The 214,417-nt window shown below is 47.6% G+C and overlaps 2 protein-coding genes across 8 annotated transcripts in view; both read right to left on the bottom strand.

Annotated features, from left to right (window-relative positions):
* The window catches only part of FBXO21 (F-box protein 21), a 38,241-nt gene extending 13,298 nt beyond the window's left edge, over positions 1–24,943 (bottom strand). Inside the window, exons 1-12 of one of the 2 annotated variants that reach the window (XM_083717278.1) lie at positions 24,644–24,943; positions 15,580–15,715; positions 14,843–14,937; positions 10,213–10,334; positions 8,987–9,133; positions 7,864–8,000; positions 6,986–7,122; positions 6,061–6,237; positions 5,495–5,627; positions 4,062–4,252; positions 1,983–2,140; positions 41–197 (exon numbers count right to left, since the gene is read on the bottom strand). In XM_083717278.1, coding sequence (XP_083573404.1) covers positions 41–197; positions 1,983–2,140; positions 4,062–4,252; positions 5,495–5,627; positions 6,061–6,237; positions 6,986–7,122; positions 7,864–8,000; positions 8,987–9,133; positions 10,213–10,334; positions 14,843–14,937; positions 15,580–15,715; positions 24,644–24,921 — 1,868 coding nt within the window. In that variant the 5' untranslated portion in view covers positions 24,922–24,943. Of the gene's footprint in view, positions 198–1,982; positions 2,141–4,061; positions 4,253–5,494; positions 5,628–6,060; positions 6,238–6,985; positions 7,123–7,863; positions 8,001–8,986; positions 9,134–10,212; positions 10,335–14,842; positions 14,938–15,579; positions 15,716–24,643 lie in introns of both variants that reach the window. The other variant, XM_083717277.1, reaches the window with a different exon arrangement.
* A 3,295-nt stretch (positions 24,944–28,238) lies between these two features.
* Positions 28,239–209,498, bottom strand: NOS1 (nitric oxide synthase 1; the record flags this gene model as incomplete). 6 transcript variants are annotated; one of them, XM_083716851.1, is made up of 29 exons in its annotated part: positions 209,189–209,498; positions 105,620–106,706; positions 83,432–83,564; positions 76,857–76,994; positions 70,147–70,292; positions 68,686–68,848; positions 67,666–67,757; positions 65,557–65,698; positions 64,749–64,888; positions 64,064–64,238; positions 63,037–63,138; positions 62,678–62,872; positions 60,872–60,957; positions 56,575–56,719; positions 55,793–55,897; positions 54,544–54,602; positions 53,383–53,499; positions 52,212–52,386; positions 51,156–51,294; positions 49,898–49,976; positions 49,042–49,235; positions 47,526–47,695; positions 44,938–45,148; positions 43,023–43,110; positions 42,726–42,847; positions 40,479–40,627; positions 38,952–39,146; positions 36,860–36,978; positions 28,239–33,025 (listed from the first exon to the last, which is right to left on the bottom strand). In XM_083716851.1, the coding sequence occupies exons 2-29, from the start codon at positions 106,357–106,359 to the stop codon at positions 32,965–32,967; spliced, it is 4,380 nt and encodes a 1,459-aa protein (XP_083572977.1). In that variant the 5' UTR covers positions 106,360–106,706; positions 209,189–209,498. The 6 variants fall into 6 exon arrangements, with proteins under 6 accessions (XP_083572977.1, XP_083572978.1, XP_083572976.1 ...); XM_083716852.1 differs by having other exon boundaries at positions 28,239–33,181; positions 209,189–209,496; XM_083716850.1 differs by lacking the exon at positions 209,189–209,498 and adding an exon at positions 146,236–146,574.
* Positions 209,499–214,417: the final 4,919 nt, after the last annotated feature.

Here is a 214,417-nt window from a genome sequence, read left to right as displayed (position 1 = left end):
CCAGCAAAGACAGACAGAAGTTCATTCCTTGTTCCCGTACGTTTTCTGGACATCCGCAAGCGTCAGCCTCAGGTCCTCGGGGTACCGGAACTCCAGCTCAGCGTTTGCTAGGTAGTGTGTGCCGGCAAACTCTGCGAAGTAGCGGCCAATGTCTGGGTGAGGGATTTCTCGGGGCTCCATGTTGTACTCCAGATTCTCTGCAAGAGGAAGAAACGAAGGGAAGGTAACAGTTTCCGCAAGCTTGACAAAAAGAACCGTGGGGGTGCCTGGTGCCCGTTTGGGACTGGCAGGGCAAAAAGCGGGGAGGCTGTGGGGCTCTGCAGTGCGGGAAGGCAAGGCCACACCGGTGGGTCAAGGTTCAGGCAGTAAACAAGGCAAGGCTCTGGGGAACACAGAGCTCCGAAGTTACTCTAGCAAGGAACAGGCTAAAACAGCTATTTATGTGGCAGCAGCACCAGGTGCAGCTCGATTATTAGCATCTGCAAGGAGCTGCTGCTCTCCTTGAAAGGCCCAGCCTGCCCCTGGAACCTCCTATTGCGATGGAGCGCGGGGGTGGGTTTCCTCCAGTCCTCCTGCAGTGGAGTCCTCTGAGTCAGAGGATGGCAGTGCCACCTTCTCAGGCCAGGGAGGTACTAGCCGCCCCAGGTCTCTCTGAACTCATTTCTGAAGCTGGGCCTGCACACCCATTGCCTTTTGCTTCAGAGTCTCTGCTGCATCCCCAGAAGATGACTGCGGCGTCATGACACTGGGCAACAAGAGACAGAGTCGGGGGCAAAGGCAGGCTGGGCCAACTAATTCCACTTCCGTCCCTGTCCTCCTCTCTGCCAAGTTCTAGAAGGGCAACCCTGGCGCTAAAGAGGAGGAAGCTGGCAGCCAGGATTTCTCCCTGGACTTCCTATAAGCAAGAAGGCAGGCAGGTGGGGTCTGGCTGTGGGCAGGCCGAGATCAGAAGGGCGGAATCCTGCATGCCCTAACAGACCAGCCTCCCCTGAAGAAGTGGCTCATATCTGCTGTTATTCAGGGACTCTGTTGCCATTCAGAGCGGAGAATACTCTGGGGGGGGGGGGGAACAGTGTCAGCGCCGGGAATATGCCCCTCTTGGTAATTTGGCTGTATGAGTCTGCAAAAAGCCAATCCCTATAGCAGCCATAGGCAAACTCCGGCCCTCCAGATGTTTGGGACTACAATTCCCATCATCCCTAGCGAACAGGACCAGTGGCCAGGGATGATGTAGTTGGGAATTGTAGTCCCAAACATCTGGAGGGCTGGAGATTGCCTATGCCTGCCCTATAGGGATTGGACCTGCAGTTGCCACCAGAGGCCCTTCCTTCAGGTGTCTTCTCTGGGGGAGGTGTGGAGGGTGGCAATGAGGCAACGACTCCCTGTTTGTGTTGAACGCTCTCCCCAAGGAAACACTTTCTTTTTAAATACCAGTTCATCTACAATTATACATCTTGAACAAATGGAGGTACATACCCATCACCCAGGCAATACTAGTGTTTAAAGAACCAGCTAGGTGCCTATCATCTGTGCACTTCTGAGTGTGAAGCTCGAGAGTCAGAATAAGAACAAATATGGCAGGTTGCATATTTAAGAAAAACCCTTCCAAACACCCATTTGTATTGTGGTACAGAGCACCCTCTAGTGGAAGATCCCATCTTTTCAATTACTACTTGCATAGCATTTTTGATCTGCAGACTACACTACGTCCTTTTACAATTCTTATCTTATTTATACTCATGAGACAGACAATGAGCATTATCCCATATTACTTTTCACCTGCATGCTTATTTTTATTCTTTAATATTTCTATTCTGCCTTTCACAGGCTCAAGGTGCCATTTAGCTCCTAGCTTTCATATCTCAAGTTTCTAACACCAGTCTGCACCCCTGATTTGCACAGCTTCATTGGCATATGTTAAAGACCTGGAGTTTCTTTCCACATCAGAAGCGGCTGAAGGAGAATATCCTAGTGCTGCTTACCTTGGGCTGCGTATCGGCATGATCCGTCCTCCACCAATACGTTGTAGAAGGGCTGCTGGGAACCATGCGGCAAACTATGAACGTTCATGTTCCGGATCCATTCGTTCCCCATCATGCATGCCGGGTCCCAGCCGTAGATGACACAGTTATAGCCATATCTAAATTGAAAAATGGTGGGGAAAGGCGCACAACTCAATTGACAGTCAAATCGGAGGCAATATGGCACATATGCATTGGGGTGCCTGGGTGGAATCAAGAGGTTCTGCGCAGCCAGAACCCTTTGGGTCCATATCCTCCTATACATTTCTCTGATTCTATGGCTGTAACTGTTGACAATTGCAAAACACCCCTAGGAAAATAAGAGACTGGTATCCTATTGGAAAAAAGGGTTCTTGTCCCCCCCCCCTTCATTACAGCCATAATTTCACATGACAACATCACAAAGGAGAGTATCCAGCCCTTGTATATGGAAAGAGTAGAAGGTCTACTCTAAGTAGAATGATCTACTTAACCCCCCCCCCCCAAAAAAGGAGCAAAACATCAATAATTTCAACTGGAACACAACTTTTCCACAAAGGATTTTGCATAGTGTTATGGTAATCAATAACCATCATCATGTTATTTGAACCTGATAGAATGAAAAAAACCTTGGTTATCTCAAGAGTACTGAAAAATCTGCCTCTTGGCTGAGGAAGCTGGGATTGCCTTTTACAGTGTTCAATAGCAGCATCCCAAATTGTCATACAATCTTCCTGCTGCTGTTTTGTTCCTGTTCTTAAATGGTAGCTGGAGTTACAAAAAAACACTAAGCCATGGTTTGCTTAGTTTGATTTTGATTTGTTTGACTGTGTGAACCCAGCCCTGTAACTTAAACCATGGTTTGCTTATTTTCCCAAACAATAACTGTATACCATGGTTTGCTGCAGGCTTATAAAGCATGGTTTGTTTTTAATTTTGGCTTGGCATTATGTGTGAACCAAGCCCAATTCCTTAACCGTGTGTTTGTTGGGCCACCTAAGATGCTCTCCAAGCCACAAGAACAGCTGGAAAACAAACCAAACTTTGGAGAAAAAAACCTATGCTTTGTTTGATCATCTGAGAGTTAAATCGTGGTCAGCTCATGATTCGATAAACAAACTATGGCTTAGTGTTATGTGTGAAACAGACCCATTAAGAGATAACTCTTTGTACATGAAAAAAAATCCATGCCAGGAGAAGCTTCAATGGCTCAGGAACTACAATTTCTCTCTCTGTTGTAATAACATGTTTTCCCAGGGGGCCGCAAAAAAATTATGCCCCCTTTATATATATCCCTGCTATCTGCAGGTCTTTGTACAACATGTCCAAAGCCAACTAAAAATAACATCGAATACAGAAATAGAACAGTGTTCCCAGGGAGCTAATTTTAACCCCATTCTTACGGTATACAGATGGATAAATGCTGTAGATAAAATTTGCTATTTTTTCTGGTTGGCAGCTTTGTATGTTAGTTCCCTCATGATAAAAGGAACTGTGCATTTGGGGACAAATTTTGCTTGTTTCATCCGGATCACGTTTCTTTCTTTTTTTGACTGGGCTGAACTTTTGAACTTTCAGCCCAGATTTTAGGGCAAAACAGCCAACCCATTCCTGCATTTCATCGTTGGGTAGGTGCTCAGTAAAGCTCCTTCACAGATTCAATTGGCAGATGGTCCCCAGCCAATTTTCCCCAAAGAGCATTATGGAGAAAAAAACGGTAACCCTTTCCCACCTGCAAATGGCTGAAATTGGGCTTAGGGTACCAAGCTATTTTGAATCAGTTCCCACAGGCATTACTGCCACTGTTGCTGAGGTTCAGCTTGGAAGCCGATTGGGATTGGGGGATGAGCAGCTCTGATCTGCCTGTACTTGCTGGTTCTGCCATTTTAACTATGCAATAGGGAACTTCCATGGATATGCAGATACTAATCCTGCTAGGTTATCGGTGGTGCTTGAATCTGTGATGATCCTCAAACTGAAAGCAAACATCTAATGCTGCAAGACACCAAACAAGCACAGAATACTGAGCGGAGGAGGAGGAATGGAACGGGATGGACTCGCCTCTTATGTTTCATAATCAAGCCGACAGAATAGCAGACGTCTTTGTGTTTCTCGTCCGAGTGGAGCTTCACGTCAGGCCCCGCTTCCTCTTTCCGCCGTTCGATGTGCTCTAGAGTATGCTGAACTAAATAGCCCACTGCTCCGTGCTGGGAGGGGTCCAGCGCTTGGATGTGTTGCAAGATGTCCAGCACCTTTGAAGAAGAAAGGCAAAATAATGCACCTTTGCAAACAGCTGCCATTTCCGTGAGCTGGTGCCACAGACAATGGGGTAGAGAGACTGGGAGCAGACCCTCCTGCTCTGACAGAACACATGTTCCCTTTCCCGCCCTGACCTGGCCACAGTGATCCATGTGACGGTCATCTCCAGGCTTGACTACTGTAATTCGCTCTACGCGGGGCTGCCCTTGAAGCTGACCCAGAAACTCCAGAGGGTGCAGAATGCTGCAGCGAGGCTCCTCACGGGGTCTCTGCCACAAGAACATATTAACCCAGTGCTTTTCAAACTGCACTGGCTCCCAGTAAAGTACAGGGTCAGATTTAAGGTGCTGCTTTTGACCTTTAAAGCCCTTCACGGCCTAGGACCCTCGTACCTATGGGACCGCCTCTCCCGGTATGCCCCACGGAGAGCCTCAAGGTCCATAAATAGCAACACCCTAGTGGTCCTGGGCCCTAAGGAAGTTAGTTTGGCTTCAACCAGAGCCAGGGCCTTTTCAACTCTGGCTCCGGCCTGGTGGAACGCTCTGCCTCATGACACCAGGGCCCTGCAGGATCTGATTTCTTTCCGCAGGGCCTGTAAGACAGAGTTGTTCCACCTGGCCTTTGGCTTGGAGCCAATTTGATTCCCTCCCTCCCTTTCTTTCTTTTTTCCTTTCCTTCTCCTCCTGCGATGAGGCTACATTTTAATATTTTAATGTTTCCATATTTTAATGTTGTATTTTAATTTTGTTTTTAAGTTGTAATCATTCAATCTGTTTTTATTATTGCTTGTAAGCCGCTCTGAGCCTGGCCTTGGCTGGGGAGGGCGGGGTATAAATAAATAAATAATAATAATAATAATAATAATAATAATAATAATAATAATAATTATTATTATTATTATTATTATTATTATTATTATTACTATGTTTGCAACCCTGACATTTCCACAAGGCAGTAGAGTCTCACGAGAGAGCATGCCACGCCTCATCTTTAAAGGCTTGGCAGGCATGGCTGGGAAACATTTTGGGAGACCTTTGCCGCTTCTATCCGGTTCAGAACTTCTTGCCCTGCTCCTGAACTCCTGCACTGTGACCCCTGAGCACTGTGTCTGTTGCCAAGGCCATACTGCGGCTTGCCTGATTTAAGATCTCTTTCTTACCGGCAAGCAAGGGCCTTTGCTTGCGTGTTTTGGGGCAGGAACCTGGGCAAGTGATGGCACACAAGGCTTTAAGTACCTTCTCTGGCCAGATTCCCAGGTGGAAGTATAATCGAGCCTGGAGCATGAGATGCTGCACGTTGTCTGGGTACATGGCCAGGTACAGATCCAAGGAGTCTCGCAGGAGCTGGTAGGACTGATCAGTGCTTTCCCTGGCAAATAGAAACAGGCAAAGGCAAAGGTTATGCTTTCATTCATGTTCATGAAACTGGTTGATCAGGGCCAATGGGGGCACTACCCCACCACCTTGCTCTGCCCCAACCAGCCTGCCTTTCTATTTGCAGTCAGGCCAAGAGATGGCCCTGCCTATCAGCCTCGTCCTCCTCCTTAGTCTCAACTCCTAGCTGGGAGGACATGGACAGGACTGGAATTAGCTGGCTCTGCCAGCTATTAGCTCCACCAGCTGCTGAGGTTCCTGCCTTCTGCCCTATCAGATCAGCAGCAGAAGACTTCTAGGAGACTTGGACCCTGGACTTCCCACTTTGTAGCTGCCGCTTAGCAGCTGCGGCATTTTGCCACCTGAACATATGATTTTTGGGTCTCCCCAGAAAGGGCTTTTGACGAAACGCTCTGCTGGGCTCTTACCGCTTCCCGATGTTCAACAAGTTGCCCACCATTCGCTGCAAAACCTCCTTTGCTGTCGCCACGCCGTAAAATTCCTCGGTCACGTGGTGCCCGATCAGGTACTCGCACTCTTTCACAGTGAGCTGCTTCCCCTTCCCAAAAGCGTCGATATAGGCATAGTCAAAGATGTTTGTGCTTCTGCAGAAAGAAAGCAAAAACGAAGGGCAAGCCTTTAGCAAGCATAGCATGCTTCTCTTTCTAGAAGAAACAAAGTGCTCTTCCACGCAATAATGGGGCTGTCACCCTCATGGCAGGAGTGGTGGGTATACCTTGACATGGTACAGGTGTGCGCACAGACATACAATGAGGTGGCCAGAAACAGCTTTATTTTTTAATACAGCACCCCTTAGGCACAGATAAAAGGGGTACACATTTTGCATGACGGTGTTGTTCTGGCTGCACGAAGAAGCAACCCATGGGGAGCTGAGACTGCTCTCAGGGGTGACGTAGGGTGTCTGTGTGTGTGTCTATGGGCAAATGCCATTTTCGCTCCCTGGAAATCCACTACCATTTATTCTAGGCAGCTGCATTCCCGCCATCTTGCGACACTGTCAGAGCCATTACAGAGTGAAATTTATAACTTTTGGTTCCACGGCTGGCCAGATCCCTGGCAGATAATGAGATCGCACCGACGTTATTGATGACTATGGCAAGTAGTGGGGGTTTTTCTAATCGAACGCGACCCATTTCTCTTCTGCAGTAGAAGGACACAGACGCACACAAACCCTTCCCATTACTTTGCCGTTTGGCAGCAGTTAACTTGAAAATGGCAATGCCGAAGCCATCTTGTTGCCTGAGATAGCTGCCTCTCTTGCTGCCTTGCCAGCTCGGAAAACAAGGTTCCTGGTGGGAGGGCGGGAGGCCAAGCAAAACTTTAAAAGCTTACCCTTCTGTCCCTTGGCACCATCTGAGCAAAAAGTGGCTGGGAAAGTTGACAGGCTCCAGCCGCACACCCAACTGCCTGGCAATTGTCAAGTAAAGCACCGACAAGCTGATTGGGATTCCAGTCCTGTGGATCAAAACCTGAAACCAGAAAAAGAAACCAACAGTGAGGGTGAGGGGTAGTCCCTCTGATCTGGGATTATGTTTAAGCCCACCCCCAAAAGCAGGGACTGGTTGGTTTACAGCCTTGCAGTACAATGGATCCTCTGTTCTTTTAAGGCGAAGAAGACAAAATAGGCCCAGAAGCTCCCATGTAACCACTGAGAACAATCTGTCTCTCTGTTTCGTTTATTTGTAAGATGTGTAAGCCGCTTTCCCCCACATTGTGCTCCCCAAGTGGTTTCCCATGGAAGAATAAAAGCATAACGTTAAGAACAGATACAATAGATAAAAACAGCACGAGAACAGCAGTAGTGCCGTGAGATTGCACTATCTGAAACCCCGGAGTTGATATTCCCAAATCCTGGGAGAATAAAGGGTGCAATGATGAGGTGATGGAAGGGCGAGACAGAGAGGAGACTTGGGAGTAACTAGGTCTCTGGTGGCTAGCGGATGGTCCCAAAGAGGCAACAGACAGTAACTGTCTGCCGCCTCTTTTCTTTGTGCTGCCAGGACATCCTCCCCTCTCCATGCTGCACCACTCCCTGCCCATTGGCTCAGATGATCAGAGAACCCTAACTTCCGCCTGCCCCCAGGCACATCTCTAACCTGTTCATTCTAAATCACTGCCTTTAGGGCGGCATGCAAACGTATTCCCATGCCAAAAAAGGCAAGTTAACGGGCAAGTCAGTTCTCCTGTTCCGACTTGTTTGTTCTCTTTACCTGGCGGATGTACGAATTCAGGGAATTGTAGTAATCCACCTCGTTTCCTTTGTATTTCAATTGCTCGTAGAGGACGTAGTTCATGGCATCGAGGACCTGCCTCTGAAGCTCCGCCTGAGAGACGATCAAGACCTCCCCTGAAACACAAGAATAAATTAATTCGCTGAAACGGGAGAGTTCTCACAGTGGCCAAAAAGAAGCCTGTGGGAAAACCACAAGAAGGACCTGCGCACAAGAGCACTCTCCCTTCCTGGGGCACAAGAGCACTCTCCCTTCCTGGGGCTTCCAGAAACTGAGTTCCTGCAGTCGCCTGCACAAATTCATCACCTCACACTCTGGGTAGCTCCCAACAGAATATTAAAAACACAATAAAACTTCAAACATTAAAAACTTCGCTAAACAGGGCTGCCTTCAGATGTCTTCTAAAAGTCAAGATAGTTGTTTATTTCCTTGACATCTGATGGGAGGGCGTTCCACAGGGAGGGTGCCACTACCGAGAAGGCCCTCTTTTGCCTGGTTCCCTGTAAATTTGCAGTAAGGGAACTGCTAGAAGGCGGTCGGAGCTGGATCTCAGTGTCCGGGCTGAATGGTGGGGGTGGAGACGCTCCTTCAGGTATACTAGGCTGAGGTCATTTTGAATTGGAACATTTTGAATTGGAAATGTACTGGGAGCCAATGTAGGTGTTTCAGGTCTGGTGTTATATGGTCTCTGCAGCCACTCCCATTGTAATGTCATTTGCCTCTGCTGGGTGAGAAGAGTGAGAGAAGGGGGGGGGTCATCTCTGTCCACTGGTGGCTTTGGCCCTGTTCACTGCCAGCATGTGGCCCCTGACAGATTTCTCCAGAGGAAATGTGGCCCTTGTCAGGAAAATGTTCTCACCTCTCGCCCAGGTGTGATAGCTCAGTCAGCATGTCAGCATCAGTCTTAATCTGAGGGTTGTGGGTTTGAGCCCCACGTTGGGCGAAAAAGTCTTCCACTGCAAAGGGCTTGAACTACATGACCCTTGTGGTTCCTTTCAACACTACAAGTCACCCTAGCGCAGAGTAGCTGCACTGCCATAGAAAAGGATGTCCAAAAAAACCCCACAAACAAAAAATTAACTCAAGTAGCTTTGTACAATACCTGCTTTTTGGGTCACACTTGGGTGCCTAGGGTTTTTCGATTTCAGGAATTTCCGAACTTTGGCCACAATATCGTCAACCTGGGCTTGGACACTTTCTAGGCAGATGTCCGACAGTGGGTTGCAATACTGGTCAATCAATACAGCCCCTGGAAAAACCCGGAAGAGAGGCAGGGCAGAAATATATTCCATTAAAATTACTCAAGGGTCGTGAGCAGATTTAATTTCAAATGGTAAGAGCTGCCGGGTAATGGGAAGTAGCGGCTGGACAGACACCTGCCATGGGGCGCTGTAGCCGCTGGGTCCCTGAATTGAGTGGTGAGTTGATTAGATTGGGGCGGGGAACCACTTAAAACCTGAGGGCCACATTCGCTTGTTAGCAGCCTTCCAAGGGCTATGTAACAGTGGTGGGTGGAGTAACAGATGGGACCCACCCACCCACCTCTCCTCTCTCCTGCAAGTTAAGCAAAAGGCATTATCATGGTTCATGAGCACATAACATCTAAGCAAACACAGAGGGCGTGGCCTCTGTGAGGGGGCGTGGTCTAGGAGAGCCCCAAGGGCCAAATAGGGATGGAGGGCTGCATCTGTTTCCCAGGACTGGGGTTCCTCACCTTTGGAATAGATTTTCCCCCCAAAGAGCCCCTCCTCATGAAATTATAAAAACATTTTTAACCTTACACACACACACACACACACAGAGAGAGAGAGAGAGAGAGAGAGAGAGAGAGAGAGAGAGAGAGAGAATTGGCAAGTGAAGGAGAAGGAAATTCTCATTTTAGTAAGGTAAGTGAAGAATTTAAACTGGCCCGTCTGTATTGCATTAAGAGGAAATTAAAAGTTAAACAAGGCAAAGCAAATGGGGGTGTTGGGATAAAGCTCTTCAAATCCAGATAAAGATGGAGCGTGTGCATTTCAGAAATAATATTTGAGAACAGACCAGGAACAGAAAAAGATTGGACTGCTGATTTCGGGACAAACCACTGAATTAAATTACAAAATGGTTAAGATTCTGCCTGTTGTGTAATGAGTACAATGTGGTTTTTTGTTTTTTTGTAACTGCATTGGAAAATATTGGATGTGCCAGTAGATCACACTATTTTACTTTAACTACATTTTGAGTGATGCTCCATTTGGATTCTTTTGTGTGACGCAGAGCCTTTGGCTAAACAATAAAGATTCGGCTGGCAGGACAGATGCTTGCTATCGCGTTGAGGCCTCCACTCACCTTCCAAAAAGGACTGCTCCTCCGCTGGGCGCTGAAGATACACCTTCAGTTTCTTCAATATGTTTTGCTGCCGCATGAAGTAAAGGATTTTCTTTGCATAGTACTTCCACGTCAGGCCTTTCCTGCACAGCGAAGGAGAACCATTGTGGTGAGCAACCGCTTGAGTCGGAAGAATGGGAGGAGGAAAGCCAGGCACACAAAGAGAAATGCTTGAATGGCGCGATTATAAGGGGCTAGCCAAGCAGAGCATGGAAACAACTACCAAGCCCTGAAAGCAGGATCTTATTAATACGGCTCGGGTATCTCCTGTGACTTTAAAAGACAACTTCTGACCCCTATAGCACAATCTTATCTGTGGAATGCAAAAGCAGGCAGAGAACTACAATGCCGCTCAAATACTCTCACGCCAGCTGGGATTTTTGCCAACATCAATAGTTTTATTAAACTTCAGCAACAAACAAGAGAGGGGTAGAAAGAGATAAGGATCAGCAAACAATGCAGAAAAATTGCACCAGGGAGCCTGGCCATAAAGAATAAAGGAAGGCTTTAAAGTTGCAGTTCTTAGAGTGGCTTAATGGTCTATCCTTTTCCCCAGGAAACTCTGGAAATGGTAGCTCAGTGAGGGGAATATCAGCAGGGGGCAGGGTCTCCTAACAGCACCCGTAACAAACCACAGGTCCCAGGACTCTTTGTGGGGTTAAGAATGGAAAACTATTCCTCCAAGTCCACCTTATGACTTGGAGGGATGCAAGGTCCTCAGACCACTGTGTAAATATGGTGGGTATTGATCCTTCCAGGCTTGAAACGTCACATGCCACTTACTTAAGAGAATAGCCGAGGAAGACTTGATGCTGCTACATTTGTGTCAGTGCCTTGGACAGAAGACCAGTTTAATAATTATTCTGTAGTAAGAAAATGTTGTGTGCAAAGATATTTAAGATGTTTCTTGAGAGACAGTGCAATGTAGTGGTCAAGAAAGACCAACTAAGACTGGGAAGACCCAAGATCTGAATGGCTACATTCAGACCAAGGCCTTCAGCTCAGTATACCTGAAGGAGGTTTCCACCACATTGTTCAGCCCAGACACTAAGGTCCAGCTCTGAGGGCCTTCTGGTGGTTCCCTCACTGTGAGATTACAGGGAACCAGGCAGAGGGCCTTCTCGGTACTGGCACCCTCCCTGTGGAAAGCCCTCCCATCAGATGTCAAGGAAATAAACAACTATCTGACTTTTAGAAGACACCTGAAGGCAGCCTGTTCAGGGACGTTTTAAATGTCTGATGGTATTATTATTATTATTATTATTATTATTATTATTATTATTATTATTAATGTTGGGAGCTGCCCAGAGTGGCTGGGGAAACCCAGCCAAATGGGTGGGGTATAAATAATAAATATTATTATTATATTATTATTTATCATGATGGGAATTAGCCTGGCTTGGTTCCTGTAGCCACGAGAAGGGGTGCAGAAACATTCACTCCTGTTTCCAAAAGCGCTTACCGTATTTTTCGCTCTATAACACGCACCTGACCATAACACGCACATCGTTTTTAGAGGAGGAAAACAAGGGAAAAAACATTCTGAATGAAACAGTGGATGTATCATTTTTGTGCTTCATGCTGTGGCCACAGACATGTGATCTGATGGTGAATTTGGGCTGACCCAATGCAAAAATCCTGAGAATCCCTGTGCATCCATGGTTTGTAACCACGTTTTTGCACCATTGCAGCCCCAGGCAACAGTGGGTGCGTGATTTTTGGGGGGCAGGCTGTAGCCATGGACATGCTATGTGCTCTGATGGTGAATTTGGGCTGACCCAATGCAAAGATCCTGAGGATCCATGTGGATCCATGGTTTGTAACCACGTTTTTGCACCATTGCAGCCCCAGGCAACAGTGGGTATGTGATTTGGGGGGGGGGCAGGCTGTAGCCATGGACATGCTATGTGATCTGATGGTGAATTTGGGGTGACCCAATGCCAAAATCCTGAGAATTCCTGTGGATCCATGCTTTTTAACCACATTTTTGCACCATTGCAGCCCCAGACAACAGTGGGTGCGTGATTTTGGGGGGGCAGGCTGTAGCCATGGACATGCTATGTGATCTGATGGTGAATTTGGGGTGACCCAATGCAAGGATCCTGAGAATCCCTGTGGATCCATGCTTTTTAAGCACATTTTTGCACCATTGCAGCCCCAGGCAACAGTGGGTGCGTGATTTTTTTGGTGCAGGCTGTAGCCATGGACATGCTATGTGATCTGATGGTGAATTTGGGGTGACCCAATGCAAAGATCCCGAGGATCCATGCTTTGTAACCACATTTTAAGTGGGGAGCGAAGGAAAAACAAAGAAGGGACATTAGAGGGGTGTGCAGAGAAGCAGCTGGCTAAGAATGCAGGAGAGGGATTTAACGGGAGGGAGGAAAGAAAGGCAAAAGTTTCCCCCCACCCAAGCCAGCCATCTCTCTCTCTCTCTCCCTCCCCCCTCTCTCTCTCCCTCCCCCTCCCCCCTCTCTCTCTCCCTTCCCCCCTCTCTCTCCCTCTCCCCCAGCAGCAACGGAGCTTGCCTGGAGGGGAGGGGCTTTCCCTGCTCTTTGTTCCGTTTCAGCAAACACAGCAACGAAACAGAGGAGGGTGGGCAGTAAGACCCTGAGGCAGAATGCAGGAAAGCAGCCGCTTCCTCTTTTCAGGTTTCGCTTCTCCGTGCAGCGTGCAGCGCCGCGATTTGATTTTTGCATGATTTTTCGGCTCCAGGGACCACACATTCACTCTATAACACGCACAGACATTTCCCCTTCCTTTTTAGAAGAAAAAATCTGCGTGTTATAGAAGGAAAAATACGGTAATTTTAACCACTGTTTGTGTTCTTTGTGTTCCAAGAACCCAATTCTACAGAATGCTTCTTACTCACATCCTATTGTTTCACTATACCAGGTGTGTGGACAACTTTGTCCCTCTAGATGTTGCTGAACTACAACTCCCATCAACCCCAGCAAACACAGGCAATAGCCAGGGATTACGGGAGTTGCAGTTCAGCAACAGATGGACTACGTGCCCCACACCTGCTCTATACCCTCCTGGGCTCTGAATGCATGCACAGGTGATGCTCCTGTTTCTCCCAATTCAGATCCGTCCACTCCAGCAAACAGATCAAACCTCACAACGCATTATCCTCTAGTCAATCAGGGCGCTCAGTAGGAACAGACACACTGTCAGGACGGCTTCCAGGGAAACAATTTAGCTTAATGATAGCAAGTGGCAAAGACTGCAGCATCGTTAGCATAAATTTGCTCTTAATAAGAATGTGTGCGGCCAACGCAGCAGCTCAAATGATGTTAAGCAGAAACCTCACCAATGCAAAATATTAAGCTGCAGCCTTGTTAGAAGGTGAAACAAAGCTGAGCACCCAATCAACTATAAAACTTCATTGTAGTCTTTAAAACAGGGATAGGGAACCTGTGGCCTTTCGGATATATTGTTGGAACATATCCGTCAGCTCCAGTCAGCATGACTAATGGCCAGGGATGATGAGAGCTGAAGTCCGGCAATCTCTGGAGGTCCACAGGTTGTCTGCCTCTGCTTTTAAGACTTCCTACACAGTCCTTGCAGTTTTAATCAATTAGATCTGCATACATTTGCATACAAATTTGCATACAAAAGCAGACTTCTTTTTTTTTTTAGATTATGCACTGTAACATCTCAGGAGAGGCATTTCCGATTGTCTCTTGCACAGAGAATGCAACATTTCTCATAAGACTGGCACTTATTTTATTTATTTATTTTTATCAAAGGTATATACCGCCCTTCATCTGAAGATCTTGGGGTGGTTTGCAAGATAAAAATGCAGAATAAAAGCACAAAATAAACAGTTAAAACAAAAACAGACAATAAACCCCACATCCCACAAGCACATTTAAAAGGCCGTAGAATATTAATCAGCCAAAGGCCTGGTTGAAGAGGAATGTTTTCACCTGGTGCCTAAAGATGTATAATGAAGGTGCTAGATGAGCCTTCCTGGGAAGAGCATTCCGCAAATGGGAAGCCACTGCAGAAAAGGCCAGTTCTCATGTTTCCACCCTCTGGACCTCTTGTGGAGTAGGCACACAAAGAAGGGCCTCAGAGGATGATCACAGAGTCTGGGTCGGTATATCTGGGGAGAGGCAGTCCTTGAGGTATTGCTGTACTGAGCTGCTTAAGGCCTTATAGGTCAAAACCAGCACTTATTAATAGCTGGAATGGTATAAGACCAGGTTCGAATCTCTGCTCGGCTATGGAGCTTGTTGGTTTGCCTTGGACAAGTCTCTCGCTCTAAGCCTCACCAACCTTGAAGGAACGTTGTGAAGATTAAAAAAACCCCGGAGAGGAAATCATGTCTGCTCTCTTGTAACTTCTTCAAAGAAGAGGGATTATGAATGCAACATTTAAGAATTAAATTGCACATGAGTTTGCAGTGTCTGTTAAGTTTCTGTAAAAAATATTTAAAATCTGCTGGCTGGGTAAATCAGGCACACTGCTTCAGTCAGTCAAAAATGTTTTAACTGGCCGATCAATTAATCTAAACTTTGCAGCCCTATGGAAATGCAATTTTGTTTTTGCAGCCCCTCCTAGCTCTTTTAAAATTCAGGCTCACCTTCCTTCCATATTAAGGATGGACATCAGCTCATCCTCAAAGAAGTGGCTTGGGCACTCGAGGGTTTCAATATCAGTGAAGCCGTCACAGGGCACCTAGCAAAAGAACATAGTGTTACCCCATCACTAAGGACTTTAGGGAAGGTCCAGGGCTCATCTGAAAGGGCACATGCTCTACATGCAAAAGGTCCAAGGTTTAACCCCCAGCATCTCCATGTAGGTGTCTGAAACCCTGGAGAGTTGCTGCCAGTCAGTGTGTACACAATATTGAGCTAGATAGACCAATGGTCCATCTTAAGGCTTCTATGCCTTAAGTGAAGGGCCATAGCTCAGTGGTCTTGGACGCTGAAGGTACCATGTTCAATCCCAGGGCAGGGAAATGACTCCCGTCTGAAACTCTGGAGAGTTGCTACCAGTCAGTGTAGACAATGTTGAGCTAGATGGACCAACGGTCTGACCCAGTCCAAGGCAGCTTATTTTGTGGGGAGGGTCATAGCTCAGTGGCAGAGCATCTCCATCTCCATGTAGGGTTGGAATTGATCTCTGTCTGAAACCCTGGAGAATTGCTGCCGGTAGACAATATTGAGTAAATGGACCGGTACAAAGTAGCTTCCTCCGTTCTTAGGACTTTTCCTGTAACCCACTAGGAAACTATCAAGCACACTTTTGTATCCTGGGTCACAAAAGGATCATGGGATGCACAGGACGAGTGTTTCTCAAATAAACAAGAAATCTTACATGATCCGAAAAGAACCTTTTGGAAAATGATGCTACAATTCTCCGAGCTTCCAAACCAGCTTTATGCCGTTGTTTGTATTCCTCCAGCCAATTCACGCTGTCCACCTGGTTATAATATTTCATAAGCGATGGCCACCTGTGGAAGAAGCAGACAAATCAAAACACAGTGGTCAACATTTCACATCTTCACAGAGTTGTTCAGGATGCCAAGAGGCAGGGGGAATAGAACAGGAAAATGGAGTAAGGAGAAGTGGTCTCCTTGAACCACTAAAAGGGGTGGGAAGCATGTGGCCCTCTAGCCGTGGCTGGACTGCACTTCCCATGATCTCTGACCATTGGGCTATGCTGGCTAGGGATGATGGGAGCTAGAGTCCAGGAGCTGCTGGAGGGCCACGGGTCCCCCCCCCTGGAATGAGGTATCCTGGAGAAGGAATGAGGTCGAAGGAGGTACACCACAAGTGTAATACACATGCACACACCCCATTTCACCTGTTACAGTGAGAGGTTTCAGAGGACTGACACCCTGCTAAACACTAAGGTTGATGAAACATTCATGTCACAGTGGGGAAAGATTTCAGGAGGGCAGCAATGGGGGGAAAAACCACAAGAAGGGTCTCCTTCCCCAGCTGGCTCACCCTGATGAGTCCTTTTGTTCCAGGCTGATTAGAACCCTAAACAGAGGCACTCCTCCGTATGGGCTGAAGATCTCATGCCCAGCTGTGAAATGTGGCCCTATATAAATTATATAATTCTGAATATTTGGGGGACTTTCTGAAGGTAAGTGGATAAATATTCTTGCTTTTTTATTTTTAAAAAAGAGATCCTCCCCCTCTCACCCTGCGCCCCACTCCAACAAGGCCTGAGCACGCTTTTTACCATGGTCCAAAAATGATGGGCATTGGGGGGGGTAGCTGGGGGGGGGGGAACTGAACTGCTCAAGCCCCTTACTGAAGAGAGGTATAACCGTCATTGGACTACAAATCCCATAATCGCTGACCGTGCTAGTTGGGGCTGATGAGGAGTTGGGAGTCAAACAACACCAAGAGTGCTAAGCTGCGCCTGGAGTGAAGGAGACAGGGGCATCCCTAAGCTCTCCCAGTCACACAAATTATTCTAAATAGCCCAAGGCTTGGTGCTCATTTGTTCCTGAGCCCCAGGGGTTAGACCTGTAAGGAAAATGTACTATATCACTAGACTGCTATACTGCTAGTTCAGGCCTAGCTGGAGAGGAAGCTACTAAAGACTCTTCAGAACCCCCCAGCTTGTTACTTATATTTTCAAAGTATGGTATCTTCGTGTAGGCATCCCGTAGCCACACAGGAAGATGCCTTATATCAGTGTGCAGGCAGGTAGGGTCTCAGCCAGCCTACCAGATGGAGCTGATAGGCAGCTGCCTTCAACACAGAATTAACCTGCGCTTCCATGGACAGCTGTGAGTCCAAAATGACTCCCAGACTAGAGATGCACCTGGTCCTTTAGTGGCAGTTACCCTGCTCAGGATCAAGGAGTCCTCCCCACCTACCTACCTGCCCGTCCCATGTCCCCCTTCTGTCTCTTCGAGATTCAACCTCAATCCATCTACTGAGGATGCTACTGAGGACTCACCAGAGCTCCCCAGCTTGTTATCTATATTTTCAAAGTAGAGTATCTTACTGTAGACATCCCCTAGCCACAAAGGAAAACACCTTATATCAAGTCAGACCATCACTTCACCTAGCTCAGAACCACCTACATTGACTGGCAGGAGCTCTCCAGGATTTCAGACTGGAGTCTTTCCCAGCACTACCCGGAGATGAACCTGGGACCTCCTGCATGCAAACCACATGCTATGCATCCAGAATAAATGCAAGGGACGTGCCCACTGGGCTTGTCTCTAACCTCCAAATATAAGGAAGCTGCCTTATACTGAGTCAGACCATTTGTCATCTAGCTCAGTATCACTGACACAGACCGGCAGAAACCCTCCAGCCCTCCAGGCAGGAGTCTTTCCCAACGCTACCTAGCAGTGTTTGAAACTCCCATTGTTCTAGGCACATACTGCGACAGGGAATTTCATCAGCACATGCAGTTTCTGAGCTCTGGGCACAGTACTGTGCCTACAATTTCAGATTAAAACTGCAGAGTGGAAGGAAAGGAGGACCTTTTTCTGCCTCCCCACTTCCAGCTACTCTCTGACAACTGGAGAAGAGACCCTCTTAAGAATATTAGGGGGGTAGGCAGGTCTAGGACTAGACCATGTGAAAAAGGAAGATAATATTTTAGCTGAAGTTCATTCATTTTCAGCTTTGTATTTTTGTTATTAAAAAAGTGTGCCAAGACATTCTGTTGCTCCGCCCACAACCGAGGTTTAAGGTGCCATTTAGCTCCAACATTCGCATCTCGGTTTCTAACACTGCTACCTAGAGATGCCGGGGATTAAAGGAGGGCCCTTCTGCTTGCAACACATGAGCTCCCGTTTCCTGACAGCTAAATAGCAGGTGGCAGAACTCCCTACCCCACCCTGCAACACTTCTTCCAGCAAACTATCACAGCGAATGCTGCTTTGAGGATTCATTGTGTTCAAAAAAGGATTATAACTTCTTGAATCTGCCTATCCCCCTTGAACCAGGAGGAGGTCGACGGCAGTGTGTGTACACTGCCAGAGCACATCCTCAGCTGGCCGGCATTGGGAGCTGGAGAGGCCAAAGGGAGGGTGGAGGGGATTAGCCTCAGAGGACACAGGCCCTGTGACTTGCAGCCGTGTTTCTGAGCAGCTCAGCCAAGTGCCCAGCATTTGCTTCTTGCCAGGAAATATAGGAAGAAGTCGCTTGCTCCCTGTTTCCCAAGTGTATCGGGCACAGGAGAGCTGTGCCAACAGCCGCTTTGGGTGGCATGGAACCCAGAGCTCTCTTTGATATCCAGGACAGGGGGGAAAATAAAGCCCAAACATGAGCTGTAATTCTGGGCTACCTGCTGCAAACCCTGGTGCCCTGGAAGCTCCTGTGACATTGAGGATTAATGATGCACCTGCCTATCTATTCAACACCATGAAGGTTTTCTGGAAGAGAAATCTTGGCATAACATGGCTGTGAGATAAAGCCTATCAGAGGCTGCCCAGTCAAGCTATGTGCTTCCTCCTCACAAAATGTCAACACTAGGATTAACCAAAAGATGTGGATATAGACCTTATCTGTCAGCTTTCGAACAATTCCCAAGTTAACATATTTTTTTCAGAACACAAAGGAAAAGCAGGAGTCACAGTAGAAACTGCCAGTCAAGAGAGATTTGAAGGATGCAAAATCCATGTGGGAGTTTGGACAGGACCATAGGCTATTCGCGAAAACAAAGAGTTGTGGTTGAGTTATCTAGTTCGTACATTAACCAATATCCCGATACACACACATTACACAATGAAGCTGTTCTAGATTCATATTGTTCCATCTAGTTCAGTACAGTGGTACCTTGGTTTATGAACTTAATCCGTTCTGGAAGTCCATTCTTAAACCAAGGCGCACTTTCCCTAATGAGGTGTCCCACCGCCGGTGCCCTTCCACCATTTGGTTTCAGTTCTTAGACCGAGGTAAAGTTCGCAAACTGGGATACTACTTCCCGTTTTGTGGAGTTCGTAAACCGAATCGTTCGTAAACAGGGCTGTTATTAAACCAAGGTACCACTGTATAGTCTATTCCACTGGTCTTCAACTGGTGGGTCAGGACCACCAGTGGACTGCTGTCTGATCTAAGATGGGTCACACTCTTACCAGGGAAGAGTGTTCCCACCATGGAAATATGTGGTAAAAGATTAAGAAACAGGTCCCAAAATGCATGTTTGGGTTAAAAGTGAATACTGGGGCTGCAATGGTTGAAGATACCTGCTCTACTCTACCCTGAGCAGAAGTTTCAGGTAGGTTCCCCACCTCTTGCCCTACTTGAAGGTGCTACAGATTGATCCTGAAAAGGTTCGCAACCGAACTGTGTGCTCTACCACTGAGCAACGGCCCTTTGTCCTTCGTGCTAAGCTGTTAGGAGATTCCTATTCCCCTTCCAAAGCTACAGTTCCCAGAGTGCCTAAACAATCAAGCCCTCTTCACAGGGAACTATGGGAACTTGAGTTTTCCAAAAAAACTCTGAGCACCCTTAACAAACTACAGCTCCCAGAACTCGGGGGGGGGGGGTAGCCACAACTATGTTTATCATAGCACTTTAAATGTATGGTGTGAATGTGGCCTCAGTCCTGCTTAAGAGTAAACCCCTCAGAATGAATGGACCTCAGGCTCATTAATTTCAACCAAGCTGGGATAAAATAATAACAACAATTCCTGAATTTGTTTAATAAATAGCTGATCTGGACCATGATTGGGGCAAAGGGTTGACTGCTCCTGCCACAGCCAGTCCCAAGCTGACTATTTGCTGACTAATTATTATTTAAACAATAATCAGCATCAGGAGACAAAGCAGCCTTCTCCAATATGGAGCCCTTGCTGAGGCTGATGGAAGTTGTAGTCCAAAACAGCTGGTCAACAGGTTTGCAAAAGTTTGGCTAGAAAGAGGGCTAATTTTATGTCTCGTTTGCTCCAGATGAGGAACATCACTTTGCAAACACCTTCACAATATATGGCAATGTTGCTGCACAGTAGTATTGTGAACAAACACACAACAATGGCTTCAACTTTTTAAATCAGGATGTCAATCTGTTAACTTTTGAGGCGATGGTGTGGCAGAATACATCACTGTAGGAGACTAAATCATAACTTGCAGGCAAGCTCTCTCACACAGTCAGTGACAATAGAACTGGACCAATATATGTAAATTTCTTATCTTGGCCCATTTTTGAGAACAGGAGAAGTTCATATGCAGCCTGGCTCTGACCATGTCTTGGCAGAAGACGACATGGTTTTATTGCTTTTTCTAACTGCCAGTTGGCTTGCAAAACTCAGGCTGAACAATTAAAAGGAAGAGAATATTCTCTCCCCACCTGTGAAAGAGGCTGCTGAACAACGGACAGCTCCCCAGTTCAGCAAGCGATTTTCCTGGGTCGCTTTCCAGGCTCTCTGTCTGCGATTCAGAGTTCGGCTTTATCATCTCAGCCGCCAAGTTGGACCTTTGAAAGATTCAGAGCCAGCCACGTGAGCCATCGCGAGTCTGTATTCCAAAAGCGGCTGTTTCTCTGATCGCTGGACTCCTGGCAAAAGTTGAGATATTGACCCTGTTACTCTGGGCCAGGCTCCATCTTGAGTAATTACATCTGAGTGCTTTGAAACCCCCACTGCAATTTCAGTTGGAGGAGTTATTCTTTACTCATTGCCCTAAAATAAACAGTTGCTGAAATAATGTAACGCAGTGTGGCCATATTCCTCATGGAAGGTTCACTGGGCCCCTGACAGCACTTCGGATGCTAAAATCGAGAACTACAATAAGGGAACAGCATGAAGCAGTGATGAAAGTATACAGATACAGAATATCACTTATTTTAGTAATGACAGAGAACACTATTATGAGCTTTTAAAAACAAACAAAAATCTGTTTGCCATTATGATAATTTCCAAACTGGGTGAACATGCAGGAAAATGGCAAATGAAGTTCAAGGTCAGAGCAAATTGATGCGTAATGCAACAATTTTTCATTGATCATTTTAATATTCCTTGTAAGCAGCTTGCAGGTATTACTACAATCCAAGGGGCAAACATATTTCGCTAAATAAAAAAATAAACCCTAACTTTAATATGTGCCAATGGTGTTTGAATTGTGACTAACCAAAGAAGAGATCTTGGGGTTATGGTGGTTGACACAATGACAATGTCAAACCAGACGATCAGCTTATTAAGCATTCATCTCCCTGATTTGTTTGCGGGGATATTAGACAACACTGGCTTTTTATTGAGCATTCATTCTGATGCGTTTGTGGGCAGGTTAGATGCCACTGTATTGAAACAAGCATTATCCCACACTTTCTGGAGCACTCCCCCATCACTTTTCTTTTTTTGCAAAAATTCTGCTCTTTGAGGAAATAGGTTTGTTACACAAGACCTACTAATCAATTGCACTGCCTGAATTTGCCTGCATATGATTCAAGCCCACCCAGTGTTCAAAATTAGTCAAGCACCTTACTTAGCACATTTTGCACCTGACTATTACATGGCGCTGTGGGTAAAAGCCTCAGCACCTAGGGCTTGCCGATCGAAAGGTCAGCGGTTCGAATCCCTGCGGCGGGGTGCACTCCCGTTGCTCGGTCCCAGCGCCTGCCAACCTAGCAGTTTGAAAGCACCCCCGGGTACAAGTAGATAAATAGGGACCGCTTACTGGCGGGAAGGTAAACGGCGTTCCGTGTGCTGTGCTGGCTCGCCAGATGCAGCTTTGTCACGCTGGCCACGTGACCCAGAAGTGTCTCCAGACAGCGGTCTCTTAAGTGAGATGGGCGCACAACCCTAGAGTCTGTCAAGACTGGCCCGTACGGGCAGGGGTACCTTTACCTTATTACAACCAAGTGAAGATGCCTGGGCACCAGGATGGCGCCTGACATCTTCACCATCTGGAGGTGCATGTCTGGGGATCACTGGAACTTGACTGTTTTCACATACTAATACCACATCCTGTAGAATTCTATCAATTATGTACATTTTAACTGCACAATCAGAATGAATTTCAGGAACCATTTCATTTACCCCACCCCACTACCCTGCTCACAGATGTGAAGAACATTCTTAAGTTATGAATGGTCCATATCACCATTAAGAGAGGTCGGAATAGGTGCAGGGTTCGAAATTAGCAGGGAGCAAGGCGCATTTTGCACCTAAAGATTCTCCATTTGTGAGCACCTCAAAAAGTCTGGGTGCCATTTTTTTGTGCCTGGCTGATACTCAAAAATTACTGAAATGTAGTGCTTTGAAGCCTCCAAGTATATGTTAAGGATAGGCAATATGTTAAGGAGTTTAACAATAAAGAGTAGAATGTTTTGAAAACTCAAGTATGGTACCAATATTTTTACTGTCAACACCAAATCAAACATATATTAGCAATTTCTGCTAAAAATTTGATATTAACAATGTGTCACTTACGTGAATTGTGTATTAATTCATGCTTATTAAAATAATAAATAAAAAGTGTTGCCGACCCTCACACCCCAGGCGACTAGACATTCTGTTTTGGTGCCAACAACCCAGGTCCAAGAAGACATTTGGCTCCTAGCTTTTCTAACACTGCCAATATATATATATATACGGACTGTGCCTGGATAAAGTGATTTTTCTTCTTTCAGTTCTCAAAGCCACTATTTTGCCACTGGCTCTGGATGGCAGATGTTGGATTTCGCACCCCCCAGCTGAGCATCCCTGATCCTTCTCCTGCTCGCATGCAAGTAGCGGCAGGATTGGGGCTCCCACAGCTGGGGAGTGGGGGGCTTCACACACCCCAGCTGAACAGCCCCAACTGCTAGGCTGAGGCATGCAGCTCCTCAGCCAAACACGTTAAAGAAGCAAAGGGAGGAACAAGCTGTATCGGCTTCTCGGTGATACAGCTTGTTTCTCTCTCTTTGCCAGTACAAGGGGCAGAGTAGGACGGTAGCGTCATTCAGCAGTATATTGCAGGTGACACTGCCACCACTCCCAGCTGCAGCTTGTTTCTCCCTCAGCTCAGGAGCGGTGGCGGTTTCACCTGCAATATTCCTCTGAGTGAAGCTGCCATCCCACTCTGCCCCCATCCCAATCTTGTATCGATACATCGCCCAGGCCTACTCCACATGCGACTTCCAGATCTTTTGAATTACAACTCCCATCAGCTGCCTTACACACACAGTTCAGGGGCATTATCTTCCCAGTATTCCTGTTATTGCTGTTGTGTCTAGAAACCTTGGCAGTGGAAACTTCCCTTGGGCCAGGGATACCAGGCCTTTCTCCTTTTCCTCCCCCTGCACTCCGCCTATGCTCAGGAATTATCATACCAATGTCCAGGGCCAGAAAATTCTCCCTGCACCTGGGAAATTAGACCTTCCACTTTTCCCTGCCTCTGTACTCTCTCCATGCTCAGTGGCATCATCATCATCCCACTATCACTGCTATGGCTACGTGTAAGGACTGAAGCCTCTGTGCATAGGATGCCACCTCCAGTCCTTCCTCATTTGCACTTTGCCCATGCTCAGGGACACCATTTTCTTGATTGTCTCTGTTTCTGCTGTAGATGCAAAGGCTCCAAACTCTCCTTTTTCTGTGCTCTAACCATGCTCAGAGGCTCCTCCTGCTGCACTCTGCCCATGCCAGGAAGGCACCATCTTCTCAAAGTCACTGTGTTGCACTTAGAACAACACCAGGCCTTCCTCCTCTTTCCTCCTGCAGCACTCTGCCCATGTTCAGAGGCACCACCTTCCCAATGTAACCACTGCTGCTGTGTGTGCTCCAGGCAACAGAAAACTCTCTTGCCCTTACACTGTGCTTAGGTCAACATCACATGCACACACCCTACGCATGCTCAGAGGCACCGCCTTCCCACTGACAATGCTGTGTGAGCTTCATCAGCCTGAAAACTCCCAGTGAGCTTAGGACGATGCCACCAGGCCTTCCTCCTGCTGCACTCTGCCCAGGTTCAGGAACACCACCTACCCAATGCAACTATTGCTACTGTGTTTACTCCAGGGAACTGAAAACTCCCTCACCAAGCCTTCCTCCCCTCTGCATCCTGCCCATGCCCAGAGGAACCACCTTCTCGACGTCACTGCTCCATGACCTAAAACATGCACATCTCTGCACTTAGAACGCCAGGTCTTCTTGCTGCTGCACTCTGCCCATGCTCAGAAGCACACCTACCCAGTGCAACTACTGCTGCTGTGTATGCTCCAGGGAACTCCCTCGCCAGGCCTTCCTCCTGCTGCACTCTGCCCATGCCCAGAGGCACCACCTTCTCGACGTCACCGTTACGCGGCCTGAAACACGCACATCTTTGCGCTTAGAACGCCAGGCCTTTCTTCTTCTCTGCACTCTGTCCATGCTCAGAGGCACCACGACCTATGGACGTCGCTGCTCCTGCCACCTTTCCGAGCCCCCCCCCCCATTCCTCCACTCTTTCCACACACACCCCCACCCGTCCCTGGGGCTCACCTGAGCCGGAGCTGCTCCCTCCAGACCTTCCCTCGGGGCTGGCAGGCCTCCCTGAGGCGGCGGCAGGTGCAGGCCAGGCGGGCCACGTCGGAGGCGTTTAGCGGGCCGCAGCACGCGATTAGCTCCAGAAGCTCCCCCGGCAGCTCCGCCAGGCTCGGAGGGGCCGGCCCGGGCCCTGGAGGAGGAGGAGGCGGCGGCGGCGGCAGAGCCAACTCCTCCGGCCCGTCCGCCTCCGCGGGGCCCGTCTCCGCCTCGCTTGCCCTCTCCGGCGCCGCCATCTTGCCTGTTTACCTGAGCGGCCCTCCAAGGGGGCGTCTCCAAAGAGACACACGCCGGCGGCGCAGAAAAGGTGGTCCGAAAAAAGAGGCGGGCGGGCGCGGCAGGAAGAGGCGGGAGGAGAATGACGCCGACGTTGAGAAAGGGGGCGGGGGGAACCACGAATGAGGCGGGCGAGAGAGAGAGAGAGAGAGAGAGAGAGAGAGAGAGAGAGAGAGAGAAAAGGAAAGGGACGCCCAGGGAGCGTCTGCGAATTGCTTTCCTTGCATAGAGGCGCACCGGCCACTGCTCGCTCTTTTTTTTCTTTTTCTTTTGGTTACAGTATTCCTCTCATCTCCCAGTGGGCAGGAAAAAGAAACTAATCAGGGAACAGCGGGAGGTGGGGGTTAGGGGGAATACCAGTTCCCCCAGCAAGCGCTACCCTAAATTCCCAGTTTGCATTTTTGTCCACCTGTCTGCCTGTTAAAGGAAGGGTGAGCGCTTCGAGCACTTGCAGAACTTTCAGAAAGAGGAGGAATTTGGAGTCGTTATTGTTCATGGGGTGGGGGGTGGGAGAAGGGAAGGGAATAGTCCCCCCCTCCCACTCCATGAACTATAACAAACAGATTTCCTACTTTGAGTAGGTTTCTTGTATTTGTAGAACCTGAGAAGGGAGGCAAAAATTGGGTTATGAACCATAACCCCCAGATTTCTATTATTATTATTGCCGCTGCTATTTTCTTTTTTAAAAGAGTAATTTTCTAGCATTTGTAGAACCTGAGATATGAAACAAGACGTGCAGGCACTATGCCTCCTTTTTGGGGTGGGGGTGGGGGAGAGGAGAAATTAGCCTGTTTCCCGCTTTCATTGTTTGACTTTACCACACCCACCCAGCCCTTCCTGGGGAAAAACCCATGCAGATCCCATGTTAAGGACTCCAGGGGTGCACCCCTCAGTCCACCAACAAATAAGAAAATATATTTGTGTGACACTGAAGACACTCCAACCCACAAATATTTATGTTTACCCAGAAATTCCCTTGATCTCTTTGTCCTGAATCTCTTGTCTGAATCACAGTGTTGCTTTATTTAGTGGGGTTGTTATATGATGTGTTTCAATTATGGATGCTTATACTTTAATGTGTTTGGCTGCAGGCCCACCCACTTTTATATCACTGCCAGGACTCAGCAAAGACACTTATTGTAGGAACTGTTCTCTGGACATGTGCAGAACCTACTACAGGAAGCACTGATAACAGGGTGACTTTTATTGTTTTCCTCTTGCTTGCAACTCACAGAGAGAAAGAGAGAGGCTTGAACTAACGTGTGCCTTTACCACGGCTGCGGTAAATGCTTAAATAATTGCTCCTAATTATGCTTTTATTACCTGTCAAATAAACGAGAACTTGGCTAAAGCTTTATGGCGTCCATTGCCTTCTGTGTGAAGCTCAACCATCATTAAAAGCTTCTAGGAGCTGTGCTGAGACGTAACTCTGCTTGATCACACACGCAGTAAAAGTGTGCCGGACTGCATCTTTTATCACTACCAACTGAACTGTCCTACCATCCTGGGTATGATGTGCACAACCTGATTGTGCTTTTTGCTGCATACATCTTGAAATCATGATTTCCCGTGGGAATTAAAAGCTCAGTTCCTTATATTTAAGAAATAAGCAAATCTGGATTGGAAGGGCCAGTCCAGTCTTAATTTTGGCCAACCTCTCTTATCTTGGTGTTTGCCCTCTGTATGGATGTTTGCGTGAGAGAGAGCATGTGCATGATATCATTTGAACCAAGGGTGCTTCCAGACCACCTGTCAATTGAGCATTCATCCTTATTTGTTGGTGGGGAGGTCAGATGATGTCGCGTCAAGCAAGTGTTGCCCACGCTCTCCCCTCGCCTCCCTTATTCCTAAAAGTCTGGTCCTGTTGGAGGAAGCAGGTTTGTGGTGCAAGACACCCCAGTCAACCTTAATTGCAGAGCTTGAATTTGCTTGAATGTGGTTTGAAGCAGCAGCTCAGAACCATTCCTCCATGCTGTTGCAGGCTCCCAGCTAAGGTCTGGCACAAAGTGGAGCCTCGTGAGAGTCTCTGGTGTGGTGGGCATTGTGGTCCATAGGAGACCATGCAGCGCATGGCAAAGGACACTGATGCAGATGAGAAGCTGTTGTCTCGTATGAGGTGGGGCATCAGTATCTTATTCAGGGACCACCTCGCTGGAAGACACAGCCCTGTTACCACCAGAGGGTGAGTCTCCTGCAGTAACTCCATCTCCCCAGCCTCACAGACCCTGCCTGTCACACTCTGCATCTTGTCAGCCTTGAAAGCTGCAGTAGGCTGCAGCTCAATATCTCCATGTTGCTGCAACAGGAGAGGGGACCTTCTATTAATTTACAAAGCCCTAAACAATGTTGGTTCAGGGCACCTCCACCCTTTTATCCCAGCTTGATCATTCAGATCATCTGCAGGCATGTCACTGGTCATTCCCCGAGATGGTGAGGCTCATTTGACAAGAGAAAGAAACTTAAGTCTTTAGTGTCATGGGCCTAGTCCTTGCCACTAGAGATTCAGCAGGTGCCTAACGTGCCAACTTTCAAAACTTTTTCAATTCTGCCAGGCTTATATTCAGGCAATAAAGAATATAATAGTTAACTGATGTCTGTTTTTAACTTTTAAAATGTGGTTTTCACTGCATGGTTTTATGTATTTCTGTAGCAAACTGTGTTGCTTTTTCTTAATAAACAGCAGTCTATAATTTTTTTTTAATATTTATATCCCACCCTTCATCATAAGATCCCAGGGCAGTTCACAGAATAAATGAATGAATTCATTTTTATGAATGAATGTTGCAGTTGGCTTCCATTTGAGCTCTTCCATTGTTCAGTTCTATGCCTACCTTCACTGAACACTGGAAGTTCCCATAGGATTTCCCTTAGAGCAGCCGTGGGGAACTTGTTTTCCTCCAAGCCCGTCAGCTGCATCCAGGAATGGCCATGATGGAGGGTGATGGGATGCTCCCCATCTCTGCCTTAGCAGACAGTGAACAGCTTGCAGGCTCTGAAGCAGCAAAGTCTGTCTGGCAAGTGCCGACTTTGGGACCAGCCATTTTAATTGCCCCACAATGCCTCTGAGCCCCTGACATAGCGTTGCTCCAGAGTCACGCCACATTGGGGGCCTAGAGGCACTGTGTGGAAAGTAAGGTGGGCTTCGCCCCCTAAAGCGATGGATAAGTAATTAATAAATGACTGGAATAATGAATGCCTAGCCCGATTGTAGTATGAACCATGATCCTCAGGTTGGGCAGGCCCTAAAAGACAAAGTAGAAGATGACAACGGAGTCAATTCACTTCTTCTTTTTTTTAATTGATTGCAATGCAAACAGGCATAAGTATTTTTCTTTTTAATTCCATAAAACCAGAAGATCCGAACTATACAGAAAGAAGGTGCATGCTTTAGAACAGTGTGGATACCTCGCAAACAAGAACAGCAGTCAGTCCATGAAGAAAGGTGCTGAGCATATTGTACAAACGGCAGAGACTTGGCAGCATCAAGAGCTCGGAGGTAAAGGAACGTAAAATGTTTCCGGCCGCTTAAAGCACTGATATGATTAAATATGACCTGCCCGCCCCCACCCTCCAAATTATCATACCTTTGTGTGGTGTTCAAAATGAACCAGGCTGCCCATCCAGACCAAGGAATGCAACTGTAATTTGTTCATCAGTTGTTTATTAATGGCAGTGATGATGATGATGATGATGATAATAATAATATTAATAATAATAAAAGGCACGGTGACACAAGGGAGCTGAGCTGAAGAATAGGGAGAGGAAACTGGTCACATTAGCAGCTGCTTAGGAGACCTGTACACATTCAGGATTGTACTCACCCATATTATATTATTGCCCTACACAGGCAAATGCATTTTTGTTCTTGCTTGATCCAGAGGACACTTAGGTCTAAGTTAACCTGCTGAAGTCAATGGGAGGGAGCAGAGGAGAGTTTTCCCAATCAATATACAGGGTTCATTCAATAGCCTGGGTTAGGGTACAGATTTCCGTTTCAGTCTGCACCATCTCTGCACGGGAACATTTCTGTTTCAATCTGCAACCCCTCTGCACTGGAACATGTGGATTGAAAAAAATGAAATGTGCACGCTGCCATTGTAATGCTTGATTTCTGCCACTAGGTGTTGACATAGCGTGCTGCGCACAGCTCAGGAACGGCTCCTCGTGACAAAACACAAGCATCAACTCATAGAACAAAGATCCCCCTTGAATACGGCTGTTCTCTCGCTCCTTTTGTGTAGTAGGAGCCTGGAAAACCTCTCCTGTGAGATGAAACTGCACTTCCTTTTCTACAAACAAGCAGCAGAGCAAGGCAAGAGGGCTTTCACTGAAAAGGACTAGAGCAAAGTGTGGTTGGTTCCTTTTATGTTTTCCTTTTCCGAGGGGAGCAGAATGGAGCAGGCAAAATCCAAGAGGTTCAATGGTAATGTTATCTTCTTCCGGAGAACTTGTACAGCTTTCACAAATTAGCATCGCCTTCTAGTGTTTGATTGGTGATGGTGCTATTGTTGAGCATGGGTGTTGAACAAACTGAGCTATTTGTGGGCTTATTGCTGCCTCTCCTTATGATCTGGCCTGTTACAATTCCTCCCACTTTTGGCAGGTTGCTTTTTCAACCTCTCGAGAGACCGACGATCCACACGGGATACAAACAAACGTTCACGTGCCTTTGCATGTTGACTCACAAACAATAAGCTGGCTGGCGCTCCGGACTTCCAGTTACACTCACCCATCTTAAAAGTGGGGTGGGGTAGGGATCCTCTTAGCAGCTGAGTGTGTGTCTGGGTCACCTGATGTGGGGAAACAATGCGACGCTATCACAGTGTGGTGGTTCCGTTCTATTCTTTTGCGAGGCAAGAGGCTGCGCTTGTTATCTGATCGCAAAGGCATGGCATGACCAAGACTTTGTGTCTGTGGGGATGCATGGGATTTTGGATTGAGCCAGAATGTGGGGGATTCTCGCCATGGACTACAACTCCCACCATCCTTGACCATTGGCCATGGTAGCTGGGATTGATGGGAGTTGGAGTCAGAGGCATCCGCAAGGCCCCCAGTCCCCCCCCCCCCCGTGCTAAGGATTCCAGCCAACAGCCACCTGGTTGTACCAGTTTTGCACCTGCGCTTACAAATCAATGCAATCCTTGTCTACTCAGAAGGAAGCTCCCATGGTTCATCTTACTTCCAGGTGTGCATAGCAGGGGTGGGGAACCTCTGGCCTAGGGTCCACATGCAGCCCTCCAAGTCTCTCTTTGGCCTTTGAGACCCTCCCCAGGAATTGCCCCTCACTCCATGGGTCTTTCCTCCTGCTTTGAATGTGTCCTTGAAGTCTCTGTGGCTGCCCCTTGCTTCTCCGCAAGGAGGTCACAGAAGGGTGTGTGAGCGTGAGCAGAAAGTAGCTTACTATGCCAAGGGAAAATTTGCATATGCTGCTCCACCCAACTTCGCCCCTGGCTCCACCCACCATGTGGCCCCCAGAAAGTTGCTAAACAAGGAATGCGGCCCTCGGTCTAGAAAATATTTCCACATCTCTGGTGCGTAAGACGGTAGCGTGAATCAAACCAGGGGACCTAAACCCAACCAAGGTTTTGTCATGGCTCAGATGTTGTTACCAACGAGAGCAATGTGTCCCATGCAAAAAGCACATGCTTGGGCCTCCAAGGAAACTGCTGTCTTGCTCTGCCAAGCTCATGGTCAAATGTCTATAAGCTTCAAGGAGTCTTAAGGTGGGCAAAGGGAATTCACCGTCAACCTTTGGGGAAGGGCTGTAGCTCAGTGGCAGAGGTCCAAGGTTTAATCACCCAAAGGCCTCTCCAGGGAGGGCTAGCAGAAAACCCTGCTTGAAACTCTGGAGAGCCTCTGCCGGCCAGTGTAGACCATACTGAGCTAGATGGACCATTGCTCCGAATCAGAAGAAGGCAGCTTCTAGCATCTCACAAATGCTGAGAGCTTGTGACAGACACCAGGCCCCTGCCTTGGCAGCTCCCCATGTTGTCCTTTTTACACAAAGCAAAAGGAAACACCAAGCGAGAAAGCACAGAGTTTTTGGCACTGACAGCAAAACCCTTCAATGAGAAGGCAACAGTTTAGGATCCAGCTGTTTCCTACTGGAAGTAATTCAGCTTTTTACTGCTGAGAGATCCATCTCTCTCCCTAGGAAGGAAGGGGATGCCCTGGGTTTATTCTGAGACTAGAAAAGCAGTGTTGATGGAGCAAAAGATGTATCAGAATAGTCAATCATTTTCTGTAACTGGAGAACTCTGGAAGCCATCAGAAAGAGTTCATGAATGTAGCCTGCCTGTTCCTTCCTGTGTCCTCTTTGGCCTTGGTCTGTTGCAAAGATGGGCAACTTGTGGCCCACCAGATGGTCTTGGACAGGGGTCAGCACACTTTTTCAACATGGGGCCGGTCCACTGTCCCTCAGACCTTCTGGGGGGCCAGACTATATTTTGAAGAAAAAAATGAACGAATTTCTAAGCCCCACAAATAACCCAGAGATGCATTTTAAATAAAAGCACACATTCTACTCATGTAAAAACACCAAGCAGGCCCTACAAATAACCCAGAGATGCATTTTAAATAAAAGGACACATTCTACTCATGTAAAAACATGCTGATTCCATAGGCCGTATTTAGAAGGTGATTGGGCTGGATCCGGCCCCTGGGCCTTAGTTTGCCTACCCATGGTCTTGGACATGATGTTGGGTGAATATGTCATTTTTTGTTTTTCTCCGTTTCTCATTCTTAAATTAGATCCCTCCACGTTACCATCTCAGCTTGTGATTTTGTTGTTGTTCTTGTGAAAATTCACCAGAATTTTAATGCGAATTTCTCCTAACAAGTCTGCATTTTCTCCCAACATACAGTGATGTTTCAGTCTGCATACTGTTTGGCAAAGTGTGAAGTAGGTAAGCTCAGCATCGAATGTGAACTGGATCATATTTCTCCCCCATCCCAACTGCCATCAGCCTCAGCCTGAATGGAAAATCAGCAGAAGATGATGGGAGTCATAGCCCATCAACACCTGGAGGACCACAGATTCCCCATCTCAGTTCTATGGTTCTACAGAAGTGATCCATTGGTATCATCCTCATTCTTTCTTTCTCTCTCTCTCTGTCTGAGGAGTAAAGGGAAAAGCACATCGCATGAATTTAACAAGGGAAACCTTCTTGGATTCCTAATAGTGTATTCATACTCTTAGCAGTGTTTTAGCCACAGTGCCTGATGACCCACAGTTGCTTCCTGGCAGTCTGTTGGTTACAGCCCACCCAGCTTGCCATATCCAGCTGTGTTGCTGACTTTGCGACCATTGGATCAGTGCTCAAACACGTTGCGGAAGGTGCAGGGAAGGGAGCAGGGAGGCCGGGCAGTGCATCACGTTAAGAGACTGAGCAGGTATGCCGTACGAAGGTGCGACCATTATCTGTGCAACGAAGGCCAGTCCCACCTTGAATGCAAGGACCGAGAGGCTGCACAAGAACAAAGCCACAGGAGGAGCTGCCCGCCATACTTCCCCTCTTCCCCCCTGCCAGATTGCAGGAATGAAAGGGGCAGTGGCAGGAGGGGACAGGGGAGAGAGTGACCCACTGCTTGAAGCAAATCATGCTAGGCAGAGATTTTGGCAAACAGACAAGAGCGGCGATTCTGCGTTCCTCTGCTGCGTAACTCAACAGCAACTGACCGTGACCCTCCAAACCCACCCCAGAACACGCACACACACACGCACACACAAAATGCAGATGACGACCACTAGGGTGGTGGTTTCATGCAGCCATGAAGACGGCCTTGTCATGAACGAGCGGACGTTGTGTGTCTTTGCCGGAGCTGCTTGCAGGTTGTGTTCAAAGCCATCGTGCCACGGTGGGAGATTCCAGAGGTCACACAGAAGGAAAATAAACTGCCACAGGACGCGAGAAGAGGGTGGCGGTGTGGAGGGGAGAGAAATATCACCAACATTGTCCTCCGTCTCTTCCTCCCTCGCTATCCAAGCGTCAACAACACATCCTTCAGGACACAACAATAGGACGAGACACAGACGAGCGTTTGTTGTGGGCCTGGCGGAAGTCCCTGGAGGAAAGGAGCGGATGCGGACGTGTCAGTACAAGGTCCAGACCCCTCTCCTTTTCAAGGGCTGGAGCAGAGCAGCTGGAGCTGCCGCGGTTTGCCTGGCTCGGCCTCCTGCCTCGGGCAACGCAACGCGGTCACGTTTAGGAACAAAACACCCTGCAAAAAAGCCGTCGGTTAGAGCTGAGATCACACACGCATGGTAAGGCATGTAAAAAAAGCATCGCAGCCTCCACTCGAGTTCACGTGCATTTTGTTCGCCCTTCGCAAGTTATGCACTCCCTGGCTTAAATGCCTTCCTTTTATTAGTTGGACGGAAAACATCGTACACACTTGCTCACCCCAGATGCTGGGCTAGTGGGCAGCGCTTCCCTTTGGCTACTAAACAGGGATGCAGTCACATAATATATACAGTGGTACCTCAGGTTAAGTACTTGATTCGTTCTGGAGGTCCGTACTTAACCTGAAACTGTTCTTAACCTGAAGCACTACTTTAGCTAATGGGGCCTCCTGCTGCTGCCGCGCCGCCGGAGCACAATTTCTGTTCTCATCCTGAAGCAAAGTTCTTAACCTGAAGCACTATTTCTGGGTTAGCGGAGTCTGTAACCTGAAGTGTATGTAACCTGAGGTACCACTGTAATCATAGAATTCTAGAGCTGGAAGGGACCTAGATCACTTAGTCCAACTCCCCTGCAATGCAGAAATCACAGCTAGACCCTGCTGCATAACCCCACGTTTTGGCATTGTGTGACTACCTGCCCCAAGCAGTGCCACAAAGCAGCTGCCTTATGTGGGATGTGAAAAACAGAGCAGTCAAGTACAACATTCCTAGAATGGACATGCTATGCTTTGTACCAGCCAGGAGTCTAACTTCCTGTTTCCTCCTGAGCATCCTCTGCACAGGCCTGTGTGTCTGTGTGAGGCTTAACCTGGGCAAGGGAGCACATCTCCTTCCTTTGTCTCTTCTCCATTTTGATTTTCCATGTGTTAGCAGAAGTGACTGCCTGTTCGCAGTCACTTAGGAACTAACTCCCTTATGGGATAGTTCCACATGTGTATATAGTTTTGTAACCTAAGTCTGCCTTCAGGGATCCAACTGTGAACTGAATGATTGTGAGTAAACTACTTTTATATTGACTTTAATAAGACTGTCGTGTCTATTCTTTTTAAGAGGGACAAGAAGGGAACTTATCAGGAATCTTATACTGAGTGGCTCAGACAAGCCTGCAATAAGCAAACTGCTGTGCATTTAAAGAGGAATGTTACTCTGCTAAGATATAGAACTTGCTAATGCAAGATGTCATTAAACAATATATCCTCTCCTGCATCCCTGAACATTCCCACACCTTAAACACGAGAGAAATGTCCTCGCCAATTCCCCCATGGGGTGTCTTTTCTGTTCCTTTTAGAACTGAATGGCTATTACATATTCTAGTTCTGGAATTTTTTTCAAACAAGGCAAATAAAATTAATACATCGTTATTAACTGCTGTTATTTATTAGTTGCCTAACACAAACCATCTCTAGGCTGCTTACATACCTGGGTTAAAAAACAACCATCACATTTAAGAATAAAGCAATACACGCCCCCCCCCCCCCACACCAGTAGCAGTATAATTATCGTGAACTGTATCTGAGCCTGACCTGTCCAAACCAGGGGCCATATCCAGAGTCCACTTGTCTACTAGAGCAAGGGGCTTTTGCTGTAGTGGATGGCTGAGTTTTACCATTGCACAAGAAAAGAATGCAGCGCAACACTTGCCCTAGCAAAAATATACTGTGCAAACTGTGGTTTATTAAGGAACTGGAAACTGCAGCACTGTGAGGGGTAAGTTCTCAGGAGTATTTGGGAGACGTGATGTGCTTTAAATGCACTTTAAATGTATGGTGTGGGATGTGACCTAAGCCATAGTTTGGCTTACTACGATGCGTGAACCAAACCATTGGCTTAGCTCCTAAGTTTAATTCATGGAATAAGCCTTTCTTGCCTGCCTCTTTCTTCTGCAGTCAAAGGCCCACAATCCCCAGCACCCTTAACAAACTACATCTCCCAGGATTCCTCAGGGGAAGCCGCAGCAGCTAAAGCGGTATAAATCTGCTTTAAATGTATGTTGCGAAAGCTACTATGTGGCAAAAAAAAGCCTCTTTGAATGGCTGATACCATTTCTGGACAGTAGGTGGCAGGGTTGGGTTGGGATTAGGTCAGCTGGTGCCACCAGCTCAGCAGAAGGCACAAAATATTACAACAGTGGATCTCATTCCCTTCTCACTTACTTGGAACACTAGAAAATAGTTGAGGGTGTCTTGGAGGATCAATTAATGTGGAGAGAGAGAGCATAGCTCAAGGGCTGAGTGTCTGCCTTGAATGCTGAAGGTCCCAGGTTCAATCCCCAGCATTGCCAGATAAGGCTAGGAATGTCCCCTGCCTTAAACCCCGGAGAACGTCTGCCAGTCAGTGTAGACAATATTGAAGCAGATGGACTCAGCCCAAGGCAGTTTTTTTTGTTCCTATCTCCAGTTGAACGGGATGGGTAGCAGGCAATGGGAGGGGCAGAGTGGAGGCTGACCTACTAGGGCAGGCACCCCCAACCTTCGGCCCTCCAGATGTTTTGGACTACAATTCCCATCATCCCTGACTACTGGTCCTGTTAGCTAGGGATCGTGGGAGTTGTAGGCCAAAACATCTGGAGGGCCGCAGGTTGGGGATGCCGTACTAGGGCAAATGGGAGTCTCAGTACCACCCTTACAGAACTTAGCAGGTAGGAAATGGTGACTAGAACTCTGCGTATCGTTAGCTCTGGCGCCACCTGCTGTTAGCTCCCCTAAGTTCTGCCCCACCATTCCCAATAGACACCAGCCACCACTGTCAGGGCTATTTACTCCAACTTGGCAGTAGCTTCCCAGGTTTTTTCTCTGGATCAGGGGTAGGAACGCACGAGGGCTGCATTCCTTTCTGGGCATGAGAACCTAAAAGAGCCTGTGCTGGATCAGGCCAATGGCCCACCCAGCACAGCCTGCCGTTCTCCCTGCGGAAGAGAGGGAAACCAGAAAAGCAGGAACCCAAGTGCAAGAGCACGGGCTCCCGGTTTTCAGAAGCGCTGCTGCCTCCAGCTGAAACCCTCCTGGTGGGTGTGGCCAGAGGGGACAGTGGGCGGAGCAACAAATGCAAATTTCACCTTGCATGCAGTAGAAGAAGAAGAAGAGTTTGGATTTGATACCCCGCTTTATCACTACCCGAAGGAGTCTCAAAGCGGCTAACATTCTCCTTTCCCTTCCTCCCCCACAACAAACACTCTGTGAGGTGAGTGGGGCTGAGAGACTTCAAAGAAGTGTGACTGGCCCAAGGTCACCCAGCAGCTGCATGTGGAGAAGCGGGGAAGCGAACCTGGTTCCCCAGATTACGAGACTACCGCACTGGCTTGAGTAGGCTTGTTTCTACTCACACCCCTCTCTCCAGGCAAGCGAGAAGCATTTATCAGAGTCCGAGAGGTGTGTTCAGGCCAGGCAAAAAAAGGCCAGGACTCCTGAGGGGTGTGGCCTATTTGGGGGAAGCTCTGAGGGCTGGTCAGAGCAGCCGGGAGGGCTGCATTTAGCCCCTGGGTTTGAGGCTCCCCACCCCCCGGTTTTAATCGGCAATCCCAGGGATGGAACTTCTCCATGCAGAGCTTATAGGCTCAACATGCCTGCTCCCCAGTGATCCCCACCCACTCTTGGCTCGTAGCTTGAGCGATGGCGTCAGCCGAAGGACAAAAGGGATTCTCTCGCCCAGCCCACACGTTTCTGGGGAAACAAAAGCACCGGTTTGAAAAGGAAAGGAAGCCAGCGGGCCCGACTCACTCGTCCGTGTCTTTCTTACTCTCCTCGATGTGCGCAATCGACTCGGACCGGAGGCGGTTTGTCACTTCGTACGTGCGCAAGGTGACCCCAAATATATCCTCGTGGTAGCGGTTGTCATCCTGCAGGGGGCAGGGCAGGGCAGGCCAGGTGGGAAGGAGGAGGAGAAAAACCAACGCACAGTTAATTTCAGGAGTGGAGAGTCGGAAGGGACCCCATGGGTCATCTAGTCCAACCCCACTGCAATGAAGGAATCCCTGAAAGATGGCCCTTCACCCTCTGTTTAGAAACCTCCAAGGGAGGGGAGCCCACCACCCTTCAAGGCTGTCCACTGCACTGTCAAATGGTTCCCCCGACCACCAGGAAGTTCTTCCTAATGTTTAACCCGAATCTCTTTTCTTGTACAGTAGTACCTTGGTTCTCAAACACAATGCGTTCCGAGAGTCCATTCGAGTCCCAGAACTGTTCGAAAACCAAAGCGTGTCTTCCAATTGGCTGCAGGAGCTTCCTGCACTCAGTCGGAAGCTGCGGAAGCCGCGCTGGACATTCAGCTTCCGAAAATCGTTCGAAAACCGGAACACTTGCTTCTGGTTTTCAGTCGTTCAGGAGCCGAAACACACGAGTTCCAAGGTGTTCGGCAACCAAGGTACGACTGTAAAGTCAGAATCTCCTTTCTTGGAAGAGAAGACAGCCAAGGGCTACTATAATGGGTGTGGGAACTTAAAATATCCCAAGGGCCTCATTCTCTTCTGTTCAAGCTTCCGGGGACCCTACATGTCAGTGGGAAAATTGATCCCCCCCCCCTTTGGTCGGTGCGGCAGGCTACTGTCCAAGCACCCCTCTCTCAAACATCTCTCTTTATATCTCCACCCGGGGAACAATGAAGCATTATCAGAGCTTGACGACAAATCCTGGCCAGGCAAACAGAACCCGCAGAGAGCCTGAGGCAAGGCCAGTGAAGGGGATGTTCTGGGGAAAGAGGGTGCGTGTGAAGGAATGACTACCAGGTGTGGAGCACACTTCCACCCGCAGACAAAGCCACAGCTGTCTGAACATCATGCCCTCTATCTAACCTTTGCTCTCTTAGTGGTCTGCCGTGCCCTGTCTGTGACCTTTGTCTCTTTAGTCATACATTATGCAAGGAATGTATGGTGGTGGAAACAGGTGCCAAAATAACTTTGTACCACCCCTGAATCTCAGGATTGGAAGGTGTGTAAAGGTCACAGTCCGAAATGTACCCGAGTGGTTTTGCATATTGTGCTAATAAAAAGAGCCTCCGCAGAGCTAGCTGGCAGCTTGCTTGTGCACAGCTCACCTGCATTACCAACTCCTGCCTCATGTCCTTCACTTCATGCATGGCCTTGACAGTCTGGATGCAAAGAAGGGGAAGGAAACAGCAGCTGGGGAACACCCCCCCCCCCAGGGGAGAAAGCTCAGAGCCAAGTCTTGGTGGTGGCACGGCAATGAGGGGGAAGAGGAAGGTTCCCAAAGTAGGTGCTGTTGGAACTCCGTTCAACCGAGCCTTTGAAATCGCCTCCGACAGTTAATGGCCTGAGCCTTTGATAAGATTCCAAGCACATTCTTCAATCAGCAGAATTCCCAGCACAGGGAAGGATGAGACCATATGAGCTACATTTTAAAGAGATTTATTTTCTAGCTACGCAGAACAGAAAAGACATCCTCTCTCTATGGAAGCAGAGAGCAACTGAACAAAGGAACAAAGGAAACAGGAAACCACTAAGGTTTCTCTAGTCTCCTGTGAGACTTCCAATAGCCTGGACTGTCTCTGAAATGTAAACACAGTCCTGTGACTTGCAGCAGCTGCACAGTGAGAAACAGAAACTAAGAGGTGCTACTCCCTCCTGGGGGGGACAGTGGGATTACCTGGGGGTGGGCGCGCTAAAATTCAAGGGGACCCGTGCTGGTTTTTTGATTGTAAGCTCCTTGCGCGGGGACCTTGCAAAATCACCAGGGGCAGTGATGGAGGCGGGGCCTGTGTTTGGGAGCCACCTGATTTCAGCTCTGGATGTTGGCAGGGGGCCTGACGCCATGTGCTGCCCCCATGGCATGCTGGGCGGTGGGGATGGCTGCTCACCCGTAGCTTGCTAATGAAAGCGCTGGCTTCCTCTGCCGTCAGCTTGCCCTGATGCCTCCCGATGCTCTGGACAGTCTTGAGGACATCTCCAGCCATAGTGACATCACCGCACACGTAGAGGTGTCCCCCCTGTTCCTTCAACGCCTTGTAGACAGTTCCCGCCAGCTGCTCCTGAAGGATGTCCTGCACGTATTTCTATGGGAAGGGAAAGCGGACAGCAGTGTGTGTGTGTGTGTGTGTGTGTGTGTGTGTGTGTATGTGTGTGTTTGCTTTCATGTTGCGGAAGAAGGCTCCCATCCTTGAAGCACAGCGCCCCCTGCAGGCAGGCCAGTGAACTGCAGAGCTGACCCCAAAGAGGAAGGGAGGAGGGTAGGGGCAACCTGCAGATTTTGCATATTATGCAAATTATGCCACATATTCGGTAGGTTCAATATCCTCCTATACAGTCCTCACAAGATTCGGACTTAGTTAGGGATGGAAAAGAGTCATCTAGGTTGCATTTTAAAGCAAGCCAACCTAATTCACACTTCCCATACTGCCACACGGCTCAGAATGCAATTTCCCTCAAGATTTTACGCTTCTCTGAATTTTGAAATGCAGCTTTTGGCTCAAAAAAAATGTGCTCCAAATGCATTTTAAACACCTCTGTGTTGTTATGGGTTTGGTGTTTTTTTAAAGGAATGCATGCATTCAGATAAAGTACCTATTTAAAGAGGAATCTTTGCACACATATTTTTAGACAACGGTGTAAATAATAACACCTCATTAATCTCTTTAACAAATTTGTGGACTGCTTCGCAGCACAAAGCCACCACAGTGATACATATGGTAAAAACAGAATAAAACCTAAAAATGCAAGTTCTAAAAACCATTATATCGGTTTAGAATACTCTAAAACCATTAACACAACTCTAAAAACTACAAAAACCCTCTCATCCTCTACAAAATTGATCTTCCATAAATGATTGGGTTATATCTCATGGTAAAGTTGCCTAAACAAAAATGTCTTCAGAAGGAGCTTAAGGTAGCAGACATTGTTCCCCTTGCTACACAACAGCCCTTTGAGGTAGATTAGGCTGGGAAAAAGTGACCAACTCCAGGTAGCCCATGATTCAGAGGAGGGCAATGGAGATATTCAGTGGTTTGGGAAACAAACCCTTATTTTTTATGACTTTACATATCCCATCTTTACTCTACAGATGGTGTACGTGGTTCTCCTCCCCCACCTATTTTATCCTGACAACAACCTTGTGAAGTACCAATAGGTTAGCCTGAGAGTCAGTGACTCTGCCCCAATGTGACCCAGTGTGGATTTGAACCCTGGTCTCCCAGGTCCTAGTCTGACACTCTAACCACTACACCACACTGTCTCTCATGGCTTAAAGCATAAACAGGGTGGGACAGACTAATGAATGAACACATGCGCGAAACAATCTGATCCATCCGCAGGTGGGTTAGAACCATACAATTGCAGAAGGGGACCCAAGGGATCATCTAGCTCAGGAATCACTGCTGATCACAGGTTACCTTTGGTTTGTCTGGCTCACGGGAGTAGGCCGTAAACAGCTCCTTGAAGACACCACTGCTTTTCGCCAGCAAGGTCTCCTCTTTGTAAATGTGGTCAATCTTGGACTGTCGACAACCAAAGACCAGCATCATGGGGCATGGCTTCAGCCCTGGGGAAGGAAGGAGGGGAGAATGCAAAACATATAATAAAGCTGGAAGGGACCACGAGGGTCATCTTTTGCCCAAGGTGAGACTTGAACCCACAACCCTGAGCTTAAGAATCTCATGCTGAGCTCCTAGGCGTGCCAGCAGGAGGCAACTAATCCATATATAAAACAAAAAAACAACCCGCTATTTCAAAACATGGACTAAAGAACCACACAAGTGATCAGACACAAGCAGGGGGTTTCACACCGTGCCCAAAGGGAACTTGACGTTCTAGGGGGCAGTGGTAGCTGGTGTCCATTGGGGCAGGATGGGCAGAAGGCTGGGAGGCCACCAGTAGGTGGCGCTGCAGCCAACGACAGCCAGAGCTAACTAACTCTAATTTTGCCCTCTTCCCTGCTGAGCGCGGAGGAGACTGAGCAGCAGCAAGGTGACAGGCAGTGCCATCCCTCCCTGGACCTCCTCTTTCGTAACGCTAGAAATCGTGGACATCCAATGCATATTGGAAGGTTAAGGATCGGGGACACAGTACTTTCTCAGGCAGCTCATAGCTAAACGATAGAAGTCCCTCCAGCAGGAGGCAGTGATGGCCACCAACTTAGGTGGCAGTAAAAGAGGATTGGGGAAATTCATGGAGGACAAGGCTACTTTATGCTCTGCCCCAATGTTTGGAGGCAGCAATGCTTCTGAATACCAGTTGCTAGAAGTTGTGGGAGGGGAGGGGGCTTTTATGCTCAGGTCCTGCTTGCAGATTTCTGACAGGCTGGCCACTGTGAGAACAGGATGCTGGTGCCAGGCTTCAGGGAATCCGATTCCTCCCATGGAGGGGAGCCAAGAATTAGATAAACAAGAAGAGTTCTTACCAAGTCTTTTATTCAGTATTCACAGAGAGGGGCTTTGAAAAGTGCCTTTCTTGCAGTAATGGCGTTGCTCTGAGTAAAGCCCCACTCCCTCCGTCTCTCCTATTATACGTCATCCCTACGTTGGCAGATCTGTGCTTTCTGCCTCTGAGATTTCTGTTCTCTTACTTTCCATGCCCACCGGTTTCTGGGAGAAGGGGACTCTGGAATGCTTTCTAAGGACACCAAGTCTGTCAGCTGTCTCTCCCCTTCTTCTTCTTCTTCTTCTTCTTCTTCTTCTTCTTCTTCTTCCTGTTCCCCTCCCAATATTTCCCAGCTTTCCCCCTCTGCAGCCTCTGAACTATGACCTTCTGCAAACCACTGTTGTAAACCTATACAGTGGCACCTCAGTTTAAGAACAGTCCTGTTTACGAACGATTCGGTTTACGAAGTCCGCAAAACCGGAAGTAGTGTCCTGGTTTGCGAACCTTACGCCGGTCTAAGAACAGAATCCGAAAAGTGGAAGGGCCCTGGTGGCAGGAGGCCTCATTAGGGAAAGCGTGCCTCGGTATACGAACGGTTTCGGTTTAAGAACAGACTTCCGGAACAGATCAAGTTCGTCAACCGAGGTACCACTGTATTGTCTCCCTCTTCTCTGGGAAGTGTAGGAGAAGGGGAGGAGTCGGTCTCCACCATTCCTCCTCTGTCCAGTCCCTGACATCTGGACTAGATGGGCCACTGTCCTAATCCAGCAGGCAATGTTATTGGGGCTGGTTGCAAGTAGGAACATCTCCACCCCCATTGTTCTACCTGGACACTGAGGTCCAGTGCCAAGGGCCTTCTGGTGGTTCCCTCATTGCGAGAAGCCAAGTTACAGGGAACCAGGCAGAGGGCCTTCTCGGTGGTGGCGCCCTCCCTGTGGAATGCCCTCCCACCAGATGTCAAAGAGAACAATTACTACCAGACTTTTAGAAGACACCTGAAGGCAGCCCTGTTTAGGGAAGCTTTTAATGTTTGATGCATTACTGTATTTTAATATTTTGTTAGAAGCCACCCAGAGTGGCTGGGGAAGCCAAGCCAGATGGGTGGGGTATAAATAATAAATTTATTATTATTATTATTATTATTATTATTATTATTATTATTATTAAGGCAGACAGGTGAGGGCAGGCGTAGTTTGGCAGGTGTAGGGTAGTGCCCCATTTGCCCTAATGTGCCAGCCTCCACCCAGCCCTGCTCCACTCATGTAGATGACTGGACCTACCTTTGTGTTTGACGTCAAAGAGCCGTTGCTGCCAGAAGCTCCGGAAAGGAGCAATCCCCGTCCCAGGGCCCACCAGGATGCAAGGAACCTGCGGGTCTTGTGGCATGTGGAACCCGGGAGCTCTGCATAAGGGGGGAGGGGGAAAGGAAGAAGAGTTCTCTTGTGATCACACATTAGCAGGCTGACCCCTGTGTTATTATCATAGAAGTGTAGAGTTGGAAGGGACCACCGAGCGTCATCTGGTCCAATCTTTCCACAGCTGTCCACACTTTTTCAATTCCCCCCCCCCCATCTTACCCTCTGACAAAACATGGCACCACTTCGTCTGCCTGTATCCGGTTGAACCAGGAGGAACAGACCCCGTGGTGGATTGGCCCTTCCCCATCTAGGCAAAAGCAGAAGGAAGAAGATGGGTCAGGTCTACAGCGGAAACACAAGGCTTGTATCCAACACGCTCTTTGCTATGCGTGAATTTTAATGTTGCATGACAGAGGAATTTCTGCGCTAATGGAAACTTATAGCACAACAGATTATGCTTTTTGTGTGTGCGCGACAACATTTCTGCTGGCACAAACATTTCTCTTTCTTTTTTAAAATAATATTTTTTTTAATTTTCCAAAAATAACAAAAATGAAACAACAGCAATACAAATTCAAAACCAAACAGAAGAAATAGACTCCCCCCTAGTCCCTTCCTTTGTTCCATTATTTAACAGCATACCACATGTCCATTGTAAATTTAAAAACCATTCAAATTACTTATTGTCCATTCATAATAAAGTTACAAGTAGTCCTAGAACCCTGCTAATGTATTAACCTGTGTACATTGCTTCTGTATATATGCAATAAAGTCCTTCCAATCTTCCTTAAATTTATTGTCGTCTCTTCCTCTTAGTTTCATTGTCAATTTTGCTAGCAAACCTTTCTCAACAGTGGACGAAGTATATAAGTGACTTTAACTTAACACTATGGAAATAATAGAATTCTAGAGTAGGAAATGAGAATCAGGGATCATCTAGTCCAACCCCCTGCAATGCAGGAATCTCAGCTAAAGCAGCCATGACAGACAGCCATCCAGCCTCTGCTTAAAAACCTCCAGGGAAAGATAGCCCACCACCTCCCGAGGGAGACCGTTCCACTGTCAGAACAGCTCCTACTGTCAGAAAGTTCTTCCTGATGTTTAGTCAGAATCCATTTCTTGCAACTTGAAGCCATTGGTTCAGGTCCTATCCTCCAGAGCAGGAGAAAACAAGCTTGTTCCCTCTTGCATGTGGCAGCCCGTGAGATATTTGAAGATGGCTACCATATCTCCATGGTGCTGGAGGAGACTCTTGAGACTGCAAGAAGATCAAACCTGTCTATTCTGAAGGAAATCAGCCCTGAGTGCTCACTGGAAGGACAGATCCTGAAGCTGAGGCCCCAACTGATAAAAAAAAACAACACAAATCTGGACTGGGGGATCAGGATTAGGAAGCTTCTTATGTTGCTCAACAAGGGCAGACCACCCCCCCCGACTGAACTGCACCACAACTTGTGATGTATGGAAGTGAGAGCTGGACCATCAAGAAGGCTGATCACCAAAGAATGGATGCTTTTGAATTCTGGTGCTGGAGGAGACTCTTGAGAGTCCCATGGACTGCAAGAAGATCAAACCTCTCCATTCTGAAGGAAATCAGCCCTGAGTGCTCACTGGAAGGACAGATCCTGAAGCTGAGGCTCCAAGACATTGGCCACCTCATGAGAAGAGAAGACTCCCTGGAAAAGACCCTGATGTTGGGAAAGATGGAGGGCACAAGGAGAAGGGGACGACAGAGGACGAGATGCTTGGACAGTGTTCTCAAATCTACCAACTTGTGGGAGGCAGTGGAAGACAGGAGTGCCTGGCGTGCTCTTGTCCATGGGGTCACGAAGAGTCGGACACGACTAAACAACAACAACCATATCTCCTCTCAGTCTCCTCTTTTCCAGGCTGCACATACCCAGCTCTTTCAACCGTTCCTCATAAAGCTGGGTTAAATGCGAATTTTGTAATTAAAAAAAAATTCCAGCTCAAGGTCAAACACAGGAAGCTGCCTTAGACTGATCTATCTTTCCAGTTCAGTATTGTCTATGCTGACTAGTGGTGGCCACCCACCAGGCCTTAAAACTAGAGGACCTGGCAACTTCCACACACAAAAGTGATGCTCTACCACTGAGCTGTGGTCCCAATTTACCTCTGGTGCGATAGGAGACCACGGCTACCGTGAGGTGGACCTCGTCGGGATACATGTCAGGGGAGGAGCTAATGGAATAGTAGCGAGGCTGGAGCAGTGGGAGCTGGGTCAGCAAGAAGGTGGACGGCATCTGCACGGACGGGAACTCTTCCAGAACTTCAACCATGGTGGGGTTCTTGGACCATTTCCACTCCTCGTATTCCTGCAGGCCCTGCACATATGGGACACAGGAAGCTGTCAGGTTGCATTTCTTACTACAGAGAGTTTTGATCTGATGTGTAAAGCTCTTTCTTTTTCTACTCCATTCAAGAGGGTTCTGGAAGCTACTCTGTGTGAAAGGAACAAGCAGATAGTTCATGATGTTTGGGTTGTTCCTTCAGAGAAGCTGAGTGCAGCTGGCTTCAACTGGTTCTGTTATCTCAGGCATCCCCAACCTTTGGCCCTCCAGAAGTTTTGGCCTACAACTCCCATGATCCCTAGCTAACAGGACCAGTGGTCAGGGATGATGGGAATTGTAGTCCAAAACATCTGGAGAGCCGAAGGTTGGGGATGCCTGTGTTATCTCTTTCTGTCAAGGTCATGCTGACTATAATAAGAGGCCAGAAGGAACCTGGGTTTCACTTTCTCTTTCTGTCTCTCTTTCCTTCTCGTGTGGTGTTCTGTACATAGTATGCTTAGAGTTAAAATTTTAGACTTATAAGTTATTGTAAGTTTAAATTAAGTCTGCTGCAACTGGATTTCTTAAGGACTGTGACAGTGCCGGATTTACGTATAAGCTAAACAAGCTATAGCTTAGCCCCCCCCAAAAAATTTTTTTCCACTATTAATATACTTCTTAATTGTATTTCAGTTCAACAGTTACGTTGATAAAATACTTGTAATGTGCAAGTGGCTTTAGATACCTATTAGGTCCATAAATTACCATATAGCACATATTCAACACACAAAAACAGCGACAATTTGTTGTTGACAAAGGACAGCTGGACATATAAAGGGCCCCATTACCTTCAGTAGCTTAGGGCCTCATCAAACCTAAATCCGGCCCTGGACTGTGCCAATCCTGAATGTATTGGATTTGTAGCCGTTATGCTCATTTGCCTTCAGTAGCAGTAAAGCTCTGTTGGATGAAATATTAATTGCCTCTGGTCTATTTTTTTGGGAATTCTGCAACATGTTTAAGTTTTTACTCTGCTAACTATATGTTGGAATCTGCTCTGGATCAATATTGAGTAGAATTCAATGACAGAGGCTGCCTTAGATGGAGTCAGCCATCATGTCTGGTAGGCTATGATATCCGCCTCCACGAATTTGTGTAGCCCTCTGTTAAAGATGTTCAAACTGGCAGCCATCACTGCTTCCTGTGGCAGTGAGTTCCACAGGTTAACCACATGCTGCATGAAGAAACAGGAGGGTGAATTGTCTTGCCTTTCATGGACGTGTCTAACTTTGGTTCATTCATTTCAGCAACTCTGCTCTGAGTTAGACCTAGTTGTTGTTGTTTTTTTAAAAAATACACCTACTTTTTATTGACACTTATCAAATGATATACAAAAGTTCATGCCTTATACAAACTATATTTTTTTATAATACACCAGAATAAAAGAAATACTTTTAAAACCTAATCTAGAAAAGGAACAGGAGCAAGAGAGAGAGAGAGAGAGAGAGAGAGAGAGAGAGAGAGAGAGAGAGAGAAAGAAAGAAAGAAAGAAAGAAAGAAAGAAAGAAAGAAAAGAAAATGGAAAAAGATAGAAAGACTTCTGGTTCTTTGTCAGCTACATATAGTATTCACTCATTAACATTCAATTATTCTGTTTTCTATAAGCCAATATTTTTTCAATCTTTAAATCCAGATATTCCAAATTAATTTTCTTGCTCACACAAAAGAAGTCCGTAAGAAGTTTCCAATCCTTAAGAAATGTCAATAGTGGTTTTTCTCTAATTAAACATGCTAAGTTTGCCATCTCAGCCAAGTCCAACAATTAAGACCTAGTTGTGATGCATGACTGGACGGATTGATTGACATCCCTTATTGCAGAATCCGAATCAGTCTGCATGTGAGGGGCAAAGAGCTGTATCACAGAACAGTGGGATAATCAGCCTCGTGTAACCAACACTCTTAAGTCTAATTAGTACCGGAAGGGGTTAATACCATAGAGTAAGATGTCCTGCCAGGCTTAGCTTTGTCACTTCCTCCCTTACCTTGGGAGGAAATAGGCAACCCCCCCTCCCCACGAGAACATACAACAGTTCAAACAGTTCATTTGCAGCTTTTCCTGCAAACATGATACAGTGGTACCTGGGGTTAAGAACTTAATTCGTTCTGGAGGTCCGTTCTTAACCCAAAGCCATTCTTAACCTGAGGTGCACTTTCGCTAATGGGGTGTCCCGCTGCTGCCGTGCCGCCGGTGCGCGGTTTCCGTTTTCATCCTGGGGCAAAGTTCGTAACCCAAAGCAACTATGTCCGGGTTAGAGGAGTTTGTAACCCGAAGCATTTGTAACCCGAAGCATTTGTAACCCGAGGTACTGCTGTACAAGTACATAATATACAGGGCAAGGTTCTCGCAGCCCTTTCCAGACTGCGGACTTACCTTGCTGAGAACCTGAAGGCGCTTCTTGTCTTTCTCATTGGTCGCCAGCAAAGCAAATTGCTGCAACAGGATTGGCGTGGGAGGGGTGGTGATGTCCAGGTAATATTTGAAGGCCTGGAAGATGGTACAGGGAGGGACGCGGTTCTCGTCTGTCCAGTTGCTGATGACACCTGTCAAGACAGAAGCCAGTTGACCTGCATTGAGGCTGGTCTATCGGGGCAAGTGGCCTTTTATCCATTTCGGATGGGTCAAATATGGATTTAAGATGGAAACCACTTACTACTTTTCTGTTAGGAACGGTCATGGTATTGACGGAGAATGAAGGGGAGGAGGAGAGACAGGCAGAGGAAGGGGCGCAGGAAGTGGCGGTGGAGGAAAGAAGGGAAAGCCAGGAGGAGGGACAGCTCAAGATACTCTTAATTTAGGAGTGAACAGAGCCTCAACACCGCACAAGACGTTCTGGCACAGACAGTGAAGCAATGCCTGTTCCGTCTGCCCAGGAAAGGAGAGTGTTAAAGAGGAGGGGACAGAGACATCACATGAAAATTCCACGTCTTTTCTGTTGGAGAAGGGGTGGGCATAAGGCACTCCAAGAATCTGAGCCGGAGGATTCGGATGTATGATTGTAACGTGCTGCTTGTACAAATGTAAAATAAAGACTGTATTATTCTCACTTCACTCCTAAATTAAGAGTATCTTGGGCTGCAGCTAAAACGGTGCCTTTTATCAATTTCGGAGGGGCTGAATATGCAAACCACGTACCATTTTTCTATCAGTAGCTGCTCCCTTCCCCATTTCACAAGGCGGAAAGGAGTCCTGAGCTTTGCTGTAAATACTTGGTTCGATAAAGTAATGTTTATTCTCATTTCTGGGAAATGGACTCATAAATTAAGAGCATCTCAGGGCTCAGCGAAACCTATGGATTTTGCCTCCATTTGGTGGCCATTTGTTACATGTTTGACAGGCCAATTGTGGGGATGGCAACCTCCGATGAAATATAGCTTTATTTGGTATTCATAACATTTGTTTTGTATTCTCTCTGTATCAGGTCAGTTTTTGTTGTAACATCTAACGCATTGTGTAGTCTCTTGAGAATGTAATTTATTACCTTGGCTTTTTTTTTGGTACCGTTTCCCCCAACTCTTTTATTTCATTTCCCATTTCTTACTGGATTGTTGTTTTAACTTCATTATGAAGTCTTGAATTTTTTATTTTTTTCTAAAAAAAACAACTTTAGGAAGAAAAATGAAGGGAGAAAAAGGGTTGCCTTCAACTAGGTGAAACGTTGAGTAGACCCAATGGGATTAATGAACCTCCATTAGTCATCTCCATTAATTTCTGTAGGGCCTGCTCCAAATTTGATAAATGTTGGATGCAACCCTAAGTCTTCTACTGCAGGCACCCAAGCAAGCAAAATACAAATGTTGAAGCAACAAGGAATGGCTCCTACATAAGGAAGTCAACTCTGACCAACCAGGAGAACTGAAAAAACAACAACAGCGCCTTTGCTCCTTACCTAAAGCCGTGTTCCTCTCTTCCAAGAGCTCCACCTTCACCAGCTGGTTGGTAGGGGGCGCATCTTCCAGCCGTTCGATCAAGGCGTTGACCAGGTCTTCGTGGTTACCTGGGAAGACGCCCAGGTGGTCTCCGGGTTCATAATGCAGCTCCTGGTGTCCGTTGGTGTGAAGTCGGAGGAAGATTGTGGAGCGGCTAAAGTGAGTAAGGAAGGCTTTGGGTGTGCCGCTCTTTGCAGATAAAACCCCCCACTTCTACAGATATTAGGTAGACCTTGCACATAGCACATTTAGGTAGTGGCTCTCAGTTCGTTTCTGGGCTCACGTTGGTGTCTAAAGCCCTAAAGGACCCAGGCCTTAAATATCAGAAATGCCTCCTCCTTCTCCAAAGACCCTCTCAAGCATCAAGACGGGCAGAGGGGGCCCTCCTGGTGGTTCCACCACCCTCAAAAGCCTGGGGGCTGGTGGATGAGAATATGTGTATTTTCAGGACCCACCTTATTTTTTGTGACTCTATTTTATGCCTTTATAGTTTGGTGAGTGTCTGGGGGCCCAAACAAAATGGAAGAATATTGGGTTCACATGCTAACACCAAGCCATCATTAAAGCAAATCAAGGTTTGGAAGCAGACAGCAAACCATGGTTTCAGATCATGGTTTGCTGTCAGAGAACAAACTGTGGTTAAGCCACTGGTCAGGATTCACACATAACATTAAGCGATGGTTTAATGAACCATGGTTTGGTGCTCTGTGCGGACTAGTTCATAATTGAGTGCAAACATGATAGATCCTGGGCCTAATCAAGCTGTGTTCTTCTCAAACTTGCCATTTTTGGCAGGGGTGAGCCTGCAGCTCCTACCTGGATTTGGGGCTTTGTAGATTCTGACGTGCCAGGAGCCGGGCTGCGAAGACTCGCTTTTTGTGGATGCTGTACAAGCCTGCGAATGAAAGAAAGTCGGTTAGTCCTGTTTGCGGGGACTAGTTGCAAGTGTCACGACTGTGGTTCAAGGACATATTCTGGCGGGTGGGCAGGTGGCACAGTACAGTATCAAAGAAGGTGCATACGGCCTAGAATGCGAAACCTGTCAGGCCATAGTGAGTCCCTGGGGCTAGAGCAGGCATAGGCAAACTTGGCCCTCCAGATGTTTTAGGACTACAACTCCCATCACCCCTAGCTAACAGGTCAGGGATGATGGGAACTGTAGTCTCAAAACATCTGGAGGCCCGAGTTTGCCTATGCCTGGGCCCACCCCGTTGTAAATACATCCAACATTATAAAAAGTACAAAAACACCACAAAACATTATTACAGCACCACTGTAGCAGTCGGCAGGGAAGTGTCGGCAGTGCAGTGGTGCTCAGCGCACTTCCCAGTGCTGAGCATCACTGCCAGTTGGAGAGAGGGGAAGAGGTATACGATATCTTTATTGTCATTGTCCCATACAGAACAATGAAATTGAAAATCTACATAAAACATTCAAAACCCCCTAAAAACTCTGAAACCCCATTTTAAAATACAATATACTATAGAGACTCCTTATGCTGCATTTAGAACCAGAATTGCATTTGCGTAGAAACTGTTTTTCAGGCGGCTAGTCCTGGTCTTTATAACCCTATACCTTCTTCCAGAAGGCAGAAGCTGAAAGAGATCATTTCTGGGGTGCGTACTATCCTGTGCTATCTGTGCAGCTTTCTTATGGCACCTGACAGCATAGATTTGATCTAAGGTGGGAAGAGTGCACCCAGTTATTCTCTCTGCTGTCTTTACAACCCTGAACAGCATTGTTTTTTCCCTGGCCATGCAGCTCCCAAACCACACACACAGACCATAAGTTAGTACACTCTCCACAGTACAATGGTAAAATGCCATCAACAGGTGAGGCAGCAAAGAGCTCAGGGTGGTGTGGCAGCAGCAGCGGAGCTAATGCGACACCATGCTTGCACCGCATCAAACTCCCCGCCACCTCTCCTTCCCGCTAACCTGCAGCGATGCTCAGATTTGGGAAGCCAGGTGAGCAACCGCCTCTCCGCTCATGCAACCGCTACCGGGTAGCCAAGCCTGGTCGAGTCCTGCCTCTGAAAACGTCCCACCAGGAAGTTAGCGGCAAGCCACAGTACCTTGTGTCAGTTCGGGTGCTTCAGCAACATAGGTCAGGCGGAACTTGCTCCTCTTCCAGCTCCGGTCGTTGCTGATGAGGGAGTTGTTGGCTTTCTCGATGTTGACGTCGTCGCCCACGCAGAACACATCACAAGCTGCCTGCAGGACAAACCAGGTTCTCAAGGCAAAGCAAGGCAGGCTGGGTGGGTGGAAGAAAGGTGTCCAGCTAGGCTTCCTCCCCTCGTCTCAGGACTCTGCTTTGGGGAAAGGGCTAAGCAGAGCTGTGAAGATGTCCTGACGGTTGGCGGGGCAGGGCAAGCTCACTCACGGGACTCTCCTGCCCTAGTTGTGATTCCCGGAGGGGGTTGGCAGGGCCAGACCATGGAGTCTCAAATTTCAGCCACACCCCGTGTGATGCCAAAATTCAGCGCCCCCTGCCTCTCACGCTCTATTCTAAATAATAGTTGCGGTGCCTCCTGCAGCTCTGTGTCCAGGTCGCACTCCCCTAAATCTGCCTCTGGGGCAGGAGAGAGAGCAGACAGAGCTGCTTCCTCTGAGAGGGTCTCTGCCATCCATTCCCAAACGCCTGCCTGTCAGAGCCCACCAGCTCCTTCTCCCTCCTACCTCTCGTGCCTGTGGCTGCCAAATAATTCCAGTTCCTGATGGAGCCAAGGGGCTTCTGACACCCTTCAGACAACCCATTTATTGATCATCCACAGGTCACGCCTGGTCTTTTACTGAGCCCTTGTTCCAATTTTCCCCGACACTTTCCTAACTGCAAATTAGTTTCTCTTCTCCTTTTTTTGAGGTGGATTTGTTGCACTAGGGTGGTGCAGCTTTCTAAACCACTTTTTACTTGCGCAGATCGAAATCTCCAGGCTATGAGTTCAAAACCCTCCCACAAATTTCTGATGGCTTGGAGGTGATGGCCCAACATCTTCCCTTTAAGGAACCCATTGCCTGTGAGCAGTTGATTACAACTGGCCTGGCCTCGTGGCTCTGAGATACCCTCTCCCCAACATTTCCTCATCTTCTAATCCCATCTCCTGGCAGGAGGCTGAAGAGAAGGTGGCTACCTTGAAGACCTTTTTGGCCCACGTCCTGAAGGACTCCTCTTGCCCACACAGCTCATCCCCCTCGCCCATCCTCAGGATGCGTTCTCCACCCAGCTCCTCCAGGAGCGTGTCCACTGCGCGAGCAAAGGCGCAGAAATGGGGATAGGCCCGTGACCCCAGTCCAAAGACGGAGAATCTGTAGGACAGCAGGAGAGGTGAATCAGTCAACTTTCCTCATTTTTTCAATTTTATTTTATTTTTTAAAAGACCCCATGAAAACAAACTGGCATTTCAGTGTTGATTTCTCCTAATGTACCCATACTCATACCGGACGTGGGTGGCACTGTGAATTAAACCACAGAGCCTAGGACTTGCTGATCAGAAGGTCTGGGGTTCGAATCCCCGTGACGGGGTGAGCTCCCATTGCTCGGTCCCTGCTCCTGCCAACCTAGCAGTTCGAAAGCACGTCAAAGTGCAAGTAGATAAATAGGTACTGCTCTGGCGGGAAGGTAAACGGCGTTTCCGTGCGCTGCACTGGTTCACCAGAAGCGTAGTCATGCTGGCCACATGACCTGGAAGCTGTACGCCGGCTCCCTCGGCTAGTAAAGCGAGACGAGCGCCGCAACCCCAGAGTCGGCCATGATTGGACCTAATGGTCAGGGGTCCCTTTACCTTTACTTACCCATACTCATATGCCATTCTCCTTTATATTTGCCCCTTTATTTCAAAGTGATTGTCTCATAATAACAGAATGCACTTTGTATGCTATTTCCTACTAACATATGCAGTTTTCTGCATGCTTTGCCGTACTGTATGCATTTTTGCACACGGAGCTAGACTCGATAGCCGCATTGCGAAATCCAGAGATCTGCAAATTTCTGAGGACGGCTGAGTTTTCAGTTTGCACATTCTTTTGGAAAGTGCAGATTGGGTTGGTTCGCCTCCCACTGAGAACTTAATCAAAAATTCCCCATCCCTATCTGTACGCAAGGAAGCAGACATCGAGGTGGTGGCTGCACAGCCAAGCAGAGCCAGCAGGGGTCACTGTCAGCCCGACAGAAGGCCATAGACAGAGAGTGAGATTTGTCTCTTGGGGCAAGATTATACTATGTCTTCCAGCTCCTGGACACTGCTGGATTGCAGCATTGCAATGTGAGCTCTGAACTCCCCGCTGTTCACCCGCCCTGCTCACCTGACATTGGCCAGCGGACCGGTGCTCTCAAAGTTGTCCCTGGCTTCAGGCCCGTCAGCCGAAGATTTCCGAGCATCTGAATACGAGGAGACGCTGTTGAAGCGCACTTTGTAGCTCCTGCAAAACAGGATGGTAATTCAGTGCCAGAGATTCTGTTTTGCATGTAGGTCAATCCCCAGGGCTGGGAATACCCCCTGCCTAAAACCCTGAAGAACTTCTGCTTGTAGGCAATACTGAGCTAGATGCATTAACGGCCTGGACCTGGTATAAGACAACTCCCTATGCTTGTTTTATATTAGGGAAGAGCCATAGCTCAGTGGCAGAGTGTCTGCTTTGCATGCAGCAGGTTCCAGGTTCAAATCCTTACAACATACCTGTAAGGTAGGCTCCACTGATAGTGCCAGTAGACCTACTAAAAAAGTAGTCAGGAGATCTGATCATTTGCATCAGGACAGATCTATTTTGGTTCTCAAGATGCAAAGAACTAGCCCACTATGCTGGTCAAAGGGAGAGGCTCACTCTTGTGGACGCCTGACACCTAGTGGCTGCTCAGGGTAACTGCTTCCTAATTGCTGGTTGAGAAATCATTGGTGGAAAAGCATCTTAGGAATTTTGTATTCCAAGCTTCTTGGCGATTTGCAGCAAGGAGTTTAGACTCCTAGTTCTTCAGCAGCAGCAGCAACCAAATGACCTCCCCGCACACACCTGAATAAGGCTGCTGCAATCAAAGAAAGTCAAGGAGAAAACTTGACAGGACAGGCTGGTTCATTAGGGGACACTGCCTTGTCAGCCTCAGCCTGTCACCAGCCAGCTAGCTGGAGCCCACCTGCCTGCCACCTTCCCTTTTAGTCTTATTGTTGCCCTTGTAGAACTCAACAGGGAGGAGGCTCTGGCTCCATCAGCTATTGGCTCTGGCGCCACCTGCTGATGGGCTCCCAGCCTCCCACCCTACCAGTCCACTGGGACTTGTGTGTGTACAAAAGGACTGTGAGCTCAAATCAATTCTGGCACTGAAAGCGAATCCCTAGGCTCAGAAGTACCCTGGCTTTCAGTTCCTGGCTTTCTTTTGCACCTGGCTCTGGTTGATGGATCTTGGGGTTCCCATAAAAAACAAACAACCCACGCAATTCATAATTCCTGGATCAGGGTTAGCACACCCACCTTCTCTCTTCGAGGTTGGAGTTGGGATTCCTCATTTCCATCAGAGCACAGCCAAATTTCTGGGAAATGAGGGGAAATGTAAACATGTGGGAGAACAGGCACACTGAACAGAATTAAGTTAAAAATTTTGTTGTTTAGTCATTTAGTCGTGTTGGACTCTTCGTGACCCCATGGACCAGAGCACGCCAGGCACTCCTGTGTTCCACTGCCTCCTGCAGTTTGGTCAAACTCATACTGGTAGCTTCAAGAACACTGTCCAACCATCTCGTCCTCTGTCGTTCCTTCTCCTTGTGCCCTCCATCTTTCCCAACATCAGGGTCTTTTCCAGGGAGTCTTCTCTTCTCATGAGGTAGCCAAAGTATTGGAGCCTCAGCTTCAGGATCTGTCCTTCCAGTGAGCACTCAGGGCTCATTTCCTTCAGAATGGATAGGTTTGATCTTCTTGCAGTCCATGGGACTCGCAAGAAGATCAAACCTATCCATTCTTAAGGAAATCAGCTCTGAGTGCTCACTGGAAGGACAGATCCTGAAGCTGAGGCTCCAACTGATAAAAAAAACAAACACAAATCTGGACCGGGGGATCAGGATTAGGAAGCTTCTTATGTTGCTCAACAAGGGCAGACCCCCCCCCCCCGACTGAACTGCACCACAACTTGCACGTCAACTCCACAAAAGCCCTCAATGCAACAGGGCAAAATGGTCAAGTAGGATTCTCTGGAGGAGAAGGTCTTTCACACTGTGGGTGGTGCTTAGGACTGACCAAGCTAGGGATCATCTCTCAGCATTGCCTTCAAACCTTCCACCAACATTTCCATTCCAGCAGAAAACATTAATATAGTTAAAGCTAAAAAAAGTGGGCTGGGTTGGACCTCTCTTTTTTTAAGTGGGTGCAGGGAGAAGGATTTCATGGCGTCTAAGTGCAAAAGCTGACCAATACTGGAACGGTTACTTTCCCTACAGGCTAGCGGAGCCACCCAGCCACAGGCAAGACTGTTTTGCAAGACTGTGGCTCCACCACATCAAGTCTTCCAGAAGTACCACAACAAGTTTCTAAGAACAAAGCCAACATTTTAGGATGTGATCTGAAGGCACATGAGACCACTATCTTCCTGAAGCCAACAAGATCTGGAGGGGACCTGCATTTCATTCTTATCGTCAGTCACGAATTCAGGCCTTTCTGCTGTGGGGAAAGATCTACAGACTTAGTCAACCTAACCCAATGAAATGAACAAGGAAAATCTCCCTCCTACCTCCCCGTTCTCTGGTGGGTCTCCGTTGCCAAAGGTGCTTGTGACCACCAGCACGAGAGTTTCATGTTCCAAGTGGACAGTGTCGTACTCATCCATCGACATCACCTGAAGAAAAAGGGCACAGAGAGGCTTGTGAGAAGGATCCCGACAGCCGTCCAGGATGGAGTGACTTGTGGTGGCCTTCCAGATGTTGCCAACCCCCGCCAGGCCCAGCCAGCATGGCCAACAGTAAGGGATGGTGGGAACTGGAATCGAACAATGTCTAGGAGTCCCAAAGGCTTGATTACTGTAACGCGCTGTATGTGGCCCACCCTTGAACCTAGTGCAGAATTTTTTTGGTTTTGTTCTTTACCACCCAGCATTAATTTTATCAAACAAACACACAAATAAACATAGAAATGCAGTGCATGCTTGTATTTCGACTTTTCCGGGCTTCACAACAGGTTAGCTTTTAAATGCGTGCTTATCCATTTGTTTCTTTGCCTTACGGACAAAACAAAACACGAACAGTTTTATGTACAGGTGAGGGAAGTAAAGGTGACTAGCCAGTTAGTACCTTCCACAAATCTGCAGAACCATTCAGCACGCCGCCCCCCAACCACCTGCCAAAGCTTGATCTTAAAGAGGAAAAGCTTTCTTAAACACAGGCTGGGCCCTTTCAGACCAGCCCAACCGTTTGTCAAAAGTTACATGTCTTTGCCCTCGAAGAAAAGCAGTTCAGCTCCTTGCTGGAGAGTTGGAGAAGTTGAGCTAAACTCTTGGAACGACAGCCAGGATCCTACCTTGGCATCAAAGGCATGCTTGAAGATCTCACACAGGGTTTTTGCATAGACCTGGGATTTTCCTGTTTCCGTGGCATACAGGATAGTGGCCTTGACTCTCTTTGCCATTGCCTGCCCCATCAGTTTGGCAGAAAACTTCACAGCCCTAGGAGGGCGGGGGAAAAGAAGATTTATTGACCTGGGAAGCTGATCTGATCTTTCCTCCTGGTTACTCTCAACATTTTTATCTATTTTTTTGCATATGCAGGGTGGAGTTTGCATTCAATACATTAAAAGGTAGGTGTGTACCCATGTGCTTGATGATAACAAGAAAACAACAAGCACTGAACAAAACCTTCCAAGTAAAGGTGAATTGACTTCAGATGCTCCTTCGGTCTACACCTATGATTTATTTAAGAAGTGCACACTTAAGAATGTAACATTTGAATGAGACATGGGTAAAACATACAGGTATGATTGGATCAACTGATTGCAGTTATCTCCCATATTCCCACCCCAATGAGCTCCAAGGGGCATTCATGGTTCTCCCCCTCCTCACCGAATCCTCACAACAACCCTGTGAGGTAGGTTAGGGCTGAGCGGCAGTGACTAGCCCAAGGTCCATGGCCAAGTGGGGATTTGAACCCTGGTCTCCCAGCTCCTAGTTGGACACTCTAACCACTACACCACACTGGCTCTCTGAGTGAGCTGGGGTGGTTACAGCATCTGGCCAAGTCTTTTTTAAAAATCATTTTTATTGATTTTCCAATAAAAAACATCCATTTAATATATCCAATCATAATACTTCAATTAAAAATAAAAAAACAAATAAAAAAGATCAAATTATAGTCCAAATTGTATTTATTAATTTCTCGGGGCTCCCTATGGTCTGGATCTCTGAAGCATATCTCTGAAGCATATCTCCAATGTCTGGCCAAGTCTTCATCATTGTCACTGGACTCAAATTCCCACCAGCCCCAGCTCATATGGCCTATGCCAAGGGATGATGGGAACTGTAGTCCAATGCCCTCTGGAGGCCCACAGGTTCCTGATACAGACAGAAGGTCCCCAACCAGTTGGATAGCTCTGTTGGTTAGAGTCTGGTGCTGACAATGCCAAGGTTGTGGGTTTGAACCTCGTATGGGACAGCTGCGTATTCCTGCATTGCATGGGGTCGGTTTAAGATGATCATCAGGAACTTTTCCAACTATGATTCTATGAAAACACAAACTTTGCACAGGTGAAAAATGACATTTTTAAGTAGGGACGGCACAAGTCATTGAAAAGATGCTCTCTTAACAGGAAGTGCCTCTGATCAGTTACTTGTGAGGAGGTGTATGCCTGAATCTTACTAGGCTAGTTTATTGGGGTGTCTGTGTTAGCCCTGGCTAATGACCCATCGAGTCCAGCATCCTGTTCTCACAGTGGCCAACCAGATACCAGATACCTGTGGGAAGGCCACAAACAGGTCCTGAGTGCAACAGCTCTCTTCCCTTCCTAGGTTTCCGGTAGATGGTATTCAGAAGGTCGCCGGTTTGAATCCCCACAACAGAGTGAGCTCCTGTTGCTCTGTCCCAGCTCCTGCCAACCTAGCAGTTTGAAAGCACACTAGTGCAAGTAGATAAATAGGTACCACTGCGGCGGGAAGGTAAACAGTATTTCCGTGAGCTCTGGTTTCCGTCACGGTGTCCCGTTGTGCCAGAAGCAGTTTAGTCATGCTGGCTACATGATCTGGAAAGCTGTCTGTGGACAAATGCTGGCTCCCTCGGCCTGAAAGCAAGATGAGCGCAGCAACCCCATAGTCGCCTTTGACTGGACTTGACTGTCCAGGGGTCCTTGACCTTGACCTATTCTGAAGCATATTGCCTCCGATGGTGGAGGCAGAACATAGCCATTGTCCAATCCTCTTTCCAAGCAATCCAAGGATTGCTTTCAGAAACGTCGTTTTGCCCCTACTGCAAACCTCAGAATTTTCCTCAAGTGCGCTAATACTTTTTTCCTTCTCTCCCTTGAAAATGGGAGCATGTCTGTGTGTGTGCCGCTTATATCAACACCAGTTCTCACCCTCTTTCTTTGGGGGGGGGGGTGCTTACAAAAACGATTTGCATAAATTGAAGGCAGGGAAGAATCACAAAAGGTCACTGAGAATAAAAGAAAATTCTGGCAGCCTTCTAAAGGGAAGCAGACTCAGCTTACCCTGCGCACAGCTTAAAATCAAAAGAATATAGAAGGATAGAAAGGTATTTCCACCAAAACGATAATCGCCATGGCGCCCTGTAAAGCTCTCAGAATGATTGAGAAATGCCTCACAAGCCCCAGAGAGACATCGGTAAATGCAACTTAACTGGGTCAACGAATGGCTCCGATAATCTTCAATAAACGAGAAAGGTTTGATTTTGTTTTATTTTTCAGGTCGGACTTGCATTTTTCTCCGACTTTTGGGGTGGATTGAATACAAATGGTCTGATTACCACGCAAGGCTGGCTCAAGAGATTTTGCCATCCCAGGCGAATTAATTTTGTAGTGACCTCGCATCTATATATATATCATTTGCAAACATCTTGCATTGTGCTCCCTCAGGGATTTTTCCAGCCACAGTCCTTATTGTGTGTGTGTTTCCTACAACAAAGGGAAAGCACATTTCGAAGAGATGGAAGTGAATTTTGCACATTTGCTTGAACAGACAGAGAGGAAAAGGGGATCGCGATTAGGAATGTGCATGTGGGAGCTGCAACCGAACGCTGCAGCGTATTCTCTCCTTGTAACAGAAGTGCACCTGCTCAGGGTTCTAGCCAGTCACCCCTGCTCTTCTCCAGGATACTCCGTTCCACCTTTGGTTTCCCATTTTTCTTTCCCAGACAGAGCTCGACTTTTGGGGGCCAGATTCAATTAACCTGGTGTGCTGGGGGAAAGGACACAAGGACTCCTGCTAGCCCTGTGGGGTTGCCACCTCTCCACCCCTCCCCCAAATCTGCTCTATAGGATTGGAAGAAACTCCCCCCCCCCGAACAGAGTGCAGGGGTAGTGTTTGATTTACATCCTAAGCCCTTTTAAAATGTGTTTTTTGGGTGGCAGGGGTTATTGGGTCGTCGTTTTTATTTTTATTATGTAATTCGAGGTTTTATATCTTGATTTTATTCTGTGAACTGCCCTGAGACCCCCCCCCCCAGGATATAGGGTGGTATATAGGGACGCGGGTGGCGCTGTGGGTTAAACCACAGAGCCTAGGACTTGCTGATCAGAAGGTCGGCGGTTCGAATCCCCGCGACAGGGTGAGCTCCCGTTGTTCAGTCCCTGCTCAAAAGCACGTCAAAGTGCAAGTAGATAAATAGGTACCACTCCGGCGGGAAGGTAAAAGGCGTTTCCGTGCGCTGCTCTGGTTCGCCAGAAGCAGCTTAGTCATGCTGGCCACATGACCCGGAAGCTGTACGCTGGCTCCCTCGCCCAGTAAAGCGAGATAAGCGCCACAACCCCAGAGTTGGCTACGACTGGACCTAATGGTCAGGGGTCCCTTTACCTTTACCTTTACCTTTATAGATTCAATAAATAAAATAATAATAAGATGGTGGGCTGAACCTTTCCAGACTCATAGAATCGTTGGAGTTGGAAGGGACCACAAGGGTCATCAAGTCCAACCCCATGCAATGCAAGAATCTTTTGCCCGACATAGGACTCGAACCCAGGACCCTGAGATTAAGAGTCGCATGCTCTACCAAACAGAGCTATCCTGGGATAACTATCTGTCAGGGAACTGACATCAGAGCGAGAGGTGGAGGCAAGGCTCCAAAGTGATGCAGGAGAGGGGACCAGCAGGGGGGAAGGAATTCAGCGTAACACCAGTAGAGAAGGGAGGGAGATGGAGCATTCGGAGAGGGGTCTCCAAGACTCTTCACCCGAGACTAGTGGAGAGAGCACGGGCACGCCTCTGCCTACTCCTTCCTTGCGCAGAAGAGTTCCGCGCAGGGAGAGTAGGCGGAGACTTGGCGTCAAACAGCTCTTATGCTGGAAGAAGTTCAAGAAACGCCCACTGACGGATTCTGCAAGCGACTGAACGGCCACGGAGTGAGGGCTGTCAGCCAAGGCATGGTTAGCCAGGCACTCTAGCCAAAAGTAACGGCAACTTACGCACAAGTAACCCCTTATAACCATTACACTATCCTACAGCTCCCAGGATTCTTTGGGAACAGCCACAATGGTTTAAAGTGGTATAATAGTGCTTTAAGCGTATGGTGTGGATGTAGCCATACTGCAGCACCCCACAGAGTGTTTCCCTCTTCCCTTACTAGTTCTGGCAGACCCAGCAACGTAGTTCACTTACTTGGCTAACTTTTTAAACCCAATGGCTCTCTTCTTGGTGGGAGTGCCGTTGACGCCTTTCCACATATGGGTGTTCCATGGATCGGGCTGGGAAGAAAAGAAAAGAACCCTGGATGAAAGGGAAGAAATTAAACACTCAAACTGAATGGGGGGCGGATCTGTCACACCCACAGCCAGAGCTGGCTTGAGTATATTTGTGTGGTCAGCACCAGAGACTTCACTGTCCCAAGGTGAGCAATGGTGTTGTAAGGACACAATTTGGATCAGGATCTCACTGCTGCTCTCCCTGTTAATATACTGAGCCAGACCAACCAGTCCATTGGGATCAACATATTGTCTACACTGACTGGCAGCAGCTCTCCAGGGTTTCAGCTAGAAGATATTTGTCCCCAGACATACCTGGAGGTGCTGGGATTTGAACCCTGGGACCATCTGTACGCAAAGCAGGTGCTCTGACACTAAGCTATGACCTGTCCCTTTAAAATAATGCTAAGATTCCAGTCCTCAAGGTTTTGAAGCAAGGGGCAGTGGAAGCTGCTTTATATGGAGTCCGACCATTATTCCTTCTAGTTCAACACTGCCTACACTGACCGGCAGTGGCTGTTTAGGGTTTCAGGGAGGAGATTTTTTCCCCCTTGCCAGGCCTAACTGGAGATGCCAGGGATCGAACCTGGGACAGGCAGGGTCAAACAAGTCCTGGTTCTCCCCCCTTCCACCTCCGCCTGCTCTCCTTGCAGCTCAAATTCCCCCTGACATGAAAAAAGAAACTTTGTACTGGCGAGTGTGACAACTGGAATGTGGTAGCATTGCTCAGATCATGGCAAGCGTTTATTAGGAGAGTCCTGCTGGATCAGATCAAAGGTTTGCATTCTCAGAGACCAGGAGGGAAGGGGATCTGGTTGCAGCAGCAGCAGCAGCAGCAGCAGGAGGAGGAGGAGGAGGAGGAGGAGGAGGAGGAGGAGACTCCCTGGATTCTTCAGCCACCTCTTGATCCCCCTCCTTCCCAACCTTTGCTTCATTCTCAGACTCTGAACTGCTCTCTGGCACAGACTCTTCCTGCTCACCAATCCCTGTTGCGCCTCCAGCTTCTGACACCTCCTCCCCCCCCTGGCTGTCAGGGACTGTGCTGAGGAGGGCTGCACTGAGGAGGAATGGTGGGAGCCACCCCCTCCTCCTGATCCTGAATCTTCCCAGGAGCAGGAGGACAGTATAGATTTGGAACAGTGGCTTGCTGAGGGGCATAGTTCAGAAGACAAAAGCTGGGAAATACTGGATGGGGAACAGCTAGCAGAAGAAACACTAGAAGAAAGAGCGTTAACAGATTCACAGTCTCTGAACAGCATTCACCCCCCCATCCCACAGAGAGCTCAGAAAGTGTCAGAACAAATAGCGCAGAGGGTACAAGATCAGATTACAGGATGTAGGAGTGATGTGGGTGACTAGGGATGGAGAGGGGAGGGAACTTAATTGGGAACACCATCATTTCTAGGAGGTGTGTTCTTTGTTCTTTTGCTGTGATTATTAAATTTTCTAACTGGTAAGAAGACTCCTTTTCCTTTGTTCTGCTTATCTACTGCCATGGGGGGAGGAAGTTGATTCCCTGAAGCCTGACACATCGCCATCCCACCACCAATCCCCTGGCTCTGAGCTGTCTTCCCTTGGGGATTCCCTTGAGGCGTCCCCAGCTGGTGCCTCCCACCACATCCTCTGCATGCAACAAGTTAATGACAACACCTCCTAGTGGGCGAGAGATACTGAACCACATGGCAGGGCATGGTGGGCGCAAGACAGGAAGTGGATTGTGTACCTGGTACTCAAAGGAGGGCGTCAGCCTGTAGTTGAGCATCTCTTGGTGGAAGACAGGGGTGATGCTCCCAGACATGGGCGGGACAATCCACACCCAGTCAGCTGGGCAACCTCCCCGACAGCGGTATTCATTTTCCATGTGCTTGATGAAGGACTCCGTGGCCGAGTGGTGGTCCACAATGGTCACCTTGTCGCTCTGTAGGAGTGGGAGCACCAGGTCAACAGGTTCTTAAGCAAAACAGGTTCTTACATCACAGAGGACAAGGCTATCAGGGGGTTGGGCACATGGAGAAAGGGCTCAAGGGAAGACCGCGGGGTTGGCTAATTGGCCATCATTTGGGGAGTTATGTTTCCCAGTACCTGGAAGCTATACAAAACAGCAATGTTTATCTCCACCAGTGCTTGGTCCTTCCAGAGCGATGAGGTCTTCCGCATGTCCAGGTTCATCTTTTTGGCAACTTCCTGCAGTGGAATAACAGCAAAAAGCATTTCATCCCCCAAAATATCCAAAGTTGTGGATTCCTGCATGGCGTGGGGAAACTTTCTTGGCTCAAGGGCCACATTCCCTTCTGCCCAACTTTCTGGGGGCCACTGGCCACTGGTGGGAGGGGTTAGAGACTCAAGTGAGCAGAACACACACATACCGTCTCCACTGGCTGTTTCACAGATGATGCTAAACCATGGTTTTATTAAATGATGGTTTATTAAAGCATGGCTTAGTGTTATTTGTGAATTCAGGCCAATAGCTTAACTACAGTTTATCAAAGGTCACTCATGATTCAAAGACTGCAGTTGGTTTATCAGCTTTAGTTAACATTGACCATAGTTTACTATCACGTGCAGTCTTGGAACTCCCCCAGTTAAGGAGCTGCCACCTTCCAAAAGTTGCAGAGCCACTAGTGAAGATCGGAAATAAAATTCAAACCGCTCCCAAGGTTTGGCTGGTCTTGTTAGTGCTGTTAACTAGTTTGCAATGTAATAAACCAAAGTTTAAGTCTGCCATAAGCCTGAGCTTTAACAGTGGTTTGTTAACTTTGGTTAACATTAAGCATGGTTAACTTTGACCATGGTTCAATGTTACGTTGCGAATCGGGTCGCAGTTCAAAAAACACCTCCTGGTCATTTCAAAGGGACTTGAAGAGATTGTGGAGAAGAGCAGGGAATGGTCTGTGAAGAAGAGATCTTTAAAAGCAATAGATCTTTACAAACTGAGGTCTAAACTGTAGCACAGAGAGCTCTTTACCAGCAAATCCTGACTGGGATTTCATTGCAAGTAGGCCATTCTTATTCAACCTTAGTTTCCCCTTCTGGCCTGCCTTACAGAGATATTGTCACAATTGCAAAAACTGTCAAATGCTCCAAACCCTCATGAGAGGCTCTCTCCTACCTCCAGGATGTTGTAGCGGGAGTTGTCGCAGTAATCGCGGACTCCGATCTCGGTGCCCATGTACCAGCCGCTGAAGGGGCAGGCTGAGAACTCCAAACCACCGATTTCAAGTAGCATGTTGGAAACTGCGGGCAGCCCATACCACTGCAGTCCCAGGTCTTTGAACCAGGCAAACCTGCAAACAGGGCAGGGAAGGGCAAGACAGGACACTTTGAATCGGGAACACAAACTTACAGCCTGAGGGAGCCAGCGTTTGTCCACAGACAGCTTTCCGGGTCATGTGGCCAGCATGACTAAACCGCTTCTGGTGCAACAGGAACACCATGACAGAAACCAGAGCACACAGAAAGGCTGTTTACCTTCCCGCCACAGTGGTACCTATTTATCTACTTGCACTTTCTGGCGTGCTTTCGAACTGCTAGGTTGGCAGGAGCTGGGACAGAACAACGGGAGCTCACCCCATCGTGGGGATTCGAACCGTTAACCTTCTGAACGGCAAGCCCAAGAAGCTCAGTGGTTTAGACCACAGCGCCACCCGTGTCCCTTTCCATGTGCACACAGCAAGATCAACAAGGATGCAACCAGATCCCCTATCTGAGGTGGCGCCCACAGCCATAGCCAACTCCGAAAAGGCTCCCCAAACATCCTTGGGGGTGAAACAACAAAGACAGGCGTTTCAACTTACTTGGGGTGCCTGATGGGCACTTCCAGAACCAGCTCAGGTGGGATCTCAAAGAGCTCAGGGTCATTGCCATTGGCCTGGAGCAGGAGCGGCAGAACATCAAAGCGGCCCTTGGGTGGCTTCCACCCTTGCTGTATGCAGATCTGCGTCCAAAGAAAAGAGGACTGATTGGTTGTGATCCATGCTGCAGGACACCAGCAGCCAGGCACAGCTCTCGCATGAGGCAGAGAGCTGCAATTCCTAGAGCTCCCTGTGAACAATGATGGCTTCCCTCAAAGGATTCTGGGAGCTGAAGTTTTCGAAGGAGGCTGAGAGTTTTTAGGAGGCCCCTTCCCCTCATAGAGCTATAATTCCCAGTGTTCCCTGTGAACAGTCATGGCTTCCCTCAAAGAATTCTGGGAGATGCTGAGAGTTCTTAGGAGGACCCTCTTCCCCTCAAAGAGCTACGATTCCCAGAGTTCCCTGGGAAGAGGGATTGCTTGTTAAGCAGCTCTGGGAACCATAGCTTTGTGAGTGGAATAGGGGCCTCCTAAGAACTCTCAACATGTTTCAGGTGGTGTTTAACAGTTGATAAATAAGCTCTTAACTTATTTTAAATTGCATTGTTCTAATATGCTGATGTTTGCTGTCTTAGGCTCCTTCAAGAGGAAGGGCAGGATTGAAATGTAATTTAGGAACAATACTGGGTTGTATCAACTAAGGCCACATTCATACCAGACCCGTTATGATAATGTTTGTTTGTTTTTTGGCTATAACCCATATTTGGCTAGGAAACTGGAAGAGTATAGATCCCTCTTCCTTGTCCACCAACCTCAGTCAGCTCCACGTTGGCCGGGTCTCCCAGGAAGGTGCCATCCAGCTGTTTGTAGCCAGCGTAGCGGATTAGCTGGGAGTTCCAGACTCGGAAGTCGTGTCTCCCATCCGTCCTCTGGGGGAATATGGTGATGGCCGACCTACAAAAGTCAAAAGGGAAAACGGGGCTGGGGGTTAGCAGTCCCCAAGAGTAGAGTCCAAGGTGTTGGGGAGACAGGTCAAAAGTCAACAGCTGTGTTGCCAGGCTCAGACTGGCGAAGGAGCAGTGGTGGCTGGTGCCCATTGGAACTGGTAGGGAAGAAGGCTGGGAGGCACTGTGATACCGCTTCAAACAGTCATGGAGTCCCACAGAGACTTCTGGGAAAGGTAGTTTTTTGTTTTTTTAAGGGGACAGTGGTACCTTGGTTCTCAAACTTAATCCGTTCCGGAAGTCTGTTCCAAAACCAAAACATTCCAAAACCAAGGCGCGCTTTCCCATAGAAAGTAACACAAAATGGATTAATCCGTTCCAGACTTTTTAAAACAACCCCTAAGACAGCAAAATTCATCTAATATGAATTTTGTTATCTAACGAGACTATTGATCCATAAAATGAAAGCAATAAACAATGTACTGCAGTCACACAATCAGTAGCTGAACTGGGTTCTACACAGACACAAAAACAACAAAAAAAGCTGCAAAAACGCAAAATATATAGCAAAAACAGACAGACCTCAGCGTAACACTCAAATCGGACATGTGGCACTCAAATTGGAAGCGTGGTACTCAAAACGGAGCATGTTCGGCTTCTGAAAAAAGTTCGGAAACCGGAACACTTCCGGGTTTACGGTGTCTGGGTTCCAAGTTGTTTGAGTACCAAGGCATTTGAGAACCAAGGTACCACTGTACTGAGAGTTGTTAAGAGACCCCCTATTTCTTCCACAGAGTTACAGTTCCCAACGTTTCCTGTGAGGAGATATTCCTTGTTACACCGCTCTCTGAGGGGAGGGAAGAGAGGTCTTCTAACAACTCCCAGCTTGCTTAACAAACTACAGTTCCCAGTGGTGCCTGCGGGAAGCCATGTCTGCCTAAAGTGGCATCGCAGCGCTTTGGATGCCTGGTGCAACTCAGGGCCTGGGTGGCTGTTTGCAGCCTTTTGCCTAATTTCATGCGGTGGTCTTGGGGAGCCTGGAAGGAAAGGAGGAAAGCATGAGGAGAACAGAACAGCGAGGGGTTGAGGTTGAGCGGGGACTGAAAGGAAGGGGTGGGACACTTGATGGAGGAGGTGGGGCAAAAGCCCCTCTGCAAACAATCAATGTCCTGTGGGGAGGGGGAGAGGACAATTGAGTACACTGAAAAGGGGCCTGCCTGCCTGGACCCCTGAACATTCCACACTGATATTTATCCAGACAGACCACAAGGGCCAAATCTTCACACTGCTGGCTCTCGGCCCCCATCAAATTATCCCAGAGGGAATGTGGCCCTCAACAGACAATAAAGCTTTCCTATCCCTTGCTTAAAAGGGACGCAGGTGGTGTTGTGGGTTAAACCACAGAGCCTAGGACTTGCCGATCAGAAGGTCGGTGGTTCAAATCCCCATGACCGGGTGAGGTCCCGTTGCTTGGTCCCTGCTCCTGCCAACCTGGCAGTTTGAAAGCACGTCAAAGTGCAAGTAGATAAATAGGTACCACTCCAGTGGGAAGGTAAACGGCGTTTCCGTGTGCTGCTCTGGTTCTCCAGAAGCGGCTTAGTCATGCTGGCCACATGACCCGGAAACTGTACACCAAGCTGTACACTTGGCCAATAAAGCGAGATGAGCGCCGCAACCCCAGAGTCGGTCACGACTGGACCTAATGGTCAGGGGTCCCTTTACTTTTACCTTTATTCCTTGTTTACTTGGATGGTTTTGGTTTTATTTATCTGAGAGACAGAGATAAAGAGAGGGGGTGCAGAAAAAGAGACAAGGGGAGGGGAGGGGGTGCACCCATTCCCTTTTGCCTCCAGCCCAGCCCACCACTGGCTCTGAGGTCCCCCCCCCCCCAGCCTCCTATCCCTGAGGGAATGCCACAACCCTTGGCAGAGATGAAGGGAAGGTTTTCCTACTGAGAGGCTTACAAACACCACACACCTGAGGTTTCCTTTGTTAGTGGCATACTTTATGTGGTTGCAAATGTAGTTGAACATCCCGTGGGCCGTGGTGCAGTCCCGGGCGTCAAAGACCTGAAAGGATTCAAAGGGAACAGAGTTCAGCGGACAGGAACAAAGAAGAGTGGGGTACAGAAATCCTGATTTTTTTTGGGGGGGGGGTATCACTGCTACATTTCTATCCCATCCTTCCCTCTGAGGACCTGCTGCTGCTGGCGGTGGTATATGACTCTTCTCCTTCACATTTCATCCTCACAACAACCCTGTGAGGTAGGTCGATAGGCTGAGAGATAGTGGCTAGCTCAGAGTTGCCCAGGACTGAGTGGGGATTTGAACCCTGGTCTCCCATACCCTAGTCCATACCTCCTTCGACCGTGGAGGCAGGATGGCTAGCAGCCATTATTTAATTCATCACTAAATGAATGAACGATGATGACCATGTCATTTAAAGTCTACTCAGTATTGATCCAGAGTAGATTCCAATGTAAAGTTAGGAGAGAGAAACTTAAACACATTGCAGGATCCCCCCAAAATAGACCAGAGGCATTTAATATTTCATCCAGCAGAGCTTTACTGCTACTGAAGGCAAATGAGCATAATGGTCACCAATCCAATACATTCAGGGTTGGCACTGTCCATAAGAAATCTAGTTGCAGCAGACTTAACTTAAACTTATAATACTTATAATAAGTCTAAAACTTAACACTAAGCATACAGAACACCACACCAGACGGAAAAGAGATAGAAAGAGAAAATGAGTGAAACCTAAGTTCCTTCTGGCCTATTAGTCGGCATGACCTTGACAGAAAGATATAAGAGAACCAGTTTAAGCCAGCTGTACTCAGCTTCTCTGAAGGCATAACCCAAAAATCATGAACCTTCTTTCACACGGAGAAGCTTCCAGAACTCTCTTGAATTAAGTAGACTAGGAAATATCTCTACACATCAGACCAATACTTTCTGCACTAAAGAATGCAAACTGACACACCATATGCGACCTCACCTGCAGCTTCGACCACTGGATCCGGCCCACACAGCGGGAGGCATTGCGCCAGGCATGCTTGGCCCCGTAGATCAGCTCTGTGTCTCGCAGCTGGTAGGTGTCTGAAGCTTCTATCTCCTTGGTGACTTCCTCCAGCCTCTCCAGGTGGGCCTTGGAGCCGAACCTGCCAGAGTAGGATTGTACAGAAGCAGTCATTGGTCAACAACAACACCACTGTGATGGGCAAATCTGGGTTATGTTTTGCAAGTGTGCAATCTCATTTTCAATGTGTGGTGGGGGGCGGGAGGCAGCAGCTCCTTGGTCGAGCATCCACATTGCACGTAGAAGACCACAGGTTCAATCCCTGACAACTCCAAGTAGGGCTGGTGTCAGGGGCTGGACTGAGGAGGAACGGTGAGAACTGCCCCCCCCCCTTTCTCCTGAACCTACCCAAGAACAGGAGGACAGTATAGAATTACAACAGTGGTTTGCAGAAGGTCATAGTTCAGAGACTGCAGAGGGGAGAAGCTGGGAAATATTGGGAGAGAAACAGCAGGAATAAGAAGCACGAGGGGAGAGACAACTGATAGACTCAGAGTCTTTGAAAAGCATTCCTGACCCCCCTCCCAGGACCAGGCGTGCATTGAGAGTAGTAGAACAGAAAACTCAGATTAGCTGACACAGGGGTGATGTAGAATAGGAGAGACAGAGGGAGTGGGACTTTACTGGGAGCAATGTCATTATCTTTGGGAGACTACATTCCTTTGTGTCTCTCTGTGAATAATGAATAAAATTACTTGGTAAGAACTCTTCTTGTTTATCTGCTTCTTGGCTGCCACTGTGGGAGGGATAGGATTCCCTAGGAATGCCTCCACCTGAAATCCTGTAGAGTGGCTGGCAGCCAGCGTAGACCCAGGGGAGACAAGGTGGTGGTCTCCAGAGGTTAGAATCCAACATCTGTGGATTCCAGCACCAGCCAGCATGGCCAAAGGGCAGGGATGGTGGCAGTTGGAGTTTAATAACATCTGGCGAACACAGTGTTGCCTCCAAGACTGAGGATGGAAGGATTTACCTTCCCGCTAGAGTGGTACCTATTTATCTACTTGCACTTTGACGTGCTTTCGAACTGCTAGGTTGACAGGAGCAGGGATCGAGCAACGGGAGCTCACCCCGTCACGGGGATTCGAACCGCCAACCTTTTGATCAGCAAGTCCTGGGCTCTGTGGTTTAAACCACAGCGCCACCCGCATCCCTGACTTGGTATAAGGCAGCCTGTAATGTATAATATGCCTTGATTTGTCATGAAAGAGGACAGCCATGCAAAGCTTCCCAGTCACAAGAATGAGCATCTGCACCTCACACTTTCCCAGTATAGGAATAAAGAAATGGGTCTATTTTCAGAAATCTGAACGGTTTCTGGAAGAGAACCCTCTTCACCCTGCCAAGCAGGAGGGTCCCAGACCTTTTCTGTGCAAGACTTGCCTCTTGATGGAGGAATAATACTGATCAATGAACTCTTTTGCCAGTGGGAGCAGCTCTTCCTTTGTCCGGACTTCTTCAGGTCTTCGGACGTGCTGGGAAGGCATCATAATGGATCCCATGCAGACCTGCTCACTGCAGGGGGTCACCTGGAAAAGGGGTGAAGCGGAAGAACGCATGGTCACAACAGCTCTTTGACAGTCCACCACCTTCCAAGGGAATCCATTCCACTGTTGAATAGTTTTTACCCTCAGAAAGTCCTTCTTAATGTTTAGTCAGAATATCCTTTCTTGTAGGGCTGCCATAAGTCCTGGTTTTCCTGGACACGTCCAAGAATTGGTCAGCGAAACAACAACAACAACAACAACAACAACAACAACGATTTATTTATACCCTGCCCATCTGGCTGGGTTTCCCCAGCCACTCTGAGCGGCTTCCAACAGAATATTAAAATACAATAGGCCTTCAGATATTAAAAGCTTCCCTAAACAGGGCTGCCTTCAGATGTCTCCTAAAAGTCTGGTAGTTGTTTTTTCCTTTGACATCTGGTGGGAGGGCGTTCCACAGGTCGGGTGCCACTACCGAGAAGGCCCTCTGCCTGGTTCCCTCTAGCTTCACTTCTCGCAGTGAGGGAACCACCAGAAGGCCCTTGGAGCTGGACTGTTGGTTTCTGCTTCCTTCACTGAGCAGCGAAGTGCTTGTCACAAGACAATGTTTACATTCCACAGTCAAGTGCTGTTGGGTTTTCTCACGGGAAAGGAGACTGGATGTGACGTACACTGGTTTCCTGTTTTTCACTGTTCTTTGCAGTTCAGTCTGATTCTCTCCGTGCTTTAGAGGAGAGAGGATGCCTTTCTCTGCTCCGGCAGAGGGAAGATGTTTTTCTGTAAATTACCAGCTTTGAAGTGTAAATAAAGTAATATAGAGCATGTTGGCACGTACTTTTCATCATTCCGCTGTGCACTGGACACTGCTTATCTCCAACATTTGGTTCCGGGCCCAGAAAAACGCAGTGTTTTGAGAATGGACTCCAGAAGTCGGGCTCCTGGCAAAGGAACAAAGGAGCAAAGAATTGGAGTGCCGGCAAAGGATCGGAATGCAGAGGGCCGGATCGGACGATATCTCTGCGCGTCAAGATGATTTGATGAGGTATGTGCTACTGCTCCGGGCAGCCTGCCAGCTTCTAATTAATGGCTTTATGGCTGGACTTTGAACTTTTATAGCCGGTTTTGCCGTGGCACAGGCAAAAGGCTAGAAGGATAAATTTTTCCTATGCTGGGGGAAATCGAAAGTAAAGCAGCTGCAGCAGTGTCGCAGCATGAATTTAAGACAGCAGAGAGAACTTTCACTTTTGAACTTGCCTTTGGAATGCGGTTTGAAGCAGCTGCAGATAAGCAAAGCAGTTAAGCAGAAAGGCACAGGTTCACAGGCAGAGGCTGTTTTGAATTTACTTTTGGATTGAAGCAGCTGTACACAGACGCAGCATGTATAAAGCAGCCTGATTTAAAGCAGCAGAGATGACGCAGAAGGCTAATGCCAAAGTCATGATGGCTAGCTGCAGAAGGCTGGATGAGGCAAGTGGGGAATTTGATGCCAATCAGCCAAATGCTCAACTCACAGTAGCCAGTGATACTGCCATGATTCAGAATGAAGCAGACCGCCAGGGTGATAGCTGCATGGGCAAGGGGGAGTCTTCACAGACGTCATCCCAGAGTGCAGTGGAACCACCAGATGGAGCCAAAGCTTTGAAGGCAGTGAAATGCTACTCGTGTGGACGTCTAGGCCATATGAAGAGGGAATGCAGATATCCCAGGGCCAAGACAGAGCAGCGCAGCGAAAGCTCATCGCGTGGAAAAGGCCGAGGCAAAGGCAAAGGTCCGGTGTCCAGGACAACGCAGCACAAGGCAATGGTCTCACGCTTCACTCCAAAGGTTGCAGAGGTCCAGAAGACGTCTAGATCTTTCTTCGTTGTTGATTCAGCGGCGACCCACCACATGTGCAACGATAAGCGACTGTTCGTGTCTTTTACACCGCAGGAAGGTGCGATTCACCAGGCGGATGACCACACAATTCCCAGTAAAGGCTACGGAACTGTTGTTCTTCACAGTTTGGACTTATCGATACAGGATGTGCTTTATGTGCCAGATGCCAAGCATAATCTGCTCAGCGTTGGACAGCTGAATGAGCGGAAAATTGACGTTTCCTTTAAGAACAAAAGGTGCATCATCACAAAGAAAAATGATTATGTATTGCATGCTGAATATGTTGATCGTTTGTATGTTTTGTATTTTGATGATGTTGTGCAGGATGACACTTGTTGCATTGCAGGTTCTAACAAAAGTTTGCATGCAGAATGTATTCACGATTTTCATCGAAAATTTGGTCATTTGCATTTTGAGGCAGTATCTAAAATGCCTGCCTTGGTTGAAGGTATGACTATTAAACCCTGCAGGTACCACATGAAGTGCAAGGCATGCGCAGCAAACAAGGTAAAAATGGCTGCGAAAGGTAAGGTGTCTAGTAGGCAAGCTACAGAACCATACCAGGTTGTTCATGCTGATTTGGTTGGACCACTAGCGCCCTCTTTGGGTGGAAACAGGTACTTCATGGTTCTCATTGATGCATTTTCCAGGTATATTTATGTATACAATCTCAAGCAGAAATCAGAGGCTTTTCCAAGGTTCAAGGAATTCTGTGCTTGGTTGAAAATGTGCATGGTAAGAAGGTAAAGACTCTTTTCGCGGGGGAGAATTCACTTCTCAGCAGTTTGAAGCTTTTCTGACTGAGAAAGGAATTCAACATGATTTGTCTAGTCCTCGCTCGCCATGGCAGAATGGACTTGCGGAACGAGCAAATCAGACATTGCTTCAAGGGTTAAAAACCTTGCTGCATGATGCCAATCTTCCAGAGAGTTATTGGGCCGAAGCTCTCTCATGTTTCACTTACAGTTATAATCGCAGGTTATCTTCAGCGATTGGTTGTACCCCCTATGAGAAGATGTTTGGCAAGAAGCCATACATCAAACACATGAAAATTTTTGGTTCTGACATGTGGGTTCACTCACCACAAAACTCCAAGTTAGACAAGCGTGGATTGCATGGTATCTTTCTAGGTTATCAGAAAGGGTCTTACAGAATAATGATGACTGACTCTAAGGAAATTAAGCTCACAAGAAGTGTTGAGTACAATGCCAAGTGGGGGGAGAATGTGGGAATTTTCCAATGTTATCCTGATGACAGTGATGAAACTGAGGATAGTCAAAAGCAACTGCAACAACCCACACCCACTGATGAAGGTTCTGATTCTGAGTCTGAAACTGAATCGGGTGATTCAGAGGATTTCAAGAGTGCGAAAGCCTCTATGCGACCCTCTGAAAGCTCTGATCAAGAATTGGAGGAACCATTGTTCACAATAGGTCACTTTTCTCCTAAGAAGGAAGAGGAGAGTGTTGAAGACTTAAGGCTAATTCGCAGGTCACAGAGAGCAACAAAAGGCAGACCTCCAAAGAGATTTGCTGATGAGTTTGCTAAGATAGCAGTAACAGCTGTTAAAAGCTCCAAGAAGGTGTTTGAACCTTCAAGTTTCCAAGAAATCCAGGATTTGGATTCAAAGAAAGCTGAGCCATGGTTAAATGCCATGAAGGCTGAGCTTGATTCCTTGGAAAGGAACAAGACATGGGACCTTGTTCCAGTAGTTCCAGGAATGAAACTGCTTGGAAGCAAATGGGTCTTCAAAGCGAAGACAGATCAAAATGGCAAGATAGTCAGACACAAAGCCAGATTGGTAGCCAGAGGTTTTGCACAGGTACCAGGTGAAGACTATCACGAGACCTACTCACCCACCGTGAGGTATGAGAGCATTAGGCTTATGCTCAAGCTAGCTGCAGAGGAGAATCTACACATTAGTCACCATGATGTGAATACAGCTTTTCTGTACGGATCTCTAGATGAATCACTTTATATGCTTCCACCTGATGGCGTACAGGTAAAACAGGGATTTGTTTGTGCTCTGAAGAAGTCCCTTTATGGTCTCAAACAAAGTGCACGGTGTTGGCACACAAAACTCACTGAAGTATTGTTTTCTCTAGGTTTTAAGCAAGGGAAAGCTGATCCAAAGAGGAGGGGCAAAAGAAACTGTATTGTTTGTTTTATGTTGATGATCTTTTATTCTTTTGGGAAGATGTCACAATGTACAATAACGCCCTAGCTCAACTGAAAGAGCACTTTGACATAAAAGATCTTGGTGAGGTAAACAACTACCTATCTCTGGAAATAGAGAGAGATCAAGATGGTAACATTCTAATACACCAGTCATGTAAAATTGCTGATGTGTTAAGCAAACTAAACCTGATGGATGCTAACCCTGTAGACACACCGATGACAACAGGTTATCAGGTAGATGACACTGAAGAAGCATTTTCTGATACTACACTGTACAGAAGTGTGCTAGGCAAGCTAAACTTCATTGCCAGATGTTCAAGACCTGACATTGCTGTTAGCTGTAATTTGCTAAGCAGACAAGTCAACAATCCTACTGTTAAGGATTGGAAAGCTCTGAAACGCATAGCGCGGTATTTGAAAGGCACTATGCATTACAGACTGAGATTTAACAATCAGAAGTCTGGTGGTCTTGAGATATTTGCAGATGCAAGTTTTGGAAGTGACACTACAGACAGGAAAAGTACGTCTGGAGTTTGCTATAAGTACAATCAGGGTCTATTTGATTGGTCATGCAAGAAGCAAACAACAGTTAGCTTAAGTACTTGTGAAGCTGAACTGAATGCACTGTCTTATTCACTTAAGGATTGTGAATGGTTGTTACAATTGTGCAAAGACATAAAAATTCCTGTCAAATGTCCAATCCAGGTTTACCAGGACAACAAAGCATGTTTGGCTTTGCTGAATTCTGAAGGTTGTAAGCAAAGCACGAAGCACTTGCAATTGAAGTTGCAACATGCTAGGGAACGTATTCAAAAGGGACTCGTAACGGTGTCCTATATGCCAGGTAATGAAATTCCTGCTGATGTATTGTCCAAGATTGTATCAAGGGATCAACACTGTACCTATGTGCAGAAGTTGGGTTTGTACTGATATTGTACGAACACGCTGCCCAGTGATGTTCACAGAAAGGGGGAGGATGTTGGTTTCTGCTTCCTTCACTGAGCAGCGAAGTGCTTGTCACAAGACAATGTTTACATTCCACAGTCAAGTGCTGTTGGGTTTTCTCACGGGAAAGGAGACTGGATGTGACGTACACTGGTTTCCTGTTTTTCACTGTTCTTTGCAGTTCAGTCTGATTCTCTCCGTGCTTTAGAGGAGAGAGGATGCCTTTCTCTGCTCCGGCAGAGGGAAGATGTTTTTCTGTAAATTACCAGCTTTGAAGTGTAAATAAAGTAATATAGAGCATGTTGGCACGTACTTTTCATCATTCCGCTGTGCACTGGACACTGCTTATCTCCAACATGGACCTCAGTGTCCGGGCTGAACGATGGGGGTGGAGACGTTCCTTCAGGTATACTGGACCGAGGCCGTTTAGGGCTTTAAAGATCAGCACCAACACTTTGAATTGTGCTCGGAAATGTCCTGGGAGCCAATGTAGGTCTTTCAAGACCGGTGTTATGTGGTCTCGGTCCATGGCGTCTGGGTGGATTTTCACTGAACCACCAAAATGTCTGGGGAAACCCGGAGGTATGGCAAGTAGGGTGATTTTTTTTTAAGAAGCTTTAGAAATCCCTTAAAATTCCCAAAACGTTTCTTTTTTGGGGGAGATGTTTCCCCTATAAAACTGAACAACTTTGACCCATAAAAAAATCTCGACACCTTTGTCCGGATTTTTACTTTTTGGAATATGGCAACCCTACTTTCTTGCCAAATACGAATCTGTTGGTTCAGGTCCTCCCCTTTGGAGCAGCAGAAAACAAGCCTGCAGCATCTTTCATGTGACAGCCCTTCATATCTTTGAAGATCTTTGGCTATCTCAGCCACCCACACCTCACACTCAGACTGGTTTTTTCTGAAATACTGATTTGCTGTAGTTATTTGTTTATGCAACACTGTAATAGGTGTGTTTTTTTTTGTCACCTGTTTTTTCAGTGTGTACACATTTTCGTATGTCACAAAAATTCAACAAAAAGTTGGGGGTGGAGCAGAAAAAGAAGTGTTTTTCCTGCTACCTAAATCAAATATTTTTTTCTTTTTTAAAAAAGTTAACTTTTTTAAAAAATCATAATATAAACAGAAACAGCCGTTTTAAATATATATACAGTGGTACCTCGGGTTACAAACACCTCGGGTTACAAACACTTCGGGTTACAGACTCTGCTAACCCAGAAATAGTACCTCAGGTTAAGAACTTTACCTCAGGATGAGAAAAGAAATTACGCACCGGCGATGCAGCGGCAGGGGGAGGCCCCATTAGCTAAAGTGGTACCTCAGGTTAAGAACGGTTTCAGGTTAAGAACGGACATCCGGAATGAATTAAGTTCGTAACCAGAGGTACCAGTGTACATAAGAAAATAAAATTACGCAGTAAAACACCGACTTGCCTAAACCTCCCCCCCCCCCTTAAAGCAGGTGCTGAAAACAGCAAAGGTGCCTGGCCTGATTTCAATGGGCAGGGAGTTCCAAAGTGCAGGCACTTATTTGAACAACATAGGAGGAATCATTAGCAGAAACCCCTCCCCAAACATATTGGGAAATGCCAGCCTCACTTACCATGGTACTCTTCAGGTGCAAAGTGTCGTTGAGCACCGATCCGGTCTCCCAGTTCCGCACTTTAGCAAAGCGTGGGCACTTGGAGGGGCTTCCATTCACCACATTCTTTGTTGGTGACTGCCGGCCCGAGGGCGGGATCTGGGTGGGCATGGGGCAGAGAGCGAAAGAACAAGAACACAGTATTAGGCCACAAACATCCATCCCATTGGAAAGAGGCTCATGTGCAGGATTTTGTCTGTCCTCCAACTCTGTTTCTCAAGCTTAGAACTCAAGTGCCAGAGTTTGGCTTCCTGAGAATACTGCTTTCGTCACTTCAGGTTTCTAGTCCTTAAGATTGCAGCTTCCTCTATGGAATCCCAATTCCCAATATGCCAGTTTCTTCTTTCCTGGCCCAGCTCATAGTTGGTGGTTGGCTCTGAAGGTCTATAACAGGAGTAGGGAAGCTCTCTTTCTCTCTCTGGAAAGTATTTTTATTGAATATTATCCCTATAACCCCAATAACAAAATAGAACTTCATGAGACAAACACATGAAAACCGAACCAGACCAAGGCTGGCAATGGAATATTACATTCACAAGGAGAATTAATATAGCTGGTTATATGGATATTTGCAATGAGATACAAACAGGCAATACGAGAGAGTACAGTCATGAGAAACAAGAGAACAAGAGATGCTGACTTGCAAAATATAAACAAAAAACTGTGACTGAAACCATCAGAGGCACAAGGGAAAACTAGCAGTTTAAACATGTACAAACCTTTTCCGTGTTTCATCTTCACAACAGTCCTGCAAGGTAGGCTACTACCTTAAAAACATTTTTGTAATTGATTTTCCAAAATTTTAACAAATCCATAACAAATTGAGCAAATTAAATACAACTTTTTAAAAACTTTTTTTAAAAAAAGACTTCAGGGGTAAGGGAAGCTTTCTCAACCAAAGGGCTGTGGCCCCTTCTGGGCAGACTTCTGGGGCCACATGCAAATAGTGGGCGGGGCCAGAGGCAAAAGTGGGCAGAGCAACAAATGTAAATTTTACCTTACATACAGCAGCAAGAGGCATTTTCAGAGTTCAAGGATGCTTCCCAGCCTGACTAAAGCACTCAGGGAGATTTAGGGGTCTGTTTGTCCTGGGAAGGGATGCAGGTGGCGCTGTGGGTAAAAGCCTCAGCGCCTAGGGCTTGCCGATCGAAAGGTCGGTGGTTCGAATCCCCATGGCGGGGTGCGCTCCCGCTGCTCTGTCCCAGCACCTGCCAACCTAGCAGTTCGAAAGCACCTCCGGGTGCAAGTAGATAAATAGGGACCGCTTACTGGCGGGAAGGTAAACGGCATTTCCGTGTGCTGCGCTGGCTCGCCAGATGCAGCTTTGTCACGCTGGCCACGTGACCCGGAAGTGTCTGCGGACAGCGCTGGCCCCCGGCCTCTTGAGTGAGATGGGCGCACCAACCCCAGAGTCTGTCAAGACTGGCCCGTACGGGCAGGGGTACCTTTATCTTTACCTTTACCTTGTCCTGGGAAGGGCTAGACAGAGAGATTTGGAGGGCCACATTTGGCCCTCAGGGTTTCCCTTCCCCTGGTCTACAAACATACACAGGCCTAGGACCACTCTCAAATTCTGAAATTTGGGATTAGAAGCCATGCAGGTTGTTCATTTCATTTTGTTACAGCAGCAAGCCTTCTAGTCCTCAGTGAGGCAACCTGGAAGGAACTATCCTCAGGGTAAGGAAGCCGAAAGCTTTTGTAATCTCTGCTTCATTTAAAGAAAGAATGATGAGAGTTTGAAAAAAATCCTGGAGGGAGGCTTATTTTCTTCTCCACAAAGCTGAACATTTGTGGTCGGCCAACCCTAGGAGTGGAGAATGGAGACCTTGGATCTGGGAGCCAGAGGAGTTCTGTGGAACGACATGGTTAAAGGAGGATGGAAAAGAAACAGCCTGCGTATCCAGGCAGAGGAGGAGCTTAATAGCGGCTTAAGGGGAGGGAAGGATTTTAGCAGCCCTCAACGTGGAGAGAAACTAAGCCTGCAACAGAGAGTTTTATAGAGCTTAGCAGCGAGAAATCCCAGCCACTGAAAGACAAGGCATGAGAAATTCAGTCTTGCTCAGCTGACATTGCCTAGAACACTAAGGGGCTTTCCATACGGTTCTATACTTTCCCATACAGCACAACCTCTCTCTCTCTCTGGACCCAACTTTATTATGCATTTACGATGATTTGCACTCACTATTGTATTGAGGGAGTTATACCTGATATTGTAACATTTCTGCCTGCAAAGGTTTGGGGGCAGACGTACCGCTTCACTTCCAACCTGTGCAAGTCCTGAAAACTTCCTGTGAAAATCCCATAGCTTTTCATACTACAAATGCTGGGTTTTGGAGTCGTGCTTTCGTTTGACCATACAGGCCTCTCTAAAATGCCCTTGGAACTCTTCGCAGGCCACTCCCCTTCTCTCTAAACCACACCCTCACCAGCCTAGCTTCACACCTTCCTCGGGTGTTTCTGGCCAGGCTGCCTTGTGTCCTTCAACTCTGATAACGCCTTTAGTTTTCCTGGATGGAGGAGAGATATGGGTGTTTGAGAGCGTGTGTAGAAATTAGCCTACTCTACAAGGGTGCAGGGACGTGGGTGGCGCTGTGGGTTAAACCACAGAGCCTAGGACTTGCTGATCAGAAGGTCAGCGGTTCGAATCCCCGTGACGGGGTGAGCTCCCGTTGCTCGGTCCCTGCTCCTGCCAACCTAGCAGTTTGAAAGCACGTCAAAGTGCAAGTAGATAAATAGATACCGCTCCGGCGGGAAGTTAAATGGCGTTTCCATGCGCTGCTCTGGTTCGCCAGAAGCAGCTTAGTCATGCTGGCCACATGACCCCAGAGTTGTCCGTGACTGGTCCTAATGGTTAGGGGTCCCTTTACCTTTACCTTACAAGGGTGCACCCATTACATCCTTTGCCCTGCTCACTTTTGCCCATGGCCCTGCCTGCCACTGGGACGTGGCAAGTAAAAAGACGACGTTAAAAGGAAGAATTCAAAAGAAGAAGGTGTAGATGACAGAGCTAAACATTCCCCAAGTCAAAATATTTTTTTAACCACCTAGGTCTGCTGCACCAAAGAGCCTTGCCACACTGCAAATAATTCGCAGATTTATTATGGCATACAAATCAACATATTTCTTCAAATGCTGAGATGCCATGAAGCAGGACAGCCCAGGGTGCATCTCCCAACTTTTTTTTTTAAAAAAATAAACTTTAAAAATAGTTACAGAGTGCCCTGAAAATATCTGCAGTTAGGAAACAGGATCAGGAAAGCGGAATGCAGTTAAGGTTTTGAAGCTTCCCCCTGCCACTGTCCTGGGAAAATTGACGCTGTTGGGAGAAGCGGTTCTGTCCTGAGGATTTTGAAGTCGGGAAGCTTAACTTGAATTCTAAACCTGCTGCCAGAATGCTGTTCCAGCTCTGGCCGCAGGGGATACTACTGCTGCTGCTGCTGCGCTTTGTGCTTACGTGGTAACAATAGAAGCTAATCCATCATGATCCTGCATACAATAAGGACACTAAGTTGGCAGGGAAAGCCCAGAAACAGCCCACAAAAGGAAACAAGGGCAGAGCTGAGGCAGGGGGGTGGGAGGAGACCACACAAAGCTTTTCCACGCCATCCATCAAACACTGTTTGCGCAACACGCAATTGTCAGGAAGGAGGAAACACCAGCCAGCCTTGGCTTGGGAAGCAGCTGAGGTTCTTTTGCAAAAGGAACCTAGGAAGCTGCCTTAGACCATCTAGCCCAATGGTGTCTACACTGACTGGCAGCATCTCTCTAGGATTTTAGACAGGGTGTCTCTCCTGGCCCTACCTGGGAATGCCAAGGAATTCACTCTCTCTGTGGTAGCTTATTTTAAAGTTTTAAGTGTCTATACGCTTATCACATTTATAAATTTTAAATTTATTGTTGTACAATGTTTTAAATGTTTGTTTTCCTTCTGGGATTGTACCCCCAAGTGTGTTTTATAAGCTGGTCTCCAGCCGTAATAAATTATCTATCTATCTATCTATCTATCTATCTATCTAATCTATCATCTATCACTAGGGAGGGGAGAATCTATAAAATGTGACTTCTCTCAGCTTCTTGTTGCCCCAGTCCTTAGTTCTCCACATTTCTAAAACTATTATTATTATTATTATTCCATCGTTCAGCCCGGATACTGAGGGCCCTCTGGCGGTTCCCTCACTGCAAAAGGGGGAACAAGGCAGAGGGCTTTCTCAGTAGTGGTGCCCTCCCCGCGGAACACCCTCCCATCAGGTGTCAAGGAAATAAACTATCTGAATTTTAGAAGACATCTGAAGGCAGCTCCATATAGGGAAGTTTTAAATGTTTGATGTTTTATTATGCTTTTATATCTGCTGGAAGGGACGCGGGTGGCGCTGTGGGTTAAACCAGAGAGCCTAGGACTTGCCGATCAAAAGATCGGCGGTTCAAATCCCCGCGATGGGGGGGGGGGGAGCTCCCGTTGCTTGGTCCCTGCTCCTGCCAACCTAGCAGTTCGAAAGCACGTCAAAGTGCAAGTAAATAAATAGGTACCGCTCCGGCGGGAAGGTAAACGGCATTTCTGTGCGCTGCTCTGGTTCGCCAGAAGCGGCTTAGTCATGCTGGCCACATGACCCGGAAGCTGTACGCCGGCTCCCTTGGCCAATAAAGCAAGTTGAGCGCCGCAACCCCAGAGTCGTCCATGACTGGACCTAATGGTCAGGGGTCCCTTTACCTTTACCTTTACCTTTACCTATCTGCTGGAAGCCGCCCAAAGTGGCTGAGTCAACCCAGTCAGATGGGCGGGTTACATCTCCCCAACCTCTCCTCTCTTTGCATCTTATCCACTCCCTCGCCTACCCATTTCACAGCAGGCCTAAATCTCCCCTCACCTCATAGCCCATCAAACCAGCAAGCAGGGTTGGGAAGTGCTTCAGAGAGCACTTTGCAAACTGAAGCACCTCCTAGCACCTAACTACCCACCTGGACCACTGGCCACCTGCCGGCTTGCTCACCGGCCTGCTTATCTGTCACCACATCTGGAGTTGCCCCCTACTGGCAGCCACACAAACTTCGGCATGACGACAGCCTTACAGTTACAGTGTATCGCCCACCCAAGAGATGTCTGCAAGAAGCCTCCCTTGGAAACGGCGTCCTGCTTCTTTAAGAGCTCTGTTCCTAAGCAGGAACTCACGACAGGGAAGGGCCTGGGAAACTCATTCTCAAGCCTATAGGAAGAACAGGAGGCCACCTTGAGGGGACAGGCAGGGTCAAACAAAGTCCTGCTTCTCCCCCCTTCCACCTCCGCCTGCTCTCCTTGCAGCTCAAATTCCTCCTGACACGAAATAAGAAGCTTTGTACTGGCGGGTGTGACAACTGGAATGTGGTAGCATTGCTCAGATCACGGCAAGCGTTTATTAGGAGAGTCCTGCTGGATCAGATCAAAGGTTTGCCTGCTTCAGGGACTGGGAACCTCTGAGTCTCCAGATGCTGTCGTAAGCGACGACAAGGGAAAATTTGATTTGGTTTGTATTTTAATGGGAAATTAACTAATTTGCAATCTGCAAACTGAAACACTGTTGTCCTTCGAAAGCTGCACTTTGCCGAATTTTGCAATGCAGTTCTCCAACCAAACATGGTGTACAAAAATGCATTTGTTAGGGAGAAATCTGCATAAACCTGCACACATTAATGAGAACATCACACATACGCACACATTATGTTGGAGAAAACTGCTTGCAAATTAGTCAAAGCTGCCCACAAAATGTGTTTACTAGCAGAAAAATGCACTGCAATGCAGATTGATTGGGATGAGGTGTTTTGTTTTTTAAATGCAAATTGCTGAAGAAATGTGGAGGACTGAATTTAAGATTGGAAAAACTGAGAAACTTAACTCCCGTCTGCACTATACATTTAATGCAGTATCGTACCACTTTAAACAGTCAAGGCTTTTAAGGAGCTTTTAAGCATGATGGGCGCTTCTTGGAATTTCTGAGAAATGTTTTAGAGGTCAAGTTCCTAGCCCTGTTGGAGCCTACTTTGGCCATGTCATGGCAAAAAGTGGCCAAAAATCTGAAGGCAAGGAAAAAGAACCCTTGGTGGGTTGTCATGGAATCCTTAAGATATTTCATTCTTTGACTTAATAAACAACAAAATAAAACCATTATTTTTGGTCCTATCAATGGCCCAATATATTTTGCTGCCTGAGGCAAAATGGCGCGCACACCCCTATTCAGCAAGTAGCAAATCCTGCCAATGAAGTGCTGCACTGCCACTGAGGGAGATCAGCAGGGTGGTTATAAAGGTGGAGGGCAAGCTCTCTTTCCCAACAGAAGAGTATGGTCAGGACACTCAGGAGGAAGAGCTGAAGGACACCAGCACCTTCCAGGATATGTCACCCGAGGCAATCACCTCACTTTGCCTAATGGTAGGGCTAGGGAACCCGACAAGGGTGTTAGCTGCCAATGAACCTCATGTCTCAAAGGCTATGCTTCTACTTTGGCCCTGTGTGAGAAGAGACGAGGCCCACGTCCGCCCTCGTTGCCCTCCTTTTCAGCACCTACCGGGTCCTTGTCCGAAGAGGGCTTGCTTGCGACAGAGGCTGAGTCAGTCTTCTCCCACAAGTCGTTGAAGACTCGGTCATTCTCCATTCCTGATGGCAAAGCCTTTGGCGACTTCCGGTCTGCTTCCCGGAAACTGGAAGAGGGGAGGCCAAAGAGACAACCCCCTCGACAGGTCAGCAGTGGAGGGAACAAATACCTGGCCTGCATTCTTTTACTTTTTACAGGTGTATCCTGCAATATGTGACTGATGCAACATTGGGGGGTTTCTACCAGGCTATCCACACATCATTCCAATTTATTAGTGTCCCAGTTTTCCAGGGACAGTCCCGGAATTACAGAAGCTACCCCGTTTTCTGATTTGATCCGGGAATGTCCTGGTCTTCCTTTTTTCCTTCCCTTCTCATCTCAGAGAACAATCAAAAGTGGTGGAGAGATCAGAACACCTCCCCCCTCCTTCTTGGAAACAGGAGCCTTTGCATTCTCTCTCTCTATCTTTCTCTCTCTCTGTGTGTGTGTGCATAGATGCAAAAATTGAGTCCTGTTTATACTGAAAATAAAATACCTGCACAGAATGAAGGAAATGTGTCTGTGATCTTCAGATGTAGAGTGCTACACACATTTAATGACGAGGAAGAGGAAGAGGAGGAGGAGAAGGAGAAGAAGAAGACCTTTCCTGGATCAACCGCTGATGGCAAATGGGGAGGCATAGCTACCCTGCTTGGATCTACTTACAGCCACATTAAAATCTGCCCAGCTGTGCATCTGCATCTCACACTTGCAAAACAACAGAGAGCTGCTGTCTTTGCAAGTCCATACATGCACACCACTATAGATCTTGCTTTCCCCTGTCTTCCCCAGAATTTCGACTTGCGCCACATTGTTCCCTTTGCCAGCTCTGCCATGCCATGTTCCCAGCATTTTTTCATTGATCTGCCCATGCAAATGCGGGCAGATACTTGACTCTGTGAGATACAGGCCAGAGCGAGCGAGAGGGAGGGTACAAAGGGGTCTCCATCCCCTGCCTCATTTTTCTTCTGCAAGCTAAAACTATCTCTTTCTTCCCAATCCCAATAGGGCATATCACAGTGGCTGGCTGAGACGTTATTATTATTATTAGCTTTGATATAGTAATCACCTTTCTTCCCCCTCCCCAATATTTTGTATTGAATTTTAACAACAACAAACAAGTTGGGGGGGGGAGAGAAATGAAATAACACTTTTTTTTTTTTTAAAGGGTAAGTTGTCACAATTGCCAGTAAAGAATATAGGATATTTACTAAGTCAGAAATAAAACACACAGAGAGGGAAAACCACGGTCTATAATTACAAAGTTGTCCCATGGTCTGAATTAAAACAGTTACAATTTTGTATTTCAAAGAAGAAGATGAAAAATAGCCTTGGGTTGTATTAAGTCTAGACACTTGCATTGGCCTGTGGGACCAGATGCTCCTAAACCTATTTTTGTTGTTGCTGGCGTACGCCTTTCTCAAGAGACAATGGAGTGCTCCCCTGGGGATGAAGTCAAACGGCTAAGTTAGCAGCTTCAAAGTGACCTCTCCGGGGAGGAAGCCACGGCAGTGTGTATGGAGGTCCTGGGCTGCGCAGATGACAGGACCCCAGTTCTTGGTCTTGCAAAGGAGAGCAGAGCAAGATGTTTGGCACCAGCTTGGCCGCAGGAGTTGCTGGAAGGAGGCGTACAAGGCACCATCCAACCACCTTAGAGATTCCACTCCAGATTTGTGTAGGGTTCACACCTTAGCCTTTTCTTCTCCTGAAGATACCCCGCAAGGCAGTGAAGGTTTAGGATCAGAGTTTTCCTTCTCCTAGATCAGCTACTTTCCCAGGTTGATGAGCCCCATCTGCCCCTCAGTTCCCTCTACACTAGACACCAGCTGCAACATAAAGAAGAGGCTCACTGACGGCAGCGACAACACCACCAAGCAACCATGCAGGGCTGCAAAGTATGCAAGTTGCAATGCATACACAAAGCTCTCTGCATGCATGTGTGCATACGCTGCTGGGCAAACGTTGGCTGCCCCTTCTGCCCTCAGTCAATCTCATGCCGTCCAACTTTTCCAGACCCAAAATGGGAATGTGTGACTTCCAGAATGCACTCCCAGGCGAGTTATATGACCCGTGTGGCCCTTTTTCAACCCGAAAAGACACTTTCCCCAGGAAAATCTTGTACGGTGACCCCAAAAAGAGCACATTTTTGGGTGCTGTGAAAGATCACGACCCCCCCAAAAGCTTTTTTTTGGAGGCAAGAGCACGGCATGTGAGAGAGCAAGGCCGTGACGCCCCAAACGGTTGCCGCGATCTGGCTTGGAAAAAATGGGCTGTCCCTTTTTTCAGGGGTACTTGGGAGCTGTGCAGCCCCCACTGGCAAGCCTTTGGGCTGCCCCATTTTGCCAGGGATGCAATACCAGCAGGATGTAGAAGAAGAAGAAGAGTTTGGATTTGATATCCCGCTTTATCACTACCCAAAGGAGTCTCAAAGCGGCTAACATTCTCCTTTCCCCTCCTCCCCCACAACAAACACTCTGTGAGGTGAGTGAGGCTGAGAGACTTCCGAGAAGTGTGACTAACCCAAGGTCACCCAGCAGCTGCAGGTGGAGGAGCAGGGAAGCGAACCCGGTTCACCAGATTACGAGTCCACTGCTCTTAACCACTACACCACGCTGGCTCTCTATTAGCCAATAGAGGCTGATCCACTAGACCAATGGGGAGAACTGCCCCACCAACCTCAGCCAGTTCCCGCCTGCCTGCCTCCATACTCACAACCTCTCATGGGATGGTTTGGCAGCCAGCTCCTTCCTCCTTAGACTCAGTGCTGCCTTGTAGAATTCAGCAGGGAGGATGGAGACACAACTAGAATCCGTTGGCTCCGCCAGCGGCGTAGCTAGCCACTTGGGTGCCTGGTGTGGGGGGGTGTCCTGCAGCCGGGGGTGGGGCGAGCTGCCCATGAGGGCGGGGCAAGCCTCTGATGCTTGAAGCCCCGCCTCCACCTCCCCCTTAGCTGTAGGGTGGCTGAGGGAGTGGCAGTAAGCAGACACAAGACCCACACTGCCATTTTAGGAAGCACTGAACCTGCAGGCACCGAAGCCACCATGTCACTCCTAAAAAGTTTTTTGAGCTCAAGTTTTTTAAAAAAGCAACCTCAATTTTGTCACCCCCCTCAGTGATAACACCCAGGGCAGACTGCACCCCCCGCACCCCCTTCCTCCGCCACTGGGCTCCACCCATCTGTGGCTCTGACTCCACCTACTCTTGGCCTTCCTGCCTTCCACCCTACCCGTTCCAACAGGTGCTGGCCACAGCTGGCAAGTCTTCCTGGTTTCCGTGACCGAAGCCCACCTGGTTTTAGACGTGCAGAATGTCAGGTCGCGCAAGGCGGTCCACCGAGGTCTTTGCTTCCCACCTAGCTTTCCCCAAGGCTCCGAAACGTTAAAACCAAGAAACAAATCTGGGAGGGTTTGGGGGCACCAGGTGACGGATCAGGAAAAGGACTTGGCCCAATGGCAAGCAACTCTGACGAATCCCTGTGTGCTGGCTGGAAGTAAAAAACAATGGATATTTCGAAATGAAAACAAACACTGATTCTATTTAAAAAAACACACCAGGAAATGGAAGTTCTTAAAATAATCATTATTCAGGGATGGGGTGGAGCAGACAATCCATGCACAGAGTAGCAGATCTGGACAGCTCTGCTAAGAAGGCACCGAAGAGTGTTCACTCCCCTGGAGAGTTGGCTGCAAAGTCCTTCCATTGCAGAGAAAGAATCTTCGTTGCACATTGCAAGGGGAGAACTTCTACTTGGTGACAGAGCATCAGCCTTACATGTAGATGTCCCTGGTTTAATCGCTGGTGACTCCTTGCCTGAAACCCTGGAGAGCTGTTGCCGGTCAGTGCAGGCAGTGCTGGCCCAGCTGGAGCAATGGTTGCATAGTTCAAGGCAGATGCCTAGGTTGCTCCGAATATGAGATTCTGTCCGTTGCCAGCACAAAGGCTGGGATGGAGAATTCAGCACGAAGGATAAAGAGCCAGAAAAAATGGAGGAGGAATTTTGAAGTTGCCCATCAGGCAGCCAGCCCTATACCTCCGGTAACAGTCGTACCCTCTATGATGAAAAGACCCAGTCGGTAGAGGATGAGACTTAATATCAGGGCCACGGGTTAAAGCCCCACCTTGGGCAAAAGATTCCTGCATTGCAGGGGGATTGGGCTAGATTGCCCTCGTGAGAAAGTGTGAGGAGGAGAAGGAGGAACTTGCAAACAGGATAGAATCAAATAATTGTAGAATTGGAAAGGACTCTGGTCTTAGTCTAAATTTCAAAGGATAGAAAGAAGTCAGCACAGAGGTTGAAAGACCAAGGATAGTCTGGGAATCTGCAGGCCCCTTAAGCCCCATGCAAACCCCTTTCTGCAAGCTGAGTTACACCCAAACTTCCAGCAGTTACCGTATTTTCTGCTCTATAAGATGCACCAGACCACAAGATGCACCTAGTTTTTGGAGGAGGAAAACAAGAAAAAAAATATTCTGAATCTCAGAAGCCAGAACAGCAAGAGGGATCGCTGCGCAGTGAAAGCAGCAATCCCTCTTGCTGTTCTGGCTTCTGGGATAGCTGCGCAGCCTGCATTCGCTCCATAAGATGCACACACATTTCCCCTTACTTTTTAGGAGGGAAAAAGTGAGTCTTATAGAGCAAAAAATACGGTATTGTCTGTGCTAAACAGGAAATCTAGGGAAGCTGGCTTAACGTGGTAACCTTCAAAATGGACGGTTTTTTTAAAAAAAATTCCACTGCCGTACTTGCAACTGTTCGTTTCTTCTCCCAGGATCAAAACAACTTCCGTCTTCAAAGAATTTACTTCTGACCCACGTCAAATGACTTTCACAGCAGGGGGCTGTTGCTAGTTCATTATATCCGTATATTCGGGGGGTGGGGGTGGCGGGAACAACAAAAGCAAAAAAAACCAACAAACCCACATATAGGAAATTGCCAACAGCCTTATTGGCACAAAGCCCTGGTGTGTTTCGACCGGGTCTTTTCATTGTCTATTTTTGAGGCTATATGCCATTGGCCTGAACAGGCTGTTTGAATGCATAAAGATTTCTCACAGCCAAGCTGTTGTACGTTTGTACAATAGCCACTTTTGCAAGAAAAAGAAAAGGGGGCAAAGGTTTATTTGTTTGGATTTTAATCCAAGGAGGCTTGGAGACCAAACAGAAAGTTGCCCCACTATTCTTTCTCAGTTTCAGTTGCACGACCAGAATAATAATATGGAGCAATCTTAAGAGGGTTGAGGTAAGGTAAGACTGTTTAGTCCTCCCTTTCACAACTGCCTTGCAGGGTAGGCCAGTCACACCTCAAGACTATCTGGATGGGAGATTCCTTGGAATCTCAGTTATAGGATGGAAATGTATATTTGGGTGCAATTAGACTGAAGACCTGACACATTGTTTGCTGCTCTGTCCTTTATATTGGGAGCCCAGACGGGGGGGAAATTGTCACCCATTCTTCAACTGCATCCGGATCAATTGCCTCAGGAAGGGACAATTGAACTTCAAGCTGATAAATAGCTGTACTTCATGCAATTGCTACCTAAATTTGCAGTGGCAGCCAATAAACTTGGTTCTAATCATAAAAGAAATTGTAATGGATTATAAATACATTACCCCGGACAATGATATACATGGTTGCTAACGGTTGCTTTGTGATTTCAATTCAAGTTTATTTTTATTTTTATTAATTCATGTAGAGTGGTACCTCAGGTTACAGACGCTTCAGGTTACAGACGCTTCAGGTTACAGACTCCGCTATCCCAGAAATAGTACCTTGGGTTAAGAACTTTGCTTCAGGATGAGAACAGAAATTGTGTGGCGTCAGCACAGCGGGAGGCCCCATTAGCTAAAGCGGTACCTCAGGTTAAGAACAGTTTCAGGTTAAGAACGGACCTCCAGAATGAATTAAGTTCTTAACCCGAGGTACCACTGTATTGCGTTGGAAATTCTATATATTGTCAAAGGCTGTGGCTAAGTGCAATAACGGAGACCGTGCAACATTCAGAGAAGTACATCAACAGAAGTCTAGTGCCCAGATGAAGGGAAGTAACAGTACTGCTCTGTTCTGCCCTCCTGAGACCCCACCTGGAGTTCTGTGTCCAGTTCTGGGCATCTTACTTTAAAAAGGGTATCGACAAGCTGAAAGGTGTTCAGAGGAAGGCGACCAAGATGACCAAAGATCTGGAAACCAAACCTGCCGAGCAACGGTTAAGGGAGTTGGATATGTTTTGCCTGGAGAAGACTGAGAGGTGATAGGATAGCCATCTTCAAATATTTGAAGGAAGGGCTGTTACATGGAAGGCAGAGAGCATGCTTGCTTTCTGCTGCTCCAGACGGGAGGACTCAAACCAGTGGATTCAGACAGGAGGACTCAAACCAGTGGATTCAAAGGACAAGAAAGGGCTAAACATTAGGAAGGACTTTCTGAGGGTAAGAGGCATTCAACAGGGAAACAGCTGCGGGACTCTCCTTTGTTGGAGTGTTTTAAACAATGGGGTGATGTCCATTTCAGGGTTAAATTTATCTGTGATTTCTGCATTGCAAGGGGTTGGCCTAGGTGAACCTGGGGAGTCCCTTCCAACGCTACAATTCCATCAGTTACAAAGCATGCCTGCGCTTTGGTTCTCCTGTTGTTTTGCAAAGTGTGGATGATGAAGAAGAAGAGTTTGGATTTGATATCCCGCTTTATCACTACCCTAAAGAGTCTCAAAGCGGCTAACATTCTCCTTCCTCCTCCACAACAAACACTCTGTGAGGTGAGTGGGGCTGAGAGACTTCAAAGAAATGTAACTGGCCCAAGGTCACCCAGCAGCTGCATGTGGAGGAGCGGGGAAGAGAACCCGGTTCCCCAGATTATGAGACTACCACTCTTAACTACTACACCACACTGGCTTGCTTTCAAAAACCCAGATTGAATAGAGTTGCTCCCGGTCCCAACCTCTCGTTTCAGCTACTGTTGACTCCCTATGCTCCTGTGTTCTCTTGCTGTTACCACCACAGGGTGAAAAGGCCTGGGCCCAGTATACCTGAAGGAGCGTTTCCACTCTCACCATTCAGGCCAGACACTGAGGTCCAGCTCTGAGGACCTTCTGGCAGTTCCCTCACTGAGAGAAGTGAGGTTACAGGGAACCAGGAGGGCCTTCTCGGTAGTGGCGCCCGCCCTGTGGAATGCCCTCCCATCAGATGTCAAGGAAATAAACAACTGTCTGACTTTTAGAAGACATCTGAAGGCAGCCCTCTATTGGGGAATTTTTAATCTCTAATGTTATACAATTTTTTAATGAGCTGTAAGCCTCCAAAAGTGGCTGGGGAAACCCAGCCAGGTGGACGGAGTATAAAAGAATTCTTCTTCTTCTTCTTCTTCTTCTTCTTCTTCTTCTTCTTCTTCTTCAGTCAACTTAACTTTGGCAAATGTACTTTAATGATGGGTGGGGTTCTGCTCGCTCGCTCGCTCGCTCTCTCCCTCCCTCGCTCCCTCCCTTTATCTGATCAAAGCCATTCCATCGAAATATAAACACCAAGCTGGGAAAGGAGACACATTTCCTTCCTTACCAAGGTAGAAGACAATCCACTCAGCTAGAAGTATAATCTCTGACTGGACTGAAACCCTTGTTCTGAAACACACCTGGGGTGTGCTTCCTGCCACCCACTGCCCTGCTTGGGGCCTAGAAAATATCTGCAAGGAACACAAAAGCATTCTGACAGTGCTCCATAAACAGGAATATTGCTGCAATGGGAACTTTAGAGCAGGTTTGCATAACATTTCCAAGTAAGCAACTGCAATTGTCCTCAGCCCTGTAAACCAGGCATGGGAAATCATATGTGGCAGCTAGACTGGTGACTGGGAGTGGCCACTGAGACCATATAACACTGGTCTTGAAAGATCTACATTGGCTCCCAGTACGTTTCCGAGCACAATTCAAAGTGTTGGTGCTGACCTTTAAAGCCCTAAATGGCCTCAGCTCTGTATACCTGAAGGAGCGTCTCCACCCCCATCGTTCTGCCCGGACACTGAGGTCCAGCGCCGAGGGCCTTCTGGCGGTTCCCTCACTGCAAGAATTGAAATTACAGGGAAGCAGGCAGAGGGCCTTCTGGGTGGTAGCACCCACCCTGTAGAACGCCCTCCCATCAGATGTCAAGGAAAGAAACAACTATCTGACTTTTAGAAGACATCTGAAGGCAGCCCTGCTTAGGGAAGTTTTTAATGTTTGATGTTTTATCACTGCTTTATTATTATTATTATTATTCTGTTGGGAGCTGCCCAGAGTGGCTGGGGAAGCCCAGCTAGATGGGTGGGTATGTATGTATGTATGCATGTATGTATGTATGTATGTATAAATAAATAAATAAATTGTTGTTGTTGTTATTATTATTAGGAGTGCTAGAGAAAGAGAGAGAGAGAGAGAGAGAGAGAGAGAGAGAGAGAGAGAGAGAGAGAGAGACTTGGCCTTGCAGCAGAATCTCAAGTCTCCATTCTGGACTGTTCTGAAGTGAGTCAATCCCGAAAATGATGTCTAGATACCTCAGACTCTAAGACCGTCCCATGAAGGCTTGTTGGTGGCCCCACCTGCAGCGACTACCTGGGTGGCCCCTGACCTGTGACAGGGCCTTTTCCATGGTGGCTCCCCAGTTGTGGAATGCCCTCCCGGGTGAGGTGCAGCATTACAACATTCGGGCACATCTATGTATATAGGAAGAGTGCCCCATTTTCTGCGGATCGTTTTTTTATGTACCCCGATTCGAGATGCAAATAATTAAGTGATATGTAAATGGTCTTATATAAATAAAAATAATTGCCCACCCCACACCTTTCAAGGCTTTCCATCTATCGCTCTCCTAATTGCAAAAAAGAAAAATTGCTGCAACGTGGGTTTGCTGCATTCATCCAGGTGTTGCTGAAATCCAGCTCCCATCAGCCTCTGCTGGCAGGACCCAGAGTCAGGGGGATGATGGGAGTTGTATGCTAACAACACTTGGCATGACAAAGATCCCCCACCCTGACACTAGGGCAAGAAAGTGCTTTCATGCAGTTCTGTTGTAAAACCCCAAAATTCTGGTATGTGGTTGGGGTCCTCCCACAAAATACTGACAGCCTAGAAGCGACACCAAGGAGACAACAACCTGGGAACGTACCCTGTGAGACAGGATTTCTAATTCATTTCTTATTTATTGCATTCATATCCCACCTTTCCCCCCCCAAGGAGCTCAAGGTGGCATAGATGGCTCTCCCCTCCTCATTAAACCCCACAATAACCCTGCGAAGTAGGTTAGGCTGAGAGGCAGTGACTGGCCCAAGGTCACATTCAAGTGAGGTTCATGGACAAGCGGGGATTTGATCCCAGGTCCTAGGGCAACGGGTGGGACACGGGTGGTGCTGTGGGTTAAAGCACTGAGCCTAGGACTTGCCAATCAGAAGGTCGGTGGTTCGAATCCCCGCGACGGGGTGAGCTCCTGTTGCTTTGTCCCTCCTCCTGCCAACCTAGCAGTTCAAAAGCACGTCAAAGTGCAAGTAGATAAATAGGTACCACTCTGGTGGGAAGTTAAATGGTGTTTCCATGTACTGCTCTGGTTCGCCAGAAGTGGCTTAGTCATGCTGGCCACATGACCTGGAAGCTGTATGCCTGCTCCCTCAGCGAGATGAACGCCGCAACCCCAGAGTCAGCCACGACTGGACCTAATGATCAGGGGTCCCTTTACCTTTACCTTTTACCTAGGGCAACACTCCAACCACTACACCACACTGGCTCATCGGCAGGATCACGAAGATCCCATGGCTGGGAGATCAGGGAGCACTGAAGCTTACTAACAAAATGGAATTAGCAAGGTTTCTGGATGCCAGGATGCAATCGTGGTAATTCTCTGCCTCCCCTTGAAAGGGGGAGGAGAGAAATGAAGGAAGAGGGAGGGAGAGAGACTTTGATAATGAAAGAGAAACTGGGGGGGGGGGGAGCTAGAAAGGAGCAACAGGAAACTTTGATCTGCAGCAAATTCTTATTCATGATTAGGCTTGTTGATCTAATTGCAAATAGAAACCCAGGAGGTGAAACACAAAAGGATAATCAAATATGTGATGTGGCGTAGGCCAGGGGTGGGGAACCTTTTTCGGCTCCGTGGGACAGATCCTTATCAGGATCTGCCTCACGAGCTGGGTTTGAAAGGTGAGTGGGTTTGCCACCTGTCAAAAATCCCTTCTGCTGGGATCTTAAAAGGGAAGATGGAGGAGGCTCGCAAATGCCCCTTTGTGACTGCTTTATGATACCAGGGACTTGAAAGTGAAGGAAGAGGGAGGTTCACAAATGCATTTGCAAGCCTCTCCCCCTTTAAGTCCCTGAGACCAAGAAGGGAAGAGGGAGAAGACTTGAAAAAGCATGGCCAGGAATTATGTTGTAGAGGCAGGCAGAACCTCCGTTAGTTTTCTTTTATTGATTTACTTGATTTCAGAGGGGCAGCTGCTCCCCCTTGGCTACGCCCATGTTTGTGGGGCACTCTCTCCTCCCCTTTTAAGTCCATGATCTTACACCCTTCTTCTGACTCTCTACTCATAGACAGCTAGGTAAATGTAAAGGGACCCCTGACCATTAGGTCCAGTCGTGGCTGACTCTGAGGTTGCGGCGCTCATCTCGCTTTATTGGCCGAGGGAGCCAGCGTACAGCTTCTGGGTCATGTGGCCAGCATGATTAAGCCACTTCTGGCGAACCAGAGCAGCGCACGGAAACGCTGTTTACCTTCCCACCGGAGCAGTACCTATTTATCTACTTGCACTTTGACGTGCTTTCAAACTGCTAGGTTGGCAGGAGCAGAGACCGAGCAACAGGAGCTCATCCCATTGTGGGGTTTCGAACCGCCAACCTTCTGATTAGCAAGTCCTAGGCTCTGTAGTTTAACCCACAGCGCCACCCGCATCCAATTGCAAAGGTACTGCATGGTAAATCCCTGTCCTCCTGCTCATCAGCAGATGTCACCAGTGGTTTGGGGAAATTGGCCTGGTGGGCCAAATTTGGCTCACGCGCTGGATTCTTCCCATGGGTGGGCGTAGCTGTGCCCTCTTTTTTGTACACAGGACAGCAGCAGCTTAGTAAAAGTGGGGGGAAGACCTGTTCAAGTCACACCCACCTCATTTCATTCCTGTTTGTGCCTTGGACTCTCTGTCCAGTTAAATATTTCACGCGCTGCTCCCTGCAGACTTGCAGTCCACCCTGCAGAGTACTGTAGGGAAATGGGCGGGGAGGGGAGGGTTAAGTATCTCCTCCCCACTTACTTCTGTGCTCCCGCTCAGAACCTCCAGTGCTAAAGGTAAAGGTAAAGGTACCCCTGCCCGTACGGGCCAGTCTTGACAGACTCTGGGGTTGTGCGCCCATCTCACTTAAGAGGCCAGGGGCCAGCGCTGTCCGGAGACACTTCTGGGTCACGTGGCCAGCATGACAAAGCTGCATCTGGCGAGCCAGAGCTGCACACGGAAACGCCGTTTACCTTCCCGCTGGTAAGCGGTCCCTATTTATCTACTTGCACCCGGAGGTGCTTTCGAACTGCTAGGTTGGCAGGCGCTGGGACCGAGCAGCGGGAGCGCACCCCGCCGCAGGGATTCGAACCGCCGACCTTTCAATCGGCAAGTCCTAGGCGCTGAGGCTTTAACCCACAGCGCCACCTGCGTCCCACACCTCCAGTGCTACTTTTCAGTTAAAACACATCCTCCCTCCCTCCCTCCCTCCCTCCCTCCCTCTCTCTCTCTCTCTCTCTCTCTCTCACACACACACACACACACAGAGAGAGAGAGAGAGAGAGAGAGAGAGAGAGAGAGAGAGAGTCTAGTTTAGCCCCAGCATCAGACCCAGTCTGCCCTGAGGCAGGCTCCTCTGTCTGGTCAGCATTCTTACAACTCCTCACTTGCCCAGCTGTGTCTGAAAGTCCCAAGAAGGAAGAGAACTTCAGTTCCTGGTTAGATCTCTCCACAGGCAATTGACGGCTTTCCCTGTCCGGTCACTAATATTTCTATTTCAAGATTGGCAGACCAGGCAAAGGTAAGAGCTTGAGTTCCCCCCCGCAAAGTCCTCTGAGGACATGCACATCTCAATTCAACTGAGCAAGAAAAGAGGCTGATCTAATCTGAACATGCTGAAAAGGGGATCTGGGGTCTTGGAGAGGTGGGGCTTGGCCCACATCCTAGGGGATCAAACGGAAAGCAGAAAGCCCCCCCTCTTCCTCCTCCTGCCAGCCTGCAATTAACAGAGGCAAGTCTGAAATGTACCCAGAAGAAAGGGACAAACACTTCCTACCCGAGAACATGAGACCATCATGTGCAAAGATAAAGAGCTCAAGTGCCCAGTGGGAGGCAAAGGTAGGACCGAAGGGAATCTAAAGGCTTTGCCTTGCTATCCACCAGCTAACCCACAAGGATGTACTTGAGGGCAGATTTAGAATTAGAAAAAGAAAGGAAAGGGAGAAAGAAAGAAACAATAAATAAAAAGATTTAGCAGCAAGGACAACGTAGAGCTCAGGAAGTGCCTGAGGGTGGTACCCAAAGTCCTCTGTGAGAAGCTTAGTCCCTTCCACTAATCCTACTCCAGAGCAATGATTTTCACAACACAATGTTTTCCACTTACAACTTGTTCAATGTAAGAAGAGCCTGCCAGATCAGGCCAGTGGCTCGTCTAGTCCAGCATCCTGTTCTCCCAGATGGCCAAATGGGAAATCCCACAAGCAGGATTTGAGCACAAGAACACTATCCCTGCCTGCAATTTACAGCAGCTTGTATTCTGAAGCCATTGTGAATAGTAGCCATTGTGGATAGTAGCCATTGCTAGCCCTCTCCTCCTCCACAAATTTGTCCATTCCTCTTTTAAAGCCATAGAAGCTGGGGGCCACCACTGCCTCCTGTGGGCAGGGTTCGTAATTAGCCAAGGGCCTGGCTATCGACCACTTGCGGCCAAGCGAAGGTGCCTGGGCGCCAGGATGGCTTCTGACGTCTCCACCATCTGGAATTGCATGCCTTGGGATCATTGGATCTTGACTGCTGACATACACTGATATCTCATCCTGTAGAATTCTATGAGTTACCGTATTTTTTGCTCTATAAGACTCACTTTTTCCCTCCTAAAAAGTAAGGGGAAATGTGTGTGCGTCTTATGGAGCGAATACAGGCTGCAGAGCTATCCCAGAAGCCAGAACAGCAAGAGGGATTTTATTTATTTATTCAGAATGGTTTTTTTCCCTTGTTTTCCTCCTCCAAAAACTAGGTGCGTCTTATGGTCTGGTGCGTCTCATAGAGCGAAAAATACGGTATATTTTATCTGTACAACCAGAATGAATTTCAGGAACCAAAATGCTTTTTCTGCGCAGCCTGAGCAGGAGCAGTAAACAACATTATAGTTAATTGTTGCAGGTTGCCTTCAGTTACCCCACCCCACTGCCCTGTTCACAGTTGTGAAGAATATCCCTACTTTATGAATGGTCCGTGTCACCATTAAAAGGAGAGAGGTTGGAATAGGCTGATAGATAGGTGGACTGTCCCTGGATCAAGTGACTTTCCTTCTTTCAGTTCGCAAAGTTCTTAACCTAGCTCAGTGTTGTCATCTGAACTAGCCAGATGTTTAACTGAGAATCAATCACAGCCAGCCCATCGTTTGAAAAAAAAAGACTTTAGAGCCATCTTGCCCCCAAATGGCAACTAGACATTATGATTTGGAATGTAACCTTGGTTTAAGGAGACATTTGTCGCCTAGCTTATATACCTGAGTTTCTAACAGTGCCCGTTAATAAGTACGGAGTGAATAAGTAATTTATTTTATCTCTCCTGAGTCTTTCAGCACTCAGCTTCATTGAATGCCCGTGGATTCTGTTACAGTGGTACCTTCAGGTTACATATGCTTCAGGTTACAGACTCCGCTAACCCAGAAATAGTGCTTCAGGTTAAGAACTTTGCTTCAGGATGAGAATAGAAACCGTGCTCCAGGGGCACGGCGGCAGCAGGAGGCCCCATTAGCTAAAGTGGTGCTTCAGGTTAAGAACAGTTTTAGGTTAAGTACGGACCTCCGAAATGAATTAAGTACTTAACCCGAGGTACCACTGTATTATGAGAGAGGGACAAAATCTTTTCTCTCTCCACTGTCTCCATGCCATTTATCTAACCAACATGTGTACCTATGAGTGAAATCCTCCTAATATAATGCATCTCATTTTCACTGATCTATACATTTACACTTTACCCTAGCACATTTATTTACTTATTGCATTTATTCCCCACCTTTTCTTCTAGGGCACTCAAGGTGGCACACAGTTCTCCCGCCCTCCTCCTTTAATCCCCCACAACAACCCTGCGAGGTAGATTAGGTCGAGAGTTGGCGACTGGCTCCCAGTGAGAGCTTCATGGCCAAATGGGGATTTGAACCCTGGTCTCTTCTGGGTCCTAGTCCGGTACTCTGACCACTGTGCAAACACCTGTCTGCAGCAGTGCATTGCAAAATTCAGAGAAGTGCCTATTCCAAAGGATTTCAAATGAGGCAGGCTGGCTTTTAAACGTGAACCAAACTGTCTTTCTCCCCTATCCTCTGTGGGAAGATGGCCTGCCTGCAAAGTCTGTTGCCAGCAGATCAGATGCCATAAACGACAGCTACCTGTTTCATTTCGGATATCTCATCTCTCCAGGCACTAGATTTTCTCCATCTCCAGCCTTCCAGCTTTCTGTGCCCTGCTCTGCCCTGCTATTTATTCCTCTCCCTCTTTCTCTGTGCATATTTGTGTATTGCCCCTAAGGGACCTGAGTCCTCCCCACAGCTGATGCTGCTGACTTTTGTTTCCAAGCGAGTGAGTCATCCTGGACTCCTCGCAGCCCCCGTGGCTGATGTTCGCCCCTCCTTGGGTGAGTGACAGGACGACTTGGAGCTGAAGCCATCTGCGTTCCGGGTGGAGATATCAACTAATTCCGCTGGTGCAGCCCATGCGCCAATCACAGAGCAGATGATTTGACTGTGTCTCTGCACATAACAACCGCAACTAGCACTTCAGGAAGAAAGCTAAGCAAGCAATGACATATCCACCAGCGCCGGGGGACAAATCTCATGGTCACCTATTTCAGGAAGCTGCCTAGCAGTGTGCTGTCCACACTGACTGGTGACAGCAATCTGGCCTCCTTGGAAGACCAACTCGAACTTTGAACTTGATGCCTGCAGTGCAAGCGTTCTATTGCTGAGTCAACCCCATGAGCTTTGGTTACACCGAGTGCTGGCTGGCGCCCATTGGGGCTGGCAGGGCAGAAAGCAGGAAACTCATCAGTAAAGGTAGAGGGACCCCTGACCATTAGGTCCAGTCGTGGCCGACTCTGGGGTTGCGGCGCTCATCTCGCTTTACTGGCCGAGGGAGCCAGTGTACAGCTTCCGGGTCATGTGGCCAGCATGACTAAGCCGCTTCTGGCGAACCAGAGCAGCGCACGGAAATGCCGTTTACCTTCCCGCCGGAGCGGTACCTATTTATCTACTTGCACTTTGATGTGCTTTCGAATTGCTAGGTTGGCAGGAGCAGGAACCGAGCAACAGGAGCTCACCCCGTCACGGGGATTTGAACCGCCTACCTTCTGATCAACAAGTCCTAGGCTCTGTGGTTTAACCCACAGCGCCACCCGCGTCAACAGTAGGTGGTGCCAGCTTCAATGACAGGCAGAAAGGCTAACAGTAGGTGGCGCCAGTGACAATGAGAGGCAGGAGCAACAAATTCTAGTTTTGTCCCCAACCTCCCTCCTGATGTGTTCCACAAAACCACAACGGAGACTAAGGAAGAGGAAGCTGGCAGGCAGTGCCATCCCTTGGACTAGTTGTAAGGAAGTTGGCAGGCAGGGTGGGATTTGGCTGAGGGCAGGTTGAGGTCAGTGGGGCAATGCTCCAGTTTGCCCAAATGGCCTAGCCTCCACTGGCCACCCCATAGCCTCTGGGGAAATCATACTGCTCTTAAAGGAAGTTTGCAGCTTGATTGCTTTTCCTACCCAGAGAGATGCCAGAGGTTGAACCCAGGATCTCCTCTGTGCAATGTGTGGGCTCTGATACCAAGCAATGTCCCTTCCTATATGTAAATAAATGCTTCCGAATGGTTGTAAGGAGTCCGCCACAGAAGTCTATCTAGATGGCATCGTTGGGAGCTGGATATATGACGTGACAGCCATCTTTAGGCAAGGGTGGAAAATAGAACAAGGTTACTGGGCACTGAATGAGCCATGCTCTATTTTTACCCAGGAGCTGGGAGGAGGTAGAATGCCTCCCCAATGCATCTCATAGAATCACAGAATCGTAGAGCTGGAAGGGACCCCAAGGAACATCTAGTCCAACCCCCTTGCATTGCAGGAATCTCAGCTAAAGCATCCATGACAGATGGCCACCCAACCTCTCATGGGAGGGGAAGAAGTCTTAGCATCTCCCGTGCTGTCTAGGGAGCATCAGAATTTGCACCCTGGTTAGATGCTAACAGATGGGTCTTTTTTTGCATCAGGATCCCGCCTATCCACAGAGAGAGTAGGGGGTAGGCAACCTACTTGATGAAGAGTCTTCGCTCACAAGGCTTGATCCTTGGGGGATGTGGTCATAATTCTGCCCCACAGGAGAGAGCCAATGTGGCAGAGTGGTTAGATGAGTGGTTCCCAACCTCTCATTGGCCATGCCCCAACTAAGCATCTCTAAAATCCTGATGTACACCCCTCCCCATGGCATATAATTATTATTATTCAAAAGGTGAACTCCTGTTCACATGGAGGAAGCCTAAAAGGCCATTAACTTGGTCTCAACAAGCTTCCAAATTGCCCCCCTTAAAAATCAAATTGCTCCCCTCTGGGGCATGTGCCCCACATTGGGAATCATGGGGTTAGACGGTCAGACTAGGAACTGGGAGATCAAGGTTCAAATCCCCACAGGGAATGAGTGACCTTGGAGGCCAGTCATTGTCTCTCAGCCGAGCCTACTTCACAGGGTTGGTGTGAGGATGAAATGGGGAGGGGAAAACCAGGCACGCCACCTTGAGCTCCTTAGTGTAAAAAGGCTGGTCCATCTAACTCAGCACTGTCTACACTGGCTGGCAGCAACTTTCCAGGGTTTCCTACAGGAGTCCTTCCCAGCCCAAGCTGGAAATGCCAGCTGAGATCAAACTTGGGAATTGCTGCATGCAAGGCAGATGGTTTAACCGCTGAACCCCTATTCACAGTCCCCCCCCCCTTTTCTTTTTCAGGACCTTGTAAAAGTTTCTGTTCCGACAAGAAGTGATGCAAACTGCTGGATGCAATGCCACAAACCCTGCAGGATACCCTATGCAAAAAGCAAGCAACAATTTGCATATTTGCAGAATTTATACGTATCATAGATAGTGGCTTCCCTCTGTCACCAAATCTGGGTTTACTGTGGTGCAGAATTGTAACACTTCTGTATTTTTAAAGCATATAGAATCATAGAACTGTACAGCTGGAAGGGTCATCTAGCAGTCCAAACCCCTAGAATGCAGGAACGTAGGATTCGAACCCAGGAGCCTGAGATTAGGAGTCTCAAGATCTACCGGCTGAGCTACCCCAGTTATGCCCAGCCCTGTCCATAAAGGTAAAGGGACCCCTGACAGTTAAGTCCAGTCACAAACGACTCTGGGGTTGCGGCGCTCATCTCACTTTACTGGCCGAGGGAGCCGGCGTTTGTCCGCAGACAGCTTCCGGGTCATGTGGCCAGCATGACTAAGCCACTTCTGGCGAACCAGAGCAGTGCATGGAAACACCATTTGCAGTCCCGCTGGAGTGGTACCTATTTATCTACTTGCACTGCTGTGCTTTCGAACTGCTAGGTTGGCAGGAGCTGGGACCGAACAACGGGAGCTCACCCCGTTGTGGGGATTTGAACTACCGACCTTCTGATCAACAAGCCTTAGGCTCTGTGGTTTAGACCACAGCGCCACCTGTGTCCCAATAGCCCTGCCCATACCTAGCCAAATATTTGGCTTCTGATGGCCTGTTGGGTAGGACCACCCCTCAAAGTCGCCCTCTTCTTCCCAATCCTGTCTGAAGGTGGGATGCAGAATGAGAGCATTACACACAGTCATTACCAGGACTTTCCATCCAGTCTCAGTGGCTTTGCTTATCCAGAACGAAGTGTGGAGGGGATTACGATCCTAGCAGCTTTGATCACTTCCTTCTTGCCGTTCAGTTATGGAGAAAAGACGACAATGAAAGGTGGGGGCGGGGGGAGAGGGGAAGGAAGATGACAAGAAGCCAAACCTGTCAGCTTTTTTTAGTGGGGTGTTTTTTTCCGGAGACAGGCACCTGAGACAATCTTAACAAGTTGGGGCAAAAAAACTATGAATGAATGAATTCAGTGAACGCTCAGGTATGTCAAAGTGATGACTTAGTTTTAATTCCATGAAACTAGGGCTACAAGCATTAATTAATTGGCACCAATTGCTGATGGTTGCTTTAATGACAGTTTTTGTGTGTGTGTGTGGTTGTTGTTTTTTAAGAGAGAGCTAGCAAACAGAGGGAAGTCACTAGCCCCAACTACAGACCCCTTTTGTGCTTCAGCAAAGGAAATATAGAGCGCTGCAAAGAAAAGGAAGATGCAAAGCAGAAGGTGTAGCTATTCAGGAGCATGATCCTGCAACTATTATGCAGAAGCCAGAGGGGCATCTTGAAAGTTTCATAGAATTGTAGAGTTGGAAGGGACTGGAAGGGTCATCTAGTCGAACCCCTTGCAATGCAGGAATCTTTTGCCCAATGTGGGGCTCAAACCCACAACCCTGAGATTAAGAGTCTCGTGCTTTACCATCTGAGTTATCCCAGGTCGGTTTACCACCCTGTGGGATTCAAGCTATAGAGTAGATCCTGCTTGCAGGTTTCCCCGTTTGGGCATCTGGTTGGGCACTGTGAGAACAGGATGCTGGACTCGATGGGTCTTTGGCCGGATCCTGCAGGGCTCCTTACCCACCTTATATATTTATATAATAAATCCATGACATCACAACATCATACAATACATAAGTATAATGGGTGTAGCCAGGGGAGCAGGGGGGCAGCTGACCCCCGCCAAAATCAAATCAATTAAAAAAAATTTAACTAAAAGTAGAAATAATCAAAATATTTGAAATCGAAATGCTCGCTGATGATGTCACGAAAGGTTTTCAGCTCCCTCATTTTCTTTGTTTATTATTTAACTTCTTAGTTTTCAAATGTCTAAAGATTTTGACAGATTTTTCTGAACGTTTGGGGGTCAAAAGAAAGCCATTTAAAACAACCGTAGTTGAGGAATGCCATTCTGAATCTGCTAGACAGAGCCAGACAGAGGATGGTGACAGGTGCTTGTCCTGTCCCTTGGCCCCCCCCCCCCCAAATCCTGACTATGCCCATGATAAGTATGCAAAAGAGCTTTTACATAACTGTAATACAGTACCCAACCAATTGCTGCATGTTAGCAGGGAAAACTCACAAACATACTAAATGCATCAATTTAGCAATGGCTGCTTAGCTGGGCAGGTGTCTCAGAAACAAATCTAACCAAAAGCATTTATGGAAAAGCACACAGCGCAAGAAGGGGTCTCACAGACTACAAACTTGTCCCTCCTGCTTTCGCTCCTCACTTTCAGCTACCTCAAGAGACCAGACTTGGCACCATCATCCCATGAGAACTATGTGGAGTCCTTCTAGCGATGGTAGCTGCTGCCTTGTTAGAGGTAGCCAGCCCAAGTCCAGGTCTTTGTACATTTGAGTTTTCTGCAAATATTGAGAGAAGCAGGGTCAGGACAGGCAATCTTTTTCACCATGTTGGTGGTGGCACGCTTCCTGTGGAACGCCCTCCTGTCAGATGTCAAGGAGACAAAGAACTACACAACCTTGAGAAGACACCTGAAGGCAGCCGTGTATCGGGAAGTTTGCAATGTTTGACGTTTTATTATGTTTTCATTATGTGCTGGAAGCTGCCCAGAGTGGCTGGGGCAACCCAGCCAGATGGGCGGGGCATTATCATTATCATTATCATTACTACTGTTACTATTATTAGTGTAGTCTCCTGAAAACCCAGACCCACCATTCCCGAACCATGCAGCAAGTCGGATTTGGGAATCCGGTCGCCCTCCCTCACGACTGGATGCCGGAAACAGAAAAACAAGGCATTCTCACCTATGTACAATCATACTTCATGTTACGTTCATTAAGGTTACATCTTTTCAGGTTGTGTCCCGCAGTGACCCAGAAGTACCAGAAAGGGTTACTTCCAGGTTTTGCCGCTCATGCATGCGCAGACACTCAAAATGATGTCACGCGCATGCGCAGAAGTAGCAAATCGCAACCCGCGGACGTGCAGACGCGGGTTGTGTTCTGCTCATGTTGCGAACGGGGCTCCGGAATGGATTCTGTTCGCAACCAGATGTACCACTGTATTTATTCAAGATTCACTGAGAGATATGGAGGGTGCAGCCACCTGAATAATGGGGTTGCTCCAACTGGGCTGCCCTCCCTAGCAATGCCAATTCCCTTTACGGTGGCCGTCAGGGGTTAATCGTCTATGAGTCTTTTGCTCTTGCACTTTCAATGCAGGCTGGGTTCTGGGAGAAGGGGGGTGGGGAATGCTTTCCAGTGATCACGTGTCAACTGGCTGATCTGTCTCTGTCTCCCCCTTCTCTTCTCCCATCACCTCCCAACCCTTCTGTTCACCTGTGACCTTCCTCAACCCCCCGCTTCAAATCAAGACTGCCTTCCTCTTCTCAGGAAGGTTCAGGAAGAGGGAGGCAGTGCTCCCCACCATTCCTCCTCAGTCCAGTCCCTGACACAGCAGAACCACCAGGTGTTGAATGTTGTACCAGTCTGGTTGCATTCTCTCCAGTATACTCTGCCTTGCATTCATGAGACATAACCTGAATAACGTACCAATGAGGCAGAATGATGTGTGGACAGTCCGGTATAAATCCAGTGCACTACTATTGGGTCATATTGCACATTACACCAGCAAAACGCCCCCTGGTCCGGAGGGGCCCTGCTCCTGAAGCGCCTCTGCTTTGGCAGCAGGAAGTTGATTTATTGGCCATATTAGCACCCCACATTTCAGATTTAAAAACTTCGAAGCCGTTTGGTAAAAATACATCTATATCGGCAGTAACATTTTCTCTTTAAAATGCGCTGTTTTGTACTGTCATTTATCTATTTGGATGTAGGGTGGGATATAAGAATCTCGAATAAGAAGGGAAATGATTAATTCTGATAAAACTAAGCTTAAATCCATAAATTACAAAACAGCTTTTCTAATGATATATATATATCAACTCAGGGAGACCAGCGATCAAATCACAACTCTGCCATGAAGCAAATTTGGCAACTTACTGTCACTTAGCCTAAAAGTGGCCTACCTCACAGGGTTGTTGTGAAGATAAAATGGAGAGAGGGAAAAATAAACTTGACCTCCTTGGAAGAAAGGCCAGATATAGATATAACTATAGCTATATAGCTATACAGTGGTACCTCGGGTTACATATGCTTCAGGTTACATGCGCTTCAGGTTACAGACTCCGCTAACCCAGAAATAGTACCTCAGGTTAAGAACTTTGCTTCAGGATGAGAACAGAAATTGTGCTCTGGCGGCCCGGCAGCAGCGGGAGGCCCCATTAGCTAAAGTGGTGCTTCAGGTTAAGAACAGTTTCAGGTTAAGAACAGACCTCCGGAATGAATTAAGTACTTAGCCCAAGGTACCACTGTATAGATATAGATATAGATATAGATATAGATATAGATATAGATATAGATATAGATATAGATATAGATATAGATATATACACATTAATAAATAATTATAAATATGAATTTAAAAAATGAATAAAACGGTTGATAGCCCTTATCATTTCTGCTCTCATTTTTTCTTTCTGAGGAACCAAATATATTATATTTATATACCACCTTTTCTTCCAAGGAGCTCAAGGTGTGGTGTACATGGTTCTCCACCTCCCAGTTTCATCACCACAACAACCCTGTGAGGTAGGTTGTTAGGCTGAGAGATCTCCAAGGTCACCCAGTGAGCGTCATGGCTGAGTGGGGATTCGAACCCTGGTCTCCCAGGCCCTAGCCCACCACTCTAACCATTACACAACAATGGCTCTCTGCATATCACATCACCAGACGTGCACAGCTAAGGGACCTACCCATCCACCTGGACCTCCGCGTCTCTTGTGACCATCCTGGGCTGCGCATCTCCATTGAGCTCCTTGTTGTTGCTCTTCAGGAGGTCCAAGACCGGCTCGATCTCTTTCAACAGTTCGCTGTTCTCGACGCTGCCGTTGAGGCAACGGTCAGAAACATCCCCGCTCCCTTTCAGAGAGTCCCTGGGGACGGACCCAGCAATCACCCCGTTGACATGCACCAGGGACTCATCCCCTTGCCCGTTCTCCCGGGTGCACCGAGAGCTGACAGAGCCCCCCATTGTATGGTCACCTCCTTGCCGCTGATCTTTGGTGTGGATCCCGAGGCCGGCTGGGAGGTCAACCATGGACGGGGAGGTGGCGCACAGGGGCCTGGTGACTCGGACAGTCTTGGGCGTCCCGTCCCCGGTGAAGGTCGTCTCCAGGTGAGTGGTGAAGCCCTCTGGGCCTCTCAAGATGAGGACGACGTGGGTTTCGGAGGCGATGCTCCTCAGGACCTCCAGAGCGGTGTCATAGTTCATGTCCACCAGGGGGCGTCCATTCACGGCGAGGATGATGTCCCCGGTCTGGATAAGGCCACTTTGCTCAGCCGCCCCTCCTCGGATCAGGTCAGAGATGATCACCGGTGGCTTGTTGACACGCTCCTTCACCAGGAACCCGAGACCCCCAACCTTGCGCTTGAAGAGTTTCACGGAAATGACATTGGGTTGAATCTGCTGTACACTGAACACATTCTCTTCCATTGTAGTCCTCGGGTCTTCTCTGAATGGGGAGCTGGCGGTGCACGCAGGCCCTGTCCTGGCTGGCTTGCAGTCTCTGGAGGGAGAAGGGAAAGGAAGGTGGTTCCTCTATTCACCTGAAGGTTCCCGATTCTCCAGACCTTGAATGATCAGAATGCCTCTGCAAGACATCAGTTGCTGGATGTCAGTTCTGATGTAGCACCGGGTCCCCCAGCCTTGGAATACAACGAAGCGAGCAGACCTCTGTGGAACGTGTGAATAGAGCCAGGCATTGCCCAGCTGAAAATATGGGGCTTGCTGAACACACTTGTGGGGACTTGGGTTGGAGGTCCGCTTTACATCTTCCTTACCTACAAAGCAGGAAAGGGAGGAGGGAAAGGAAAGAACAATAAGGGAAGATTGGCTGGTGTCCCATACCTAGATGGGCTGTGCCCACGTTCTCAGGATGTTGAATGTACGAAACACATTTTATTACACTGCAGTCTGTATAAACAGGTCAGACGGCATCAAATCAACCAAATATTAACAGAACAACCTGAAATTGATGAATCTTTCCATATCAAGGTTCTCCTTGAGCAGTGATGGCCAAACGTGGCCCTCCAGCTGTTTTGGGACTACAGTTCCCATCACCCCTGACCACTGGTCCTGCTAGCTAGGGATGATGGGAGTTGTAGTCCCAAAACCAGCCAGAGGGCCAAGTTGGGGCACCACTGTCCTTTAGGATACGGTTGATGCTATTATACTGGCTGTAGCAAAATTCCTCTCGGAGGCTGTAAAAATCAGAAATGTATGTACAGGCTAAAGACAGGCTAGCAAGGTCAATCTTACACCATAATAACTGTTGGTATATATTATGTGTACATGAGGTTTGACTGTACTGTGTATTTTGGGGTCTATGGACTGCAATAAAGCTTTGTGTGTGTGTTTAAAAAAATAAAGGTATCACGCACTGGCTCTGTTAAATATCTGCAAGCTTCAGATGTGGTTATCTCCTGCTTAGACTACTGCAAGACTCTCTGTGTGGGGCTTCCTTTGAAGGTCACTCAAAAACTACAACCAATGCAGAATGTAGCAGCTCAGCTGGGGACTTGGCCGCCAGGACCATAGAACACCGGTCCTAAAGGATCTACATTGTCTCCCTGTATGTTTCTGAGCACAATTCAAAGTGTTGGTGCTGACCTTTAAAGCCCTAAAGGCCTTGGCCCAGTATACCTGAAGGAGCGTCTCCTCCCCCATCGTTCAGCCCGGACACTAAGGTCCAGCTCCGAGGCCCTTCTGGTGGTTCCCTGCGAAAAGTGAAGCTACAGGGAAACAGGCTGAAATTTAAGACCCCAAGGTTCTCCCCTGCTGGGGCTGGTAGAAGACGTAGTTCCAAACTTCAGGGTGGGGTGGGGGCTCTGAGCTGTGTGTGGTGAGCTTAGCAGCAGGTGGATTTACAATTCTCCCCCACCCCCGCCTTTTGACGCTTCCTGGGAGTCAATCCTCTCCTCTGATCCTTCTCTTCTAAAGATCCCGCCAAAGTGAATGACAACAGAAACAATGAAGTGTAACATCTTTGCAGCTGTCACCGATTTCATTGATTCTGCCAGCTCATTATAAATAATAAAAAAGGGATTTTTTTGGGGGGGTGGAGGGAGAAGCCTCGAAAGTGGGCGGACGGGCAAAGCCATTGAAGTTGTCAAATGGTGCAGATTTGCAGAATTGGATTTGTCATGACATTTAGGAGAGAGAAGAGGCTCAAAAGCTCTTTTCACAGCTCTGGGTGAAAGAGAGAAAGGATGGGGAAAACACAAATCTGCATCTCTGTGTGGAAGGAGTTCAGTTCCCGCATCCATCCCTGCACTCTCAGGTGACTGAAGGGGAAGAGAACTCTCAGCCTCAGTCTTTCTGTCTGTGAAATGGGTTCAATCTTCACTCATGTTTTGAACTGAGGGGTGGGGAATGAATGGCCTTGGTGTAAGCAGGCCCTGCTGTTAGGCAGAGTTAGGCAGCTGACTCAGGTATTAGATGCTGGGGGAGAAGAAGCAGTCAGTGATAGCCCCTGCTCAGCTGTTTCCCTGTGTACAGCATGTGTACTATCCATCAGCCATCCTCTTGGAACAGGCTTGGCAATGTGGGTTAAAAAGCAAGGAGAAAGCCCGGTAATAAAGTTGCTTTCCTTTAAATGGAAACAGGATTGGAGCCACAGTAGAAATGCAGACTAAACCCGAACTACTTGGAATCACAAAGAATATTTCTGTCAGGCTCTGTCTGCACTGCACATTTAAATACCTTCCAACTCTTTCTGATGCAAAAAGCAAGACGTACGTCTTCCGGAATGCTCTCCGGGTGAGTCACGTGACCTGCACTGTGCTTGTGCCCCCCTCAAAGCACTTTTGGGAGGGCAAGATCGCAGCTCCCAAAAAGTGCTATCTCCAGGGTGAGAGCACAGCGTGAGAGCAGCACCCAAAATGGCCGCTGAGATCTCACGAGAAAAAACGGGATGTCCCGCTTTTCTGGGGCACTTGGCAGGTATACATTTAAAACAGTATCATATCACTCTAAACAGTCATGGCTTCTTCTTTTTCCCCTCTGTCTCTCTTTTCCAAAAAGAAAAGAAAAGAAAAGAAAAAAAGATGGCAGATCTCTTTTCTGGAAAAGAGAGGAAGAAGAGAAAGAAGCCATATCTGTTTAAAGAGGCATGCTACTGCTTTAAACGCTCCCCCCCCCCCGAAAAATAATGGAAGCTCAGATGCCGAGGGTTGTTAGGAGAGCCTTCAAAGTGGCTTCAAAGTGGTTTAACAATCAATCCTTCTTTCCAGGGAACTCTGGAAATAGCAAGACCAGTGGTCAGGGATGATGGGAATTGTAGTCCAAAACATCTGGAGGGCCAAGGTTGAGGAAGCCTGGGGTATATTTCCCTTGAAAATTCTAGGAAGCGCTTTGTATGCCAGTTTTACTGTTTCCTTCATTTGGTGCAGGTATTTTATTTTCCATATAAACAAGACTCGGTTTTTGCACCTACACACAGAGAGAGGGCAAAGGTTCCTGTTTCTGAAAAAGGACAGGAGTGCAGGCGCTCTTATCTCTCCACAACTTTTAAGTGTTCTTCGAGAAGAGGAGGGGAGGGAAAATGATAATAATAATAATAATAATAATAATAATAATAATAATAATAATGATATTTTTATTGTCATTGCCCCCTCTCGGGGACAACGAAATTACTTGGCTGCTCCATCCACCCAGGTAGGGCATTCCGGGTTCAAAACAGAACTGGGACGGCTTCTGCAATTCCAGGACTGTCCCTGGAAAATCGGGACACTTGGAGGGCATGGATAAGCAAAGGAGGCACCTCTGGAATGTCTCCCCACTTAGGGAAATGGGGAGCAACTTAGAAGAGCTGTGTCTCTCTAAAAGAGTGCAGGAACTCCGAGGACTCTCAGTTGACCGGCTGAGGTGGGAAACCCTGCTATCAGCACTAGTTAGACAGCAAGGATATTTAGCACTTAACACAGCAGTTCCCAGACATTAACTAACTAATCAGACAAGAGGGAGGGAGGCAGCCCAAGCGAAGGCGACCGGGAAAGGATAGCGGGGGACCAGACTGACTCAAGGTAAGCCAGCTCCCAAAGTTCTCCTTGTTTTCTTGCTTAGGCCTACTTTTCTCCTCTGGGCTAAATTTCCCTTGCAAACTCACTTCTGCATCTCCCTCCGCCGTTACCTATCCCGAGGGAGGTATACCAATTTGTCACAAGATGCCCTCTTCAGAAACAGCTCCCCTGCCTCCCTTGGTCTCCCCTTCCTGCCTTCCAGCCTTGACAGGGGCTGCCGTTAATGGGCTGGCAGGTATCAGCCACCAGCGGCTCCATCTTAAAAAGAAAGCCCGCAAGGGGGCGGGAGACCAGGAGGGGAGGCAGCCGCAAATCAAGAAGCCTGCTTGTCAACACCGCGGTCATTAGGTTGTTTTGCCAGACACGCAACCCCATTAGAAACCATCACATGTCAGCTTGCCAATAAATTCCCCCTTGCTCCCTCCTTCTGCGGAGATGTCAGGAGGGAGATCAGAGCCTCGCAAGCTTTTCCAGCCAAGCAAAATAAAAAAATAAAAATAAAATCTCCCAGGGCAGAGCCCCAAGGAAGAGCTCTCGCTGCCATCCAGGGCACAGAATGATCCAGCTTCCCAGCTTTGTACATCTTCTGCCAATCATTGGAACAGTACTAATGTCCCACTTCCGGAGATGAGTTTTCTCCCTGCTCCCAAATCCATCACACACCAAGCAGCAAGAACCTCCAGGGGTTCCAGGTTCATTTTCCTTGGAATAAAGGTCAGCAGGGACTATGTTGCCTTTAGGACATATGGTTTCATTTACGCATAAGTACAACCTGAGCATAAGACGGAGAGGCTCACGGCATTAATAACCCCAGCAGATCTTGCTTTTTCGTTCAGCACAGTTTTGGATCCAGCACAGAGTAAGCAGGTCTCTGTGACTCCAGCTTCCAGCTTGTTTGCAGCTCAGCTCAGCTGCACCCCAATGGTGTTTGTTCTGCTACCTAGCAGGCCGGGTGAGGGAGGGTGGAGGAAAGGCCCCACCACTAACCTGGAGGGACCCATCACTTAGTGGCAGCTCTTGCAACCTGACTCATTCTTTTGGGATGCTGATGAGGACACTTAAGTGGTCAGTTAAGGCCATTTTTGTCTTACAAAGCCACTTGCACGACTAGTTCAGCAACAAGAATCCTCTACAGTCATACGTTGGTTTTTGAACAGCTTAGTTCTTGAACGTTTTGGCTCCCGAACGCCGCAAACCCGGAAGTGAGTGTTCCGGTTTATGAACTATTTTTGGAAGCCAAACGTCCAGCAGGGCTTCTGTGGCTTCCGATTGGCTGCAGGAGCTTCCTGCAGCCAATCAGAAGCCGTGCTTTGGTTTTGGAAGTCAAAAAGGCTTCTGGAACAATTCTGTTTGACCTCAGAGGTACAACTGTATTAGGTTCTATCCTCAGGACCTCAAGAATGAGAAGGGACATCATTGAGACTCTCTCCCACAGTGCTGGAACTAGCGGATATACACTGAAGCTGAATATTGGAAGATTCAGGGCAGATAAAAGAGAGAACTTTCTTAATGCAATGCATAGTTAAACTCACACGAAGCCAACTAGATGACTTTAAAAGAGGACTGAACAAATTCACAGAGGGCAAGGCTATCAATGGCTATTATCCATGATGATTTGGCTCTGCCTTCACTGCCAGAAATGCTTTTGAATACCAGTTGCTGAAAACCACAGGAGGGGAGAGGGCTCTTGTGCTCGGGTCCTGTTTGAGGGTGAATGAATGAATCTTTATTTGCGTCAGCCATCGACCATAGCAATAAAACAGCAATACGATATACAAAGAATAGAAATAAAAAGTCAATTAAATAAAATATATAAAATAAAATATAGGGTTTTGAATCAATAGTCAAATAGTGGATCTTATTCTGATTCCCCCAGCTAAAAACCTTGCAGCCTTTGCTGTCACCTGCTCATTTTGATCTGCCAAGAGAAAGGATACTGTGGCAGTGGTTGGGTGACCCAGAATGGACAATAAAAGAGGGGTGATAATCTCAATCCTCAAGTCTTTATAAGGAGTGCAAGCCATAAAAGCATGCGCCACCGATTCAGTACTGCCATCTCCACAGGGACAGAAGCGTTTTTCGTGTGGAATCTGTTGGAATCGTCTCTCAAGTACAGCCGAGGGCAATACATTCAATCTTGCAAGAGTAAAAGTGCGTCTATATTTTAGAATTGCTAGGATATGCAGATAGGGTGCCAGAGAGTCAAAATGGGAAGATGGAAAACAGTCATACCATGGGCAATATTTCCTTATTGCAGCCAAGTTGTTCTGACACTCGATATCGTTTAAAAGGTAAAGGGACCCCTGACCATTAGGTCCAGTCATGTCCAACTCTGGGGTTGTGGCACTCATCTCGCTTTACTGGCTGAGGGAGCCGGCGTACAGCTTCCAGGTCATGTGGCCAGCATGACTAAGCCACTTCTGGCGAACCAGAGCAGCGCACGGAAACACTGTTTACCTTCCCGCTGGAGTGGTACCTATTTATCTACTTGCACTTTGATGTGCTTTTGAACTGCTAGGTTGGCAGGAGCAAGGACCAAGGACCGAGCAACGGGAGCTCACCCCGTCGTGGGGATTCGAACCGCCAACCTTCTGATCGGCAAGCCCTAGGCTCTGTGGTTTAGACCACAGCGCCACCCGCGTCCCTCGATATCATTTAGGCTCTGACAAATTAGGCGCTGACTGTTTGCCTTATTAAAACCCAAAGTGAGTAGCTGTTGTGGTGATAAACCACGAGAGTGAAGTTTTTGATAGACAATTCACGTTGGTGGCCATCACTGCCTCCAATGGAAACAAGTTCCATAGTTAACTATGTGCCACACAAAGAAGAACTTTCAGAAGTACTGGAAGGTACTTAAGTGCACTCAGGCGGGTGTTGTCTACCTTCACTCTCTTGAAGAGGCAGAAAACACCATCTTTCCAGATGTGAGTTCCTCCTCTTTCTGTAGGGAACAGTTTGTTTCCTGCTTTGCTTGAAGTTAAGTCATATTTATTCTAGTATGTGGGGGCCTGCATACAAAAAAAGACATTGCCTGCAAGCCTAATTCTCTCAGTGTGTGGTAAGCTGGGTCAAGACCATGTGACTTCCAGCTGCGACACCCCCCCCCAAAAAAAGTGAATGCATCAAAGGGACAACAATGGGATTAAGAATGTACATAAGGCACAAAAACTAGAGGTCAATTTTTGATACTGTATAAGGGCACAATGTCCGCAGTCATAAAATTATGCGCAAGTTGGAGAAAGCAGATGGGGATTTTCTTTCTCCTCTCCTTCTGCCATAATACAAGAATCTCATTATTGAAAAACAACAGCAACACGCAAACACCTGAGTTCCAATAAAGAGTTTTCATAACTGTGGTTGAATTGTGCCATTCAGAAACAGGGAGCTAACCCTGACTTTGTCAGGTCAAGTTACAGGAACGTAGCCTTAAGTGCATTAAAAAACCCCCAAACCAGTCTGATTTGGCAGCTGCTGGATGCTGATGCCAAGAGTTAAATTAATGACTAGTTTGGCTAAGTATGAATTTATTGCATTATTTTAGAAAGAAGAAAGAAAAGCACATCATCAAGGTAAAAGAGCTGGCACAAAATAGATGCTTTGCAAAAGCAGAACAAAATCCCACATTACTTTGAAAGATTCTATCTCCCATTAACATTGTTTCAGGAAAGCGTTGCCCAGTTTCTAAAGGTGATTCTTGGATTGCTCACCCTTCCCCTAGGCAGGATGGAGAAAGTGAACAGAGGGAAGTTCTACAGCCCCCTCACAGAACCCAGGACCATGCAGCAAAAAGGAGTGTTGGAAGATTCAGGAGAGACAAAAGAAAGTTATTCCTGCATTGCATAGTTAAACTATGGAACTCACTCCCTCAGGAGGCAGTAACTTCCTTGTGTGGCTATAGAAGAGGGATTAGACAAAACCATGGGGAATAAGGCTATCAATGGCTACTAGTCACCTCTACAGTCAGCAGCTCTCCAGGGTTTCAAACAAGGGTCTCTCCCACCCTCACCTGGAGGTGCCAGGGATGGAAACAGGGACCATTCCAGCATGTAAACAAAAGGTGCTCTGCCAACTGAGCTGCTATTCTTCTTGTGTCCAGTGGTTTGGGGCAGGCAGGACCATAAAGAAGGCTGATTGCCGAAGAATTGATGCTTTTGAATTATGGTGCTGGAGGAGACTCTTGAGAGTCCCATGGACTGCAAGAAGATCAAACCTATCCATTCTGAAGGAAATCAGCCCTGAGTGCTCACTGGAAGGACAGATCATGAAGCTGAGGCTCCAATACTTGGTCACCTCATGAGAAGAGAAGACTCCCTGGAAAAGACCCTGATTTTGGGAAAGATGGAGGGCACAAGGAGAAGGGGATGACAGAGGACGAGATGGTTGGATAGTGTTCTCGAAGCTACCAGCATGAGTTTGATCAAACTGCGGGAGGCAGTAGAAGACAGAAGTGCCTGGCGTGCTCTGGTCCATGGGGTCACAAAGAGTCGGACACGACTAAACGACTAAAAAACAACAACAACAAAGGACTTTTAAGGCCCAGGGGCCGGATTCAGCCCAATCGCCTTCTTAATCTGGCCTGCAGACAGTCTGGGAATCAGCATGTTTTTACATGAGTAGAATGTGTCCTTTTATTTAAAATGCATCTCTGGGTTATTTGTGGGGCCTGCCTGGTGTTTTGACATGGGTAGAATGTGTGTTTTTATTTCAAATGCACCTCTGGGTTCTTTGTGGGGCATAGGAATTCGTTCTTTTTCTTCTTCTTCAAAATATAGTCCAGCCCCCCACATAGTCTGAGGGACGGTGAACCGGTCCACGGCTGAAAAAGGTTGCTGGCCCCTGGGCTGCCCTGTCCACCTGGGGCAGGTCTGGTCATTGGCTAGATGGCATATGGAAGACGTAACTGAATAACCCGTTAGAACAAGTTACAGATAGGTAGCCGTGTTGGTCTGCCATAGTCAAAACAAAAAAATTCTTTCCAGTAGCACCTTAAAGACCAACTAAGTCAGTTCTTGGTATGAGCTTTCGTGTGCATGCACACTTCTTCAGATACACTGAAACAGAAGTTTCCAGACCCTTCTATATAGTGAGAAGGTGGGGAGGGGTATTACTCAGAAGGGTGGTGGGAATGGGTGATTGGCAGATAGCTGTGATGAGCCTGTTGACGACTCTTAATGACTGCAATAGGTCTTACAGGAAAAAGCAAAGGGTGAAAACACATACCATCTCGGGACTATTTAATTGCTCATCGTCTAACATTGTGTATGCCATCAAATGCCAACAGTGTCCTTCAGCTCTCTATATTGGACAAACAGGCCAGACCTTACGCCAAAGAATAAACGGACATAAATCGGACATCTGGAATCACAAGACAGAGAAACCAGTAGGAGAACACTTCAATCTCCCAGGACATTCTATACAAGATCTCAAAGTAGCTGTTTTACTACAAAGGAATTTCAGAAATAGACTGGAAAGAGAAGCTGCTGAATTGCAACTTATCACCAAACTTAAAACCATGGAGAGACCTGGTCTGAACAAAGACCTTGGATTCTTATCTTATTATACATGACAAAGCCATTTTTCACCTTTTCACCCCTTGCTTTTTCCTGTAAGACCTATTGCAGTCGTTAAGAGTCGTCAACAGGCTCATCACAGCTCTCTGCCAATCACCCATTCCCACCACCCTTCTGAGTAATACCCCTCCCCACCTTCTCACTATATAGAAGGGTCTGGAAACTTCTGTTTCAGTGTATCTGAAGAAGTGTGCATGCACACGAAAGCTCATACCAAGAACTGACTTAGTTGGTCTTTAAGGTGCTACTGGAAGGAATTTTTTTGTTTTGACCATTAGAACAATATCATGAACACCTTTCCTGGCGTTGGTTGCCAGTATGCAAAAACGAAGCCTGAAAGGGAGAAAGACAGCCATCTGACTGCTTTGATGGTGATGCCTCTATTTACATATGAAAGAGGAAGCAGCCAGGAGATCACCCACACCCATAAGAACCTGCTGACAGCTTTCAGAAAGAACTGCAACACTGTAAAAGGGGCTGGAGCAGGAGGCAAAACAAGGACCCAGCAGTGAAAAACTTGGTGTGTCAGTTTGGAACACAGGAAGCTTCCTAGTCTAGTCTAGTACCTATACTGGCAGTGACTCTCTGGGATTTTAGGTGGGGAAACTCTCCCAGCCCTAACTGGAGAGGCCATTGGGGATGGAACCTTGAACCTTCAGTATGCAAAGCAAATGCTCTAACCACTGGGCTACAGCTCCTTCCCGTAGGTGGCTGTGAGAATTCTGCCCACCCCAGGCTTTAAAGAAGGCTGGATAAATTCATGGAGGACAAGGCTATCCATGGCTACTCTAGGCTCTGCCTCCAAGGTTGGAGGCAGCAATGTTTCCAGTTGATGGAAACCGCAGGAGTGGAGGATGTTCTTGTGTTCAGGTCCTGCTTGCAAGTTTCCCAGAGGTTGGCCACTGTGAGAAGAGGATGCTGTACCAGATGGGCCACTGGCCTGATCCAGCCAGCTCCTCTGATGTTCTTATGGTGGTGCTAATCCTGCTGCCGCTGAGTTAGCCTGTGGAATCTGATGGTACGTTCCTGCAATGGACCTGGCAATTCCACCCACTTTGGCTTCCTGTGGATAATGTCATTATTTAATTTCGCCACTAGGCGGCACAGGATTTTGTTTGTGTCTGGGTGGAATCTGGAAGGTGTATGGATGCTGATATTATTGTTTTGTGGTTTTTCTGCTCAGGAATCGGGAATGCGTACGAATGACGATCGCTATTGCCTTTTCTTTTGTCTGGTGGAATCAGAAATGCGTACGAGTGACAATTGTTATTGCTTTTCTTTTTTATCCTGGCTGTCTTGAAGTCTCGCTGAATATCTGTCTCGCACGCAGTGAGATTAATCCAATTAGGTCTGCATTGCAGGTTGCCTCCTGCATTCGGTCTTAAGAACTGCAGGCTTGGAATTAAGTCATCATTTCTTACTCTACCCCCACTTTCCCCTCCCTGTTCAACATCTTGCCTGATGAGTTTTGAAAAGCTTGCTCATGACATTTTGGTTGTCCCTAGAAAAGGTTTTACAGCACTGTGGCTTATTTAGACAGATTCACAGGTATGGAAAGAGACCTTCTAAGGTCAACTATCTCAGCCTCCAGCTGAATGCATGCACCTTGGGTGCTGATCAGAGCCAATCAGTGTGAAAGGAGATGAGTCAGCTACTGAGGATTGGCTCCTGGGGTCATGCTTAAGAAGGTACACAGGAAGAATACAGAGGAGTTGTTCTGTACACTCTACAGCTAAGCATTTAGGAACACTGAAAACAAGGTGCTTCAGTGTCGAGAGAACGGTCTGAAAGCTGTTACGCACAATGAAACTTCAAGAAAAACATAACTTCAGTCACTTTGAAATAACGTATTACAACACTCCAAATCATTTGCCCGTGAACATACCCAGAATAGAGTAGATCTCGACAGTGAACTTAGTCCAAGTAATACAGTCAAGATTTGTTGTGTTTGTTAGTATCTATTCCTTAATTGTCTGAGAAAATCTCAATAAAAAAATCAGTTTATGTTAAAAAGGGAAAATAGATCTCGCTGAAAGGCAACATGCGGAGATCTGCATTGATTGTTGCAATACCTCCATAATTATTGTTGTTTATCAGATTATGCAACCTTCTAAGATTATACAATTATTTTAGAAGGGGTGTGGCTGCAAGAGGGTGTGGCTGTGACTATCACAAAGGGACTCTGCACTTCTGAATTTGCATTTGTGAATTATCTACACTACTGTAGATTATTGGTACCCACAACCTGAACATTGGAAAGAGGGAGAAGAGTTGCATACACAGCCTTAAATCCTTCTGCAACGGAAACACAGAATCACAGAATTGTAGAGAAATCTGTGCCACCCCTTCCCTGCTTGGTGTTAGAGGATGGAAGATGGGAACCATTCAAAACCTACTGCGAGGACAACTGCTCAGCAAAAAAAGGTGATCCCAGCACACTACAGAACAAAACAAGGTGCAAGCATCAGAACGTAAACATTATCCCTATGACAAGACAGGATAAGTCGATTTGCTCCAGGCAGTGATCTCCGTCCTTTGCTGTGTACATTGCAAACAGCACCGCTTCTCTTCCACTACATTTCAGCTTCTTCTGAAACCTGCTTCCACTGAAGCTAGCACCATCAGTTGTGTAATTAACATCAATGCATTTCAATGGAAGTGAAACGCCGAAAGCAATGCAGAAAACAATGTGAATATTTATGTAACCATTGCAAACTGCGGGGGGGGGGGGGAGCAATTAAAAGCAAATAGCGCTCGCATTTGCTTGCGTCATTTCTGTTCCTGACCTCATCTGAACGTGCACACTGCAACAATTTCCATTTCGGATAGAATTCTCCAACATCCCTACTCCAGAGTGATATGGTCGCATTTCTGGACCTTGCAAAGCGAAATCTACGGAAAGTCAACAAGGATGATGGAATCAAGGAGTTCTGGGCAGTGGTGGGTGGTGCCCATTGGGACTGGTCAATGACAGGCAGATTCAACTAGTTCTAGTTTTGTCCTCTATCTGCCTCCCTGTTAAATCATACACTGAGACTACAGAGGAGGAAGCCAAGAACCAGGGCCGCCCCCTCAACTGACTGAATGCAAGCAAGAAGGCAGGCAGGTGAGGGCTGTATAATGGCAGACCGAGTTTGGTGGTGCAGAACGCCCTTTAACATTATGGACCCATTTTAGAGAAGAGAAAACTAAGGCGCTCAAGGACAGAAGGCGAGAGTCTCTGAAGTTCACAGCAAGGGAGCTTTCAAAACCAGGCCACTCATTGCCTTGGCATAATCAACCAACTGGATTCCACATACCGCAGCTGAACAGGTTGTTCCCAGGCCTGAGAGACTGATCTGCTGGACAAATGTCACATAAACTACTAGCAGGGGGTGGGGAAGTAATGCAATATAGTGTCTGGCAACCTCTCCTTTATTTGAGAGATTGCTCATTAAATGGCCCAGAGTTTCCTTAATGGTGGGGAGATTCATGCTCTGGGAATGGAAACTTGTCAGAGGTTGGGAGAAGACGCCATGCCCAGGCTGCACATATTTCTGCCTTCCCCAAAGAATATTACAAATGGTCGCTTGTAAGGGTACTGGGAATTGTAGTTCTGTGGGGGTAAACTACCATTCCCAGGATTCTTTGAGCAAGAAACTGTGCATTAAATGCATGGTGTGCAAGCGGTCCTAGTGATATGTAGGGCTGCCTCTGAAGTCAGTTCGGAAACTTCAGCTGGTGCAGAATTTGACAACCAGATTGCTCATCAGGGCAAGACAGTTTGAACATATTAGACCAATCCTGGTCCGACTGGCTTGGCTACCAATTACCATATTTTTCACTCTATAAGACGCACCAGACCACAAGACGCACCTAGTTTTTGGAGGAGGAGAACAAGAAGAAAAAAATTCTGAATCTCAGAAGCCAGAACAGCAAGAGGGATCGCTGCGCAGTGAAAGCAGCAATCCCTTTTGCTGTTCTGGCTTCTGGGATAGCTGCACAGCCTGCATTCGCTCCATAAGATGCACACACATTTCCCCTTACTTTTTAGGAGGGAAAAAGTGAGTCTTATAGGGCAAAAAATACGGTAGTTTCTGGGCCCGATTCAACGTGTTGATTTTGACTTATAAATTCTTAAACAGCTCAAGGCCGCAATACCTCAGGGACTGCCTCTCCCCATATAAACTGACCCAGAATCTACAATAATCCTGTGAGGCCCTTATTCATGTGCCTTCTCCACTAGAGATCTTGAGGGTGGCAACACGAGAAGGGGCCATAGCTGTCAACTTTCCCCTTTTCTTGCAAGGAATCCTATTCGGAATAAGGGAATTTCCCTTTAAAAAATGGAAACATTGACAGCTATGGAAGGGTCCTTTTCTGCAGTGGCTTCATTACATATTTTTAGGCGCCAGCTGGAAAACACTCCTCTTCAACCAGACCTCTGGCTGATTGACATCTCATGGGCCCATTAAGTATGAACACCCAAATCTGGGATCCTCTCCAAACCTGTGCCAAAGTTTTGCAGGGGTTTATTCCGCACCTCACCTCACCTTGGCAGCATTTTGTGTTTCATGTTATCAATGACTCACTTTGTGGGGCACTGCAAAATGTGAGGCTTTCCCTACAAAGTGATATCCACAGTTCCGTGGCCCTGTTGCTCCAGACATTGCATCTTCTTGTGCAACCATCTGGGACCCACATGGCAGCAGTAGGTGGGGCCAGAGAAGAGGCAAGAGGGGGCAGAGGAGCACATTGAATTGTTACCTTTGTAAAGGTAAAGGTAAAGGGACCCCTGATCATTAGGTCCAGTCATGACCAACTCTGGGGTTGCGGCGCTCATCTCGCTTTATTGGCCAAGGGAGCTGGCGTACAGCTTCCGGGTCATGTGGCCAGCATGACTAAGCTGCTTCTGGCGAACCAGAACAGCACACGGAAACGCCGTTTACCTTCCCGCCGGAGCGGTACCTATTTATCTACTTGCACTTTGATGTGCTTTCGAACTGCTAGGTTGGCAGAAGCAACGGGAGCTCACCCCGTTGCGGGGATTTGAACCACTCACCTTCTGATCAGCAAGTCCTAGGCTCTGTGGTTTAACCCACAGCACCACCTGCACAGCAGGCCAATTTCTAAACAAACCCCTCTCTTTCCCCCATCCAGGCAAGCAAAATGTAACATCAGAGTTCATCCCAACCATGGAATCAATACTCAAGGAGGGGATGTGTTTGGGAAGAGTCCAAAGGGCCTGACAGAGAGCCCAAGAGGGCCACATTCCTGATGTTCCATATTCCCTGGCAAGAGGCAAAACTAGGCTTTATTTCACCCAGGTCAAAGACCCGGTTTGGCACCCTGCCACAAGCATTTGTGTACACATACATAGGCTGGAAGCATCAATGGTACCTCTCTGGAGGCTTCACCCAGGGCAAAAACCTGGATAGTGTCCCCCCCAGCTATGGCTCTGCCTGGCCTAGGGGAAAGTACATATCTTGGAAAGGGAAAGTCAGAGCAAGACCACCAGGACACACCATTAGGAGTCAGCTCTGGGAAAGGGAAAGGACCCCTGGAAGGTTAAGTCCAGTCAAATTCAGCTACAGTGGTACCTCAGGTTAAGAAATTAATTTGCTCTGGAGGTCCGCTCTTAACCTGAAACCATTCTTAACCTGAGGTACCACTTTAGCTAATGGGGCCTCCCGCTGCCGTTGTGCCACCGCTGCACAATTTCTGTTCTCATCCTGAAGCAAAGTTCTTAACCCGAGGTACTATTTCTGGGTTAACGGAGTCTGTAACCTAAAGCATATGTAACCTGAAGTGTATGTAACCCAAGGTACCACTGTATGGGGTGCAGCGCTCATCTCCGCTTTCAGTCCGAAGGAGCCTGTGTTTGTCCACAGATGGCTTTTCGGATCGTGTGGCCAGCATGTGCAGATACACGAATCTGTAAAAGAGGGGCTTATGTATTCTGAACAGCCCCCATAAGAACCATACGGAACAAAACACTGGGATCTGCATACCTAGGTCCCCTCAACAGCAGCCTGCTGCCACCTCCCTCCGCTCAAAGTCAATCGCCTCTCCTTCGCCATCCGTCTTTCCTAGTTTAATGGCATTCATTTTTACGAGCCAGATTTAAGACGCTCTCAATTGTCTCGCTCAATCAGTTTCCGCGGGATTTATGCCGCTAGTCAAAGAGGCCCGGAGGCTGATGGATTTATGCCGGTTTAATTTCGATATCTTCATACACACACACACACACACACACACACACACACACACACACACACATACACACACCAAGTGGATCTGGCAAAAGGGAACGGGATGAAGCATCTGCGCGGCTGGGCTGTGCACAGGATCTGAAAATGGAGCACTGAGATGAGTCACTGGCAGCCATCTGTCTCGCTGCCAGCTTTGGTTTAAAAACCAGAAGAGAGTTTTACATATATATAGTAGCAGAGTGGTCTGGCCAATGTTCCTGGTCATTTCTCCCCCCCTCCCCTTTTCTGCTTTGCTTATCCATCACTGGGGGGGGGGACGGCAGGTAACTGGGCCACGGCTGGGCTGGTTCAGTTGCTTGACTGTCCCACCTTTTAAGGGGTCTGATTCCATCACTCCAGCTTTCCCCCTTCTGTCACTCCAAGTGACTACAGAAGATTCACCTGCATTCATCTTCATCATCATCGTACCCAAATGGACTCACCTGCTTCCAAAGCGCAACATTTTTGTGACTTGCAAAATATTTCCTGGTTTCAGAACATTTAAATAAACCTGCCAAGAAAACATACCCTCTGAAGCAGGCTCATTTTTTTTTCTTTTTCGGCTAATATTGTTGTTAACTGATTTGCAGAGATTAATCTGTGTATATGCACACACGCAAAAGATTAATATATGCATGTTTCTAGCTCCTGATGTATTTGCAGAGGAAGCTCCTGATTAATTTGTGTATACGCGCATACGTGACTGATTAATAAATGCAAGTTTTTCGCGCTAAACGTATTAGCGGAGAAAGGCTCCTGATTAATTTGCCCAATATATATTTTGGTTAATGAATGGAACAGGGCGGGGGAATCTTTTGGGTTCGCCGGATGGGCTTTGCAATAGAACTTGCTGCCTCCTTTCGCTAGCCAGTGTAGGGTTGGGAGAAGAATGTTGCACACCCCGTGGGCTGTTCCCAACTGGGCAGCCTCTCAGGGGCTTGCCTAAAGAAAAATGTTTTTAGCAGGTGCCAAAAAAAGTACAGTGGTACCTCGGGTTAAGAACTTAATTCGTTCTGGAGGTCCGTTCTTAACCTGAAAGTGTTCTTAACCTGAGGTACCACTTTAGCTAATGGGGCCTCCCGCTGCCGCGCACCACCACCACACGGTTTCTGTTCTCATCCTGAAGCAAAGTTCTTAACCTGAGGTACTATTTCTGGGTTAGCGGAGTCTGTAACCTGAGGCATCTGTAACCTGAAGCTTCTCTAACCCGAGGTACCACTGTACAGGGAAGGAGTCTGCCTGATGTCAATAGGCAGGGAGTTCCAAAGTGTAACAACAACAACAACAACAACAACAACAACAACAACAACAACATATTTATACCCCACAGCAACAACAACAACAACAACTTATTTATACCCCACCCATCTAGCTGCGTTTCCCCAGCCACTCTTGGTGGCTCCCAACAGAACAACAACAACAACAACAACAAGCTAAACATTAAAAACTTCCCTAAACAGGGCTGCCTTCAGATGTAGGTGTAGGTGCTACCATACTAAAATATTGATTTGTTATGAATGTGGAACAGGTGTCATGTGGCATCTGTAAGGATACCAGTTCCATTTCAAAAGTATATATATCAAGGCAGCTTATACTATAGATATAAAATAAAACAAAGTAAGAGTTGTAGTCTAACAACATATGGAGGGCACTGCCTTAACTATTCCTGATTTATGTAATAAAAAAGACACTCATACAAATTCTCTACCATCTTGAAAGTAATGGCAGGGGAGGGAGGGAGCCCATGTCTTGGGAACGTCACCAAAATTCTCTTCCACTCTTAGAAAAGTGTGACTGTAATGGTGGTGCAATGGGTCAGAAGGCTCATGGTTTGAGCCCACCCAGGTCCGACTGGGGGCAGGATTTCCTGAATTTCGGAGGACTTGGGAACCCTTCCAGCTCTTAGATTTTATGATCCATGTCTTTTCTTACCAATTGATGGGGTGTGTTTTTTTTAAAAAAAATGCAGGAGAATTTCTCAGCGCAGCATTAATGAAACAAGCTTTTAAGAATCCAAGGGCTTCAATGTACTTTAATGACGCAGTTGCCAGTTCCATTCTACTCACTCTCAGGGAAGGTTGGCGGCTTGTGAAAGCCCAATAGCAAAAAAAAAACAAAAAACAAAAACCCACAACCCTTTTAATTTACTAGTCAATTCCAGCCCTTCCGAAGTGAAATTAATGCTCTTCTTAGAGCCGGGCCCGGCCATATACGTTTCATCAAGATCAATTTGCAGAGCTGAAGAGGAGCTCTATCGGAGGCCTCCCATTTTTTCAAAACAGAATGAAGGTGACTCGCCACGAATTTTGACCAAAATCTCTCTCTGGCAAGCACAACAAGAGGCCGCTGGGGGAGGGGGAAATAAATGAGAAAAATGTCACCTGAGAGATGGCTTTGAAATCCAATCATGGCAGGAGACAAGAAACATGCCCTCGTTTAATAAAGCACTCAACAGTCGCAGCAAAGTTGGGTCGCGGCAAAGCGGCGAGGCTGTCAGAAGAAACTTCCACTTCAAAAAAAATTATGTTCTTTCTGGGGGAATTGGGTGTGTGTGCGTGTTAATTCCAAAGAAACCTGCATTCATCCGCTTTGCCAGTTTCCCAGGAAATTCACTGTTAAATGTTCCTAATATAATGATCTCAAGACAAAAGGAACCCAATTAAGATGTAAATTGGTAATAAACGACATTGTTCCGAAAGGATGACTCATGGCTATTCAGAATTCTCAGTGAAACAGCAATTGGATCTCAGGCATGGAAGATGACCGATTCCTGAGACATGCATATTTATGGGATGATATTAGCAATATCCAGCATTGGCTTGGCCGGTGACTTTGAGCTGAGATATGGCTTTTCATGGCCTGGTATCTGACACACCTACAAAGACATTCAACATTGCTGTCTACTGCTGGGTTGAGTGGGTTGAAGGAGCCTCTAATTCCAGACCCTCCAAGTGTGCCTATTTTCCAGGGAAAGCCTCGGATTTACAGAAGCCGTGATGGTTTCTGATTTGATCCCAGAATGTCCTGCCTTTCCTTAGGATGTCCATATTTTCATCAGACAATTATTGGAGGCTATGCAACCCCTGAGCCAGGGAGATACACGGGTTAGAAGACATCTGAAGGCAGCCCTGTATAGGGAGGTTTTTTTAATGTTTAATGTTTTATTATGCTTTGATAAATGTTGAACCTGCCCTGAGTGGCTAGAGCAACCCAGTCAGATGGGTGGAGTAAGTTGTTGTTGTTGTTGTTGCTGTTAAAGAAGAAGAAATCCCTATTTTTAGTGGCGAAATGTTGAAGGGTATGCCAGGGTATGGAAAGGGACATTTCTGTTCGCTTGGGATAATCTTTTGGGGAAGAAGAAGAAGCGTTTGGATTTGATATCCCACTTTATCACTACCCGAAGGAGTCTCAAAGCGGCTAACATTCTCCTTTCCCTTCCTCCCCCACAACAAACACTCTGTGAGGTGAGTGGGGCTGAGAGACTTCAAAGAAGTGTGACTGGCCCAAGGTCACCCAGCAGCTGCATGTGGAGGAGCGGAGACGCGAACCCGGTTTCCCAGATTACGAGACTACCGCTCTTAACCACTACACCCAGTGGCGTAGCGTGGGTTTTCAGCACCCGGGGCAAGGCAAGTAATTTGCGCTGCCTAACCCGTGGATTTTTGCACTCGAGTCTCTTCCACTAGATTAGCGCCCCCCCCCCAGATGTTGTGCCCGGTGCGGCCGGCCCCCCCTGCACCCCCACGCTACGCCACTGACTACACGGTTCCCTCACTGCGAGAGGCCAAGTTACAGGGAACCAGGCAGAGGGCCTTCTCGGTAGTGGCGCCTGCCCTGTGGAACGCCCTCCCATCAGATGTCAAAGCGATAAACATCTACCTGACATTCAGAAGACATCTGAAGGCAGCCCTGTTCAGGGAAGTTTTTAATATGTGACATTTTAGTGTATCTTTCATCTTTGTTGAAAGCCGCCCAGAGTGGCTGGGGAAACCCAGCCAGATGGGCGGGGTACAAATAATAAATTATTATTATTATTATTATTATTATTATTATTATTATTATTATTATTATATTACACCACACTGGCTGTCTGGGAATATGTGCTGGCCATGGATGGGTCCAGATTCAGCAATGGGGAGGACCCCACTCATTGGTGGAGAAAGGGGGGGTGCAGTGGGGGCTGTCCGCCCCGGGTGTCATCCCTGAGGGGGGTGACATCGCAGCGGACGGCGCTCCCCCAGGGACGTTCCAGGTACCGGAGCAGCTAGCTCCACCTCTGCTCCCACTCCCAGCTGATGAGTGAGGGTTTGGCTGTTACCTGTTGGGAACAGGTGTGCCCAGCCAACCGGGATTTATGCCCACCCTCCTGCCCATCATATGGTAGCATCAGTGGGTGGGCATGGTTTGAGGGAAAGGGTCTCATGGCCCAACTGGGAACCCCACCCCCCGGCAGGCTGAGATTTAGCTAGCAGGCTGGACATTTCCCCACCCCAGATACAGAGGGTGTCTCTGGACCAGGGGTCAGCAAACATTTTCAGCAGGAGGCCGGTCCACCATCCCTCAGACCTTGTGAGGGGGGCGGACTATATTTTATTTGGGGGGAGGGAATGAACGATTTCCTCCGCCCCACAAATAACCCGGAGATGCATTTGAAATAAAAGCACACATTCTACTCATGTAAAAACACGCTGATTCCCAGACTGCCTGCGGGTCGGATTGAGAAGGTGATTGGGCTGGATCCGGCCCCCAGGCCTTAGTTTGCCTACCCATGCTCTGGACTGTCCCTATTTAGTGGGACAGACTCAGGCGCATAGCAGAACTGCGGGTTGGTGCAATTAGAGTGAATGAAAGCACTCCGTCACCTTAGAACAGCAAATACACTTTTAATGGACTTAGGAAGGTGACAGGGAAATGTACTGAGACATTCAATGAACAGATGATTAATGGGAAGGTGCATGGGCAAATCAGAATGAACGCTCATTATTGGATAACTGCCCCACCAACCAATCGGAATAAATGCTCAATCGAGAATGGACACAGTCTAAGTGTCATATAAGTTCCGTGCCAGCAAATCAGGATGATTGCTGGTTGTGGGAGCGGCAGCGGCGGCGGTGGGTGGGTGGGGGTTTGTCTAGAGAAACCCAGAGTTACTCTCAAATCAGCATACAGAAGATTTTTTTAAAAAGCTCAGTAGATCAATGCAATTACTGTTCTGGAGAGTAAGTAAAGCCATTTCTTTCTGACATGTGTGTGTGTGTGTGTGTGTATATACAAGCACACCACGCTATATAGCCGAAACCTCTCAGACTCAAATGGGAAAGGCTTCTTTACCCACAAGCTGTACAACCAGTAAAAAAGTAAAAACCACGATAACCTTTCCAGTTATCAGATAACAAGATAAAATACTGCACCTTCCACCTTGTCCCAAAAATGTATTAGCGGTGGGGGGACTTTAAAGAGTTAGGAAAAATAAGGAGGAAGGGATCAGGAAGAAAGGAAGGAACTCTGATGGGATGTGGGGTGGGACGTGAGGCAGCTTCAGGTGTGGAATTAAATAAGAGGCTTCTGGATCAGGCCAGTGACCCACCTAGTCTACCATCCTGTGCTCACAGTGGCCAGCCAGATGCTCCAGTTGGAGGTCCACAATCAGGACCTGAGCACAAGAGCGACTCTTCCCTCTTGCAATTTCCAGGAACTGGATTTCAGAGGCATACTGTCTCCAACAGTGGAGGGGGAACATAGCCGCTGTACCTAGTAGCTGTGGATAGCCTTATCCTCCAGGAATGTGTCAGATCCTCTTCTCAGTCTGTTAGAGCGTGGTGCTAATAACACCAAGGTTGCAGGTTCAATCCTTGTATGGGGTGGCTGCATATTCTTGCATTACAGGGAGTTGGACTAGATCAGGGTTTCCCAAACATGGGACTCCAGTTGTTTTCGGACTACAGTTCCCATCCTCCATGACCTAGCTAGCTAGGGATGATGGGAGTTGTAGTCCAACAGCAGATGGAGGCCTAAGTTTTGGAAACCCTGATGATCCTCAGAGTTCCTTCCAACTCTAGGATTCTCTGATGCTAAGTTGGCGAACCATCACAGCCTCTTTTTGGAGCAGATCCCATACTTTTAACTATATGCTGTGTGGAGAAATACCTCTCTTGAATCCTTCAACATTCAGCTTCATTGAATGGTCTGGGGTTCTTCTCCCAAAAGCCAAGGCCTTAGAACCTGTCACAGGAATATAAGAAGAGCCCTGATGGTTTGGACCCATCTAGTCCAGCATCCTGTTCTGGCTCTTCGTGTGCCCAACCTGGTGGATGTTACTGCTTCCTGTGGGAGTGAGTTCCATAGTTTAACTATGTGCTACCCAAAGAACTTTCTTTCATCTGACCTGAATCTTCCAACACTCCATTTCGCTGGGTGGTCCTGGGTTCCACTATTATGACAGGGGTGGAAAACTTCCCTCCATCCACTTTCTCCATGCTTTGCATAATTCTATGTGCTTCTCTCATGAGGCTGCCACATTTGCAACCTTAAGACTGATCAATCAGTCAGAGCAGCTGGATATTATAAGAACATCATTCTTGCTCCACAGTTACTGCCTAAAACAAACACATTAATAATCATAATCTTTATTACTTTCATCATCATTTATTATCCCCATCATCATAATCATTATTATACTCCTCCAAGATAACCCCCAAGATAAAATTCCAAGGCAGTTCGCAAACAAATAAAAAGTCAAGCACTGAAAAACAAAAAAGCAGTTACAGGTAGGTAGCCGTGTTGGTCTGCCGTAGTTGAAACAAAACAAAATAAATCCTTCCAGTAACACCTTAGAGACCAACTAAGTTTGTTATTGGTACAGTGGTACCTCGGGTTAAGAACTTAATTCGTTCCGGAGGTCGATTCTTAACCTGAAATTGTTCTTAACCTGAGACACCACTTTAGCTAATGGGGTCTCCTGCCGCCGCCGCGCCACCGGAGCACAATTTCTGTTCTCATCCTGAAGCAAAGTTCTTAACCCGAGGTACTATTTCTGGGTTAGTGGAGTCTGTAACCTGAAGTGTCTGTAACCTGAAGTGTCTGTAACCTGAAGCGTCTGTAACCCAAGGTACCACTGTATGAGCTTTCGTGTGTATCTGAAGAAGCGTGCATGCACACGAAAGCTCATACCAATAACAAAAGAAGAAAACCAATTAGAGAAATGAAACTACCCATAATTAAACTGCAACAAAAAATAACTACTTCAAAGCATCACTAATTAAAATACATAATGAACAAGCCTGTTAAAACACTATGGAACAGTTAAAACAACAATCAAAGCAGGAGATGCAAGGCAGGAGATTGAGGAAGCGCTTGTTCCAAAAGGTGTGTCTTCAAGAGCCGGCGGAATGCCAATACTGATGGGACCTCCCGTATTTGGACAAGGAGTGCATTCTGCAGTGTTGGCACCCGTGAAAAAGCCCACCTCTGTGTTACCTCAAGCCAATAATCATAAGGCCATGTCAAAATTCACTGGATTCTCATTTGCTGGTTTTATTGACCTTACCGAGCAGCCTCAACCACACTCATCTGGGTCCGGTTTGGACCCCAAGAGCTTCTAACATCAGATATGTAAGGGGGGAGGTATTGCTTTGATTGAATGAAGATGTCAGCTTGTGGTTATGCTTTAATGTCAGTGGCCTGCATGTGTTTATTTACCACTCTACGAGGGCCTTCGTAATCCACATTGGCTTCAGGTAAGGCTCGGCGCTGTGGGTAAAACCTCAGCGCCTAGAACTTGCAGATTGCATGGTCGGTGATTCAAATCCCCGCGGCGGGGTGAGCTCCCATCGTTCGGTCCCAGCTCTTACCCACCTAGCAGTTCGAAAGCACAATTAAGTGCAAGTAGATAAATAGGTACTGCTTTCTAGCGGGAAGGTAAACGGCGTTCCGTGTGCTGCTCTGGTGCCGGTTCGCCGGAGCAGCTTCGTCACGCTGGCCCAGTGGCGTAGCGTGGGGGGTGCAGGGGGGGCCAGCCGCACCGGGCGCAACATCTGGGGGTTAGGGTTAGGGGGCGCAAATCCACGGGTTAGGGGGCGCAAATTCATGGGTTAGGGGGCGCAAATTACTTGCCTTGCCCCGGGTGCTGACAACCCACGCTACGCCACTGGCTGGCCACGTGACCCGGAAGTGTCTGTGCACAGCGCTGGCTCCTGGCCTATAGAGTGAGATGAGCGCACAACCCGAGAGTCTGTCAAGACTGGCCCGTACGGGCAGGGGTACCTTTACCTTTACCTTTAAGGTTCGGAGGCGGAGAACATAGCACATGCGATTACTGCCTCTTGCTCAGAATGGTCCGTCTCTCGCCCCCCCCCAAAAAAAAACTCATCACAGCACATGTATTGAGCAAGATGTGCCTATATCAGAAGGGGGGAGGGGCTGCCAAACAGGCAAGCAGTGCTAAATATAGTTGTTTTCAATGTGACTTTTCTGTTTGTTTGCCAGATTTCCTGAATTTGTATAGATTTTTCAGCATTTGGTCTGCAAGGCAGAATGCAGACTAACAAGATGCTTCAGAAAGCAGAAGAGTAGTTGGGCGGGTGGGTGGGGATCTTGAGCTGATCTCCACTTGAGAAGACCTCAAACCATGTTGCTTCCCATAGGATCGCCTTCCTAGGCATTCCAGATCACAAAATTAGCAGTTTCCAGCCGTGAAAAGTTATTTCCGGCTTCCCCCAGGCAGTCTCGTATTTCTTGCACCTGTTTTTTACTGCTTGGGACTCTCAGCCTACCTCACAGGGTTGTTGTGGGGCGTCTTGGCTTCCACCCCAAAACACACCGATATAGGCTCTTACTTGCAGGTAAGAAGACAACTGTGATCCCAGCAACTGATAGACAGAGGAATACAGCCACTGACCATCAAGGCAGAGAATACCCATCGTGGCCCTTAGCCACGGAGAGCCTTATCCTGTTGCATGGATTTCTCCAATCCTATTTTAAATCCATCGAGGTTGGTGGCTATTGCTACCTCCAGTGGGAGGGAGTTCCATAGTCTTCATCTGTCCCAAACCTTCCAACATTCAGCTTCATTGGTTTCCTGTTTGTTCTAGTGTTAGGAGAGGGGGAGAGCAAACTTCTCTTTATCTACTTTCTCCACGAGGAGGGAAGTGAAGCACGTACGCTACCTTGAAAGAAAAGCGGGATACAAATGTAAGGAGAAATAAGAAGCAATATCCACTGGAAAGTATTATGCAAGGGGAAGGAAATGTTTCCCTGCAGTGTTTCAGTTTAAAGCACCTCAGCTGCAACTATATACCGTATTTTTCGCTCTATAAGACGCACCTAGTTTTTGGAGGAGGAAAACAAGAAAAAAAATATTCTGAATCTCAGAAGCCAGAACAGCAAGAGGGATCGCTGCACGGTGAAAGCAGCAATCCCTCTTGCTGTTCTGGCTTCTGGGATAACTGCACAGCCTGCATTCGCTCCATAAGACACACACACATTTCCCCTTACTTTTTAGGAAGGAAGGAAAAAGTGAGTCTTATAGAGCAAAAAATACGGTATATGTTATACCAACCAAGAGCCATTTCCCAAACACAGGTTTTGGTTAAATATGGATGCAGCTCAGCAGGTTCAAAGGGGATGGTGGCTTTCCTTCTTATTCCTTAAAAGCTGCCCTATACAGCCAGACCCATCAGTCCATCTACTTCAGTATTGTCTACACTGACAGGCAGCAGCACTCCAGGCTTTCAGGTAAGGGCGTCTCTCCTACCTTTAGTTGGAGATTAAAAAGTTATTCTTGATGTTTAACTTGGATGGATTTAAAAGAGGGTCAGAAAAATTGGTGGCTGACAAAGTTATCAGTGGTGACTAGCCATGATGGATGTGTTCTGCTTCCACGGTCAGAGGCCTTATACCTCTAAATATTGGTTGCTGGGAGTGTTGCTGTCCTCCTTGCAGGCTTCTGGGCAGAGGCATTTGGTCGGCCACTGTGAGAACAGGATGCTGGACCGGATAAGGCCAATGGCCTGATGCAGCAGACCCACATCCTTATGGGCTTCTGCATGCAAGGCAGGTCCTCTGCTCATGAGCTACGGCTTGTCTCCAAACATACGCTCAAGGAAGAAAGAAAAAATTATGTGGGAGAACCAACCTAGAGAAATTGGCACCGCAATCAAGGAGACTCAGCTGCCAACATTTCTGAAGTCAGACAGATCTTTGGCACCTTTCTCCATACAGGAGCGTAATAACAAACTCAGAATGCACATTCTCCTAGGAGTTTAAGGACAGCTGCACCCAGGCTGGCACAATGGGCAAATAAAAACTGTTTATGTTCCAGCCTTACCCGGTGATTCTGGATGCAAGCAGTAGGGAGGGGCGGGAGGGGGGGGGAGAAAGAGATTAGACAGAACAGAAGCTTTCTCTTAACTTTCACAGTCTTTCGAAGGCCCCGGGGCACAGTCCGAAGGAGTAGAAAGGCAGTCACCCTGTTGAAAGCTGAGCAGCTATGGTTCTCAATAACGCTTTGAATCTAACGTGGGGGGGAAATGCTTTATACCGAATCAAACCATTGGCCCATCTAGATCAGTTTTGTCTACACCAGGATTTTCCAAACTTAGGTCTTCAGCTGTTTTTGGACTCCAACTCCCATCATCCCTGACCACTGGTTCTGATCGTTAGGGATGATGGGAGTTGTAGTCCCAAAACAGCTGGAGACCTAAGTAAGGTCTGCAGTGTGCTCCCATTCAAGGGAAGCCAAGCCTTGTAGTGCTACCCCTGGACTTCTTACTGCTTGGGGAGGAGATACACTTAACGCCAAGAACACAGATCTCATATATTTGATAGCTCGTATGATCACAGGAACATGGGAAGCTGACCAGCTCAGCATTGTCTACACTGGCTGGCAGCACCTTGCCAGGATTACAGACTGAACCAGGAACCTTCTGCATGGAAAGCAGATGCTCTGCTGCCAAACCATGGTCCCAGGACCACTGCAGAGCAGTCAAAACTTTTGCCACCATCTTCCTCTTCTACTTTGGCTCCTGCTCCCTTATGAAGGGAGAGGAGAGGTGCTGGACCATCTCTGGAAAACCCTGGACCCACCCACCACCGATTTGCAGCAGTTAGTCTTGACATGGGAGGTTAAGGGGAAGAATTGTTGGGTTGATGTGAATGGTTTGGGGACTGCGGCGGGGACTGAGTTTAGTTTATCTGCTAGAATGGGTATAAACATTGTTTATCATTTCCGTATTGCAGACAATAATAATATTATAATAATTTATTATTTATACCCCACCCATCTGGCTTGGTTTCCCCAGCCACTCTGGGCGGCTTCCAGCAAAATATTAAAATACAATAATTCATCAAATATTAAAAGCTTCCCTAAACAGGGCTCCCTTCAGATGTCTTCCAAAAGTCAGATAATTGTTTATTTCCTTGACATCTGACGGGAGGGCGTTCCACAGGGTAGGCGCTACTACTGAGAAGGTCCTCTGCTTGGTTCCCCGTAACCTCACTTCTCACAGAGAGGGAACCGCCAGAAGGCCCTTGGAACTGGACCTCAGTGTCCGGGCTGAACGATGGGGGTGGAGATGCCCCTTCAAGTATACTGGGCCGAGATGCTTTTAATTACTGTTAAGGGGGCTTGTGTTTCATCTTGTGTTTCCACAGTATGTTGCATGTGCTATTAATGCATTATATAATGCACGCACACAATGTGTTCCGATAGTGGGACCTGCATGTACTCGGTCTCCATTGATTCTAGAACAACATGTTGAATGTACGCAGGCTTATTGAGGTTGCAGTCACCATTTTGGAACCAACTCTAAAAAATGACCTTCTGACTACAACATCCTGCCAATTTTTTGATTTTTAAAAAGTTTTTATTTATGCTCATCCCCACTTGCTGCTTTTTGTAACTTCTTACCTCACTAAGAGTGATGGATAACACTAAAAGTCTTTATTTTGTGGCATTTAGCTTGGCCTAATGAAAGGAAAGGCTTGACTGTAGATTTTTGAGGGTGTGTGTGTGTTTTTCCCCTCATGGAACTGCATTGAAACTTTTGCTTTTCATGAATTTATTGCACAGCTTGTCTACATTCATTTATGCAATTAAATGAATAGTCTCATGAAAATTCATACATACATATACACACACAAAATACACACACACACACACACACACCAAACTGGTTCCTATCAGCCTAATCTAAACTCTTACAATTTTTTGCAACCCCCATCTGGCTTCAGTTTCTTACGGCTACACCTATATGATTCCAGAGATCCATGATCAGATCTCCAAACTTTCTCAAGGAGCAGCAGGAGAAAACTCCAGATTTGCTCAGAGGAATGATACAAGGGGCGAAAGGTGAAAAAGCAGTAGCTGACGCCCACAGGGGCCGGTATGGTGTAATACAGGAGGCCAACAGTAGGTGGAGCCAGAGCCAATGACAGGCTGAGCCAACTAATTCTAGCTTTGTCCCCATCCTCCTCCCTGCTGAATTCTACACTGAAAACAAAAGAGGAGGAAGACGACACAGCAGCGCCACCTCTGGGACTGGTTGTAAGTCACAAGGCAGGCAGGTGAGGGCTGGTTGAGAGCAGGTGGAGGTTGGTGCAGCAGTACCATTTCCCCCAATGGACCAGCCTTCAATGAGAGACATATTGCAAACAATCAAGTCAACATTTTTTATCTCATGCAAACTCATAAATATAATGTATCTGGGCCACACACACACATCCTTTGTTGCAAACCCTGCTTGTAGATTTTAGAACCCCTTGCAAGCCTGTTTACTCTTCCCCCGGCAAAGAGCACTTTGGTTCCGCCAAAGCTCTCTCACTTGGTCTCTCTCCCTCTCTGACTCGGTGTCTCATTTCTCGAGGACCAACCTGGCAACAACTCCATCAAACAGTTTCCAGTCACAGTGGGGAATGGGAAGCCTGCTGGCATCCATCTGTGAAAATGTGGCCAGGCAAGGTGACAAATCTAACTTCTTCCCTCCCAAAAAGTGCTTAGAAAAAAATTAAATGCAGACAATGCATGCTATGCGCAGAAACTGTGTGTATATGAGCAGAGAAGAGAGATTGCGGTGCATTGCGGGTGAGGGAGAGCGAAACGTTTTCAGATAAATCCTCTGCACTCTCTCCGGTAGCAAAACTCAAGGCAGGGGGGAAAGTACCTAAATCAAAGGCACTCAAGAATACCAACAAAACCTTCATTGGGATGAAGGCATTGCAATAGCTCTGGGTACCAAATGCGGCTCTCTAGGATTCTCAGTACCTTCCCAGGTTACACCCATCTAACTTCACCGGCAGGGAAAGCAGAACCATCTAAGCTGAATCTGGTGGCTCTGTCCATTTTCTACAATTGCAAGCTGCTCTACACGGAGTTAGACCACTAGTCCATCTAGCTCAGCATTGTCTACACTGACTGGCAGCTGCTCTCCAGAATTTAAGACAGGGAGTCTCTAAACCTAGAGATGCCAGGGATTCGAACTGGGAGGCATCTCTACCGCTGAGATATAGTCCTTCCCCTAAAAGGAAAGTTAAGTTTGTAGACCTCAAGGCTCTAAATCAAAAAATGTTTCCCAAACTTTGGTCTCCAGCTGTTTTTGGACTACAGTTCCCATCATTCCTGGTCTTGCTAGCTAGGGATGATGGGAGTTGTAGTCCAAAAATAGCTGGAGACCCAGGTTTGGGAAGCAGTGCTCTAAATGAAGGGCTGAATGGAAATAGGAACACAAATTGCTGGCATTGGTCCATCTACCAACAGCAGCTCTCCAGGACAGTTCCAGCTGTACCTGGAGATATGGAGGACTGAACCTGGGATCTACTGTCTGTAAAACAGATGTTGTAGCACTGAGCTGCAGCCCTTCCCATGTTCAATTCAAGAGTGCTCTATTGACCCGATGGACAGTTTGGAAGCTGAGCAGGGATCTGAACTCGGCACCTGGTGGCTTTAGTCCAACACTCTAACTACACTGCGCTTTCTCTAACTCTTTCACATACAGTAGTTTCTCTGCCCTTCCCACTAGCAAGGGAACATCCCCTTCTGAAAGAGAGAAGCAGAGAAATACTTCCAGCCACCAGGGAACACAAAACGTTCTGTTATTGAATCCCCAACCGCTTTAAAGCTCCCGTAATTAATTTATGGACTTCACTGCCCCAACGTGCGCTGATGGCTTAGATGGTTTTAAAAGATAGCAGACAAAAATCATAGACTCGGTGGGATGCAGGAAGCCTCACTATGGTCTAGGAAGGCAAGGCAAATGTGTGGGCCCCAGGGAGTAGCTTGCCACCATTTTCCTCCTCCTCCTCCTCCAGTTTTGTTTTGTTTTGTTTTGTTTTTACTTCCGTGAGAGTAATTAAGCAAAGCCCCCCACTGGATCAGGCCAATGGCCCATCTAGACCAAAATCCTGTTCTCACAGTGGCCAGCAAGAAGTCTATGGAAATTCCATGAAAAAGATCCTATTTGCAACAGCAATTTCCCCCTCCTGCAGTTGCCAGCAAATGGTATTCAGAAGCTCCAGCCAAGGAGGCAGAGCTTAGCCATCATATTTAGTAGCCATTGATAGCCTCCTCCTCCATGAATTTGCCCAATTCTCTTCTAAAGTCATCCAAGTTGATGGTCATCACTGCCTCCTGTGGCAGGGAGTTCCACAGTTTAACTCTGTGTTGCATGAAGAAATGCTTTGTTTTACCTGTCCTGAGGCTTCCAACATTCAGCTTCATTAGATGTCCATGAGTTAGGACAGGCTTCCTCAACCTTGGCCCTCCAGATGTTTTTGGCCTACAACTCCCATGATCCCTAGCTAGCAGGACCAGTGGTTAGGGATGATGGGAATTATAGTCTCAAAACATTTGGAGGGTTGAAGTTGAGGAAGCCTGAGTTATGAGACTGGGGGGGGGGCAATTTCTGTATCTGCCTTCTCCATTTCACGCTTAATTTTTATAAACTTCTACCTCTTCTCTAAACTAAAAAGTTTAGAGTTATACACAAGCTCACCTTAATACAATTAGTGCACTTGCAGAGGTTTAGGGGCAGGGATCCTGCTTCATTCCCAGTCACTGCCCAGACCATATAGCTTCCTTCTAAAATCCTGTAACTTTCTATACTGCAGATTTTCTGGTTTATTCTATTTTGTTCTGCTTTTGTTGTGCTATAGCAGAAGTCAGCCCGCCCCCTCCCAAAGATGGCAATAATATGGTGGTACTGGGGGAGCCTTAAGGAACAATTAATAAAGTGGAATGATGCATCTGGTACAAATCAACCTATTATTATTATTATTATTATTATTATTATTATTATTATTAAATGTGTATGCTGTCCTATACCCACAGGTTTCAGGGCAGTTCACAAGACAATAATCACAAAATAAAAACACAAAATACCGTATTTTTCACTCTATAAGACGCACCAGACCACAAGACGCACCTAGTTTTTGGAGGAGGAAAACAAGAAAAAAAATATTCTGAATCTCAGAAGCCAGAACAGCAAGAGGGATCACTATGCAACGAAAGCAGCGATCCCTCTTGCTGTTCTGGCTTCTGGGAAAGCTGTGCAGCCTGCATTCATTCCATAAGACGCACACACATTCCCCCTTACATTTTGGGAGGGAAAAAGTGAGTCTTATAGAGCAAAAAATACGGTACATCATCAAAATAAAAACAAAAGCAACCCAGTAACCCCCACCCCAGTATTATTGTGTCCATGACATGCTGCAGAATAGGCATGTGGAGAAGAAGAAGACAAAGATGAAGGAGGAGGAGGAGGAGAGGAAAAACATGGATTTGAAGGGGTTCGTAGTTAGACTTTCTGGGCTGCGGGAACTTGCTCTGTGAAAGTGTACTGTCATGATGTCTGGAAGTCACCTCCAGGCTCAGAACCAGTAGGGTCACTGCTTTTTTACATTTGAGTGTGCCCCCAAGCATTTCTTAAGCTCTTAAATTTCTCAGGCAAAACCCAGCAGGAGTGGCACAGGCAGAGTTAGGGGAGTGCAGCCGGTTCGATCGCACTGGGCACAAAGCCTCAGAGGCGCTGCAACTATTATTTAGAACAGAGCGCAGGAGGCAGAGGGCGTTGAATTTTGGCCGTCACACAGGGTGTTGCTGAAATTTAAGACGCCAGTGTCTGCCACTGGTCCAGGATAGAATCATGGACTTGTACAGTAGAGTTTGAAGGGACCACAGCGGTCATCTAGTCCAACCCCCTGCCAAAGCGGGGCTTGAATCCATAACCCTGGGATTAAGAGTAGCATGTTCTACCAACTGAGTATAGATATACCTTGTATGAAACAGGGCAACCAAACTGCTAACACCTGCTGCGTGTGAAAGTGAGAGGGGACCCCAAGAGCCATCTAGTCCTAACCCCTGCAATGCATTTTCCCACTCCTCAAATAGTAATAGGCAGCATTCTCTGCTAAAGTAGGGCTATTCTCCCATAATAGCTGTGAACAGGTCCTTGTGAGGCACAACTCCTCCTCTTGCCACTATAGTTCAGGTGCAGTGGTACCTTGGTTCTCAAACTTAATCTGTTCCGGAAGTACCATTCCAAAACCAAAGCGTTCCAAAGCCAAGGCGCGCTTTCCCATAGAAAGTAATGCAAAATGGATTAATCTGTTCCAGACTTTTAAAAACAACCCCTGAAACAGAAACATGAATTTTACTATCTAACGAGACATTGATCCATAAAATGAAAGCAATAATCAATGTGATGTGCTGTACTATAAAATAAATTAGACAATATTGTAGATGATAAAAATTAAAATTATATTTTTTTCTTACTTGCACTGATGATAGTCATGGTTTGGATGGGGGGCTTTTATCCATTTCCGCAGTCACACAATCAATCGATCAATCAGTAGCTGAACTGGGTTCCACACAGTTACAAAAACAAATTAACCGAAAAAGCCTCAAAAACAAAAACACAAAATAAATAGCAAAAACAAAAGCGCCACACTTAATCTATTCCAGAAGTCCGTTTGACTTCCGAAATGTTCAAAAACAAAAGCACAGCTTCTGATTGGTGCAGGTGCCCTGGAAACAATAGCCGACAGCTGCATCGGACGTTCGGCTTCCGAAAAGCATTAGAAAACCAGAACACTTACTTCCAGGTTTTCAGCATTTGAGAACCAAGGCATTTGAGTACCAAGGCATTTGAGTACCAAGGTGTTTGGAAACCAAGGTACCACTGTATAGAATTGAACTGCAGATTGTGGCTTGATCAAGTTAAGTTTACAAATGACCTTGGTTTTGAAGCCAGGTCTCTCCCCTAAGGGTCTTCCAGATGGTGTTTTTTGGGGGTAGGATTCAATTGCAATTTGGGAAATTTGGGTCGTACAATTCTAGTTCATTTGGTCCTCTTGTGCAGCAAACCCACTTCCCCCCGTGAGAAGACTTTGGAGTAAGGAAAATGCACTGGAAAGTGTGGGGTAACTTTCATCTAACATCCCCACAACTAATCAGAGTGGCCGCTCATTAAAGAGTCAGCGTCCTCTAATCTTGCGGTGAAATGAACGTTCAGTAAACAGGTTGCCAGGAAGCAATAGTAGATCCTAGCTCAGCATTCTACCCTGAGGGCCAGAACAGGTCTGACACCAGAAATCTCCTGACATTTGTCTCTTCCCTCCCACACTGAAAAGCAGCTGTGTGGAGGTGGGTTTTTTAAATCAAAAAATCAGAGCACTAGTACCTGGAGAGGAGCTAAGCCCTTTACCCAGGTGCTTGTTTACTGGCTATCAGTCCTTTCCTGTAGCTTTGCATGAACCTCCTGGTGGAAAGCAAACACAGACATAAAACAGATCTCTTCTTCCAGATAATTCATAGGAGCTTTGAGCGGCAACTTAAATCCATAAAACTATATGGAACAATAAAGATTAGACCCTTTCCCGTCCCGGCTCCCAACACAGCATCACTGCTCCGAGAGAAAAAACCACGCATGAGGAAGAAATTGCTATCAAGGCTCAGTTGCAAGACTCCCGCATCCCATCTGTTTTGATGCTCAGGGGCTCTTGAATCTAGAAATGTTCTGGCTGGATAGCTAATATTTCAGCTAGCTTGCAAAATTGTTCTCTACTCCTATATCCCTACACTTTCCCTACATGGAATATTTAGGGAATTTCCCTTCTACTTCACAAAGCTCTGAAACAAAAAACACATACCATTGGACTAGTCAATCTGGGACCCTCTATGATGCTGGGGGTTGTTTTTTTTGGGGGGGGGCTGTATTCTGTGTCATGTCATTCAGGAAATAATAGTGCTTTATTGTTGATTTATACTGGACCGCCCAAATATCATTCTGTTTTATTAGCCATGCTCCCCCAATGTTACTGCATTATTGCCATCTGGAGGGGCACTCTTGCAATATAGCGCAAAATAAATAAATAAAAATTAAAAATGGGACCAATAATAATAACAATCCCATTTGTGGTATAAAACGTTGTGGGATTTCAGGAGATAGTTCTGGGATGTGCACAGATCGCAAACAAAGCTGCAGTTCCCCCCCCCCCAAAAAAAAACTTTTGCAAGCTCAAAGAGTGTTGAAAGCAAGATTACATACACCCAGGTTGATACCATCATGAGAACAGATCACTGTGAATGCACAATAGAAAGGATGCCTTGAGATGCATGGGTAGGCAAACTAAGGCCCAGGGGCCGGATCCAGCCCAATCACCTTCTAAATCCGGCCCTTGGATGGTCCTGGAATCAGTGTGTTTTTACATGAGTAGAATGTGCCCTTTTATTTAAAATGCATCTCTGGGTTCTTTGTGGGACCTGCCTGATGTTTTTACGCGAGTAGAATGTGTGTTTTTATTTAAAATGCATCTCTGGGTTATTTGTGGGGCATAGGAATTCATTCACCCTCCCAAAAAATATAGTCTGTCCCCCACATGGTCTGAGGGACAGTGGACTGGCCCCCTGCTTAAAAAGTTTGCTGACCCCTGCTTGAGAGGATCTCTCTCTCTTAGCTTGACCTACCTAACAGGTTTCTTGTGAGGATAAGGTATTTCAGGGGAGAGGTGGTTAGAGTGTTGTGTTAGGACCCCAGGAGTTCAAATTTCCACTCAGCCATGAAGCTCCCTGGGTGACCTTGGGCCACTCACTGTCTATCTTGCCTCACAGGGTTGCTGTCAGAGTAAAATGGAGAGGAAGAACTGTGTACAGTGGTACCTCGGGTTAAGTACTTAGTTCGTTCCGGAGGTCCGTTCTTAACCTGAAACTGTTCTTAACCTGAAGCACCACTTTAGCTAATGGGGCCTCCTGCTGCTGCCGCGCCACTGGAGCACGATTTCTGTTCTCATCCTGAAGCAAAGTTCTTAACCTAAGGTACTATTTCTGGGTCAGCGGAGTCTGTAACCTGAAGCGTATGTAACCCGAGGTACAACTGTATGCCACTTTGAGCTTTTTGGAGGGAAAGGCGGGATATAAACACAACAAAACAAACAAATGTGTGTGCTGCATTTGAGGAAAGGCAAACGATGCATCAGGACATAACAAATAAATATTTATTAAGAATTCACAATTTATTTATTTTTTACTATTCATTTAAACTATGCATTAACTGATGGCATTTGTCCCCTATCTTTCCTCCAAGACAGGTGCCATGCAGGGGGGGTGCAGACTAGCAAGGTGGTGTGGTGAAGGGGAAGCCACAGCAGTTGCCCTGTCTATGTATCTGATGCAGGCTCTGCAGTTGTGCCACCTGCCGTAGGAGCTGCTTTGTTCCCGCTATGAACTGCATGCACATTTGTAAAATAGCAATAGATATTAAGGTTTCCAGTGCACTCTCATTCAAGAGAAGCCAAGCCTTTTGTAGCACAGCCTCTGGACTTCTTGCTGCTTAGCCAGGGTGGGGGGGAGAGAGACGGAGAGCTTAACACAGTGAATGCAAGCATCACATTTTCACTCGCTCATAAGATCATGGGAAGCTGCTTTGTAGCAAGCCAGACCATTGGTACTTCCAGATCAGTATTGTCTACACCAACCGGCAGTGACTCTCCAGGACTGGAGATGTCAAAGATTGGACCCAGGACTTTCCGCATGCAAAAAAGAGATGCTCTAACCACTCAGCTATGCCCCCTTGAGACTGAGCATTTCACTCATTGTTACATTTATATCCCACATTCCCTGCAAAGAGCTCAAGGGGGCATACATGGTTTTCTTCACCCCCATTTTATCCTCACAACAACCCTGTGAAGGAGGTTAGTTTGAAAGACTGTGGCTGGACCAAAAACACACAGTGAGCTTCACGGAGATTTGGACCTTGGTCTCCCAAGTCCTAGTCCAGCACGCTAACTTATCTCCAGCCAAAATGGCTGTAACTTGTGCAGAGCCGTAGCTACAGGGAGCTAGACGGGTTTTTTGCCCAGGGTGAAGCCTCCAGAGGGGCACCATTGAGGATCCCAGTCTCTCTCTCGGTGCATGGCAGAATTCAAAACTGGGTCTTTGACCTGGGTGAAATAAAGCCTAGTTATACTTAACCCCAATCATAGCAACAAATAAGGAACCAAGTGCTGTGTATGCAACAGTAAGATTTGGGTCAGCACAAACCACATACCCACATCTTTAGGAGAGTGTTTTCTAACTCTCTCTCTCTCTCTCTCTCTCTCTCTCTCTCTCTCTGTGTGTGTGTGTGTGTGTGTGTGTGAGTGAGAAGAGAAGAAGGGGGAAAGAAGTAATTAGGTGGATTTAAGGGCTCAGATTGTAAATGCACCTACATTCCAGTTCCCAGTAGGATGCTTTCCATATCTCCTTCATCCACCACCTGAGAGACTATTCTTCACATTTTACAGACAGAAGGCAAATCTGAAATGTATCAGCGACATTTTACAATCCCCACTTAATTAGGATTCGAACCCAGGACCGAAAACGGCACTGTTCTCCACAACATGATAACTGGGATTTGGTGGAACAGCAAGCAATCCACGCGGGAGGAATACAAGTACATACAACACACAGGTAGTTGAGCGTCTTCGGGCAGAAACAGCTCCCGGGACGGCTGAAAGGATTTGGAAATATTAATCGCCGGAAGTAGCTTGTGAACAGTACAGAACGTCCCAGGAATTCGAATTTCTTTTGATGGAATGCACGATTAAAGGAAACCTGTAAATATGCCTCAATAACTCTTGGCATAAGTATCTTACTCATAAGTAAGCCCATTGATTAGAGGGAAACATGAAGAAACAAACTAGATGCACACACACAACTTCCTTGCTAGCTAGCTACGGCAAGAAGCAACAGAAAAGTAGGATCTCTTGGAAAGGGGCGCCGTAAATCCCCGAGCGCAGCTGCGTCTCTGAACCACATTAGCGCGGGGAGCTGTCCGAGGTGCTGATCTCGTCCCGAGGTGCTGAATACGCCTCGGCCGGACCCCCTTTTTAACCGAAGAGGAACAATGAGACTTTATTACAGGACGCCTTCCTAGAACTAAGAGACGCGTAGTTCTTTCAAGGCTCCTTGCCGCCCAGATTTAATCGCTTCCCTCTTCCCACTTTCTGAGTTTAGGCTCCCTCAAGCAAGGGCTGACTGCCTCGCCCTGGGCAACCCCGAGAGCGCGCTGGCTCAAGCGGCAGAAAGGCGCCCTGGCGGAGGGCGGTCCGCGCCGTCGGAGCCAGGAGCGAGAGCCCGCGAGGACTCTGGCCGAACGGGGTCAGCGCGGGAGGGGAGCGGAGGAAAAGGACCCGTGACAATATCAGAAAAGAGAACAAGGGGCTGGATTTCTCCGAACGCCGTCTCTTAAAACTCACGCTCCCCCACCCTTATTTTAAACAAAGTTTAGGTTTAGGATTAAGTCCTAAAAATAACATCCTCTGTCAGCATTCGCCAAACACTACCCTCCCCTTCACACGTTACGATTGGGAGCGATTGCCTGCCATTCACACACCACCTTACTAGGTATGGCGAATAAAACTGATAGCAAACGATTCTTGCCGGACATGGAAAGCCGACCCCCCCCCAAAAAAAACCCCTCTCAGCTACAGTGTGACAGCAGAATGATGCTGCTCCCCGGTCCAAATCGCGCCGCGGAACGATTATTTTATTGGTGCGCTTGCAGCCTCAGTTAACCGTCTGAGAAATGGGAAGACGGGAAACTCACGTGGTGAAATGTCGCTGGAAGCAATCTGGAGCTGCTAGAGTCCCCGGAATAAACCAAACAAAACAAACAAAACTCCGAACCTGCCTTATTTATTCACGTTTTCCCTTCGTTTGTCTCCCATCTCTCCTGTACCAGATGGAAAGGTTAATTTATGGAGTCTAATTCGGGCTGGTTGATGAAACAGCTTTTATTCCCCCCCCCCCACGTGAAAGGGGGAAGCATCTGCCCAGAAACTGCGAAGATGGAGCCCCGATTTTGGGAAGTGGGGAGCGAGCAGGAGACTGGATCGAACGGAGCCCAGCCCCCCCCCCCCGCAAATTGCGAATTTTCCCAGTTACCCTACTCAGGAAAGCAGACCATAGAGTCTAGAGAAGAAAAAGGCGCGCGGGGGGGGGGGGGGCGGGGCGGGAGATATTCTTCTGAGCTCCGAAACCTATTTCAACCCGTTTCACTTCAAAACACATTACTTTCTCGGTTCGACAGTGCCTTTGGGCGTGTGCCTTTCCCTCAGCAAAGTAGAGTTGATTAAATGGGTTAAGAGTCGTAGCTCAGGGGCACAGCGCCTGCTTTTCACGCAAAAGGTCCCTGGTTCGATCCGCGGAGCCTGCCTGCAACCCTGGAGGGCAGCTGCCGGTCAGGGTAGGCAACCCTGAGCGAGATGGACCACTGGTTCAGTATTAAGTATTCTATGCTATCCTATGTAAATACGGATTTAGCCTCGGTTTGCTCTGGCTTTGAAGCTAAAGGTTAGGGGGGGGCAGAGAGACGTGTAGACGCGTTGCTTAGAAGTAGGTCCCCAGTGTTTCCCCGTGGGGTCCCAAGAAAGAGCGGCGCCACCCGATTGGATTTCCTAAACTCCCGCCCTGAGCGTTGGAGTTCCGCGTAACCCAAATTAAACCCGGTTGCTTACACTCTGTCCAGGAGCAGGCACAATCCCCGCTTGGCGGGTGGGTCTGTTCCAAGGCTGGCTCCGCTGGCAAAGCCGGCTTGCTCGACGCCTCTTGGCAGGGAGAGAAGCGGACGGACGAGTTTTAAGAGGCTCTCCGTCGCTCCAGGAGAAGGCAGGGCGAAGATTTCAAGGGGTGGGGTTTTCCAGAGAAGCAGATTCCGGCGACGCTTCTAAGGGAAACTTCCCAAGGTCTGTTTGACTGTGGAACAGACTGACACAGGACAGAAGGGAGGAGGGAGTGGGAGAGCCTCTTTCCCTGCTGTTTTGCAGATCCCGCATTGGAGAGGAGGCTCTTAGGTGATTTCAGAAGTCCAACTCTATGCTCAGTCAGTAGAGCATGAGACTCCATCTCAGGATCGTGAGATGGACAAAATATTGAAGGCGGTTGGACTAGATGATCCTCACGGTCCCTTCCAACTTTGCTTCTATGAGTCTAGGGCAGGCTCCCCCCCCCCCCCCGTTCTCCCCGGCCCGGTATATTGAGACAAGGGGTTTAGATCAGAGATCGCTCGGGAAGAGGGATGGGGGAAGTCTGGGAGAAATCATGGCAGGTTCTAAGCATCTGGAATCTCAGTTTTGCGGGTGTATGGGGGAATGTGGGGGGGTGCTCTAAGGCAAGAATCTCTGGCCCCCACGTCTGTTAAGAACAGCAGAACTAAACCACTGGTGAGTGACCCAGCCCCAGTCATGGGGCGAGGGGAACCCCGCCTAACAGCTCTAAGGCTTGCCCCGAGTTGGCGGACACCCCGAAGACACTTACATCCACACACACACAAACACACGCCCCAAACCGACGCTTGAGGTCAGATTCCCCCGCACCCTTGAAGGCTTCGAGCCCTTCTCTCCGGCTTCAGGAGTTATCAACTCAACCCCCCCCCCCCCCATTCCAGCTTTTCCCTGCAGCGGGGAGGGGATCATTTTGCTGGGTTTCGTCTTAGTTTCTTTTCACGTCGGGTCTCCCCCGCTTACGAACTGCTCAGAGGGCAAGGAAGAGGTTCGCCCTCCTCAAGAAGACGATAGAACCCCACCAAGTTAATCAGAACCAAAGGCTAATCCCCCGAAACTATAAAAACAAAACAAAGTGGGGAGGGCTCATCCTCACAGCATGGCAAGTCGGGACTCAGGAGTGCCTCTGAGCATGTGCGGAGAGCCCTCGGCAACATCGAACCAGACCTGGGGGACTAGGAGAAATATTGCCGAGTTTGCGCTTGGAGGAAAGGAGGAGAGGCAGCATGGCAAGTCAGGAATGCCTCTGAGCATGTGCAGAGAGCCACCTCGAACAGAATATTGGGGACTAGGACAGTATTGCCGTGTTTGCACCTTCGGAGATAGAGATAGATAGATAGATAGAGAGAGAGAGAGAGAGAGAGAGAGAGAGAGAAGACTAAAGAGACTAAAGATAGCTTGAGCCTCGGTTCCTATTTTCTTTGACATGTGATGCATTCAGCGGAAGGAGGGAGCGCTCACCTGGTGGCCGGAGGTGGGTGGCCGGGACCGTCGAGTCCTCGCGGAGCTGTCGGCTCGGCCGGCGCCTCCTTCGCCTGCCTCGCCCGTCGATCCGGCCGCCTTTTCCTCCTTCTCCGCCCCTTCCCGGTTGCTGATGTTCCCGCGCCGCCGCCTCCTCGGCTTCCCTCCCGGGGAAAGGAGGAAGGGGCGAGGGGGCAGCCCGACCGGCCGGTGGGCTCGCCCTGCCACGCTGCGCCTTCGCTCGGCTTGCTGGGTCCCCTTTATGCGCTCTGCACGGCCCCCGAGTCGAGCGGGACGGCCAACCACGGGGGCGCAGCCAGCGACGAGGCGGCCTCGCCAGCCACCTCGTCAGAAAAGCTTTTATATAAGCGCGTCAGCTCCACGCCCCGCCGGGGGAGCCCGAATCAAACTCCTTCTCCCGGGAAGAGGGAGCGCATCGCCCGCCCGCCCCCTTCCCCGCCCCGCAAAAAATAAAACCCCGGGACCTGTTTCATGGCTTCTGCAACTCCGCAGGGCGAGGCTGCAAAACCTAGGCGCGCTCTGCTCCGAGCAAGCCCCGGATTCAATGCTAGCTCTACTCGGTGTAGACCCATTGAAACGGGCACACCCGACTGCCCGAGGCCCATTGATTTCAATGGCTAGACTCGGAGCAGGTCTGTACCTCGGATACCTCCGCAATTGCGCGCTTACTAGAGAGTAAGCTCCATTGAACATAGGGGAACTTGCCCCGAGGATTTTATTATGCGAGGCTGAAATCTTGTGCACACTTACACCGAATGCATTGGGACTCACTCCGGAGTGAAACTAGATAAGCCTGTGGTGAGCACAGGGCCTGTGTATGGGTTGGGACGGCTTATTATGCCTGTTTACTGGGAAATAAATCCCACCGCATTCAACAGGACTTATTCCCACGGAAGTCTGCCCTGAATAGGGACAGTTTAGGCACCATTTAGACGGGATTAAAGCTGAAGTCCAAAGGGATTTGTGTGCGTGGGGAGGGAGGTTAACCCTCCACTGAATGCGGTGGCGTTGACGTCTGAGTAAATATGCACAGTATCCAACTGCAAAACCAAGGGATGAATTTCTCTTTACCATCAGCCGTGCAAATGAGAAGCCCCCAAAATGGGGGGAAAGGGAGTCCTACTGGATCAGGCCAGTGGCCCATTTATTCCAGCATCCTTTTCTCCCAGTAGCCAAACAAGATGCCTATGAAAAGCCTGCAAGCTGGACCTGAGCCCAACAGAAATTCTCTCCTGTGGTTTCCAGTAACTGGTGTCAAAGCATTACAACCTCTGATAGTGGAGGTAGAACACAGCCACCAGGGATAAAGGTAAAGGTACCCCTGCCCGTACGGGCCAGTCTTGACAGACTCTGGGGTTGTGCGCCCATCTCACTCAAGAGGCCAGGGGCCAGCGCTGTCCGGAGACACTTCCGGGTCACGTGGCCAGCGTGACAAAGCTGCATCTGGCGAGCCAGAGCTGCACACGGAAACGCCGTTTACCTTCCCGCTGGTAAGCGGTCCCTATTTATCTACTTGCACCCGGAGGTGCTTTCGAACTGCTAGGTTGGCAGGCGCTGGGACCGAGCAGCGGGAGCGCACCCCGCCGCAGGGATTCAAAGCGCCGACCTTTCGATCGACAAGTCCTAGGCGCTGAGGCTTTAACCCACCAGGGATAGGAGCCATTAAAAGTCTGTTTGCTTGTGTGTGTGTGTGTGTGTGTGTGTGTGTGTGTGTGTGATCACACTGTACTAAAAAGGAGATGTCAAGGATTCTGTGGCGGTGATACTGAAAGTTGAATCCCTGGGCTCAACTCTACCAAGGTGATGTCCCATTGAGTTCCCTTGCAACTCTACAGTTCTTATGACTTAACAAGATGCTTGTGTGTAGCTATATATGTGTGTTGTATGTTTCTCTGTGTGCCTTTATCTGTTTATTGCATTTATATCCCACCTTTTCCTCAAAGGAGCTCAAGGTGGAATACATTAAAAAAGGTAAAGCACCCCTGGACGGTTAAGTCCAGTCAAAGGCAACTATGGGGTTGCGGCGCTCATCTCGCCTTCAGACTGAGGGAGCCGGCGTTTGTCCACAGACAGATTTCTGGGTCATGTGGCCAGCAGGACTAAACCATTTCTGGCGCAATGGGACACCGTGACGGAAACCAGAGCGCATGGAAACGCCATTTACCTTCCCACTGCAACAGTTCGTATTTATCTACTTGCTTTCAAACTGCTAGGTTGGCAGGAGCTGGGACAGAGCAACAGGAGCTCACTCTGTTGCGGGGATTCGAACCGCTGACCTTCTAATTGGCAAGCCCAAGAGGCTCAGTGGTTTAGACTACAGCGCCACCCGTACCCCTGGTGGAATACATATGGTTCTCCCTTCCCTCAGTTTATCTCCAGAACAACCCTGCAAGGTAGGTTAGGCTGAGAGAGTGACTGACCCAAGGACATCAGATCTGAATGCCAGCCTACACACACACACAAAAAAAAACCCCTGTCTATATTTGTGGACATGATTTGGGCATGCAGCTGGGGAAAAGACAACTCTGCTCAAACATGTCATTAAAAAAAACCCATTTAAAAATAACAGTCCAGAGCTACTGAAAGATTTCTTCAAAAGGAAAAGAAACCTTAACAAAGAAAAATAAAAACAGCATCAAAAGGAAATTGTCAATAAAAGGATGATAAAATGGCACCAGCTGGAACTACCAGAAAGACTTCCCTCAATAAAACAATTATTCAGTTTTTAAAAACTGGGCCTTCATTTCACCATTCTGGGGCCTGGTTTGCAGGACACAGTGAGCCCACACTGCATATTTACTGGGAGCGTGTAAAGGTTTGTTCTTGTGTACAGCTCACGGTTAGCAAGGGAAGAGCTATCCCGGGTTCAGACCACATACCAACATGCCTAGGCTTAGCACAGAAAGGACAACAGAGGAAGAAAGTAGTTGCAAGGTCCACACTGGGAGCCCACACATTTGTGCAGCCCCAGAAAGCCATTATTTGGCCCACAGTGCCCCCATCTGCACTATACTTTTAAAGCAGTATTATGCCACTTTAACCAGGCGTGGCTTCCCCACAGAATCCTTAGGAACTGTAGTTGGTGCTGAGAGTTGCTTTGTTGTTGTTGTCTAGTTGTTTAGTCGTGTCCGACTCTTCGTGACCCCATGGACCAGAGTACGCCAGGCACACCTGTCTTCCACTGCCTCCTGCAGTTTGGTCAAACTCATGCTGGTAGCTTCGAGAACACTGTCCAACCATCTCGTCCTCTGTCGTCCCCTTCTCCTTGTGCCCTCCATCTTTCCCAACACCAGGGTCTTTTCCAGGGAGTCTTCTCTTCTCATGAGGTGGCCAAATTATTGGAGCCTCAGCTTCAGGATCTGTCCTTCCAGTGAGCACTCAGGGCTGATTTCCTTCAGAATGGAGAGGATTGATCTTCTTGCAGGCCATGGGACTCTCAAGAGTCTCCTCCAGCACCATAATTCAAAAGCATCAATTCTTCGGCGACCAGCCTTCTTTATGGTCCAGCTCTCACTTCCATACATCACTACTGGGAGAGTTGCTTGGAAGACCCCTATTCCCCTCATAGAGCTAAAACATCAGCATTCCCTTGGAAGACGATGATCAGATCACTCTGGTAACTGTAGCTCTGGGAAGGGGAAAGGGCTCTCCTAATAACGCTCATCAGCATCCTTAACAAACCACGGTTCCCAGGAAGAGCTTCCTCAGAGGAATACTGGGAAGTGAAGTTTGCTAAGGGTTTTGGGAACTACAGCTATTTGAAAGGAAAAAACAACAGCTCCCACGGTTCTTTGGGAGAAGCCATGTGCTTTAAAAGTATGGTCAGATGTGAAGTACTAAGAAGTACTGTAGAGCAGGGTAGGGGGGCAGACACCAGACTTTTTTAAAAATCACTTTTGGCTTCCCCCTTTTTTTTACTAGAACCCCAAGATCTACTAATGAGAGCCAGGTACAAAAGACATAACAGTCAAAATTAAAGGAGAGGGCACCAACTGAGCTCAGAAATGTTTTACATACAAGCCTGGTTACAGGTAGGTAGCCATGTTGGTCTGCCATAGTCGAAAGAAAATTAAAAAAAAATTGCTTCCAGTAGCACCTTAGAGGCAACTAAGTTTGTTATTGGTATGAGCTTTTGTGTGCATGCACACTTCTGAAGAATCTGAAGAATTTCGTGTGCATGCACACGAAAGCTCATACCAATAACAAACTTAGTTGGTCTCTAAGGTGCTACTGGAAGGAAATTTTTTTCTTCTGTTTCGACACAAGCCTGGTTAGCTTTCTTCATTTGGGTGTTGCTGCTGTTACACAATTAGGTGCCAGAAATGCTCCTCTGCCTGCTCTTCAATATTGGAACTGTCTCCCTTGGAAGGCAGCGTACTCTCCTTCCCTGGGGATTTTAAAGCAGAGGTTAGATGGCTATCTGTCAGGGATTCTGGGATTCTTCAGCTGTGATTCCTGCATACCACAGAGGCTTTGAACAAGATAACCCTCAGGGCATAGGAGTAAAGTCCTAGGAACCAAGGTCCCTTTGCCCCCCAATAAAATATTTAAGGAGGCCAGGCCCATCCAAAGTTGATGGGAATTGCCATTCAAATGGTGTGTGTGCGCACTGCGTCTTGTGATCAATTATGCAGGGCAGGGCTTTCCTGGGCCCCCCAATATTTTATTCGTTGGCACCACTGCTGCAAATTGCCCAGAGATTTATTAGGGGGTAGGAATCATAGAACTGTAGAGCTGCAAGGACCCCCGAGGAACATCTAGTCCAACCGCCTGCAATGCAGGAATATGCAGCTGTCCCATATGAGAATTGAAGGGACGCGGGTGGCGCTGTGGGTAAAAGCCTCAGCGCCTAGGGCTTGCCGATCGAAAGGTCGGCAGTTCGAATCCCCGCGGCGGGGTGCGCTCCCGTTGCTCGGTCCCAGAGCCTGCCAACCTAGCAGTTCGAAAGCACCCTCGGGTGCAAGTAGATAAATAGGGACCGCTTACTGGCGGGAAGGTAAACAGCGTTTCTAGGTGCAGCTCTGGCTCGCCACAGCAGCTATGTCACACTGGCCACGTGACCCGGAAGTGTCTTCGGACAGCGCTGGCCCCTGGCCTCTTGAGTGAGATGGGCGCACAACCCCAGAGTCTGGCAAGACTGACCCGTACGGGCAGGGGTACCTTTACCTTTACCTTTACCTTCATATGAGAATTGATCCTGCAACCTTGGTGTTATCAATACCATGCTCTAACCAACTGAGCTATGCATAAGCAAGCTGCCTTAAAAGGTAAAGGGATCCCTGACCATTAGGTCCAGTCGTGGCCAACTCTGGGGTTGCAGCGCTCATCTCGCTTTATTGGCCGAGGGAGCTGGCGTGGTACCTATTTATCTACTTGCACTTTGACGTGCTTTCAAACTGCTAGGTTGGCAGGAGCTGGGACCGAGCAACGGGAGCTCACCCCATCGTGGGGATTCAAACCGCCGACCTTCTGATCAACAAGTCCTAGGCTCTGTGGTTTAACCCACAGCGCCACCCGCATCCCAAGCTGCCTTATACTGTACTGAGTCAAGTTATTGACCGATCTAGCTTAGCAGTGACTACTGGAAAGAATAGTCAATGTGGCTCACTCCAGATGTTGGACAAAAACAGCCACTGGCCCCAGCTAGCATAGGGATGGTGGGAGTTGTAGGCCAACAACATATGGAAGGGGTGACTTAGTGGCCAACACTTAGTGGAAGTGGCTCTCCAGGGTTTCAGATGGTGGAGATTCCAAATCCTACCTGGAGACGCTGGTGGTTAAACCTGGGACCTTCTGCATGCAAAGCAGATGCTCTGCAAGCTATGGCCCTTCCCCTAAAAGAGAACTTAAGATTATAGTCCTCATGGTTCTAAATAAAGGGCTGAACATATATAGGAACATAGGAGGTTGTCATATATGAATCAGAACATTGGGCCATCCGGAAGCAGCATTGTCTACACAGGCTGACAGTGGCCTTCCAGGATATCAGTTGGGGGGACATTCCCAGCCCTATCTGGAGATGTCAGAGACCTTCACCATACAAAGGAGATATTCTACCACTGAGCTATGACACTTCCCCAATCTACTTTCTTCCTTGTCCTCAAGGACTTAGGGGCCAGTTGTTTGTTCGATGTCATTTATTTGAAATCTGCCTTTGAGATTTGCGAATGTTTCAAATCCTAGCTCAGCCTCTTAGCCACTATGCCGGGGGGGGGGGGGAAGGGTTTGGTGGATAGTCTCCAATTAAAACAAAGATTAAACAAAACATCCTGCTAAATTTGAAGTGATCAGAAAAGTAACAGTGGCGGATGTGGCAAAGTTTGCTATGCATGGCAGCAAACTCTTCATCCCAAAGTGTTATGGCACATCTCACAACGTTGCTGGGTAAAAAAAATCCTGCAGGGATTGCACAATTTATAGAATCATAGAATTGGAAGGGACCCAAGGGTCATCTAGTCCAACCCCCTGCAATGCAGAAATCTCAGCTAAACATCCATGACAGATGGCCATCCAGCCTCCGCTTAGAAAGGAGAGCCCTCCCGAGGGAGACAGTTCTATTGTCAAATAGCTCTTACTGTCAGAAAGTCTTTCCTGACGTTTAGCTGGAATTTTCTTTCTTGTAACTTGAATTGTTCTGTTCTTCCCAGAAAGTTGGATTCTTTTGAGAGTCCTGGGGGTGGGAAGAGAGAAGTAGCACAGGGCAAATATAACAGAGGGTGTGCGTGATCCGATGGCCCTGTGCATACAAAGTGAATGGACAAAACATGGCAGCTGAAGAGTCAATGCCTGCAATGGTAGTATCCTGGTAGGTCTTCCTCAACCACGTCAGGCAAGGAAGGGGCTGTAGCTCAGTGTATTGCATCTCTTGCCAGTCACAGAAGACAGCACTGAGTTGGTTGGGCCAATGCTCTGACTCTGTATAAGGCAGCTTCCTAGGTCCCCATGTTTGTGGAAGGGGCCAATAGCTCCATGGTAGATCATCTGCTTTGCATGCAGAAGGTCCCGGGTTCAAGCCCCAGCATTTCCAGTTGGGGTTGGGAAAAGAGCCTGGTCTGAAACCTATGAGAGCTGCTGCCAACCCGTGTGGTCAATACTGAGCTAGATGCACCATTGGCCTGACACAGCATAAAGCCTATGTCTATCCACAGTGGCCATAAAACCAACCCACACCCTTTCTCCACTATTGCCTTCTGCACCTAAGAAGGGAAGACACAGCCTCTCCCCTAAAAATGGGTGGGTGGCTTTGTTCCAGGAGTCTCAAACAGAATCAGTCATTGCGTATGTTGTGTGCTGTTTAACATCATGATGACCCCCTTTTAGCTAGACCTTCTTAAGTACAATGGAGACTTGTGTTTGACATCAGCCTTTGTAATAGTTCTGGATTTCCATGGCAACGCATTAGGCGTTCAGGCAAACACACACGTGCATGCAGAGTCTGCTCATGAGCAAGAGTTTTTCTTGTCACCTGATCAGGAAGTGACGGTTATGATGATTTGCAAATGGAAATTGACTGTGTTCTGGTTGAGACTCAGGTGCTTTGAAGAATAGAGCCAAGGATGGTCCTGTAAGGTGAATGGCCCACTGCCCCACCAACCTCAGTCTACCCTTAACCAGCCCCTCCCTGCCTGCCTTCTTACTTATAACCAATTAATAATGATGATGATGATGATGATGATGATGATGATGATTTATTTATATCCCACCCATCTGGCTGGGTTTCCCCAGCCACTCTGGGAGGCTTCCAACAAAATATTAAAATACAATAGTCTGTTAAACATCAAATGCTTCCCTAAGCAGGGCTGCCTTCAGTCAAGTGGGTGGTCCAACTGATCCAGCCCCCTGTTCTCACAGGGGGCAACCAGATGCCCATTGGAATCCTGCAAACAGGATCCAAGTGTGACAGCATCCTACACACTCGCAATTCCTAGCAACCAGTACCCAGAGATGTACAGTACTGACTCCAACAGTGAATGTAGAACACAGCATAAGGACATAAGAAGGGGCCTGCTGGATCAGGCCAATGGCTTATCTGGTCCAGCATCCTGTTCTCACAGCTACTTCCAATCCAAATGGTCCAGGGAGCCATCCCCTAACAGTGCCTTAGTCTTATCTGGATTGAGCTTCAGTTTGTTGGCCCTCATCCATCACCGAGGCAAGACAACAGAGTCCAGCACACCTGCCAAACCTGCAGAGGTAAAGAAGCAGAGCTGCGTGTCATCAGCATATTGCTGGCTGGCTACTACAAAATTCTGGATGACCTCACTCAGTGTTTTCATGTAGATGTTAAACAGCAAGGGGGGTTAAACTGAACCCAGAGGAACTCCACATTGAAGGCCCCATGGGACCAAAGAGCATCACCCTCGGGACATGACCATCAAAGAAGGACTGGAACCACTGCAAAGCAGCGTCACCCACCCACAACTTGGACAGCCACCCAAGAATGATATCATGGTTGATGGTATCGAAAGCCACTGAGAGGTCATGGAGAATTAACAGAGACACATTTCCCCCATTTCCCTCCCAACAGACGTCATCATACTGGGTGACCAAAGCAGTTTTTGTGCCAAAACCAGGCCTAAACAGAGGCACAAGGCAGCCACTGACGTTAATAGTCACTGAGAACTTCATTCTCCATGAACATTGTCCAATGCTCTTTTTAAAGCCATGCAAGCTGCTGGCCCGACACTACATTTAACAACAACAACAAGGCCACCCCCCCCCCCAAGCCAAACCACCCTGTGCACTTTGTGGCTGACTTGGGATTTGAACCCAAGCTCTCTCCCAAGTCCTAGCTCAGCCTTCTAAGCATTACTCCACACTGGCTCGGTTCCTGCCCTGGGCTCCTCCTTGAAGGATGGAGCAGAATGTGTTCTGCCCGCAGGAGAGATCGCTTCTAATAAACAAAGGCAAAGGAAGGAGAAGCGAAAACCAATTAAGCCAAGGCAGTAGAAGCATGTCAAAGGCGCAGGCACCATCAACACACCGTTCTCCTTTCCCCGGCCTGGCTGGGACCTCCAGATGTTATACATCATCCTTGGCTAATGAAAACCTAATTATCTCCCCTCCCTCCATTTGGGTGCAGAGAGAACTAATTTAATAGAAAGGCATCTGCTAGAAACACGCCCGGCAGGAGAGCCCGGCGGCGAAATCAGAGGCAGAGGGCTCAAATTGCCTAGCTGCCACTACAGCCCAATCTCTGGGAGTATATGGGGCAGGGGAAGGAAAATAGAGAACCTGTCTGATCTAGTAGGCACTGGGCAACATGAAGTGATGGAGAGCATCTTGTTTCCAAGATGATGGAGAGCATCTTGTCTTAACAGCAACCTGCTGAATCAGGCCAGTGGCCCATCTAGTCTAGTCTCCTGTCCTCCTCACAGTGGCCAAACAGATGGCTGTGGGAATCCCGCAAGCAGGATTCGAGCACAAGAGCTTCTCTCCCCCCCTGCGGTTCCCAGCAAGCATTACTTTCACCAGCAGCGGAGGCAGAGCACAGCATTCGTGGCTAGCAGCCGCTGACAGCCTTCTCCTCCAGGAATTTGTCTAATCCTCTTTTAGAGCCATCTAGGTTGCTGGCCATTGCTGCCTCCTGTGGGAGCGAGTTCCACAGGTTAACTAAATACAAAGTTCAACTCGAGAGAAGGTGACTGGCCTAAGGTCACCTGGTGAGCTTCATAGCGGGGGGGGGGGGGAGGTTGAACCCTGGTCCCTGCAGAAGGAAGCTCGATCGAACACAGAGGCACCGAATTTAACCATGCACAGGATCAGGCAGCAAAGGTCGCATGGGAAGCCAAGAATTTGTGCAGCAGCTTCCACATGCAACTCTTAAATGGAACAGAAGCCCTCTTGGGCTCTCTATCTGAAGTTCATAATCTTCTGGGCAAGTCATTCATTTGCCCTGACCACACACACACACACACACCCCCCGGCTGCCCTGTGATTTTAACACATCTATTCCTTTCCAAGAAGCTGCAAGACCCAGCTATATTTTCATCAGTGGAGGCAAATGGGGCACCATCCCACCCATCTCAGTCTGCCTCCAGCCAGCCCCCAACAGCATGCCTTCTTACAACCAGTACAGGGTTACTTACACAGTACACAGTACACAGTACACAGTGCACAGTGCACAGTGCACAGTGCACAGTGCACAGACTGTCAACTTCCTCCTCCTTAGTCTCAGCAGGGAGGAAGCTGGGGAGGAAACCGTCAATGGCTCTCCTTGCCATTGGCTCTGACTCCCCCTACTGTTGGCCTCCTTCCTTACACCAGAGGCTCTTCTTAGGTTCTTAATGCTCAGTGAAGACCAGATACAATCCAGCCTCTGCATACGCTCTGATGCAAGTAAATCCAGATGGATGCAGAATAAACAGGTTCTTTGTGGGGACCCTAAGTGTCCCCGAATAGAGAGTGAATTTCAGTAAACTCACTACTTATTAATGTCAATCCATGTGTCCTTATGATGGACATACCAGCATGGTCCAAAACCAAAGGCTTTCTCTGGGCCCTTGACCATCATTTTCTATCAGAGGCAAGTAGTTTAAAACTTACCAATACAACTTGAAGTGTAAGGCGCTCTGTCCCCATCCATCTCCCCCCCCCCACCCGCCCACTTTTTTTGTCCAGTCAATAGAGGTGGGCGATACAAGCCCTAACCTTAGATCTCTGCTATACAAAAGCAAGCCTTAAGAGACAACTTTGAAACTGGCAAGACAATTATGGACTCAATCTCCCCTGATCAGCCTGATGCAATTTAAACATAAGGAAGAGACAACTTGGCGCGGCGATGCAGCGTAATTCCACATAACTGAAATGCTATGGGATGATGTCTTTAACTGCGTTGCAAAGTCAAGAAAAGGAAAATGTAATACAATATGAAGGAAATCAGAAGAAGCAAACAAATAAACAAAAAACAAGCTGTTTTAAAGTTCAGCGCCATCTCAAATTGAAATCAGTTTATGGTAATCCTTGTTTTTTGTGGTTTTCTCTCAATCTTGGCACAACAGAGGCTTCATTCCACAGCCCACCCCTTCCCTCTACGCGAAAGTAGAATACTTCTAAAAGATGTTTTTGAAAGGAGCTAATTACTGAAATATCCATCAGTTGCTTCGCTGCCACATAAAGATGTATCTCTTTTCACTCAGGCTTTTGCTGGCCTATAAGACTGGACCTCATTATTACCGAATTCCTGTTTTCAATAATGCTGCTTAGCTAGTTTTCAATGTACTCTCTCTGTTATTTTATAACACTGTTGATTATTTTCATGTTGCATTTTTGTAGGCCACTTAGAGAGTTTTAACAAAGATCAAGAGGTTTAGGAATGCCTTTACATAAGTTATAAAAGAGTTAAATCCAAAGAATTTCATGGAGAGCCGGACAGCAGAACTCAGAGAAGCTGAAAACTGGGGAAACTTGAAAAGCATTTTCACTGTCTGGTTTAAAGAACTGTTATGGCAATGGGGTTTGTAAAGTTTGATTTGGCTTTCTTGGTGTTGTCCAGTTGTTCACTCTCAATGGTGCTGATACGGAGGGTGTGTCCTTTGAGAAAATGTAGCATTTGGGAGCTTAACCTCAGAGGAATTGGGTCTGCTCTGTCAGGTCTCTTCAGATGGAAGTCCCAGGACAAAAAGTTCATATCTAGTTGTTTTAAATGTGATCCTTCCCCCCCCCCCCAAATCTCAGAGCAGAGTAAATGACTCTGCTGCTTTATTATCCTTCACAACAACCCAGTGAGCTAGGCTAAGGTGAATGGCAGTGACTGACCCACTCAGTAAGCTTTACAGCTGAGCAGAGGGTGCTGAACTGCATTGCAAAATTCAGAGAAGAGCAAACTTTGAAGAATGGCCATATTTTGGTTGGTGCATAGTGTCCGGAAGTGAAGCTTAGGTAGATTTGTCTTTAAATGCAAAGTGGGTTTCTCCTCCATCCCTGGAGGGAATAGTGTGGGATGTGATCCATGAGAGGCAGTCAAGTATGACGTTTCTGGTAATGCTGGAGAAGACATGCGAGGGAATGTTTGGTCCAGCCAGTTGAAACTTCCTGTTCCTCCTGGCTGGAGCATCCTTCCTTTTGCATGTGATAGAAGGTGGGCGTGACCTAACCTGTCCAGGTAAAAGGACGGGTCACGCAGCACACCCTCCTCTTTTTGACTTCCTTCTTCATTTGACCAGCTTCTAGCTAGGACTGCTCTGCTAGCTCTCAGCTAGCAGAAGCACTGGGATCATCCCCAAAAAGAGGTAGATCCACATGTACATATTTGTAACTAAGTCTGCCTTCAGGAATCCAACTGATGTGAGTAAACTTCTTTTATTGACTTTGAATAAGACTGCCATGTCTTTATTCTTTTAAGAGGGATTCAAGGGAACTTACCAGGAACGTACAATTCAATCTGAGACAGATTGAACTGTATAATAGTGAGAGGCTCACACGAGCCAGCAACCAGCTATCTGCTGTGCATATAAAAGGAGGAATGTAACTCTGCTACATAAAGGAACATGCTAGCGTAAGTTAGGAAGGATATTAATAAACAATATATCCTCTCCTGCCACACTGAACATTCCCACAAATAGAGACCAGAGGAGGTATGAAGTGAGCCCCTCCAGCAGGCTCCCCACCCCCCACCCTCACTCTATCATTCCTTCCTGGCTCTCCTTCCCACATGTTCCTTCTCTCCCCGTCATCTCACTCAACTCACATGAAATTATGTCAGGGGCTGCATGTGGCATCCGGGATGCAGATGGCCCTCCCTGCTTTCAAGCCACCCTGAATCATCCTTGGATGTGGGTTCTCCTTTGGGGACTTTGAACACAGGCCCACAACATGTGGAAGGCCAGAGTCTGGCTGTTTGGCCCCATTTGCCCATAAACTGCTCTCCTGGGGGATCTCTGTTCTATTGACACCCCCCCCTCAGAAAAACTATTCACATTGCTCACAGTTATGCGCCAGTGCTGCGCACTCTTCTGCAGAGCAGAGGCTGGGAACCGTTTCTCATCCCGGGGGCCAAATAGCAGCAATGGGTGGGGCCAGAGGCAAGAGTGGGCAGAGTGACAGGTGTCCATTTTAACCTTTGCACAGTCAGCTAGTTTCTACAAATGCAGCTTCTCTAGTCAGACAAGTGTGAGGCATGAACAGAGCGACTGTACATCCCAGGCAGGGTAAACCCCTCAAGGAGGGGGTGCTGTGGGTTAAACCACAGAGCCTAGGACTTGCCAATCAGAAGGTCAGCAGTTCGAATCCCCGCTACGGGGTGAGCTCCCGTTGCTCAGACCCTGCTCCTGCCAACTTAGCAGTTCAAAAGCACGTAGTACAAGTAGATAAACAGGTACTGCTCCAGCAGGAAGGTAAATGGCGTTTCCGTGCGCTGCTCTGGTTCGCCAGAAGCGGCTTAGTCATGCTGGCCACATGACCCAGAAGCTGTACACCGGCTCCCTCAGCCAATAAAGCGAGATGAGCACCGCAACCCCAGAGTTGGACCTGAATGGACCTTAAAAGTAGAAATAATCAGAATATTTGAAACTCAGCAAAGAGCAGTTAAAAGAGCTGAACACAGCGGACCTAGTAAAAGAGGCAGAAATCTTTTACCCTACCTCAAAAAGGCTCTGCTCATTTTTCTTGCTCAGCCATGCACCACTTTTACCGTGTAGTGATCATTCGGTACCTTACAGAGAGTAAAGACCTGGCTAAGGTCAACTATGACAGGGGAACATCTCAGTGGGCTCTGCTTACTGAGTGTGCACAAAAAAAAAACTGCAGGGGGGGGTAGGAATTTGAGAAGGAAGTGCTGAAAAGGTTTTCAGCAAATCCAAGAAAACTTGTTTTTGTTGTTTAGTCGTTTAGTCATGTCCGACTCTTCGTGACCCCCTGGACCAGAGCACACCAGGCACTCCTGTCTTCCACTGCCTCCCACAGTTTGGTCAAACTCATGCTGGTAGCTTCAAGAACACTGTCCAACCATCTCGTCCTCTGTCGTCCCCTTCTCCTTGTGCCCTCCATCTTTCCCAACATCAGGGTCTTTTCCAGGAAGTCTTCTCTTCTCATGAGGTGGCCAAAGTATTGGAGTCTCAGCTTCAGGATCTGTCCTTCCAGTGAGCACTCAGGGCTGATTTCCTGAAGAATGGATATCAGCCCTGAGTGCTCACTGGAAGGACAGATCCTGAAGCTGAGACTCCAATACTTTGGCCACCTCATGAGAAGAGAAGACTCCCTGGAAAATTATAGTTAATAGTTATAAAACTTGTTTTAGTTTAGATTTAAAAAACCAATGTGAAAAAGGCATGTTCTTAGTAATTTTGCAAAATGTTAACCACATGAAAGGTGATGTTAATTTTATTTATTTAACCTCCTGATTTTCAAAGGACTGAAGATTTTGACAGATTTTTTTTCTAAGCACTTGGGGTCAAAAAAATGTAATTTAAAACAACCATCAGTGAGGCATTCCATTCCGAATCTGCTAGACAGAGCCAGACAAAGGAAGATGACAGATGGGTGTTCTGCCCCCAGTAACACAAATCCTGGCTATGACGCCCATGCCTGGGGGGCTACATTTACACCCTGCCCCAATGCAGTTTGTGGAGTCCCCATCCTTGCTACAATGTGGCTTCCAGAAGACTTAATACGTTTTTTAAAAAAACCAAGGATCACACACACACACAGAGAGAGAGAGAGAGAGAGAGAGAGAGAGAGAGAGAGAGAGAGAGAGGAAAAAATTGAGTGTCTTGCTAGACACCATTCACAAACACACGGCACTGGGTTAGTACTGTTAAGACCCTGCCCTGAGCAGAGAGGATTTCCACAGCCTCTCCTGGGCTTTTCCAAAGCCCTAATATCCCCCGGAAGCTGCCTGCGCTGGCCTCTGGATCAAGCTGAGCCTGCGGCGGTGGCTCCCAGAGTAGCAGCAAGCGTGCCGGCTTTGGAGATACTTAGCCGCCCGTGCATAACTCGGAGCATCTTTGAGGGATTACAACACTGGAGAGGATCAAGAAGGGAGGGGGGAGGAGGAAAAAAGCTCAACATATTTATATTAAATGCTCCTGAGCCTGTGTAAACCCTATGCACACACAGCAGATGAGAGTAGGTGGCCCTGGCAGAGAGACGGATCTGAATTGGGACCAGCGCCAGGGCTCGTCCTTTCTCTGCTCCAGTTAAGGGGGGGCGGGCGACGGAGGAAGGAGCCTTGTGTCTATTCAGAGCCTTGCCTAGAGATGGCAGTGATCCTACATGTGGCCCCCGTAACTCTGATCTTCTCAGTTCAGGGAAGGACGGTTCAGTCTAGAGCTTCCTTCCAGGATGCTGCTGGCTGCTGCAGAAGCAGGGAAAGGTCTCTGTGCCTAGGGATGAGAGGATTTCTCGATTTTGGATTCTTTCCCTTTTCCCCTTTTCCCTATCTTTTAAGTTGAGACTGACACATTTTCACAGCAGTTTGCAATCACCATCATTCTTATTATTGCTGTTTTTCTACAAAAAAAGGTGCCAGAACTCACCACAAAGCCTTGAGAGCCAGTGTGGTGTGGTGGTTAAGAGCAGTAGACTCCTAATTTGGGGAACCGGGTTCGATTCCCAGTTCCTCCACATGCAGCTGCTGGGGGACCTTGGGCCAGTCACACTTCTCTGAAGTCTCTCAGCCCCACTCACCTCACAGAGTGTTTGTTGTGGGGGAGGAAGGGAAAGGAGAATGTTAGCCGCTTTGAGACTCCTTCGGGAAGTGATAAAGCAGGATATCAAATCCAAACTCTTCTTCTTCTTCTTCTTCCCTTGTTGTCTTAGAACATGGACAGGCAATCCACTATCTTTTCACTGCTAAATGCATTTACAGTGGTTCCTTGGTTCCTGAACGCCTCGGTTGTCATACGTTTCGCTTCTCAAACACCCCAAACCTGGAAGTAAATGCTTCTGTTTTTGAACGTTTTTCGGAACCTGAACATGTAACACGGCTTCCACTGAGTACAAGAAGCTCTTGCAACCAATTGGAAGCCGCACCTCAATTTTCAAATGTTTCAGAAGCCGAATGAGCTTCCAGAATGGATTACGTTCGAGAACCGAGGTACCACTGTATATGCACGATTTACCTTAGCATACATATGTATTTCCACACACATTACTTGACTGGAGAACTGCATTGCAAGATTTGGAGGAGTGTGATTTTTTAAGGCCGGTTGTGTTTCGGTTCACACACTGCTCTACACTGAGCTACAGCTCTTTCTTATGTTCCTGGGTGCAAAGTTATAGCTGGGAGGGGGAGGGGGAGCTAGCCTGGATTTTTTGCCCCAGGCGAAGCTTCCAGAGGCTTCACTGACGCTCGCAGTTGTGTGTGGGTCTTTGACCTGGGTGAAATAAAATCCTAGTTTCACCCCTGTCTGTGTGAGTGTTGGGAGGTTCCTATCGGGCAACAAAACAACACCACCCCAAACTGGCTTATAAGTAAAACTGGTACTTATAAGCCAGTTTGTGGTGTTGTTGTTTTGTTGTATTATTATTACTGTCACCACATTTGATACTTTGTGTATATACCGTATTTTTCGCTCTATAAGACGCACCAGACCACAAGATGCACCTAGTTTTTGGAGGAGGAAAACAAGAAAAAAAATATTCTGAATCTCAGAAGCCTGAACAGCAAGAGGGATCGCTACGCAGTGAAAGCAGCAATCCCTTTTGAGTTCTGGCTTCTGGGATAGCTGTGCAGCTTGCATTCGCTCCATAAGACGCACACACATTTCCCCTTACTTTTTAGGAGGGAAAAAGTGAGTATTCTAGAGCAAAAAATGCGGTAGGTTCCAATCAGGACCACAACAGCAGCCAAGGGTTAAAAAAGCAACAACAACTTAGCCATGCCCTGGTCCTCCAAATCTGATTTCCGATGGCTATTTATTCAACAAAAAACCTTGAGTCCCGTCACGGGGAAAGGTGAGGTAGAAATAAACTGTTGTTGATGATGAGAGCCTATAAACCTGCTCCTTCTCGTCTTCGCCCTCTGCTTCTTGTTTTCAATTCACCTTTGCTTACCTTTTCCTGAAAACTCATGGCACCGTTTCCAACTTGCCTCAGGGAACTCTGACGCTCAGCTTCCTTATTCACTGGGACATTTTGCAAAGCTTAGGGCCATTCTCACCCCACATATGCTATGGAAATCGGCATGTTCCAGTTATACTTGAATTTCAACTTTGCTTTTGTCTTTCTGGGGCCACAGCTAAGTGTCCTAAATGGATAATTTGAAATAGACTTATTGGGGGTGGGGAGAATGGATAAAATCAAATGGGAGAGGGGATTTCATTTCTGGAATGAGACTGCCCCTACCCCCAACCAATACCCACTATTCTTAAAAACCCAGCCTTTGAGGTGGGTTAATGATTGACTAAGGTTAACAGGTTAATGATCCAAGAAGGTTTTCTACCACCTCCGGAGAACTAAAATAAACAGATAATTTATTGCACACATCTAGGGATGGGGGCGAAAGTCAATTCAGACCACACTTAAAGGCCAACTTACTTTATTCACACTTTCCTGAAGAATGTGTGAACCGAAACACACCCGCCCTTCAAATTCCGCAGTTCTCTGAATCTGGCAGTGCTGTTCTCCAGCCAAGTAACACGGACAAAATTGCATAGATTATCTTTACTTATCTACTATTGCGTTTATACCCAACCTTTTCTCCAATGAGTTCAAGGTGGTGTGCAGGCTGCTTCCTGGTCCCTCCATTTTATTCTCACAACAACCTTGCAAGGTAGGTTAGGTAGGTGAGAGATTGGGACTGGCCAAGTTCCCATTGTGGCTGAATAGTGATTCAGACCCTGGTCTCTCACATATTAGCAAAAACAATTTTCCAAATTGCCTCAAATCAGGAGAAGTTGCTCTGAAAAAATGTGTAATTGGACAAAAACATGCTTAACAGTAAATATTTGCACAAAAATTCAGATGGACATTCACAAATGCTTTTTAATTTTTTTTCTCTTAAAATACAAAGCAATGTGAAGAACCAAACTTAAGCTTGGAAAAAACACATGGAGGAAAGGGATATTGATGGCTACTAGCCATAATAATAATAATAATAATAATAATAATAATAATAATAATTTATTATTATTTCTGCCCCACCCATCTGGCTGGGTCTCCTCAGCCACTCTGGGCGGCTTCCAACAGAGGTTAAAAATACATTAAAACATCAGTTGTTAAAACCTTCCCTAAATAGGGATGCCTTCAGACATCTTCTAAATGTCAGATAGTTGTTTATTTCTTTGACATCTGATGGGAGGGCATTCCACAGGGTGGGCGCCACTACCGAGAAGGCCCTCTGCCTGGTTCCCTGCAACCTCACCTCTCACAGTGAGTGAGGGAACCACCAGAAGGACCTCAGTGTCTGGGCAGAACGATGAGGGTGGAGCACAATGGCTGTGCTCTGCCTCCACAGTTGGAGACAGCAATGCTTCTGAATGCCAGTTGCCTGAAATCACAGCAGGTGAGAGGACCCTGTTTGTGGGCTTCCCATTTGGGACATCTATTTGGCCACTGTGAGGTAAAAAAGTGGGACACATGGGTGGCGCTGTGGTCTAAACCACTGGGCCTCTTGGGCTTGCTGATTGGAAGGTTGGCAGTTCTAATCCCCACAATGGTGGTGAGCTCCCGTTGCTCTGTCCCAGCTCCTGCCAACAGTTTGAAAGCATGCCAGTGCAAGTAGATAAATAGGTACTGCTGCAGCAGGAAGGTAAACAGTGTTTCCATGCACTCTGGTTTCCATCACGGTGTTCCATTGTGCCAGAAGTGGTTTAGTCCTGCTGGCCACATGACCCAGAAAGCTGTCTGTGGACAAACGCCAGTTTCCTCGGCCTGAAAGTGAGATCAGCACTGCAACCCTATAGTCGCCTTTGACTGGACTTAACAATCCAGTCACTGTGAGAACAATCCAGCCACTGTGAGAACAGGATGCTGCACTAGATAGTCTATTACTGGCCTGATCCAGCAGGCTCTTCTTATGTTCTCAACTCCCACCGTCTGCAGCCACCATGTCCAATGGTCAGGGATGGCGGGTGTTATAACCTAACATCTGAGGACCCAAGGCTTGTTGCCTGAGCTGACTTTGCAAATGGAGGCTCCACTGAATTAGCAGGGACTAAATAGTTGCTGGAAATTGATGGAAGGGAGAGCGCCTTTTGCACTCAGGTCCTGCTTGGTCATCTGTTTGGTCACTGAGAGAGCAGGATGGGTCCTCCCACAGGAGGGCTCTTCTTATGATCTTAAAACTAGTGCAAAACGAGAAACCGGGGAAAAACAGAAACTGACAGGTTCATTCATCCCTGCACAAAACGTGTGTCAAAAACTTTTACACTGCTGTTATGGAAGGCGTAAGGCAGGCTCCCCCCCCCCCCGCCTCCCTCGCAAGAGACAAGAGGCTAAATCTGCCCACCCTTCCAATTAACCTCTCAGGAAGCAAAGTAGAAGAAAGCCAGGAGAGGAGCTTCTGTAGACTAATGGCTCCATTCACCAAAAGACTGTCAGCAGGTAGATTTATTACTGAAATGATTTTAATGGGATATTGAGCGAGTGCTTGTTAACATAAAGCATTGTAATAGCAGCACTTCTGGGAGAGGAGATGGAATCTCCCTCTTTGGGCACGCAAGCAAGACCGTTAAATTTAATTTAAGGTTTATTAGATGTTCATTAATTTGCCTGTCACCAAACCACTCCTCCCAGAGAGGAAAATGTTGTTTCCGGGAAAAATAACAACAACAAACAATTTTGCTTGCTACAGAAGTGAACCCGCCGCTTTTGGAGCTGGGTCGTGTGAGCTGGAAGAGGACCACAGTCCTTAAAATTCTTGGGAAGCCACCTGGTCCCAATCCTGGAAAGCAGGGGTGGGGAACTTGGGGCGACAGGCCACCCCCAGTGCACAGAGCAACTCAGGCCTGATAAGGGTCACTTGCCCCACAATGCCTTTTCTCCAAACTGTGCCCACATGCCTCACATCTCAAGTCACATGTGTTGTCAAGGGGGGTTTGGTCAAGGCACCCGTTGGCTTGCTAGGAATTGAACCAGGTGTCTTCTTACCTGGAGATGACAGTGATTGCACCTGGGACTCTCTGCATGCAAGGAAGATGCTCTACCTCTGAGCTACGGTCCTTCTCTATGGACCCAAAATAGGCTGGTTTCCCCATCCCTGGTTTGAGCCATTGCATCAGTCATTGCCCCTTCCTTATGCCAGTGTCACAGACTGGCTGGACGCAAAGGAGTAGTGGGAGGCACCAGCTAGGGAACTCCAAAGGGTGAAGGTTCAGAGTCTGGGGATTGGTGATGGGATGACAAGAAGTGGTGAGAGGGAGGAGATTGGCAGGAGAAGGTGTCGGAAGCTGAAGCGGTAACAGGGTTTAGTGAACAGGGAGAGTCTGTGGCAGAGAGAAGTCCAGAACAGAATCAGAAGTGGAGGAGAGGAGTGGAGGCCAAGTGGAGCAGAATCAGGAGAGGAGGGAGGCCAAGAGACAGAGAGGAGTCAGGCTGATGAAGAGTCATTGTGTCTCCCTCTCCTGCTGTGACAAGCTCCCGTCTCCCCTTAGTTGTCCAGGACCAGGAGAGGTACGAAGTGGGAGAAACTAAGACAGTCATGCCAGTGTAGTCTCAGATTGTTTGGGAAGGAACGGGAAAGGAGGAGGAGTCTTAGGCAGCTGAGGGGAGGCAGGAACCTTCAGTCTCAGCAACTGCCTCATAGGGGCAAGACCTACCGAGAAGCGTTGCTGTGCATTAGGCCTGGCACTCCTGAGCAGACATTGTTTCTTCTGATAAAGAGTTAAGTTCCCTTACTCCCTGTGATTTATTGCTGGCTTGCTCCTGACCTCGGTTTTCGAATGTAATCCGTTCCGGAAGACCATTCAAGTTCCGAAACGTTCGAAAACCCAAAACTCAAAATGGAAGCCTCAAAATGGAAATCTCAAAATGGAACACTCAATATGGAAGCCGCGTTTCCAGTTCGATTTCTGAGGTACATTTGAAAACCGAAGCATTTACTTCTCGGTTTATGGCATTCGAGTTCCGAAACTTTCATCAATGGGGACATTTGAAAACCAAGGTACCACTATATCTCCCCGCTCCCCAACAGAGATAGAGAACGCAAGAAGAGCCCACTGGATCAGGCCAATGGCCCATCTAGCCCAGCATCCTGTTCTCACAGTGGCCAAGCAGATGCCTGTGAGAAGCCATCAAGAAAGACCTCACTACAACAGAACTCTGCCCCTCTGTGATCCCCAGCAATTGGTATTCAGAGGTACACGGTCTCAGGCAGTGGGAGTGCAAGAGGACTTGGTAATCCTTTACAACCCTAGCATAAAACATGATTGCTATCCTTATAGCCAGTAGCTTCAAATTCTAACCACCCATATGATAAGGTTGCAGGAACTGTTCCTGGCCCAATCGTGTGAGATGATGATGATGATGATGATGATGATGATGATGAGAGATTCCAGAAATCAAACCCAAGACCTTCACCATGCAAATTGGGTGACTTCTCCCAAGGTATGGGCCCTTCCATAATAGATATGCACAAATCCAGGATGCTATAAATGTGATGGTTATGACGTGTAGTAGCTTTGTGTTGCAGAAAGGTTAGTTCCTGCATTACTTTAAAAAAAAAAAATTAAATCCAGCTCCTTGGCAGTTACTTCTGCTTCTAACAAGATCTGCCATGGGTGAGTAGAGTAAGCTAAGTGAACAACACTTGGTAGCAAGTGGATTTTAAAAGAATCCGTTCCCTTCATAAGTCTTTCTTGAACCCCCAAACGACAGCCTAGAGCCCCGGGGCTCCATTACAACAGCCAAATTCCATCATTCATTCTCTAAATGCAACCAGGGAGTGCTAAAGGAGCCTGCAGCCAGGAATTTTTAACAACTTGAGAAGCTGAGGCGGCTCAAAGCAGGCTGGAAGACTATTGCCAGCCTAACCTTTAAGTAAAAATAATTTCGGAGGCAGAGCAAACATTCAGGGCAATAAAGTGAATAATTTTAGAAAATATGCAGAACATAAGAAGGATGGGAAGAGCATGTTGCAAGCTAGGGCAGAAGCAAAGGGCAAGCTCAATGCTGTTAGAGGCAGTATACCACCGAGTGCCAGTCGCTGAATCATACATGGTGAAGAGCTCATTGCACTCGCGTCCTGCTTGAAGGCTTCCCATAGGAAAAGGGAAGGGATGCAGCTCGCTGGCAAAGCATCCACTCTGCATGCAGAAGGCTCCAGGTTCAATTCACAGCATCTCCAGAGATTCCTGGCAATGTCTGAGGCTTGGAAACCAGGAGAGCTACTGCCAGTCAGTGCTGAAAATCCTGAGCTGGGAAGACCAAGAGTCAAGTCACAGTATAAGGCAGCTTCCTGTGTTGCTGTGTCTCAAGGGAAGGGCCGTAGCTCAGTGGTAGAGCATCTGCTTTGCTTGCAGCAGGTCCCAGGTTCAATCCCCAGCATCTCCCATGTGCTCGACCACTGAGCTATGATCCTTTCCCCTGAACACTCACACCATCTAGCTCAGTATTGCCAATATCATTCCAGGCTCTGTGGCTATGGAGACATACTTGGAGCACGGGAAACATTACTTTTTTTTTCTAGGTCACACTGGTTGTCTACAGTATTGCCTACTCAGTCTGGCTGTGAGTCAAGCAGATAGGCCAGTTGTCAGATCCTTTTAACTCATGGTTGGCACTTCCTAGTTGTTCTTCTAGATGTTTCAACTCCCATCAGCCCCAGCCAATATGGTCCATGGGCAGATATGATGAACCTGAAGTCCTGCAAGATCTGGAAGGCCATGGGTTCCTTTGCTAGGTCCTAACTGGAGGTGCCCAGGCTTGAACCCAGGGCCTTCTGTGCAGAGTATTCTGAGGGATATGCCCACAGAACCCACCCCTGACCTCCAAACTTCCATGGAAAGCGGCCTTATACCATTAGCCCTTTTAAGAACATCAGGAGCGCCCTGCTGAATCAGACCAATGGACCATTTAGTCCAACCTCCTGTTCTCACAATGGACAACCACGTGCCCCTATGGGAAACCCACAAGCAGGATTCAAGCACAGGAGCACTCCTGTGACTCCCAGCAACTGGTCTTCAGAAGCATTACTGCCTCCAACCGTGAAGGCAGAGCATAGCGATTGCGATTATGGCTGGCAGCTATTGACTGTCATGGAGTGGCTGGGTGCAGAGGAGTGGTGGGAGAAACCAGCTGGGGAACCTCCAAGGGAACCCCCAGGGGAAGAAGGCTCAGAGCCAGGGCATTGGTGGTGGGATGACAATGAGTGGTCAGAGGGAGAAGAGGGAGCAGACTGGGAGGAGGAGGAGGTGTCGGAAGCGGAAGAGGCAACAGGGTTTAGTGAGCAGGATAAGGCTGAGGCAGAGAGCAGCCCAGAATCAGAGGCGGAAGCAGAGTGGGGTCACTGAAGAATCCAAGGAGTCTCCCCCTCCTGCTACAACCAGCTCCACTCCCCCCTGGTGTCCCAGAACAGGCAGAGAAATGAAGACGTCAGAGCAAACAGAGACAAGGTGAAGGACCTTTAGGCTGCTGGGGAAGGAACTGGTGGAGGAGCCTTAGAGAGCAGTGGGAAGGCAAGGACCTCGCAACTGTCTCACTGGGGAAAGACCTACAGGGAAGAGTTGAATCAAGAGTTAACTTCACTGACACTGGTGTTTCATTGCTGACCTACTCTGGACTCTGGTTTCTAACACAGTCTTACTCTCCATGAATTTGTCCAATCATTTTATCAAGTCACCCAGGTCGGTGGCCACCCCTTCCTCCTGCAGGAGTGAGTCCCACTGTTTACACGCTTCCAGCTCAGTACTGTCTACACTGACTGGAAGTGGCTCCCCCAGGTTTTCAGGAAGAAGATGCTCCCAGCCATTCCTGGAGATGCTGGGGAATGAGAATGGAAAGACTGCCACGGAACCAGGTCTTTCCCCCCCCTTTCCCCCCACTGTGCTGCTTGCTGCAGCAGGCCCTGCAAAAACATTTCACTGACCTTCATGGCACAGCAAACAGGACACAGGCCTGCAGCTCTGGTTCGAGAACAAAGAGCCTCCTTTCTCTCCAAACTCTTTGCAGATGTTCAGCTTCCTTTGATGCAATGCAGAAGCAACAGCAGGAGGAGTAAAATGGGGAAACGAAACCCCCCCAAATGTATTTGTAAAAGGTCCAAAAAACAACAGCACTGGGCTGGAAAGATGTTAGCGGGCTTTTGAGAGCTCCAGGAGAGGGACAGTGTCCTTGGTGCAAGCTGGTCTCCTGGCTCAGGTTTCAAATCACACAAATGCCCAGAGCCAGCATCTGCAACCCTTTTGTACAAGGGAAGCCAAATCTTAGGTCACTTTCACATGCAAGGCTGGGATCAGAGGTGTTGGTTTCCCCCCACAAACACAGCTGTGAGGGTTAGAAACTTGATTTTTTAAAAAGTTTATGCTTTATTTATTTCTCTTCTCTCTCTCTCTCTCTCTCTCTCTCTCTCTCTCTCTCATCTTTATTTCTTGTGTTTTCTCTTTCTCTTCTATTCATGTTATTTTTACACATGTTTGGTTTCGTCTTCTGAGGTCCTCTGCTCTGAGTTAATAAGGGTATGCACAAGAAGGCGATGGATGGAAGGTGAAAGGCCCTGTGTGAGAGACAGGGAAGGGAAGATTTGCCATAGTGGAAGGCTGGGAAAACAAAGGGAAGCTCCCAGCTGAGAGCTGGCAGGGTGTGTGAAAGAACTAGGAGGGCCCACCCCTTCTATAACGAGGGTGGATCTACATACAGGGGGAGGGACACACTATAAATAAGTAATAAATTAAATCGTTATAACAAAAGAAGAAAACTCTATGTAAAATCAAATACAATTTTTTTTTGCTCTACAGCGCCATCTCGTGTTGCTTGTTTATAACGTATTTAAAACGCTATTTTTTTACTAATGTAGCTGAGTCCTAAGACAAGGGTTAAGATCTACCTCTAATGGGGGCTCTGTTTCCTTCCTCCTCTTCTTTCTTTTCTTCCTCTTCCCCTTTCCTTTTTTTGTTGATTTTTAATTTTTATTTAGATTAATGCTGAAAAGTTTCAATACAAATAGATTATAAAAAATAAGTAGTCTTTTTAAAATAAAAAAAGGTTTATGTTTGGGTTGCCAACCAGAGTAGAAGAACCTAGTCCAATGAGCCCAAAGGCTTCTTGATTCAGTATGCTCTGAGCATTGGTGGTGGCGCACCATGGGCTATTATCGGGAACCGCTAAGCCACAGCCTAATCCAACAGGAAGGAATCAACGCTGCAGACACTCCAAGCCTGGGATCAAGAGGCATGGCTGGCCGCCTTCAGAAGCGCTCACTTTGCGCAGAGTGGCTCATGGCTGTCGGGGCCATGCAGGAACGCCTTTGATCGCTGATGCAATCAAGATTGACAGCCCTTCGGAGACAGCTTTCTTTTCTCTACATATTCCCAGTGGCCAAGAACATTTAGTCTGGCCGGGAAAAGGAAATTATATTACAGAATTACAGTTCATTTGCTGGGCCGCACTGGGAGTTCTGCAATAATCACCAGCCTCCTAACATTATTAGCCAGCGCCTGAATTTTATGATTTCAGTGTGGTTGTCTCCCACCCCCTCCTCCCACCTTTGCTACACCAGGCCCAAGACACCAAAAGCGGGGGGGGGGGGTGGAACCTATGGACAGCCAGAGAATCCTCAAGAGCAGAGGTCAAGCAAGGCAAGGCCAAGAAAGGTAGAGGGAAATGTGCTGGCACAATTTCTTCTTGCCCTGGCAGTGGTCTTGCACAGGAACAACTCGCCCTTAATTCATCAAATCTCTCTTCTCCAAAGCAGGTTGATTCCTCTGGGAGAAGCTCTTGTATGAATGGAGAATAGACAAAAGACTCTCCAAGTGTCCCTATTTTCCAGGGACAGTCCCGGATTTACAGAAGCCGCCTCGGTTTCTGATTTGATCCTGGAATGTCCTGCTTTTCCTTAGGATGTCTCTATTTTCACTGGAGAAATGTTGGAGGGCATCTGACGCCCGAGCCCTCTGAAAGCAGCCCAGTAAAGGGAAGTGTTAAAATGTTTAATGTTACAGTGGTACCTTGGTTTACCAACTTAATCCATTCCAGAAGTCCATTCTTAAACCACGGCATGCTTTCCCACAGCAGCGGGGGACTCAATTTACAAATGGAACACACTCAACATGTTCTGCTTCCAAGGCAAAGTTCACAAACCAAAACACCTACTTCTGGGTTTGCAGCGTTCTTAATCCAAGTTGTTCATAAACTAAGCTGTACTTAAACCAAGGTACCACTGTATTATATATGTTGGAAGCCTCCCCAAGTGGTTGGGGCAACCCAGTCAGGTGGGCTGGGTATAAATAGCAAAATTGTTGTTGTTGTTGTTGAATAGGACAGTGTTTCCCAACCTTGGGCCTCCAGATGTTTTTGGCCTACAACTCCCATCATCCCTAGCTAGCAAGACCAGTGGTCAGGGATGATGGGAATTGTAGTTCAAAAACAGCTGGAGGCCCAAGGTTGGGAAACACTGGAATAGGACACCCCTATTTTCATCATAGAAATGTTGGAGGGTATGGAAGAGCCCAGCACCCAGTTCCCACAGTGACAAGCAGGAGCTGCTTGCAAGAGCCTTGGATCTAACAACGTCCTTGTTTTCAGCCCCATCACAAGTTACTTCTTAATAGCACTAGATTTTGTTCTTAGGGGAGGGGGGCGGTGCAGAACACACAATGGGTTTTTCTTAGTGTTTTTTTTTTAAAAAAATTAATCAATGTCATATTGCAATTCTATGATTCTATGATTCTGTAACAGTATGCAGCCGAAACCATTCTACATCAAATATCTTTGCTTCTCATGCAACCTTCCCCTCACACAAATGAAATAAAAAGAGAAAAGAGAAGAAAACGAGAAGGAGGGGCAACCTAACAAAAACTCCTTGGCACTATGAATAAACTCAAAGGAAAAGTATCATCATTCAAGTTGTCATTTCAGAAATGTAAAGGAGCATTTTTTTATTTTATTTTTTTGAGCCAAGATGTTTCATAGACCAAGAGTTCAAGGGACCGGGAGTCTTCCAGTGTTAGAAGTAGTAAGAAGGGGCTGCTAGATTACGCCAGGAGTCCATCTCGTTCAGCATCCTGTCCCCAAAATGGCCAACCAGATGCCTGTGGGAACGTGGCCAACAGGTCCTGGGTGCAACAGTCATTCTCCCCACCTGTGTCTCCCAGCAGCTGCTATTCAAAGGCACATCTGCCTCCAACGATGGGAGGTAGAACACAGCCATTGTGGCTAGTAGCTGTTCATGGCCTTCTCCTCCATGGACATGTCTAACTCTCTTCTATAGCCATCAAAGTTGGGGGCCATCACTGCCTCCCATGGGAGTTGAATCCCATACGTTCAACTATGCCCTGTGTGAAGAAGTCACTCCTTCTGTCTGTCCCGAATCTTCAGCTTCATTAGATCTCATCCCTATCATAGCTGGGATTGTCCGACAAGGCCTTAAGCTCTTGAACACAAGGAGAGCCCTGATGGATGCCCATCTAGTTGTGAAGGGAATGTTTTAGTACCCCAATATTCCGCTTCTCCGGAATCTGTATATTTGCTTAAACATTGTTGCAGAAGAGGCATGAAAGGCCGTCGCTAATCTCAAAAGGGTGCTCCTTCCATACTGATCAGAGACAGGGATGGTGAAGAATCTGTCTGTTAAATTAGCTGAAAGATTAACGTTTTGTCAGATCTGCTTCAGTTTACTGTCCTGCTCAAACATTAGTTACGGTACCGGCCAACTTGACCTGTATGTGAAGATGTCATGTCACAGCTGATGCGTAATGGACATGCGGCAGTAATTACGGTATATAACATATAGGATGTATGCTGTTTGCGAGAAGGTGTGCAAAAACCTGTGATCACTGCAGTTCCCATCGATTTATGGGACTGCCTTTGACTGCAGTAAAGTCAATAAAGTAGGGTATCGCCTTCCTTGAATATTGGTTGCGTTGTTATTTAACAAGTTCCCTACCTGGGAACAAACTACTAGGAGAGTGATGTAGGTCACTTCCTTGACCCAGTCCAGCATCCTGTTCTCACAGTGGCCAAACCGATACCTACGGAAAGCCTGCAAGTAGGACCCGAGAGGAACAGCCCCATCCCCACTTGCAGGTCCCAAAAACTGGTATTCGGAGGCATACTGCCTCCAACGGTGGGGGCAGAAAAGGGATTGACAATCCTTAGCGTGAGACTCAAAGTGTTGTGCATTCTAAGGGTTGGCCCTCCCATAGGGCAAGATGGGGCAACCACCTCAGGTGGCAGGATTCACTGGGTCTCCAAGGAGATGCATCTTCTTGGAGACCAGCTCTGCCCGCTACAATGCCACCTCTAGCTTGTTGGTGAATAGGAGGCGATCTGCTGGCCTCCTCCCACCCTTGTTCCCAACGTAGATCTTTATTTTCTCTGGCCCAAGACATTTTGGCAACTGAGATGAATCACAAAATGGCACAGACACCCACCCTTGTGCTCGATGTAGATCTTCACTTACCCCTTCTTCCCTGGTAGGGTGTCTGTGCCATTTTGTGATTCGCCTCAGGTGCCAAAATGTCTTGGGCTAGCTCTGTATGAGGGACAGAAGAGCTATGCAGGAAGGACCAGCCCACCCATGAGGTGGACTGAAGCAGTGGCCTTGGGCAGCAAAACCCATGGGACAGCATCCCACAGGCTCCCCTCCTGCCCCGTCCACTGCCAGGATTGCATGGCATAATTCCAGCATGATCTCGGACGGCAAAATGGGATGGGCCACCCCTATGCATCCCTATTTTGATTTGTAAAACGTTGGTGGGTATGGACTTTTACCTGTTTGTTGATGAAGCTTTGACAATAAGCAAGCAAACCTCCCTCAAGAGGTTGGAGTAGGGGTCGGCAACCTAAGGCCCGTGGGCCACAAGTGCCCATGGGGGTCGTTTAACCAGCCTATGGACACACACCACCAACTCAGGGACCCCCGCCGCCCGCTCGGTCGGCTCCTGCGTGTCACACTAAATTGGCATGGAGCAAAGTGGGGACCGCCTTTCGCGATGCTGGCCGGCTTCCCATTGGCTGCAGGAAGTTCCCACAGCCAATGGGAAGCTGTGCACGCCTCTGCCGCGCCAGAAGGAGACCAGAAATAGTGTTTGCGCATGAATGCGTGCGCACTCCAGCCCACCACGGTGTCTGCGGGACCACAAAAACTTTGCCGACCCCTGGGTTGGAGCCTGGACATGCACACATTCCCTGGCATAAGTGACATGGGTGAATTCCTTTTCTGGCATCACTATCATCTGGTTCTTTTCAAGGTGCCTTTGTCCCCATTGTGAGAACAGTCCCGTCCATTGTGTCCATCTCCTCCTTTTGTTTTCCATGCAGTCTCCCCCCTCCCCAGTTCTTCTTTGTCCCTTTTCAAAAGCTGAACCACAAACTCAGCCTTATTCAGACACATCACAGAGGAGCTCCCCCCTCCCCCGCTGCAAGCCCTTAATCATTCTGATCACCCTCCGGCACATCCTTTCTTGCAGCATCTTAGATACAGCCTGCTAATAATGAAGGCCCGTTGATGTGGACAATAGCTAGACATGAATCCTAAGTCAGCATCCTTGCACAACCACCCAGAACACAGTTCGTAGGCCTGCTGGCTGTTGACCGAAGAAGGATGCTTTTCAATACTGAGTGATTCTTGGGAGCAGCAGTGCACTTGCGGCAGGACTGTGGGGAAAGGGCTGGCCCTATCATTGGGTAGGGTGAGGAGGCCACCTCAGGGAGGAGATAGTAGCACAGAACTAAAGTATGGAACTTGCTCCCACAGAAGGCTCCCACAGAAGGCAAGTGATGGCCACCGACTTAAAAGAGGACCACACAGATTCATAGAGAATGAGACTATTGATAGATACCAGCCATAAGAGCTAGGCTTCGTTCCCACAGCCAGAGGCATTAATGCTTCTGAATACCAGTTGCTAGAGGAAGGTACTCTTATGTGTGGGTCCTTCTTGGGGCATAGGCATCTATCTGGGGCATAGGCATCTGTCTGGCCAATGTGTGAACAGAACTACTCTAAACTAGATAGACCATTGACCTGCTCTTGCACATGGGCTCTTATGTTCTGAACCCCCATCATCTCCAGCCACCATGGTGAAAGGTTGTGGATGAACTTATGAATATGCATATACAAAATTGATATGGACCAGAAATCAGCATTCATTCAGTATACTACTCAATATGCTACTATATTACTACAGTGCAGGCATTCTACTCACTATAAGGAATCTTCCCATGTTCTTCTCTAGAAAAGCTGAAGGTGGTACTGCTCGCTGGAGAAAAGGTATACAACTTATTCCAGGGATGGCCAACATGGAGCCCTCCTGATGCTGTTGGACTACAACTCCCAGCATCCTTGACCATCGGCCATGATGGATGAGGTCAAGGATGATGGGAGTTGTGGTCAAAAACATCTGGAGAGCACCATGGCTACCCTGAGTTATTCCACAAATTCTTGCTTTAAAAAAAAAGTCAACCAGTAGTCATTTGAATTGAAAGAGTAATCTGCCCATCTATTGAACTTAACTACTCATTATCAAAACCTCAACATACCTGCCCTTCTGAGGCTACCAAAGTAAAAGTTCTTTCCCAAAAAAATCTAAATAAAAAATCCAGTACCATCACTCCTGGCTAGAAGGAAAGGTCATCTTTAAATATTTCTCATTCGTTATTACGGTGACATACAAGATCTAAAATTGCTTTCCCCTAAAAAAAAAATAAATCAAAACAAACATGTCATTTGATCTCAGCCTGATTAAAATTTGCCCTATTGATTAATTCAACTACAACAGAAGCTTTCAAAACTTTCAACCACCTGTGAACACCTTAATTTCTCTGCCAAGCAGACACCTACCACAGAACACCTGGGAATTGCAGAGGGTTCTGGGATGTATTTTAGGGCACGTGCTTGATTAACATGGAGTGACCTTCAGCAACACCTAGGGCTTTAAGGAGGCATCCATTTCCATCCTGACCCATGTTCACCACATGCCACACTGTTTCCATTCTGCTGCAGTTCGCCTTCCAACAGAAGCTATGCCATCCACTGCGGCAGAACTTTATGTCATTAATTACATCATCATTATGTCGTTCAGCAACCATTCATTTCAGTGCAAAGGAAACAATATGCAATCAATTACGTATCGTTTGTGGACTTGAAAACAACAGCAGAGAAGACCAATCCTATTCGCTGGATTGATTTATGCTCCAGACATGCGACGGATAAGTGAACATCAGCAACTTCCTCTCATGAACTGAGAGTCTATGCGAGCCATGAAGGACTTACTCACAAACCTGTTGACTGCGGCAAGAGTTATCATAGCTAGGAAATGGAAAAAGCAAGGTGGATATCAAATAGAAGAATGGTACAAAGTAGTGTGGGATACATACAATTAATGATAAATTAACGCATGCTGTTAAATAGGAAGGGGAATATGCAAGAGAAATGACTTGGAGGAAATATGGAAAATATTTGTGGAATTCGTATTGTTGAAACAGAAAGGGGTGAAACCATCTCAAGAACTGTAAAATTTTTGGAAAGTTGGATAATTATGATAAATAATAGTCACGAGGGTGGGGTGCACATTTCTAGTTGTATTATTATTATTACTTTTTAAAAAAGTGTTTTTTTAAAAAATGAACTGAGACTCCAGCTCAAGTACCTAACTGCAGTTGAGAATTCCATAGAGCCGATTTGTTTTTGTTTTTCAAAAAGGAAAAGAAACCAATAAGTAAAGCTTTGCAGGAACAGAAGCCAACACTGGGGCAATTCAGAGAAGCTATTGAAGGAGCAGTTCAGAGCAGTTTGTTCTTTAAAGAAGGGAGGAAGAGCGCTCTTGTGCTTCAATCTTGTTTATGGGTTTCCCATAGGTCAGAGAACAGGACATAGCAGTGACTACCATGAAGAAGAAGAAGAAGAAGAAGAAGAAGAAGAAGAAGAAGAAGAAGAAGAAGAAGAGGAGGAGGAGGAGGAGGAGGAGGAGGAGGAGGAGGCATTTGGATTTGATATCCCGCTTTATCACTACCCGAAGGAGTCTCAAAGCGGCTAACATTCTCCTTTCCCTTCCTCCTCCACAACAAACACTCTGTGAGGTGAGTGAGGCTGAGAGACTTCAGAGAAGTGTGACTGGCCCAAGGACACCCAGCAGCTGCATGTGGAGGAGCAGGGAAGCAAACTCAGTTCACCAGATTAGGAGTCCACTGCTCTAAACACTACACCACACTGGTTCCCATGAGGGGAGCCTGCACTTCTGAATCTGCCACTACACTACTGCTCACCATCCAGGCATGCAAGAAGCATTATCAGAATCAAAGGAAACATCCTATCTAGGCTAAACAACAGCAACCCTTAAGGAGGGAGCAGAGTGGTGCTGTTGAGGGGTGTGGCTTGGGGAGAGTCCCAAGGGCCAGAGAGAAAGGCCTGGAGGGCCACATCCCCTTCCCCCAGGAAAAGAAAATGCTTTTTAGGAAACTAGGCAAGATGGTGGAAGAAAGTTTGGTGTTCTGGCTGTCTGTTTCTTTTTCTTTTTCTTTCTTTTCTTTTTTTAGAGGAAAGTCTGCCTCGTGTCATGGCTTGAAATATGCCTGCTGTTTTGAGTCTCCTCTCTGGGAAATTGGATTTATCGTTCCAGTGGCATAATCCCATTGTGTCCAATCCTGCTTCCCTTTAATTTATGGCTGGAGATTGGTATTATTTGATGGATTGCAGAAGTTCCAAGAGGGGGCTAAATTGCTTTCAGAGGAGCAAATTTGAGGTGATACAGATGGAGGGATATGACTCGCAGCAGCAGCAGCAGTGAGTGGTCCAGGCAAATCACCTGAATTAAAGCTTCTTCACTGGAGGAAGTCAGGGACGCATAATTCCCTTGGCATTGCACACCTAGAAAGCATCCTTGCAGATAATCTGCAGCAAGCTACATGTGAATGAATATGCCAAGCAAGCTACATGTGAATGAATATGCCAATGTGTCAGTCAATGGAAAGTACCCCCCAAACATAGAAAGCTGCCTTCGCCTGCCAGACTCTTGGCCCATCAAGCTCCTTACTGTCTACACTGGCCGGCAGGCTTTCAGACAGTCAGAGCAGGCAACTAGAGCTGGGTGATATATTAATACATTGTCCAGAACCGGTTTGAAGTTCATATTGTGATGTCGGTTTCATAGTTTTTCACCTGGCAATATATCACGAACCATGATGCGTGTTAGGGCTGGGTGATAAATCGTCCAAAAACAGGTTTCAAGTCCATATCATGATATTGGTTTCATAATTTTTGACCTGGCAATGTATTGTGAATCATGATGTGTGTGTGTGTGTGTGTGTGTGCACGCACTACGCAAAAAATAACAATGTGGGAAAAACTGTGAAGCCAGCTAATGCCTCTACGTAGCTCCTTTCTTATATCAGACATCCTGATAAATCAGTCTATTGTGATGTTTTGCTGGTGATATGTCACGAAGTTGAAAACCAGATACAGTGGTACCTCGGGTTAAGAACTTAATTCGTTCTGGAGGCCTGTTCTTAACCTGAAACTGTTCTTAACCTGAGGTACCACTTTAGCTAATGGGGCCTGCCACTGCCGTTGTGCGATTTCTGTTCTCATCCTGAAGCAAAGTTCTTAACCCAAGGTACTATTTCTGGGTTAGCAGAGTCTGTAACCTGAAGCGTCTGTAACCCGAGGTACCACTGTATTGCCCGGCCCTACAGGCAATTCTGGGTATAACTCAGAATTGAGCAGCTTCTTATGCCCCTGTCTTTGTCAGTGCAGCTGGCCAAGATTCTGACCTGGCAATGTTAAGCCCAATGATCTTAAAAGGTCACGGCAGGTTCCTCTGAAAGGCTTTCATTTTCTCGGCAGCAGCAAGGGAGTTTTCAGGGCTAATTAATTCAAGGGCCAGTTTAAATTGATAGCACCTTTCCCCCAAAATAAAATTGCGCACAGACAAAGCAATGAAATCCAACAAGCGACAAGGTGCCCAGGCAAGTATATTTCCAGCAGACCAGAACTTCTCATCAAAAAGCTGCTGTTTAAATGGCAGTTGAGGATTTTGCAAACAGCTGCCACTGTGTTGACAGAGGAAAAAGAAATCACTTGGGCACACAAGGACGCAATCAGTTTTGCAATAACCACGAACGGGAGGAGCCCAATCCAGCCGAGAAGGGAACATAAGAAGAGCCTTAGCAGGATCAGATCAAGAGTCCATGTAGCCCAGTATCCTGTGTCCAACAGTGGTCAGCCCACATTCAGGGTATGAAGACAGGTCCCCTATGCCCCACACTCACCCTACAAATAGTTTCCAGAAACCTATTTTTCTGGAGGATATTTTGCCTCTCTGATACCGATGCATCACTCAGGGGAGCTCACAAGAATTGAAACCATGACTTCGTGGGGGAAAACAAGGATACCTAAAAGAACATTGCAAGATGCAAACAAAGACAAGGAGGTGGATAAAAGCACCATCAATGAACAGAAACCTTATCTGCCCAGTTAGGCAAACATAAGGACGTGGCCACCTGGCAAAGATTGAGATGGGAGGGGCTAACCAAATCACATGAATCAAAGAGCTCCATTATGACAGAACCCATGTTTAGAGCACATAGGGTGCCTTCAGACATGGGGAATATGGTGTTGGTTTTGCTGGTTGGAATGTTAGCATTTTCCAACATTCCTTTCATGCTGTGGGACCTGTTGCATTACGGAATCGTGGCTTTTTGAGCAATAAATGGGTTATTTTGCTCAAAACTTCACTCACTCCATTGGGCCTGGTGTGGCACAACAACGGACATCCTCAGACAATGTAGCTGCTCCCCCCAACACTTTCCGATTCTGTTCCGCCATGAAAACAGCAGAAAATAACTGGATGCCAGTAGTCTGCCCCAAATTCTGCCACTTCGCACGCACAATTTTCTGGATCAAGGAGGCTGCAAATGGATTTCTTCTGGAATCAAATAAAACATTGAAACAAGCATCGAAGAGGCGCTATGTTCCACTCATTTTCCAAGAGTGCCTTTCATGGTGTGCAAAAGCTCAGCTATAATACAGAAAATAACAGTGAGGGAAAGGTCGAGGAAACGGAATGAAGTGTCATGTGAATGCAGCCAATGCCGTGCCTAAGTGAAGACTTAGGGACAAAGGTGAGAGCTGTTTCCTAGTTCTGCTGGATCTCTCAGCGGCTTTTGATACCATCAACCATAACATTCTTCTGGACAGGGACTGGGAGCTGGGGGCACTGTCCTACAGTGGTTCCGCTCCTTCCTCCTGGGCCGTGTTCAGAAAGTGGTGGGGGGGATGAGTGTTCAGACCCCTGAGCTCTCACTTGTGGGGTGCCTCAGGGTTCTGTCCTCTCCCCTATGGAAAGGTATCACAATGAGATTTTTCTGCAGGGTTCGGGAGGGAGAGGAGAGGGAAGGCAACAGCTCTCCTTGCTTGCTGAGCACCGGGTCTTGTAAACCTCCAGCAATTACCGTCCAGAGTTACCTGGTGTTTTAACTGCCAGCTAAATCTCAGCAGCTGCAGGAGCCTCTAAGCTCAGCCAGGAGGGCAGTCGTTTGGAAGCTGACATTGCCCATTTCCCAGTGGGATGTAATTAAAAAAGGCACCTATTTCATGCACAGTTATGCATGTCAGGGGAGATGCTTTGGCCTGCCTGTCTCTCGGCAAAAACATGCCACCCAGCCTTCTGCAATCCTGACAGTTAACAACGTCAGGTAGGAGAGGAGAAGAGCAAAGGCAGGCAGTATTTACTCTCCGGATGGTCCCCGGCTCTCCTTGCAAAACAAACATGGCCATGGTAGATAATAAATTTCAGGAAGACAATTTAAAACACACACTCCAACCACACACCTGAATCTTAGGCATGTTTACTCGAAGGCTGTCGATGGCTTCCAACTCCAGTGGCTCTCTTCTGCCTCCATGTTGGAGGTTTCTGAATATCAGTTGCTTGGTAGCTAGAGGATGAGAGAGGGCTCTTGCGCTCGGGTCCTGCTTGCTGGCTCCCCATAAGGCATCCCTTTGGCCACTGTATTCCATTATTATAGCACCGTAGAGTTGTAAGGGACCCTGAGGATCATCTAGTCCAACCCCCTGCAATGCAGGAATATGCAGCTGGTCCATACAGGGATCGAACCTGCAACCTTGGCGTTATCAGCACCATGGTCTAACCAACTGAGCTATCCAGGCTCCACTGTGAGAAAAGGATGCTGGACTAGAGGGACCTTTGGCCTGATCCAGCAGCCAGGCTCTTCTTTTTTTCTTATCAGTAAGAAGCAGGGAAGGGACACGGGTGGCGCTTTGGTCTAAACCACTGAGCCTAGGGCTTGCCGATTGGAACTGTTGCTCAGGCCCAACTCCTGCCAACCTAGCAGTTCGAAACTCTTCCCACCTTGGATTAAATCTATGCTTCCAAGTACCATAAGAAAGCTGCAGAGATAGTGCAGGATAGTGCACACCCCGGAAATGATCTCTTTAAGCTTCTGCCTTCTGGAAGAAGGTACAGGGTTATAAAGGCTAGGACTAGCTGCCTGAGAAACAGTTTCTATCCAAATGCAATTTGGGGTTTAAATGCAGTGTAAGGTAGTCTCTATGTGAATATATTGTATTCAATTATGGGGTATCAGAGTTCTTAGGGGCTAACCAGGCTGGGATAGTTGGGATAGCAGGCTTGTTGGTTTTTGAATGTCTGATGTAGATTTTTTTCAATTTCATTGTTCTGTATGGGACAACGACAATAAAGATTATCATATCATATCGAAAGCATGCCGGTGGGAAGGTAAATGGCGTTTCCATGCGCTGCTCTGGTTTTGCCAGAAGCAACTTAGTCATTCTGGCCACATGACCCAGAAGAACTGTCGGTGGACAAAACGCCAGCTCCCTCAGCCTGTAAAGCGAGATGAGCGCTGCAACCCCAGAGTTGTTCGTGACTGGACTTAACTCTCAGGGGTCCTTTACCTTTTTAAGAAGCAGGGAATGTTGGTCCACGAGGGCAAAAAGGGCTTTGCCCCCACCAACCTCAGCCTGCCCTCAGCCAGCCTCCACCCAGCTGCCTTTTTATTTACAGCCAGTCCAGGGGGAGATGGCAGTGCCTGCATGCCTTCCAATCTTCCTCAGATCAAAATAGAGACATATCTTAAGGTAAAGGTAAAGGGAATCCTTACCATTAGGTTCAATCATGATTGGCTCTGGGGCTGTGGCGCTCATCTCGCTTTATTGCCCGAGGGAGCCGGAGTACAGCTTCCGGCTCATGTGGCCAGCATGACTAAGCTGCTTCTGGCGAACCAGAGCAGCGCACGGAAACGCCGTTTACCTTCCCGCCGGAGTGGTACCTATTTATCTACTTACACTTTGACGTGCTTTTGAACTGCTAGGTTGGCAGGAGCTGGGACCAAGCAACGGGAGCTCACCCCATCGCGGGGATTCGAACCACCGATCTTCTGATTGGCAAGTCCTAGGCTCTGTGGTTTAACCCACAGCACCACCCCATTTTGTCCGCCCCCCACCCCTCGCCTGCAGAGCATTTCCTATCAGAAGAAGGGTGAACGCCACTTCACCAATTTGACACAGCGTCCACACCCTCCGCCGTCCTGAGAAAACCCCTTAAAATTGTTAGCAGGATTGGAGTAACACTTGTAGTTTAATAGTGAATTTTGGATATAATGGAGATGTAAAAGATCTGGATTAGTATGAAGGATGCAGGAGGAAATGACTAACAACAGGACCCACAAAGTGGAGGAGGGGAGTCCAGGAGATTCTTTGGAATCTTGTTTTCATGTTGTACGTTGGATATGCGATTGTAAAACTGTAATCTTAGAAACCAAATAAATAAAGGAGAGAGAGAGAGAGAGAGAGAGAGAGAGAACGAACCCCTTAACCTCGATTTGATTTGATTCTTTGGTAGCTATACAAAAAGAAAAACACCAATTTTTTTTTAGAAAGGGGAAAGATTAGACACAGATACACACAGCAGGTATTATCTATCTATATCATCTATCTATCTATATCTATCTATCTATCATCTATCTATCTATCTATCTATCTATCATCTATATCTATCATCTATCTATCTATCTATCTATCTATCTATCTATCTATCTATATCTATCATCTATCTATCTATCTATATCTATCATCTATCTATCTATCTATCTATCTATCTATCTATCTATCTATCTATCATCTATCTATCATCTATCTATCTATCATCTATCTATCTATCTATCTATCTATCTATCTATCTATCTATCTATATCTATCTATCTATCTATCTATCTATCTATCTATCTATCTATCTATCATCATCTATCATTTTTTTAAAAAATAGGCCCTGCCCATCTGGCTGGGTTGCCCCAGCCACTCTGGGTGACTTCCAAGACAGATAAAAACATAAACATCAAACATTAAAAACTTCCCACTACAGGGCTGCTTTCAGATGTCTTCTAAAAGTTGTGCAGTTATTCATTTCCTTGACATCTGATGGGAGGGCGTTCCAGAGGGAGGGTGCCACTACCGAGAAGGCCCTCCTCTGCCTGGTTCCTCTGCGACTTCACTTCTTGCTGTGAGGGAACCACCAGAAGGCCCTCAGAGCTGGACACAGAACTTTCTACACTGGCTGGAAGTGGCTCCCCAGATTTTGAGACAGGGGATGTTCCCAGCCATCCCTGGAGCTGCTTGGGATCTTTTTTCAACGACATCCAAGTTAGGGACTACCATTGCCTCCCGTCGGAGCGAGTTCCACAGTTTAGCTGCCTTCCTTTAGTCTGTCCTGAATCTCAGCGGACCTTATTTTGGCGCAGAGGGGCCAACTCGGAGGCTCTCTGAAGTTCCCCAGGCTCGCAGAAACGAAACAGTGGGTGTTGTGTGTGTTTAAAGAGGATAATGATGATAATAGCTGGCAATTAAACATGCCACGAATAGCACATTTCATGGCAAGCTAAGCTCTGCAATGCAGCGGGGAGAGAGGGAGAGGGAACTTTGGAACGGCAACAGAGCCCTCTTCCTCCACCAGCAGACGCAAGCCGCTCCAGACAGTGTTTGCTGACAGCATGTCAGTCACAAGCAAACGCGCCCTGAGAGCTGCATCCAATGGGGAAGATTAGAGGGGAGGCTGGGGGGTGAGGGGGTTGTTGATGTTGACACGTGAAATAAAAGCAGGGACGAAACTGGAGCAGGCAGAACGCCTCCGGCCCCTTCCTCGGGGTGGGGTGGGAGAGGGAGAGAAAGAGCGAGAGAGGGTGCGAGAGGCAGAATAACCGCAGCTAAGAATAACCACCACTCCCCGATCAAGTGTCAAAAGTCAGGGAGATTCGAGATGGTGCCTGTTTGGTGCCATCTGCTTTCAGCGTGTGGCATGTTGAACCGGAGCACAGGGGATGAAGGGTGCCAGGCTGGCTCCAAAACGAAGAGTGATGGGCATGGCTCACAGCCCTTCTCCAGCACAGATCCTCATTTCACCCTTGGGGCAGCGGGCACATTCACTGCCACCTGCACCCCCCCCCCAAGTGGCAATGACTGCTCTGCAGAGAGCAAGCGGGACCATCAAGGCTGAGCCACAAAGCGGGGCAGGGGAGGAAGTTAGGAGGATAACAGTCTGGGCAGATGTGGGGCACCTTTGGCCCTCCAGATGTTGCCGAACTACAACTCCCGCCATCCCTGGTCATTGGCCATGCTTGCTGTGGCTGGTGGGAATTGTAGTTCAGTGAAACAGAAAGGTGGGGGGGGAGGAAACTCTAAAGAAACCAATCACATTTAGCAAGTGTATGGAATCTGCAGTGGATTTTGACACCATATACAGGACCCACCCTGTTCTCATGACTGCAATTGAGATTTACAATTATAGCACAGTATACGAATTTAATAAAAAAAAAATAATTAAACTGATTTTAATATTTAAAAAAACACTGAACTAGGACCTTATGATGAAGGGCGGCAAGGAAATCATTTTATTAATAAATAACAACAACACTTTTAAAAAATGGAGACAGTCGCTCATTGGAGGAATAGCAGAATCACAGAGTTAGAAAGGACCACAAGGGTCATTTAGTCCAACTGCCTATAATGCAGCAATCTTTTGCCCCACATGGAACTCGAACCCACAACCCTGATATTAAGTCTCATGCCAATGCAATTATTGATTATTAGTATTATTATTATTATTATGAAGAAGAGAGTGTGTGGCTGAGGAGGAGGTACGGCTCTGGAGAATGTCATGAGGGCCAGGTAGTAAGGCTTAGAGGGCCACATTCAGTCTCAGGCCCAAGGCGTCTGACTCCTGGCCTGCTACTGTCCTCCACCAGCAAAATGGGATCTATGGGCGCTATCCAAGATGCTGAGTGGCCTGCAAATAACTATACAGTGGAACCTTGGTTCTCAAATGGCTTAGTTGACAAACAAATTGGCTCCTGAATGCCAAAAACCCAGAAGTAAGTTGTTGTTTTTTGTAGTTTTTTTATTCAAAGTTATAACAAAACATATTTTCCAAAAACATATCTTTATTCCCTCCCCATTTTTCCTCCCCCCTCCCCCCACAAAACCCATCCCCCACCCCCCGACTTCCCTCAGTTCCAGTCTTTGGTTTCTCCAATAATGCAATTTTCTGCATGTTACAGAGTTGTATAGATCCTCCAACAGTTTAGCTAATTATTATCAGTAAAAATAAAAGAAAATTGTGGATGTTTATTCAAAACCTGCCAAGGAGTCCAGTTCGCCTTGTTGCGTCTTTGTGAAAGGTTCCCATGCATCCTTAAAGTCACAGTTATCCTTATCCCGTAGCTTATGAGTCAATTTTGCCAGTTCTGCATAATCCATCAATTTTTCTTGCCATAATTCTTTAGTTGGGATTTCTTCAGTCTTCCATCCTTGTGCTATCAGAACTCTTGCGGCCGTTGTCGCATACATAAAGATGTTTTTCAACTTTTTTGGCAGGTCCTCCCCTACGATCCCCAACAAAAATGCCTTGGGTTTTTTAACAAATGTTAGATGGAACATTTTCTTCAGTTCATTGTATATCATTTCCCAAATTTTTTAAATTACCTTACAATCCCACCACATATGATAAAATGTTCCCTCCTTTTCCTTACACTTCCAACATATGTTTGAACTAGTTTTGTACATTTTCCCTAACTGCACTGGTGTTGTGTACCATCTGTACATCATCTTCATGTAATTCTCCTTCAATGGGGAACAATCTGTAAATTTTAAGTCAGTTTTCCATAATTTAACCCAATCCTCCATCATAATGTTGTGACCTACATCTTGTGCCCATTTAATCATAACTGATTTTACCTCTTCATCTTTCGTCTCCCATTCTAATAGTATGATATAGGCGGCCTTCAATAGTTTCACTTTCCCTTCAATCACTTCCGTTTCAAACCTAGGTCTAGTATAACTAAATCCTTTCTTACAGTCTTCTTTATATGTTTCATGTAGTTGTCGATAATGCAACCAACTCTGAAAGTGGTCTTTGATCTCATCATAATCTCTTAATTTCCATCATGTTCCTTTAATAAATCAGCATATGTGAGCCATTTTCCTTTCTTTCCAAGTGGTTTGAGCAGTAATGCTTCATGTGGTGAAAGCCACCACGGAGTCTTTTGTTCCAATAAGTCTTTATCAAAAACCCAGAAGTAAGTGTTCCAGTTTTCAAACATTTTTTGGAAGCCGAACGTCCGATGCAGCTGTCGGCTATTGTTTCCGGGGCGCCTGTGCCAACCGGAAGTGGTGCCTTGGTTTTTTAATGTCTTGTGAGTCAAACAGACGTCCGGAACAGATTAAGTTCAAGAACCAAGGTTCCACGGTACATGACAGAGTAGCTAGCTCAGCCCAGCCAGACTCCTACACAAGCATCACTGTAATAGCATCCCTAGCAAGATCAGAGGACGAGGGAAGGACGGGGGAAACTCTTCTGGGGATACTGACACAGTTACCAAAGAGGACCAGATGGGCATGGCTGCCTGGCAAGCTCCTTCCTCAGTCACAAGCAGGACCAATGACAAGGGGACGGCAAGCCTCAAGCACCTTGGCAGAGCGCAGGGAGCAATCTGGTGGTTTGCAGTGCATAACAGGAATGCCAAGTGGCCGTCAGCACTGCTCAGGCTCCATGGATATTAAATGATGCTGGGTGATGGATGGGTTTTAAAGCTGTCCATCACGTTAGCAGTGGGCTTCAGAGTCCCCCACCGTTTGGTATTCAAAAGTACAGGTGCAAACGTTGACGCTCCCCACGTTACAAGAGAGAAAGAGAGGACCACTCTGGTTGCAAAGAGACAGACTCTCAAGGCTTAAAACAATAAATTCCTCAGTGGTCTGGATATCTTCCTGCCCTTTCTACATTGGAATGTATATCTTATCATCATCAAACGCATGTGGATATCTATTTGGGCATATAGACTGCTTCTCTCTCTCTCTCTCTATAATAAAAATGCAAGGTTGTCACAGCATAGCCGCCGTTGGAGGATTTGTAGTGCCTCATCACAATCCTGGATTTGCAAGGGGTCAGGGCAAAAGTGGTTGGACAGTGTTCTCGAAGCTAGCAGCATGAGTTTGACCAAATTGCGGGAGGCAGTGGAAGACACGAGTGCCTGGCGTGCTCTGGTCCATGGGGTCACAAAGAGTCGGACATGACTAAACAACAACGACAAGGGCAAAAATGAAGGCAAGTTGCACAATAGCAGTGGCCATGGAAGCAAAAAGGGAGGGGGGAAATGCAGGCTCAAAACCATGGCAGAAGTTTGAGCAAAGCAGATGTGGAAGGTCACTGAGAGGGAAAAGATAGAGATTCTAAACAGTGGCAGAGTAGAGCAAGCAGGGGGTGACACTGAGAGGGGAAACAAGGTTTTAGTACAGCAAGAAAGGAGTTTGAAAATGCTGTGTGGTTTTAGCTTCTTGGTATTGGCTTACCCACTTCTGCTATTTCTCCTTGTTAAAACTGGTTTGTGTTTTTAAAGAAAAACCTCTCTGCGTCTCTCCATCCCTACTTCAATCAAAACTCTGTTGTTGTTTTCTTCTCTACCCCAAGCAAATCAGGACAGGACTTTGGAGCAAAAGTTCAGGAGTCCACTCTACAGAATGAGCAGCAGGGCTCCGCTGAAATGCAGCAGAGTGGGTTAAAATTGCTTAAGCAATACACACCATCGTCTAAAGACCCTAACCCTAACCTCACCTATCCCATAAGACCATTAAGTCCAGTGTTTAGAACTACCCAACTCCACTACTGGGCAGAGTTGCTAGCTAGATGAGAATTCGGCCCTACCTTAAAGGGTTTTTGTGAAGACTGAGATCACACACATGAAGAACACTTAAAAAAAAGGAGCAGGATAAATGCTTAGCATTATCTTTCAGCTTCTGTTTCCCCCCACCCCAGCTCTTTGCCTTCTTTGCAGGAGGAAATTTGCAGGCATGTCCGAAGAAGATCAGAGCCGCATGTCATATTTCCCCATCAAAATACTGCAACTGATCCATCACGAATTCTCTGTCCCTGCCACTGCCCCACCCCATCTCACCTTGAAACTCAAGCACTGGATTTTCGATCAAGTCAGAGTCAAAAGGCGACCCCAAAACCCACTGAAATGTGCGTGTTGTAGCAACCGGAACAAATTCCAGTTTGCAGAGAGTGTGTTTTGACTGCTTCAGCACAGAAAAACCCACCAAAGTCACCATGTGGGACTTACACCTGTCTGCCCTGGGGTCTTCAAGCAACACAAATCAAAACACTATGACAGAGACGGGGGAACCTGCGTGCCCTTCTGGGCCACATGCCAGTGGTGGGCAGGGCCAGAGGCAAAAGTGGGTGGAGCAACACATGCAAATTTGTACACTAGTTTAGGTGTCTACACACACTCACAAACCTCTCTCTATCCTCTTTCCCAGCAAGCATGGCGTATTATCTGAATGCCACGATGCCTTCTAGACAACAAACACATTCAACAAAGGTGCAAAGCAGAAGGGGTGTGGCCAGGGATGACATCCGAGGGCCAGGCAGAGAGGCCTGGAGGGCCATATCTGGCCTGCAGGCCAGAGGTTTTCCACTCTTATAGTAGGAATACAGTAATTCACAGCAGACAGCAATGCAAGAACTCCAGTTGTGCTCTCCCAAGCAGAAAAGAGCCCTAAAGTTAAGAGATGTCTCTCTATCTCCCACCTGCCAAACTCACGTCCCGTAGCCTCCTCTTCCTGGGGACCGGGATTCTCTGCTCAGATTCCAAAGCCAGCAAACTGAAAAGACTCAGAGGAGTGGAACTCCGGGAGCTTCGGAAGTTTTGCTGTGAGATGTCGCTGTGCTGGCCAAGATCTCCTGGGAGGACTGGGAGCCAGGCAGGGGTGGGAATGGATACAGGTGCTCTCCTCTCCGCTATCAACACTTCTCCCTGCGATAATCCCAAGCCAATTCCGTCCACCCAGCTTCCGGCAGGGAGAATTGCAAGGACAAAGTCTGATGACACAAACTGAAGGCACCTGTTCAAGCTACTAAAAAGCCTCCTCCCCCAGGGCCTGATCTGCAGATTCCTTCTCCTTTGGAGTTTAAAGACGAAGCGATGGGGATGGAGACTCTTATCCTCTGCTTTTTTAAAAGCACAAACACAAACCTGATCTTCCGGTGGGCATTCTGGAGCAGAAGAAACTCCACTATGAAGCTGTTGCATTGCAGCAGGCCACAAAGTTCAGTTCTATCCATCTGGGTCTAAACAGAGGCAAGGGTTTCTTGTTCCAGAGCAGGTGTTAATTTACATGCAAATTGTATTGTCTCTTTACTCAATGGTGCCAAGTGTCACAATGGTTAGAGGGTAAGACTAGGCCCTGGGAGAGACCAGGATTTGAATCCCTAACTCAGCTGGGAAGCTGGCCAGTCACTGCCTCTCAGCCTAACCTACCTCACAGGGTTGTTGTGGGGGCTAAATGAGCAGGGGATAACCATGTATGCTCATAGAAAAAGTGGGATATAAATGCAGAGGGGGAGGAGAAAACATTATCACCAATTGCAAGGATAAATTTTGCAAACATTTGAGCTCCAACTCAAGCGTGAGAAACATTTGGGCACTCTGGACATCGCTGAACTAAGTATTTATTTTTATTTATTAGATTTGTATACCACCCTTCATGGGGCTAGACTAGATTCTATGAAGATCTTAGGGTGGTTCACAAGGTAAAAAAAGACAGGTAAAAGCAAAAAATAAATAGTTAAAACAAAAACAGCAAAATAATAACCCCACAGAGCCTAGGACTTGCCGATCAGAAGTTTGGCGGTTTGAAACCCCGTAACCGGGTGAGCTCCCGTTGCTCAGTACCTAGCAGTTTGAAAGCAAATCAAAGTGCAAGTAGATAAATAGGTACCACTCCGGTGGGAAGGTAAATGGCGTTTCCGTGCGCTGCTCTGGTTCACCAGAAGCGGCTTAGTCATGCTGGCCACATGACCCGGAAACTGTACACCGGCTCTCTTGGCCAGTAAAGCGAGATGAGTGCCGCAACCCCAGAGTCAGCCATGACTGGGCCTAATGGTCAGGAGTCCCTTTACTTTTACCTCCCAAATACATCTAAAAGGCTGTAGAATGTTAATCAGCCAAAGGCCTGGCTGAAGAGGAATGTTTTTGCCTGGTGCCTAAAGATATATAATGAAGGCGCCAGGCAAACCTCCCTGGGGAGAGCATTCCACAAACTACAACTCCCATCAGCCCCAGCAATCATGGGATGAGAGGAGTTGTAGAGCTTAGCAACACTGGGAGGGCCAAAGTCTCCGTACACCTGCTCTCCCAAAATTGTCACCCCTTTGCCATTTTAAGCCAGCCTTCCCTTCTAATAACTCCATGTCATCTACGCCGATTGGCAGCAGGTCTCCGAACACAACATTTCCAGCCCTATCTGGAAAGTCTGAATAGAGCTCATGGCAAGTTTCCAGGCACCTGGTTGGCCACTGTGAGAACAGGATGCCGGACTGGATGGACCACTGGCCAAATCCAGCAGGCTCTGCTTAGGTTCTCATGTCTAAGGCTGACAAATGGGTTGTGTGGGAAACCGCATGGAAGTGGTGATGACAGTAGCCAATTTGTTTGTGTGTGGCGGGAAATTGCAAGGGTGGATATCTGAACCCTTTTGGGGCCAGTATCTGGCCTGAGCTTATCTGCTATCAACCATTTCTTTTTATTTCTGCCTGCTCTCATGGGCAGACTCTTCTGGGGGCTTCGGGGTGGGGAGGGAGGAAGCAAGAGACACTGGTGAGAAAGTTTAGGGCTGCTGTAATTGAGTTTGGGATTAATGCACCAAATGGCCTCTTGCTCGCTCGCCTGCTGCCCAAGCCTGTTATTGTCAAGGCGACTTTCCATTGTACCTGCCTTCTCTTGCAGAGAAAAAGGCCATTCATCACCTCAACGGCTAGTTAGGGCTGTAACGTTATGGGTATTTTTCAGCTAGCCGGGCCTGCTAACCGAAAAGGACAGGCATTAATTGGCTGGTTTGCTAACAATCATGGTTATGTACAGAGCAGAGATGGGGAACCTTTTTCCCAGTCTGGGTACCACATTTCCTTCAGGGGGAGGGGAACATGCCAGTGGTGGGCGGGGCAGAAACAAAAGTAGGTGGGGCACCAAGCCAGGAGGCTAGTTTCTACACACACACACACACACACACACACACACACGTCTTCCCCCTTCCTTCAGACAAGGAAGAGGCATTATCAGAGTTCAAGACACCACTCCAGCCAGGGACAAACTCTGAAGGAGTGTTGGTCAGGAGTATCATTATTATTACATACCCTCCAAGTGTCCCTATTTTTCCAGGGACAGTCCCGGATTTACAGAAGTTGTCCCGGTTTCTGATTTGATCCTGTAAATGTCCTGCTTTCCCTTAGGACGTCCCTATTTTTATTGGAGAAATGTTGGAGGGTATGGAATTCTGCGATCCCCGAGGCAAGGAGATAACTAATTAGACAACCTTTAGAAGACAGCTGAAGGCAGCCCTGTATAGGACAGTTTTTTAAATGTTTAATGTTTTATTTTTATATGTTGGAAGCCAATAATAATAATAATAATAATAATAATAATAATAATAATAATATAGCAATAGTAATAGTAATAAAGGAATAGGACATCCTTATTTTCATCAGAGAAATGCTAGAGGATATGCTATCATCATCATCATCATCTTCAAATATATTTATATTCTGCCTGTCTTCCAAGCTGGAATTCAAAGCAGCTTACAACATTCAAAAACATTATAAAATACAAAGGAATAAAAGTGAACTAGTTTAAAGCAATGATTAAAATACATTTAGAACCAGCATTTAAAATGCAGTTTGCTCTGACCACAGCCAAGCGGTCAGCATCGTCTGGCACTTTGGTTTCCAAAGGTCTCTCTGAGCAGGAAGGTCTTGGCCTGCCGGAGGAAGTAAAGCAAAGAGGGAGCCAGTCTGGCCTCTTTTGGGAGGGAATTCCACAATCTGGGAGGAGCTGCAGAAAAGGCTCCCTCTTGTGTCACCACCAACTCTGCCTCTGGTGTTGAATGGACTGAGAGAAGGTGTTCACCCTTCGATTGAAGCACCCGGGTTCCTTTGCATAGGGAGACACAATCTTTCAGCTAGTCTGGGCCCAAGCCATATAGGACTTTTATCGGTCATAACCAGCACTTTGAATTGTGTCTGGAAATGGGCCGGTAGCCAGTTTTAACTGAGGAGTAACCTGCTCCCTGTAACCAGCCCCAGTTCAGGAGTCTGGCCCCAGCATCAGCTGTACCAGCTGATGCTTCTGCACACTTCTCAAAGGCAGCCCCACCAAGAGCGTGTTACAGGAGTCCAGCCGGGATGTAAATCAGGAATGAGCCACTGTCACCAGATCAGACATCTCAAGGAACGGGCAAGGTGCCAGACGAGCTGTAACTTTGCAAACACACTCCTGGCCAACACCAAAACTGGGTTCAGGGCAGAATCCAGCAGTACTCCCAAACTGTGAACCTGGGCATGGAGAGTCTCTAGGGCCAAAAAGTCTTCAAGGGCCACACCTGGCCCCTGGGCCCTAGTATAGAGCCCAATCAGGATGCATGGCATGTCAACACGGACAAAGAGCCTGCAATCCAAAATTCAAAACAGGGACAACAGAGGGTGGGTGCTGCTTCTGTTTTCATCTGAAGCACTTCAAATGAGCCAATCGAGGGAATTTGCAGAATTACAGGAGATGCTCACAAGTGCAAATTTTTATTTTTTTTTAAGTGTTATCCAAAAATATACATATATGTTGCTAAAAGTTTTACTGTGAAATGGAACAGGTTAAAGAATTTATAGCAAAATGGGCACAGGGTATAGGAAAACAGTATTCAAATGCAAATCTCAGAACATCTATGATTAGAAGGAAATGTGATCTCGCTCTCTTTCCTTTAAGCATGAATAGTAGTGAAAACTGTTTTAATAGGATGGTCAGATAGCATCTCACTTTTAGTGATGATGAGTAAAATCAACAAGGACCACCAGGGTTAGGACAAGATATTATGCTATTGGAAGCAAAGGGAAAAGAAGGTCCAATTAAATGTACAGAACCTGACCAAACTGGCCCCTGAATCTGACTGACAATGCGAAACCATCTTTCGGGATGAGTGAATGTGTCAATTTGAGTTTATCTCAGTTCCTCACTTTACCAGTATTTAGTTCTCCACATGGCTGCATCAGTCTGCAATACCCCCCAGCCCCACCCTTTAAAGGGCCCTCAGAAAAACTTGCCAGCATAGCTCAGTTGGTAGAGCATGAGACTCTTAATCTCAGGGTCGTGGGTTTGAGCCCCATGTTGGGCAAAAGATTCTTGCACAGCAGGGGGCTGGACTAGATGATCCTTGTGGTCCCTTCCAACTTCATGATTCTAGAGCACGTCTCCTATTGTACACAATTTTTTAATGCAGTTTTGCTTGATACATACACACCTTGGCAAGCTATTCTCTCTTAAGGTAATGCACTGAATATGTGGTTTTCACTAATAAATTCATAATTTGCACACTTTGCCCTAATACGCACATTTTCACACATGGTATCCAGCTACAGAACTGCATTGCAAAATTCAGAGATGTGTGACTCTTGAAGGGTAGATGTGCTTCATTTTGCAAGCTTTCAACACAAAGTGAGAATTTAAACTCTAACGCAGGAGTCGGCAACGTAAGAGCCTGCTGGATCAGGCAATGGCCTTAATAATAATAATAATAATAATAATAATAATAATAATAATAATAATAATAATAATTTATATCCTGCCCTCCCCAGCCGAAGCCAGGCTCAGAGTGGCTAACCACAGTAAAATAATACAGCATTCTAAAACCAATTCATTATAAAATCAGTTCAAATCAAATTGATGGCAACCATTGGGCTAGAGTTCTGTAAAGAATTACCAAAGGAGGGGGTCAGGCTGTGCCTTGGCCAAAGGCCTGGTGGAACAGCTCTGTCTTGCAGGCCCGGCAGAAAGATGTCAAGTCCCTTCTTGGTCCAGCATCCTGTTCTCACAATGCACAACTAGATCCTTGTGGGAAAGCCTTGAGTGGGAGCCGAGCACAAGGCCCTCTCCCCTCCTGTGGTCTCCAGCATTAAGAAGCATATCTGCCTCTGACTGCAGAGGCAGAACACAGTCATCATGGCTAGGAGCCATTGGTATCCATGAGATTCTTTCTGGCTCCACAAGCCAGATAAAAATCCATGGGCAAACTTTGACAGGTGGGCAAGACAACCCACCTGCTAATCAGCTGATGGGGAAGGGAGAAAGTGATTTGCCAGCCCTTAACTGGCGCTTCCCAAAGAGGTGAGCACAGGTCCAGCCAAAGGACTTCTTCTCTCTGTCTCTCATTTTGCAAACATTGGCTGCTGTGCCCTCTTCCCAGCAACATACTCTGACTTTGAAACTGTGTGTCCAAAACATGAGTTAAACACACACACACAAACTTAAATGTTCAGTAGCAAAGGTCCAGCTCTCCTATCAAAACGCCCCTGACTAGTCCCTATCTTGCGTTAACAACGCAGGCTGTGCAACATTCATTTGTTCTGAAACTAAACTATTGCAAGTAACAAACAGATTATAAAAGAAAAACAACAGCTCCAGCTTGCAGCTTGGCTTGGCTTCGTTCAAGAAATCGGATCAGATTCCTAGCAGGCTGTTGGGGACTCAACAAGTCCTCCTCTTCATTTTCATTTTTCAGATGCTTGCTTTCTGCATCTTTCTGGTAACTTTCCAGCTGCCTAGGAAGGAATAAATGTCTTCGGCACACGGCGAGCACCGAGGAGTCTCAGAGAATGTGCGCTTAAGGAGGTCTGTAATGAGATGGTGGATGCCGAGGGAGAAATGCTATCTGGCCAGCATTTGCTCAGATTAAAACAGAACATTGCCCTTGGTAAATGATAAAAGGTTTTGCTGTGCATAGAACACATTAACCCTCAAGATGCGGGGCAGGCAGAGAGCAGTAATGTCCAGGCCAGGCCAGGGGCCTGATCTAGTCCTCCAAACAAGTTTCCCCATCTCCCCAGGGATTGAACCTGGGACCTTCTGCATGCAAAGCAGATGCTGTACCACTGAGCCATGGCCCTCCTGCCCTTACCCCCAGTTCATAATGGAATTTGCAAGGATCAAGTCCCTACAGAGACCCAATACCTGGCCAGCAGCCCTAACAATGCTCTCCGAGTCTGAGAGCAAAGCAAAGCTGCCCATTCATGCAGACAGCCTAGCAGGAGGGCATCAGAGTTGTGCCACACTCCCTCTGCTAGCTTCCCTCAGCACACAGATACACATTGGCGAGGAACAACACCATAGCCTATCCAGTAGCCCAACTGGGAGGCAGCCAGTCCAAGGAGACCAATGACTAGAGCTGTGGTGTTCCCAGGTTGCAGGGGCTCGAAACCCCAGTACATGCTGTATTGTAACATTTGATTGTGAGCCGCCCAGAGTGGCTGGGGAAACTCAGCCAGGTGGGTGGGGTATAAATAATAAATTATTATGGTACTATTTCTGCAGAAGGGTCCCATTCTCCAGCAGCCTGGCGCTGCCCAATCAGCATGAAAGGGGAGCTTTTTAGCCACTGAGAAGAGGTCTTCTCACCCTTTGGGCTGAGTGGAGCCAATCCAAGTGAAAGGAGAATCCTGAGGATTGGCTCCTAGGATCACTCTGGAGAAGGCACATATGGAACCCTGGGGAAGAGTTGTTCCATGTGCTCCAAAGCTAAGCCTTTAGGACCACCGAAAACACCAGATGTCAAGGAAAAGGCATGCATGTTGTGTTACGTAAAATGGAACTTCAAGGAAAAGCACAACTGAAGTCACTTTGAAAGGTGAAACTGGAATCTTCCAACCATTGGCTTCAGATAATTCTTTATGAATGTGATATGTTTCAACTGTTTTTAATTCTGAATTTTAAATCGCTGCAACCCACCCTGGGACCTGCTGTTGAAGGGCAGGTAACAGCAGCACAATGGCGATAATATAGTGTCTTAGAACATCGGGCTTCATACGTTCTGAACATAGCCAGGATACAAAACCACCCACTTCCCGTCTCAGGCCACACACAAGCTGCACATGAGGGAATATGGTCCAAAGGTATATTGGGGCCCCCACCCCACAGAACCAGAGAAGCTGCTCATTTACCCAGAGTAGCCATTTTGATCCATGCACATCTGTGAACTCAGGAAAATCTGTGTGCTTGCAGTAGGTCTGCGACGGCAACTCTCTTCTCCCCATAGCATGACCCCTTAACCCAAATAGAAATGCTACATGGGCCCATTAATTCCAGCCTGTCAACTGTCTCTGCTCTTGTTTGCTTAAGGGAAAGGTCAGAACGCAGTGGTAGGGCCCACAATTCGCAAAAGGCGGAAGGTCTCTACCGCAATCCCACACATTTCCGTGAGAAGTTTCAGGAAGGAGGCAAGTGGGAAAGAGCTCTGTCTGAGATTCTAGAGCCCGACAGTCAGGCAAGGTAGACCACGTTGAGCTAGGAGGCTGACCTGTTCATCAGGCCCTTTGTTCCTATGGGGCAGTCACTCTGCCTCAGCCTTACCTACCCCACAGGGTTGTTGTGTGCAGCTATATGCATGCCACCCTCTGCTTTTGGAGGCAAGCCATAGCTTAGTGGTAGAGGCCAGCTAGCAAGTGGTTCCTGGTTTAATCTTAAATATATCCAGGTAGTTCAGTGTCTGGAACCCTGGAGAGGAGCTGCCAGTCAGTGTAGACAACACTGAGCTAGATGGACCAATCATCTGACTGGATATGAATCATCTATCCATGTTCTTATACAAGGCAGGAATATTAAGGAATCAGAACCAAGTTCACTGCAGCATGGCTTAATTTCCTACTGCCCCAGGAAGGTGAGCAAAGGACCCGCCGAGAAAGGTGCCTGCCAGCAAAGGTCTCGCGAATCGTGAGATCCTGATTATCATCAGAATTTTAGATCGCCCAGCAAAGATGCACAGACCTACCCGCCATCACTCCCTCTTTCAGCAACCCGCAGATGTCTCGACTTGCCCTTCGTCTTGGGGGTGTACGAATTTCATTTAAACTTCTTCTTTTTTAATCTCAGAGGATCCATCAAGAGATAAGATTTCCCTCTGTGAATCTCAAAGAGGCATCTATCGATTTTCTTGTCCCACAAAAGTAGAGGAGCAATCAAGAGTGTTGTGGGGTGTGTGTAGTTGGGTTTTTTTTAAGGGCTGGTCACCTGTTCTTCCAAAGTCAAACCGGCCCAAGGAATTAGCATTTCTCAGAGGGCAGCTGCTATAATAATTGATCAAGTGCTCCTTGAGAGGTCTGGGACAGAAACTCTTCTCTCTCTCTCTCTCCCCCCCCCCCTTCTTTCTCTCACACACATCCAGGCATCTTGGCAGCCGACCAGGACATTGTCATCCCAACACAATGCCATTTGCCTTGATGAGGCCCCGTTCGATCAGCCTCGCGCGTCACTTTGTTCGGTGAGGTGGCGCGATTCGAGGAAAAGGGTCAGGAGCTGGCTACCCTAAACTGGCAGAGCCAAGTCTGATTACGTCCTTGCAGGGCTTAAGCTCCCTGCGACCCACCAGAGCAGAGAAAATCTGGCTCAAGAGAGAAATCCAGCTTGGACCAATTTCACACATGCTGTTTTAAAGCACTTCTGAGCCCCTCTCTTGCAATTGATGTGCTGGTGTTCAAGAGAGAAATGCTTCCTTTAAATAAAATGTACCTGTCACTAGGTTTTAAAGTCAACAGAGGGCAATTTAACCTTCCTGGCATTTTTTTGCATCCCGCTGAGGAACAGATGCATTCTATCTGAAGCGCATTTTAGGGCTACCTCCACAATATTTGCTGTTGTTGTTGTTGTTGTTATTTTATATCCCGGACCAGGATTCAAGGCGGCTTACACAAATTAAAACAACACAGATAAAATACAAAAAGCTACTGTGCATATAAAAGGGGGAATGTACCATAACTCTGCTAGTGCGAGTTAGGAAGGATATTAATAAACAATATATCCTCTCCTGCCACTCTGAACATTCCCACATCCTTGATAACCCTCTCCTCCATGAATTTGTCCAATTCTCTTTCCAAAGCCATTCAAGTTGGTGATCTTCACTTCCTCCTGCAGGAGGGAGTTCCAAAGTTTAGCTCTCCGCTGCACAAAAAAGCACTTTTGTCTGTCCTGACTCTTCCAATATTCAGCTTCACTGGAAGTCCAGGAGTTCTGGCATTACGAGAGAGGGAGAAAACCTTCCCTCTGCCCATTTTTTCCAGGCCACACAAAATTTTGTAAACTTCCATCCTGTCACCACTTACTTGCCTCTTCCCTAAACTAAAAATCCCCCAAAGCTGCAACCAAAATTGCAGTATACAAATATTTATAGATAGATAAATAGATATACGAACATCTGGAAGGCTAAAAGTTCTGCATGCTGGCCTGCAAGGTCTGAGAAGTAAACCAAAGTTTGCAACGTCTACTTAATTTCCCCCTTGTATTATAAAAAGAAAAGTTCAGAAGATCTGAGATAGTTTGGCAGATTTCGCTAATGAGCACACACTGTCACGGAAAGGAAGATCTCAGGAGAACTCACTTCTTCAGCTCCAGCTTGGGTTGCCAAGTGCTTCGCCGAGAAAGGGCACCGCGCCACACCTCTAAAGGTGTGCCAAAGGATCGGGAGGGTTTGCAGCTGCCATACCTCCTGCCTGTTCCTTTACATCACCTCTTGTAGTGGCATAGCGTGGGTTGTCAGCACCCGGGGCAAGGCAAGTAATTTGCGCCCCCTAACCCGTGGATTTGCGCCCCCTAACCCCCGGAGGTTGCGCCCGGTGTGGCCGGCCCCCCCTGCACCCCCCACGCTACGCCACTGACCTCTTGTCCTAGTATTTTTCTCCAAGATTGTGTGGGGCACAATCTTGTTGACAACCTCAACAAGGAACTTCCTTGGGAACTTCCTCTCTGCCCAGAACATTGGAGGCTAGACACCACACCCCCTCTACAGTATTTATAGGAACTCAAACATTGAGATCCCGCTCTGTTCCAGTAACAAGAAGCCGAAAGCACCAGCCTGAAGATGACGAGTGAGACCTCGTCGAAACGTCGCCTAGACACCCCAACTTTTACACGGGAAGACACCCGAGGACACCAAAACCTGCATATATATATATATATATATATTTAAGAGAAGTGTTGCAGGTTCGTAAGTTCAGAGCAGTTAAATGTGGAAGGACTTTTTTTTAGGAGGGGTTACGCTCAATCAATAACAGCATCTTCCAGCCTGAGGACCACATTTCATTCTGGGCAACCACCCAGGAGCCACATTCCAATAGTGGGCAGGGCAGATTTGAAATCATTTAAGCACAGGGAATCTGTTTCCGGCTCTTTATTTTAATTGCCATTTTTAATATATATTTGAAATTGCATAATTGTCTTTATTGCTGGTGTTTTTATTCCAAAACAGCTTTGAGATATTTCATGAGTTCAGTACTTCATTATGATGATCACAGATCAGCCACTAAATTATAGTCAAATGGATACAATTTTCAAGGCCAGCAGAAGACTATTAAAAATCAGCAGTGCAGCAAAACAAAAAACAAAAACCTAGGATATGTGTGTGTGCGCGCTCTGCTGCTGCATGCTCCCAGCCACTCTTAGGATGGATTACTGAGCAGTAGGATAGTTAGTGAAGAGGTTTAACCACCCAGTTCCTACATAGCAATGCTTACTAATGCACAAAACATTGCTACTCTGGTAGTAATTTCATTCACAGCATCTAACAGGAAGGAGGAGGTGTAAAACTTGGGCCAGTTGTCTCTCTGCTCTTACTGGGAGGGGTGACCATCTAAGTCCTACTCAGAGTAGAGCTCTTTGAAATGGATGGACCCAACTTTGTTGTGCCCAATGATTTCAATGGGTCCACTCTGAGTAGGACGAACATGAGATACAAGCCATTAAGGCAGTAGCTTTACACCACCCTGGGGTGCCTTGAATGATAGTCAGGTGAGTAAGGGGTTGGCTTTGGCCAGTCTCCATTGGGCAACTAAGGCTGGGGGCAACCTCTTCCCAGGCCTATGTGGGGTGGTTTGAGGAGGGCCCTCTTTTTAGGGGGCAGATCAGAGACCAGGGGAAGACTCCCAAGGTGGGGGAGAGGAGAGGAGGCTGAGGGAACGCTCCACAAAAGAGGGTGTTTGAAAAGGGTGAGGAGCTGCTGGCTCTGCAGGCAATGGGTGACATAACTGGGCTTTTCAGGCTTGGAGCACATTTCCCTACAGGGGAACAGCAGAAAGAATGTAGTTGGTCATGGAAGCTGTGGACTCAAAAAAGGTTGAAAACCTCTGCATTATGGACATAAGAGGCCTGGAGGATCAGGCCAATGGCCCTTCTAGTCCAGAATCCTGTTCTCACAGTGGCCACCAAGGAAATCTCTCAAGCAGGATCCGATCACGAAACTCCCTCTCCCTTCCTGCCATTTCTAGCATTCAGAAGCGTCGCTGCCTCTGACCGTGGGGCCAGAGTACAGCGTATGTGGCCAGTAACCATTGAGAGCCTTACCCTACACGAAACCCATTGTTTCTGTGTGATACGCAAGTTCTTAAAGACCTTTATTTCGCCCACACACTTTTATGCCTCTTTGCCAAGTGCGCTCTTAGGAGACTAAGTGTGAAGATGCCTGAAGCCAACGGTATTGGCTATCCGAGCCTATAGCGTGATGGAGCTCTCGAAGAATTCCTAGGGAACGCCAGGGGCGTCGTTTTAATTTTTAACAAAGCCCCACATGCTCTGCAGGCCAGACCGGGGTTATTTCCCTTTCCATGCCAATGGCTGCTTATTTAGGAAGTCGCTTCAAATCAAGTCAAATGAAATCCACAGCCTTGCCTCCAGTGGCGGCTGTCGCGCACTGGGACTGGCAGGGAGGCCCACAGTAGGTGGCGACAGAGCGAACTAATTCCAGCCTTGTCCCTCGCCTTCCTCCCTGCTGAGTTCTACCAGAGCAACACAGAGACTCAGGAGGAGGAGGCGGAAGTTGGCAGGCTGTGCCAACCACTAGGCTGGTTGAAGGAAAAAGGTACGCAGGTGAGAGCTGGCTGGAGGGCACACTGATGCTGGTGGGGCAGTGCCGCATTCGCCCTTCTGGATCAGTCTTCCATTGACTGCTCCTGAATAAGGAGGCTCCACATACTGTCACAGTCCGGTTCACAGACGATCAAAGTCCCGGCAGGGGATGCCAGGACCAGGGGCAAGACGGCGGGGTAGGAGCAGGAACAGGGGTCCAGAAGCCCGGAGTCAGGAAGCCAAGAGTCCAAGGGTCAGAAAGCAAGGAGTCATGAAGTCAAAGGTCCGAGGATGAAGAAGCAAGGAGTCACGAAGTCAAGGGTCCGAGGATCAAGAAGCAGGGAGTCAAGAAGACGAGGTTCAAGGATCAGGATCACCCTCCTCCATTCCTAAATTTTTGCAGGTCCCTCTAAGCAGCACATTGCACAGCCGCAAGGACACCACCCCAAAAGACCAGCAATGTGTTCAACCTTATCTACCCTGGCAGAGACATCACAGGTACACAGGAAGCTTGCCTTATGCAGAGTCCATGCAAGGTAGATGGCTCTGCCACTGAGCAGCATGATCAACGCTTCTCTGGAGAAAAGAGTGGGAGGGTCCCGGAGACTCCCTGAAATATGTGGAACAAAGGAGAACCGCCTGTTTTGGATGGAATTCCCCATTCCTCATTCCACAGGCAAACTCTCTTACAGCCCACCTTCGGAGATTTGAAAAGCAGCAATTCCACTTTGCAGAGCCAGCAGTGATCCTCACACCAATATCACACCCCGCCCTGTCAACAGCTCTCAAAAAAGGCGCACCGGCTGGCTGTGTGCAGGCATGCCCCTCGGACAGCATCTCTGGCATCCAGGGATGAAGAACATGAGAAGCACCAGCAATACATATGGATGCCTGCATCTTGGGACCATTTGGATTTTGGAAACCAGACAGCTGGACCAGTGCTGGGAACCTTGCCTGCAATTATCACAATCGTATTTAATATGCAGAGTGGGGGGACCTGCGCATGAGGTCCAGCCTGCCTGCGGATAGCAAGAGGAGGAAAGGGGGTGGCAGAAAAGAGAGAGGGGGAGAAAGAAGGGAGGGCACTCACTTTTAGAAACACAGAATCAGCCTGATATCAAGCTGGAGGCTTGGTCCATCTAGCTCTGTTGCCAGCACTGACTGGCAGCTGCACTCCATGGTTTGGGGGGGGGCATTCCTAGACTTTCCTGGAGAAGCTAAGGATTGAACTTCTGCATGTAAAGCAGGTTCTCGCCTACTGAGTTATGACTCTTTCCCTAAAAATGAAGTTGCTAGTCCTCACCGTTCTGAATTAAAGGCAGGTGAGATAGGAAGGTGAGATCCTTGGTCCATCTAGCTCAGTATTGTCTAGACTGGCTAGCAGTGGCAGTCCAGGTTTTAAGTCAGGAATCACAGTTGGAAGGGACCCCACGCATCATCTAGTCCAAACCCCTGCAATGAAGGAATCTCAGCTGAAGCATCCGTGACAGATGGCCATCCAACCTCTGCTTAAAAACCTCCATGGAAGGAGATTCCACAACCTCCGGGGTCTCCCTCCGTCCTACCTAGAGATGCCAGGGAATGAAACTGGGACGTTCAGCATGCAAAACAGGTGTTCTCTCATTGAGCTATGGTCCAATGACAAAGACACCCCCCGCTCAAAAAAATAAATAAAAATCTCACCGTCTCTTTCTCATACCCAGGTGCTTTAAAGAAATCATCAGCATCACCCATTTTCCTCTGCTGGTTCAGAACTATGGCAAATGGTTCACCTATGAAAAGAGCTGCCAAACCCAGACAATGCAAGGAGACCAGCAACCAGCCCCCGAGACCCCGAATCCAGGCCGTTTAGCCTTTAAAGACCAGCAATTTAAACAGAGAAAGGAAGCACATCCTGTGCATCAGGTACATAGAACAGAGAAATCTGCCTTATATTAGACCATTAGCCCATCTAGACCAGTATTGTCTACACTGACCAGCAGCAACTCTCCAGGCAGGGGACATTCCCAGCCCTATCTGGAGATGCCGGGGATTGAACCTGGGATCTTCTACACATCCATCAAATGAGTTATGGCCCTTCCTCTTTGTTTCTTGCCCCAGCCCCACCAAGCACAGGCACGCAGCCTGGCCTCAGATGGAATGCCAGATGGAACACAGGCCCTGGCAGGAAGCGAATTCCCCACCTGAAATATCAGCCCACATTCCCCATCCCTGATGGTGCACCAAAAGGTGGGCTTCGAGGAGGCATTTGAAGCTCCTAAGCAAAAGTGATAAATTGTAGGAGGCAGGTCCAGGTGCAAAGCTGGAGAAGAGCCAGATTTGCACACAAGCATGGAGAAGAGGCAGAGGATGCTTAGTTACAACAGGAGGTTTAACTTGGCTTCTCACATATCTACTGGTACATACACAAATGTGCATAAGAACAGCCCGACGCATCAGGCCAATGGCCCACCGAGTCCAGCATCCTGTTCTCAAAGTGGCTGAACAGATGCCTGCAAGCCAGACCTGAGCACAACAGCATTCTGCCCCCCCCTGCAATTCCCAAAACAACAATAAACCAACCTATGGTCACGTAAAGCATCCTCAATAAACACACGTCAGTTCATGCATAAGGTCCATCCATGTAATGGTGTCTATTCCACCTGTCTGTTCATAAAGTCCAAACAATCCACATGAAAGGTTGTTACAGTTCCACAAAATCCTTTCACAGAGTCTAGACAAGGATTTCTGGAATATTGGCCTTGTTTCACCGTCCTGGGCTTCATCAGTAGTTAAAGCACTAAGTAATGTAAATAAATACAATATCATGATCTCACAGCAACAATAATATCAAACAATTAATAACTGTACATACCATATGTGATATTACAAGACAGTGGATCTTACGGCACAGTAGTAGCTGTGGTAAGCAGCAACTGTTACAAAGTAGGGTTATGTGGACAAGCACAAACTGACTAGAGAATGATCTGATCCACTGGGTCTTCTGCTTTGTTCGTTTGTTGAACTTTATGAGTTACTTCTGTTGAAATTTGATACAATGAATACCATTCCTTATTTATCTAAGAACACAGTCAGTTACATCCCCTGCAATTCCCAGCAATTGGTTTTCAGAGGCATACTGTACTGTCTTTGACAGTGAAGGTAAAACACACCCACCATGCCTAGCAGCCATGGGCAGCCTCATCCTCCATGGGCTTGTCTTATCTCCTTTTTAAGACATCCAGGTTGGTGGCCATCCAGTGGCAGAGAGTTCCACTGTGCACTGCATGAAAAAGTCCTTTCTGTCCTGACTCTCCCAACCAGAGCTTTCCAAACTGTGGGCCGTGATACATTAGTGTGTCGGCTGCAGTGTGCAAGTGTGTTCCTCTCGGGGCTGGAAAAGGGTTAGTTAAACCACAGAGCCTAGGACTTGCCGATCAGAAAGTCGGTGGTTTGAATTCCCGCGACGGGGTGAGCTCCCGTTGCTCGGTCCCTGCTCCTGCCAACCTAGCAGTTTGAAAGCACGTCAAAGTGCAAGTAGATAAATAGGCACCGCTCTGGCGGAAAGGTAAAAGGCGTTTCCGTGTGCTGCTCTGGTTCGCCAGAAGCGGCTTAGTCATGCTGGCCACATGACCTGAAAGCTGTACGCCGGCTCCCTCAGCCAATAAAGCGAGATGAGCGCCACAACCCCAGAGTTGTTCGCGACTGGACCTAATGGTCAGGGTTCCTTTTACCTTTTTAACCTCCCGCTTGCTAGTAAAACTGTGTCGCGAAATGATGCACGTCTAAAAAGTGTGTCAACAACATGAAAAGTTTGGAAAGCTCTGCTCCCAACATTCAACTGACCATGAGTTCTCATGTTAGGAGAGAGGGAGGAAAAAAACTTTTCTCTTTCTGCTTTCTGCATCATTAAAAAAAAAAATTCTATCTTGTCTCCATTTCTCTAAGAAGTCCCAAATGCTTCGGCCCTTCCTTGCAGGGGTGTTATTCCATCCCTTCAATCATTTCTTTGCCTGGGGGGAGAATGAACAGCCCCCCAAGTTGGGCATACCTGTGTTAAGTGTAGGTTGGAAACACAAGATCGCCCAGACCTGCCTCTGCCTCACAGAATCACAGATTTGTAGAGTTAGAAAGGACCACCAGGGTCATCGAGTCCAGCCCCCTGCAACACAGAAATCTTTCACCAAAATGGGACTCGAACCCGGGACCCTGGGATTAAGAGTCTCGTGCTCTACCGCCTGAGCTACCCGCCCTTTACATTACAACCAGTTCTCCTCCCACGACCTCCCGTTGCTGCTGCTACTTTGATTGTTTCTCAGCAAACCACGTTGCTCCTGATGTGAATCACAGCTGTTCCTTTCCCCCTGCCTAAGAGTCACTCTCTCTCCTTAACAACAACACCCCCACTAGGCGGGTTTTAATCCCACCAGCAAAAAAAAAAAAAAGAGGTCTCTAAAGTCCCTGGGGAATCTATAGAAATGGAAACCACACTCCCCTGCTAGGCAGGCTCAAACATTTTGAGTACACGAGGTAGGAAAGGGTAAGTCACTCACTGCCTGCATAGGCCGCATTCACAGAGAGAGATCAGGGGCCCCACCTTTTCCTATAGAGAAGAAAAACTAAGAGATAGGGCACAGAGGCTTCCTGCAGTTTGCAGAACAAAGGAATCTGGCTTATAGCAGTGTGGGGAATCTCAAGAACCCAAGGCAGCCCTGTTTATCTTTTCTATGTATTCCCTGCATTTCATAGAATCGGATGGGGTCCCAAGGGTCATCTAGTCCAACCCCCACAATGCAGGAATCACAACCAAATAATCCCTGACAAGTGGCCACCCAACCTGTGTTTTTTTAAAAAAAACTCCAGTGAAGTCAGTGCTGTAGCTACAGGGTGGGAGGGTTTTTTCACCCTGGGTGAAGCCTCCAGAGGGGTGCCATTGAGGCTCCCAGCCTGTGTGTGCTTGTGTGTAAATGTAAAGGAGGGGTGCCAAATTGGGTCCTTGACCCGGCAAAATAAAGCTTCATTTCGCCCATGATGAAGGAGAGACCACCACCTTCCATGGTGGCTCACTCCACTGTAGAACAGCTCTTACCATCAGAAACTTCTTCCTAACATTTAGTTGGAATCTCCTTTTCTGTCATTTGAATCCAATGGTTGGGGTCCTCCCTTCCGGAGCAGCAGAAAAACAACCTTGCTCATTCTTCCATGTGACAGCCCTTCAGATATTGAAGATGGGTTAAACCACTGAGCCTAGGGCTTGCCGATCAGAAGGTCGGCGGTTTGAATCCCTGCGATGGGGTGAGCTCCCATTGCTCTTTCCCAGCTTCTGCCAACATAGCAGTTCAAAAGCATGCAAGTGCAAGTAGATAAATAGGTACCACTGTGGTGGGAAAGTAAAAGGCGTTTCTGTGCGCTCTGGTTTCCATCACGGTGTTCCATTGCACCAGAAGTGGTTTAGTCCTGCTGGCCACATGACCCGGAAAGCTGTCTGTGGACAAATGTCGGCTCTATCGGTCTGAAAGCGAGATGAGCGCTGCAACCTCATAGTCGCCTTTGACTGGACTTTACTATCCAGGGGTCCTTTACCTTATACTTTTAAGAGCACATTCAAAGCTATGGGAAGCCCCTCAAAGAATTCTGGGCACTGTTGTTTTCCCCTCATGGAGTTCCAATTCCCAGCAACCTTTAGCAAACCACAGCACCCACAATTCTTTGAGAGGGCAAAAGAAATGTGATTCTATTATGCTTCATAGTTTGCACACAGCCTTAGAAACCAGCAGCCATATAGCACGGCATACGTGGATTTAACGCAAGGCGCCCCCCCCCTTGCAAACTAAATCCATAACCAGGAAGGTTCAGGAACCCAAATCCCACCCCCCACAAAAATAATCTTTTATTGGGCTATTTAGAAGCGGGGGATAAAAGCTTCCCGCCCCCTTCTCTCAGACAATTTAGCCCTATTTGATCCTCGCCCCCCTCCCGGAAAAAGCGAGGAATGATGTGGGGGGCGTTCGAAGCTGGGTTGCTATGGGAAGCCAGCGCGCACGCAGACAGCTCTCTGCCCCTTCCCCCGTCCTCCTCCTCCCACCCCCACCTCAAATCCCGAGTCGACGGTAGAGATCCTCGGACCTAGGAGCGAAAGGGGGCGTGCAATCGCAACCCCCTCACCCCCACGCAAACACTTTCCCTTTCGCGCGAGGCGCACGTGCTATATTTGGAAAGCCGCTAGCCCGACCGGCGGCGGCACCTCTGCGCAGCTTCCCGTCGAGAGAAAAGAGGAGATCCCCGACCGCCCTCCCCGCGCAGGAAGCTGGAGGGGTAGAGGAGAGGGGACGCCCCCTCGGAGGAGGGAAGGAGGCAGGCGCCGGGGCTGTCGCGGGGCCAAGAATCCGTCCCTTCCTCTCCCCTACCCCTGAGCCACCCCTTCGCCTCGCCTCCCCTCGAGCCAGCCCCCTTCCCTCCGCCCCCAGTCACTCGCCTGCCTGGCTCCCGTCTGTCTGCCTCTCTCCTCTCGCTCCGACGGCAGGTCGCCCGCAAGGGCGGCGAGAAGCGCGCAAGCCCCGAAGGCTGCGCGCTCTCTCGCTCCCCCCGACGGCGAGCCTTTGCGCACGGCAGAGCGCCTTTGCCGCCGCTTCTCCGTTGGCTGCCGACGCCTCCCCCTTCCTTTGCCCTCTCGCGGCCTCGGCCTCGGCGGGCGGCTTCTTCTCGCGCTTCCCAGGGGAGGCGGCGTGACCTTTCCGCCCGGGGCGCTCGTTGGAGGGCGCTGGAGTCCGACGGCTGCGCGGAGAGGCCCGGCGCGCGAGAACCGGCGGCGAGCCTAGCGAACCTTTTTAAGGAGGGGGGGGGGGTAGTGGCGGTAGTTAAGGGTCGGACTCTGCCCAGGCCGCCTGCTCCGTCTCTCAGCCCAGAATCCAACAGGTGGCCCGACTCCGTGGGATGTGCATCAAATGTTAGTCCCACTCAGAGTAGGGCGCGCGTGCGTGTCATTCCCTACAGGCAGCTCCGCGGGATACTTCAATATTAATCCTACTCAGCGCAGAGTCTTTAGAGTGAATGGCTGTGGCTAGCAGATCCATTCATTTCAATGGGTCTACTCTTGAGTAGGACAGGCCTGCAATGTAACCCCAACCTTTTGACTTTCGCCTGCTGAACTCTAATTGGATCTTCTCTTCAGTGTCAAATTGGTGGGGGGGGGAGGGTCATCGTAGATGTAGGTGTTAACCCCTCCCTGCACAGCCTCAGCACCAGAGGCTTGATCCGGACCAGCCCCCGCCCCCCAAGTTGCTTCGTCTGCTGTTCAAGGTTTTAAAAGGGATAGATAAGAAAAAAGAAGAGCTTGCTGCTGGATCAGGCCCAAAGTTCATGTAGTGCAGATGTCTGTGGTACTCCCCCAAGGAGGGCTGTACCTAGGGGTTGGCTAGTTTGCCACTGCCAAGGGCACACAAATCACATCCCTCTGGTTCAGAGTGGCTACAAGCTGCTTCTCTGGGTGGCCAACAGCTCCTTGCCCAAGGGTGCAAGGTAAGGGAGCCTCTGCATGCCTTCTCCCCCAAGCAGGATTCTGAATAGCTCTGTTGGTTAGAGTGTGGTGCTGCTAACACCAAGGTTGCAGGTTTGATCCCCGTATGGGACAGTTGCATATTCCTGCATTTTGGGGGGCTGGATAGATGATCCTCTGGGTCCCTTCCAACTCTTGGTGCCCTGTGTGGTGGAACCAGGCATGCTGCCCTAAATTCACCTCTGCAATAGGCTTTACCTTTACTACTACTACTGCTGCAAAAAAACCACCCCTCTGCTTTTTAGCCAGTTTTTAGAACAAGCATAGGCAAACTCGACCCTCCAGATGTTTTGGGACTACAACTCCCATCATCCCTGATCGCTGGTCCTGTTAGCTAGGGATGATGGAAGTTGTAGTCCCAAAACATCTGGAGGGCCAAGTTTGCCTATGCCTGTTTTAGAAGGTTGGGCTGCCATCCTATGCACACCCACAAGCCAGCTCAGCTAAACTCAAGTGTGCAGCTACCTTCTGGGCAGACATGCACAGGCTTGCATGGCAGGACTCCATGCTTGAAGGCAGCCTGGATAGCTCAGTTGGTTTGAGCATGGTGCTGATCATGCCAAGGTTGCAGGTTCGAGCCCTGTATCGGACAGAAGGGCCTCAGCACAGTGGTTAAAGCATCTGCAGAGGACACCAGGGGGATGCATGTCAGTTTATAAGAGATCTATAAGCATCGTAGGATCACAGAGAATTCAGCACCATGTTATGGACAGGTCAGGGCCATGGCTCAGTGGTAGAACATCTGCCTTGCATGCAGAAGGTTCAGGTTCAATCCTCACCATCTCCAGGTAGGAACGAAGGAGAGAGACTCTTGCTTGAAAGTTTGGAGAGCTGCTGCCAGGCAGTGTAGACAACACTGATCTAGACGGCATCTGATGATAAGGCAACCTCCTATATCCCTGTGTGTCATGGGAAGCAGCGAAGCTCAGTTGTTAGGACACCTGCCTTGCATGCAGAAGGTCTCATGTTCAGTCCTCAGCTTCTCCAGGACAGGCAATGCCAATGTAGACAATCCTGAGATATATGGAGCAAGAGTCTGACTTGGTATATTTAAATGTTCCTATTTAAATCTGCTTTTAATTGAGAACCATGCGGACTAGAAACTTATTAGGGGAAGTGTATTAACTCGGTAGGAGAGAGAACAAGATTTGCATGCAGAGGTCTCCAGGTTCAGTCCCTTGCATTTCTAGGTAGGGCTGGGGGAGACCCCTGCCAGAAATGCTGGAGAGTTGCCACTGTTCAGTGTCAGCTTGTTTTCTCCTGCTCTGGAAGGTAGGACTCGAACCAATGGCTTCAAGTTGCAAGAAAGGAGATTCCGACTAAACACCTGGGAAAACTTTCTGACAGTAGGAGCTGTTCGACAATAGAACAGTCTCCCTCGGGAGGTTGTGGACCCTCCTTCCCTGGAGGTTTTTAAGCAGAGGTTGGATGGCCATCTGTCATGGATGCTTTAGCTGAGATTCCTGCATTGCAGGGGGTTGGGTTAGATGACCTGTGGGATCCCTGGGGATTCCATGACAACACAGAGCTAGATGGACCAATTCAGTAAAAAGCAGCTTCCCTATGTTTGACCAGCCCTTGTGATTCATCCATGTTTTCTCTGATCCTCTGGAAGCCAGATGTGAGCTTTTAATGTCAAATATAAATCCCAGCAGCTTGGAGTGCTCAGGGCCTCCAGAGATGGGTCAGTCTCCCCCTATGCATCTCGGGGTACATGACGCTGTGACCACAATGTGGGGAGCAGTGGTAGGCGAAGTCCTTCTCCCCTAGCCTCACAAGCCCCACATGCAGCTGACGGCGCCATTGATCTCACTCGTGAAAGTAGACTGACTCTGGAATAATATCACCCAACATGGCAAAAAAGCTTTTCTTCGGGAGATTATAGCAAAGAAATAAAGCCTCGCGGTGGGGACAAAAGCCTCCTGCCACGCCAAGGAGCGCAGAGGCAAAGTCACCCCATCTATTCCCTGGGATGCAGTTCCAAAGAGGTTCAAGCGGTGGTTCATTGTTCGCTCCCACTAAACGATGGCGATTAACGCACAGGAGAAACTGATGCATCTTGAAGGCATGACGGTGACCTGGGAGCATTTGTGTGTCTCTGTGTCTGTGTCTCTGTGGATACACATGCGGCGAGAAATGCATCGCTTTGCTACAGGGCCATCAATTCCAGGGGCCAGATCTGTAACTAGGCCTCCTCTGATTGCCTTGGCAGCCTCCTGATGCTGGAAATCAATAACGACATCGATATTATTTAAGCACTTTGCACTGGATGTGAGCATTAAAGAGCTCTGTTGAATCAGGCCAAAAAAGGCCTACTCTTTACAGCGGCCAACCAGATGCCCACCTTGCCTAAAAGCAAGGTGTGGTAGCCAAAGCCCACGCCTATAGTTACACCCCTGCTATCAGATCTTCTTGCACATGTTCGTAAACATGACTCCCTGCGGTCCTGTTTAACTGAACTGTGCCAGATGGTCATTATGCGATCAACTGCTTTAAAATTGGTACCTGAGTTTAATTACTTCCTCTTCCCTCCTTGTCCCTTTTTCCTTGTGTGTCGTGGTTTTTGTTTGGGGGGTGCTGTTGTTTTTTATATTGTCAGCCTGCAAGCAGGGACTGTTTCCTTTTAATTGGTTGTGTGCAAGCCACTCTGGAGAGGGGTACAAATGCCCTAAACAAATAAATTTACAGGAGCCTAAGGCTGGTAGGTTAGGTGAAGCAGTTGTTTCATTTTCAGTAAAAGTAGTCAGTTGTTTTTGCTTCTTTTTATTTATCCTTTTGACCAATTTTAGGTTATATTTTTAGGGCATTCTTATTGATTTTAGTTAACTGCTGACAGTGCGTTTCATTTTAAAAAATGTGAAAAATGTAAATGTGTAAGATGTCCTGGGGACTGTAATCCTGCACCCATTTCTAAATGGAGAAGATTGACAAGGCTCCCCCCACCCCCAACTTCACCTGGGGTTCCCTGGGGTAGACTCACCCGTGCAAAACAATTAAGCATCCCCAGGAGCTACTGCTTTGATGTTTTGTGTGCTGATGTTCCAGACCTGCCTGTGTCTGAACACAGAAGGCAGCCTGAAGATTGCAAATCTTCCCCCTGAGTTGGGCAGTTCTGGGGAAATCCAGGGGGGGTGGAATTCTCTGTTTGCAAAGCAAACATTACTAATTGCCGGAACACTTGAGCAAATTTGCCACCGACTAAATCAAATACACGACAACTTGAGAAATTGAGTTGCTGGAACTATTTGTTGCCGGGAAGGAGGGAGAGTAAAATAGGTCAGCAAAAGAAGTCTGAGTAAGCCAAAGGGATGGGGCAGTGAATTAATTGCTCAGTGTGACTTTCAGAGCAGTCTCAAGTGACTTTATGTTGGGTTAGGAGGGGTGTGGATAGACAGACATCTCCCATCTGTGGCCTCCCACCTGCCTCTAGATTTCGGCGTGATGCCAGCGTCACTCCCCTAGTGCAGAGCACCCTGTTGCAGAACCGCTGGCAGAAAACCCTGGAATGAAGCTTTCAGGGGGTGGAGAAGGACTGGGGACTGAGCTGGCCCAGGACCTTTTGGAATCCAGACTGGTCCTACAGTCATCATGTGGTGCCATGGGACCCAATCCGGACCAATCTAGAGTCTCCCTAACTGCACTCCTTGCCGCTCGCAGGATAAGCCCATAAACTGCTTCAAACAGCCCTTTTGAGAAGCGCTGTAAGGCAGTCCCCAGACTTGCATTTCAGCTGAAACGGGAGCACAGAGACTGCCTTAAAGTGCTTCTCAAAAGGGCTGTTTGAAGCAGCCACTCGCTGCCTTCTTCATTTGAAGGAGAAGGGGGCAGATGCTTAAACAGCGCTTTTAGAACCCAGCATTAAGCAGGATTGCTCTGCATAATGATCCGGGATATCAACCTCAGTATGTCCTCAGCCAACGCCCACTCTGGGCCACTCTGAGAAAAGCAACAGATATAAGTCAGCAACCTCAATAAGCTCCAGTCCCCTTCCTGCAAAAAATACCCACAACAGATTCTTAGATTATTTCCAATACAGTAATTGACTTCTAGTTTCTGTTGCCTGTTCTTGAACAAATTATGTGTACAGGTAGCCCCACATTCATTTGGGGGTTACATTCCACGTTTTGGTGGAGCGCATGTAAGTCTGCT

This window comes from Podarcis gaigeae, assembly GCF_964106915.1.
Source record: "Podarcis gaigeae genome assembly, chromosome: 16".
NCBI lineage: Eukaryota > Metazoa > Chordata > Lepidosauria > Squamata > Lacertidae > Podarcis > Podarcis gaigeae.
The sequence above is the reverse complement of the archived record's forward strand: the minus strand, read 5'-3'. Positions and strand labels throughout refer to the sequence as shown.